The sequence below is a fragment of the Rhineura floridana genome, chromosome 4 (genome assembly GCF_030035675.1).
Source record: "Rhineura floridana isolate rRhiFlo1 chromosome 4, rRhiFlo1.hap2, whole genome shotgun sequence".
In the NCBI taxonomy this organism is placed as follows: Eukaryota; Metazoa; Chordata; class Lepidosauria; order Squamata; family Rhineuridae; genus Rhineura; species Rhineura floridana.
Genome location: NC_084483.1, coordinates 187312266 through 187558066, shown reverse-complemented (window position 1 = coordinate 187558066; position 245801 = coordinate 187312266). Strand labels below are relative to the sequence as shown.

The window sequence follows — 245801 nt, the reverse complement described above, 5'->3', positions numbered from 1 at the left end:
AGACCAACCTAAATTGTGTTTGCATTTTGACATATTTGTAGGGCAGTACAATATCTCAGGGAGGAGGTTAGGTCTCCTGCTGCCATGGTGCATTCACTATAGCTGCCCAATTTCCCTGCTTTTTAAAGTTTGATAGCAATATCTGTTGGCTATAGGTACTTTCTTAAACTGCAAGGTTTTTTTTAATCTGTTAGTGAATTTTCCTGTGATTAATTCTGAGTTGGACGCAAGAAGGGAGAGATCTAGTCACTGCCACTCTAGGAAGCAAATTACTACATCCTGATTAAATCCTTCTTTCTTTCTTTTTTAACTTTCATGGAGATGATAGCAGGAATCATGCCAAAGGTGGAGTACCTCACCTCCACCCCTTAACCCCCATGCTTGCAAATATTCTTCACATGACTGAATTATGGAGGAAGGCCCTGGTCTAGGCTATGCTTCACAAAGTGCCATGGCTTCTTACAGAGTATCATGTACCTCCTCACAATCACAAAACACTTCCGCAGTGGTGCAATGTAATAGGCTAGCCCCTGCTCGCTGAGAGGCATTTTTAATTTTTGACCGTTATTATAACAGCATTTGTATTCCATTAAGCCTTGTCAAGACCCAGCACTGCAGCAAGTAGCAGCCACAATGGGAAGAAACAGCTGTGGAGTAGGGGGGGGGAGCCTTTTCATGACCAGAGCACTCACATTCTGCAGGTGCTCAGGAAATAGCAGCAGCAGCTAGTGTTTATACAGTCAAGAAATCATCATTACTGCAGATGCTATGGCACAGATAAGGGTGGCCTCTCGGAAACTTCAGCTTCTCTCCATTATGACTCTGGAGGCAGAGAACAAATCGGGTGATCTGCCTGAGTGGTGCCAAAGGGCTTCTTCCCACATTGGGGTTTTGGTTTTTAGGATTACACAGAAGTGTTCCTATTGTTATTCCTATTATTTAAAGAGTACACCTAAAAATATAATGCATGGCTTGAGAGAAAATTTCGCTTTGGAAACTTGAACCATCCAGATACACTCCTCAGAGGGGAAGAAAGAACAAAGATGGTCTGAGATTAGCAATGAATTGGATGAGGGTGAATCACTTGAAACTTAACCCGGGCAAGGTGGGATTGGGCTGGGGAGCAGTCACAAAACTGGGGAAGTTGTGGAATTGCCTGATTTGGATGGCAGCAGCCCTCCCCCCTCAAGCTTTGCAGCTTGTGAGCGTTCCTGGATCCAGTCTCCTTCTAAAGCCTCAGATGGAGGCATGCATTATATCACTAGCTGATAATTCTGCTGGATCCTTTCGTGCAAATAAGGGATTTTTATTGCTATGCATGCCCTGGCAGATACCCTCAAGACTCTACTGCAATGTGCTGCATGTGAAGCTGTGCTCAGGGTAGCTTGGGTGACCACGTGTCCTACTTTACAGAGGACAGTCCTCTGAAGGAGCCCTCTGTTTGTTTGTTTGATTGATTGATTGACTGATATCCCACCTTTCCTCCCAGCAGGAGCCCAGGGCAGCAAACAAAAGCACTAAAATCACTTTAAAATATCATAAAAACAGACTTTAAAATATATTAAAACATCTTTAAAAACATTTTTTTAAAAGCTTTAAAAATATATATTTTAAAAAGGTTAAAAAACATTAAAAAGCAATTGCAACACAGATGCACACTGGGATAAGGTCTCTACTTCAAAGGCTTGTTGAAAGAGGGAGGTCTTCAGTAGGTGCGGAAAAGATAAAAGAGATGGTGTCTGTCTACTATTTAAGGGGAGGGAATTCCAAAGGGTAGGTGCCACTACACTAAAGGTCCGCTTCCTATGTTGAGCAGAGCAGACCTCCTGATAAGATGGTATCTGCAGAGCCCCTCCCCTGCAGAGCAGTGATCAACTGGATATATAAGAGGTAAGATGGTATTTCATGTATCCTGGTCCCAAGCTGTACAGTAGGGCCCCGCTCATACAGTGGGTTACGTTCCGGACCTCCGCTGTAAAGCAAAAACCGCTGTAAAGTGGATCCCATTTACTTACATTGACCCAAAATGGCGCCCGGTGGCAAAAAAAGCCATAAAAGTGGAACAAGTGCTGTAAAGCGGGCCTTTCTAGAATTCACAACCGCTGTATTAGCGGAACGCTGTAAAGCGGGGCCCTACTGTATAGGGCTTTGTATACAAAAGCTAAAACCTTGAACTTAGCCCGATAGCTAGCCAGCAGGGCAGTGGGGTGACAGGTTGGCGATACCTTGCCCCAGTGAGCAGATTGGCCGCCACATTTTGCACCAGCTGCAGCTTCCAAACCAACCTCAAGGGTAGAGTGCATTACGTAATCCAGTGATTCAGAGATTGCAGTAATCCAGTAATCCACATAGAGCGCATTACAGTAATCCAGCCTGGAGGTTACCAGTGTTTTGAGGAGCTGCCTGGTCCAAGTCCGGTTTAATGATGAAGTGCCATGAAGATAAAGAACCATAAGAAGGGAGAACAAGGACCTTGAAGCTGCCCATCAATGGTTAGTACCTAGACAGCAGACTGAGCAGGCAGACAGATCACCCGGTCATAATCTTTCACATGATGCTGAAGAATATTGCATTTCTATTTAAATTACAGAAATTATTTCTAAATTTGTTCTCACGCTGATAAGTTAGCACATGCAAAAACAATTGGTGACGTGTTTTCTCTTCTTTGGTGCTGCATAAGTGACCACCCTAAGGGTAGTTCAGAAAGTTCAGCTTGTCCACTATACAGCAGCCAGAACATTAGCAGGGAGATGCAGTGGCTAAGTGCATCTAACTTGCATGCAGAAGGTCCTGAGTTTGATCCCTGTAGTCTTCATGTAGGGCTGGGAATGTCCTCTGTCTGAAGCCCTGGAGAGCTGCTGCCAGTCAGTGTAGACAGTACTGAGCTAGATGAACCAATTGACTCCCTATGTTCCTAGTAAGTGTTAGCTGCTGAGTGCACACGTCTTCATAAGTTACGGATTTGTTGTTTCTGGGCTAAATTCAAGGCATGTACACTTATCTTTAAAGCCCTATAGTCTGGGTTTGAGCAAGCACCCCAGGGAGTGTTTGCTCACACGTAAACATCACCAATTATTTGAGTTCCAGTCTAGTGTGAGTGCCAAATCCATCAGAAGTCAAACAGTCTGTTATGGCTAATGGAGCATTTTCCGTTGTGGTCTGGCGTTTATTGGAGAGTCACCAGATTCAAGAGTTTGGCCCTGTGAGACATGCTGTTTTTATTTAGAAAATAAAGTGTCTAAATTTAAATTTTAAAAGACTAAATAAAGTGTCCGAGCCTTATGGGAGTTTATTAATGCTTTATATTTCACTCCTGGTGGAGAAAAAGGGCTGATACGGTTGAATGATTTTATTACTATCAATGTATTTTCATTTTTAACAAACTGTTGTTTTCCACACTGAGAACTCTTCTGAACTGAAAAACAATCATGATGTTTCAAATAAATACAATTAGCGAAGTGAGTGGATGGAAAGGAAATTGTGGCAATGGAAAAAAACGTATCCCCATCTCACACTGGCCTTCTCATAAAATCCTGAGCCCCACATGCTAGCTGGATGGATTATGGAACGCTTATTGGCTACCATTGCAAGTCACCAAACAAAGGCTGTGAGCACACTAGTCACCTACAGCAAAGGGTTTCCATTGGCCACACCTGGAGGGGCAACAGGTTAATCTGCTGATCAGTTGCAAAATCTCTTTGAAGCCGAATGTTTTAAAACAACAACACTCAAGCTGCTCCCACCAGGGTTTACAGTAAAAAGTGGTGGGGTTTGACTAGTGTCATGTGCCCCTGTTTTCAGAAGAGCGAGGTGGAGACACACTGGAACTAGCAACAGTCAGTGTGGCTCCACTAGAATATTCTCCCTTTCACAGGAACCAAGAAGTGAAGCCGTTTGATTTCCAGTAAAGTGTATGGATCCAACGCTTGTGGGGTGAGCCCCCTGCTGCAGCCTTTCCTGCTCAGCTCAGGGACCAAGTAAACGGGGAGCCCAAGGGCTGTGAGAACACTGGCTGCTCTGTGGTGCTGTGGTAGTGGATAACAACAACATGAAAGGGACATACAGCCTCCAACAGCTGTCAAACGAAAATACTCTTGCTTTGCAGAGAGCTCTCCACTCCTGTCTGAGCAGAGAAAAATAGTATGAGCATCAGGTCTGGGGACTGGCCTGCTCCACCAATGAATGATGGAAAACCTCACTTCAAATATGCGTTTCAAATCCCTCCTCAAAACTTACCTTTCCCAAGTAGCCTTTGACTAAGCTTGGTTACGGTTGGAAATGAGAATTAAAGCACCTATAACAACATTCTTAGGAACACAGGTAGCACAAAGGGATTTCCCCCCTCTGTGCACCAAGCACCATCCCCAAATCTGCTTCAGAGGGTTGGGGGAACCCCCAGAACAGATTTAGGGGGTGTGCAGGGGCAGGAGAAAGGGAGAACATTCTGTTGCACAATGAAAAGTGATTGCAAACATTCAACTTACAGCTAAGTTGAATACAACCCACAGAAAGCTGTCTTATTTTGAGTTGGACAGTTGGTCCCATCTAGCTCACTGTTGTCTACACTGACTGGCAGCAGCTTCTCAGGGTTTCAGACAGGGGACATTCCCAGTTCTATCTGGAGATGTGTAAGACCTTCTGTCAAGCAGATGCTCTACCATGGAGCTACAGCGCTTCCACAAATTCTTCCCTTCCTCTATTTTTCTTCCTGCATTGTCAATTTTTTATTTCCTTGGGACCTCTCTATTTTGCTTCCCTAAAGCACAGTATGTACACTGGTGCCATAGTATTAATAATAAGATCTCACAAATGTTTCTTTATTTAAGCCATTTTTATCCTGCCCTTCAGCACAAGCGTTCACGGGGCAGCTGACCATCCAAAGATCCTCCCACACCCTTTTAATTAGAGCCCTAAATGCATACATGGAGATGGTTTACATCTGTACAGACCCTAAGAAGGAGAAACAGGAGCTAATCATCTAAAAGCAAGTTTTTTTTTAATGTTTAAAGATGATTTCTGTAAAGGGTGAAGGTCAAACAGCGTTGGAGATGTGGAGAGAATGAGTTGCACATTGGGAGGCCACAGTTATCCATTGGCCTCAGATGTGATTATGGAGGTGTGCAGTAGTGTAGTGGCAAATTCAGAAGTGCAGTGTCCCTTCATGATAGTCACATCACACCACCTCACAGCAACTCCACCTTCTAAGATTATACAATAAAATGAGCTTTCAGTCTTTTACTTTGTTTGGGGAGCTTTCCCTTAGCGATGCATTGCAACAATCAATGCTGATCACATAATGCCTTTCAGATAGATCTACTATTTTCTGTGCACGTACATGGGCAAATGTACTAAGGTAAATGTAAGATGAGGAACTTCCTTTGCTGACTTTTCCTTTTTGGGTGCCATATTAAGACTAGAGGAGACTATGTTGGCTACTGAAAAGAGTCCTTTCACTCTGATTGGCTCCAATTAGCAGGAAAGAAGACATAGAGATCCTTCTGGAACCCTGCTCCCAAAAAACTAAGGGGTCTAAAACACACACACCTCGGACGCTGGACGACTACACTCCTGGGACCTGGGACAACTACATGCCTGGTGGTGTGACACTGAATCCTTAATAACAAGTAGCACTTGGGTACAGAATCTACTTTGTTGCAGGTCCAGGAGCAGTTTTCAATTAGTGTCAGATAGGAATGGGGGAGAAATTCAATTCAGTTCAATTTAAAGCCAATTTTTTTTCAAATTTGCACTTTCCAAAACAATATGAGAACTGAAACACAGCCATCCTTCAACATTTGCACTTATTCAAATGTTGCAATACAATTGTCCAACCAATGTTTACAAAACAAGGCATAAAAATGAATATTATACAGCCACGAGAGTGGCTGTATACTATAGTCAGCATGGATTTTTTGCATTCCGCAATGTTAAATTGAAAATACCCCCCAATGCCATTCTGATGCTTCTTGTAAGTTCATTTCAAAACAAAACCTTACTTATAGTTCTGAACTCAGAAATGCTTGCTTAACAACCCTCTAAATTTTCATGGTGATACACAAGAGAGTCAGAGAGAATCAAGAGTTCAAAGTGTAAAAAGAGAGAAAGAAAAACCAGACCCCTTTTGGTCTTTTTTCTGTCAGAGTTCTCACAGTCTGTTGAAATTCATTAAAAATCAGCCGTGTCCACAGAGTATCTGTAATCCTATTACTGACCTTGCCCCATACTCTGACCTTCATCTTATGCAGTTTAAAAGTTAAAAAAATGCCTGGCTGGTTTTTAATTAATTTAAGAAATTTTGGCTTGAATTCAATGGTAAGGCAAGTTACCAAATTCTTCCAAGTTACACAGGAAGTGGGTTGGACTGTGAAAGATTGGCTGCTGTTTCCTTCCCCTTCTTCAGGTATGTGCAGATGTACCTAACAAGAAGTGTTCCTGAGCTCTGGAAGTACACACACTTACACCGTCAGAAGTGCCTAGTGCTTGCCAAGGCAAAGTTCAAGGAAAACTGGTTCTGTGGGTTGGAAACAGAACCTGGCTGAGTACTGCACTCATTGATCTGACCCACTTCTCTACCCTCAATAGTGATCAGAAGCAGCCTGCCAAGTGAGAAAAAGCCCCTAAGCTAGCTTCCCAGCAGTTGGATCACCATTGCTTATCAGAAGGGAGAGGAAGAGAAAGGCCCATGTAGAATATTCATTTTGTACGCTTTTCCATTCATGTGCCTCTAAAATGCATTTTTTGTATACATTTCTCTGGTAAAATATGCATTTTTTGAACTGAAACTGCACTGCAAAATTTGGAGAAGTGCCTGATCCAACTGTTTGCATTCCGGCCCACACATATAAGTCCAGGGACTGCGAATTAGGTTGCTTTGTTTCAAAATGCTTACAGATGGAATTCTCCTCCATTCCAATTAATCGGGGACACCATTTCAGGGTACTCCCAGATGACCTGTTTATTGAGCATTCTTCCTGATTTGTTTGCAGGGAGATTAGATGATGGCAGTGGCTATTTAATGGGCATTCACTCCAATTTACTTGTGGGAAGGCTAGACCACAGTTACGTCAAAGCAAGTGTTATCCCACACTTTCCACTGCATTTTCCTGTCAAAAAGTCCAGTCTTTTGGGGAAGTGGGTCTGTTGCGGAACAGCTCAACTTAAATTGCACAACCTGAATTTGCCAGTATGTGACGGAATCTCACACAAAAATAGTGACAGCCTGGAAAAGGCCACAGTTGATTAAATGTATTAGGTAGAAATGTGCTACACACAAAACAAAACACCAGTGGCTGCCACAGTGTTTGCACAGGAAGGCACTGTCCAATTCAGACAGATGATGGAGATGAAATCCTGAGAATGCCTCACTGATGCACATGACGTGGGCTTGTCCTGTGATATATTCTTTCTGGTCTGAGCTTGTTATCTGTATTAATTTTGTACTGGTGAAATCCTTGATATTTGCAAATGTTCATGCACTTTTAAATTATATTCCTGTAGTATGGGGGTTAATAGCAGGACAACAAAAGTGGATTTTCTGAGCCCTTAGGGTAGCTTATACTTTGAGCCTGGAAGGTTAAATATTCACAGTTTATTACGCAATGGACTGAGAATCTTCCTGCCCCGGCTACATCTGAACATATTTCATACAGACGTCAATTTTAAATAGATACCTGTTTGGACATCTGCAGGGCTTATATTAATTTACATGCTTAACTCAAGAAGCATGTACTGATGGTGGTTTATTGTTATCATTAGTAGTATTCATATATTACTTCTTTTTTTATTTCTTATTTTTGTATCTTTAATATTTTTATTTATTTATTTCATTTCATTATTTTTACTTTGTTTTCTTTTTCTTTCCTTTCAACAAAAAAAGAAATGAAACCGGCACTGTGTTTGTTAAATAGGTGTACTTAGGAGGTTTAAGAATCCAGACTGGTTCAAAAATAAACGCTGAACTATATCAAGAAGATGTGTGGGAGTGGGGTGATGTATGATGTTGAGTAACACCCCAGTCACTGGTGTACTGTCTAGCTCTATAATGTGCAACATGTGGGTCAGGCCTCCCTCGAGAGCTGTGGGCAGTTGCTGAGAGCAGCTGGATGAGGGGGCAAGGTTTCATCTCTAAGCTGGCTGAAAGGAAAACAAATATGCCTTTAAGAATTCACACACAGCCAATAACATCTATTTTTTTAAAAGCTATGAAAGATATTTACCACAATTAAGAAGCCAAAATTATTATAACTATTAGCATTTATCTGTCACCACAGTTCTCAAGACAACATACCATAATCAGGTTTCAAATAAAAAGAAAAACGTCATAACACAGAATAAATGCGATATAAAAATCCTCAGCAAACAAGTGAAGAAAAGCAGCACAAGCAGACTCATATAAAAAGAGCCAAGGAGGGCTAAAAGCTGACCAGTTTTAAAACACAGACCAGCAACTAATAAAACAGACATCCAGATACTAAGTGGTTTTTATACAAAATAAATGTTAAAACTGTGAAGGAATGTTAAGATACATTACAAGATGTTGAAAGGCCTGGGAGAAGAGAAAAGTATTTTCTAACACAAAAAATTAAAATATATTAATGTATGTATCTGGAGAACCTCACTAGGAAGAGCATTCCACAACTGGGGGGGGGGGGTACTACTAAGGCCCTTTCCTTTGAAACTAGTCTCTGTTCCTCAGATTGAGAAGACACTCAGTCCAAGATATGGAGGGTGGCCAGAAGGAAAATGACCTTCTCAGTAGTGGCCCCCTTTACTAGATTAGCTTCAATTTAACATCATGCAGCTGATCAGGCTAATTCCATAACTGAGTGGTAAGGAGACATGCTACAACCTTACACACACTTACTGGGGAGTAAGGCCTATTGAATTCAGTGGGTTGTGCCTCTGAGTAAACATGCATAGGATTGGGCTACATCTTTTCTTCTTCCACCACTCTTTAATATTCCATAACACATAATTCAAAATGTGTCAGGATCTGATCTTTACTCTTTGGCTAGAAGGGTAGACTCTTCATTGCTGTATAAGTCAACATCAGTGTTAAATGACAGGGATGAACGTGTAACTTTTTCAGTGTCCCAGTTTGCTGTTTTAGCAGTGAAACCTGTGGGCAGCAAAATTTGTGGGCAGAAATGTAGCCAACTGTTTTCTGTCCTGCTTCTTTTTATTTTCTCTCTTTTCCCCTTCATTTTATGCTTATCAGTGTATTTTTATTATTTATTTATTACATTTATATAACCTCTTTCCTCCAAGGGCATGATTCTCCCCCTCCTTCACAACAACCCTGTGAGGTAGGTTAGGCTGAGAGACAGCGACTGGCCCAAGGTCACCCAGTGAGCTTCATGGCCAAGTGGGGATTTGAACCCTGGTCTCCCAGGTCTCAGACTGATACTCTAACCACTACACCACACTGGTTTTATTTTAAACATAAAATAAAACACTGGTGTTTTATTTTAAATATAATTTTTTAACATATATTTTTACATTCTTATGCGTTTTCTTTTATATTCTGAAGGTTCACCACTTTTCAGGAAATAAACTACTAGAAGTTCTGGTTTATGTGCAGCTGGAGCAGAGGGATGGAATAATGGAAAGGAGGGGTAAACTGTTGAAGCATGTAGTACAGAAACAGAGAAGGAAGCCGGGGAGGGAGCCGTTTCAGAAGTCTATGCCCCCCTGCGATGACTCACTCCCTCATGCCTAAATTAGTCTTGCTGCAGGCAATCCCAGACACTTCATCAGGGAGGGTCATTAGGGGGAGAGGTAGCCTTAACTCAAGTTGCCCTTGTTCTTGTTCTTATTAAAGGGCTAAACAAGTGAACTGACATGTATTCTGTGTCTGTTAACAGCAGGAGTAACTCTGACTAAGACCACATTTAAAACAACTGAATTAATAAGGTGGTCACAACAACCACACCATACATTTAAAGCACATTTAAAGCGAAAGGCTCCCCTCCCAAGAATCCTCGGAACTGTATTCTTTGAGAGTAGCCATGTATTTTAAATGTGACCTAACTCTGTTTATTCAACAGCCATGGCAAATCGAAAGCATTTATTACCCCAATCCAGCTAGGGTGATCTCGGAGCATGCAAATTGCTTGGGTACCATTCATGAGGTTCTTGGGCTCAACTTCCCATATGATTATTGGGGTCCCCATGTGGCTTCTCTGTGCTAGACCAGAACCATATGTATGGCACTGAAGAGATGGCCAGGGTGCTCACTTTGGACAATTTGAAGAGATCTGGAGGTCAAGGACTTGCTTTGCTCTGCTCTGCTCCCCACCCCAACAGGTTATCTGCACTGTGAAACTGAGGTGAAAGTACAGAGTGTTCATGCATTAAAACAGGAGTTCTGGAAGATAAAATTCAGGGTAACTTGGCTAACATCCCCCACATTCCAGGCTTCCACAAGAAAGTCTCTTCTGCAAGAGGAGGAAAAGCATTTCTTATAGCCTCCATTTTAAATGTTTCCTGGTCCAAGTCCACTTATTTTCATCTACCTACAGACTACTGGTTTTCTACTGGAGCCTGAATTTTGTTTTCATCTTTTCCTAAAGCTACTTTTGAACCTGTAGAACAAATTCCCTTGAAGTTTCTCTCTAGGAAGACCACATTCCTTATAGCCCTGACCTTGGCCAGGCATGTCTTGGAGCTGAAAGTCCTTCCATGTCTAAGAAACTCTGTGTGTTTCATAAGGACAAGGTAGCACCCCCTAGATTCAGCATTCACTTATAAGGCATTTCCAGACTTTCACAGATGCAAGACCCTCTTTGCCTTTTTTGTCCAGATCCTAAACACCTCCAGAAAAAAAATCAGGCACACAATATCAGGAGGGGCCCTGAATATGATATTCACCGTACCAAAGCATTTAGGCGTGCATATTATGCATATGTTCCTTCTTACTCTGTTCTCTAGAGAAGGAAGTGTCTAACTCTCAACCCTGGTGAAGTGGCTCATTGCAGCCATCACTAACATCATGAGACGTTGGGAGTGCCTGGGAAAGGGGCCATGGTAGCAGAGCACATCCTTTGCATGCAAAAGCTCCCAGATTCAATCCTTGTCATTTCCGCGTGAGGCTGGAAGAGACCCCTGCCTGAAACCCTGGCTGGAGAGCTGTTGCCAGTCAATGTAGACAATGCAGAGCTAGACTGACCAATTGTCTGACTGAGTGTGACAGCGTCCTATATCCCTGTTTCTTCCCACTCTCCTTGGGAAGCTGCCAAGTGTCCATACTTTCATCAGGGCTCTCTGGTGTTTGTGGATGTTGTATTCGGAGGAAGACACTGTAACCCATAACTAATATGTGATACAGTATGTGTTCCTTGGGAAACCATCCTTGGATACCTCTTGTAGTGTGTTCCAGTCATTTCAAGATTTCCTGCTCTTCCTGATGGAGAAATGGATTATTTTGTTCTTACCTGTAAATCTCTGTTCGAGTCAGGAACGGGAGGACATTCTGACACACCCTTCCATATTTCTGGAGCTTAGATTTTCACCTCGTGGCACGTTTTCTTTTATGTTAGTTGAGCTCTTGTAGATCCACTTTAATGTAAGCTTTTTTTCCTGTTCTTCTACTTGGGTTGCCCACTATGGATGAGTTAGTCATTTCTCCTTCCTGCTCTGCTAGTTTATGAGGTGATCTTTGATGTCTTTTGAGTTTTCTATTCAGATTCTTCTTCTGGCTTGTCATGACTGGCTGGAGGAGGAAGACTCCCCCTCGGGAGGAAGTTGTCATTCTGTTGCTGCCTCCTTTCCCCAAGAAAGGGATTTCCCACTGGTTTTAGGATGCAAGAAAAAAGTTATATTGATATGACTTCATTGGGCTTGTTTTTCCCCTCCTGGGTTGTTCACATGATTCTCCCACCTTCACTCAGTCAGTCTCTCTCTCTCTCTGGCTCTCTTTGATATTAGAGAAGGAATATGAGATGAGAATAACCTATTCAGAGGATTTATTGGGACAGCTTGACTCTGAGCAGCACTTCAACAAAAGAGGCTCCCATCAAACTTCCTGGTCAGATGTCACAGATGGCCTACTACTATGATAATGATATTGAGAGTAGAAATTGTTGGAAGTATCATGTACAGCATGGGATGGTAGAAAGAAAGAAAAAGTTGTCTCTTGAGCCAATGTTAAAATAATTAGATTCTGTTGGTATGTTTTTTTCTGTTTGGCAGCACAATTCTATTCATGTCTATTCAGAAGTCTTTTGAGTTCAATGGTACTTACTCCGAGGTAAGTAAGATTGCAACCTAACTTCACCTTCTGTAAACAACAACAGAGACATGTATGCAAAGATGAGACCTTGCAACAAACCCGCATCAGCATATCTATCCAGGCAACACTATTATAGTACCTAATAATGTCAGCCACAATGTCAATGATTCATTCACATGCTCAGCTTCCATTGTAATATATGCTATCAGTGCCAGTGCCAGGCATGACTGGGTCCTTGGGCACCAGCCTGCCACAGGCCCGCAGCAACATAAAGTCAAACATCCCCTCCTAATACAGGCAGTGAGGGGCTTAAATAAGCCACCCATCCCTCCTACCTGTTGCACCAGCACATCTGCACAGACATGCCTCTTGTCATCCAAGATGGTAGGAGAGGTGTCAACCCTTTAGGGACGCCCCTGCTGTCATCTTGGGTAATAGCAGACCAATGTGCAGGGCGTTCACACTGACGTGCTTGTGCGACAGGTAGGTAGGGTGGGCCAGGCTTATTTAAGCCCAGTTCCACCTGTATTGGAGGTGGGGCGTCCATGCAAGCTTCCACTTTGCGATCCATGGCAGCATTGGGTCCTGCAACCCAACGTTGCTGCAGATTGCCAAGCGGGAGCTTCACCATCCCACCCTAAGGAGAGGCCTTTCTGGGCCTCAGGGGCCCTCAGCCAGGACCCAACCTGGCTGCCTGCTGGCACCAGCCCTGTATGCTATAATCTGCCAGCAATATCCTTCTGCATTCTACACACGACAAGCAGCTCAGTTTCTATGCAATACGAAATGGACAAAAGTGTGACACCAGAAATTGCGGTACTCAGAAACCTGTGAGAGTACACTTAACACTTCAGTCGGTCAACTCTGAGTAAGACTAGCATTGAATACCACCTATTCTTCTTCTGAAAGTGGTCATTCTTGAATAAAGGAACTTCAAAGGGAAACTCCAATGAGAAACAGCTAAACTGTGTACAACTTATCAAAAAGTTCAGCTCCATCACCTTTAACTTGAATAAGGATAAGAATTTCCTACCTCACTACAGATGTTAATTAACTTAGCAATGCTAGAGTGTCTTGTCGTCAGTTGCTGCTGTTGTGACCAGTTACTGTGCTCACTTTGCATACTAATCTGTAACATAATTGTCAGATTGTATGTTTTTGCATTTCATTTCCACGTGACCTCACTGTTTACATCCCCCTCCACACACTCATGTGTATAAAATACTTGCCATCTGAGGATAATACTTTATCCTTCTGATGAAGTGGACTCTAGTCCATAAAAGCTTACGCAGTAATAAATTTGTTAGGCTTCAAGGTACCACAAGACATTCTGGCTTTTTGTGTGTGTGTGAGTGGACATAGTCTCCTCCACCCACCCCAAAAAATTACCAGCCCAGGGTCATGGTATGACTATGTAGTCACAGAAGTTACAGCTCATAAAAAAATACAAAATTATAGGCTTGGGAGGGAGGAGACATCTAGCATCCTTCACAGAAAAAAATGGGGGGGGGGGAACCTGTAGTTAGCTTTTAGTTGGATCAAGAAAGAAGGGATCGCCACTTGAATTCAGCAGTGCATGTGTGCCTCAGCACTGCACTAAGTAGAAAATTATGTACCTTAGTCTACAAAACATTTAATAGGGACAATATTCTAATTCAGCACCATGTAATAGGATGACTTTTGCTTCTCAGGAAGTATTACACATTCTTCAAAAAGGGGGAGTGTTTCCTATTGTCTTACATCAGCACCTAACCTTAGGATACCTTAGATCATTGCTTCATGAAAGTAAAATCAGAAGGTTAGCTTTGCATGTGAGGCCATTGTGCAATCAACTTGCCTAGCCTGTCAAACATTTGCTGGTGTGATGCCTTTGCCACTGTCTCCCGGTGTCAAGGGTAATGCAGGCATCAGGTTGTCCCATCCACAGCATGCTTTTGTCTTTTGTAATTATTAAGACATTCAATTTTGCGAGTTTTTTTTCCCCTCCAAGATGTTTTTTCAAATATTGTTTTTTAAAAATAATCTGGTATTGTAAATTTCAAGAGTAATACGACATCTCTCTCATATGACTTATTAGAATGGTGTAGTTCTGATCTATCTGGTAATGTTCATTATGCAAGAGTTTATTGAGCTAGTGTGGGAATGAGTAGCAATGTCAAAACTAGGACTGGGAAGGCCCAGGCCCAAATCTCTTAGTCACAAAGCTTGGGTCAGTCACTATCGCTCAGCCTAGCCTACCTCACAGGGTTGTTGTGAGGATAAAATAGGAAGGGGCTGTACACTGCCTTGAACTCCTTGAAGGAAAGTCAGGATATAAAGGTAATAATAATAATGGAAAGAGGGGAAAGTTGAAACAATGTCTAGGCAGTAGAAAAATAGAGAATGGGGGGGAAAGGGCTTTTCAAAAAGCGTGTGCCCCTCCCTACTGCCCCCTCCACACAGTTAGGCTCCTGGAGTGATGACTCACTCCCTCATGTCTGAATGAGTTTCGCTGCAGGCAATCCCAGGCATTTCACCAGGGAAGGTCATTAGAGGGAGAGGTAGTCTTATGCTGCCCATGTTTTTGTTCTCATTAAAGGGCTAAGTTTAAACAAGAGGTTTAACATTGATTCTGTGTGTTTTTTATCAGAACAAGCAACTCTGGCAAAGATCTACATTTAAAACTCATAAACTAGCCCTACCACTGATATGAGGGTACTGATAGGCTTCTTTCACACTACACTTTATTTGGTTATTCCAACAATTTCTTACCTGGTAATTTGCACATTATATTTGATCTTTCACATGATATAAAAGCTAGTTCCGGAAATCTAGTGGAATATAGTGGAAGTTTAATGCTATTTTTTGTGATAAATAATACCAGAAATAATCCTTTTGCAAGCCTGTGAACCCAGAAGATCGCTAGAGCTTTGTGCTAGCTGCAGCCGCTCACAAGACAGGCATCCCGGCATGCAGTGTGTTCCTGCCCTTTAGGTGAGCACCAATTTTTTTGCCTGATGGAAATTGTACCCGTATTCTGATGTAGGCATGCATAGCAGCATTCCCTTCCTCCTTTCCCCAAACACCTCCCTCTGTCCAGATACTAACTCAAGCTGGGAATTATGGGGGAACGACAGTGCACATGTGTATAATGTTTGAGACAAAAGCAAGGCGCTCTTCGCTGCAGCAGTGTGAAAGACAGTTGTGCAAAATGCTGGTATATTGGCTGAAAAAGTCACAGTTCCTTAATGCAACAGGTACTGCAGTATGAAAGGAATTTTAGAAATTGGGACAGAAGTGCTACCATTTTAATCTGTTAACCTAACACACTAAGCTCCATGTCTGAATGCAGTTCTAGTCTGCACTCCACACTATTCTCTCTCACCTTCATCCAGCAAGGCCGATCTGCATGCATGTGGATCCCTTGCAAGAATCGGTGGCACTCACACCGTTTTGGGGGCTGCAGCCTCCATATGCTACTTGAGGTACCCATGTACCCCTCTCTGGACCAGGGTCACATCCACATTACCCATTTAAAGCACTCTTATTCCACTTTAACAGGCTTGGCTTCCCCCAGAGAATCTTGGGAGCTGTAGTTTGATTAAGAGCGCTGAAAGTTATTTGGAAATCCCTCACAGAGCTTTTATTCCCAGCACCCTTAACAAACTACAGTTCCCAGAATTCTTGGGGAAAGCTATGACTATTAAAGTGGTATAAGAGTGCTTTAAATGGATGGTGTGGATGTGACTCAGAACTATGTACTGCAGCACTACAGGGGTCATCAATGCTCTCAGTTTTAACAATTTGAGGGGTTTCTGAGGCCAAGGACCTACTACTACACTCTTTCACCCCTTTTAATAGTCTGTCTGCACCAGGTATGGTGAACCTTTGCCCCTCTAGATATTGCTGAACTCCCAACTCCCATCATCAGCCCCAGTAAACAAGGGCAATGATCAGGGACGATGGGAGTTGTAGTTCAGCAACATCTGGAAGGCCAAAGGTTCCCACATCTGATCTACATTATCAACTCTAAGCAGGTGGGTGTCAGGAAATCAGTGGGTTGCTTCCAACTAAGTTTTACTCAGAGTAGACCCTTGAGATTAATGGACCTAAGTTAGTCACGTGCATTAATTTCAGTAGATCTGCTCTGAGCATGACTAATGTTGGAGACAACTCCTTGTGGGCAGAACTTCTGTAAAGTTTTTGGATATTTCCACAGTTCCAGATGCACATAAATCCTTCATCACATCCGACATCTTGGCACGTCTGTTGGTCTGTTCTGCTTCTCCTCCTTCTATTGATCTAAGTTGTTGCTGGCGTGGATGGGAAATTTATCATCAGATTGCTGAGGAGAGGAAGGAAACTGACTGCATTCGTCAGTCTTTCTCCTTGGAGTGGGAGAGAATCCCTCTAATTCCCACTCAACCCAGGGATTGCTGAGGAAAATGTTACTGTTTTCCCCGTTATGGGCAAATAACAGGGGGAAATGACGTGGACAAGGTGCTTGCGATGATGCGGCCAACGTGTCCTCTCAACCCTTGCCCTTCTTGGCTTATTAAAGCTTGCTGAGGGGGTCTGACAGAGTGGATCCAGGGTGCGGTCAACGTATCATTGCGGGAGGGAGTGGTTCCAGCAGCCTTGAAAGAGACGGTGATACCACCACTCCTGAAAAGGCCCACCCTGGACCCATTGGTTTGTGACAACTACCAACCGGTTGCAAATTCCCCCTTTTTAGGGAAGGTGATTGAGAGGGTTGTGGCGCAGCAACTGCAAGTACTCTTGGATGAAACAGATTATCTTGACCCATCCCAGTCTGGGTTCAGGCCTGGTTATGGGACTGAATCGGCCTTGGTTGCCCTGATGGATGACCTTTATCGGGAGAAGGACAGAGGGAGTGCGACCCTGTTATTTTTTCTTGATGTCTCAGCGGCTTTTGATACCATTAACAATGGTAACCTTCTGGGCTGACTTGGTGAGATGGGTATTGGAGGCACTGTTTTACAGTGGTTCCAATCCTATCTCCCGGGTCGCTCTCAGAAAAAAGCATTGGGTGACTGTCTTTCAGCCCCCTGGCAGTTGCGCTGTGGGGTGCTGCAGGGTACCATCTTGTCCCCCATGCTGTTTAACATCTATATGAAGCCCTTGGGAGCAATAATCAGGAGCTTTGGGGTGAGGTATCAGCAGTATGCTGATGATACCCAGCTCTATTTCTCCATAACATCTGAATCAGGAGAAGCCGTGCAAACCCTGGACCGCTGCCTGGACTCGGTGGTGAGCTGGATGAGGGCCAATAAACTGAGTCTGAATCCTAGCAAGACGGAGGCACTGTGGGTTGGTGGTTCCTGAGTTCAGATAATTGGTCAGTTGCCTGCTTTGGATAGGGTCATACTCCCCCTGAAAGAGCAGGTCCATAGTCTAGGGGTGCTCCTAGATCCATCTTTGTCTCTAGAGGCCCAGGTGACCTCTGTGGCTAGGAGTGCCTTTTACCAGCTTCGGCTGGTAAGACAGCTGCGGCCGTTTCTGCACCGGGATAGCCTGACCACTGTTGTCCACGCACTGGTAATCTCCAGGCTGGATTACTGTAATGCACTCTATGTGGGGCTGTCCTTGAGGTTGGTCTGGAAGCTGCAGCTGGTGCAAAATGCGGCCGTGAGACTGCTCACTGGGGCAGGGTATTGCCAACATGTCACCCCGCTGCTGAAAGAATTGCACTGGCTGCCCATTTGCTACCAGGCCAAGTTCAAGGTTCTAGTTTTGCTGTACAAAGCCCTATACAGCTCAGGACCAGGATACCTGAAAGACCATCTTACCCCTTATATACGCAGTCCATCCCTGCGCTCTGCAGGTGAGGGCCTCCTGCAGATACCATCTTATCAGGAGGTCCGTTCTGCACAACATAGGAAGTGGACCTTTTGTGTGGTGGCACCTACCCTGTAGAATTCCCTCCTCTTGAATATTAGGCAGGCGCCATCTCTGCTATCTTTTCGGCGCCTTTTGAAGACTTTCCTTTTTCAACAAGCCTTTTAAATTGAGACCTATCCCAGTCTGTGTCTGTTAGAATTCCTTGTTAATATATAGATTTTTAATGTTTTTAACCCTTTTTAAAAAGATGTCTTTAAAGCTTTTTAAAAAATGTTTTTAACGTTGTTTTGTTTTAATGCATTTTAAGGTCTGTTTGTATGATGTTTTAAAGTGTTTTTAGCGCTTCTGTTTGCTGCCCTGGGCTCCTGCTGGGAGGAAGGGCAGGATGTATAAAAAACAAATAATAAACAAACACACAAACAAATAAAAAGTGGTGCTTTTGTGACAATGGCATCCATTACACCATTCCCCATTCTCATTCGAGATCTATTTGCATGTGTAGCAACCAACAAACCTTTCAGTAACTTACTGCCCTATTTAACTGGCATGGAAGGATTGGGGTCGATAATAAATTTGGTCAATCAGAGGTGGGCAACAGCCTCCAGTGCTGCTCCATCCATATCCAGTCATGTGGAGGACATTCCCCTAGGAACCTACATCACTACAACTTCTGCTTCTGTTTAACATTGTACTTTAATTTAAAAATATACGACAACTAAACACTTCAGGAATTGGTTTGCCTTTTCAACTGCAGTGCAGAAATGGCCAGCCAACTTAAAAACCTAGCTGCATGTAAACAAAAAGGAACAAAACAAGACAAAGTTTCATTTTTCACCTCAAAAACAAAGAAAACCACCCCTGTTTTCTGCTCAGTAACTCCCAAGAGTGCTCATGTAAACAGCTGTGAGTTAAACAGCAGCAAGTATATGACCTGCTGTGTCACTTCTCTGTCTGCCCTATTGTGTCTCCCTCTGAGTGCCTCAGACCCCCATTGTGTTTGATTTCCCTCTCAACAGTTTCACTGCTTTCTGGAAAATCACTGGAGAAGTGTGAAAATAAACCAATATGTAAAAATAGCCCCCCAATTCAACATTATTGTTTGAGACTGAGAGGAAAATGTTCTTGTAGTTAATAGGATAGCCTTAAAAATACATACAGAGAGGCAGCCCCCTTAATTTTTTTCAGTGACCTTCTTAACTATTGTTTTTATAAAGCTCGGGGGGGGGCACAATGTCACTAAGATCAGGGGGCATCAGAAGTGGTTCATATAGATTTAATTAAGCCCCCATTTCCTCCTCCTCCTCCTAATCTATAGTAGTAGTAGTAGTAGTAATAATAATAATAATAATAATAATAATAATAATAATAATATTATCATCACTATCATCATCATCCCTTCATCCTGACATCCCGGGTGGGTTACAACAATTTAAAATACATCCTTGAAAACAATTACAATCACAAAAATTTAATTGCTGCCCTGGACTCCGACTGGGAGGAAGGGCGGGATAGAAATCAAATAATAAATAAATAAATAAACAAAAACAGGGTGGGTCTTAAAAATATACATCTCAGATGTCAAAGACCAGGGTAAAGAAGTGCATCATAATCTGACCCAGTGCCAAAAGTAGGTAATCTATGAAGCCTCACTCGCTGATCCCACTTAGCATTTACATAACATATTTAGGGTATTCAGAGTGTTTCACATGTATTATCTCGGAAATCTTTACAATACTATAAGGTAGGTTGGTATTGTTATCCTCACATTGCAGATGGAAAGGGCAGAGACTGAGAGAAAGCGGTTTGCCTCACGCCATGTAGAGAGTTTACAGTATTTTTATTTTATTTATTTATAAGATTTATGGGATGTTGGGCTACAACAATATATTCATACAATTATAAAAACAAATTCATGCCACAGGCAAAATTCAAACCAGGGACTTCTTGGTACACAATTCCATCTCTTCAGCACTACATATCAACAGATTAGTTAGGAGCATGGTACACATTCAGCAAAATCTTCATTCTTCTTCTTCTGTTATGGCAATTCATGTGGGAGCTCCATGCTCCTCTTGAAACAACTGAAACGCAATCACATTAAAAAGGCCTGAATGGTGTCCCTTCTGAGACAGTATGGTATGTGACGTGTGTGTGTGTGTGTGGTTTTTTTAAAAACACATCAAGGGGAAAGGCTCTTGCTGAACCCTTTCCTTGATTTGCTAGCTTTCTACGTGATCACTCCGGGCACAACTAGGGTGCAAAGTCAGCAGATCTGTTTGTTTAAACCAGGATGGCATATGAAGTGGGGCAGAGCTGGTTTTTATGTCAAAAGGGTAGTGCGGGTGGGGGTGTTAAATCCACAGTTTGTTCCTCAGGCACTTTTTCCAAAGTTGAGAGAAAATGCTCAGTCTTAAGCAGAAGATGCTAGAAATTCGGCACCTCCCCCTGCTCCTTTATATGCAATTGCAGCTGACTTTGGTTGAAATAAATGAATTTAAGTCTATGTTTGGCCCTCCAAAGCATGGCTGTGCCACTCAAACCCTCCCGCAGGGCAGATATTTCTGAAGAAATCTGGGGGGGGGGGGTTCCATGCCCCTCTCGAAAGAACTGAAACAATCACTTCACAAAGGCCTGAACTGTTTTAAAAGCTGGCTGCAGCAATTGCCCTAGACTGACAGAGTCTGCCAGTGTCAGAGCCAAACAGAGATCACCCCAGCTGGATTCCTTAAAGAGGAGTTTCCCAGTCGGGAGGGGAAGAATCAAAAACAAAAAGTTAAATCAGATTTAAATCTTTAAAAAAAAAAAAAAATGCAAGAAACAGCCTGCCTGTGAGCTCCTCAAAGCGATTTCAGTAACATTATGTTACTCTTATCCTAGCGCATTGCCCAGAAAGAGCTGGAGCACTGCATTCATTTGCATCTAATTAGAGAATGCAATTTGGGGACAGCATCTTGTGGCAAAGTCTCTCTTGTTAGTGCAAAGATAAGAATAACTCTTGATTTGGAGACCATACAGAGTGTGGCTTCCAGCAGTCAGAGCTGAATGCTTTAGGCAAGGCATTTCCTGGCTCAGTCCAACTATGATAGAATTGCCATTTTCCAGTTCCATAAATCTGGTCAGGCTAATTTGCATATTATGCAAATTATTTGTTGATTAGGCAAATTAAGCATATTAATGGTTGCGTTGTCCAGTTGTTTTGTTTTTGTGCCTAGTAATTACCACCCAAAACTGGGGGTGGATGTGAGGAATCTTATTTTAAATGCTTAGAGTCTAGACTTTAGTTTCCAACACTATGGAATATTTATTCATTAAGAGGATTTATATCCTGCCCTTTCATTGTTAAAAACAGAGTTCAGGCAGCTTACAAATATAATTAAAATAATAAAAATATACAATCAATATAAAATCTTAACAAAAACACAAAATAGAAACAAACATAAAACAAGTCAACACAGTAGTATAAAAACCTAGCACAAAACAAAAAGCCAGCAAAGTATTAATTAAAAGCAATATTGTGACTGTGAGGTTGTCTGTACCAACAATTAGGAAATACAAAATGAACACACTGCTGCAACGTGTAACAGATAGCAACCAAGATTTCAATATTAGACAGCGCAGGTGTTCCATTCCTATTGCTAATAATCTTATCCAAAGAGTAGTGTCTGAGCATTTGAGAAGTGTCTTTAGTACACTAATTCTCATATACCAGATCAGGGAGAGGGGAAATGCAGGCTTCTATGAAATAGGATGGAACTTGATGGAGACTTGAGTGCTGACACCTCTTTTTTTTTTTATGCGATGAATTCTAAAGACCTGGCAAGCTGTGCTAGCATTAGACAGCACAGCTGTTCCATTCCTATTGGTCTTAAGGGGAGGGAACCATTCCTATTGGCCTTAAGGGGAGGGAACCATTCCTATTGGTCTTAAGGGGAGGGAACCATTCCTATTGGTCTTAAGGGGAGGGAACCATTCCTATTGGTCTTAAGGGGAGGGAACCATTCCTATTGGCCTTAAGGGGGGGAAGGTTACACCCCTTACTGCACTGAATATATATAGTCTCTCTGCGTATGTATGTATATATGCACAGGTGGAAGGCTTTCTTCACAAGTGAAGAGACAGCAGATCGATGAGAAGGTATGTGGTGCTAGGTTGTAGCTTGGAGAAGCTGGGTAAGAAGGGCAGAGATCTAACAGGAGAATTTTGGGCCACTGACAGCTGTCAAGAAGTTGGTAAGGCCTGAGGTGTGTTGAGCCACAGAGGAGGGCGAGAAGGCAAACAATGGCAGGCAGTGGTGCTGCTCAGAGAGTTGGAGCAGGTTTCTTCCAAGGAGCTTAGGGCTACATGGTTCTTCCACTACCATTGCATTATTCTGTGGAATAAGAGTAGCCAGCGTGATGCCCTCCTAATGTTACTGGACAACAACTCCCATCATTCCTGACCCCTACTGGCTGGGGCTGATGGGAGTTGTGGTCCAACAACATCTAGAGGGCACCTTGCTGGCTACCACTGCTGTAGAAAGACCAGAGTCAGCAGCTGCTACAGACAGTTAGTTTTCAATCAGCGTAGGGGCTAGTGCACAAGCCCCTGTGTGAACTGTCCATAAATCTGGTCCGTAAATTTTAATCTCACTTCTTTCACCCGTTCTGAAGAGCTAAGAACCATCTAGTGAAGCGTGTTCTGTGGCAATGCATAGGAGGATTTCCATTTTATGGTTATCTGTATACATTTATTCTTATACAACAGTACACTAAAGTGCAACTAAAACATAAAAAGTGAGGCAGACAAAAGGAGTTGCATAATTGAAAAACCACACAGATATCATGCAAAATATGTCAATATCCTATTTTTTATGCATGTGATATTGGAGCTAGTGCTAGTCCTGGCTATTTCATTTCCACTGAAATTTTCTGCAGGATTTCTGTGGAATTGCCAAATTCTTTTGTTATTGAGCTGCCCAAGCTCAGAGACTCTTGGTATACAGGAACACTTTTCACCCATGGGCCTGCATTCTGTGGGAAAAAGTAACAGACACAAGGGATTGCTTAATGTTAACATAATTATCCGTAACACACAAAGGGGCTAGAAAGCAGGTCAGGAAAGGAAACCAGTTCATCATTTTGATCTCCTCCTCTCCATTTTTCTTATGCCTCTCACGCGAGTCATTTTTCTATTTCAGTCATCTGTGTTCCTCGTTTCCATCTTGGCAGGTTAAGCCTTGATTCCCTCTCAAGCATGCATCTTCCATTCCATTGTCTATACAGCAATCAGAACCAGCCCTGGTGTTTTATGACCAGATATATTTCATGGTAAGCACCAACAAACGTGAGACGTGTATTTCTTACCCATCCACACTCCTCTGCCTTCTATTACACCACAGATCATAGATGGCGGTAGGCAGCTGATATCAATCTGTGGTTTGGAACACTGTTCTGTTGAGATAGCTAATGTGTATGTATGTGTGTGTACTGCCTTCAAGTCGATTCCGACTTATGGCGACCCTATGAATAGGGTTTTCGTGAGGCTGAGAGGCAGTGACTGGCCCAAAGTCACCCAGTGAGCTTCATGGCTATGTGGGGATTCGAACCCTGATCTCCCAGGTCGTAGTCCAACACCTTAACCACTACACCACACTGGCTCCGAGATAGCTAATATATGAACATTAAAATGTTATAGGTAAATTAAGTGGCTGCTGTAACCAGCAATTCAATTAGTGGGAGTATAATTTAGATGGCATAATAACATGGCTCATAATCCTATATGAGCAATTCTGCCATGTAAGTATGACATTCAACATTCTTGGCATCAAAGGCACCCAAATTCTGTCCTTCCTATAAAGGAAACGCTGTATGATATTTCTTTCCCCATTCAGATTTCCAAACAATTTAGGACTTCTTGGCACGAACTGAAGCAAAAGAGGAAGAGATGGAAGGGAATTATTATTTTTATGTATTAGATTTATTAGTCGCTTGTTACCCAAAGGTCTCTAAGCAGGGTTACAACACTGTTACAAACAAAAACAAGTATCTCATACTATAAAAACAAAACAGTAAACAACAAAACAATAAAAGAGCACACACACAAACAGCCACAAGAAGCTTTGGCAGCCTACTAATAAGGGGAGGATTACAGGGATTGGAAAGTGATGGCTGCCATAGTGGGTCAAAAGAAGCCAGGTCAAGGCTGCTTTGTACATTGCAAAGTCTGTATAGAGAAAGCATTTCAGCTACGTAAGAAGCAGTGAGCTAAATTATAATATTCAAAACAAGAACCTAATCCACAATTAGATGTAGATTTAACCAGTTGGGACAAATTTTAATCAATGGAGCACAGAGATAAAGAAACACATGCTTATTTTTAGAGACTAATTAAATGAAAAAGAAACTATTGAAGAAGGTCTTTCTTGCCATCCATGGGCATGCACAAGCCATCCATCCTCACAGGGAACAATGGAGCCTCTTTCATCTCTCTCTCTCCTTGTGAGCCCTCAGCTGGGGGCACATAATACCTATGCACACCTCCCAGACCTAACTCCAGGTGTTCTGCTCCTCCCTGAGTCCCCCAGGGCCATGTGCTCAGGATACTTGGGATGGATTGTGCCCAGTGAATGACAGCTTTTGTTTCTAAAATTGCCAATTATCTGCCTCACAAATGTTGACACTGAATCACTTACAATTAAACAGATGGCACTGTGGGTTGTATCCAACAGTGTTGCTCAGGTGACAATAAGGCCTCCGGAATTTTTGGGAATTCCCCCTCCTTATCCACCCACCCTAAATCTGCTCCAAAGAGTTGAGGGAACCCATAAAAACAAGGACCAATTTATAACCTGGGTCCATATAATGCCTTGCTTTGTAGTGTAAATTATCTATTCTAAATTCTTGAGCATGTGTGTGTATGCGTGAGTGCGTGAGAGAGAGAGAGATTTGTTCTAAGCAGCTTTGCAAGAGTTCTTCCCAAAAGATGAGCAATAAATATATAAAATAAATAAAATAAAATAAAGTGACTTTTATTTCGTTAATTATTCTTGTACTGCTCGATATACATGATTCGTAAGTGGTTTACATAAGATGTTAAAGCCAAGATATAAATACTTATCACAAAATAAAACAATAAACCAGTTAATACACATATCCATAAAAACAGAACAGTGCAGTAAAACGTTATAATCCAGTAAACCCTCCATAAAAAGGTGTGCTATGGCTTGAGGAATTGCCAAAAAACAATTGCATACAGTACTCCTAAGGCTCTATTCATCCCAAACCTTTAAAGTACTATCATATAGACCAGCCTTTCCCAACCAGTGTGCCTCCAGATGTTGTTGGACCACAACTCCCATCTTTTCTGACCATTGGTAATGCTGGCTGAGGCTGATGGGAGTTGTGGTCCAACAACTTCTGGAGGCACATTGGTTGGGAAAGGCTGATATAGACCAACAGACTTGCTAAGGTGTCAGATATTATTATAGACATATTTGTATCCCGGAACAGTGGAAACATCCAAAAAACATACAGAAGCTCTGCCCGCAAGGGATTGCCTCCAACGTTAGTCCATGTCTCCATACCATCATGAGCGGGGTGTTTCCAGATGCCCCACAACTCCCTGCCTTTGGAGGGCGTATAAGGAGTGCTCCTGCTGGGAGGAAGGGCGTGATATAAACCAAATAATAAATAAATAAATAAATAAATAAAAGTGGCTGCAGGAGAGGGACTGCGAGTAACATCATGGGTGGGGTCGGGTGTTTCTAGGAGCAAAGTTGAAACTGTCTAATTTCCTTTTATTTTTGCTATATTGCCAAGTAGTGTAATGTTGCCTACTAACGAATGTAATGTTGTTATATTATAGTGTTGAAAACAGTTTTGTGTTTGCTGTGATATTTGTTGTTATGTTACTGTTTTATTATTGCTGTTTTATTATTTTTGTTATTATGAAATTATTTTTGTAATTGTTTACTTCGCTGTAAGCCACTTTCAGCTCAATTTTTTTGTGGAAAGGCAGCATACAAATAAAAAGGATGATGGTGAGGATGATTAGTCATGCTCAGAGCAGACCCATTGAAATTAATGCCCATGCGGCTTACTTAGATCCATTAATTTCAGTGGGTCTACTCTGAGTATAACTTAGTTGGAAGCAGCCCACTGATTTGCAGACACCCACCCACTTAAATTTGATAATGTAGATCACGGTAGCCAATGTGGTGTCCTCCACTACAGCTTCTATCACATGTGACCATTGGTCATGTTGGCTGAGGCTATAATCCAACAACATCTGGAGGACATTGCATTGGCTGCCCCTGACATAGATAGTCTATTAAAAAGGGTGTGTGTGACAGAGTGTAGTGGTAAGTCCTTGGCCTCAGAAACCCCTCAAATTGTTAAAACTGGGAGCACTGGTGATCTCTTTGGTGCTGCAGTACATAGTTCTGGGTCACATCTACACTATTCATCTGAAGCACCCTTATTCCACTTTAACAGTCGTTGCTTCCCCCCAAGAGTCCTGGGAACTGTAATTTGTTAAGGGTGCTAGGAATTGTAGCTCTGTAAGAGATCTCTTAATGTTCATTGCCCTTCATAAACAACAGTTCCTCAGTACCCTTAACAAACTACAGTTCCCAGAATTATTTGGGAGGAGGAGTGGGGGAGAAATTCAATTCAGTTCACATTTAAAGGCAAATCTATCAAATTTGCACTTTCTGAAACAATATGAGAATCGAAAGACAGCCATCCTTTGAAATTCACACTTATTTGAATTTTACAATGCAGTTCGCCTACCGATGTTTACAAAACTGCATATATTAGGTAAAAATCTGAATAAAAATGAATATATTAGTGAAAATAACATGCAAATATGCATTACATTATGAGAAATGGCTTGCAAAAATTGTGCATTACTCAAACCATCTTAAAAATGTGTTTATTAAGAGAAATTTGCACTAAAATGCTGAAGCATTTTCATGAGGAATTTTTTTTTTTAAAGAACCAAAAATTTCTGCAGAAATGAGGAACCTGAATTTAAGATTGGAAAAATGAAAAGTGAGAGAACCAAAATTGACAGATCCTTCCGTCCGCAGGGGGAACCCATGACTGTTAAAGTGGTATAAGAGTGCTTTAACTGTATGGGGTGGATGTGACTTTAGTTGGATGATCAAGCTAAGTCTAAGGGCCACTCTTCTACATGTGTGTAAACCTACCCCCTCACAAAGGTATGTATTTGAGTTACAAAAGTTGCATTGGCATCATCGACTTCTGTGTAAAGACTTGTTTGATTTTCCAACAATAGCAAACAACAGTTTGGCTTTTCTTTTCACTGAGTCTTTCTCTCTCTCTCTTTTTCCAATGCCAGTATGTTTAGTTTTACAAAACATAGGCTGTGTAAATTCTTGCCTTGCAATTCTCAAGTTAAAAATACAATGAATATTTGATTCATGGCTTTACTGCAAATAAACAGAGTTAGATATGGTTGTTTCTTCTCTGTTCCCCCCCCCCAAATATAAGAGCCTCCAGGGGCCAAATTATACACAATGCAGAAGATCTGGGAGGACAGTGAGATACTGGGCCAGAGGCAGTAAGCTTCAACCAGGAGTCTTTGATGACTAGGGTTGCCATATTCCAGTTACACAATATGGGCAGGCTAATTTGCATATTATGCCAATCATTTGCTGATTAGGCAAATTAAGCATATTAATGGTTGCATTGTCTAGTTGTTTTGTTTTTGTGCCTAGTGATTACCACCAAAAACTTACATTTTCAGCCTTAGATGCCTAGACTCTAGTTTCCAACGCTATGGAATATTTATTTATTAAGAGGACTTGTATCCTGCCTTTCCACTGTTAAAATCAGAGCTCAGGGCAGCTTACAAACATAATTAAAATAATAAAAATACTCAATCAATATAATATAATAAAAACACAAAATAAAAACAAACATAAGACAAGTCAATGCAGCTGTATAAAAATACAGCATAAAACAACAAGCCAGCAAAGCATCAATTAAAAGCAGTATTGTAACGCAGACAGAAATCAAGATTTCAATATTATTGGTTCAGTCAATCATCTTATCTAAAGAGGGTAGTGTCTGGGCATGTGAGAAGAGTCTTACTGATTCCCACACATCAGATCAGAGAGAGGGGAATGCAGCCCTCTATGATAAAGGCTGTAACTTGATGGAGTCTTGAGTGCTGGCATCTTTTTTTTTTAATGCAGTGAATTCTAGAGACCTGGCAATGGCAGCTGTTCCATTCCTATTGGTCTTAAGAGGTGGGAAGCCATTCCTATTGGTTGTAAGGGGGGGAAAGGTTAACCCCCCACTGCATTAAATGTATATTAGTCTCTCTGAGGGTATGTATATATGTACATGTGTGTGTACGTACACACACACACATATCCGTCCATCCCTGGGGAGGAAATGAAGTAGGGTGACCTTTGGTGGGGAGATGCCTGCCAGTCATTTTGAAGAAGGATATGTATTAAAAATACTTTTTAGCCTTTTCTGAATTGCTGAACAGAGGCTCTGCTGGGCAACGGGGCAGTGAGGCAGCATTCCACTGCAACTTTACTTGGGAGTAAGCACCGATTAACAGGGTGGGGGCAGGGCCGAAAAATGCAAATACTAATGGAGGTTTGCTTTTGTATCTTGCATTTGTTCAGGTGGATTCAAACCCCTTCATTCCATCCTCCATGACGGCAAGCAGACCCTCCCACTGCATTCACCACTTAAGACACATACCCTGAGACACAGAGGCAATTGGGACGAAGGCTGCTTCTCTTGCTGACTCACCCAGAAGGGTTGGATAAGGAGCTGCACATGTTGATCAAGTGAGCATGTGCAGTTTTCTAAACTGTTAGATCCTGCTTACGCAGCAGGCAGGCAGACTATACTTCTTGATTTTCCCAGGACTGCTGTGGTGTCCCTCATTGACTAAGAAGGCGTGAGTAGGCTGATTTCTCACAAAATGGGCAGAAAATGCCTCCACATTTTGCCTTCTATATCTGGATCCACAAGGGCTAGAGACTTGCTTTTAAAAAGTAATAAAAACTGGGAATCCAGGCCACCTAACTGGCTAACCAGGCACCGGGTAGCATGGCTAGAATCTGGGTAAAACCTGGCTAACCAGGCAATATGGCAACCCTATTTATAACACAACAAGGAAGCTCGCCTAGTCAAGTCCCATTGGCATGCATGGGCAGTATGCAGTGGTCCTGCTATTTATAAGCTGCCTTAATCTGAGTCAGACCACTGGTCCATCTAGCTCAACATGAAAAGGGCACACCACTTTGGTCAGAGAACTGGCAACCAAGCCAGGCCATTAAAGAATTCATTTTTAAAAAATCACAAATTTTATTTTAATCATTTTTCATTTTATAGAAAATCAAGCCATAAACAACTAATTGCCCAAACACAAATACAAGGAGGAGCACACAGGCAGTTGGCCAAGCCTAGCTCCTCCTGGTGTACATAGAATCAGAGAATCAAAGAGTTGGAAGGGACCTATAAGGCCATCCAGTCCAACTGCTGCTCAATGCAGGACTCCAAATTAAAGCATACCTGACAGGTGGCTGTCCAGCTGCCTCTTGAATGTCTCCAGCGTTGGAGAGCTCACCACCTCCCTAGACAACTGGTTCCATTGTCATACCGCTCTAACAGCTAGGGTTTTTCCTCATATTCAGTCAAAATCTGGATTCTTATAAGTTGAGCCCATTATTCCATGTCCTGCACTCTGGGATGATTGAGATGAGATCATAGCCCTCCTCTGTGTGACAACCTTTCAAGTAGTTGAAGACTGCTATCACGTCTCCCCTCAGTCTTCTCAAGGTTAAACATGGGCCAGCGTACAAAGCTATTGTGCATATACAGCTGGGTGGGTGAGCTGGGAGGAGTTGATCGGACCCAGCTTTGCCCATCTGGATACTCGGTGCAACACCAGCACAGGCTGCAGGGATGGGAGGGAGGGGGAGGAGTTGCTGTGGTCTACAGAACTTCCATCTTTGTCACCAGGAAACCACTCTGTCTTGTAGCTGGCTGTGAGGGCCTGCACCTGGTGTCAGGCTAAGGAAACAGTAAACTAGGGTTGCTGCTGGTGTACCGTCCACCCTGCTGACCGAGCTGGTGGAGGCCGTACCAGCTGTGGTGTTGGAGGAGCCCAGAACGATAGTGCTAGGTGATTTTAATGTCCATGTTTTAATGGATTTTAAGGTCTGTTTTTATGATGTTTTGATGTGTTTTTAGCACTTTTGTCTGCTGCCCTGGGCTCCTGCTGGGAGGAAGGGCGGGATATAAATCAAATAACAAACAAATAAATAAAAATATACCCTTTGTCTCCTCTGCTTATATCAAGGGCAGAACCATGCCAAAGCTACTGATCCTAGATGAGGGCCAAATGCCACAGTAGTGTTAAGGCAGAAGTTGCTCCTCTTGCAAATGCTTCACATTGTACTAGTCCCTGTCAACAGGGCTGATACAGAATCATCTGTACACAGCCTGAGAAACAGAAGCTCAGACTTTTAAAATATATATATAAATCCCAGATATTAAAAACAAACATGGCAGATCATATTTCTGTCACTCTTTACCAATAAGAAAACTCCCCCCCCACCTCTTTCAGCCCAAAGCTAAAGAAGCAAGAGTCGTTTTAAAACAAAAAACTTTTATCGCAGACAATGTTTGGATAAAAACACAGTGACTTCATCCTCCCTGAATATACACCCTTTTGATAAAAGTGTTTGAAAGAGGTCAGGTCAGTCGCCCTACTGGTCTAGCCAGTTTGGTCTCTTTTAAGTGCAGCTCCCTATATAAATGCTGAATGCTAAAATTCATGAATAGCCATCATTCAGGGGACGTCGATGTACTCTCGGCAATTCCCTTTCGTAGACCTGCAGCACACTGTCTAGACAGGAGTCTGTCTCTGTTTACACTCAGCACCTGTGTTTTCCAAAACAGACCTTCATGCTCACTCGCTTTCATTCCCCCCCCCCGTAAAATGCCACCTTATCTCTCTGCGCCATCTTCCATGCGGTCTATAAAATAAAAGCGCTGAAGAGCTGGAGCTAGGATTAAGAGCTCCTGGCTGGAGAGTCCCATCGTCAAAGCACAAGCCCCATTAACTTCAATGGAGCTTGGGCCGGTGCAGTGCTTTGAGACGCTGGTCACCTTTGTGTGCAAATTCGTCATGGGTGGACTGGCCATTAACTGAATGTAACCAGAGCCCTCGAGGCTGGAGTGGGTCTGCCACCTGGTGCTATTACAGAGGCCAGAAAGTGGCCTCTGTTATCGGGGAGGAAATGTCACATGGAGACCTTATGATTGATTGGATTTCTTTGCTGGCTTGTAGTTAAGTCAAAGGGCAAAAAGAAAATCTCAAGTGCATTATTTGCGATCAGAAGACAGCCCCAAGATTTAAAACACCCGTGTCGTGTGCACAAGTGGGTGAAATTCTACAGGCGCACGAAAAAGAGGCTCTGGAAGGGCTGCTGCAGGCAACAACTACCCAAGAAGGCTTTTCAAGGCTCCCCCAGCCTACTTCCTCCCAACTGCAAACTGTTCACTTTATACTAAAACAGTGTCTCAGGTTCAGACTGCACACAACCTATTTATTTGAAAGCATTTATATGCCTCCTCCTTTTATGAATGACTTCAAGGCAGTTTACAGAAATTAAAAACAACACCAAATACTTGCAAAACAACTAGCAGATAAACATGCAATTAAAGGTCAGGGAGTTCAAAACACCTACAGTAATAAAAATGTTTTAAAATGCCTGGGTGAAATTTTAAGAAGTTTTTGCTTGGCACTTAATGGACAGCGAAGTTGTCACCAGGCATACCTCTCTGGAAAGGGGATTCCATAGCTGGGGCTCCACTACTGTACAATGTCCCTGGGAAGGGGTGGCATGTCATCATGCCCCATTGCACCCATCGGGGAGCTGTGCTTTTGAGCCTCTCCAAGCAGCTATGAACTAGTTGATTTTTTAAAAAAAGACAGCCCTTGGACCACCTCGTAGAATTGCAAGTACAGTTTTTAAAAATGTGCAGATTTTTTAAACAAGAAAATGCACAACAATGCGCAAACAGGACATACCAGACTTAAACATAAAAGGCAAACGTACGGCAAGCTTATCATAGCAGGCTTTCAAGAGTTCTTGCGTTTCTGCCACTAGGTCTAAATAAAAGAAACTCTGCCCCACCCGTCATCACATATAGTTCCCCTCCCAGCACAATAGGCTGTATTCAGCTAAGTCATACTCACAATAGACCCTCTGAAATTAATAAACATAAGTAAGCTGCCTTGGGTTTCAATCATGAAAAGAAACGCGGGGTATAAATTATAAATAAATAATAAATTAATTAATAAATAATGGTCCCAAGTGTCTGTTATTAATACCTTTCCCCCCCTTTTTAATTCTAAAACTAATGAATCCCCATCACTAATATGGGGAGGAGTTTGTATTCTGCAGGGATCCCTGGGGGCTCTTTCCCCCCCACCTTTAGTCCTTTTCTTAGAAGTGGTCTTATGGAATTTCTCCGTGTCCCAGTCTAAATAATCACTGTAAGTGTTTCAAGCCATTGGACTTCCAACTAGTGATCTGTGGCCCTGATGGGATCATGGCCTGACTTAAAGTGGGTCAGATTTGCACAAAATTTGCTTTAATAATAATAATAAAAGAGTAGAAAGACGGGGAAAGGAGAGAAGAGAGAAAGGGCTTTGTGTCTGCACTACAAGTTACTATCACTTTAAACCAGTTCTATGCCAGGCTTCTGCAGCATTGAGCAGGGGACTGGACTTGATGGCCTTATAGGCCCCTTCAAACCCTACGATTCTATGCTCTTGGGTATTATAGTTTGCTGCAGGTGCTAAACATTCTAAAGGGCCCCTTCAAACAGCTACAATTCCTAGGGTTCTTTAGGGTGAAGGAATAACTGTAGAAACAATACATCTGCCAACTGAGGATATGTCCTGAGAAAAAGGGAGGGAGGGAGATAGAGAGACACACAGTGGTAAAAAAAATTATACTGTGTCCCATTCTTGCAGATTGGGGGGGAAAGAGCAGTCTTGATGTGAAAAGGATCTAAACCAGGAATTGAGAACCTGTGGCCCTCCAGATGTTGTTGGAGTCCAGCTTGCAGTCCCATCAGCTCCAGCCAGCATGGCCAATGGGCAGGCATTAGGAGTGGAAAAATCTGCCCATTTCGGTTCTCTCAGCTTCTCATTTTTCCAATCTTAAATTCAGTTCTCCACATTTCTGTAGCAATCTGTGTGTGTGCTTTTTTAAAAATCTGCATGAAAATTGTACAGCATTTTATTGCAAATTTCTCCTAACACATTTTTGTAGGCAGTTTTGGTTAATATACAAAATTTTGCAAGCCATTTCTCATCATATAATGCATTTTTGTATATTATTTTCACTCATATTTTCAATTTTTATGCACACTTTCCCCTAATATATGCATTTTGTAAACACTGGTTGATGAACTGCATTGCAAAATCCGAATAAGTGCGAATCTCACAGGATGGCTGTGTTTCAGTTCCCATTTTGTTTTGGAAAGCGCATATTTGGTAGATTTGGCTTAAAATGCGAACTGAATAGAATTTCTCTCCTGTCCCTATCAGGGATGATGGGAATTGTACTCCAAAATATCTGAAGGGCTACAGGTTCCCCACCCGTTCTAAACTACTGCTGGAAGGGCTAGAGTTAGGGTAGTGTCTTCTGGAAGCATCCTGCATTTTAGGAAGCAAGTGGCAACAGTGCCAAAGTAGGCAGACGACTGGCTAGATGGTTCCTTTTTTCATGGCTAGAGAGCATCCACAAGTGAGTAGAGAACCACTTTTAGCACTGTGTTTAGTGTGGTTACAGGCAAAAGCAGGAGGAAATTAATGCTAATCACACGTGCCAAGAATACAGCATGGCAACCTCACAGAACCTGTGCTAAAATTGTACAGGAGTTCATCAGTACCAACATGTCAGCCTCTTGGAGGTTTTAATCGCTTGACAAAAGTAAAGGCTTTTTCATATTTTAAAAAACAGATTTAATTATTGATGGGAGTTCTTGTAAATCGCTGTGCTGTTATAATGCCTGTTCATAGTAACTGATTAACAGTTGAAGCCTGTTAGCCATAACAAGCCTCTCTGTGGCTTACCTATCTGTGCCTGTCTCTGTCTCCCCTTCTCCCATAGCCAAGGTTATGGGAGGGGCAGGTTCGGCAAGTGGGGGCAAGGAAGGTGGCATCTTTTTGGGTAGAGGACTGGTTGTCAGTTGCTGATCTCTAATTCAGAATCAGAGCACCACCAGGGTTGGGGAACCTCAGGCCTGGGGGCCAAATGCAGCCTTCTAGAGCTCACTATCTGGCCCTCTGGACTCTGCCCTGGCCATACCTCTCACGGCCCCTGATGTGCACCCTCCTCTAAAGATTTTGCCTGTCTGGAACATGTCATTGAACTGTAATAATAACTCTTGTTTGCCTGGATGGATGGACAGTGATACCCGTCTGAACATACCCACCACTGGTATGTCGGCCTCAGGCTGCAAAAAGTTCCCCATCCCTGCATTATGCCAATTTTGCACCAGTTACCCATGTGTTCTTGAGCTCAGTCCAACGTGCTGGTGTCAACCTTTAAAGCCCACAGCTGTTTGGGACTGGCTTATCTAAGGACCAACTTCACCTGTATGATCCTGTCCATTTATTAAGATGAGCTACAGAGGTCCTACTCGAGTGCCCACAAACACAGACAGTTAGGTTGGCAAGCACAAGGGACAGGGCTTCCTAGGTGATGGTCCCTTCCTATGTAACTATGAAAGGCTCCTTCAGCACAGTCTTTCAAGCATGCCTTGAAGGCTCATTTGTTTCAGTCTGCCCGTTTTGCAATGTATTTATGCCACTGATTTCTGATATGGTGCTTCTTTATGATTCTGGAGTCTTAGTGGGGGTTTTTTACCATACAAATGCATTTCAATTTGTTTTCCTTTAGTTATATGCCACCTTGTGAGGTCTATGCCCTAAATGTCAGCATATAAATACTGTAAATAAATAAGTACAACTGATAATTTATACCATACGCTCACTACATGTTAGATATCTTCTCCGCCCCGACTGAATTCAGGGGGAAACCATTCACCTCTCCCAATATGCAGCAGAGACCGGATTTGCAAGGTGCTGACTGGCCACTCCTTGTGTCAATCATGAAGTCACCTCTCTTCCTTCTCAGCACAGATTTTTCAGTATAAAAAGAGATTGCTAAATTCCAAAAACAAGGGATGCAGCTGAATTCCCAACTACTGAAATAAGTGCTGTTTACTCACACAACTCAGCTGTTCTGGAAAAAGGAATAACCCTACCCATTTGTCATTTGATCCTGCCATTGGATTACAAGGACATTTTAAAAGTACATCGAATTCACCATACTCATATCTTAATTGCTATTGAGCCACATAAAGGACTACTTTAACCAGCGAAATGTACCAAAGACTTAAATGAAAACTTGGGTGGTGTCACGTAAGATCCAGAGGAAATAAGTAGTAAGTGCCAAAATAGTTTACGGACCAAATCTAGGGCATTAATAGTTATCTGATGATGGCACAAAGAGCTTTTATGTTATATTCTATGCTATGCAATCAATGCAGTTATGTTCTAGAACAGAGGATTTATTTGAATTAAATATGTCCTGATGAACAACCTATTTCAGCTTGAAACACTCTTAGAGCTGCCAATTAACTCTCTCTTTTTTGACACCTATTGATAATTCCCTTTTGATCAGGAGTGGCTAGGCTATCTTCTTACCATGATATTCAAAACATATAGCGATTCAGCAGTTACGGTGGGCATTTAAGATTAAAATCAACTGTGCATATATTTGGTTTTGTGTTTTAAGCCTCCAGGTATAGGCACTTTGAAGGTTTCTTAGCTGATGCTGAGTATCTGTGATTAACAGACGTAACTTTAGTCCTGGTTTGATGTTATTAACCAAACAATGAAGTACTAAAATCAGGTATGTCTACTTTATAGCCATCCTGGGCAATGCTATATTACAGACAAAACCCTCCATGACAACAAGATCCTACTGCAGCATCCTCCTAACTCGCTGTGGTGTATTCACATGATGGATTTAATTTATGTCCCTAAATCTAATCTGATCAGCACACTATATCAAGGATTTTTTAAAAACAGCTCTGCCAGGACTTATTGCAAAATGCAAACTTGTCTGTTGAAACGATTTGCAAATGGATTTTGTAGAGTGCCATAAATCCAAACATTTGCAGCATGCCGCTTTTAAAGGTACCTTGCGGTTTAACTGAGGGCTAGCTAAGGAAGCTAGAAACAGATAATTCTTTCAAATTTGTTCATGGCAGTGAAGCCCATATCATGGGGATTGTATGGGTAAACTAGGCTCGTAGCAAAGACTTCTTATACAAACAGTGGGAGTTAGGAAAACATACAACTGACTTAAAAAAAAAACTTCATATATAGGTTTCCTTGTAACACAAAGAGAACAGATTGCCAGATGGGAGGCCTCCTTCAGGTTGTTTGAGAAAGACTATGTCAAATTATTGTTCCCTCCTCTGTAATTCCAGTTTATAGGGCTGTCCACACATTAATGATTTTGCAGTTGATTAATCTATTTCAAGTGATTAAATTTAAATATAATTCCATCTAATAGCAAACTCAAGTCCTTGAGTGCCAATCAGTTTAGAAGTGAAATGGGACCATCCCAAAATTCTTTGGAATGCCCTAGGTACACAGAAGTACACAACTTGGCGATTTTTTTTTTTAAATGACATTTTTAAAACTACCTAACAGGGGTCTTTTGAGTTTATAAAATATTGATTACAGCTGAATCTACAAAAGGGATACAGAGTCAAAAGAAGGCATTTCCTGTATCTCCCCTGTTGAAGAGATTTGTTCTCTTCTAACAGGAACAGCTTGCAGCAAGAAGTGGAGATATAGGGACAAAGTGAATGACGCCATGTGCCTTACACACCTTAGTGTCTGGCACAAATTAAACAGGATAAGGCTTTCTAGTATGGAAACACAATTATGGGAAAGGTTTCACCGTTGACATTCTGTCTGACAGGCATCTTATTACTTGTGTGTGCCCCCTGATTTACTCTTGGACCCTATACTTCAGCACAGCAGCTTATAAGTCTGACTGTTCCCTCCCACCCACCCCCAAATGTAGGAACTAGTCCGTTTGGTAAAGGATGAACTGGATCTGGAACTAAAAGGATTTCCTTTTTGGACAGGATAAGCTTGAACCATCATCTTCATAATCATCGTTTATTATCCACCCTTCATCCAAAGGTCCCAGTGCGGGTTACAACTATTAAAAAAAATGTCATTAAATTAGAACTAGTTCCTTTTAAAAATGAACTTACCAAGCACTGAGCAGACCAGGCACCAGGTTTGAGGGCAAGGTGCCTGGAAGGCACCCTGAGTGCGATCTTGCTGGGCCCTCCCAGTAAGCCTACCAGAGGGCAGTGGGGGTGCTGTGGTAGGGCACCACAGGAGCTGGAACAGGTGGCGACAGGCAGCCTGGTCCTGGAAAGAGAAGCGCTAGGTGAAGTAGCTGCAGCTGCCTTGCTCAGCGCTTCTTATCAAACCACCAGGCCCAATTTTTTTAAAAAAGGAGGGAGTGGGAGATCAGAGTCAGTAGCAGTGGGCCCTCCAGAGTCCATGGGCCCTAGGATTTCAGCTGAATGTCAGGAAAAACATATATGGCTGTATATATAGCTGTTTTTATACGTTTAATTGTTGTATATTTTAGTTGTATTATGTGCTTCAGAGAGAGTTTTATCCATCAGGCGGGGAGACTTGAGGGGGCCCCAATTGCCGTAGTGACGGGCAAAGGAAGGTATGGCGCTGTGAGAAGGACGTGCCAGGTAAGGGGAACGCGGTCCAGACATGTTGTGGCTGTGCCTTGTTCCGGTCCTTCCCACACCCGCAAGGTCGTTGGTAGTCCTATCAGCCAACTCTCAGATCTCCAGTTGCTGTTATTAAATGCCAGATCGGTATATAATAAAACCTCCCTCGTCCACGATTTGATTGTGGATGAGGCAGCCGATCTGGCATGTATAACCGAGACCTGGGTGGGTGAGCAGGGAGGAGTTGGTCTCTCTCAGCTCTGCCCACCGGGGTACCTGGTCCAGCATCATGGTAGATCTGAGGGTCGGGGAGGTGGGGTTGCTGTCGTCTATAAGAGTTCCATCTCACTCACCAAGCACCATGTTCATTCAGTTACTGGCCTGGAGTGTTTGCACCTTGTGTTGGGCCAGAGGGACAGGCTGGGAATCCTTTTGGTGTACTGCCCACCTTGCTGCCCAATGGCTTCCCTAACTGAGCTGGCGGAAGTGGTCTCGGATATATTGTTGAGGTCCCCCAGACTAATAGTACTGGGGGATTTCAACATTCATGCCGAGACCACTTTGTCTGGCGCGGCTCAGGACTTCATGGCTTCCATGACAGCCATGGGGCTGTCTCAATATGTTAGTGGTCCAACACATGTATCGGGGCACACTCTAGACCTTGTTTTTGCTACTGAGCATGGGGAAAGTGATCTGGATGTGGGGAGTTTTACAACACTCCCTTTGTCATGGACAGACCACTGCTTGCTGAAGTTTAGACTTTCAGTAACCTCTTCCCTCTGCAAGGGTGGGGGACTTATTAAAATGGTCCGCCCCCGGAGACTAATGGATCCTGAAGGTTTTCAAAGGGCTCTGGGGGATTTTCCGGCTGATAGGACTGGCGCTCCTGCTGAAGCCCTGGTCGCTCTGTGGAATACGGAGATGACCCGGGCTGTAAACACGATCGCTCCTGCACGCCCTCTCCTGTGTAGAGCTCATACAGCTCCATGGTATACTCCGGAGCTGAGAGCGATGAAGCAAGATAGGAGGAGGCTTGAGCGGAAATGGAGACGAACTCCCGACGGATACAATTATGCGCTGGTTAGTGCTTCGACTAAGCTCTATGTAGGAGCAGTGAAGGCAGCTAAAAAACATCATTTTGCTGCCACTATTAAATCATCTCTTTGCCGCCCAGCGGAGCTCTTTCGAGTTGTCCGGGGGCTTCTCCATTCAAACCCTCCGGACACGGTGGAATCATCGGAGGCCCGCTGTAATCAGTTTGCCGATCACTTCCAGAATAAGATCTCATGTATCCGCCGGGACCTAGACTCTCAAGTTATAGCAGTAGATCCTAGTGAGGTGTCCGGAGCACAGTCTTGTCCTGTTTTGTTGGATGAGCTTCAGTTGGTTCAACTCGAGGACGTGGACAAGGTGCTTGGACAGGTACGTGCAACCACTTCGGTACTGGATCCTTGCCCCTCCTGGCTGATAAAAACTAGCAGGAATGGAACAGGTAGCTGGGCCAAGGAAGTGATAAATGCCTCTTTACGAGAGGGAGTGGTCCCGGGCTGTCTGAAAGAGGCAGTGGTGAGACCACTCCTGAAAAAGCCTTCCTTGGACCCAGACAATTTTAACAGCTACAGGCCAGTGGCGAATGTTCCATTCCTGGGCAAGGTCTTGGAACGGGTGGTTGCTGGCCAGCTCCAGGCGCTATTGGATGAAACTGATTATCTAGATCCATTTCAATCGGGTTTTAGGCCCGGTTTTGGCACTGAGACAGCCTTGGTCGCCCTGTACGATGACCTATGTCGGGAAAGAGACAGAGGGAGTGTAACTCTGTTGATTCTCCTTGATCTCTCAGCGGCTTTTGATACCATCGACCATGGTATCCTTCTGGAGAGGCTCGCGGAGTTGGGAGTTGGAGGTACTGCTTGGCAGTGGTTCCGCTCCTACTTGGCGGGTCGTCTCCAGAAGGTAGTGCTTGGGGAACATTGCTCGACACCGCGGGCTCTCCAATATGGGGTCCCGCAGGGGTCAGTTTTGTCCCCCCTGCTTTTTAATATCTACATGAAGCCGTTGGGAGAGGTCATCAGGAGTTTTGGAGTGCGTTGTCATCAGTATGCTGATGACACGCAGCTCTACTTCTCCTTTTCATCTTCTTCAGGTGAGGCTGTCGATTTGCTGAACCGTTGCCTGGCCTCGACAATGGACTGGATGAGAGTTAACAAACTGAAGCTCAATCCAGACAAGACTGAGATGCTGTTGGTGGACGGGTTCTCTGATCGGATGGTGGATATATACCCTGTCCTGGACGGGGTTACACTCCCCCTAAAGGACCGGGTTCGTAGTCTGGGAGTCTTTTTAGACTCTTCCCTCTCACTTGAGGCTCAAGTAGCCTCGGTGGTTAGGAATGCGTTTTACCAGCTTCGGTTGGTAGCCCAGCTACGTCCCTATTTGAGTAAAGAGGACCTTACATCAGTGGTACATGCTCTGGTAACCTCACGTTTGGATTACTGTAATGCGCTTTACGTAGGGCTACCTTTGAAGACAGTTCGGAAGCTACAACTAGTGCAAAATGCGGCGGCCAGATTGCTGACAAGGACCAAGCGGTCCGAGCATATAACACCTGTTCTGGCCAGCTTGCACTGGTTGCCAATATGTTTCCGGGCTAGATTCAAAGTGTTGGTATTAACCTATAAAGCCTTATACGGTGCGGGACCACGATACCTTGCGGAACGCCTCTTCCGATATGAACCGGCCCGTGCACTACGTTCTGCTACGAAGGCCCTCCTCCGGGTTCCAACTCACAGGGAGGCCCGGAGGGTGATGACAAGATCTAGGGCCTTCTCAGTGGTGGCCCCCGAACTATGGAACAGTCTCCCTGAGGAAGTACGCCTGGCGCCGACTCTGCTTTCCTTCCGGCGCCAGGTCAAAACCTTCCTATTCTCTGAAGCATTTTAAGTTACATTGATCTAATTTTAAAAATGTTTGTTGTATTGTTGATTGTATTTTAATATTATTTTGTTATTCATTGTATTTTTATACTATTTTATGTTCACCGCCCAGAGAGCTATTGCTAGTCGGGCGGTATATAAATTTAATAAATAAAAAATAAAATAAAATAAAAAACTTCCTAACTGTCTTCGGCTGTAAGACAGCTGTGGCCGTTTCTGAACCACGATAGCCTGATCATTGTTATCCAGCCTGGAGATTACCAGTACATGAACTACTGTAATGCGCTCTATGTGGGGCTGTCCTTGAGGTTGGTCCAGAAGCTGTAGCTGGTGCAAAATGCAGTGGTGCAACTGCTCACTGGGGCAGGATTATCACCAACATGGTACCCTGCTGCTGAAAGAATTGCACTGGCTGCCCTTTAGCTACCTGGCCAAGTTCAAGGTTCTGGTTTTGGTGTACAGCAAGCTTGGGACCAGGATACCTGAAAGATCGTCTTACCCCTTTTATTCCCAGTCAATCACTGTGCTCTGCAGTTGAGGGTCTCCTGCAGATACCATCTTAACAGGAGGTCCGTTCTGCACAACACAGGAAGCTAACCTTTAGTGTTGTAGCACTGACACCTTGGAATTCCCTCCCCTTAAATATTAAACAGGCACCATCTCTCTTATCTTTTCAGCACCTATTGAAGACCTTCCTCTTTCCACAAGCCTTTTAAACAGAGACATTAATCCAGGCTGTGCCTGTGCTGTAATTGCTTTTTAAGATTTTGTTTAAGTTGTTTTTTAAAATATGTTTTGTTTTAATATGTTTTTAAAGATTTTTTAAAATATCTTTTAAAGTTTTTTGTTTTAAATGTGTTTTAAAGTGCTTTTAGTGTTTTTGTTTGCTGCCCTGGGCTCCTTTTGGGAGGAAGGGTGGGATATAACTTAAATAAATAGTTAAATAAATAAGTATTAGAGCGGTACAACAATGGAACCAATGACCTAGAGAGATGGCGGGCTCTCCCACACTGGAGGCATTCAAAATGCAGCTGGACAGCCACCTGTTGTATATGCTGGATTCCTGCACTGAGCAGGTGTTAGACTCAATGGTTCCTTCTCAAACTGGGCGGAAGTAACGAGTGAGGTACCACAGGGCTTGGTCCTGGGCCCAGTTATTGTCAACATTTTTATTAATGACTTGCAAGAGGAGGTACAGAGCATGCTTATCAAATTTGCAGATGATACAAAATTGGGGGGCACAGCTAATACTGTGAAAGACAGAAACAAAATTCAAAGGGACCTTGATAGGCTGGAGCATTGGGCTGAAAACAACAGAATGAAATTCAACAGGGAGAAATGCAAAGTTCTACACTTAGGAAAAAGAAACCAAATGCACAGTTATAAGATGGGGAATACTTGGCTCAGCAATATGATATGTGAGAAGGATCTTGGAACTGTCGTTGATCACAAGCTGAATATGAGCCAACAGTGTGATGGGGCTGAAAAAAAGGCAAATGCTATATTAGGCTGCATTAACAGAAGTGTCGTTTCCAAATCGTGAAGTATTAGTTCCCCACTATTCAGACTGGTTAGGCCTCATCTTGAATACTGCATCCAGTTCTGGTCTCCGCACTTCAAGAAGGATGCAGACAAACTGGAACAGGTTCAGAGGAGGGCAACAAGGATGATCAGGGGACTGGAAACAAAGCCCTATGAGGAGAGACTGAAAGAACTGGGCATGTTTAGCCTGGACAAGAGAAGACTGACAGGAGATATGATAGCACTCTTCAAGTACAGTAGGGCCCCATTCATATGGCTGGTTACTTTCTGGAACCCCGCTGTAAAGTGAAAAACGCTTTAAAGCGGAACCCATTGAATAGAATGGCGCGCGATGCCCGAAAACCACTGTAAAAGCGGAACAAGCGCCGTATGAGTGGGGCTTTAGTCTAATTGCGTTTAATTGAGACAGCTGTATTAGCAAATCGCTGTAAAGTGAAGCACTGTAAAGTGGGGCCCTACTGTACATGAAAGGTTGTCACACAGAGGAGAGCCAGGATCTCTTCTCAATCATCCCAGAGTGCAGGACACAGAATAATGGGCTCAAGTTGCAGGAAGCCAGATTTCGACTGGACCCTATGAATAGGGTTTTCATGAGGCTGAGAGGCAGTGACTGGCCCAAGTTCACCAGTTTCAACACACAGTCAACACTCCTCTGCCTCCGCCCAGTCCTCCATCCCGACAAGCAAAAGGATTAGCAGAGATCAAGGGCGCATTCCAGCCAGGCAAAAACATGCAAGATGTGAAGCACTGACAGTGAAGGGTGTGACCTGGGAACAGGAGGGGGTGGCCTGGGGGTCCTTCTGAGGCACAGTGAGAGAGACCTGGAGGGCCACATTTGGTCCCAGGCCTGAGATTCCACACCCCTGGCCTTTGAGGAAGACAAGTTAAAAAGGTGCCCTTTATCCCTTCTGCAGCCCTAAAAATCCACCCATGAAGTCTGAACAACACTATAAGGAAGGGTTCCATTCTAGACTGATTAGAGCTATGACCAGGAGCTCTCCTGCTGGGGCTGGGGATACACTGCAACATTTCGTTGTAGGTCCTAATTGTATCTGTATATTACCAAAGACTCAGTATCAGTGCCTTTTGAGATACTAAAAGCTTACAATTTAATATTTGTTAATATCCTACCCTTTAGAAAACGTTCCCAATGATAAAATACTGTATAACAGTAAATGCTAAAACAAGAAAATAAACATCTCAAAGGAGCAGATTAATAAGTGGCATAAAATAAAGAATGATGCACTACTCACTGCTTGAAGGAAATACTTTTCTTAACATTCCATGTTTATTTCTTATTTTAACCAATGGCACAAATAAACATTACCTTAATTCTCAGCTCCACTGGTTTAAATTGGTCTCACCAGTTTAGCAGGACTGATATTCCATGCACAATTCCCCTACCAATCTAGCAGGTGAGTCTGTGCTCATACAGCCCTTTAGAAAGCTGATCTTGATTGGCTGTTGAAGTCTGGAGGAGGGAGCTGGATTCAGTCCCTCCCATCCCCTCCTTGCTGAAGTAATGATTGATGGGGTCCAGCTGCATGAGACAGACCTAGCTGCCATATGTTAAGAGTAGATTTGATGCACACTTACCTGGGAGGAAGGCCTCCAAGCACAGTCAAATTTATTTCTGAATGAACATGTACAGGATGCTACTTTTAGTTGACTAACCTCCCGGTTAAACTTTCCTTCCCTTCCACAGAAAGCAGTTTGTATTCAACACTCCGAACGCACACTTCTTCCTGAAGGGGAACTCCCTCATGCAGCCAATCCCAGCTGATTGTTGAGACTTTGTTGGTGCAGGGCTCTCTTCAATCTCCAACTGTCAGTGCCTGCAGAGACCCCTACATTGCACTTTGAAACCCTGGCAATCAGCTGATAGAAGGGGCTTTAAAGCGTCTTGCAAAGATCTTTGCAGATGCCCTGCAGCACCCTTTTTGGCCCTGCCACAACTTTACCTGCCCTAATCAGGTGTAGGGCAGGTGGGTGTGGCTTGGCCCTTATACCACACCCAAGATGGCTAAGAGTCCACTTAGGCCACATTCATACTGTACATTTATTACACTATTATTCCATTTTAAACAGTCATGGTTTCCCTCAAAGAACTCTGGGAAGTGTAGTTTGTGAAGGATACTGAGAGTTGTTAGGAAAGTCATAGTCCCTTTACAGGCCGGCAATTCCCAGAGTTCTCTGGGGAAAAGGACTGACTGTTAAACTACTCAGGGAATTGTAGCTGTGTGAGGAGAATAGGGGTCTCCTAGCAACTCTCAGCACCCTTCACAAACTACATTTCCCAGGATTCTTTGGGGGAAACCATGACTGTTTAAAGTGGAATAAATGTACAGTGTGAATGTGGCCTTAATACTAAATTCATTATTTTGTCTTTTCCTAACAAAGCAAACTAATTTCTTAACAAAATGCTAGTTATAATTAGTGGAGAAAAATAACATTTCATTATAAGTTACCAATAATGATTATTGATTACTGTTTTACGGATTACTTTTCAAAACTCAAACCCACATTAGTACAAGCAAAGACAGAAAATACTCATATATCTGCCAACATTTCCCTGACGAGGTGCACCTGGCGCCAACACTATTATCTTTTCGGCGCCAGGTCAAGACTTTCCTCTTCTCCCAGGCGTTTTAGCATGTGTTTTTAAATTGTTTTTAAAAAAATTTAAATTGTGTTTTTAAATTGTTTTTTGTGTTTTAAAATGTGTATATTTGTTTTTAATTGCTGTAAACCAGAGAGCTTCGGCTATGAGGCGGTATATAAATGTAATAAACAAACAAACAAACAAACATTGGGCTCATTCACACAGGAGCTGAACTCCATTTTAAAGATGAAGCTTTTCCCATTGCAAAATATAATAATAATAATAATAATAATTTGATTTATATCCCGCCCTTCCTCCCAGTAGGAGCCCAGGGCAGCAAACAGAAATGCTAAAAACACTTTAAGACATCATAAAAAGACCTTAGAATACATTAAAACAAAAGGTTAAAAACATTTTTTTAAAAAGCTTTAAAAACATCATTTTTTAAAAAAGGGTTAAAACACATTATTAGAGAAAACATATTAAAAGCAATTCTAACACAGACACAGACTGGGATAGGTCTCAACTTAAAAGGCTTGTTGAAAGAGGAAGGTCTTCAATAGGCGCCTAAAAGATAGCAGAGATGGCGCCCGCCTAATATTCAAAGGGAGGGAATTCCACAGGGTAGGTGCCACCACACAAAAGGTCCTTTTCCTATGTTGTGCAGAACGAACCTCCTGATAAGATGGTATCTGCAGGAGGCCCTCAGCTGCAGAGCGCAGGGATCGACTGGGCATATAAGGGGTAAGATGGTCTTTCAGGTATCCTGGTCCCAAGCTCCATAGGGCTTTGTACACCAAGACTAGAACCTTGAACTTGGACCGGTAACAAATGGGCAGCAATAGAGTTTAAAGGTTCACACTCTCACCTTCCAATCCACTGTTTTCCGTTTACACTGAAGGTAAAGGGTCAATCATGCAATTTCCTAATGACCACGCCCTCTAAAGGTCAAACTACCACTTCCTCTGGTTACCTTGGCAACTGAGCACGTTCAGTTTGTTCCAGAGTAAATTTCATTAAAAAAAGGAAAAAATCCTCAAGTGCCAGTGTTTGTATTTTCAGAATCCAGCAGAAATAGAAATATTTGTTTGAACAGCGTTATGCTTTTTTGCACAAGTTAGGGGAGAAAAAAAAAAGAAGCACTGTTTGCAGCAGGCTTGCAGAACGGGAGCCAGCAGGAAATGACATGACCAAAGGGAGTGGGAGGGAGTGGGCGTGGACTCACAAAAGCATCGGATCTAAGCATCTGCAAGCCCTAGAGATACGAAGCATAGATGGTTTTTCCTTCTCTTTTCAGATAAGAATTGGATTGATTTGATGCGCATTTAAAGGGTAAAGCAGTGGCTTACCTTTGCCTTGTCTGAAACGTCATGTAGACACTGCAAATTAAACAGGTCTGCAAGAAGCGCCAGATTCACACTAAACCTCCATGTGAACCAGCCCATTTAGTAGTTACAATGGTTATTGTCTCATTATGTCCACGAAATGCTGCTATGTTCTGGATTTGGATCTGACACTTGATCTATTTGGCCTGGCACAGTAATATCTACTTTAAAGAAAAGAAGAGCTGGTATAGCCAATTAAGCAGTGTTAGCCTGTTGGGTCTGAAATGTTATTAACTGCACACAGTATACAACCTAACCACACAACCATTATCCAAAGGCCATCTCTAGACGGTCAGTATTTTGTGGGAGAAATTTAGGTTTGCACAATTAAAGTGGATTAAAACACTCTGTTACCCCAGAGCAGTGGTTCTTAACCTGTTTTGGGTCATGGACCCCTTTGAGAATCTGATGATAGCTATGGACGCCCATAAATAAATAAATGCAAATAATTTTATTGCAATGGAAATTGATTTTATTTTGTGCCCAGTTCTCAAACCCTCTGAAGCCCACCTGAGTCTATGGACCATAGGTTAAAAACCCCTGCCCCAGAGCAACAAATCCACTTTTTAAAAAGGATATTTTTTTTGTGTTAGGAAAGTGAACAGGGAAATGCACTGAAAAGTGTGGGATGAACAAATGATTAATGGGAAGATGTACAAAGACCACGCAAGCAAATCAGGATGAATGCTCACTGATGTATAACCTCTTTACAAACAAATTAGAATGAATGATCAGTAAAAACTGGGCGTAGTCTAGCTTGCCTATATAAGCTTTGTGCAAGCAAATTAGGATCAATATTCAATAAACACGGTTGTGTGGAGGACCCCAAAGTTGCACTGTCAGTTTACATAATAACATCTAGAATTTATATGCCACACTTCAAGTACTCAAAAGGCTTCTCATGAATCCTAACAAACCAACCCTGTCAGATAGATCAATGACATAATTATCTCCAAGCTGCAGAAAAAGAAATGAGGTTAAAAAAGAAGTAGCACTGGCCACCTACCTAGTTCAAGTAGAGATGGATAGTGAACTGAGAATTTCCCCTACATGCTTAGTTACTAGGCTACATCAGCCCTCTTCTACAACTAAGCTTCATGGGTTTGGTAAAACCTGCTCCATAGTTTGGTAAAAACAGCTTATTTACCAGTTCAGCAAAGTCACACAGCACAGCAGAGTGTACGAACTTCTGTAAACATTGCAAAGACTTAACACCAGTATGAAGAAGATACACCAAACAAATCCAGTTTGTATCTTGGTCTGTAATTGGACTCGGAGCTTGCAGATCAAAAATGCAAATACACACATTTCCTCCCCCCCCCCAAAATCCCACCACAACAACTGCTGCTCAAAATACAAGGGGATCACCCCCTTCTCCCATTGCTTTTAGCTTTTGGGGACAGCCCTCTTAGGTACTGTTTTTAAAAATGCTAGCAAGAAGTGAGACATTACATGGCTAAAATGTGGGGGTAAGGGAAGATAAGTCTTGTGCGTTTTATTAAGGCCCCCCAACACCACCCACCCCCATGATTGGAGAATTTACCCCAGTCTGCTGCAGAGGGCTACTCAAAGCCTTCAGCATCTGCTGGGGGCATTACAAATGCTGCTTAGGGTTGCCAGGTTCCTGGCCTGAGACTGATCCTGTATCTTTAGGAGAAGAGAAAGTCAGCCAAGTGCAGGTGTTCTTGCAACCTTGTAATGAGAAAAACCACAAGGTGGAATTCTCCCTTCCCCCTGCACAACTTGTAAAGATACAGAAGATCTCTTGGTTGCCAGGCCAAGCCTCCAAGAGGTCTTCTGTATCTTTCTAAGTTGTGTAGGGGGAAGGGAGAATTCCACCTTGTGGTTTTTCCCATTACAGTGTTGCAAGAAAACCTACACTTGGCTGACTTTCTCTTCTCCTAAAGATACAGGATCAGTCTCAGGCCAGGAACCTGGCAACCCTAATTGCTGCTAGGAATAGATTTGGCACCTGAACATGAAGTACATGAAGCCTTTTATTTGGAACAAATAGAGATGGCTTGTTTATGTACTAAGAAGAGCTTCTTTACAATCCACTGATAAACCCCGTTTAACCACCAGAAGTTTATCCCCAGCCCCTTCCCCCACCCTCTGAGCTTCAACTCTGCCATTAGCCATCTCATTTCCTGTTTCAGGATACACATACCACATCCTGAGAGGTTTTTCCCTCTGCCAAACTGACCTTTAACTTCTCTCATAGAAGCTGTGCTATGTGTATGCATTATAAAACTAGCACTTCTCCACATGAGTTGGAATTTTTATGAACAGTGTGTAACATCACAGAAACTTAACCAATAGCTAAGGGACCAGAGCATGCAAACAGGCAACAAAGAACTGTGAACTAGGATAGTGTAGTGGTTAGATGGTTGAGCTTCGAGAAAGGAGAACTGGATTTGAATTCCCCTTAACTGTGAAGCTCATGGGGTGACCCTGGGCCAGTCATGTATTCTCAACCTTATCTACCCCACAGTTGAGAAGATAAAATGGGTTGATCCCCTCCCTCCCTCCAATGTCTACAAACTTGATCTCACTGAAGGAAAACTGAGATAAAAAGCATAAAACAAATGAATACACTGGCAATGTTTGTCCTACTATATATAAATATCTGCTGCTTAATTCAATGTCACAATACATATTGAGAGACTTATTTCTAACCACTTTAAGAAGAAATAGTTTGGTTCATTTCTAAGTAATTCAGAGACAGTAATGGGGGGAAGAACCTTCACATTGTAGGTGGGGGTCCATCCCATTCAGAATACTGTTGTAAGAGTAGAAGCTTGGATGAAAGACAATTAATGGATCCCAGAGGACACCAGAGACTGCCTTAACAGGCCTGCCAAAACTGCCAAATACTTTTCTTTTGTTAAGGAGATTGGCTGATTGTGAAAGAGATTGGCTGCTCTGAAGCTGGTGTTATGAATGGCTAGGAACAACCTAAAAGCCTAGAAAGGGGGGTAACTCCCCACCACCACAACTGCTGGCCAGTATGTTATAATCTTGGGTCACTTTCAGATGACCTGTTTCTAGAACATTGATTGTGGTTAGTTTGCACAAAGTGTGTGGGGAGGTTATACAATGTCCACTGTTTATTGAGCGTTTATTCTGATTTGTTTGCAAAGAGGTTATAGGATGTCACATTAAGCAATTGTTATCCGACTCATTCCAGTAAATTTCCCTAGCCCTTTCCTTACCACAAAAAGTCCAATTTTTAAAAGCCTGTCTCTTATGCAAGAGTCAAATCCACTTTAATTGTGCAACTTGAATTTGCCAACTTACAACTGAATCTCTCCTGCAAAATAGCAGCAGTCTGAAAGCGGCCTAGGTGTCTGTGTGTGAAACTAACAATAAACTGCAGTTTGAGTCTGGTTTGCACGTAACACTAAGCCAAACCATGGCTCAGCATGAACATGCAGGTCCTCAGAGAGAAGACTGTGGCTGCTTTGTTCCTCCTCTGATCTTGCTGCTGCTGAGCTGCTGTGAGCTAAGCCATGGTTTGGGCTTAACATGTTGTGCGATCCCGGGTTCATGATTTATCTCCTCCAGACAAAGGATGAGCTGTAAATCCAAGAACAAATCTTGGTTACAAACTCTTGTATTGTCTGGAGAGACACAAACCACAAGCTGGGTTTGGATAATATGCTAAGCCAAACTCATAGCAGTGTGGCAGCAGGACCGGAAGAGAACCTGCGCATTGTACTGAGCCATAGGCTTAGCATTGGATGCAAAATAGTTCCGTCTACGAGAGGCACAGAGAGCTCACTTCGGGGCTAACTGCATTTTGGGATGCTCTTCCTGCTTCGGTCATTAGCTCTGTCTTGCAGCAACTGCCTTCTAAGGGGGACCAAACCTGGGTAAGTGCTGTGTCCCTTGGAATGTCTCACCGTCACTGGAAGAAGAGGCGTGAGTGCAACAACAGAAATCTAGTAGCGATTTCAAAAGGTGTGAGTATAACCAATCCCCCAATTTGGGAAAACTGTTGTTGGCTGAGGGGTTTCCCCCCCACAAACATGCACATGGGGGGAGATTTGCAAGAGGTTTTAAAAAAAATCTTCCAAAGCAAAGAAACATCTTAAACATACCATCACCACCACCACAAACAACAACAAAAATTATGGAGAGAATCAAGTCCGTAAGATAGATGCACATACCTGCATGACACAAACACTTTGTTTTTAAACCATTTCCATCAATCTGCAGAAGAGCGATATGACTTTTTATATCTTTGGCAGAAGGAGCAGTGCAAACATTTTTTCCTGCTCTGCTTCCTGCGTGTTGTAGCATTCAGGCAGTTTAGCTCCAATGCACCTGCGCCACTGAGACCCATGTGCTTCCCATCCATTCTTCGATCTTAGATACTAGGCAACTGCAAAGCACTACATTCTCTTTCTCCAGCATCGTAGCAAAATGCCTGAAATGGGCTGAATGAAGTGCTGGCAGAGCTCAGGGTCTGCAACACTAGCAAATTTCAAGCACACCTGTTGTGGCTGGCTACCACTTAGTCCCTTAGCAGAGGATGCAACTGTACTAAATACTCTGCTTGACCAACAATCAGGCTGACCCAACTCCAGCTGGACAATAGATATGACAGACAGGCTGACAATGATACTTGCTACATAGGCTGAGTTCAGCCCAGGTGAAATTAACAAAAGCTGCTGCCCAATGCAGAGAATCCCCTTGAGGCTGTTTACATACAGAGCTGGAAGTGACCCAGGTAAAGGCTCTCACTTAATCCAGCTACTGTACTCCTTCTTGTGATGTATGTAAACACCCCCAGGGATTTGCTGAACTTCACCTGCGCATGTAGTAACCTCACAGCTATATCCTGGCCTCAGCTTACAGAAGGTCCACCCAATAATTGGAGGGTCCTGATCAGGAATGCATTCAGGATTGGAAGCCTGCATCTGCTTTGCTTCAAAATAGAAATGACCAGTGTGAGCACACTTTTTTTTTTTTTTAAAGCATGAATAATGCAATAGGGTAGGTTGGCGCTTGGCAATACTGCATATAGCTCTGCCTTCACACAGAAGCAGGCACAGGTTTTTCTGCTATGAGTAAGCTCTTCTTCCTTCTGCCTTTGCTCCTGTAATCACACACACACAGAGATTTAGCACTGGGGGAAAGCTGTAACTCAGTGGAAGAGCATCTCTGACTTGCATGCAGGTAGCCCCGGGTTCAATCTCTGGTGTGTCCAGGTAGGACTGGAAAAACTCCTGCCTGAAACTCTGGGCAGCCACTGTCATTCAGTATAGACAATAATGATCAAGACGGACCAATGTTCTGACAGTTGAGAGTAAAGCACCAATGCCTGTAACAAGTAACTTGAATCAGTGAGGGGTGAAAGACAGAAAGGCAACCTAATCTTCGCTCACTGATTCCTCTTCTAGTAAATGACCTGTTTGTTTTCCCCCAGGCTTTACTTCCTCCCTTCCTCTTCCTTACTCATTGGTCAGAAATAGTGCCTCTGAGTGCAAGCCTCATGGCTCTACAATGGCCACATAAATGTCTGCAGTCTTGTTGTTATATGCCTTCAATTCGATTACGACTTATGTCGACCCTATGAATCAGCGACCTCCAATAGCACAAATGACTTTATTTCCCAGTAGTAACAAACTTTACGTTTCTTTATTTTTTCAAACAAGTCTTACCAGACTATTTCTGCCTGCACTGCATATACCAAACTCCAGTACTTACTTGGCATAAAAGCAGCTTCCTAAGTTCTTGAGTTCCACTGCCCACCACCACTCCCCATACTGCGGACTGTCTGTCTACTTTCTTCTTCTTCTTCTGTTCCTCAACTACTTTGCATGTTTGTATCTGCTCAAATATTTGTTCTGAGTTTATGGAGGTTTTTTTCAGGGGTCCCCTTCACTTTCTTGCTTTCTTTTTTTTAAAAAAGCTGTACGAAGGGGGAAAGATGGCTTTGTGACTGACACAAGGGCCAGCCAGTCAGCCCTGTTCAAATCAGTTTCCTGAGGAAAACCAGACGAACTAGTTTCCCCCTGAGCTCAATCTGGGGGAAAAGATGGCATGTCTGATCAAAAGGTAGTAAGCGTGCACTTCCATCGCAGGCTCACCACAAAAAATACAAGTGTCTTATCAGATAGGTTTGGAGAGTGTGCAGACCTGGTGAAACCTCAGAAGCCAGAAGGGGTATGAACAAGATTCATAGTTTATTTCTTTATATGCATATTTAAAACTTTATCCTGTTTCCTTCTTCCTTATGGAGGCTCTCAAAGCAGCTTACGAAATTCAATAATAGGGTGCTTCCAGAATGTCACTATCACAGATGGGATTCAAACCCATACTGGCAGATTCAGATTGCGCAATTAAAGTTGATTTGGCATTCTTGTGCAACAAACCTGCTTCCTTCCCCAAATCAGACTTTTTGCTATATGGAAATGATAGGAAAATGCACTGGAAAGTGAGATAACACTTGCTTTGTCATAATGTCATCTAACCTCCCCGCAAATAAATCATTTTTGTTTTATTTTCAAAGATGATTTTTGATCCTGCTCTTCAGCCAAAAAATGCTTCCAGAGCAACTTACACGCACACGCATCACGCGCACACACACACACACACAGATAGTCCCTGCCCTCAAGCTTACAATCTAAAGACACAACAATCTAAAAAGGCACTCTATAAAGAATAAATGCTCAATAAAAATGTTTGGAGGAAGAACTCTTACTACCTTTACAGTCTACAATGAATCTTATTCTGCAAGAGGGAAAGATACCGGATAGTTGGAAAAATGCTAATATAACATTAATACCTAAAGAGGAGCAAGATTTAACTAAAACAAAAAATTATCGACCAATATCTCTATTGAATAATGACTATAAAATTTTTACAATGATCTTGGCAGAAAGATTGAAAATAATATTGCAACAATTTATTCAGGAAGATCAATCAGGGTTTTTACCTAAAAGACAATTACGTGACAACGTCAGGAATGTCTTGAATGTTTTGGAATATTTAGAACAACGAAATGATAAACAAGCAGCTTTGATTTTTTTAGATGCTGAAAAAGCATTTGATAATTTGAATTGGAAATTTATGTTTCAGGTTTTGGAGCAATGGATTTTGGAGACAATTTTATAAAATGGATTAGATCGATTTATACATCTCAGAAGGCTCAGATAATTGTTAACGGAGATTTAACGGATTCATGTGAAATACAAAAGGGTACAAGACAGGGATGTCCTTTATCTCCCCTTTTATTTATTCTGGTCTTAGAAGTGCTGCTTAGAGATATAAGGCAAGATAAAAGAATTTCGGGATTAAAGATAAAAAAAGAAGAATATAAATTGAGAGCATTTGCTGATGATTTGATAATTGTACTAGAAAATCCTTTGGAAGGAATTAATGTATTGATGGACAAATTAAAAGAATTTGGACCGTTAGCAGGATTTAAGATTAACAATCAAAAAACAAAGATGTTGGTGAAAAATTTAACTTTAAGGGAACAGAAAGTGTTAATGGACAAGACAGATTTTACAATAGAGAAAAAGTTGAAATATTTAGGTATCATTATGACAAATAAAAATTCAAAGTTGTTTCATAATAATTATGAAAAATTATGGACAGAGATTAAGAAAGACTTGCTAAAATGGGATAAACTACAACTGTCATTAATGGGTAGAATATCTGTGATAAAAATGAATGTATTACCGAGAATGATGTTTTTGTTTCAAACAATACCTGTAATATCCTCTGATTTACCTTTTAAACAATGGCAAAAAGATATCTCTAAATTTGTATGGCAAGGAAAAAAACCTAGAGTTAAATTTAAACTACTACAAGATGCCAAAGAAAGAGGAGGACTGGGATTACCAAATCTGAGACTTTATTTTGCTGCCTGCTGTCTAGTCTGGATAAAGGAATGGATCTTATTGAGGAATAAAAGACTATTGGATTTGGAGGGTCATAATTTGAAGTGGGGATGGCATGGATATCTATGGTATGACAAAGTAAAAGTAAATGTAGACTTTAACAATCATTTTATAAGACGTCCTCTGTTGAAAATATGGAATAGATATAAACCAAGGTTTTATTCGAAAATACCATTATGTGTCTCAAGCCAAGAAGCGTTTTATAGAAGAGAAATGGCTGGAAAAGAGAAATGGTTAACTTATCAAGAACTATTAGAAAATGTACATGGAGAATATATAATGAAAGAGAGAGAACAACTGACAAAGGAAGGATATAGTTTTCAATGGTTCACCTATTTACAATTGTTAGAAAGATACAAAATGGACAAGAAAATGTATGGGTTTGAAATAAGTAAATCTGATTTTGAAATAGGATTGTGTACAAATGATGAAAATATAATTGCGAAAATGTATAAACTCTTATTGAAAATGGATATGGAGGAAGAACAAGTAAAAGAGTGTATGGTAAAGTGGGCAAAAAATTTTGGTTATAACATACAAATGGATCAATGGGAAAATATGTGGAAAAAAGGTTTGAAATTTACACTATGTTATAATCTTAAAGAAAATTTTTATAAAATGATGTACCGTTGGTACATGACTCCAGAAAAGTTGTCAAAAATGTATAGTAATGTTTCTAATGTTTGTTGGAAATGTAAACAACAAGAAGGATCATTTTATCATATGTGGTGGTTGTGTAAAAAGGCAAAATCATTTTGGGCACAGATAGGTAGGAAGATGCAAAAAATTCTAAAGATAAATATTCAGTCAAAACCAGAATTTTTTTTATTGGGTTTTATGGATAAACAAATAGAAAAGAAATATGGAAGAATAATATTGTATATGATTACGGCAGCAAGATTATTATATGCACAAAAGTGGAAAATGGAATCAACACCAACAATGGAAGAATGGCTATTGAAATTAATGGACTTAGTAGAAATGGATAAATTGACATATTTACTTAGAGAAAAATCGACAGATACATTTCTTAAGGAATGGAAGCCTCTCTTAGACTTTTTGTTGAAAGATCAAAATAAAATGATGATACTGGGATTTGACGATTAATTAAGACAGCTTATGGAGAAAAGGGATTCTGTATGTATACATTAAGGGACAGGTTTGATGTATATTATATACTTATAGCTGATCTGCGACAAATCGGAAGTCAACTATTTTATTTTTATTTTTTGTTGTTGTATTGTTATGTCTTTTTGACTTTGTTTTGTTTGTTTTTGGAAAAATTTGAATAAAAATTATTAAAAAAAAAAAAAAAAGAATAAATGCTCAATAAGTAGACTCTCCACAAACTTTGTGCAAACAAATCAGGATGAATGCACAATAAACAGGTTGTCCAGAAGTAACCAAATTTAAAACAGTGTCACTAATATCAAAAAATGTAACACAACAATTAACTAGTTGCCACAGGCAGGCATTCAGCGTGCTACATCTCTCTTTGCCCCACACAACTCAGAAAAGCAGAATACAGTTTGTAAAAAGGCAGCACATATGTGCAGATATGCTCAATTTGCATAATATATACAGATTACAGAATCCTTCTTTTCCTGGCATAGAATTTAGGGTTACTGTGGCACAGAATTTCAATGTTTTTTAAAAAGCATATCCAGATTCCTAGTTCAGAGCTAGCTTGACTTGTCCGTGGGCTACAGAAATCCCATTCAAAACCAACACTTCATCCTTTTATTTCCAGATCTGATAAAATGTGACTTGTCAGACGCAGGTTCAGCTTGTGAAGAGATAATTGCTATAGTAACTGCTGCATCATATTACTTACACATAACGCATTCTTCTGAAGACCGGGATCTTTGCTGAGAACTTTTACTTTGTTGTATATCTTTAATGATGGTTTAATTTTAATGGCATCAAAGGATTGAATCTTGCCCTTTGAATAAGAAGGAAAAAAAGAAAAGAAAGAAAATTGCTAGCTACAGAGACCCGGCACTTTAAAGGATTTGGAAACCATTAAATCACCCCCCCTTATTTATTTATTTATTTAAGTCACCTATTTCTTCCAGCTCGCTCAAGAGAGAAAGAAACAAGGCTGTAAAATATAAAGAGTGGTTCGGATTTATTTGCTTTCCTATCCTCCCCCAGCTCCCAGTTTCTCTTTTGTTTCTGTTCCAAGAAGCCCACAGAATTATGACCGCAGTTTTTGTGGGGGTTGTTAATGGACAAGTGTCTTTTTTACAAAGCTCCATAAAACCACACTCGGGAAAGTATATGCAGTGGGGAGTGCGCTGTTGCTTTCATATCCTGCCTGCAGGGCTTCCCATAGGTATTTGGTTGGCCACTGTGAAAACAAGATGCTGGACGAGGTGGGCCACTGGCTCTTCTTATTATTTATTATTATTTATTATTTATTAAATTTATATACCGCCCGACTAGCAATAGCTCTCTGGGCGGTGAACATAAAATAGTATAAAAATACAATGAATAACAAAATAATATTAAAATACAATCAACAATACAATAAACATTATTAAAATTAGATCAATGTAACTTAAAATGCTTCAGAGAATAGGAAGGTTTTGACCTGGCGCCGGAAGGAAAGCAGAGTCGGCGCCAGGCGTACTTCCTCAGGGAGACTGTTCCATAGTTCGGGGGCCACCACTGAGAAGGCCCTAGATCTTGTCATCACCCTCCGGGCCTCCCTGTGAGTTGGAACCCGGAGGAGGGCCTTCGTAGCAGAACGTAGTGCACGGGCCGGTTCATATCGGAAGAGGCGTTCCGCAAGGTATCGTGGTCCCGCACCGTATAAGGCTTTATAGGTTAATACCAACACTTTGAATCTAGCCCGGAAACATATTGGCAACCAGTGCAAGCTGGCCAGAACAGGTGTTATATGCTCGGACCGCTTGGTCCTTGTCAGCAATCTGGCCGCCGCATTTTGCACTAGTTGTAGCTTCCGAACTGTCTTCAAAGGTAGCCCTACGTAAAGCGCATTACAGTAATCCAAACGTGAGGTTACCAGAGCATGTACCACTGATGTAAGGTCCTCTTTACTCAAATAGGGACGTAGCTGGGCTACCAACCGAAGTTGGTAAAACGCATTCCTAACCACCGAGGCTACTTGAGCCTCAAGTGAGAGGGAAGAGTCTAAAAAGACTCCCAGACTACGAACCCGGTCCTTTAGGGGGAGTGTAACCCCGTCCAGGACAGGGTATATATCCACCATCCGATCAGAGAACCCGTCCACCAACAGCATCTCAGTCTTGTCTGGATTGAGCTTCAGTTTGTTAACTCTCATCCAGTCCATTGTCGAGGCCAGGCAACGGTTCAGCAAATCGACAGCCTCACCTGAAGAAGATGAAAAGGAGAAGTAGAGCTGCGTGTCATCAGCATACTGATGACAACGCACTCCAAAACTCCTGATGACCTCTCCCAACGGCTTCATGTAGATATTAAAAAGCAGGGGGGACAAAACTGACCCCTGCGGGACCCCATATTGGAGAGCCCGCGGTGTCGAGCAATGTTCCCCAAGCACTACCTTCTGGAGACGACCCGCCAAATAGGAGCGGAACCACTGCCAAGCAGTACCTCCAACTCCCAACTCCGCGAGCCTCTCCAGAAGGATACCATGGTCGATGGTATCAAAAGCCGCTGAGAGATCAAGGAGAATCAACAGAGTTACACTCCCTCTGTCTCTTTCCCGACATAGGTCATCGTACAGGGTGACCAAGGCTGTCTCAGTGCCAAAACCGGGCCTAAAACCCGATTGAAATGGATCTAGATAATCAGTTTCATCCAATAGCGCCTGGAGCTGGCCAGCAACCACCCGTTCCAAGACCTTGCCCAGGAATGGAACATTCGCCACTGGCCTGTAGCTGTTAAAATTGTCTGGGTCCAAGGAAGGCTTTTTCAGGAGTGGTCTCACCACTGCCTCTTTCAGACAGCCCGGGACCACTCCCTCTCGTAAAGAGGCATTTATCACTTCCTTGGCCCAGCTACCTGTTCCATTCCTGCTAGTTTTTATCAGCCAGGAGGGGCAAGGATCCAGTACCGAAGTGGTTGCACGTACCTGTCCAAGCACCTTGTCCACGTCCTCGAGTTGAACCAACTGAAGCTCATCCAACAAAACAGGACAAGACTGTGCTCCGGACACCTCACTAGGATCTACTGCTATAACTTGAGAGTCTAGGTCCCGGCGGATACATGAGATCTTATTCTGGAAGTGATCGGCAAACTGATTACAGCGGGCCTCCGATGATTCCACCCTGTCCGGAGGGTTTGAATGGAGAAGCCCCCGGACAACTCGAAAGAGCTCCGCTGGGCGGCAAAGAGATGATTTAATAGTGGCAGCAAAATGATGTTTTTTAGCTGCCTTCACTGCTCCTACATAGAGCTTAGTCGAAGCACTAACCAGCGCATAATTGTATCCGTCGGGAGTTCGTCTCCATTTCCGCTCAAGCCTCCTCCTATCTTGCTTCATCGCTCTCAGCTCCGGAGTATACCATGGAGCTGTATGAGCTCTACACAGGAGAGGGCGTGCAGGAGCGATCGTGTTTACAGCCCGGGTCATCTCCGTATTCCACAGAGCGACCAGGGCTTCAGCAGGAGCGCCAGTCCTATCAGCCGGAAAATCCCCCAGAGCCCTTTGAAAACCTTCAGGATCCATTAGTCTCCGGGGGCGGACCATTTTAATAAGTCCCCCACCCTTGCAGAGGGAAGAGGTTACTGAAAGTCTAAACTTCAGCAAGCAGTGGTCTGTCCATGACAAAGGGAGTGTTGTAAAACTCCCCACATCCAGATCACTTTCCCCATGCTCAGTAGCAAAAACAAGGTCTAGAGTGTGCCCCGATACATGTGTTGGACCACTAACATATTGAGACAGCCCCATGGCTGTCATGGAAGCCATGAAGTCCTGAGCCGCGCCAGACAAAGTGGTCTCGGCATGAATGTTGAAATCCCCCAGTACTATTAGTCTGGGGGACCTCAACAATATATCCGAGACCACTTCCGCCAGCTCAGTTAGGGAAGCCATTGGGCAGCAAGGTGGGCAGTACACCAAAAGGATTCCCAGCCTGTCCCTCTGGCCCAACACAAGGTGCAAACACTCCAGGCCAGTAACTGAATGAACATGGTGCTTGGTGAGTGAGATGGAACTCTTATAGACGACAGCAACCCCACCTCCCCGACCCTCAGATCTACCATGATGCTGGACCAGGTACCCCGGTGGGCAGAGCTGAGAGAGACCAACTCCTCCCTGCTCACCCACCCAGGTCTCGGTTATACATGCCAGATCGGCTGCCTCATCCACAATCAAATCGTGGACGAGGGAGGTTTTATTATATACCGATCTGGCATTTAATAACAGCAACTGGAGATCTGAGAGTTGGCTGATAGGACTACCAACGACCTTGCGGGTGTGGGAAGGACCGGAACAAGGCACAGCCACAACATGTCTGGACCGCGTTCCCCTTACCTGGCACGTCCTTCTCACAGCGCCATACCTTCCTTTGCCCGTCACTACGGCAATTGGGGCCCCCTCAAGTCTCCCCGCCTGATGGATAAAACTCTCTGAAGCACATAATACAACTAAAATATACAACAATTAAACGTATAAAAACAGCTATATATACAGCCATATATACAGCATATAAACAAACATACATTCATATAATCAGGCACCCATTCATCTCAAATTGCATCAACACACCAACAAAAAGTAAAAAAAAAAGAAAAAGAAAGGAGCAGCACAGCAGCAGCAGCCTCTCCTTCCCTTGGGGCGATGCTTTCTTTCTCCTGCAGGGCCTGGGTCTCCCAGGCCACCTCAGCCAGCCGGCTTATGTATCCCTCCAAACAGGGACAGGTGGTAAGAATCAGTCCTGGCTGGCTGGGTACCTGGGGCCTGGTCCTGCCAGGCAGAAGTCCCTCTGGGAAGGGTGGTGGAGGTGGTGGTCCCGCAGCAGCAGCAGCAGCACAGCAGCAGCAGCAGCACAGCAGCAGCAGCAGCACAGCAGCAGCAGCAGCACAGCAGCAGCAGCCTCTCCTTCCCTTGGGGCGATGCTTTCTTTCTCCTGCAGGGCCTGGGTCTCCCAGGCCACCTCAGCCAGCCGGCTTATGTATCCCTCCAAAGAGGGACAGGTGGTAAGAATCAGTCCTGGCTGGCTGGGTACCTGGGGCCTGGTCCTGCCAGGCAGAAGTCCCTCTGGGAAGGGTGGTGGAGGTGGTGGTCCCGCAGCAGCAGCAGCAGCACAGCAGCAGCACAGCAGCAGCAGCCTCTCCTTCCCTTGGGGCGATGCTTTCTTTCTCCTGCAGGGCCTGGGTCTCCCAGGCCACCTCAGCCAGCCGGCTTATGTATCCCTCCAAAGAGGGACAGGTGGTAAGAATCAGTCCTGGCTGGCTGGGTACCTGGGGCCTGGTCCTGCCAGGCAGAAGTCCCTCTGGGAAGGGTGGTGGAGGTGGTGGTCCCGCAGCAGCACAGCAGCAGCAGCCTCTCCTTCCCTTGGGGCGATGCTTTCTTTCTCCTGCAGGGCCTGGGTCTCCCAGGCCACCTCAGCCAGCCGGCTTATGTATCCCTCCAAAGAGGGACAGGTGGTAAGAATCAGTCCTGGCTGGCTGGGTACCTGGGGCCTGGTCCTGCCAGGCAGAAGTCCCTCTGGGAAGGGTGGTGGAGGTGGTGGTCCCGCAGCAGCAGCAGCACAGCAGCAGCAGCACAGCAGCAGCAGCCTCTCCTTCCCTTGGGGCGATGCTTTCTTTCTCCTGCAGGGCCTGGGTCTTATGTTCTTTTGAAAGAGAGGGCCCTTCCTTCTTTCCTTCTACACTAGACATGTATGTCTGTGGATATGCTGCCCTTCTGGGGCAAACTGAACATTATAATGGCAAATGCCGTGATCCCTACCCCATGTTTGTGAAGATAGTGTGGGAACAGCAGGGAAGTTTGGAGAGCAGCAGATATTTAATATATGTGGTGTGGAGAATGAGGTGCCAGTACTCATAACATGATAAAAGTGCTGTAGGTGCCAACACAAAATAGGTGCTGGTACTCTGTATCTCTGAGGACTGTTAAAAAAAGTGCACTGTGTATAAAACTTAATATATCAGCTTTTGAATTTTGTTTGCCATATTTTAAAGGCAGCCCTCATTACAAATAATTATTAACAGAATTATTTACATTATAAAACAGCATTGTTTACACTGTTTGAGCTTACATACTTGAAATTATAATAAACTATTTTAAAATGCAAGAGTTTTTAAAGAACTAACACCAGAAATCATAGATCTTTTCACTAAATTATAATTTTATTGCTAAATTCAGCCTCCTTACCAGAGGCTTGTTCAAAAGGGAAATTAGAAACCTGTCCTAACTGAATTTGCGCAAAACATTATTAAACACTTAGAGGCAACATACACAACACAAATCCCATCGCATGTAGAGAGTTCCTGAAACTGAACCATTTCAGGCAACAGGTGGAGGCTGCAGGTTTGAATGCTTCCACAAAAATAAAATAAAATTCTTGGCACACAGATGAAGTGCAGGCATGGACTGTACACAATCCTCAAGCTGATGTCTGAAATAGTGCAACCCCAAGAATGTTGTTCCACATGATTCATGCTCATGTGTAGATTGGCCTGAAGAAGAAGTCTTGCATGGTTTTCTGCAAAGTTTTGCCTCCATCCGCTGTATCTCTTCCCTGCTCCACCCAACATACTAACACAGGGCCATCTACCAACAAGTATGGGAAGGATCCCAAGAGAGTGAGGGAGCAAAGAAGGCATCAGGGACTACTTTAGCTGGACTGCCTCCTCCTTCCACAGGGCCATCTACCACTAACTACTCTGTGGGACAGAGACCAGGAGAGTGAGGTAGGCAGGGGAAGATGACACCAAGTGCCTTCCTCTGTTTTAACGTTGATACTGCTTATTGTGCTTTTAAAGAATCTGCGTGACATGAAGTTATGCAGTCAAGACGGATAAACATGGCAGCTTGAAAACATATCCTTGTCACCTTTCTTTGCCTACTCATTTAAGCAAAACTCTAGTCAGTATGGCGGTGAAAAGTGTTACAAATCTTACTTTCGAATTAGAAAACTCTGTTGGGCTGATCTTTAATATTACAGGCTATGCTCTCAAGTGGCGATAAAAGCCTCCTGTGAACTTCCTTTGCTGCCATGCGTGCATGTGTTGATGCTATCAGACGTAGGACAGTAAGAGAAGAGAGTTATTTTAAAATTCAATAGTTTTTCTAACTGGTGTAGATTTTTACATTCAGATTTGGGAACTATACACACTTATAAAACACTTGATGGATATGAGATTTTGAATCTTGTTTGCCTTATTTTAAAGGCAGCTTTGTATAAAATAGTATTGTTTACATTGTACGTCTATATATTTGAAACTATAATGAACTCTTTAAAATGTGAGTTTTTTAAAGCATTTCTAATTGATTTTTCATTAATAATTATACAGCAAAGAAATGTGTACACAGTACATTTGTAAGTCCAGAACATCTAACGGCCGACCTCAAAACTGTTGAGCAAAATATAAAACCAACTCCTTCCCCAGGAAAGATGAGAAGGACTCTTGCTAGACGGCAGAGTTACAGCCCAAAGTAAGAGATGCACATTGCTGCAAAGGATTCAAACATCACAGAAACACACCACAGAGGCATTAGAAGATATAGGAAAGCATTATTGTACTCAATCTGTAAAATAAACACATTGGCATATGAATGAGAGTTGCATTATGCATTCTGTATCCTGGCATAATGGATGTCAGCAGAGCTAGCTCCAAGCTTTTTTTCCTACTGCACAAGCAGCCAGCACACTGCCTGCCCCGAAACAGGCAGGTAATTAGTCCCATAATATACTGTTAATATAAGGTTATGTAGATTTGAAAGGAACCGGTATTTATCTTCATTTTCTTTTCTCATCTATTTCTTTTTTAGAAACTACCTAGCTCCTTATTAAATCTCATATGCTCACCTGCACAAAAACTTATTTCACACTGCACAAAATGCGTCTAGCTGCACATTAGAATAAAACCAGGATGTGAGTGTTTTCAAAGACCTAAAATTTGAAACTGGAGAGAGTTCATTTAAAATTGAATAGACTTTCTTAACCAGTGTACTTCCCTCTCTCCTTTTTTTGCATTCAACTCTGGGAACTATGTACTTTTACAAGCGCTTGTAAATAATGCACGTGTGAGTGACAATGCCCTCCTTCTCACGTGAGGGTTGAGATGGTAGTCAGCTATCCTTCAAGAATCCAGTCTGGTCTCCTCTTCTTGTGCCAAGTATTTCTGCATGCTCTTTCTGAAGCTGAGCTAATTATCTTCCCTGGATGAGCCTTATCTAATTCAGAGCTGATGTCATTATGAAAACAACCATTTAATAACTCCAGCCACATCAAGTAAACGAACAGCGGGAGGCTGCAGCGAGTCCAGTCAAGGAGAGGAGGCAACCTGCTGTGCCGTCTGCTCTAATGAACGCAATTAGTCTGCAATGGCAGAGAAGGGGCTGCCAGGGCTTCTGCCGAAGATAAAACAAGGCTTTCTAAAGGCTGTAATCTTGCACCAAGCTAGGTAAACAAGCTGCTTATGCCGCCCTGCAAATCCGCACAAGATTAAGTTCTGCACAGACGAGTCAGGTCCCTTTCACTGGGTTTTATTCCGCTGCTTAGTTTTAACACGGTCCCTAAAGAACTGATCAGCATAAGACAGGTTCATAGGGCTAGTTTGCACAACCATTATAAGAATGAGGAAGGGGCAGACTGAGTGACTGCTATGTTGCATTTAGGGATGGGAGAGAATAAATGGACTGGGAATGCTTGCACAGCACCGCTTTGATTGTTCAAAGCAGTTCAGTCAAAGCAGTTCACACATTACCTTTACAACAACCCTGTTAGGTAGGCCAGTGACCATTCCTGTGACCATTCCTGTATTACAGACTGGGGGCGCAAGGTGAGGTAAGGCAAGGCTCAGAGATATGTGAGTTGACCAAGGCCACCTGTTAAGTTTAAAGGTTAAGAGAGATCTGTATTGTATCATTTCGCTTCCCTACCAAGCCATCAACCTGGTTTCTGTGCTGATTCCATCATCCACCAAACTCACCCTGCCTTAGACCTTCTGTTGTGGCTCCCACCACTACAACCAGCAGGCATCAATCCTCAGTCATCAGGGGAACCAAACCTCATAAAATCCTATGTCAAGGGGTTGGATTAAGGTAGGGTTTTTGCTACATCGGTTGCCTTCCAACTAATGAGCCTAAAGGCCAGGCCACACAACCCACTTCCCTTACAAGCAAGGGGTCATGTGCCTGCCCCCCACAGCAACCACACACATGCCCAAGATCAAAGAGGGAAACAATCAAAGAAGCTCTGCACAGATACTGTTGGCAGCAATTTTTCCAGCCACCATGATCACAGGAACAGCTCCTGGCTGAATCTGTGTAGAGTTTTGTTCACATGCTAACCTTTTCATGCAGAATTGCAAGTGTATGAACAAATAAGGAGAAGCAGCAGCAGCTTGTACATAGGAAGGACTGACTGTGTAAACTAGACTGCACTTCTGAGATTCTTCAGAACAGCCGGTGCAAGCTGCACCATATCCCCAGGTGGTGTTCACTTCTGGGTTTTGCTCCAGGCAAGTCAATAATTAAAAACACAAGCCATTTTCAACAAAGGTCCCCTTCCTTTTGTCTGGATAGGCATTGCAAGGGAAATTGTCCTTATGAGCTTGCACGCTGGAGCACCTAAGTGCAGGCTGAACAGCTTTGTGCGTTGGAGCCCCCGCCCGTCATTTCAAGTAGCAAGCTGGTGCACTTATGTGAGCAACAGAGGAACACAGACAGTTGCCTCATACAGCCCATCAGCCCATCTAGCTCACTACTGTCTACACTGGCTGGCAGCAGGCAGGCAGGGGTTTCAGGCAGGGGTCTTTCCCAGGACTACCTGGAGATGGTGGGGACTGAACCTGCATCCTTCTTCATGCAAAGCATATGCTCTAATGCTGAACTATGGCCCCCACAACAGATGATAGACATACTTAAAAATGCAGATAAAAAAGAACAGCACTAGAGGGTTGAAGAGGAAAGCTGATGCAGACAGCTTCCACCTGTAGAAATGCCTCCTTAGAAGCCAGGAAAGTCCTACATATCTGCAACTGATTTGGGAAACCAGCAGTCACCTTTCAGATGACTGACAGCAGTTACTACTTCAGAGAGAGATTTTCATTTTATAGCTCTTTGTTACCAGCAGCTTTTCTGATCTTGCTTCTCTGGGGACTGTAACCTGGTGGAAGAAAATGAGCTACAAAACAATGCTGGAAGGAATGAAAAAATAATGCCATACAACTTTCAAAAATAATGCTTGCTGTCTTGAAATCCCTGTACAATTAATAAGCAAACAACAGCAGGAACTAAGGCAATTGGCTTAGACTCAGTATAAACCCTTAGATAGCAAAGAGTGCATTATATTATCTGAAATAAAGACTCATCAATGGCATGACTATGAAATTCACGACAGGGTGAAAGATAAGTTGCTTCCCAGAGGAGCTGATGGAAAGGCTTTAAAGCGAGGCAATTTGAATATAAAATCCAACAAAGAGCACAGACAGTCAAAATGCTTGCTTGGAAGTTAAGCACACAGTCACTGATCTGTTTTGTTGTTGAAAGCAGCCCATCTACAGCTGCCAACACCACACCCAGCTGCTCTGGATTGGCTGCCTCCCCTGTTCCTTAGGAGTGCTGAATTTGGCAGTCAGCAAGGCCAACAAGTGATTGGCAAAAACCCTGGTTTACAGAATGTAACCAGTTCCCCTTTTCACCCTGGTCCCCCCACACTTCCTACTCTCAACTCTGCTTAGGACGCTGTGTCCTCCTGCGCCAGAGGATTAGTCCCCCCTTGCTCAATATTGTCTACACCAGCGGTTCCCAACCTTTTGGGACAGTAACGCACAAGTCCAAATTTATTTGGTATGGTGACCTATCGATTTATTGCCACACGGATTTTGGGCTGCCAAAGAGTGGTGCCCAAGTGTTAAAATGTAAGACTCAAGCCTTTGGCTGTAAGGGTCAACCCAGCATTATAACATGCCAGCAAAACAAAAAGTTGTAAGAGGTGTTAAGCACGCCCACTAAAGATTACAAGCAATAATGATTTTGGGTTTACTTGCAGATGATCCTGTAACCCACTTGCTCAGGCTACACAACCCGCCTGAGGGTTGCAAACTACAGATTAAGAAATACTGTTCTAGCTGACTGGCAGGGTCTGAGGCAGGGCCATTCCCCACCTTAACTGGAGATAGGGATGAGAGAATCTGTCAATTTGGTTTCTCTCAGTTTCTCATTTTTCCAATCTTAAGTTCAGTTCTCCACATTTCTACATCCGTTTGAGAATTATTTTTACTTTTTAAAAAAGTTCTCATGAAAATTCATCAGCATTTTGGTGTGAATTTCTTCTAATATACACATTTTTATATGCAATTTTGCCTAATATGCATATCTTTGCAAAGCAAATTTCCATGATATAATGCATTTTTCAATGATATTTTTACCAATGTATGCCTTTTATGCATATTTTACCCTAGTATATGGATTTTTGTGCACATAACTCGGCTGAAGAACTGCACTGCAAAATTTGAAGAAGTGTGAATTTGGAAGGGTGGATGTGTTTCAATTCACATATTGTTTTGGAAACTGCGAATTAAGTCTGTTCTCCTTTGAATGCAAACTGAATCAAATTTCTCCCATCCCTATCTAGAGATGCCAGGGACTGAATCTGGGACCATCTGCCAGATGCTTTACCAATGAACTACAGCCTTCCCCATCAAACTCTTGATGAAACAGAGGCCGATTCACAGGTGACAGGCTGCTTTTTCTCCATCCATGCTAGCAGTTGGAGTTTTAGCAAAACTTGTGGCAAAGGAGGCAAAAGAGCATACTGGACTATGCCCGAAGTACAGCTCAGGCCATCTGGATAGCCACTGTGAAAACTAAGATGGACCTCGGTTTGGATCCAGCGGGAAACTCTTGTTATGTTCTTAATTTTAAACCAAGGCTGACAAGAGTGGGATACAAGGAGCACTGCTACACTGTGGCCAGAGCCATCAGAGGGCCCAGACTCTGAGTTTTCATTTTAAAAAAAAGTCACTAGTCCTTGTGGAATGAAAACAAAATGTGCAGGCACCATTTCTAAACCATTGCTTTCTGAGAAATGAGCCCACTCCCACTCTTGCTTTTCAGTGCTTTTAACCAATGAGTGAAGTCACACCTGTGATTGATATAGCATGCTATAGAGAAACATTAGACTTGCACATACACAAGAGAAGACAAAAAAACCAGCTTGAGAATTAACCATTTAGTTCAGTATTGTCTATACTGATTGGAAGCAGTTCTACAGGGTTTCAGACAGGGAACATTGCCAGTCCTACCTGGAGAGGCCAGGGATTGAACCTGAGAGGTTTTCATGGAGGATAAGGCTGCCAATGGCTTCTAGCCATGATGGCTGTGCTCTGCCACCATAGTCAGATGCAATATGCTTCTGAAAATCAGTTGCCGGTAGCCACAGGAGGGGAGAGTGGTTTTGCTATCAGGGCCTGCTTGCGGGCTTCCGACGCACATCTGGTTGGCCACTGTGAGAATAGAATGCGGGACTACATGGGCCACTGGCCAGATCCAGCAGGCTCTTCTTATGTTCTGCATGCAGAACAGATACTCTGTCACTGAGTTATGGTTCCATTCATTTTCCAATGAAGTGTGGGATATTCGTTATAATTAATAGCTCAGTAGTAGAGCACCCCTGGAGAGCTACTGCCAGGCAGTGTAATACTGACCCAGATGGACCAATGGTCTGATTTGATATAAGGCTCCTAAAGGTACTGTATTACTTCCATTCTATGCTTGGAAAGAAATCTCCATGTGGCCATGAATTTAAGAGTTATGTGAACTTTGCAGGCTTTCAGGGTACAGATCATTTCTCTAATTGGGAATAACTGTTTTATTTTGGTCAACATTTGTTTGACCAAAAATCAACTCATTAACAGACGAATGCACGGTCTTTTTAGACATTTACTACTTTGAATGTAATGTTGCCCTTAGCCATGTGGTGTTCCTTAAATTGCTTGGCCTGGCAATTCATGATGGAAAATTAAATCAAGGAGGTGACAATTCCACATCATGATTCCATGACAAACAGAGGGTAACTAAATGATTCCCACAGGGAGCTTTCCTGGATGAAGTTTGAAACCATTTTGGAAGATGATTGAATGTTCTGGGGGTTTCTATACAACCCTGCTAGATTGTTGATGAAGCATATCTTGTGATTATGGCTGGATTAAAGAAAATAAGAAATTTATTCATATTATAGATGAAGTGCCTGGTCTGTAATGCTTACAATGCACTTTAAGTGTTTATTTCTGCAATCTGTACCTGTGTTTCTCCAAAAGTATCCAAGATAGGAACATAAAATTACAGAATTAAGCCACTGTTAACATATGACTTTGAAACCATAATTGCAGTCTTAAATCTACAAACAATACAGCAACTGATTCAATAAAATAAAATCTGGTGGTTGTTTTTAAAATCCTAAGTAGTAAAAATTTGGGGAGGGGGGAACCAGGCCTTTCTAGGAAGGTAATGACACACTTAGTGCCAATGGAAACAGGTTGAGGTGGCCTCTCCCTCCCTCAACTGCCACCAGAAGGTGACTCAAAAATTTGCCCTGTGGGAAAACCCAGTTGCTGTTTTTAAAAATCTTGATTATATATTTGCTGTGTTATTATATAGCTTTAATTGACACTTATTTTAATATTTCTATGTAAACCCTTTGTGAGGTTCATCTTTCTTGGCAGAAAGGTGGTATATAAATAAATAAATAAATAAGGTATATAAATACCTTCAAAATAAATGTTTAATAAATATGAGTCCCAGTGCATTTAAAACTTAAACGAAATCTGTCTTCAGGGGAAAAGATTGAATATATCACAAACAAAAGACTTGGCTGTAGGGCTGCCAGGTTCAGGGCCTGAGACTGATCCTGTATCTTCAGAAGAGAAAGTCAGCCAAATGCAGGTGTTCTTGCAACACCGTAATGAGAAAAACCACAAGGTAGAATTCTCCCTTCCCCCTGCACAACTTTTAAAGATACAGAAGACCTCTTGGTTGCCAGGCCCATCATGTTCAAAAACTCTTCTTACACCCAACAACTTTCCCCCAGACGATGCCTTTGGGCCCCTCCAGGCTTTTGTGGGGTGGTTTTGGGCATATTCTGTGACATGCCTTAGATGCAATAACAGTGCATTAAGTGGCGGATTTATAGTGGACAGTCCACACATTATTCTACTTTCGTAGGTGTTCTGCAATGCTTCTCCAGTGTTATTGCATTATTGCTGTCTGGAGGGACCCTTTTGTACTATAGTGCAACAAAAGAGGAACAACTCTCCCCAAACATTTATAGTATAAACAGGATTACCACAGGAAACGACACCCCCAGGCCCAGCTCCAGCAGTGGCCCAGGAATGCAGAGGGACTACTTACTGGCCCCAGCAGAATGGGATCTGCTGCTGGTCGCTGATCCTATCCTATTCCAAAGGACAGGAAGTGTTTTTTCCCTACTAGCTTCTCTTTTTATCTGATTCACCAGAGTGGAGAGGAAATTGACAGATTACTACCATGGAGTTGATAAACTGAGCCCAGAGGGTCTCCTCAACTTGGCAACCGCTGATGTTGGGATCGTCTAGGCTAGTTGCCTCCTAATTTCTGTAGTATTAACCCCTTAAATGCCTTCCAGCAGAAGGGCAGAAGGGAAGAGCAGTGGCAGCAGCTCCAAGCCAGGCTGGATCATGAAGAAACAAAAGAGGAAGAGGAGGCTTCCTTGCATGGCGTGCTCTGCTGCAGAGCAAGCAGCAGGGACTCCAGAGCCATGGCAGGAATGCCCCCAATGAACCTACAGGCACAGGTTTGGGATTCCTTCTCTCTCTCTCTCTCTCTCCTGTCTGATTACTTTGTCACCCCAGTCTTTCTGTGCAGGTTTTGTTTTACTTTAAAAGGGTGAGGCCAAGAGGGAGGAGGAGTGTGGTTTGAGGAGGAAAGCAAGAGGGTAAGGCCCCCCCTGATAGCCGGTGCCCATAGGCCCCCAGAAACCTTGAGACGGCCCTGGACACCCCAAAACCTTTGCAGGTGCCAACAGTATTGAAAGCAGGATTGCATATAACATCCCAATACAATCACTGACACAAATTGACATCAATGTAAGGTAAAAAAAACATTTTGATTATGAAACATGGAGTGCCTTTTCCTGTTTCTTAAGCTGTTGCCCTCTTCTTCCCCTTAATATACAGCATCTTCCTTTGCTCAGCCTGTGCTTTTATTCCAGCACAGGTATAGTGAATTATTTCTACCTAACATCCATTAAAAGTTGGGCTGCAGCATTTGATACAAGCTGTAACTTCTGGCCTGTTCTTAAAGGCATCCCCGCACATGGTGCATTTCAACAATCCAAATGTATAGTTAGTTACCACAGCATGAATGAGAGCAGCAAGTTCCCCCTTTGCTAGGAAGAGGCACAGCTTGGTGTATCATCTGAAGATGGACTTCATCAAAATGGATTGTTCACCTTGCATGGGAAAACAGGTCCAGAGATCCTTTGGATCATCTCTTATTTTCCATGAAGCAAATAACTGATAATTCTTTTCCTTTGGTGTTACGGGCCCAGGCTCCAATCCAGGCCACAGTTAATTGGGTTTAAGCCCCATTGGTTTCAAAGGGATTTAAGCAAACAGTACTGTGGACTGGGTCACAACCCAGATTTTCAAAACTTTCAAAGATATTCAAAACCGCTCTTTTGGCACCCAGATGAGTTACAGATTTTTCAGCATCACTCGTCCACAATGGTTCCCAGCTTAGCTCTGTGATCGTGTTTTCATAAAAGCACTACACCCAACATTTGTTTCATTCTATCTGCACAGTAAACTGTTACACAAAATGGGATAATATGGATTAAAGCACAACGTGGCCTCTGATTTATTTATTTATTTATTTTATTAGATTTATATCCTGCCCTTCCTCCCAGTAAGAGCCCAGGGCGATGGGAGGGAATAAATAATGTGGATGGTTGCCAAACACTATTCTCAAAAAGGTCAGAACCAGTGTCGCAATCTCTTGCTCTTTTCCAGTTATCATGGAAAAGCCTAATATGAAGGAGATCCAACTCCTTCCCAAACTCATCTTCACCTTGCACAGTGACTTAACACACAGTGGATACCAAATAGAGGAGTGGGAGTGCTTCCAGACAACCTGTCCACTGAGCATTCATTCTGATTTTTTTGCTGGGAGGTTATACAACATTGCATCAAGCAAATGTTCCACTTTTCCCAATGCATTTTTCTGTCTGATTTTGGGGGTAAGTGGATTTGTTGTGCAAGAGCACCAAATCAACCTTAACTGCGCAACCTGAATTTGCTGATGTGGTGTGTGTGATTAAATCCCACTGGAAAACAGCAACAGTCTGGAAGCATCCTAGGTAAGCAACAGAATATAAGGGCTCCAGGGAAACTAAGGCTTGCTTTGTGTATCAGAACCCTTAGAGCTGCCATTGTGTCCCTCAGATGTGACTCGTTGCAGCTTTCCAATCTAACATTTGGAAAATTTCGTAGGTATTCCTAACCAGCCACCAGTCACTTTCAATGTGACAAAAATAATGGCAAGCTATCCTTTCCTTCCTAAAATGTTCAGGAATTCAGCATAAAAGAAATCTAAGTTGTGGTGTTACAACTCTGGATATTTCAACAGGATAAATGGAAAGAGCTCAACAAATTAATGCCAATTGTGCCTTGCCAGAACTTTCTGTAGATGTGCCTTAATGGTTGCAGAAGAAGACTTGTGCAAGCTCTTCTATGGTATTTCCAGATAACATCATTATAAATGCTTCAACGCAAACTACTCTATAGGAATTCTTTGATCAGCTGCAACAAGGTCAGCAATTCACTAATATACCCAGCTTGTCTCCAAACTCTTAAGACAGAATATTGGAAGGCTATGTTGTTACACAATGGAAGCACATTAATAGAAAGGGACTCCCCCCTATTCACATGCTGCTACCCACTTCAAAAGCTCTCAGTCAAATCCTCTCCTCCCACCCAGGAAGAGATGATTTCTTGTTTTGGATGCCTTTGATGTCAGTGTTAGGTTGCTAGCCAGCAAATACAGAGAGCATTCAGAAGAAGAGAAGATGGGGTGTTTTTCCCCCCAACAACCCCCCCACCTCAAAATCTTTCCTAAAGCAAAATACAGAACAAGGACTTCAGCACAGACACGGGATTCCCAATCCTGTGCTTGCTTCTGAGGTGCAAAGCAGGGGTGGGGAATGGGGATGCATTTGCAGGGGAGCAGCATCCCAACACTAAGCCCAACCACTTGTTTTCATCTGCAGCCCCTCCCCCCTTTCATTTAGCCTCATTGCAAGAACAAAGCCCTGTTCTGTTCACATGACATGTGTGGGCATAAGAACAAATGAGGAACAAGATCATCATGGTTCCTGCTGGTCCTGCCCCTCTGTCCATGCATTCATCCCAAAGTTTGAACACAGCCTATAGGATTAATTGGATTGGCCACCACACAAAGAAACAGCTGCATAGACTAGTACATAAGAACACAAGAAGAGCCCTGCTGTATCAGACCAAAGGCCCATCTAGTCCAGCCTCCTGTTCTCACAGCGGCCAACCAGATGCCTATGAGAAGCCTGCACGGAGGACCTGAATTTTGTTCCCAACCAATTTCAAAATATCTTTATCAAGGGGGAATTCTTATGTTTACTCCTTAGTAAAGACAGGGTGCAGGTGCCATGCTTTATTAAGGAGTAAATGTAAGAATTATCCCTTGATACTTGGACATGTGTTGGGAGCAATACCAATCTATGCATCTGTTTCTTTCTAAAGGGAAGGTGAAAGGTTGTTGCTTTTACAGCTGCTTTCAATCCACCTTTGTTGTCTATTGTTGGATTATCCCCAATCTCCTATCAGTTGATAAAATAAGTATACAAGACTTATGAAGCTTCTACCCTGGTCCAGATCAAACAGTGGTGTAGGAAAATGTCGCTCAGAAGGGTTAAGGAAAAGCCCAAGCCTCCAAGAGAAGCCACTGCATAAATTATGGAGCAATTATTGTCCCATAAAATTCAAGGGAGCTTGCATAATCTGCATTGGTTCACCTCTCATTTGCATATAAACCAACCTCCATTCCATTTCCTGGTCCCATTAGTGTGTGACAAAGGGCTCATCCAGACGACTATATAATGTGTGACATGACTGCTTTGCGATCTCATTTTTCGGTCATCCTGATGACGTTGCACACAAAAGCGCGTTTTCGCACGGTTAAATCCGCTTTGGCAGAACCGCAGAAAATGCAATTAACTTTGCATATGGGAAAGAGCGGGAAAGGAGCGGGAAAAGGGGCAAGTGAGGACTCTCGGATGACAGAGCGGACATGGAAAACCTGGATTATCCCGCTCTGTTTGGATGAGCCCAAAGACACCGAACCCAGGAACCACCTTATGTATTATATATGAACACATGTAACATATTTTGTTGGTGCTTTGATTCTCCAGTCAGTTTTTGCAGAATCCTGATGAATTTAAGGTCCTATTGCTAGACTGATTGAATTTTAAAAATGCCTGAGTTCAAAATGTAGATTTTATTTTCCAAAATTGTAGATTTCTTTTGGTGTCTGTTGGCTTTGCAATGTCAGAGCGTTAAAGCATTCCCTTAACAATGCATTCTTTCAGTCTACTTTTGGATTTAGGTGCAATTTCTGTCCAAACCCCAGTAATGCTGGCACATCAAGACATTGAGAACGTGGTTCTTTTTCATGTTCCACGCTGTTTTGTTGTAATTTAGGGTAGGAATTACTACAGAAGTCTGTGCATGAGATGGAGACATTACCTAAGAAATCCCAAACAGTGTGCTGGCTATACATGAATGTTAAACAAAGGACTTGTGTGGTTCCCCGGATGTCAGGTCCTAAAAAGCAAAATGCATTCCTCTTTCCTCTCTTCCTTGGCATACAGTTCACAATTTATATTTTTAGAGATCTACAGTTACATTATTGACACAAAACAAACGGTTAAGTGTGGTTACAGGCAGTCAAGTTTTACTTTATTTTGATCCAAAAGGGAGACACATAAACCTGAGTTGTGGCTCCAGAAACCAAGAATTACTCTTAATGAACTGTCAAGAAAATTCTGGCTGATATGCAGTTTGGCAGGCATTGCAGCCCATACTATAACTGCCCAAGACTACGGCAACATGACACTGGGAAGCTCTTTTACTAGATGAGTAACGAACTGCTGAGTGAAGAGTTGGGAATAATTATTTTGTCAATGTATATGTGCAATACACACATACATATGTATGATACACACACAGCACATGAACGTGTGTGTATGTATGTGTGTGAGCAGCCAGAGTTACATTGCTCTAGATGTAGGGATGCAGCTGTGATATGCTTGGCATAAGTCATCACTGGGTGTGTGCTGCCTTGCAAAGATGGATTCAAACTACTTCTGCACTTCCGGATTTGAGCCTGCCCAGTTCCTGGTAATAAATCAGGAAAGGGCTGTACTACTACCCAAGCTGTCAGTGGCCACAAAGAAACCACTCTGATGGTTGTTGTGAATATGGATGGCCCAGCCAAAAGGCTCTTCACTCCCACCAGGTCTGCACTGCAAGTTAGCACACTTCTGTTTGATGCAGGGTTAGCTCACATCACTTGCATGGCATTTACAGCACAGTTTTATCTGATTGCCGTCTTCTGTTCCTGCAGTACCAATGCAACAGTGCGACTGTATTACAAGTAGGGATGGGGTGAAATTCATCTGAGTTCACACTTAAAGGGAAATCTATAAAACTGGCACTTTTCAAAACAATATGAGAATCGAAACACAGCCATTCTTGGAAATTTGCACTTACCCGAATTTTGCAATGCAGTCCTCCAACCAAATAATGTTTACAAAAATGCATTATATTAGGGGAAATAGCGTACAAAAATATGAACATTAGTCAAAACTGCATACAAAAATGTGTGTGTTAAGAGAAATCTGCACTATAAGTGCTGATTAGTTTTCAGGAGGACAGTTTTTAATAAAATTCGCAAATTGCTGCAGAAATGTGGAGAACTGAATTTAAGACTAAAAAAATGAGAAACGGATAAAACTGAAAATGCCAGATCCTTCCATCCCTAATTCCAAGTGCATCCTGCATTCACATATGTTGGATTGTTCCAAGTCATATGGACCTGTCCCTTAGGGACAAGGGGTCAGCGACTGTTTTCACCTATTCTCTTAATTACAACATTTGCTTAAGAATTGTACATTTGCAAACAGCAAATGGGAGGGGCTATAGGTAGCTACGTGGTAAAGCTTATGCTTTCCATGTCTCAGGTTTGATTCTTAGGATCTTAGTGCTGAAGTAGACATTATGCTCAGCAGGCCTAGTGCAGGTGGGTGACTAAGTCAGGCACTGGCTAAAGGCCCTGCAGCTGGCTCCCTGCTGCTAGCCAAAGACCCCTGTGGCTGGGAGGGTCATGGGCTGTGACCAGATGTGGCATGGATTGCAGAGCAGGAGCTCCGCTTCCCAGCTGACATCAACCTTGCATGTGCGCACAGCCAGTGTGCACTTAAATATGCTCAGTCACTTCACCTTGTGCATCAGTGCACATGTCTACCATCTTGGGTGATGGCAGGCATGCATGCTGATGTGCGAGGTGGCCCTACGGGGACATATTTAAGTGTGTGTGCGTGCAAACAGGTGCATGCATGTGCACACACATGGGGGAAGCAGGGGCCCACAGCGGGCTGGTGCCGGCCCTGATGCTTGTCACCACAGCGCTTAGCATCCCCATGGCAAATTTGCCAGCCTTCACCCATATTGTCTACTAGAAGCCTGGGCCAAAACTAGGCATGATGTGTTCGCTGCACAGATGCAATTGACATACACAGTTTTGGTTACATAAATAGCAGTCTCAGGACTGGGGGGGGGAGCAGCAGGGAGTTTAACCCTTTCTCTCCCTGCTACAGTCACAACAAGAAGCACTTCTCTGAAGATGCTATCTGCATTTCATTGGAAGCTCCCATTGGTATCATTCATGCTACTTTGGCCCGGCAATCTGCAGCGACTTCCCCCAGCCCTGATCCACAATTCATCATGCTATTTGTTTACCGCAGGGAAGAGGAAGCTGTGGCCTTCTAGCTGGTGATGGACTCCAAATCCCAGCAGCCCCAGCCAGGCTGCTGGGACTTGGAATCGAGCTGCTGGGACTTGGAGTCCAACAACAGCTGGAGGGCCACAGCTTCCCCATTCCTGGTGTACAACATTAATATACCATTAATATAGACGACCTCAGTTCATGCAGTGAATTCTGAGTTCTGCTACACAATACAGCTGCAGGTAGTCACATAAATTTGTCACATTCCTGTCCTGCTGTCCTTTGGAAGAACATACAACATCAATTCTCCTCCTAGCTGAGGTCAGATTAGCCTTGCTGAGATGGAACGACTTTAGCTGTATTTAGAAAACTCCCTTGGACCGCTGAGCCTTCCTTGTGGAGCTTAGCATCAAAGATCCATATTTGATTGAACCAAAATGCCTCTAAGAGGTCAAACAATGCCGTAACTCATCTCATAGGCTTTGAAAATGCTCAGTATCTAGTTAAGAATTATTGTCATCATCATCATCATCATCACTACTGCCACCCTTTCTTGGTTTCCTGGTTGAATTTAAAGCAAAAAGGACCAAAACTATGAATATACATGTCTTCATTGCACATCAGGCAAGATACAGGTTTGTTTGTTTGTGCATTTGACAGGCTGCTGTAGCTCAAGTACCAGGTTCATACACTTTGGCCATTTTATTTATTTATTACATTTCTACCCCGCCTTTCTTTTCATGATAGAAACCCAAGGCGGCTTACATATGGTTCCCAGGCACTCTCCCATCCAGGCACTGACCAGACCTGACCCTGCTTAGCTTCAGCAGGGAGCTGGCCTTATGTGCCTTCAGACCATATGATTCCAGGCATGGTAAAATACGTGTTTTTCAAGGCTGTTATTTCATTAAAGAAATCTTAATTAATCATATTCATTGCTTAATTAATTAAATCTGCAGAAATATTTAATATACTGGGAGAGGAACAATAGTTATGCCTAAAAAAGCATACTTGTTTTGATTTCAGATGATGCACATATGTGTTATGACAGCAGCCATCATCTTAGAAGAGGTATCCTCCCCAGACACAGAAGGGAATGCCTCTTCTAAGAGGCACTTGCCATCTGCAGGTTTTTTTTACAAGCCTTTGTATTAAAAATAAATTTAAAAAATAAAAATATGTTTCCCAATTCACTGTTAATCACAATGTTTTATTGGTCAGTCACAATGTTTTAAAATCGATTAAGTCAGATTTATTTACTAAGACAGCAATCCTATATGTACTAAGTCCCAATGAAATCAGAGGTCCTTAGAAGTAAATGAAATCAGAGGGCCTTAGTAAAACTAAGAAGTAGCAGGTTTGGGATTGTGCTGTAATCCTGTGCTCTTTGATGGAAGTAAGTCTTACTCAGCTAACTGGGACTTACTTCTGAATAAAAACACATTGGACTGGGCTGCATTATCTCTCTTTTTAATTCCTTTGCAGTGCCACATGATTCCAAGCACTCTACGTTCCTATATTACTATTATTAATATATTTCTTGTTGTCAGGGTTCCCCCCCCCCCAAAAAAAGTTCATATTGGCTGAAGATACAAAATGAATGAATAAAGTGTCTAGCTTGGTTTGCAAGAGCTTGACTGTTACAGGACATCTATATTCCTAGCAGCTTTCCACAGGTGACCCATTAGCTCTATCTGTGTGCTATTAGCAAGGCTGAACTGGAGCTAGAGCCAAGAAAGCTCCTGAAAGGAAACACACCCCTTTTACTAGCGTGCCTCTGCACAGTAGGCGCAGCTGCTAAAGTAGCAGGGGATTTAGACAGGACTTTAAAACAGACGCGCAGACTTGGAAGGTGCTATGAGGTCGCCTAGGCTGGGTCCTCTCTCTGTGATGTGCTAGCTTTCCCAGCACAGGTTGCCTTGCCCCTAGGAGAACAGGCATACATGCGATTCCCCCTCTCTTGCAGTATGAATTGATACAATCCATGGAGTCTGTGGCTGTAAACACACCAGTAGCCAGATCAAAGCATTTCCATTAGCCACACAAGGAGGGGAATGGCTGATCTGCCCATCAGTTGCGAAATCCGCCCGGAAGCTGAATTTTTTACAAAAAGCACCTAAGCTGTTCCCACCAGGTTTTACAGTAAAAAAGAGGTGGGTTTGACTAGCGTCATGTGCCCCTGTTTTCAGGAAAGAGAGGTGGAGACGCACTGGAACCGGCAGAACAGTGAATATGTTTCTACCCTAAATTGCATCCTATTTTCTGCAATGGATAAATTGCTTCTAAGGGAGGAGTTGACAGCAGGAGTATTTACTATTTATTACAATTATTTGGCATTTCACTCTTCACCCCAAGGATTTTTAAAGCATCTTATTACAAAAAAGAAAGAAAGAAAGAAAAGCAGCAGCAGCCACAAATGATAAAAACTAATGAAGGTTATTAAAACCAGCAGAACAGCCCAAAGTCTCAACATAAGCATAAAGACTAAAACATCTAAACGTGAAAAATAAAAAGGTCTTCACGTGATGGGGAAGTGACATCAGACTTGGAACCAGGCAAGCCTTCTTTGGGGACAGCATTTTAAAGCCTAAAAGGGCCCACCTATATCTCCAAAGGTGGTGATGGGGTGGTGATGCAGAGAAAGGCCTCTGACTAGGGGTGTAGTCATCCAGGGTCACAGAGGGTCATAGACCCCTTACTTTTTAGGGAGCAGGGTCCCAGCAGGGTCCATATGTTTCCAACACCCTATGGACCAAACAGCATGAAAAGGGAGTGTGTTAGCCACTGAGAAGAGTCTTATTGAAGCTATCATTGCATTCTTCTTGCTGAACCTCGAAAAGATGTATCCTCATCCTGCATCCATCACTCAACATAACTCCAAACAAAATAAGAGACTGAAAGCGCATTCTATTATATAAGAAGGTTGTATAATCTTAGAAGGGGCCTGGCTGTGAGGGGTGTGGCATGACTATCATGAAGGAACCCTGCACTTGTGGATTTGCCACTGCACTACTGCTTCTGATGATGACTCTTAAATAATACTCATGTAGGCTCATGCAGGAGAAGGTGATCCTTACGTACCCGAGTCCCAAGATGTTTTGCGTTTTAAAAGGCAAGGAGTTATTGCTTTTGTACCTTTTTTCCCTTAACAGAAACCCACACACCAGTGTAACTCTTCATCCACCACCGATAATAATCTGAATGACAAGTGGAATGCAGTGCGTTATTTAAACCCAGACCCACTGGAGGTTGGGCCATTAGGATGAATGGGCCACTGCCCCGCCAAACTCATCTAGCCCCTGCTTGCCTGCCTCCTTACTTACTAAGGATGGGGGAGGAATTCAATTCAGTTTGCACTTAAAGCCAAATCTTACCAAATTTGCACCTTCTGAAACAACATGAGAACCAAAGCCCAGCCATCTTTTGAAATTCACAGTTATCTGAACTTTGCAATATAGTTCTCCAACCAACCAATGTTTACAAAAAATGCTTATATTAGGAGAAACTTTGCGTATTAGTGACATAAAAATGCATTGTGTGTTTATTGGGAGAAATTTGCACTAAACTGTTGTTGCATTTTCTTAAGGATTTTTTTTTTTAAATAAAAAACCGCAAGTAGCTGCAGAAGTATGGAGGACTGAATTTAAGACTGGAAAAATGAGAAAGAAAACTGAAGTGACAGATCCTTCCAGCCCTAAAGCCAGCCTGGGGACATTGGTTGTCAGCTTTCTCCAGTGACAATGTTGCCTTTGTAGAATTCAAGAGGAAGGAGAATGGGAGACAAAACTAGAATTCCTTGGCTCCACCTGTCATTGGCTCTGGCTCCACCTACTGTTGGCCTACTTCTGCTTTACCAGCCCTAAAGGGCACCACCCACACACCATTTGTATTTTATTGTATATTTGTATTTTATTGTATTTACTGTATTTTGTATTTTATTGAATTTAATATGTACGCCGCCTAGAGTGGCTTCGGCCAGATAGGCGGCCTAAAAATTAAATCATTATTATTATTTATTTTATTCCCCTATTCTATTCTTGCACTGATGCAGTTTGAAAAAATTAGACCAACGGTGGGAAATAATTGCCTTCCAAATGTTGTTGGACTACAACTCCCATAATCTCTGATCATAGGCCATGCTGCCTAGGGCTTATGGGAAGGGCCACACATTCCCCACCCTTGTTTTAGACTCTGGACCTAATGGTGTGTGTGTGTGCACTCATTAGATGGCAGTGTGCACTATTTCACCTACAGCAGAATGGGGCAAGCCAGCCCTTCTGTGTAGGGGGGATGGAAAGATCTGTCAGTTTCAGTCTCTCAGCTTCTCATTTTTCCAATCTTAAATTCAGTTCTCCACATTTCTGCAGCAATTTGTAAATTTGTTTTAAAAATCCTCATGAAAATTCTCCAGCATTTTAGTGCAAATTTTCCTAATACATTTTTCTATTCAGTTTTGACTAATGTACACATTTTTGCAAGCCATCAATCATAATGCATTTTTGCATGTTATTTGCACTCATATATTTGTTTTTATGTGTATTTCCCCCTAATATATGCTTTTTTGTAAACATTGGTTGATTGGACAACTGCATCGTAAAATTCAAGTAAGTGTGATTTTCAGCGAGTGCAAATTTGATAGAGTGCGAACTGAATTAAAATTCTCACCCAGTCCATCTGGGTTTGTGGGCCCTTCTGCTCATATTGCTGAGGGGCCCCCTGGACATCTGCCCCAAAGCCTTATTCTGATGGCACCACTGCCCTCTGGCATTCAAACTGAATTGCTTACTAATGATTTCAAAAACACTTTTAAGTGTATCATCTTTACATGTTTTACTTCATTTATTCTTGTAATGAGTGGCAAACAGGTTAAGCAGAGTGGTAGATGCTTGGACAGCAGTCCATCCAGGGAGCTGAAAAATTGAGTAGGGATTTGCATCTGGATGGCCCATATGGAAAGCTGCCGGGCAGCTGCACTCTGGCCTGGCAATTCTCTGCGCTGCTATCATGCCATGAAAGAATGTAATGCTTCCTATAAACATCTTATTTATCAAATTAATAAACCCACTGAGAACAACATTTGTAAAGCCCCAACCACTACCTTTAAACAATATAGGGTACCTTAGAGTCTCAAAAACAACACAATAGTCAAAACGTATCAGATTGAGGGTTTTCTCTTTACATTCTTTTTTTTTTACTTGTTCTTTCAGTATGAGCTTTACAAAAAGCCCTTTACACTTCAAGATCTGAGAGGAGTGGAGGCTGTGTGTGTGGTGAGGGGAAGGAAAGGATGTTATCATAAAGAAAAGTTGAGTGATTCATCTTTCCTTGAGTCTGTTCCTATATTTCTGATATCAGTCTGCTCTACCCAGAAATGTCACTTAATGGAACAAATGGGATTCTAGTGCACTGGTAGAAAGACCAAAGCTACAGGTGATATCTGGGAAGCTCTGTCCAAATAAGTGGTTCACAAGCCCGTCTTTTGAGAGTGACATCCCTTGTATACTCTAGTGGTCTCTATTTATTGAGGACGGTTCCAATTTTCCAGTACCTGTCCCCTGGTAAATCATTGTACCTATTTTTGTAAGATTTTGGGGGGTGCCTTTATAAAGGATTGTAAGTGTTAAAATTACCATTGATCAGGAATCAGTCCCTTCTTTGGGGTCTCTAGAAGTCCTTCTCTCCAGAAAAGAGGAGAAAGAGCATAATGACCATCACTTGGCCTGCAGATGGAGTCAATCTGCTTCTTTCTTTGGGATCTACAATAGTCAGAGGGGTGACTCAAATGTTCTGCTCCCTCAGTGGAAAGATAGGGTTGCTACCTTCAGATTGCAAAAATTCTGATACCTGAATGTCTCTGAGCATACGCAAAGTGCCATTTTGTTAAATGCAACCAAGTGCTCTTGAGCACATGCAGCATGTTTTTCCTTTTTGACAAGAACAGTAGTGTAGTGGCAAAGTCAGAAGTGTAGGGCCCCTTCATGATCGTTACAGCCATGCCCCCTTCTAAGATTATACAACCCTCTAAGACTATAAAACAATTTGGCCAGGCTTGAACACTGCTTTCTGCTTCTCTATTACTGTCACCGTTTGACTGTCCTTTCTCAGAGAGATTGCTTAAATTACTGAATCGACACATTTGTCTCCTGCTGCTACCAAACTACTTGATGATGTAGATGGGGTGCTATCATCAGGATTCACTGACTCTTCTTCTGCAGTGACAGAATTTTCACTCTCCATAATTTGTCTTGGCTTTTTTAAGTAGGAACTAATAAAAGCTTGCTTGCAATTGACACTCATTGGGATCCTGCATAACTGACTCAGAAAGCCCTACAGCAATAAAGAAAAATGCAAACTTTAAAAAAAACTGCTGTGTGCATAGGCTCCCCCCTTTGTCTTTTTTACTGCTGGGTTAAGAAAAAGCCTATTTTTTCACACCCTCTAAGCAGGCCAGGCAGTAATTTTGCATAGGAATTTATAACCTTTTGAACTTTGCCACCTTCTATAAGGTAGGAAGGGATTTTTCCACCCCTTTTTCCTGTCTCCCTGTGTTACCATCTCCTCCTTCTACACACATACATTGAATGTTAGAAAAAGAGAGGTTTTAGCAGGCAATTTTTCATCATCATATTGTAAAGTAAGAAACTTTATTTGCTGAGTTTCCCTTCTTGGCTGCCATCCTAAGTTTCAGAGTAACTGCATTTTGGCAGAGCTTATGAGTTTTAAGGGAAACTTAAGCATGGAAATTTCTGATACTAATCTCTGGTGTTAGCTGCACCATACAAACGTCCTTAGGCATATACATTTGCATGACACATTAAAAGCTGAAACACAAACACATACACTTTCTCCCCTGCCCCCATTGAACGTATTTTCTCTCTCTTTTCCTCCTCTTCCCCTACACCTGGATTTGGGCTGGAACAAAACCACACATTTTCCCACTCCCCCCCTTTTTGCTGCTGGGTTGAGAATAGGGTTGCCAAGTTCATGGCCTGAGACTGATCCTGTATCTTCAGGAGAAGAGAAAGTCAGTCAAGTACAGGTGTTTTTGCAACACTGTAATGGGAAAAACCACAAGGTGGAATTCTCCCTTCCCCCTGCACAACTTTTAAAGATACAGAAGACTTCTTGGAGGCCGGGCCTGGCAACCTAAAGATATAGGATCAGTCTCAGGCCATGAACCTGGCAACCCTAGCTGAGAATGAGGTCCTTGTTAACACCTTCTCCCACAACAAGAGATGTCCCTAGGAACCAATCAGCATGAAAGGGGAATGTGTTAGCTACTCAGAAAAGTCTTCTCAGTGGCTGACTCACTTCCTTTCACTTTGATTGGCTCCAATCAGCAGGAACAGACAAGGAAGTGTGCTAGAAGACTTTTCAGCAGCTAACACACTCCCCTTTCATGCTGATTGGCTCATAGGATGCTGGAGACATAGGGATCTTGCTTGGACTTGGCTCCCAAAATGTATGTTGTCTAAGCCCTCCCCCCAGACTCCGGATGACTACACCCCTGGACAAGAAGCAACAGTCTTAAAAATGCAAGCACAGAAATAGAGTACCTTTGAGAATGTGCAGAGTTTAAACGTTAAAGGATACGTTCTTTTTTGTCAAAGCAATGTATCTTGGTGAAAGCAGAGAAATGATAATACATAAGTTCTGATTACACAACACACACACAAACTGAGCTTTACATTCTATGGTTCCAGCAACTGGCTAAAATGGGGTGCTTGATTTGACAACACCGTTGGTGAAAAATATGTGCATCAAGCCTGGGAGTGCTATGTCCTTGCTCTACCTCTTGATGCCACCAGTGGTCTCAACTTTCACACCACTACCACTATACGACACTCACTATTTTCATATCAGAGTGTCAAAATGAGTGGGAAAGAGTATCCCCATGCTCAATAAGGCAATTAAAATGTGCTAAAGATAAATCAGTCCATGTCAAAGGCTTTGTTTGCTTGCTTATTTATACAATAGTTCTTAACTGCCCTTCATCAAAAGATTCCAGAATGGTGTACAAAAGTGTGAATAAAATTCATATCACATAGAAATACAATTTAAAACCGACAAGTAAACCACAAAGTACAAGACAAAACATAAACCCAAAAACTAAAAACAAGAATGTATTTATCTGGTGCTGAAAAGCTTGTAATGTTGACACCAGGTATGCTTCCTTAGGGAGGGTATTGTAAAGTCGGGGCCATCACAGAAAAGGCCCTCTCTTTTGTAGAAGCACAGCACGCCTCTACTGAAGAAGGTATTTGGATCAAGGCCTTTCTAGAAGACATGACCCTTCAGATATTTGGGTCCCAAGCCATTTATGACTTTAAAAAGGTATGCACCAGCACCTTAAATTGGGCTCAAAATTGAATAGACAGTCAATATAGATGTTCCAAAACCTTGAGTTTCCTGTCCATGTAAACAAGAATGGTTGGTTCAGGATCATGCAGAGACAACAAGCTGTGAAACAACTTTGCTTGACTATCCCCAAGACACACACTGTCCTTGCCACTAACCGTATACAACAGGGATGGGGAAACTGTGGTCCTCCGGATGTTGTTAGACTTCAATTCCCAGCACAGCCAATGGTCAGGGATGATGGGCGCTGTAGTCCAGCAACATCTGCAGGGCCACAGCTTCTCCACCCTTGCTATACAAGCTTCCATTCAGCCAAGTATCATCTTACAAACTTCATTCACATCATATAGCACTTATCAATAAGCTCCATTTTATGTCATTAAAGCAGAAGATGTTCTTCTAAATGTCTAGAGACAGACAGCAAAAAAAAAGTCAACAACTGTCAGCTGCTGAATCATGAAGTGATAGTTCTGTAACTTTTGAATATACAGCTCATGCTCCCAAATCTTAACTTGAGTTGATGCAAGGTCTCCCGGTACCAACTGTTCAAGGACGTAGCCCTGACAATGTGCTATGAGTGACCTCATTCTATTATATTAGCACACAACTGAAACTGTACCATTAGTAACAGGATCAGCCATTTCCTCCAGAGCAATTAGCCCCAGGTTCACTGCTGATTGACATACCATCTGTGTTTTAAACACACACACGCACACGCAAGGAAAAAGCAACTCCATTATTTTACCCACGTTACTCCGCTAATATGCGCCCTTGCACACTTCATGATATTTTTAGACATGGAGAAGTACCTCTTTTGAAATATGTGCTGTTCCCAGGCAGTGAGATGAAAAAATGCTTGTTCTGGGCGAAAGCATGTGGTTTAGCGGCTGTATGATGCAAGAAAAGGCAACAGGACTGTGTGTGTCATCTGGAAAGCCTGAAAACCAGAAAAGGAAAAATAAATAAAAGTGGTAGGCAAAGCATTTGCTTGCAGATCCAAACTTCATTGATCTGGACCATGCTGATTTAGCACCCACAACTTTGGGGTCATGAGCAGGGCAACCAACAAAACAAAACTGAACAGCTGGCTGAGGGCCAGCTCACACAATCAATGATGCCAAGCCCAAAGATGCACCACTGTGAAGCTTTAAGGGCTAATTTGTATTGTTTTGAAAGCTTTACATTTTGTACTATTTCAAAACTTTGTACTATGTTTATCTTTTTTTATTGTAAGCTGTTTTAGATGTGCATCTACCCAGAAAAGTGGCCTAAAATATTTTAAATAAATATTTTTTTAAAAAAGTAAAAAAGTGTACACTCAAGAGTGAACCACAACCAGTCACATATCTCTGATGCGTGAATCTATATGATGCCTGGATTTCCACGCACCTCCTTTTCCATCCACATTTTACATTTTTAGACTGAGTCTATCAAAGGGTCCCTGAAGGCAGAATGGTATATTCCATAGGAGCCACAAGTTTCTCAATCCGGTAGCTGAAGATGGTCAAGCTATGGGCAGAAAATCAACACATGCAGCTTCCCTCTCATTGCATATCTATATTGAGAAAGCTTCACCAGCTTGCCATCATGCAGCTGGCATAGGAGCCCTACCAGGGGGGAAAGATGGCAATAGTCCCAAGGCTCTTCTTCCCTCCCTCAGGGGTATAGCTACAAAATTCTTATCCTGGATCTGCACTGGAACTCTTTTTAAGATGTGATGTTTTAAATATGTTTTTATTGTTTTATCATTTGTTGTTTGCCACCCTGGGCTCCTTTGGCAGGAAGGGCAGGATACAAATGTAATAAATCTATAATTTATTAGCACCAAACAAGAAATCCTGGAAGCATCCCTAGAAAAGACAGGTGCCTGTTTCCCTGGATCACCACTCATGCTGATAGTAGGAAAAGGCAGGGCCAGTTCTAGAGGGCGGCCAGGTTGGGCACTGGCCTGAGGGCCCCAGAGCTACAGGAGCCCCTGAGGGGCCCTCCGCTCCCCTTCCGCGATCCGCCCCCCACATGCCCCCCACCTGTCAGCTGGCTTTTTAGCATTGCCCTTAATGAAGATGGCGGCCGCAGCTTCCCTAAGGTACTGAAGCCGCTGCCGCCATCTTAGTTGATGGCAGAGATGTGCGCGCATAGCACGCATGTGTGCCATCAACAAAGATGGCGGCAGAGGCTTCATTCCCCTTAGGGAAACCACGGCCGCCATCTTCATTAAGGGCAATGGTAAAGACTAGACAGGCAGGGGGGTTGTGGGGGGCCACGCGCGTGTGCGTATGCACACATGCGCACACCCACCCACCGGGGGGGCTAGGGCAAACTGATGCCCAAGGGCCCCCGCATGCCTGGAGCCAGCCCTGGGAAAAGGCATAATCGGCCTCCTCGCTTCCGGCATTCCGTCGCCAGGTCAAGACGTTCCTTTTCCATCTTGCATTTAACCTGGACTGAGGAATAGGAAATCTCTTGACCATGAGAGATCATGGAGTAATTATGTGTTTATTGTATTGTATACAGTTTTTACTATTTTAATCTTATCTTATAAGTTTGTATCTATGGTGTATGTCTTGCTTTTATAAGGTATTCTCGGTCTATGTTCTTTTATTATAGAGTTGTCCGCCGCTCTGAGCTTTCCAGGAAGATAGAGCGGCATAGAAATGTTTTAAATAAATAAATAAATAAATAAATAAATAATCAGACCTTTTGAGATGACCTCTCCATCACTCCTGTCAGCAGTGTGGATGGGTAGGAAAAACACCTAAAATCTCTTTTTGCAGACAGATTGTGGTATGATGGGAGGGCCTGTGCATATTCACCAGATCCCCCAAATAACTGCTGTGTAAACACACTCATTACCCTACCCACCTTCACAAATCAAGATAAGCTGCCTTGGGTCAGTACTGGCTACTCTCCAGACTAGCAGTGCATTTCGAGTGTCTCAAGCAGAGAGTCTTTGCCCGTCACCTCCTACCCGACCCTTTTAAACTGGAGATACCAAGGTCTGAACCTAGAATCTTTGGCATGCAAAACATGTGCTCAAACACCGAGCTACAGTTCCTCCACTAATTATAATGATGTACTTATTTATTTATAAGCATGTCTATATTGCTTAATATTTCAAACATCTCTAAGGTCTCAGTCGTGGCTCTTAAAATACAGAACATACTTTAAAATACACAATAGCAAATTACAAGCAGTTAATAAAACCATCTCAAAATAAGTGCAGAGAAGGATTTTGTCTAGCACTGTGAAGAAAATAGAGATGGCACCAGGCAAACATCTCTGGGAAGGGTGGGGGGCCACATCTGAAAAGGCACTGACTCCTATTACCACACTCCTTACTTCCAATGGCAGGGGGATCTTGATAACCATGCACATTTATTTGGGAGTAGGCAGTATTTTAGGTACAAGAGTCTTGAGCTGTTTAAATCTTTTCCCCTCACACCATTTTCCTGGTCTAAATACCTTCCCACCCTACTGGGGGAAAGGGGCAGGTACCTGGAAGAGAAAAGGAATGAAATAGTTTCATTCTTCATTAGAGCTTAGTTTACAACATTTATGACATTTATTTACAGGCCTTGAAGAAATAGTTGGTGGCTGGCCATCACTACATTTGGGGAGAGCGAGTTCCACACTCCAACACTGAGCTTCGCTGGATGGCCTCAGGTTCTAATATTATGAGAGAGGGAGAAAAACATCTCTCTATCCACTTTCTCTACAGCATGGATGATCTTATACACCCCTCACATGGCTGAGAATTCCAATCTGACATTACAACTCACAAAGGAAAAGATGGGAAAAGATGTCACTTGAGTTTCTAGGCACCTTGTGTTTGGCACGTCAAGTTCATAAAGCCCTGTAAATAGCAGCCATAAACCAAGCCAGCTTCAAAAGCATTTAAAGATTTGCTCTAATGATGAATGAAACCATGTTCCTCCTTTCTTTTCTCTCCCCCTGCCTGCCTGCCCTCCCCAGGACAGAAAAGGAAAGGGGATGGTTTGGATGACGGGAACGTTGCTAACGGAAAAATACGTTTTAGAGGGATCCATGCCAGGAAACCATATGCACATCTGCTCTTAACGGGTTTCAGCTGAAACTACTGAAAATATACACGAGTCTATTTATATGGAACAGCTTGTATACATGATAAGATTACAATTTGGAGGATAACAATGGGCTTAACTATGGAAAAAGTAAGCCTTTAAAACTCCTTTTCCACACATGCCCGTAACATTTTACCACATATGTTGTTGAGGGGGACCAAAATTTGTTGAGAATTAAGAAAATCTCAACATTTCTAGATGAGTGGCAAACGAATTCAAGATGTTATTTCCAACATCTTTCTGCCAGCACTTAACTCCATATTAACTGTCCAATTCCTAGTGAGCAACAACTTTGATCAGTCTGTAAGGATCATGAATTAGAATTTCAAAAATCTCTCTGCAATCTTGTTTTACGTCCAGTATAGATCTTACATTCGCTACAAGGTGACCCTTGTCTCCATCAGGGCTTGGGAACCTTTTTCAGCTCAGGGGGCCACATTCTTTTCTGGGCAACCTTCTGGGGGCCACATGACAGTGGTGGGTGTGGCCAGAGGTAAATGTGGTTGGAGTAATACATGTAAATGTTACCTTTGTACAGTAAACTAACTTCTACACAAACTCATACACCCCTCTCTATCCTCCATCCTGACATCAGGAGGCATTATCAGAGTTCAACGACACACTAGCCAGGCAAAAACACTTGGGCCACAAAGCAGGGTCAAGGAGGGGTGTGGCCTGGGGAGATTTCCAAGGGCCAGATTCAGAGTCCTGGAGGGCCACATTTGGCCCCTGGGCCTCAATTTCCACATTGCTAATGTATGTGGTAGCTGTAGGTATATAATGTCCACCCAGTTACCCAAGAACAGCAGTGGCATATTGGAGACTCTTCATGCAATGGGTGGAAATCGACACGGAAAGCCGCTGTACAACATTACATACGCTACAGCTGCCATGGGCAGGGGTGGGTGGGTTGCTTGCTATAGCAATGTGGCATTCAGAAGTTCAGAATACAGAAACTGGCTGTTTTGTAGCCAAGGGACAGGATTATGCCCATGGATTTTGAGGCTGCATACACACTAGGGAGGGGATCTGTTGGCCAGTGCTGCTTTGAAAGCATTCCATCGACCTAACAGGCAGTATCGATGCAAGTTTCTTCTTTGTCTGTTATCCATTGCTTTTACCAGTTCAATTTTTTCTCCCCCAAAATATCAATATTAATATCAATATATTGCAATGAATGATCAATATTTTGCAAAAAAAGCAGCTTTGCGTCCTCCTCCTTCTCCACTGTTATAGGCTATTATAGACTTGGTTTGCTTCCTCCCCGCTTGGAGCTTGGATTATTCGAGTGGGGGGGGATGGCAGAGAGAGAGAGACAGCTGTATTGCTGTGTTGTGTGGTTGAGTAAAATCAATAAAAGTACAATATATTTGAAGGAAAATTCAAGGGGGAAAAAATCCAGTGTCGAGAGAAAGCCACTGAAGTTCAAAGCAAACAGGATCGCTACGCAAAGACGTAGCATATGCAAACCTCCAAAACTTCCAGTGCTAAATCCGAATTCAATGGAATACTTGCCCATTCCTAATACACACTATACATTTCAAGCACATTTCAAGCACATGACTGCCCCCAAATAATCCTGGGAACAGTTGCTTGTTAAGGGTTCTGGAACTGTAGCTATGTGAAGAATAAACTACAATTCTCAGGATCCTTTGGGGAAAGCCATGTGCTTTAGATGTGTTTTCAATGTATGGTGTGCATGCAGCCTGAGACAGGATGTAACAACATCAGGATGACCCATTTATCAATAAGGGCTGTCACCCATTTTAAGAGGGCAGTTCATTTATTTGTTGTATTTATATATTGCCAGGTAACGAAGGTTCTTTAAGTGGCTTACAAGTAAAATCTAAAAACAGATGATGTAACATACACATGAAATAAAACATAAACATAAAATGAAACAATCAAACCACAGCAAAGTCAGCAACAGAGAATGGCATCAGTATAAAGGCTCTAAGTGAAACACTAAAAGATTTTAAGACAGAAAAGCCTGGCAACATAGAGGTCTCTCCTTGTGGATGGTTGCCATGTTTGTTTATTTATTACATATATATCCCATCTTTTCTCCAAGGAGTTCAAGGTGACATACAAGGTTTTCTCCTCCCCACTTTGTTCTCACAACAACCTGATGAGGCAGCTTAGGCTGAGAGATAGCAACTGGCCACTGGCAGCTGGTGGGTCCATGTCAGTGGAGAAGTGGAATCCACTCTGGGTTTTAGTCCAAACTTTCAAGGAGCTGTCCAAAGTGCTTCAGCATCTTGAACAGCTCCTTGAAATTTCAGACTAAAACCCATATTGCATTCTACTGCTCCACTGACATGGACCCACCATCCGCCAATGGAACTGGCCCAAGTTCACCCAATGAGCTTTGTGGCTCAATGGGGAGTTTAACCTGGGTCTCCTCAATCGCAGCACAACACTACTATTACACTAAACTATCTATCTATATAAGGCAGGGGTTCATAAACTCCCCCCCCACAGATCCCTTGAAAATTGCTGAGGGTCTTAGCGGACCACTTAATGATTTTTTTCCTGCCTGCTGTAGCAATTGTAATGCTCTGTGCTGGAGGCTGTATGATTTTCAACTTTTATTCTTTTATTTCTTATATATTGCACTTTATTGTATTACATTTTGAATTCCACAGAATTCAGATTGTAATACAATAGAATACAATATAAGACAAGAAGCAATAAAAATACAATTAAAAATATTTAACTTTAATTGACAAATATAATTTACACAATTCACAAATCAAAATAGCTAAAAAAAAACAGCAGAGTAAAAATTTCAGTTTCAGTGTTTGGAAATGTAACAGCCTCCCAACACTATTTTAAAGTGCAAACGATTAAAATCCCTCAGAAAATAAAAATGACTTACCCTGCACCAGACAGATAATGTAATGAGCACCAGGTGAGCCTCCCTTTGAGGAGGGAGTGCCACAGCTGGGGTGCCACAGATGAGAGCACCCACCCTCCTTTAGCATTTGCCCTTTATGGCATTTATCTCTGGTGGTTCTCTTCTGCACACTGCCAGCCTGATAAGGTGCACAAGTCGTGCATCACAAAGACTGGCTGGATCACATGGCTATTATCCACACCTGATACAAGTACTTCAGCTCAGCATTGATGAAGTGCTTTTCAAAGAGTAATAAGCACTTGGTACACATTACCTCAAAGATCCCCACAACCATCCTGAAAGGAAGGCCAGTGTAAATATGATTATCCCCATTTTGCAGGCAGGAGGCCAAGGCAGAGAGACACAGGGCACTTCCAGGAGACTTGTTTCCTGAGCATTCATCACGGTTTGTTTGCAAGGGGTTATCTGATGTTGAGTCAAGGAATTGTTATCTCCCACTTTCCAGTGCACTTTCCCATCACTTTCTTTGTCTCAAAAAGTCCGATTTTGGGGGAAGAAGGAGGGTTTGCACAAATCAACTTTAATTGTACAACCTGAATTTGCTGGTACATTATTGCATCTCTCAGGCAGCAAAATGTCTTGGACCAAACTTAAATGCTACAGATTTTTTAAAGTTATCAAAATCTGTGTAGAAAGCGATGAGGCTAGGGGAAATGTAACAAAAGAATTCCTTGCACCCTCCCCCAAAGTTATGAATCGTAGGGTTCCTTTGGGGGTGCCAAGACGGTTACATGGGTTTAAAGAGCTGTTGTGCCCTCAGTTGTCTTTGATCCTCCTCTATGAAACAGTGTGTTAATATCATGTCTTCTGTTCTTATACAGAACTTGGCATGGCAGAATTCAAATACGCCACATGAAGCAGAGGTATTAAAATTGTGCTATCAGAGACAATAAAGTAAAATTGCCATCCAACAAACCCTTTAAGGAGGTCTGACATAACCAGAGCAGATTTTTCATTTCCCACTACACCCTGCTGCGGATCTTCACCTGTTTTATTAAATCATAAAGTCCCTTTTTAATAAGTGACCCAGCGGAAAACAATAGTGAATGACAAGTTTCATTAGATTTGGATTTTTTTTAAAGATGCGAGCGAAGGGTACAAAGTGCAATTATTTGTTTTCTTTTCAGAACTAATTGTGTGTGTGTGTGTTTTCACCCTATAAAGTTGGTTACATGGTTTGATTTTTAAAGGAATAACTGCAATTGGGTTATAAAGTAACCTCCAGCCACATGTAATCATAGAAGTAATAGCTTCGCATAGCGGGAGCCAAGACAAAAGATTTGGTTATTTTTCAGAGAGCCGAAAGCAAGTTGGGAGAGAGATCACTGTTCTTAATGTGAATACCTATCCCACATTTACCTCTGGTAAAGAGGTAATGCAGGTTTTTATATTGTTTCAAAACCCTGCCAAACCTATTTGACCAGAGTTGGCAGTGGGACAAAAGAAAAGTGTGTATATCACAAGAATCAAAGCTTCTCTCAAGCCACTTTAAACTTTCCACAAAGCTACTGTCTGATCCCATCCTGTATTTGTCCTACATATCTCTCTAGATGCCTTTGTAGAGAATGATTTCAAGAAATGTATGCTATAATGATGTGGGTGGGGCGGAAAAATATAAAAGACATAATGGGCAAAGATTGGAAAAGTAGGTCAAAAAGGATTGATAGCATTTTTGTTGTCTCAAGGCATGAAGTAACTGTGTGCCTGTGGGAACGATGCCCTCGGAACTGGCGAACTGTAGCTTGCCAGATTTCTACAGCCTGCTCAGTAGACACCTTCTTTCCGGTGGCAGAGTTATTAGTGCTGAAAGGAAGTGGTAGTGGGGTCATCTCGTCCACCTCATTGCATCATGGTATGATTTATTTCATTATCCTTAAGCCATCACTGATAGATGGTGCATGTCAAGTTGAGATGGTGATGTCACAACCTCCTCATGTTCCCTGTTCCATTCCACTAACCATTCTAATAACTACGGCAGCCTCTCTCCCCCGCAAACCTTCACGAAGCGTCAGCTGTTGCTGCTTGCCACGTCCCAAACTCCATTCATTGTTGCACTTGGTGCTGCCTTTGTTAGCAAATAACTGCTTTTTTAGTAGCCATACTTTATTTGCAGAAAAGATCTCAATCTTTTTGTCTAGACTTAATGGGTGACTAAACTGGAGTTTTGCCATAGGGAGGCTTTCCCCTGATTTGGCTGCATAGATTGTGGATAAAGGATCCACTGACTGGCAACTGGAAGGCTAGAGTCTCTGGGTGGGGGCCTCCAGACCACTTTTTATAGCCTGTGCAATCCCAGGCACAAAATAAAATGGCCATTGTGCAGATAAAGGGTGACCTGATTCTGCACTCCTCCACCAGGCCGATTACACTAATGACATTAATGTAATTTTCTGCAGCAGCCTTCCCCAAGCTGCAGCCTTCTAGATGTTTTGGGATATAACTCCCATAATCCCTGACCACTGGTCATGCTGGCTGGGGCTGATGGGAGTTGTAGTCCACAATATCTGTAGGGCAACAGGTTGCAGAAGGTTGGTCTACAGTTAGTACATGTTAGTATCTCTTGGCTTTTGTGACTTGAGATCATAAAACACATGGGATACTAGCTCAACAGAGGTCCTTGCAAGACATCAGCTGCCCATGGGAAGCCTACAAGCAGGACCTGAGTGCAACAGCACCCTTCCCTCCTGCGGTTTCCAGCAACTGGTATTCAGAAGCATACTGCCTCCGACTGCAGAGTATAGCTATCGGGGTTAGTAGCAATTGATAGCCTTCTCCTTCATGAATTTGTCTCATCCTCTTTTAAAGTCATCCAAGTTGGTGGCCATTGCTGCACTGTGTAAAGAAGTAATTTCTTTTGTCTGTCCTGAATCTTCCAACATTCAGCTTCATTGGATGTCCACCAGTTCTAGTGTTATGAGGGAGAAAAACCTTTCTCTATCCACTTTTTCCATGCCATGCAAAATTTTATATACTTCTATCATGTCGCCTCTGACTCACCTTTTCTCTAAACTAAAAAGTTCCAAATGCTGCAACCTTTCCTCATAGGGGAGTTGCTCCATCCCATTAATCATTCTGGTTGCTCTTTTCTGAACTTTTTGGCTCTTGGCTCTTCATGATGTGAATTACAATAACGTGCATGAAATGATATCATCAAGTGCATGACATTACTAGGAATGTGCTAGAATTCTGTTTTGGTACCAAATCTTCCTTTAATTCACTTATTCTCTATCATTGTGGATCAGATTTTTATGCAGCAATTTTCTGTGGCTATTTTCAAAAACTGAATTTTTAAAAAGAAATTGCCTTTAAAACGTCGATTGAAGAATTATAATTTTATTGATATTTCCTTTCTTTTATCGATATTTCCTTTCCAAATAACATTGCCTTTCAAATAATAAATATTTCCTTTAAAATATAGATATTAATATCAATATTTTTGGAAGGGGAAAAAACTGATGAGTAAAAGCAATGGTTAGCAGACAAAGAACGAACTTTAACGTATACCAGCCTCTGATCGACAGAATGCTTTTGAACCAGCACCGGCCAACAGATCCCATCCCTAGACGTGACATCATTACACGGTATTGTTGGGAGTGGGGTGTTGGTTGGGAGTGGGGGGTGTTGGTTGTCAGTGCTAGAAGGTGATTGGACCACCAGCTATTCCCCTTCCTGGCCTTTCCTTGAGGGAGCAAAGAGGAGGACCACACCACCATTAATGAATAATGAATGTACCATTGTACCATGTACCATTCATGAAAGGAGGTGCAACCCTCCTCCTCCTTTCTTCCCCAAGGGAAGGGCCACCGAGGGGAATGGCCAGTGCTCCAATCACTTTCCAGCAGTGGCAAGCAACATCCCTACTCACAACAATACTATGTGATGATGTCACGTCATGCCCTTGATGATGCTGTATCATGCATTTTATTGTAATTCATATCATGAAGGGCAAACAGCCAAAAGGTTCCAAACAGAGCAACCAAAATTGTTACTCCACGAGCTAGAGGGAGCCCCAGCTGACGAAGTGTCAAGGCGAGTTAAGCAGCAGAGCGAGTTCGGCAGCAGGGCGAGGAGGCCAGGGCCTCCCACTCTGCCCGTCTGTTCCCTGACCTCAACTAAACCGCAGTTCCAACCCATTGACGTAATAAACCTTAAACAAAACTATGCAGGTAAGAAGCCAGCAGGGGTGTGGGGGCTTTTCCAGTGTTTTGCACTGCCTGCAGCATGTACGACTATCTGCCTGTTGGACAGAAGTTGTGGGTGTGCTCTCGGTGCAATGAGCTCCTGGCTCTCCAGGAATGACTTCATTTCCTTGAGGCCAAGGTGGCAGACCTGGAAAAGCTGAGAGAGGCAGAGAGGTGTGTGGAGGAGGCCTTCAGGGACGTTATAGCTGTGTCCCACTCCAGCGATGATACCTCTCCTGCTATCATGGAGAACGATGGTCTCGGGGAAGGAGAGCATCCAGCTGAGGAAGAGGGAAACGATCCCTTAGAAGGGACCCATTCCTTGGGGGATGAGCAGCTATCCTCTCGTGCCAAGGATATATCTCCAGGTGGTGGAGGGATCCTTGTAGTGGGTGATTTGATCATTAGGAACATAGACAGTGGGGTGTGTGATGGGTGTGCAGACCGCAAGGTGTTTTGCCTGCCTGGTGCGAAGGTTGCGGACATCGCCCGTCATTTAGATAGTTTGGCAGACAGTGCTGGGGAGGAGTCAGTGGTCGTGGTGCACGTTGGCACCAACGACATGGGGAAATGCAGCCGTGAGGTCCTGGAAGCAAAATTTAGGTTGCTAGGTAGGATGCTGAAAGCCAGGACCTCCAAGGTGGCTTTCTCTGAAATGCTACCGGTTCCACGCACAGGACCAGCCAGACAGGCACAGCTTTGCAGTCTCAATGCGTGGATGAGACGATGGTGTCAGGTGGAAGGGTTTGGATTTGTTAGGCACTGGGGAACATTTTGGGACAAGCCGGGCCTGTACAAAAGGGACGGGCTCCACTTGAACCAGAATGGAACCAGACTGCTGGCACTTAAAATTAAAAAGGTGGCAGAGCAGCTTTTAAACTGACTGAGGGGGGAAACCCGACAGGAGTTGAGGAAGGTCCGGTTCGGAATAAACCTCCCCCCTGGGATAAAGACCAAAGAAATTATGAAATTTTAAAAGGGGTAGGCCTAGAAGTAGGCACTGTGAGAGCAGGGGCACAGGATATCAATTCAGAAGGGCAAAATTACCACAGGCCAAACCACAAGTGCCAAAGACACTTGAAGAGAGACACTGCTTACAAGTGCCTGTATGCTAATGCTAGGAGCCTCCGAACCAAGATGGGAGAACTGGAGTGCTTGGTCTTAGAGAAGAGCATTGATATAGCAAGCATAACGGAGATCTGGTGGAATGGAAAAAACCAGTGGGATACGGTTATCCCTGGATATAAACTATATCGGAAGGACAGGGAATGACGTATTGGTGGCGGAGTCGCTCTATACGTGAAAGAAGGCATTGAATCCAGCAAGCTCGAAACCCCAAAAGAGGCGGACTCCTCCACAGAATTGTTGTGGGTGGTGATACCATGCCCCAGGAGGGATTTAATACTGGGAACGATCTATCGTCCCCCTGATCAAAATGCTCAGGGAGACCTTGAGATGAGATATGAAATTGAGGAAGCATCCAAACTAGGAAATGTGGTAGTAATGGGTGACCTCAACTACCAGACATAGACTGGCCGCATATGTGTTCCAGTCATGACAAAGAAGCAAAATTTCTAGATATTCTAAACGACTATTCCCTAGACCAGTTGGTCATGGAACCGACCAGAGGGACGGCAACCCTGGACTTAATCCTCAGTGGGGACCGGGACCTGATGCGAGATGTAAGTGTTGTCAAACCAATTGGGAGCAGTGACCATTGTGCTATTAAATTAAACATACATGTAAATGGCCAATTGCCAAGAAAATCCAACATGGTCACATTTGACTTCAAAAGAGGAAACTTCACAAAAATGAGGGGATTGGTAAAAAGAAAGCTAAAAAACAAAGTCCAGAGGGTCACATCACTCAAAAATGCTTGGAAGTTGTTTAAAAACACTATATTAGAAGCTCAACTGGAGTGCATACCGCAGATCAGAAAAGGTACTGCCAGGGCCAAGAAGATGCCAACATGGTTAACGAGCAAAGTCAAGGAAGCTCTTAGAGGCAAAAAGTCTTCCTTCAGAAAATGGAAGTCTTGTCCGAATGAAGAAAATAAAAAAGAACACAAACTCTGGCAAAAGAAATGCAAGAAGACAATAAGGGATGCTAAAAAAGAATTTGAGGAGCACATTGCTAAGAACATAAAAACCAACAACAAAAAATTCTATAAATACATTCAAAGCAGGAGACCATCTAGGGAGGCGATTGGACCCTTGGATGATAAGGGAGTCAAAAGTGTACTAAAGAACAATAAGGAGATTGCAGAGAAGCTAAATGAATTCTTTGCATCTGTCTTCACAGTGGAAGATATAGGGCAGATCCCTGAACCTGAACTAACATTTGCAGGAAGGGATTCTGAGGAACTGAGACAAATAGTGGTAAGGAGAGAGGAAGTTCTAGGCTTGATGGACAACATAAAAACTGACAAATCACCAGGCCCGGATGGCGTCCACCCGAGAGTTCTCAAAGAACTCAAATGTGAAATAGCTGATCTGCTAACTAAAATATGTAACTTGTCCCTCGGGTCCTCCTCCGTGCCTGAGGACTAGAAAGTGGCAAATGTAACGCCAATCTTCAAAAAGGGATCCAGAGGGGATCCCGGAAATTACAGGCCAGTTAGCTTAACTTCTGTCCCTGGAAAACTGGTAGAAAGTATTATTAAAGCTAGATTAACTAAGCACATAGAAGAACAAGCCTTGCTGAAGCAGAGCCAGCATGGCTTCTGCAAGGGAAAGTCCTGTCTCAGTAACCTATTAGAATTCTTTGAGAGTGTCAACAAGCATATAGATAGAGGTGATCCAGTGGACATAGTGTACTTAGACTTTCAAAAAGTGTTTGACAAGGTACCTCACCAAAGACTTCTGAGGAAGCTTAGCAGTCATGGAATAAGAGGAGAGGTCCTCTTGTGGATAAAGAATTGGTTAAGAAGCAGAAAGCAGAGAGTAGGAATAAATGGACAGTTCTCCCAATGGAGGGCTGTAGAAAGTGGAGTCCCTCAAGGATCGGTATTGGGACCTGTACTTTTCAACTTGTTCATTAATGACCTAGAATTAGGAGTGAGCAGTGAAGTGGCCAAGTTTGCTGACAACACTAAATTGTTCAGGGTTGTTAAAACAAAAAGGGATTGCAAAGAGCTCCAAAAAGACCTCTCCAAACTGAGTGAATGGGCGGAAAAATGGCAAATGCAATTCAATATAAACAAGTGTAAAATTATGCATATTGGAGCAAAAAATCTGATTCACATATATGCTCATGGGGTCTGAACTGGCAGTGACTGACCAGGAGAGAGACCTCGGGGTTGTACTGGACAGCACGATGAAAATGTCAACCCAGTGTGCGGCAGCTGTGAAAAAGGCAAATTCCATGCTAGCGATAATTAGGAAAGGTATTGAAAATAAAACAGCCGATATCATCATGCCGTTGAATAAATCTATGGTGTGGCCGCATTTGGAATACTGCGTACAGTTCTGGTCGCCTCATCTCAAAAAGGATATTCTAGAGTTGGAAAAGGTTCAGAAGAGGGCAACCAGAATGATCAAGGGGATGGAGTGACTCCCTTACGAGGAAAGGTTGCAGCATTTGGGGCTTTTTAGTTTAGAGAAAAGGCGGGTCAGAGGAGACATGATAGAAGTGTATAAAATTATGCATGGCATCAAGAAAGTGGATAGAGAAAAGTTCTTCTCCCTCTCTCATAATACTAGAACTCGTGGACATTCAAAGAAGCTGAATGTTGGAAGATTCAGGACAGACAAAAGGAAGTACTTCTTTACTCAGCGCAAACTATGGAATTTGCTCCCACAAGATGCAGTAATGGCCACCAGCTTGGATGGCTTTAAAAGAAGATTAGACAAATTCATGGAGGACAGGGCTATCAATGGCTACTAGCCATGATGTCTGTGCTGTGCCACCCTAGTCAGAGGCAGCATGCTTCTGAAAACCAGTTGCCGGAAGCCTCAGGAGGGAAGAGTGTTCTTGCACTTGGGTCCTGCTTGCGGGCTTCCCCCAGGCACCTGGTTGGCCACTGTGAGAACAGGATGCTGGACTAGATGGGCCACTGGCTTGATCCAGCAGGCTCTTCTTATGTTCTTAACTGTCTCATGAAAGACAGAGAAAATGCAGAAAATCATGCAGGTACCAGAATAATACTGTAATTATATTAAGCATACAATATCTGAACCAGTAAAGGATGGAATGTGATGTCCCCAATGCATTTCAAGTATCACTTCTTCTTCTGGGGAATCAATTTACAGCTATTCTCCCATTACAAGACAAAATAAGGGAATGGATGACCTTTCTCGTCAAGGACTTACAAGAGCTCCCTGGAAATGCCAAAGAGCTAGACGTAATTGAGTAGGGGGCTGCATCTGGGCCTCAGGCCAGAGGTCCCCCCCCACCCTGCTTTATTTCATAATGATTCAAATAGGAAAACATAGGAAGCCGTGTATCACGTCAAATCATCAGTCCACTAGCTCACTATTGTCCACACTGACTGTCCGTGTTCTTCCAGGGTTTCAGACAAGGGGACATGGCCAGCTCTACCTGGAGAAGCTGGGGATTGAATCTGGGACCTTCTGCATGCTCTTCCACTGAGCTGAGACTGGAAGGCCTGCAGTAGGGTAGTGGCAAAGTCACAAGTGCAGGGTCCCTTCATAATAGTCACAGCCACACACCCTTCTAAGGTTATAGAATAATTTGGCCAGGCTTGAACACTGCTTTCTTCTTCTCTATCACTGATACCATTTGAGTGGCCTTTCTCACTGTTAGAGATATTGCTTGAATTACTGAATCTACACAGTTGTCTTCTGCTGCTACCAAACTACTTGATGATGTAAATGAGGAGCTATCACCAGGATTCATTGTCTCTTCTTCTGCAGTTACAGAATTCTCACTCTCCCCAACTTGTCCTGGCTCTTTGAAGTAGTAACTAGTAAAGTCTTGCATGCCAATTGACATTCATTGGGCTTCTTCTCAATGGCTAACACACTCCCCCTTCATGCTGATTGGTTCGTAGGACTCTGGAGACATAGAGACCTTGCTGGGACCTGGCTCCCAAAACGTAAAGGGTCTAAGACCCCCTGGGACCCTGGACAACTACACCCCTGAAGGCCTGGCACCCCAATCCAAAGCATGCATACTTGGAACTAAGTCCCACTGACCCCCAATACTGCTTGCTTCTCTTAAGTATTCATAATAGGAATGCGACCTAAATCTTTCAGATTTTAAGTGTTGATTCTGTTGGTTCCATACGCTTTCCATCTACCTGAGCAGATATTAAGGAATGGCTGGGAGAAAAATAGGATTCTCACAATCTCTTCCTTTGCAATTTACTGCCTTGACTCTGACATTTACAGCATTATTGCCTTCGGTTTACAAGTTGAATATTTACACAAATGGATTTAGGTCAAGACGAAGGGCAGGTTTTAAATGTCCCATGACCGTTTGCATTCTGAGCACGTTCTCCTCCGTGGCACATCACTGATTAACCCTGAAAATGCTGACATCTCCCAAGTTGCCAGATGCACAATTACACAGGGCCCTAATCTGCAATACCACACCTTGCATATTACATTGCATGTTGCTAGTCTCCCACAGAGTTAACAAAAATAGAGCCTGAACATAGCCACGGGAGGATATATATATAGTATAAAGTGGAGCAACCAGTTGCAAAGCATTTTAACATAGAGGGTCACAGCCTGTTGGACTTTTCCATTACAGCGATAGAGATGCCAGCAGATCCAGCAGCATTGACCAAAAGGAAGAATTTTTGGATTTACTCTCTGGACACATTGGCACCACATGGCCTGAACCTGCAGGACAGTACCACCACTATTTAGCTTCTGCAAATGAAGCCCCTCTGAGCATTCCATCCTCAAAGCTCTATAACTGCCACCTTGGTAACAGCATTTGTATGTTGGCAGCTGATGAAGGCGGAAGCTGAAATGTTTTGTTAATATAATAAAAACCTCTGTTTGGTTAATCACAATTACGTTCATATATATATATATATATAAGCAAGCAAAATTAAAGAGAGAATTATATAGAGCAAACAGCCTCCCTTCTCAAACGATGGCAGGGTGTGCATAAATCCTAACTCTACAAGCCCCTCTTTGAAACATTTGTATGGCTAAGAATAGGCCTGCCACTTTCTTTTCTGCTCTTACACCTTTAACACCTGCCTATGGTAGCAGGTGAAGTTTTCTTTTGATATGGGGGAATAAATAAATGTGGAAAGCTTTACCTGTAGAAATTTCTACACAACAGGCAGCTGTTATAGGTAGAGGAGCAAGGCCTGGGGGGAAAATGGCAGCATTAACTTATGTGTCCCTCTTCTCTGCACACAGCCTCTACCATTTGTCCTTCTTTAAGTAGTCAGCCCACAATCACTTGTAAGAGGAGCCTGGCTGGAACAGACCAAAAACCCAGCTAAGTCCAGCACTCTGGTCTCAGTGGCCACCCAGATGCCTGTGGAGACTTCACAAGCAGAGCATGGGTGCAAAAGCCTTCTCTCACATGAGCACCCCAGCATACCGCCTCTGATCCTGCATGTAGGACATAGCCATCAAAGCTAGTAATCTATCCATCAATAGCCTTAATCCTCTATAAGAATTTATCTAATTGCCTTTTATGGGTGACCACCTTGTAATAGAGAATTCTGTAGTCTGTGTGAAGAAGTATTTCCTTTTGTTTGTCCTGGATTTCCCACCAGCTTCATTGGATGGCCCCAGGCCTCTAGTATTAGGAGAGAGGGAGAAAAACTTTTCTCTGTCTACTTTCCCTCTATGCCAGACTTAATTTTACACACCTCTATCATGCCCCTCCCTTTTCTTCCCTCTCCTCCCTGCTCTTCACCCCACAACAACCCCTGCAGAACACACTAGATAACAGCGGGTCAAGTTGCCGCAAGTTGGGGTTATGCTAAAACAATCACCCAGCCGCTCCAACACATGCGGAACTCTTCACAGATCTGTGTGACTGGCGTTCCCATCCTGCCAGTTGGATTGAGTTCACTGGCCTTAGCTGCACACTTTGCTTCCACGGTACAAAGGAGACAGCATTTTGTTCCTTGAGCCTTCAGTTCCCCACACGCTATATCCTGGCCTGGAGCCTATGTCAGTACACAGCAACTCCATTCAGATAACGCAGAGGCCAGGATAGCACACAGGCTGCTCCAGGCACAAGACACCGCTAAGCTACCCAAATGTTGTAAAACGGGTCAGATTAGGATAAAGCAAACACACACCAATGATGTTAACCAGCCATTGCTTTGGCCACCTGCCAGGTGACACCTAGTTTATTTCTACATTAAAAGGTGCTCTGCCAACTTTGGAACTGGTTCTGTTTTGCTGTAATTGAAGTAGTATAAAGCAACATTCTTCTTGTTGATACAGACGTGATCTGTATTGTTTTCAATAATTGAAACACATGGTTCGTATCAAGAGTGTAGCTTGTGGTTGATGTGGAGGGGGGCTAGGGAGGAACAGATCACAAAGTTTATTCAGCTTATACAGATCTTAGTATTCTCTTCAGAGTTCCAGCTCTCAGAGAGTCTTAGCAAATTCATCTCACTCAGCAGAAAGTGTCTTGACCGTGCCAAATGGGATGCTCTTTAGATTATAGCATCCAAATGAGACACTCTTTAGATTAAAGTGTCCAAAACTACAGTTCCTTCATGAGTTTTAAGTTTCTCTGACAGATTTGCCCTTTTACGGATTAAATTCTCTCACTTAATGGGAGAGGGGATCTAGATAGCCATCCATGTGGACTGAAAATAAACTTTTTCATCTCCCACTAAAATGTATTAGCCTATTTAAGTCGTCTTCAGGCATTCATTACTGAAGTCTGAACTTCTAAGATTGTGTACAGGTAGACTAGAAGACATTTGCAATGACTGGTGTTTGCAAGGCTGGAAGCAGGCAACAGTTCTTCAGAGAACTGAAGGAGGCATGATAAGAGGCATTGCTGTGCTATGCTGTCATCCCTCTGTCACCACTAGCAAATAGATTTTGCAGGTTTTGTAGTGTGCTAAAAACCAGAAGGACCTGTTTGAATGGAGTCAGCAGCAAGGTAAAAGAAATGTGTAAACAAAGAACAACAATACCTCATTCATATCACTTTCAGTTGCTGACCTGGTTTATACATAATGCTTCAGACAAGCCACTAGTTATAGCCAAACTTTGTTCTATGGCTTTCTATTTGTGGTTTGTCTGGGGGAGATAAACCACAAACCTGGATTTGGATATAATTCTAAGCCAAACCATAGTTTAGTACACAGCAATGTAGCAGTAGCAGGACCATAGGAAGAGCCAAGCGGCTATGTTCTTCTCCCCAGGAACCCTAGTGTTTGCTTGCTAAACCATGGTTTGGCTTATGTGCAAATGGGCCACTGCCTGTTTCCAGCCCAATAAAGTTTGATATAGAAAGTAGTAGAAAGATATGCAGAGCTGGTGTACTGCAACTATGCCTCTAGTATCCCCCTTCCCACACAGCCCCATGATGCCACTGTGTGGGGATGATGACTCACTTGCGGGCTAGTCATTCTGGGGTATGTTGTCTTAGGAGCAGGTTAGTTTTCTTGCCAGGCTGCATCCAACTTACTGGCCTCATGTCACCTACTGTTTAGCTATGCCCTCAACCCCTCCTTCTACTGTGGTCTCATCTGAACTTCATAGAATGAGGTTGCTTCCAGATAGGGATGGGGGGGGGAGAATTAAATTTGGTTCACATTTATAGCAGAATGTATCAAATTTGCACTTTCCAAAACAATATGAGAACCAATGCACAGCCAACCTTCTAAAGTCACACTTATTTGAATTTTGCAATACAGTTCTCCAGCTGACCAATGTTTACAAAAATGCTTATATTAGGAGGAAATATGCATAAAATGAATATATTAGTGAAAATAGCATACACAAATGCATTATTAGGAGAATATTAGGAGAAATTGCTTGCAAAAATGTGTACATTAATCAAAACTACATATAAAAATGTGTTTGTTAGGTTAAATTTGCAGTAAAATGCTAAAGAATTTTTTATGAATTAACCTGCAAATTGCTGCTGAACAGAATTTAGGATTGGAAAAATGAGTAACTGAGAAAACCAAATTTGTCAGATCTTTCCATTCCTATTTCTAGATGACTTGTTTATAGAGCATTAATCCTGACTTTTTGCACAAAATTTGTGGGGAACGTATACAACACTATTTATTGAGCATTCATTCTGATTTTTTTGTAGGGAAGTTATATGATGTTGTGTCAAGCAATTGTTATCTCACACTTTCCAGAGTATTTTTCCATCACTTTTCTTACCACCACCACCCCAAAAATCCTGTTTGTAGAGGATGAGAGGAGGGAGGGAAAGGGTTTGTTACACCAGAGTGCCAAATCCACTTTAACTTCACAGGCAAATTTGCCAGTGTGTGATTGAATCCTACCCACAAAATAGCTACAATCTGGAAGTGTTCTGGCCGCTTCTACTTGGTAACCATCATGCACCCAATTCAAGTTTATTAAATCATGTCCATGCATTTTCCCCTTGTAGCTTAGTTTTTCTTTTAATCCACATTAAAAATACCTGAGGTTGCTTACAGTAATAAAATGCATCTTGACCACATGCAATTAAAAGCAGCATTGCACACCATAACATTAACAAACTGAAATCCAATGTGTTGTATGTGCGGCTGCCTTTGAAAATAGACTGTAAACCGAAGTTGGTCCAGAAACGGGGCTGCAAGATTATTAATGCGGACTGGGCTTTTCAGTCCTATTACACCAGTACTTTGTCAGCTACACAGACTCCCAGACTGTTCCTGAACCTCAATTCAAAGTGCTAGTCTTCACCTGCAAAGCCCTAATCAGCTGGAAACCAGCTTCCTGGAAAGATTGCCATATATGCATATCAGTGGATACTGGTGGCTCTGATGCCAGTGGGGCATTGAATCTGCTCCAGGTTTTAGTCCAGATTTTCAAGGGAGCTGTCCAGGGTGCTCCGCATCAGAGCCACCAGCCCCCACTGATGCCTACCTAACAGTAGCAAGTGGTGTAGGTAGGGGCTCTGTGGAGAAATGCTGTATACGTGTGTTTGTGTTTAAAGAAATGTTATATGACTGCTGTAACTGCCATGCGGCCTTGTTTTGGTACATCATTGCCAGCCTGCTTGGCAGTGGTTGCTTGGTGACAGGGTCTGAGAGGAGAGATACACAATTGCTTTAAGATTCTAGTAGATCAGGTAATTTTTTTCTGATTGGCTGAAGGCTCCAGGAAGTAGGGAGTTAGCTGTCAGTCAGAGGTAGCAGTTGGAGAGAGCGAGGGGGGGGAGTGGGTGATGGAGTGAGGAATTGTTTGATGAGAGTAGCTGGGGGAAGAACTGCGGCCTATATATTAATACTCAGGGTGTCATTAATAGTTGCTGTCTGGTGAGGATAGAAGGGGGCTGTGAATCAGGTCACTACTGGATCCTATATATCTGCATATGGCAGTCAGGTTAGAAGTGGATGCACAGAATAGAGCAGCCAGAGTGAAGCCATGATGAATAAAGATGGAGGCCAATTTCATGCTGTGCGTGTCATTTCTGGCTGAAGGCTGCTTGCAATTCTGTGAACATTATACTTTCTGCTGCCAGATAAGAGCTTCTGATAAGAAATAGGTATGAAGCTGCTAGATAGCCAAAACAGTATCTAAGAGAAAGAATGACATATGTGTATTGAGCTGACACTATGTGAAAGGGCACTGCTTGGAAAATCACTGATACCAGAGTCTCAGGTACTCATTTTATCCCCCTCCCAGGCAGTTTATTATAATTCTGCATATGGACTATGTATTGTGGAGTTCCACCCACAATTATTGAAATTCATGTTCAATTATTGGATAATTCCAACCTCCTGATCCAAATATGCTGGGGGCGGGGAATGGACTTTGAATTACTTTCTCTTCTTTTCTTCCTTCAGGCCTACCCAGTCGTAGGTAACTATGTCTTACTTTAGTCTAATTTTCTAGGAAACTTAAGAGAAATAATATACAAGTAGTGGGCTGGAGGGAGTTAGGAGGAAAATATATGATTTATTCTGTTAGTTCATATTTTTATTGTTTTAACTAATTAGCTTATGCAAATATATATCACATCACTTTAAGATATTTTCTAAGTTGCTTTAAGTTGTAATGTCAAAGTATTATTTTTTTTTATATAGTTTTTATTCAAATTTTTCCAAAAAACAAACAAAACAAAGTAAGAAAAAACATAACAATACTACAACAAAAAATAAAAATAAAATGGTTGACTTCCGATTTGTCACAGATCAGCTATAAGTATATAATATACATCAAACCTGTCCCTTAATATGTACATACAGAATCCCTTTTCTCCATAAGCTGTCTTAATTAATCATCAAATCCCAGTATCATCATTTTATTTTGATCTTTCGACAAAAAGTCTAAGAGAGGCTTCCAATCCTTAAGGAATGTATCTGTCGATTTTTCTCTAAGTAAACACGTCAATTTATCCATTTCTACTAAGTCCATTAATTTCAGTAGCCATTCTTCCATTGTTGGTATTGATTCCATTTTCCACTTTTGTGCATATAATAATCTTGCTGCCGTAATCATATATAATAATATTCTTCCATATTTCTTTTCTATTTGTTTATCCATAAAACCCAGTAAAAAAAATTCTGGTTTTGACTGAATATTTATCTTTAAAATTTTTTGCATCTTCCTACCTATCTGTGCCCAGAATAATTTCGCCTTTTTACATGACCACCACATATGATAAAATGATCCTTCTTGTTGTTTACATTTCCAACAAACATTAGAGACATTACTATACATTTTTGACAGCTTTTCTGGAGTCATGTACCAACGGTACATCATTTTATAGAAATTTTCTTTAAGATTATAACATAATGTAAATTTCAAGCCTTTTTTCCACATATTTTCCCATTGATCCATTTGTATGTTATGACCAAAATTTTTTGCCCACTTTACCATGCACTCTTTTACTTGTTCTTCCTCCATATCCATTTTCAATAAAAGTTTATACATTTTTGCAATTATGTTTTCATCATTTGTATACAAACCTATTTCAAAATCAGATTTACTTATTTCAAACCCATACATTTTCTTGTCCATTTTATATCTTTCTAACAATTGTAAATAGGCAAACCAATGAAAACTATATCCTTCCTTTATCAATTGTTCTCTCTCTTTCATTGTATATTCTCCATGTACATTTTCTAATAGTTCTTGATAAGTTAACCATTTCTCTTTTCCAGACATTTCTCTTCTATAAAACGCTTCTTGACTTGAGACACATAATGGTATTTTCGAATAAAACCTTGGTTTGTATCTATTCCATATTTTCAACAGAGAACGTCTTATAAAATGATTGTTAAAGTCTACGTTTACTTTTACTTTGTCATACCATAGATATCCATGCCATCCCCACTTCAGATTGTGGCCCTCCAAATCCAATAGTCTTTTATTCCTCAATAAGATCCATTCCTTTATCCAGACTAAACAGCAGGCAGCAAAATAAAGTCTCAAATTTGGTAATCCCAGTCCTCCTCTTTCTTTAGCGTCTTGAAGTAATTTAAATTTAACTCTTGGTTTTTTTCCTTGCCATACAAATTTAGAAATATCTTTTTGCCATTGTTTAAAAGGTAAATCAGAGGATATTACAGGTATTGTTTGAAACAAAAACATCATTCTCGGTAATACATTCATTTTTATCACAGATATTCTACCCATTAATGACAGTTGTAGTTTATCCCATCTTAGCAAGTCTTTCTTAATCTCTGTCCATAATTTTTCGTAATTATTATGAAACAGCTTTGAGTTTTTATTTGTCATGATGATGCCTAGATATTTCAACTTTTTTTCTATTGTAAAATCTGTCTTGTCCATTAACTCTTTCTGTTCCCTTAAAGTTAAATTTTTCACCAACATCTTTGTTTTTTGATTGTTGATCTTAAATCCTGCTAACGGTCCAAATTCTTTTAATTTGTCCATCAATATATGAATTCCTTCCAAAGGGTTTTCTAGTACAATTATCAAATCATCAGCAAATGCTCTCAATTTATATTCTTCTTTTTTTATTTTTAATCCCGAAATCCTTTTATCTTGCCTTATATCTCTAAGCAGCACTTCTAAAACCAGAATAAATAAAAGGGGAGATAATGGACATCCCTGTCTTGTACCCTTTTGTATTTCACATGAATCCGTTAAGTCTCCATTAACAATTATCTGGGCCTTCTGTGATGTATAAATCGATCTGATCCATTTTATAAAGTTGTCTCCAAAATCCATTTGCTCCAAAACCTGGAACATAAATTTCCAATTCAAATTATCAAATGCTTTTTCAGCATCTAAAAAAATCAAAGCTGCTTGTTTATCATTTCGTTGTTCTAAATATTCCAACACATTCAAAACATTCCTGACGTTGTCACGTAATTGTCTTTTAGGTAAAAACCCTGATTGATCTTCCTGAATAAATTGTTGCAATATTATTTTCAATCTTTCAGCCAAAATCATTGTAAAAATTTTATAGTCATTATTCAGTAGAGATATTGGCCGATAATTTTTTGTTTTAGTTAAATCTTGGTCCTCTTTAGGTATTAATGTTATGTTAGCATTTTTCCAACTATCCGGTATCTTTCCCTCTTGCAAAATAGAATTCATTGTAGACTGTAAGGGTAGCAAGAGTTCTTCCTCCAAACATTTATAATACATTGCAGATAGCCCATCTGGTCCTGGCGCCTTTCCTAATTTAATTTTATTTATAGCTTCAGATATCTCTCTTGACGTAATAGGGCCATTAATAACTTGTCTCTGAAAATCTGTAATTTTCGGCAAATTCTGTTTAGATAAATACTCTTCTATTTTTTCAGATGGAATTTCTTGACACTTATACAATGTTGAGTAATATTGATGAAAAATCTTTTTGATTTTTACATTATCTGTCAGCGTCTCATCTCCTTCTTGTATCTTTAAAATAATATTTTTTTGACGTTCTTTTCTTAATTTATATGCTAACCATTTCCCAGGTTTATTTGCAAATTCAAAAGTCCTTTGTTTAGCAAAATTTAATTTCCTTTCAATTTCTCTAACTGTCAACATTGATACTTGCTTCTGTAACATTTTAATTTGATTTACAATAGAAACTTTAGCTGGATTCTTTTTCAATTCTTCCTCTTTTTGTTTTATTTCTTCCAAAATTAATTGCATTTTCTGTTGTTTCTTTTTTTTTAATTCAGAATTACATTTAATAAAGTATCCCCTCATAAATGCCTTACTAGTATCCCAAACAATATTTTCACTTGTTCCTTTATATAAATTATATTCAAAGAACTCCTTTAATTTCTTCTTACATTCTTGTACTACTTTATCATTCTGTAATAAAGATTCATTTAGTCTCCATCTAAATCCAAGATTTTTTTTTTTTAAAGTTAATATCACAGGATTGTGGTCCGAAAAAGTTTTTGGTAATATATCCATTTTAAAAATATCCTTCGCTAAAATTTTTGACATCCAAATCATATCAATCCTCGAAAATGTTTTATGTCTTTCTGAAAAATAAGTAAATTCCTTTGCATTATCATTTATATATCTCCAGGTATCCACCAATTCTAAATGTTCCATGAGTTCAAAACAAATCTTCGGTAATTTACCTTGTGTCTCTTTGATATTTTTTTCAGAAAGCCTATCAATTTTTGGTGAGATTACCCCATTCCAGTCACCCATGACACACCAATGCTCATATGAAAACTCTGACAATTTTTCCATAAGTCCTGTATAAAACCTTGTTTTATCTTCATTGGGGGCATAAATACCCACTATCAAAATGTTTGTACCTTGTAAAGTAATTTCAACCCCCACAAATCTACCACTATCGTCCAATAATACCAATTTAGGAAGCAATTGTGGGTTAATATAGAGAACAACTCCATTTTTTTTTTTTTGGTCCAGCTGAAATAAATTCTTCACCCAAATTTTTACAAATCAAATATTTGGAATCTTTCTTCTGAATATGAGTTTCTTGTAAACAAATTATATCCAATTTTAATTTTTTCAAATAATGAAACACTTTCTTTCTCTTCTGCGCCGTGTTGGCTCCATTTATATTCCAAGTTAGGTATTTGTAATCCATCATTAAGCGTGTATTTTAAAATTTGCCTGATGCTCCTTTTGATCCATCATCTTCCTTCCCCTCCTCTGCATATCCTTGTTGACTTTGTTTCCCAGGAACTATATCCATATCTTTGAGTTTATCTTCTTCCATATCTTTTGAAGCTTTTCTCAAGAAGTCCCTTGCTTTTTGAACAGTATTCAGTCTGTATTTCTGTTGTCTGAATGTAAAAATCACTCCTTCTGGAACGTCCCACCTAAATTGAATTTTGCATTGCTTAAGTTTTTCTGTAAGGAAAGCGTATTCTTTTCTCTTACGTAAAAGTCTAATAGGAATTTCCTTCATCACCAGTATTTCCTTACCATCAATTTTAAAGGTATATTTAAAGTGTTGCTGTAAAACCATATCTCTGGTCGTCTTCTTTACGAAATGAACAAGCACATCTCTTGGAATTTTTTTCATTGTTGCATATCTGGAGTTAATTCTATAAACTTTGTCTATTTCAAATTCCATCCTATCTTCATTCAAGTCCAGAAATTTTACTAAAGCATTAACAATTTTATCTCTAATGTCTTCACCTGTTTCCTCAGGGATTGCACGGAATCTCAAACAATGCTCTTTATTTCTCATTTCAGTCACAGCTAAATAGTCCAAATTTTTTTCTAGTTCCAGATTTAGTATATCTGTTCTATTCTCCAAGGTTTGTACCTTTTCTTTAGTATTTTTTGCATCTTCCTTTATTTGCCCAATTGTCCCTTTAATCTCATCCACTTGTGTTTTAATATAGTCTTTTATATCTGTCAATTCAGTTTTCATTTCCTGTTTCATTTCCTGTTTTATAGCATTAATCCCTTCCATTATTTTTTGAAACATTTCTGGGGGTATATCCTCTTCCTGTGTATCAATAGAACCTCTTCGCCCCTGGGCCTTGGTTGTTTTTTTAGTTGTCATTTTCAAAAAGAGGCCTTTAATTTCTAATATTAATCACTGTTTCAGAACCTAAGGGCAGTCTATTTCTTTTCTTTTTTTCCCTCCACCAAAAAGAAGAGTTAATATTCCAGGCCTATTATTGAAATCCAGCCAGCACAACACAGTCCTTATCTGCTTCCAAGAATGCAAAACAATTCTGGTTGCCAAGACTAAACAATTAGTAGCATATACGAGCAGCGGATTCATCCAACAAGAAATAGTCCAAAGAGAAAAATAGTCCAAAATATAATAATTACCTCTCATCCGTTTTTAAACTTTAAAAGTCCAAATTCAAGCCAGCTTTTTGTCGTAAAAAAAGTATATAAGTTGTTTATATTTTCTTTCTTCCTTAATTATATTTAAAAGAGAAAAAGTATGACTCACCCAGGTTTCTCAATTGCTGATTCATAAACAAATCCCTTTTATTGCAGTAATTTAAGCCGAATGATAAGGTTTAGGCAGAAGTGGGCTCGCTGGTTAAGAACGTTTTTTTTTTGAGAGAAGAAAAAACGCTTCGCTTTATTCCAGTTCAGCTTGCGTGGAATTCCTGACTCCGTCTTCAGCCGATCGGCTTGCCTTCTTATCTCAGGAATTTCCTGATCAATTCCAGCCGCCGACAGCTCAACGAAGTCTTGTGGAAGATCTGATCGGTTCTCCTATACCTTGGAGAACATTTAAGCCAGTCCAAGATTCCTCTTGGCTGGCTTTTAACCTGAAAAAAGCTTCCTCTGAGGCAGAGCTCCCTCAGAGACAACCACCAGCCAGCACCACTTCCCGGAAGTCGTAATGTCAAAGTATTATTTGAAAATAATACTTTACAAAATACTTTTTTACTTTCTAAAACAAAGTAGAAAATACTTTGTTTTCTATCAATTCCATAATACCATTAAGCTTTGTACATTAATAAACTGGTGTGTTAGTTTCAGTTATATTTTGGAGTTTGTGGTTTTGAGTAATAGATTGTTTTCCTCCTGTTCCACTGGGTAGCTGCTGAGCAAATAGAACCAGAGTGATGAATCAGTGAAGGCTGATGCGTAGGCCAGAGTTTGGCAGTGGATACACGGGCCTTAATCGGATCCACCAACTGACATTTACAATCTTATTTACAGGGGCCAGTGACTGAGTTAGTCTGTGGGGCTGTCCTGAAGAAAGGTCATGCCAAAGAGAAGTGACACAAGTGGGGGTATTACACTGACTAAACTGTCCAAGCAGCCAGGAGAGCAACCAGAGGAGCTTTGGGGCCACAGAGGCAGATTGGCTCCAGTAGCTGGACGGGGTTGCGGAAGGAATTGGTTGGGGTGGAGGTTTAGGGAGACTGGCCTGTGGGGAGAGCCACCTGGAGGTTGTGACAGCAACAGGCATCTCTGGAATCTTTAGAACCAGTCAGCAAGTTGTTGGCATGAGGCCTAGTAGTTTTCCATCAAGTCTGAAAGTTAAGAGGAGTTATGTCTTTGCCCTGTCTGGGAACAGACAGTGAAGGCCGTTGTTATGGTAACCATCAAGATATAGACTGGGAAAGTTCTAACAGAGTCTGTGAGTTGTGGTTCCTTCTGCTTCATGCATCTGACCTGACAGGCTGTCTTACTTTTGCTTTCAGAGAGAAATGTGCTGTAGAGCTAGAAGGGGGGTGAAACTGCTGAAAAGCCTTAATGTCTTAATAAAGACTCTTAACATGCTCTAATGCTCTGAAGAAGTTTCTTGCTCAACTTAACTCCAACGTAATGTATGCTGTTTCACGCAACAATGCACACATGCCAACAGGGGTTATGGGCCCAGATCCACAGCGCATTACACGGGAGTAAGTTGCTGGTCTGAACAGCAGACGGAGTTCCAGAGAGGGCAGCTTGATTGATTGAACCAGACAGAAGTGAGCAACATAGCTGTAAACCTGTCTGGGGGAGGCTTGCCGATGGAACGACTTAATGAAAAGAATTTTGGCAGCTGGAAGCCGAGGATGAGGGCTTTGCTGATAACAGAGGATTTATGGGACGTGATTGAGGAAAAAACCCCGGTGGTACCGACCGCGGCCTGGAAGCATCGAGATCAGAGGGCGCAGGCGTTTATAATCTTGGCTCTATCGGATTCTCAACTGATGAATGTGAGAGATGAGCCGTCGGCTAAAAAGATGTGGGACGCGTTGCAGAATTTGTCCCAGGAATGGCAGCGGAGGCAGGAGGCGCAGAGAGCCCAGCCGGTGGAAGCTGTCAGAAGCAAGGAGGAGAAATATGCCGAACCGGAGCAGGCTGCCGAAAGCAGACAGGAAAACAAGCGGGAGCAGCAGCGGCTGAAGTCTTGTTATGCCAGTGGGGCTCGTGGGCATCTCCATAAAGATTGTCCAGTCAAGCGAAACTCCAGGGATGGAGGCTTGAAGCAAGGTAGTGTGAACTTTGTTTGTAAACAGAACTCTCAAGATTTACGACCTGTGAACTGGTTGCTTGACAGCGGAGCAAGCCATATATTAATCAATGACAGACGTTTGTTTTACGTTTCAGAAGAAGTGAAAGACTTTGTTTTACTTGCTGATGGATCGCGTAAGAACGTTGAAGCCCGTGGACTGGTGAGATTTGATAAACTTGGAATAATATCAGACTGTATTATCCGCAATTGGCTCATAACATATTGTCAGTGAGCAAACTGGTGAGTTGTAATTATTCAATTTTGTTTCACAAAGATCAATGTTTTGTAATGAGGGGAGATCAAGTGTGTTTGCAGGGAAGCCTGAATGATTCACAGTATGTAATAAAGAGCAGTCAAGCAGGGTGTGCTGTGTTAAATGCTGAGGCACAGGTACATCAGGGCTGCGTCCATGAATGGCATCAAAGGCTGGGGCATGCAAACCTTGACACGATTAAGAAAACCCCTTTGCACAGTGAAAACATGCGTTTAAGAGACTGTGGACAGATAATGGATTGTGATTCTTGTAATCAAGCTAAAATGACTATTGCACCAATAAACCGGGAGGCTGAAAGAACCACAACAGCTCCCTACCAGCTAGTTCATGTTGATTTATCAGGGCCAATAAATGCTTCACGAGGAGGTGCGAAATTCTTCATGGTACTGGTAGATGATTTTTCAAGATTTTGTCATGTTTTTCTGTTAAAGCATAAAAGTGAAGCTGAGCAGAAGCTGAAACTGTTCATTAAGAGAATCGAAACTCAACATGACGTCACTGTGAAAGCGATTCACTCAGATCAAGGTGGGGAATTTACGAGTAAAGCATTGAGTGACTTTCTGGAGAGTAAGGGAATAAACCAGAATTTCACTGCTCCATTTAGCCCGTTTTCCAATGGAACTGCTGAGAGAAAAAATAGGGTGCTTGGGGAAGCAATGAGAGCCATGCTGATGGATTGCAGTTTAGGGAATTCTTTCTGGGCAGAAGCAATTCTTTATGCGAATTACATTCACAACAGGGTGTTACACAGTGCTATTGGAATGTCTCCTTATGAGAAACTTACTGGCAGAAAGCCTAAAATAGAACACATTCAAAAATTCGGGGCAAGGTGCTGGATCCACATTCCGCAGGGAAAAAGGAGGGGCAAGCTTGCGCCCAGAGCACAGCAAGGTTTTTTTTGGGATTTCAGAATGCATATTTCAGAGTTTGGTGTCCAGAAACACAGCAGTTAATTCTGAGCAGAAGCATTAAAGTCTCAGAAAAGCCTTGGGATCAAAGGCAGACAGTTATTCTTACAGGAACAGATGACACACGAACATGAACACAATCACAGACATTTAAGCCAGATCAAGGCATTAAAGTGGAAGGCACACAAATACCTCTCAGAGATGCTTTAACTGAGCTCATTTGTGGGAAACGCAGATCGAAGAAACGAAAAGCTGAGGAAATGGAAGCTCCTGCGCAGGTTGTGCCAAGCACAAGCACAAATGGGGGGGCAGAGAGAGCCGAAGCTCTGGTTCCTTTAAGACGCTCTACGAGAGCGAATTTAGGCAAACCGCCTGAAAGATTTACTGTGGGATTAATAACAAGTCCTGGAATGAATAAAGTTGTAGAAATGGATCCTGAGACACTTTATTTGACATGTGTTGAACCAAAGTTTGAGTGAATAAAGTTTTGAACTGTACTGAGATGTAATTTTGAACTGTACTGAACTGAAAATGTATGATGCAATGTACTGAAATGTATTGCAAGAGGTATTGTAGAAATGTATTACTGTATGACTATGTATTGTGGAAATGTATTGTTGAGATTCCTTTGTAATTGACAGACATGATGAGAAAAAGGGGAGCTTGTTGGCATGAGGCCTAGTAGTATTCCATCAAGTCTGAAAGTTAAGAGGAGTTATGTCTTTGCCCTGTCTGGGAACAGACAGTGAAGGCCGTTGTTATGGTAACCATCAAGATATAGACTGGGAAAGTTCTAACAGAGTCTGTGAGTTGTGGTTCCTTCTGCTTCATGCCTCTGACCTGACAGGCTGTCTTACTTTTGCTTTCGGAGAGAAATGTGCTGTAGAGCTAGAAGGGGGGTGAAACTGCTGAAAAGCCTTAATGTCTTAATAAAGACTCTTAACATGCTCTAATGCTCTGAAGAAGTTTCTTGCTCAACTTAACTCCAATGTAATGTATGCTGTTTCACGCAACAACGCACACATGCCAACACAAGTACCATTAAAGGCCCCAAAGAAGTAACACTATTCCCTTTTGTAAATAATATCTAGAGTTGCCAGGTCCATGGCCTTGGAGGCTGGGCCTGGCAACCAAGAGGTCTTCTGTATCTTTAAATGTTGGTCAGGGGAAAGGGAGAATTCCACCTTGTGGTTTTTCCCATTACAGGGTTGCAAGAACACCTGCACTTGGCTGACTTTCTCTTCTCCTAAAGATACAGGATCAGTCTCAGGCCAAGAACCTGGCAACCCTAATAATATCCCTTTCATAAACTTACAAATAATTTTAAGATTTATACTGTCTCTCAGTTGGGGTGTCATCACATGCCTAAAGCCTTCCATACATGCTACTAGGAGGGTTTAACAAGTATTCCGTGTGAATTGGTGGCAGTGAAAGGGTTAAGGAAGCCTGTTTTACATGAAGTGAGGCTGTAAGCAAAGCATTTCATTGGCCACACCTGGAGGGGGACGGGTTGATCCGCCTAAGTTGCAAAATCTCTTTGAAGCAAATTTATTAAAAATACACTTAGGCTGCTCCCATCAGGTTTTACAGTAAAAGGGGGTGGGGGTTTGACTACCATTGTGTGCCCCTATTTTCAGAAAAGAGAGGTGGAAATGACTGGAACCGGCAGAACAGTGAGTGTGTCTCTACTATGAGGCTGAGGGACCAGGGGACTCCCTGACAGGCTCCACTGCTATCCTGGCTTCCCAACTGCAAGTTGCTGCTGCAGACCTAGAGGGAGAGAGGAGCAGCACAGTTTGCACGTGGCAGGAGTATGTATGTAATGTGTTTTTCCTGCTGTGAAACAGGTGTACAAAATAAAAGGTTAGGGCTGCAATCCAATAAATGTCTACTTAGAAGTAAGCTCCTTTGGGTTCAGTGGGACTTACTCCCAGGTAAGTGTGCATTGGATTGTGAAAATGAAAAAGAAAAAATGGGGCTTTTCATCTCTTGTGTGTGAGTGGTTTAAATTGCTTTCTTCACAGGATACAAAGTTTTATGATGCTATTTGTTTTGTTGTTGTGCTTTAATATTGTACTTTATTCTCGTAGTTCTTGTGAGCCACCCTAAAAACATGTGAACAAATGAACAATACTCCTTAAAAACTAAGATACTGATACCTAGGACCAAACATTTATAGTAAATTGTATTACTGATGTGCTGCCCTAGAGCACCATCCAAAATATCACCCTGCCTAATGGTAGGACCAGAACATCTTAATATTACGATTTGATTAACATAATCATATCCACAAATGATAAAAGGGTCTTTGCTGCCCTCTGTTATGTGGTCAGCACCACCTTCTGCCCTGTGCCAATATTACCATGATTCATCATGTATACAGACGGGTTGCCAGGCTCAGGGCCTAAGACTGATCCTGTATCTTTAGGAGAAGAGAAAGTCAGCCAAGTGCAGGTGTTCTTGAAACACTGTAATGGGAAAAAACACAAGGTGGAATTAGAATTCCACCTTATGGTTTTTCCCATTACAGTACAGTGTTGCAAGAACAATACAAATAAGTAAGAACAGCACCATTTTTAATAGTCCTTGCAGTCAGTTCCCGAAAGTCTGGAAGATTGCATCCCTTCCTGTCATGACTCCAACCAAGTAATGCAGCAACTAAGCCACTGAGGGTAGCAATACACTCACTGTTCTGTTAGTTTCAGTGGGTCTTCATCACTGTCTTCTGAAAATGGGGGCACCCAATGCTAGTCAAACCCTGCCCCTTTTTACTATAAAAACTGGTGGGATCAGCTTGAGTGTTTCTGTGTGTGTGTGTGTTTTTAAATCAAGCTTCCAGCAGATTGTGTAACTGATCTACAGATCAGTCTGTTGCCCCTCCTGGTGTGGCTAATGGAAACACTTTGATCAGGTGACTAGTGTGTTCATAGCCTGAGTTAGAGTTGCTAACTAAGGAGCCAGACTGGGTACCAGACCCTGAGCCTGATTCTGGTGACCATGGGAATGACCCACTAAACTTGAGGCCAGATACTACAGCATCAGGGTACACAGAGCCAGGGCCAGGCCTCTCATGTGCCTGAGGAACCAAGTGCCTCTCAACCTATCTTGCCAATCTAACGGTGCAGGGAGTGCACCAGGTGAGAAGCCAGGGAGCAAAGAACAAGTGCCTGCCTACAGGCCAGGTTGGCCCTTTAAGGACTGTAATTCTCACAAAGGTGTTACAGCCCAGGAGAGGTGCCATCTCTAGCCTTTGTTGGAGCAAACCGCTTCCTCTGTGGTTCTGCAACACCTGGTCTACCTGCCTTGCTGAGTGGGCTCCTCTGCAAGACTGGAATAGGACATTCCATCCCAAGAAAAGCATCCCAGCAAGGGGGAAAACCAACTTGGCTGCATCATTCAGTCAGAGAAGTAGCAGCTGCAGAGAGTTTTCTCCCCCTCCCCCAAAAGAATACTCTGATCAAGTACCAGTTGTCCTGGGCCTGCACAGAGCTGAAGGTATATTCTGGACCCATTCATTGGTGAGGGGACTAAAGGCCACTGAGTTACATGCATTCTGCATTATTACAATCTCGTCTAAGCCACAGTGAGGATCATTTGATGGAAAGGTGGAATATCACTCTGAATGCATAACTAAGTCTGTGCAGTGGGTACACACATATCAATTGCACAGATCTGTGGATTGGGACCACTGTTATTCAAGCAATGTAACTTCTTTCTGTAACTTCTTTCTATGCCCACTCCATAGTCTCCAAATTCAGTCTCAAATTGTCCTTCTTCCTCTCCCTCACCTCTTTCTGAGCTATCAAAATCTTCATTGTGGCATATTTTCTGATATTAAAAAACTGAACCTTGCCATATTTGTTTTGCTTTTTTGGATGGACTGGCCTTAAGGAGCCAAGGAAGCAACCATTTTATTTGTTTGTCTATTTTAAAAAGCTATAATAAACATGTGGCATAAGCTGTTCTATTTAATCAACTCTGGCCACATTCACACCATACATTTATTCCACTGTTGTTCCACTTTAAACAGTCATGGCTTCCCCCAAAGAATTCTGGGAAGTATAGTTCATGAAAGGTGCTGAGAGTTGTTAGGAGATCCCTGTTGTAGCTCTCTGGAGGAAATAGGGGTCTGCTAACAACTCGCAGCATCCTTCACAAACTATACTTCCCAGGATTCTTTGGGGAAAGCCATGACTATTTAAAGTGGAATAAATGTATGGTGTGAATGTGGCCTCTGTCCAGGTAAGAATACACATGAATACTCTTGACTTTGCTTTGCTCTGAGAAATTTCCTATAATGTGAAGAGCCCCAATGGTTTTAGTAAAAATCACCTGCACAGTAAAAGTTCTGCTTGGTACAAAATATGGCAACAGAGTTTTTGACCCCTATCAGAGGAGGACACAAATAAACTTTAAAAAAACACACAACTAAAGCTATCATGGTTTCGAAGAGTTTAAATTGGCTGCTTCAGAGATGTGGAGAAAGCATAAGAAGAGCCCTGCTGGATCACACTAAACATGTCTAGTTCTGCATCCCATTTCCCATACTGGCCAACCAGATGCCGGGGGAGGGTGAGAAATGTGCTCAGTTAGCACTTTAATATGAACTTACCTGATTCACATTTCCTGAACTAATATGCAAACCAAAATGCAGCTTCAAAATTCATTTATCTGAATTTGTGATGCAGTTCTCCAACCAAAAAATGTGTGCAAAAAAAGCATATATATTAAGGGAAAGTGTGTACAAAAATGTGTATACTAACAAAAATAACACATAAAAATGTATTATATTAGAGAAAACTGCTTGCAAAAATGTGTCTGTGAATTGCACACAAAATGTGCAATTGCACACAAAAATGCATATGAATTTTCATGCAGGTTTTAAAAAAAAGTTTGCAAACTGATGCAGAAATGAGGCACAGTGAACTTAAGACTGGAAAAATGAGAAACCAAGAGAAACCGACAATGGCAGATTTGCCCATCAGTACCAAACACCTATGGGAAGCCAACAAGCAGGACCTCTGTTGCTCCCCAGTAACAGGTATTCACATGCATGTTGTCTTTGAACCTAGATGTAGCATAAGCAGACAGCCAACTCCTGTCAGCCTTTGGCCTCTAGCCACTCCAAACTCTCACCCTATCATAAAAAGGTTCTGTGGTTAAAAGACTACCACATGCAGCCTTCCCCCTTCATCTCCCAGCCTAAAAATACTCTTCTCTCTTCACCACATTTTGCTATAAAAACACCTTTGCAATATCACAAGCCATTACAAGGAGATTGTCTCTGGGATTGGGGTAGACGATACAAGCAGCACAGGAGCTGTCTAGGAAAAGTGTGCTGCTGAAAAGTGAAAGAGAATCCATTTTAAAACAAATAAAGGAAATCAACAAAAATGATGACTTGTACCAGGATATTGATCACTCTCAAAGGCAAACCAAAGAAAGTAGAGTCTGGTGGCTCCAATGTCAGTGGGGCAATGAATCCATTCTGGGTTTTAGACCAAACTTTCAAGGAGCTGTCCAAGGTGCTTTCAGCTTCTTGAAAGTTCAGACTAAAACCCACAGCAGATTCACTACCTCACTAACATCAGAGCCATCAGCCTCCACTGGAAAGCAATAAACAATTGGCCCCAGTCATTGTGAACAGAGTGGCAAGTTTTCAGTGGTTGGCTCTGCCACTGAGATGTGGCAAAAGCACCGCTGAAAGAGAACCTCTCTCTCCCACATACACCAACCAGATAAGAGAGTGACGCTTTATATGAAAGTAAACCACACTCCTGCCACTAAATGGCAAAGCACACCTCAGATTTCAGAGAGGTATCCATGAGCCTGTAACAGCACAACCAAGTCATGTGGCGCCTTAAAGGCTAACACAGCCTTTCCCAACGAGTGGGCCACCAGATGTTGTTGGACCACAACTCCCATCAGCCTCAGCCAGCATTGCCAATGGTCAGGAAAGTTGGGAATTGTGGTCCAACAACATCTGGTGGCCCACTAGTTGGGAAACGTTGGGCTAACACATTTATTACAGTATACACTGCCATGGACTAAAGCTGGCTTCATCAGTTGGTGGTGGTTGTCATTTTATTTCTTATACCTCATCTTTCCTTTCATCATAGTTAGGGTGTCTAACAATAAAAATATAACTTTAAAAGAAAAAGTAGAACCAAATTACAACATACATTAATAATCAACATGACAGATGTCACCTCTGTCATGCCCCAAAGAACTGCCAGAACTAATTATACAGCCACAAGAGCAGCTGTATACTATAGTCAGCCTGGATTTTTTGCATTCCGCAATGTTTGTTTATTTTATTTATTTATTACATTTACATACTGCCCCATAGCCAAAGCTCTCTGGGCAGTTTACAAGAATTAAAAACATTGAACATGAAAAATAAATATACAATTTTAAAAACCATACAAAGTTTAAAACCATGAAGCACAGATAAACCAGGTAAAAGACCTGGGGTCAGAGCTCAGCACATGCTATTAGAATGCCTGGGAGAAAAGGAAAGTCTTGATCTGGCGCCGAAAAGATAACAATGTTGGCACCAGGCAAACTTCATTGGGGAGATTAATGTTAAATTGAAAATACCCCATGCCATTCTGATGCTTCCCATAAGCTCATTTCAAAACAAAACCTCACAAAACATATAGATCTGAACTCAGAAACGCTTGTTTAACAACCCTCTAAATTTTCATGGCGATACACAAAACAATCAGAGAGAATCAACTGTAAAAAGATAAAGAGAAAAACCAGACCCCTTTTAGACTTCTTTTTGTCAGAGTTCTCATAATCTGTTGAAATGAATTAAAAATCAGCCATGTTCACAGAGTACCTGTAATCCTATTACTGACCTTGCCCCATACTCTGACCTTCATCTTCTGCAGTTTAAAAGTTTAAAAAATGCCTGGCTGATTTTTAATTAATTTAAGAGATTTTGCATTGAACTCAATGATAAGGCCGGGAATGCTCGGTAATAACCAACTGTTAGTGTTTTAAAAGCCAGACTCACAGCTGCTGGGCTTGCCTAATCAGGAGGCCACACCCACACCAGACCTTTATTTCATTTTAGACAGTCATGGCTTCCCCCAAAGAATTCTGGGAAGTGTAGTTTGTGTCAGCGTCGGATGGGAGATAGCGGGGCTATAAACTAATTAGCCGGCAGTTAGCTGGGTTGTAAATCTACCAAGGCTAGGCAGATAACAGGAACAGGACGGGGGAAGGTCGGAGGAGAGTTGCCAGGCAATGTACCAAAATCAGTGTCCAAAAGCACCGACAAGGGAAGCTGGGTCCAGTGAGCTAAGAGTTCAGTCTGAGGGTCTGGGTTCTGGAAGCCATGTCTCATGTGGAGGTCATGGCCGACATAGTCAGCAGCCTGCTGCAGTCATGAACTGCCTTTAAAATCCCACTCCCTAAGACAGGGGCAGGTAATCAGCCTCCCGGCTTCTAAGAGCTTGCTTGTCTTAAACATCCAAACTGATGGGCGTTGTTGTAATACTCAATGGCATCTTCACTCTGCCGGGGAGAGGGAAGCCTCCTGTTCATTCCCTGAATCCGACTGAGGGGCTTCAGTCGTGTCCTGGACACTCTCCAGCTGAGGGAGAGCTGGAGCTGTGGCCTCGGGGATTCTGCTTGTTCCTTCTCCTGGGTCTGCTGCTGCTGCCCCTGAGTCATCGTCCTCCTCCTCTGAGGAGTCCTCCAAAGGGGCCATGACAGTTTGCGAAGGGTGCTGAGAAGAGACTCCTTTTCCCTGACAAAGCTCCAGTGGCCAGAGTGGTTTAACAGTGAGCTGCTCTGATTGAAGCTGTGAGGGGAACAAGGCGTCTCCAAGTGGATCTCAGCACCCTTCAATTTCTACATTTCCCAGGATTCTTTGGGAGAAGCCATGACTCTCTAAAGTGAAGTAAAGGTCTGGTGTGGATATGGCCATGGACAGCTTTGGTTTAAATTTGGGTGGGAGGCTACATGTGCCTGCTGTAGAATAACAAGATGGGGGAAACCCTAAAAAGAATGATACTGTTCACAATGTTTTCCTTTTGGAAAGGAAAGGGGCTTTCCCTCTGCTCAATGCCCACCCATCCAAACTTCTCCCCCTCCCGTCCCCCTTCCTCCCTCTCCCTCCCCTTCTTGCCCTCCTCCTCCTCTCCCTGCCACTCCTCAGGTCAGTATCACCTATCCTAAGCATGACTGTGCAGGAGTAAATCCCATTGAACTCAATAAGCATGCAAATAATCAAACCTGCCCTCCCCTCCTCCTCCCTCCTATCACTTCCCTTTTGCCCCTTCCCTCCCCTTCCTCCACCCCTCTCCCATTCCAATCCCTTCCTCCCTTCCCCCTCCTTCTGCTCCCCTCTCTCCCCCTTCCTCCTCTCCTCTCCCTTCCCCCTCCTCCTCCCCCATGGTCAGTTTTACCTATCCTAACCATGACTGCACAGGAGTAAACCCCACTGAACTCAATAAGCATGCAAATTATCAGACCTGCCTTTCCTCTCCTTGCACTCTCCTCTCCCTTCCTCCTCCCTTCTTCCTCCCCTCCCCTCTTCCTTCTTCCTCCTCCACTGCCCCACTCCACGCCTCCCTCCCCAGGGTCAGTTTTATCTATTCTAAACATGATTGCATGGGAGTAAATCCCACTGAACTCAATAAACATGCAAATTATTAAACCTGCCCTCCTCCTCCCCCTTCCCCTCCAGCCTGCTCCCCTCCCCCTCCTCTCCTCCCCATCCTCTGTGGTCAGTTTCCCCTATCCTAAGCATGATTACAGGGGAATAAATCCCACTGAACTCAATAAGCATGCAAATGATCAGACCTCCCCTCCCCTTCTGCCTGCTCCCCTACCTGTGCCCTTCCTTCTCCTCCCATCCCCATCCCCTATGGTCAGTTTCACCTATCCTAAGCATGATTGCAGGAGAGTAAATCCCACTAAACTCAATAAGCAGCAAACTTGCACAGGATCCCATTTCACCATATGCTCAGAGGCACATGTTACCAAATTCTTCCAAGCTACACAGGAACTGGATTGGACTGTGAAAGACCAACCCAAAGTGTGTTTGTATTTTTATAAATGTATAGGGCAGTACAATATCTCAGAGAGGAGGTCAGGTCTCCTGCTCCCCTGGTGCATTCACTATAGCTGCCCAATTTCCCTGCTTTTTAAAGTTTGATAGATATATCTGTTGGTACATTCTTAAACCACAAGGAGTTTTGCCTATTAGTGAATAGGACTTAAGCTGACACCTGAATGTGCAGATCAATCTGATCTCTACAGGGAGGAAATTCCTTAGACAAGGTGTCGCCACTGAGAAGGCCCTGTCTCTTGTGGTGGCACCCCCCCCATACACACACACATTCAATGAGGTCACCACAAGCCGCGATTTCCCTGCAGATCACAAAACTTGGGTTGGCTTGTACTGGGGAAGGCGCTTCTTCAAGTACTTTGCTTCTTCAAGTTGCACGAAGTGTCTCCTCAGTTGGCAGCAGAGCTTGGAAAAGTTACTTTTTTGAATTACAACTCCCATCAGCCCCAGCCAGCATGGCCACTGGATTGGGCTGATGGGAGTTGTAGTTCAAAAAAGTAACTTTTCCAAGCTCTGGTTGGCAGTTATATCTATAGAGCAGATATATGGCTCCAGTGGGGAAAGAGTGGAAACAGTAGAGTCAAAGCACGGAGGGCATAGGGACAGATACTCTTTAGTACAGGGGTGGCTTACCTTTTTCAGACCAAGATACCCATGGCCAGCCCTCTGAAGGCTGCATGATACAGTGTGGTGGCCAAGTGAGTGTAGCGTTAATCTCCCCTCAACCTGATTCTATTTGCATTTTCTTTAACCTTTTTCTTTCCTTTTTATTATTTCCCTCAAAGTCAAAGTCCTTAGAAATCCCTCTTCCCTCACCCCAAATATATTTAATTTGCTCACCAATGCAATCAACAGATGATACTCCCCTCATAGAACTACAGTGCTCAGAGTTCCCAGGGAAGAGGGACTGATGTTAAACCACTCTAGGAACTGATGTTCTGTGAGGGGAACAAGGGTCCCCTAACAACTCTCAACACCTTTAACAAACTACAGTTTCCAGGATTCTTTGAGAGAGGCCATGAATGTTAAAATAGTGTCATAGTGTTTTAAATATATAGTATGGATGTGGCCTAACAGCTGAAGGGTGGGTTGGGGATGACAATCACATCGGAAAATATGTCTCAGCCTTCCCCAACCAGGTGTCCTCCAGATGGCTTCAAACGACAACTTCCATCATCCTGGGGCTAATTTATTTATTTAAATAATTTGTATACCACTTAATGCCACAGTTTCTAAGCAATGTACAGTAGGGATACGGGATGATATCAAAGGGGTACAATATAAAATCAGTTAAAATTAATCATAAAATTAGAATTGGGATTTGTAGTCTTAAACATCTGGAGGGCACCAGTTTGGGGAAGGCTGGTATATTTTATTGTATCTGCTGAGCTAATGGGGGGCCCTGGAGAAGAAAGAGGAAGCAGCATCCCTTTGGGGAGATGATGATGATGACGACGATGATGATGATGATTATAAAAATGTATATCCTGCCTTTCCTCTAAAAGGAGCCCAGAATGGCAATCAACAAGCAGTAAAACAATAAAAACGCCTTTAAACATCTTAAAAACAATTCCAGTACAGACTCAGAGCTGATGAAGAACTTGAAAATCTGGTGGTAAATGTGCACATACTGTATTTAATTACTTCATTTAAAATATTTAAATATAACCTACCTTCTGATTAAACAAGACTTCAGGGCGACTTACAAAGAGATTAATTTTAAAATGCCAGAAAGACAAAAACTTCAGAAAGAACCAAACAATTAAGCACCATAAAGAGAGGAAAACAGTAAAAAGCAAACAACCCAGCAGCCAAAAACCAGATAAAAGGGATCTTAAGTACCATTTACAATACCACATCAAATGCAGGTATGATTTTTTTTTTAATTGCAAATCGGTTTGGGTAGGAACTGAGTTTATATTCTTTTTGCAAAGGGTCTTTGTGTATATCTAGATCCCAGTCTAGTGTGGCTCTTCAAGGAGGTGTGCCAATGGGGAGTTTTATTTATTTGGTGGCAAGAACCCTCCCCACCTTGCAGAGTAGCGCACAAACAATGTGACAGGCAGGATGCAAAGGGGATTGAATCTTGTCCTTAGGATATAAGTCACCTGAGGCCTTTTTTCAGGTGCCCCCATCATCCAGGGGCTCTGCCAGATTTCAGGGATGCTCAGGCTAGATGCCCTGGGAGCCCATTCACCAATGCACCACTTCCTTTCTTCCCCTCACCCCTGCTCACCATCTTGGACAAAAAGGTGGGGGAGAGAACAGCTCCCTTGTTCTTTTACTCATCAGAAAAAAGGGCTTAATTCACCCCTTGATTCTTACCAGGATGAGAGAAGTGACCCTTTTTCCTAACCTTTCCTGAAAACCTCTTATAGAGGCTGTCAACACACTGCATCCAGTACAACTGACAACTTCTATAACAAGGTTTTAAGAAAGCTCAGAAAAGGGGAATGGCCCCCCATTGGCTCCCTGTCTGGGCAGAGGCTGCTGCTTTCCTTAAATGTATTATTGCTGCTGTTGTTGTTGTTATTTTGATGCTTATTAGAAAAAAGTTGTCTCAAAGCAACTTAATTTTTTAAAAGCATCAAATATAAAATGTAAATACATCAAAGATAAAAGAACATTAACTAAAAGTGCTCATCCTACAATAACATAAAAAGGACACATCCTACCCCCACCCAGCTAAAAGATGAACACCAATTAGAAGCAAAATGCCTGGGTAAATAAAACATCTTCACCTGGCACCTAAAGGTTGCAAGCACTGGTGTCAGATGCACCTCTCTGGGAAGAGCATTCCACAGGCAGAGAGCCACCACTGAAATGGCCGGATCTTGTGTTGCCACTTCCCGCACCTCCCTCAGCGGGGGCACTTGAAGAAGGGCCTGACATGATGAATAAAGCTGATTGAAGGTTGTTTTGCGGTTTTTTAAAAGAAGGGATCATACCACTCATAACAGTGTGAGACCTTCTATGCTTGCTCCCTCCACATACACTAACTAGGAAGTGGTGTGAACCTCCCTATACCTGCTCCCTCTCCCTACGCTTCCTAGAAAAGCTTCCAAGCAGCACAATGCAATATGGTGTTGCTCTGGAGTAGGGATGGGGGAGAAATTGAATTCAGTTTGTATTTCAAGCCGAATCAATCAAATTTGCACTGTCCAAAACAACAGCCATCCTTTTAAATTCGTACTTATTGGAATTTTGCAATGCAGTTCACCAACCAAACAATGTTTACAAAAATACGTATTTTAAGGGAACGTGTACATAAAAATGAATATACAGTACCTTGCAAAAGTACTCAGACCCCTGACCAATGCTCTCATGTTACTGAATTACAAATGGTACATTTTAATTTCATTCTGTATGATATTTGAAACACTGATACTCAAAATCAATTATTTTAAGGTGACATCGGTTTTATGTTGGGAAATGTTTGTAAGAAACAAATAATATCCAAGTGTTTGGATATCCCAATGAGCACAGTTGGATCAATAATTAGGAAGTGGAAGCTGCATCACACCACCCAGACACTGCCAAGAAAAGGCTGTCCCTCAAAACTCAGCGCTCAAACAAGGAGGAGACTTGTGAGAGAATCCATAGAGAGGCCAACAATCACTTTGAAGGAGCTACAGAGTTCAGTGGCTGGGAGTGGAGTTATGGTGCACCAGTCAACCATATCAAGAGTTCTGCATAACACTGGCCTGTATGGGAGGGTGGCAAGAAAGAAGCCGTTACTCAAAAAGTACCACCTGAAAGCACGTCTGGAGTTTGCCAGAAAGCATGAGAGTGCCCCAACTGTGATTTGGGAAAAGGTTTTGTGGTCAGATGAGACCTAGATAGAGTTTTTTGGCCAAAACTCAAGGTGCTATGTGTGGTGCAAATCTAGCACTGCCCATGCCTCAAGACACACCATCCCTACAGTGAAGTATGGTGGTGGCAGCATCATGCTGTGGTGGTGCTTCTCATCAGCAGGGACTGGGCATCTTGTTAAAATTGAAGGAAGAATGGATGGAGGGAAATACTGCAAGAGAACCTGCTTCAGACCACTGAAAAACTGAAGTTGGGAAGAAATTCACTTTTCAGCAGGACAATGATCCCAAGCACAAGGCCAAGCAACATTGGAGTGGTGCAAGAATAAAAAGGTGAATGTCCTACAGTGGCCCAGTCAAAGTCCTGATCTCAATCCCATTGAGAATCTGTGGTGCTATTTGAAAATTGCGGTCCACAAGCAACGTCCAACCAACTTGAACGACCTGGAGCAAATCTGCCAAGAAGAATGGTCCAAAATCTCTCTGACACTATGCAAAGCTGGTACATACCTACACCATAAGACTTAAAGCTCTTATTGCAGCGAAAGATGGCTCTACCAAATATTAATATGTGGGAATTGAATACTTATGCAAGCAACATGTTTCAGTATTTTTATGTTTCTTACAAACATTTCCCAACGTAAAACCAATGTCACCCTACAATAATTGATTTTGACTTTCAGTGTTTCAAAATAAAGTATCATAAAAGTTTGCATAAAACTGACTATATTAGTGAGAATAACGTACAAAAATGCATTATATTAGGAGAAATTGCAAAAATGTGTACATTAGTCAAACCTGTATACAAAAATGTGTTTATTAGGAGAAATTCACACTAGAATACTGAAGAATGAGGATTTTACAAAATAATAATCGCAAATTGGTGCAGAATGTGAAGAGCTGAATGGTTTGGAAATGCTTTTCTGTTGCCACAATCCTGGAGTAGCTTCCAAGCAACACAAGATCACATTGTATTGCTCTGAAGCAACTCCAGGAAGTGTGGCAAGAGGGAGGGAGGCAGCCAGCCACACTTCCTGGAGTGGCTCCAGAGTGATGCCATGTTGTATTGCACCATTCTGAAGCCCTTCTAGGAAGTGGAGGCAGAGAGTGCTGGTACAAAGTGGTTCACACCACTGAGAACGGTGCAAGGCCCTTCTTTTAAAGGTTAAAAAAGAGCAAAAGAACTGTCATCCACCTCATACATTGAAGGCAAGTGGCAGCCCCTGTCCCGTCCCCTGTCCAAAGGGCCAACCCCTTTAGCCTGCTTGTGGGGGGGCTGCCTGGGCTGCACGGGCACTCAGGGTGACATGAGGCCCTAGTCCTGTGCCTGCTAGACCAGGTCTAGAAGCAGCTATGTTGTCGTTTGAAGCGTTGCAAGGGGCAACCATGGAAAGAGGCTCCTTTGGAGCGCCCTCCACAAGGTGGCCTGTCCGGGCTTTCTCAGAGTCATTATTATGATTTCGGCTAAAACATTTATGTCTTCTGAGGCTTTAGAGAAGTGCTGCTGCTTACATTTTTAACTTAGGGCAGTCTTGATTTTGCAGCCTTTCTGAATGGACTGTTGCTGGTTTTTGTTCTTTGTGTTTATGTTTTTATTTTACCATTTTTAAATATTGTAATTGCTATTGTTTCTTACCACTTTTTGTTAGCCACTTTGGGAACTTAAATTCATGTTGGAGGTGCAAAATAGAAATTCTGTCAATAAATAACATTTGCCAACACTTCAAATTTACTACCAACAAAAGGGAAAAAAAACAAAGAACCCAGAGATATGTGAGCTATAATTTCTGAGACCTCCCTTGCTATTGGTTGTGAGAACTCTGGCTTCAGCAGTGCTTTTTTGGTAAAATAAATAAATAAATAAAACGAGGTGCCAGACCGATACTCATACCTTGATAAAATGCTATGAGTACTAGCACAAAATGATTATTTATTTATTAATTTAGACAATTTATATACCACTTACATTTAAATGAAACTTTAAGCGGTGTACAACGTTAAGTTAAACATCTTAAACAGCAAATACTACTACAACAACAAAAACTACACAATCTATAAAATACAATTGGTAACTGAACAGAACTTCCTCTTTAGTATTAACATTTAGTATAAACACTGCATATAAAAATGAACTAGAAAAAAATACAAGAAAAAAATCATAGCAAACATAGTAGGCTGAACAAAATATCCTCTAGACTTCAATAAAAAAATTGGAAATCAAGTTAAAAAACATCAACCTTATTTTTAAACATGGTAAATTGCACAAAAGAAAATCAACTCATTTCTTAATATATAATAAAGCAAAATAATTACAACAGCCAGCCCCCTTTACAAAAGCAACCAGAATTTCAACTACAGTTTGATGTAGGTATCATTCACTTTCCTCAAGCACATCCTTACAGATCAACACTCACAGTAATCAAACACATCAAAAATATAAACATTCTAAACCAATGCACTGAAGCTTACTATTTTAACACACCTCAACTCACACTCTGCAAGCACTCACATAAATTCAACCTTACATCCTAAAAACAACATTCACATACCCACTCCATGCAAACCATTCAGATCTAAATACATACAAATAAACAAGAATGCCCACTCTAAATAAAACATTCACACCAAGCACTCCCCCTTGTCTCTTACTCAAGGGGGCAGAAACTATCAGACTCTCACCCTAGGGGTATAGAAGCAACTTTTTCCAACATAGCAGGCAACCACACTTCCCTCATATCTCACCCAAGAAACCAAAAACTATTCAAGTAGCAAACTTTCACCCTGAGAAAGGGCAGGCTTTCAGTCACAACAACCTGTTGGTTTGCCCATCTCTTTTCAGCACTTGCAGAGCGTGGCGATGATTTCTCTTGGAAGGGAATAGATTCCAGACTCCAAGACGACACCATGTGCGGCGCTAAGTATGCACTTAGCGACACACTTTGCGTGACCCTGAGGCGCTGCCTCAGGCAGCCTCTTCCCTTTATATGCCTAGAGCAGAGAGGAGATATGGCAAAGTTGTGGGCAAATGGCAAACAACTGCAGCAGCACACAGAGGCCTTCCAAACACACACACACACACACACACACACACACACATTCGGCTTCCAAGATTCAGCTTCTGGTTGTCATGGGCAGCAAAAAAAAAAAAGAGAGAGAGAGAGGTGCCAGTACTCCATACCAGTGAGTACCATCCCCCCAAAATACTAGGCTTCAGTATATTGAAGTTCGATCTTCCTGGTCATCAGCTTAACAAGTGAGGTGCCATGGAATGTGTATGAACAGTCTTTAACTTGCTCAGGTGTTTAAAATAAAACCTGCCAGCATACTAAACTTATGCATATAGAGAGATACTGGCTATACTATAGAAGTGTTTGGGTCAGTGGTTGGACTGTGTATTTGAATTGTGTGTGTGTGTGACACTGGTATATGAATTACATGTCTGAGTACAGTGCATATCAATGTTGTGAATTAGTAGGCTTAGTGGGTATGTATACAAATGGAGAATGAGACTGTGGTGAGGGGACACAGAAATGCTATTACATAAAAAAAATATTTGTTTGTAGTACTACAACTACTTATTCATTTAAATGTGGTAGTAATGGGTGACTTCAACTACCCGGACATAGACTGGCTGCATATGTGTTCCAGTCATGACAAAGAAGCAAAGTTTCTAGATATTCTAAATGACTATTCCCTAGACCAGTTGGTCATGGAACCGACCAGAGGGATGGCAACCCTGGACTTAATCCTCAGTGGGGACCGGGACCTGGTGCGAGATGTAAGTGTTGTTCAACCGATTGGGAGCAGTGACCACAGTGCTATTAAATTAAACAAACATGTAAATGGCCAATTGCCAAGAAAATCCAACACGGTCACATTTGACTTCAAAAGAGGAAACTTCACAAAAATGAGGGGATTGGTAAAAAGAAAGTTGAAAAACAAAGTCCAGAGGGTCACATCACTCGAAAATGCTTGGAAGTTGTTTAAAAACACTATATTAGAAGCTCAACTGGAGTGCATACCGCAGATCAGAAAAGGTACTGCCAGGGCCAAGAAGATGCCAGCATGGTTAACGAGCAAAGTCAAGGAAGCTCTTAGAGGCAAAAAGTCTTCCTTCAAAAAATGGAAGTCTTGTCCGAATGAAGAAAATAAAAAAGAACACAAACTCTGGCAAAAGAAATGCAAGAAGACAATAAGGGATGCTAAAAAAGAATTTGAGGAGCACATTGCTAAGAACATAAAAACCAACAACAAAAAATTCTATAAATACATTCAAAGCAGGAGACCATCTAGGGAGACGATTGGACCCTTGGATGATAAGGGAGTCAAAGGTGTACTAAAGAATGATAAGGAGATTGCAGAGAAGCTAAATGAATTCTTTGCATCTGTCTTCACAGTGGAAGATATAGGGCAGATCCCTGAACCTGAACTAACATTTGCAGGAAGGGATTCTGAGGAACTGAGACAAATAGTGGTAACGAGAGAGGAAGTTCTAAGCTTAATGGACAATATAAAAACTGACAAATCACCGGGCCCGGATGGCATCCACCCGAGAGTTCTCAAAGAACTCAAATGTGAAATTGCTGATCTGCTAACTAAAATATGTAACTTGTCCCTTGGGTCCTGCTCCGTGCCTGAGGACTGGAAAGTGGCAAATGTAACGCCAATCTTCAAAAAGGGATCCAGAGGGGATCCCGGATATTACAGGCCAGTTAGCTTAACTTCTGTCCCTGGAAAACTGGTAGAAAGTATTATTAAAGCTAGATTAACTAAGCACATAGAAGAACAAGCCTTGCTGAAGCAGAGCCAGCATGGCTTCTGCAAGGGAAAGTCCTGTCTCAGTAACCTATTAGAATTCTTTGAGAGTGTCAACAAGCATATAGATAGAGGTGATCCAGTGGACATAGTGTACTTAGACTTTCAAAAAGCGTTTGACAAGTTACCTCACCAAAGGCTTCTGAGGAAGCTTAGCAGTCATGGAATAAGAGGAGAGGTCCTCTTGTGGATAAGGAATTGGTTAAGAAGCAGAAAGCAGAGAGTAGGAATAAACGGACAGTTCTCCCAATGGAGGGCTGTAGAAAGTGGAGTCCCTCAAGGATCGGTATTGGGACCTGTACTTTTCAACTTGTTCATTAATGACCTAGAATTAGGAGTGAGCAGTGACGTGGCCAAGTTTGCTGATGACACTAAATTGTTCAGGGTTCTTAAAACAAAAAGGGATTGCGAAGAGCTCCAAAAAGACCTCTCCAAACTGAGTGAATGGGCGGAAAAATGGCAAATGCAATTCAATATAAACAAGTGTAAAATTATGCATATTGGAGCAAAAAATCTGAATTTCACATATACGCTCATGGGGTCTGAACTGGTGGTGACCGACCAGGAGAGAGACCTCGGGGTTGTAGTGGACAGCATGATGAAAATGTCGACCCAGTGTGCGGCAGCTGTGAAAAAGGCAAATTCCATGCTAGCGATAATTAGGAAAGGTATTGAAAATAAAACAGCCAATATCATAATGCCGTTGTATAAATCTATGGTGCGGCCGCATTTGGAATACTGTGTACAGTTCTGGTCGCCTCATCTCAAAAAGGATATTATAGAGTTGGAAAAGGTTCAGAAGAGGGCAACCAGAATGATCAAGGGGATGGAGCGACTCCCTTACGAGGAAAGGTTGCAGCATTTGGGGCTTTTTAGTTTAGAGAAAAGGCGGGTCAGATGAGACATGATAGAAGTGTATAAAATTATGCATGGCATTGAGAAAGTGGATAGAGAAAAGTTCTTCTCCCTCTCTCATAATACTAGAACTCGTGGACATTCAAAGAAGCTGAATGTTGGAAGATTCAGGACAGACAAAAGGAAGTACTTCTTTACTCAGCGCATAGTTAAACTATGGAATTTGCTCCCACAAGATGCAGTAATGGCCACCAGCTTGGATGGCTTTAAAAGAAGATTAGACAAATTCATGGAGGACAGGGCTATCAATGGCTACTAGCTGTGATGGCTGTGCTGTGCCACCCTAGTCAGAGGCAGCATGCTTCTGAAAACCAGTTGCTGGAAGCCTCAGGAGGGGAGAGTGTTCTTGCACTCGGGTCCTGCTTGCGGGCTTCCCCCAGGCACCTGGTTGGCCACTGTGAGAACAGGATGCTGGACTAGATGGGCCACTGGCCTGATCCAGCAGGCTCTTCTTATGTTCTTATGTTCTTATGTTCTTATATGCCATCTTTACTCAAAGGAGCTCAAGGCAATATACTGTACAGTAGGGCCCCGCCTTTCAGCGTTCCACTAATACTGCGACTTTCAATTAGAGTAAGGCCCGACTCATACGGCGCTTGTTCCGCTTTTATGGCATTTTTCGGGGGTTGGGCACCATTTTATTGATGGAGTTCCGCTTTTTGGCAGGTTTCACTTTTAGGCGGGGGTCTGGAATGTAACCCGCAGTATGAGTGGGGCCCTACTGTACATGGTTTACCCCTCTCCCATTGTACCCCCACAGCAAACCTCTGAGGTAGGTCAGTTTGAGAGGCAGCCTCAAAGTCATGCAGTAAGTTTAATGGCTGAGCAAGATGTCTCTCCTCTCTTAGTCCAATACTTTAACTAGTGCATTACATTGGCAAGCTACCACAGAAATAACAGCAGCAACAACATGATTTGTGGCAACAGTGCATTTGAACCTATTGTGCCTGGGCCCTTGTGATTTCTTCAGGCCGAAGTCAGCTCTGACAGGATTGTAACAATCCCAAACCCATATTCTTGTGGGAGAGCAGAAGAAAATGCTCACAAGCTAAAATGTGCTTCTTTGCAAGGCCTTTCTGTGCCAACAAAACAATGCCACACCACAAGAAGCTTGGAGAAAACCCACAGCTTCACTTTATATGATACAATGTATAGCTTGTGCCATTAATTTAGCATTTTCCTTTGTTAGCTCTATGACATCATGTTACGTCTGAGTATGACATTTCTGGCAGGACTCCTGTTTGGCTGCTTACACAAAGTTAAAAGTGCTTTTTAAAAAAATTAAATGTTCTCTACATTTAATAAGAATGATTAATTGGAGTGACTCTTTAATGATTTTTTTTCTCCTCACTGATATAAGATGTGTTTGTGGGTGTTTGCTACACTAGCAGTCACACACCCCTGCAACCACTGTTGTTGTCTTGTGCTACAGCCACTCAGAGGTTCTTCAAGAAATTCCGAGAGCGTTGGCATGAAGAGCCTGTAGCTCAGTTCTGAAAGCTGCCGAGCAAGCCAGGAATTGCCAGTTCAAACAAAGCTCTGTCCTGAAACATCAAGTCCAAGGATGATGAAGCTAAGGAAGGTGGGGAGAAAGCTTTCTGGCACAGTGACCTGAGCTAGAACTTAGCCCTTATGACTGAGGAGAACAGTCAGAGCTTTAAACCTATGTATTTTCCCCCGCGACCCCCATGACCCCAACCATAACTATGATTCTAGAAGATATTATCTTTTCAAAATTTAGCTTGAAATGGAGAGACTTTGGAACAGAGAATGAAAGGAAGCCCACCTTTTGGTTAAGAAGAATAGCTTGCTCTTCTTTGATAAGGCTATCAGTGGCTACTACCCATGATGGCTGTACTCTGGCACCATAGTCAGAGGCATATGCTTCTGAAAACCAGTTGCCAAAAGCTGCCGGAGGGGAGAGTGCTCTTGCACTCAGGGCCTGCTTGTGGACTTCCCATGGGAATCTGGTTGGCAGGGCCACACCAGGCATGTCTGGGCCCATGGGCACCAGCCTGCCCCAGGCCTGCAGTGCCCACCTGCATGCTCCACCTACTTCTGCATTGCTTCATGAGAATGCCCTGTGCGCTGTGCGTGCATACCTGCCATTAACCAAGATGCGGTTGCGGGGGCTTTCCTGGTGATGCCCCCGCCACCATCTTGGTTGATGGCACAGATGCGTGCTATGCATACACAGATGTCTGCTATCAACCAAGACGGCGGTAGGGGTGTCAGCCCCTTAGAGAAGTCTCCGCCGCCATCTTAGTTGATGGCAGGTATGTGCACACAGCAAGCACATCATTCACAGCAACAGGAGAGATAGGTGGGGCATGCAGACGGGTGAAGTGGACCCATGCTATCTGTGGAGGGGGCTGGGAGCTCCCTTTCTGCAATCTGTGGTTGGGAGTTGACACTGCCGCAGATTGCGGAACGGGAGCGCTACCCTCCCACTCTAAGGAGGGGCCTTTCAGGGCCTCTCTGGGCTGCAAGGGCCCTCTGCGAGGGCCCAACCTGGCTGCCATCTGGTGCCTGCCCTGCTGGTTGGCCACTGTGAGAACAGGATGGACTAGATGAGCCACTGGCCTGATCCAGCAGGCTCTTCTTATGTTCTTAGGTGCCTTCTAGTGACCTGCTTCTCAGGTGAATGTTATTAACATCATCATCTTCTGGTCATATCTACACCATACATTTAAAGCACATTTATTCCTCCAAAGAATTCTGGGAACTAGTTTGTTAAGGGTACTGGGAACTGTAGCTCTGTGAAAGGTAAATTACAGTTCCCAGGATTGGGGGGGGGGAAGTCATGTGCTTTGAATGTATGAACAGTCATCTTGCATTAATGTGCCAGCTCCTGTTTAGTTTAAGGAATGTGGTCTGTATCTCATTTTTGGAGATCGTAACAACTATAAGACTCCATATGAAATGCCTCCAGAAATTGTAAAACAGTAACTATGTAATAATAAAACAAGTTGCCATCATTCAAAAGTTATGAGAATTAAATTTATGAACAGAGGGTTTGTGCCTACTCCCCTCCTGAATGTAGAAAGTAATTAATTGATTAAATCCAGGCAATTCTCCAGCCAATGGAAACTGCTAAACTGCCTTCACAACCTGTCAGTTATATCTGTATAGAAAGCTCTGTGAAGGAACTTTTTCAGTAGAAATATAAATGCTTTAGCCCTCATGAGTTACGATGTGAAATTGTCACTGTGGTTAATTTTAAAATGCCAGAACCTCAGATGCTAAAAATGTATCTGAGACAAAATCTATAAAACAACCCATAGCTGCAGTGTTCCTCCCCTCGCCTCCCTCCCTCCCTCCCCTCAATTTTTGGAATATTTGCAGCCTTGATGCTTACTTATTTTTACTTGTAATGTTCATCTTCTCCTTCCCATTTGAGTGACCTTTTGCTGGCAAAACGATTGATATGAAATGTTGATCTCACTGTGGTACCTGGCAGGAGTCTGTATGACTCAATCAGATCTGCTTAGTCCTGGCAGGAAGAACAGCAAAAGGTGGATGCCTTGGGACTTTCACTGACCCTATCATGAGAAATTTCACAGGTCCTATCCTATCTTAGGGCAAATACGCTAGGCACTATTTTTTAGACTTTTTGGAGTGAGACATTTCTATATCCACTTCTGGGTTTTATACCAGGGTCAGATAACCTACGACTCTCCAGATGTGGCTGGACTACAAATTCCAGCATCCCTGACCATTGGACATGCTGGCTGGGGCTGATGGGAGTTGGAGACTAACAATCTGTAGGGCACCAGGCTGGCTGTCCCTTGACTAGATATAGGAAAGCCAGCTAAAACCAGCAATCTTAAAAATGGTCTCCACCATCATGGAGCTCCTCAGCCCATAAGGTCACCTGCTGATACAGTAACGTGTCCCTGCCCCCACCCCCCAGCTGTTGGAAATAGGGTAAGGCAAGGATGGGGAATCTCAGGCTTGGAGGACACATGTAGTCTAGGTGATGCTCCTCCCCAGTCACACACCCTCTACCTAGACCACACCCTTTAGTGGCTCTGGCTTTCACTCTCCTTGAGTGTTCTTGCCAGACCAGAATGAGTCCTCCTGATAATTATTTTTGTTTGCCTAGGTGGAGGATGGAGAAGGGTATGTGAGTGTGTAGAAACTAGCCTATTGTACAACGATGAAACTCACATTGGTTGCTCTGTCCACTTTTGCCTCTGGCCACACCCATCATGGCATGTGGCCTCCAGAAGGTTTCCAAGCTCTGTGAAAAAGGTTGTCCTTTCCTGCACTAGGGAAAGTTCTTTTCCTCTGTGGTGATGCTGAGACAGTGAAATATCCTAAGGAAGTTTGCATGAGCCCTTCACTATTGGGTGCCATTGGCTGGCAGCTAAAACCCATCCTTTCCAGGAGACATTTTTAGAAAGTGCCTTTTGAAGTTAGCTTTTACCGTAGCTGTTTTTTTCCTGTTTCAAAATGGTCTGTAATTTTAAATTTTACTGTAATACTATTCTTTTGTTATTTCATTGCTTTTTTACATTTTGCAGTAATTCTAAGCTACCTTAGGTCAATGGAAAGGTGGTTGCAATAAGATGAAAATACTGTGAAGACATACAGAAAACAGGACTGAGGTCACAATGGCTGGCAAACCAAACTCTGGAATAAGTGGGGAGATCTGTCATTCCTGGTGTGTACTGTGCTCTATAGCAAAAAGGAGGACAGTGTCCAAACATGACGCAACAAATCCAATGTGTTCATGTTTTGAACTCAAATAGGTATTTTTCTTGTTCTGGGGAAGAGCATCTTGATCATTGGGGGGGTACATTTGTTCTTCTCTGGCTTACTAGTTGTTTTCTTAGGCAAACATTCTGTTTTCCTGAGCCCTCATAAAAACTCCTTATCTTACTGGCTATTAGAAGGGAGATGTGTTTTTTCTCTGCATTGTTGGCAGATGGGAACACACTGATGGGACACATTACCTGATTATAACCTGCTGGTATATGAATTTACTGTTTTTAAGTCTGTATTTTGATTGGGTTGGACCCAGATTTAGCCATGCTTAAGTAGACCTACTGAAATCAACAGGATTTAACTGTCCTACTAAAGTCATTATTAACGTGAGTTCTGCTAATTTCAATGGGTCTACTCCCTCTAAGCATAGCTAAGTCTGGATCTAACTCCTCTCTCTCTCTCTCTCTCTCTCTCTCTGTGTGTGTGATAAGAATTTTTTATTTTAAAAAGTTACCATATTTACAGATTGTCTACAAGAAATTGAAACCAGTCTATAAATCATAGAAACAGAAGTCTACAAGAAACTGAATGTGAAACATACATAAATGCTTTTCTTTGTAATGAAAGTCAATTCTGAGATTAAGATTATACAAGTATAGATTGCCTCCCATAAATACACAAAATGATTCTATACAGCAGGGGGTTGGACTCAATGGCCTTATAGACCCTTTCCAACTCTACTATTTTATGATGCTACATTCTATAACAGCAACACTGATGGTATCAGGAAGAAACAAATTCCAGCTATGTGTAATGAAAAATGTCAGGATATTCCCAAATTTACACAAAAATAAATAACACATCCTAGAATTTTATCTAGTGCTCCAGCATCTATCTCAGGATATTTTCATAGATGAGGCTTAAAGTGTAGGGTTTTTTGGGGGAAGGGGGTTGCACAAATTACTTTGCAATGCAAATATAAAATGTACTTTGGCCAGAATACTAATTCAAATTTCAGATGCCATCTCCTGTTTACACCACTGCCATCATGATCACACATAATGTGGGAAACTCTAGAAAGATTCTGTGGCGTGCACCTTTGGCATACACCTTTGATTTATCTCTGTTCAGGAAATACGTCATGTGTGAAGTCACCTTCAGAGCTTGGAAGATTACTTTTAAAAAGTAATAAATTACAGTTACATGGCCCCCCAAAAGTAGTAATTACCGTTACAATTACAATTGGTCTGAAAGTAATTGATTACTTTACTTTTATTTAAAAGTAATTGCTACATTTACATTTTAGTTACTTTTTTAAAAAAACGCCTACAAGGTGCTGGCCTTGGCTGCTGCACTTCTAAGTAGCCTAAACAACATTAAAAATAAGCGCGCACACACAGAGGGTAGTAAAATAATTTTTTTTATCCATAAGATTAACAGAATGGCATAACAGAATCTCACATCCCTCACCCCACCCCCAGCAATGATGATACCCCAACACACATATTTTTTGTATATATATATATTGCCTCCAGCTCTTTTCTTCTTCCACTCCTGTCAATTTTTAAACAATTGTTTTCTCCATCCCGTCTTGCTCTCCACCTCCTCCCTCGTCGTCTCCTAAGCACCCATAGAGCATGAAGGAATAACAATGCTGCCCAGAAGCCCAAGTTGAAGCACATGATTTCTATTCACAAATCAGAGGAGCAGAAGACTTCCCCTGCTCCCCCCCCAAGTAATGCACAAAAGTAATGCTGGAAACATTACAATTACTCCTCATAAGTAATGAAGTTACTACTCGTTCTATTACCAGCAAAAAGTAATGAAGTTACCCACTCATTACTCAAAAAAGTAATGCATTACAAGTAATTTGTTACTTGTAACTAGTTACTTCCAAGCTCTGGTCACCTTCAAATGCCACACTAAACAGCCGACTCAGGGGGAAACACGCTGACCAGTGAAACCAATGGAAGTGATGGGAAACCAAATATGAATGGTTCCATATTGCCATGAAACAGATGCCAGCTGATCCAATGCATGTTTATTTGTAAGTAAGCCCCATCAAGTTACTAGCCTTGTTCCCAAGTAAATGTGCTGTGCAATGTAGGCCTAAGCAGGTTCACCCAGAGGTAAGTCCCAATGTGTTCAAAAGCACTTACTGCCCCTAGCAGACTGCAGCCTTAAAGAGAGAGGCGCTTATAGCAGAAGCTACCAAAACAAAGGATCCCCCTCTACACTTTCTTCACTGGGACCGTTCTCACACACTCACTCCCTGTCCCCGTCCCCAAGGACTTTTAAGGCTTTTTTTTTCTTTGACAGTATGTAAAAGAAAAGAAAAGACTCTGGGAGCCTTTTTGGCTGAAGAGTAGAGTACAAATGCTCTAAATATATAAAATAAGATTTTATGTGTTTAGAAGATCATTGCATGCAAGAGTGCTGAAGCACATAGTAGCTTTTGATTTTTTAATAATGAAAAGAACTTAAAAAGACACTGTAGATGTGCAGCTGGCAAGAATAATTATGTTGCATACAAAGCAAATGATTTGCACAGCTACAGGCAAGGGAGGGGTCTGGACAAGCTATGCAGAAATGTGGACTCTCTCACTGTATTTAAGTCTAGTCCCAGGGCACGAAGAGGCAGCATTCATGCTAGGCCAGAGGAATAACGTCTACACTCACTGGAGGGAGCGGAAGGGGTATTTAAACGACAAAAATCATAACTTGTAAAAGCAATACCAACTAACTGAAAGGGGGAGGAGGTTCCCAAGTGATAAATTATAAAGGATTTAAAATGCACAAGAGATTTCAGCTGTGTTGTGTTTGTACATCTTCAACTGTTCAGAGCTCAAGCATTCATCTTCAAATCAAAGCACAGAGTTAAATCTTATAAAGTTACCACCCCAGTAGGAATACATCAATAATCATCTGTTTTATCATGTTTCTTTCTTGAAAGCCATAGACCCAAAGCTGGTTACAAATAATCAAACAAGTAAAAACAGCAACACTATAAAAGTCTTTAAAACATACCTCAAAACTAAGAAGCAATAATGCAACACATTTAAAAGCACACATGAGCAGCGTTTGCCTTGTACTACGTTTTACAGCATTAGCCCATCTGTGGTTGCCTCCAGACTGTCCATAGTTTGCAGGTGGGAGTCAAGCATATCCCAGAAATGTAGGTTTGTGCAATTAAAAAATTCTGCTGCAACAAATCCATTTTTTTAAAAAAAAAATCCAGTTAGGACAGTGACAGGGAAATGCATTGAAAAGTGTAGGATGAACAAATTAACAGGAAGAAATATAATCTCTCCAAAAACAGATCAGAATGAATGTTCAATAATCATCAGACATAGTTTAATCTCCATATAAGGTTTGTGCAAGCAAATTGGGATGCTTTTTAAACAGGTTGTCTGGAGGACCCCTAAACCCTGTATTATTGGCTCTGGTTGGTGGCAGCTCTCCACTCTCAAGTCGCTCCCAACCATGTCACTTGGAAGGCTTTTAATTAGCGATGTCAAAAGTTGAACCTATCACCTTCTATGCACAAAATAAGTGCTCTGCCATGGAATCAATTGTCATCACAACACCCCCACAGAATTCAAACATCACATTACTTTCAGCCTAGGGATGGGTGAGGAATTTGATTCAGTTCGTATTTCAGGCCGAATCTATCAAATTCATACTTTCTGAAACAATATGAGAACCAACACACTGCCATCCTTCAAAACTTATTTGAATTTTGCAATGCAGTTTGTCAACCAAACAAATGTTTATAAAATATGCATATGTTAGGGAAAAGTGTACATAAAAATGAATATATGAGTGAAAATAATATATATATGCTATTATATGACAAGAAATTGCTTGCAAAAAACTTTTTATGTGCCTTCAAGTCAATTACGACTTATGGCAACCCTATGAATCAGCGACCTCCAATAGCATCTGTCATGAACCACCCTGCTCAGATCTTGTAAGTTCAGGTCTGTGGCTTTCTTTATGGAATCAATCCATCTCTTGTTTGCTCTTCCTCTTTTTCTGCTCCTGCTTTCCCCAGCATTATTGTCTTTTCTAGTGAATCATGTCTTCTCATGATGTGTCCAAAGTATGATAACCTCAGTTTCATCATTTTAGCTTCTAGTGATAGTTCTGGTTTAATTTGTTCTAACACCCAATTAGTTAAAACTGCAGACAAAAATGTGTGTGTTTAGAGACTTTGCACTAAAATGCAAAGATTTTCCATGAGGATATTAAAAAAAACCTCAAATTGTTGCAGATATGTGGACTAAATTGCAGATTGGGAAACTGGGAAACTGAGAGAACCAAAGTGGACAGATCCTTTCATCCCTAATCAGTGGCCACATAGATGTTTGGGGAAGGGAAACAAAATCAGTAAATAAGGAATGTGGGCACATCTCATTTGCCCTTCGGGTGGACAGTGAGTCAAACTGTATTGCCATTTTTATCTTTAGACACAAGGTCAACAAAAAAGGTAATGTGGATCACCAAAAAGGATGTTCAGCAACTCCCTTTTGCAAATCATATTTAAAATCAGGCATCAATGCTGATGGCCCACCAAAATTTAGGGCCGCTGTAATGCCTTGCATTGCAGCTTTGTCCTGAGTTGATGAGCCTTTTATTGCTGTAACATATGTTGTAGATTAGCAGAACGGGCTTGGCAGGGCGAAAAGACACGTTTCAATATTTTGGAGACTTTGCATGCAAGGAGTTTGCCATTCAGATTAGTACATCGTTATTAGCCAATTACCATGCTGAAATAAACAGGAAAACAAACTAGCTGACTTCTGTTATGCAGTCGCCTCTTGCAGCAACTATAAATCTGCCATCTTTTAATTTGCTAGTATGTAGAGCATGAAAAATGTGTCAAGGAAGAAGCACATTTCTCAAATGGAGAGGATGCTTTCCCTCAGGGAAACAGCAGCCTGATCTCAGGAGATTTGAACCAGTTTCATTTCCCTTGGAATTAATTTTAGGGAACTGTGTTCGCTTCAGCACTCCAGCAGGAAAATAAATCACAATGAGAATATAATGCTTAAACAGGGAGTTTAGGAAGTTGCATGGCCACGATCGTACCAGACAGCATGGAATTTAGGTTCTAGTGCAAAATGCAGTGGTTTGCTATAATCTCATTGCTACATTTTTTAAAGGCAGGTTTCTATCTCTCATCCTGGCTATAAATAAATATTTGAAACATGCTGTAGCAACTGCTAGTCTTTTTTGAAAGAAAGAAAGAAAGAAAGAAAGAAAGAAAGAAAGAAAGAAAGAAAGAAAGAAAGAAAGAAAGAAAGAAAGAAAGAAAGGTTCTTGTGTGGGGGAAGATCTGTTGGCCTTCGTACAGGACATCTGCATTGCATCCAGTGGAGTTGAGCCGAGATTTCTCAGAAAACATTTTTTCTGAGAAAATGTAAAAGATTTTTCTTTTTCTCACCTTCCTAGAAAAAGAAGGGCACTTGGCAGTTTCCCCATCACCACCAAACTACCCTCCACCATTTTTGTAGCTCCCTGCCATTGCCTCCCTCCCCCATGCCCTGGAAGATGTTAATCGGGGGCATTGTGGGGGATGCAAAATGGTGGCCAGGATGCCACCACAGCAAAAATTCCCTTTGGAATTCCCTGCTCTTGACTATCAGACAGATACCATCTCTCTTCTCTTTATGGTGCCTACTGAACATTTTCCTTTCCCAACAAGTCTTTTAAGTAGAGGTTTTTCCCACTCTGCATCTGTATTGGAATTGCTTTAAAGATGTTTTTATTGTTTTATTGTTTGTTTTTTGCGGGCTTGGGTTCCTTTTTGAAGGAAGGGCAGGATATAAATTTAATAAACAAAGAAATAGACAAACAAACAAAAAGCTTGGGGGGAAAACAAAGACACTCTGCTCCTGCCACTGCTAATAGTGAGCGCCATCAATGAGAGTTTGAGAATTTCTCTTCCCCCGGAGAAATTTGGTGAAATGGTCCCCCCAGTTTATCTGCCGACAAACAGGATGGAGACTCTTGAGGCCATCCGAGCGCACCTCTAGTATCCAGTAGCTCTGCAGTTCACTTCCTAGTTGGAGCATCTGTATTACAATAACGTAATGGATTAGTGCACACAGCCAATTTGTGCTTGTGTGAATCAGCTCAGAACAAAAATCCTGAAAAACAGAACTTGTTTGCCACACCCAGTGTTACAGCTGATTCAGACAACCACAGTATGAATGGCTGGGGGTAACGTTTTATTTAAGTTGTGGTGTACTTAGGTTCTTATTGTAAATTGGATTATTCTATGCAGAAGCCATAATATTACATTGCCAATGAGAGCTTCCTGATGTAGACAAAGAAGTCTCAAAAGTCTCCAACAGTTTACACTGGGCAAACAAGTCAAGGGTAAGAGGGGAGAGGTCACATACTAAACATGGAAGTCAGTTTGGGGACTGGAGAAAGCATGTAGTGGTGGATGAGAATTATTATGGTTTAGGAAAGGCTTTGTTTTACGCATTTTTCTCCACATGCTGTCAGTGCTGCTACTGCAAGTCTAATGATCACTAGATTAAATGGCTTTAAAAGGGGACTAGTAAAATTCATGGAGGATAAGTCTATCAAGGGCTACACGTTATTGTGGCTATAGGCAACCTCCAGGTTCAGAGGCAATGTGTCACTGAATACCAGTTGCTTGGGGGCAGGAGCAGGAGAGGGCTACTGCCTTCCAATCCCATCTGCGAAATTCCCAGGAGGCATCTGGCTGGCTACTGTGGAAAACAGTCTGCTGGATTAGGTGGACCCTTGCTCTGATCCAGCAGCATTGATCCTATGACAGAGGTGGGGAACCTGTGGCTCTCCAGATGTTGCTGGATTACAGCTCCTATCAGCCTCAGCCAACATGGCCAGTGGTCAGGGAGTTGTAGTCCAACAAGTACAGCATAAAATTATCCTGTATGAATGTTATTTTATTGTTGTTTTTATGCTGTTCATCACCATGATTTTTTTCTTAATGTTGACAGTGCCCAATTTGTTTTGCACATAAAAAACTTGAGATAATAAGCATCTGGACGGCCATGGGTTCCTCACCATGGTTTTATGAGATGCGCTGCAAGTACCTCAAACAGAGTTGCCATCTCTTCTCTTGCAAAGCTATTTTGGTTTTAGTAGCTGGATGACAGCCAGAAATGTCACAGGAGAAGGTTTTCCCACCAGTGCCTCTCCATACTGGGAAAAGCTTCAAGCTGTAGAACAGACCTGATGTAGCATAACAGATCTGGGTTTCAGATTTCAGCTCCTCTGCTACATGGCTCCAGTGGTGTAGTGGCAAATTTATTTTCTTTATTAAATTTGTATCCCACCCTTCTTCCCAGAAGGGGCTCAGGGTACCTTTCATTCAGTACCCTTCATGATAGTCATACCACACCCCAACAGCCATGGCCCCAGAATTTATGGTCTCTTCTGCAATTATGTAATTATAGAAACAGAATAAAACTGCTGTGGGGATAGGCTCTCCCCGCCACCCAAATCTCTCTCTCTCTCTCTCTGAGAGCTGAATATTGCCAGAAACCTTTTGATTTTAAGAATCCCGAAATGAAGCCAAGTGTGGGATTGGATTTGGAAGACCAAAGGTACTTTGCTATGAAACTAAATTCTCACTTACCCTAGGAGCCAATCAGCATGAAAGGACAAGGAAGCATGCTGGAAGCCAAGTGAGTCTCAGTGGCTAGCATGCTCCCCTTTCATGCTGATTGGCTTGTACATAGGGACCGTACTGTGATGCTACTCCCAAAGCAATAATGGGTCTACGATCCCCCACAACCCTGGATAACTACATCCCTGAATAGCTCACAGCATAGTCTTGGGCGCAACTCTAACACTCAGTTTAACGGGGCTGGGGTGAGGGGAGAATATGATAGCCCCATGTTTTCTGCTCTGAAGAAAGCTGAGATATAAATGTAATATGTAAAAACACACATTTTCCCCACTACTGGAGCCTTTCCCTGCCCCCCAAAAAGAGACAGTAACTCTTATCACAGGTCACCCCTAGGATATGTTCAGCAAGAACTGCAGGCACACTTGTAGGGGTGTTCTCACAATTATACCAAAGCAGTGCCCCCACTCTACAGCATACTTTTCATGATAGTTAACCTAGTGTAGGTTTTTTAAAGTCATACCGGTAGTAGGCCATCTGCCTGTGAAAGGAGCCAGTTAACCAAATACCCACACACATTTCTTCCTTCTGTGTTTGAATTAACAGCTAAGACTGTTATTCAGAAAGCTAAATAAGCAAGTCTGCTGAATTTGTTAGTCCAGCGGGGGTACAAATATCTTATCTGCCACATCTTTTTAGACTACAGTTTATTAAGCTCTGGTGCTCTTGTATAATTCAGTGCTGAAATTTGCTTATTTAGTTAGTTAAAGGACAGGGCGGGGTGTCAGTCTGTTTGGTGGTGGTGGGAGCAGTTGTTGAATACAGCAGTTGGCAAGCCTGCATCATTAATCAGATCTGTGCCTTGCTCACAAAAGTTATTCCTGTTTAGGGCATTAAAGCTTGAAGCTGAAATTGCAGCAGTAGGCAATTTGAGTAGGCGTAGCCTGTCCGTCTGCAACAGATTTATGACTGTTTACTCAACAATGGATTATCATGGGGGGAAGGTGCATGGAGTGAGGGAAAGGGAGGAAAAGTTGCATTTCAAAGCACTGCATCAACCCACAGTGATAATGCTTCTAATTTTTGCTCTCTCCTTTTTTGATCACAGGAGTTTGTTTCAGAATGGCTATCTGGGCTGATAAACATACATGCCTGCCACATGTACATCAGTGCAGGGGCATATGTATGGTGGACAACCCATCCAGAGCAGTGATTGGTTGCTGCTCCTTGGAGCATGTTCATTGAGTTTTTTAAAAACAAGCATTTATTTCCCTGCACAGCTTTCTAGAGTTCACCATGGCAAATATGTAGTTTAGACCTGTGAAGTGGCCCTCTGCTTGGTCCTCGGAATACTTAATCCATGGTGCATAAAACATAATTCACTTTGTGAAATTCACCGTCACAAGATGAGGGGATGGCAGATGGGTTTGATCACATCCACAACAGACATTTAAAGCATATGGCTTCCCCCAGAGAATCCTGGGAACTGTAGTTTATCCCCTTGCAGAGTTACAATTTCTAGCACCCTTAACAAATGACAGTTCTCATGATTTTCGGGGGGGAAGCCATGTGCTTTAAAACACATTCATGGAGGAGATGGGGACCTATCAGGGAGTACTAGTTATGACAAGTGTCACCTCCAACCAGGGATGGAAAGATCTGTCTGTTTCAGTTATCGCAGTTTCTCATTTTTCCAATGTTAAATTCAGTTCTCTACATTTCTACAGCAATCTGCAATTAAAAAAAAATCCTCATGAAAATTCTCCACCATTTTAGTGTGAATTTCTCCAAATAAACACATTTTTGCAGGCAGGTTTGAAAAAGATACACATATTTGCAAGCCACTTCTCATCATTTCGTGCCTTTTTGTATGTTATTTTCAGTCATGTATTCATTGTAACACACACTTTCCCCTAATATGTGCATTTTTGTAAATGTTGTTTAGCTGGCAAACTGCATCCCAAAATTCTAATAAATGTGAATTTCGAAGGATGGCTGTGTTTCAGTTCTCATATTGTTTCGGAAATTGCAAATTTGATAAATTCTGCTTGAAATGCAAACTGAATCGAAATTCTCACCTATTCCTACCTGCAACCAAATGTTGCAGTGTACCCACACCTTCTAACAGGAGTACACCTCCTGTTTAATGTTTCAGCCAGCCAGCTAGCCACACCTTCTTTCTGGATACCCCATCCAACTCTCTCCACCATGTTTTTTTTCTCATCTGACATACAACATTCTGTGCATATGGAGAATACTCAGTCTTTGTTGGACTTTTTGGGGGGGAGGGAAGCTTGCTACTACCTCCACCCTTCCTATATCTTAGCAGCCCCATTCTGGCAATATAGCCATCAAAATTCTTGGTCCGAGTCTCCTACTTTAGGAAATGGCAAACCCAGTTGCTAGGGACCAACAACAGAAGATCACTGCTGTGGTCATGGCCTGATGGTGCACTTCCCAAAGGCATGTGTTTGCCCACTGTGGGAAACCGGATGCAGGACTAGACAGACCCGCTGGCAGCTGGTGGCTGCATGTCAGTGGGGCAGTGTAATCCGCTCCAGGTTTTAGTCCGAATGTTCAAGGACTAAAACCTGGAACAGATTCCACTGCCCCACTGACACAGAGCCACCAGTCGCCTGAACAGACCCTTGAGACTTCTCTTTATGCTCTTATGTGCTTGGATTTATACAAATATGTAAGGTCAAATAAAAGTGGAAGTTGCTCTCTGTATGTGTGGTAGCTGCTCAGTTGTGAGATACACTGCGCATGCTCAGAAGAACCCTGAAAAGAAGTCACACCAAGTGTCCTATGGGAAGGAGAAGGAAAGTGTAGGAGCATGTCAAAGAAGGCATCAGAGCCTGCTATGGCTGGATGATCCCCCCCCCGATAGGGCCAACTGTGGGAAGGATCCCAATGAATTGTTACAATTGAATATTTAGCATTAATTGAGGCGGAATCTTGAAAAGACAGAGGTGTCATGTGTCCAGAGTTCTCATGTCCAGGAGGTGGGAAGACGTCATGTTCTGGATGGGGCTGCTCTTTCCTTGAAGGAGCAGGTCCACAGCCTGAAGGTACTCCTCGATCCAACACTGTCACTGGAGGTTCAAGTGGCCTCAGTGGTTGGGAGTGCCTTTTTCCAGTTCCGGCTGGTTCACCAGCTTCGGCCCCTTTTGGACAGAGAAGACTTGGCCACAGTGCTCCATACTATGGTAACTTCCAGACTGGATTATTGCAATGTGCTCTATGTGGGGCTGCTCTTGAAGACAACTCGGAAACGTCAGCTGGTCCAAAATGCAGCAGCCAGATTACTGGCTGGGGTTCCCTTTAGAACTCATATAACCCCTGTTTTAAAACAGCTGCAGTGGTTGCCAGTTCATTTCCTGGGCCAGTTCAAGGTGCTCACATTAGTGTTTAAAGCCCTAAATGACTTAGGTCCCAAAGATATGAACAACCGCCACCTTCCCTACAGACCCTCTTGGGTGTTGAGATCAGAGGGGGCCCTTTTTGTAGGTCCGCCACCCTTGGATGTTTAGGGGGTGGTAGCCTGGGAAAAGGCATTCTTTGTGGCAGCCCCTAAGCTGTGGAACTCCCTCCCCACCAAGGTGTGTCTGGCAACTTCATTGTACAACTTTCAACAAATGCTGAAGAAGCACCTCTTTCTCCTGCCCTTGGACAACTGAGATGTATATTTTTAGGACCCACCCTATTTTCTGAGATGTTGTTTAGTTTGTTTTTAACTGTTTTTAATAATATGTTTCAAAATTGTTGAAACCGGCCCTGGGACCTCTGGGTGAAGGGTGGGTAATAAACAACAACAATGAGACAATTACGTTCCTTCCCCAAAGATTTTGCCTTCCTGCTTGCTCCCATGTCTGCTTTCCCTCTCAGTTTCCTGGCCTCTCTGTTTCTCTCCCTGCCCACCTCTGCTACTATGAGGCAGCTGCCACAGTGAAGAGATTATGAATCTTCTACACCACTGGCTCAAAAATGTCTTGGGACTGTGTGCTGCTGGCGCGGAAGTTCAGGAGGAGAAGGAAGAGGGGAAAGTACCCAAGAAACACAGACATTTTATCCCACCTTAGCACTTTACATGTCAAGCCACTTTCTGATGTGCAAATGGAAGGGCATTTTGCATACTGGTATTCCAGTCCTCAGTTTATGGCCATGTACCAGACTGTCTGCCTGCAATACCCGCAGAACATTGTGGTTTGTGACATTGCACAGCCACAACAGCTTGAATACTTCCATCTGGACCTTTTTATTTGCTTGTATAGCACATTTGGGGCTCAGGCCATAAATATGCTAACTTTTAAGGCCAATGCTGAAGGGGCCTACTCATGCAAGACACAACAAACAAAAACGAATGACATTATTTTCCAGAACTAGGCCTGTTGTTCACAGTAAATATATTTAAACTACATAGACATGATGAAAAAGTACTGTGTCCGAATTAATACTCTTTTAGAGCACTCTCAGTTGGGCCAATTCTACTGCTGTGAACATATCATCCTTTTCCTTTGGATTTAATCTTGTTGGCAAATTATTCCTGTAAATGAAATACTCTTCTGACGGAGTTGCTGTGTGTATCAGGTTAAGAGCAAAATGGTGTTTGTTTTAATTGTCTGTTTGGCAGCTGTAAATTACTTGATGAAATCTTAGTTGATTATTTATATGAGTTTCAACTATTTAAACAATTAATTGATTAAATCTGCATAAATTTTCACACGATTAAAACTGGTTAGTGTGGCATTTTAGCATGTGTTTTTAAATGTTTTTAAATGTTTAAATTGTGTTTTAAATTGTTTTTAAAAGATGTGTTTTAAATTTGTATATGTGTTTTTAGTGTTTTTAGGTACTGTGAACTGCTGAGAGAGCTTCGGCTATGGGGTGGTATATAAATAAAATAAAACAAACAAATAAATAAATAAATATGAAGCTGCTTTATCTCAAGATCCATGTCAGGTGGGCTAAACCTTTATTTCTCCCCAACCCCAGGGGACCATGTTTGATTGAAGTACCCTATGTGGTTCCCTCCTGATGTGGTTGGAGTACAACTGCCTTCATCCCTGACCATCATCAGCCATGTTGGCTGGGGCTAGTGGGAGTCTGAGTTCAACAATATATGGTAGGTGCCATGTTGGCTACCCCTGATCTAGTGACATAAGGACACACAGTAAAGTTGTACTGAAAGCTATGCTGCTGTAGTTCAAGGAGCCCTCTTACTTCTCACTTGCTAATGCTTGCCTGCCTCACATGGACACCAGTACACACTTGATGTCCTGAATATTGTCTATGAACAACCTTTTGTCCCACAGTGGGATTCAAGGCCATCTCCTGTGGGCTGTGTGAGCTATGTGTTCTACATGTAGGCCACTTACCTATAGGGCTGATTGTAATGGCTGGAATGGTGTACCATCCTTTTCTCCCTATCAAAAAGAAGGTATGCCGGATGCTGCTGACATGATTTGGCCTACCAGGGATGGAAACAGCAACAACAGGAGTTGAGGACTGAACACTTAAGAAACAAGTCAATGGAATTGTTTATGTTAAGACTTTTAAGAACAATCCATCCCTTCCATCAGCAGCATATGAGTCACTTCCCCATGGCCTAGTCTCATGCCACTCTGTTAATGCCCAGCTGCATGTGTGCATGACTTGACTTCTTGCCATATGAACAATGACCAGACCTCAGGGAGGGTGATGCCAGCATGGAAAAGGGGCTACATCATATTCACAACCAACATGGCTTCTCCATCTACGACATTGTTGGAGTGGTATGGGACTGACCATGGGAGGGGATGTAGCTCATTGGTACAGCATCTGCTTCACATGCAGAAGGTCTCAGGGTCAATCCCTGGCATCTCCAGCTAGGACCAGAAAAACATCTGAAATTTTGGAGATACACTGCCAAGCAGTTAAGACAATACTGAACAGAAGGATCAATGGTCAGTCTGGATATTAAGCAGCTTTCTATGTTCCTATGAAGTGGCTCCCACCACAATGGAAAAACCAGCTTAGTGAGTTCAGATCAGAATGTGTGGATGTAGTGGCTTGTCATTCTCTTGGCATGGGCTATTTATTGCATTTCTAAAGAATCTGCTGGATCAGGCCAATGGCACATCTAGTCCAGCAATCCGTTCTCACAGTGGCCAACCAATGCCTATGGAAAACCCACAGGCAGATCCTCCCCCATTTAAACTGAAACTTGATATGTAGTGATTTAATCTCAGAATATTTTTCATTATGATATGCATCTTAGAAAAACTGAAGACGTGCTAGTCCTTCTTCCCCCACACACCCCTCCCCAGGCAGAATTGTGAGGGTGGGTGGGGGCCATGTGCAGCTTCTAGTGAGAAACTCAAAACTGGGTGGGTCTTTAAAAAGATGCTTCACAAGGAACATTGTAGGGGAAGTGAACATTGCCTTGACAAGCTACTCACTTCCCAGCAACAAAACAAAGAAGTGCTTGGTGGGGGAAGGTTGCTGTGATGGAACTGTTTAACCTTTTCTGTATCAGTATTATGTTTTATTATTTTCATTTTTATTTTTAACGGAATTTTATTTTTAAGGAATTACCTGGTATACAGGGTGGCCTGCAGCAACTGTTTTGGGGTATAACTTAGGAAAGAACAGCTTAGGGTGGAGACACCTTGAGACTGCTAATGTTCATGCCTTGAAATAAAGGAAGGTGTTTCCAGTCTCTGTGTTTGGAACAGGAAATGCTGCATTTTGCAACAGTGATGGTATTTTTTTAAGTTACAAATATTTCACATAAATAGGTCCCATTTACATACATATGAAAAAAACAAGCTGGATAGCCTTTCAGGAATGGGTGCCTTTGTATGTTTTTGCTTCTTACAAAGCTGCTGAGAGTGGAAAGGGCTACATGTTTTTGCCTATCTCAGCCCACAATTCACAATGCTGTGATGTTGCACCATGGTGTGGGCAGAGCCATACCTTTTGGGAATATACCCAGCCACTGTCTGCACAAGTTCCATCCAGGTTGTGTGAGAAGATAACATCACACAGCATGGTGTGGGAGGGACCATGAAACCTGTACACCCCAGAAAAAGAAAGTACCTTTTTTCTCAAAAAATGCATAATTAACTTAGGGAAATCACTACTACATGAGATGACGTCTATGTGTCGTATGCCAGCACAGTGCATAAACAGTGCATTGTCACTGTGCACAACTTTCCTTCTCCTCCTTTCCCCTTAGACTACGACAGGCCCAGCTACAGGCCTGGATGAGAAGACCTGCCGCAGAGCTGTACATAACCTTTAAAGAAAGCAGGCAAGTTATTAATGGGGATCCTGAATACAATAATCAAGGTTTTCTAAGCCACACTTTCTCTACAAGGTTAGATAGTTTCAAAAAGGCACAGACTATTTGTTTTCAGTTGGTGGGCTGTGACACATACATCGGTCCCACGCTGACCTTAGGTGGATTGCATAAGTGGCACTGTGACCTTTCTCTGTTTGTTGATGTTCAGGTTGAAACAAAAAATACAGAAGGAGAAACAGAGAATTAACAGAGGACAAGGAGAGGTCTCCCATATCTCAGACCAGGGATAGCCAATGTGGAGCCCTCCAAATGTTGCCAGGCTATAACTCAATTGTCCCTAACCATTGGTCAAGCTGGCTGGGCAGTCCAAAGACAACTGGAAAGCATCATGTTGGCCACCCCAGCCTCAGACACTTGTGTAGAAGGGGTGACTTCAACAAATGCAATGGCTCTTCTCACTTCTGTATGCCAAACTGTACCTATTGAAAACCTCTTCTCCACAACTATTAAAACTGCAGGAGTTCTGCTGCTTTCTTTGTATTTGTTTGTCCTAGAAAATAAGATGTGCAGCATACAGTTTAATGTGTAATAAATAATTTAGAGAGCCACTGTGGTGTAGTGGTTAGAGTGTTGGACTACAACCTGGGAGAGCAGGGTTCGAATCCCCACACAGCCATGAAGCTCCCTGGGTGACCGTGGGCCAGTCACTGCCTCTCAGCCTCAGAGGGAGGCAATGGAAAACCCCCTCTGAATACCACTTACCATGAAAACCCTATTCATAGGGTCACCATAAATCAGAATCGACTTGAAGGCAGTCTATTTCCATTTTCAGATAATTTAGATTGGGATTAAAGTCGGGTCCAGGAAGAATGGCAGAAGGATAAAGACTACTGGTTTAACAAATCCAAAAAGAACCAGTCTATCCATGGCTATTAACCAGGACAGTTAAATGGAAAGTCCTTACTCAAGCCATTTGTGTTTGTCAGGCTACAACCTTAAAGGTAATTACTTGTAAATTAGACTTATTTCTGATTTTCTGAGCTTAAACTAGGTGAATCTGTCAATTTTAGTTTCTCTCAGTTCCTTATTTTTCCAATCTTAAATTCAGTCCTCTACATTTCAACATCAGTTGATTATTTTTTTAAAATCCTCTTGAAAATTCATCAGCATTTTAGTGTGAATTTCTTCACGTTTGTATGCAGTTTTGACTAACATACACATTTTTCCAATGTTTCCTAATGCACGTTTATATATTTTTTCACTAATGTATGCACTTATATGTACACTTTTACTTTGATCCCTTAATTTCACTGGGTCCACTCTGACTACAACTTTGCTAGATACAACCAAATACTTTTTAGTGATAAAATTATAAAGGGATGTTTAAAAAACACTCACCACCACTCACAGGACCATCAATGCTATAAGCTTTCCTGAGTCATCAAAAGCATATGTATGTTTGTCAACAACATTGACAGAATTAACAGCCGGATGCAAGGAGTGATACTTTCTTCTGAGTAAACAGGGTTATAGTCAGGCTTTAAAAAGCAATTGGATATCACTGGTTTATTTATGCCTGTCTGAAGCTTAAGGAATACCATACTAAAACTCACAATTTAATACAGTACTGATGACGTTTATGTGTTGTGTGCCTTCAAGTTGATTACGACTTATGGCGACCCTATGAATCAGTGACCTCCAAGAGCATCTGTTATGAACCACCCTGTTCAGATCTTATAAGTTCAGATCATTAATACAGTACATACTTTTTATTTTAAAAAAAGATGAGACATGGGTACAGAAGTAGCTTTTGTTAGTCAAAAGTTTCCTGGGAATGATTTGATTATTTGACAGAAATAGAAACCTGGCGGCATGATGACAGATAACTGAATTACAAGTTTAAAACCAGAGATGTGTCTTGCAAATTGTGAGCATAGTTTAGCATATTTTCCAACACTGTGTAACTTTTGAATGTTTGCAGTGAAGATGCAGTGTTTGTTGCTCACACTGGGGACAGATGTCTCCCCTTTGGGATTCAATATAAGAGAATCACAACAACCTGGATCAGACTGAGGGTCCCTCTAGTCCCACATCCTGTTCCCATCTGGGGCCAGCAGATGGATGCCTTTGGGAAGCCCACAGGCAGGACATTAAAGGAAATAGCTCTTCTCTATTAGAAATTTCAGAGGCATTTTATTATCATAGCTAAGAGCATGATAAACAAATCCTCTGTGGATCTGTCTTTTAAAAAATGCCATCTAAGCTGAAGCATATGCATCCCATGAAAGTTCTCATCAATTGATTACTGAGCAATCACAGCTGATTGTGTTAACACAGGAAGCTGCCTTATACCAGGTCAGACTAATTGTCTGTCTAGCCCAATATTGTCTATTCTGAGACTGCAATGGCTCTCCAGGGTCTTAGAAAGAGACAGCGCTTTCACATCCCCTGCCACCTAATCCTTGTAACTAAAGATCCCAGGGGATGGGACTTGAGGCCTTCTGCAGGCACTCTGCCACTCCTCTTTTGTCCCTTCCTGTCTGTGACCCAGAGACATCCCAAGAGAGTTTTAGTGCCCAAGAGAGTTTTGGTGCCCAAGACAGAAAGGCCAAGAGGCACCCCTTTGGTGGTTAAAATATAATAATCAGCTGTACATAACTGGCAATTTGTTGCCCTTTCATGATATGCCAAAATGTGCTGCCTGAAGTAGGCAGCCATGCCCTGCCTAATAGTAGAGCCAGCTCCACATGAACAGGCTCCATGCAAAAGCACTGCAAAGGAGAAGATGAGGTAAAAGTTCTGTGTGTGGCTTTTCAACCAGTTTCCATGATGTCTCAAGTCACACATAATAGTCACCACATGATGACCTCCTTTTGCCATCACCAAGTGAGAAACATACATGTGTGAACCAGACCATGGCCCCGGGGCCAGCGCCAGACATGCTGGGGCCCTTGGGCATCAGCCTGCCCCGGGCCCTGGCACCTATCTACCTACCTACCTTTCCCTTGGCGCTACACGTGTGCCTCGCTGCCATCAACCAAGATGGCAGCAGAGGCATCAACCTGTTAGAGAAACCTCGGCTGCCATCTTGGTTGATGGCAGGCTTGCACCTGCAGTGCAACCAGGTTTTACATCAAGGGAGAGGTAGGTGGGGCATGCAGGCGAGCTTCGCAGGTCCGTGCAGCAATAGGGGGTGCCTAGGAGCTCCCTCTCACAATCTGCAGCAGGGTCGGGAGCCGAAGCTGCCGTAAATCATGGAAGGGAGCGCTACCCACCCACCCACCCTAAGGAGGGGCCCGACCTGGCCACTCTCTGGCACCAGCCCTGCATGGCCCCTTCTGCACTATACAGTATCATGCATGCAGTATCATGCCAATTTAAATAGTCATGGCTTCCCCCGAAGAATCCCGGAAAGTGTAGTTTGTGAAGGGTGCAGAGAGTTGTTAGAAGACCCCCACTATTCCCCTCACAGAGCTACAGTTCCCTGGCAAGAGGGGTTGATTGCTAAACCACACAGGGAATTGAGGCTCTGTGAGGGGAAAAGGAGTCTCCTAACAAGCACTGTTAAAAAAGCTATAGCTGCCAGGATTCTTTGGGGAAAGCCACAACTGTTTAAAGTTGTATGATGCTGCTTCAAACATATAGTGCAGATGGAGCCCATATTAGCCATAGAGGTGGGTCTGATAGGTCTAAAAACTGGCAAGTCTAGTATAGTTCAGGATCTGGCCTATTATGTAAATTGTGTTTTTTTTTTAATTCCTCATCTCACATACTGTGAACCCCAGGTAATAGTCTGCATGAATGGCACCGGTCCAGATGGCTTGGGGCAGAATTTGACTTTAGATAATTTTAGGAAGTTATCTTTTCCATGCAGAACTGATTTCCCTTCATGTAATATTAGAAAACATGTCTGTTGTTTTCCCCCCATGACCTGCAAATTATGGTTCTTCTGCACTTCACATTTCACAAAGCAGCAGCTGTTGAGGCCAACCATGCATCAAAGTGAAACACCATCAAATGACTGGCATTAACATTCAAATGGTTTATTGTCAGAAACAAGTTTAAAAATAGGATTCTTTATGATAAACAAACTCAACCTCACAGGAAGTGACTGAGCAGCAAATACAGAAAGTCAACATGTAAGATTTCTCTTGAAATCTTAATTTTGTTGTGTAAACAACACAGTGTGATCTTATGAGTGTTTCTACAGCCACATACTATTATCAGAAGGAAAAATCCCTCAGTATCCATTTCACAAGCAAAATAGTTGAGTTAATCATGCAGACCCCACGACTAGAGAAATGGTGTGTGTGTGTGTGTGTGTTAGAGAGAGAGAGACAGAGACAGAAGTTGACCACTTCAAGTATGGGCCACCCAGTTTTAGAAAAGATAACAGGGGCATTTTCTTCCTACTTTGAGTTTTCATGAGAATTCAGTTACCTTAAAATTTTTGCATGAGGGGATACACATACCCAAAAAGAAAAGAAGGAGACCAGCTCCCATCTCCTCACTTCACATTCATAACTCCTTCAGGACTAGGGGACCAGGTTTTAGAAAGAGGAGGGCACCTACTGGAGTTGTGCAAGTATGTCCACAGAAATGAATCATTCTTTTTACTAGTCAGTCTGCTCCAGAGCTTGGAAAAGTTACTTTTTTGAACTACAACTCCCATCAGCCCCAGCCAGCATGGCCACTGGATTGGGCTGATGGGAGTTGTAGTTCAAAAAAGTAACTTTTCCAAGCTCTGGCTCTGCTCCATATATACACTTTTGTTATTTGCTTGGGGTCTAAGGGAAGGAAAGAAAGAGGGAGGTTATCCTTACTTACCAGAGTAGGAATTATTTGTACTCCACAGGGATGGTTGTGTTGACTTGTTACAGCAAATACTGAAGAGTCTTGTGGCACTATAAACACCAAACTATGTATTGTGGCATAAGCTTCTCTGGACTAGAGTCCACTTCATCGGATGCAAGAAATCTTATCTTCAGCTGACAGATATATAGAAATAGACATACACACACACACGAGTGTACACGAGTGAAATTATAAAAACAAGGAGGCCAAAAAGCCATGAAATGAAAAAAAGATCAGTCTGGGGGTTTTTTTTAATGCAAAGCCCAGTTGTATACAAGATAAGCATTCTTATTGGGAGTCTTCATCACCAGGGACCAGGAAGTGGTGGGTAATTAGTGGGCTTTTTTATTTTTTTTTTCAAACTGGCATTTCCTGAAAACTTTAATGTCATTTCGCCCCTATGAGGAGACATTGACAAGCCTTCCACTAAGTGTCATATCTGCTGGTCATAAGAAACAAACTACCACCAACAGGAAACAAAATTTGCTTAAAGCATACGGAACATGCCATTATTACACTTTTTTTTTTTGAGTCAGCATGGTCAGGAATAAAAAGCAGTACCAGGAAAATAAAGGAATTTCACCTGGAATCTCATAGACGGTACCTGGGATCTTGTGTAATGTGAAAACCTCACAGAAACCCAAATTCTAGCTTTTACAATACTCCATTTTGTCAAAAGATGACAGCTGTATACTTGAGACTAAGGATGGAGAAGAAATTTGATTCTGTTTGCATTTAAAGTCAAATTTATCAAATTTGCACTTTCTGAAACAATTTTTTTAGATTTATTTAATTTCTAATAAAATACATAAACAATATGAGAACCGAAGCACAGCCATCCTTTGAAATTCACACTTGTCCAAATTTTGCAATGCATCTCTCTTGCTTGCAATGTTAATCAAAATGCATATATTAGGGGAAAGTGTGCACCAAATGAATACATCGGTGAAACATACACAAATGCATTATATTAGGATAAATTGCTTGCAAAAATTTCTATGTTAGTCAAAACTGCATACAAAAATGTATTGATTAGGAGAAATTTGCACTACAAAGCTGAAGAACTTCCATGAGGATTTCTTTTTTTAAAAAATTGCAAATTGCTGCAGGAATGCTGAGAACTGAAGTTAAGATTAGAAAAATTAGAAACTCAGAAAACCAAAACTGAGAGATCATTCCATCCCTACTTGAGACATATGTGGGACAAACTCCCCCACTCTTCCAAACCTTCCACTTCAAATACCCAAGTATCTCCAGCTGTTCTGCTATCACAGAAGCCACAGACTTGTGGGTATCTGCCTCTTCAACAATTCCTAATATGAACAACTGTTAGCTTGCTATAGCAATGTACATTTATAGAACAGATGGGAGGTATGCAATATCTCCTGGGTTCTTGTTAGAACCAGCTTTTTTAAAAAAAAGTTACGTTGCAAATTTCAGTTTGAAAATATGACAGGAAAGTGTGTCAGGAGCTCTTTTTTTAAGCCCATATTTATTGTTTGTTTCTACTGTAAGTCTGTGCAACAAGAATTGTCAAATGCTGTCTCAGGTTTATCTCACTTGACGGTAACAGCTGCAGAAGAAAACCAAGAAGTTCCACCAGATGTAGCTTGGCATCTGTCGGGTTCCTGAAAAGTATATGCAAATTATGTTGATTGCATGCATCAAATGCATAGGACCCTTACAGAGTTCTGGTGCTGAACAAACTACCGATCCTAATCTATATAGAAGGGGGCAAGCAAAGTGATCAAGAAGCTGGAGTAAAGATGGGGAAGAAGTCTGGTGCAGTTCGCATTTAAAGGTGAATCTATCAAATCCGCACTTTCCAAAACAATCTGAGAACCAAAAGGCGGTCATCCTTCACAATTCATGTGTCCAAATTTTGCAATGCAATTCTCCAACCACACAATATTTACAAAAAAACGCACATATTAGGAGAAAGTCTGCATAAAAATGAATACATTGGTAAGAACATAAGAACATAAGAAGAGCCTGCTGGATCAGGCCAGTGGCCCATCTAGTCCAGCATCCTGTTCTCACAGTGGCCAACCAGGTGCCTGGGGGAAGCCCGCAAGCAGGACCCGAGTACAAGAACACTCTCCCCTCCTGAGGCTTCTGGCAACTGGTTTTCAGAAGCATGCTGCCTCTGACTAGGGTGGCAGAGCACAGCCATCATGGCTAGTAGCCATTGATAGCCCTGTCCTCCATGAATTTGTCTAATCTTCTTTTAAAAATCTTCTTGGTAAAATTAGAAAGCATTCTATTAGGAGAAATGTCTTGTGAAAATGTGTACATTAGCCAAAACTGCATACAAAAATGTGTGTGTTAGGAGAAATTTGCAGTAAAATGCTGAAGAATTTTCATGAGGACTTTTTTTTAAAGTTAATTGCTGCAGAAATGTGGAGGTGAATTTAAGAAATGAGAAAAATGAGAAATGGAGAGAAGTGAAAACAGGCTGAAGCAGCAGCTCCTTTACAAGGGAAGGTTACACTGCTTAGACTTTTTCCATTTAGGAAAAAAGGTGAGTAAGGAGAGACATGAAAATGGTGCATAAAATTATGCTGGCTGTGAAGAAAGTTGATAAACTCCTCCCTCTCTCATAATAATAATTAAAAAGGTCATCCAGTGAAGCCGAATTATGGGCGATTCAGGCCAGACAAAGGAAAGCACTCCTTCCCACAGCACTCCTTCCCACAGCACGCAGTTAAACAATGGAATTTGCACCACAAGATGTAGTGATGGCCACCAACTTAAGACCTCTTGAAACCTCCTCTTTAGAGGAGTGGACAAGTTCATGGGGAATAAGGGTACCAATGGCTACTGGTCCTGTGATCCTACCTCCAGGATCAGAGGCACCAAGCCTCTGAATACCAGTTACTGAGGAAATCCGAGTGGGAAAGTGCTATTGAGCTTAAGTCCTGCTTGTGGGCTTCCCAAAGGCATAGGATTGGCTACTGTGAGAACAGAATACTGGACTCTATGGGCCTTTGGTCTGATCCAGCAGTCGGGCTCTTTTTATGTTCTCATAATAACATTTTATGTATCCAACTCTCAAAAGTGGTAGGGCAGAAATGGCCATTGCACATTGCCACAGATCAATTAAATCCATTAAAATCTAAAAATTACCATTACCTAGCACTGAGATAGAGCTCATTTGTTAAAAAAGAGGGGGGTGCCTACTACCAGCACACTACAACCTAAATTTGGAGGAAGGGAGGACACTCCCTAAATACCAGGGTACTTAGAAATTACAGCTAGAAGAGTGCACTGTTGACGTAAGAGTACACTGCCACAAAGCTATGTAGGGAACATACCATGAATCTAGATTTCCCAGCAATGACATTTCAGCTGAATAGAGTTTTAGCTGTATTGCTCAGGTGTCTGTTGCAGTATATCACTGTCACAAAAATGACAGGAACCTTCGCTGAGCTAAGACTTTGCCAAATACACAGTTCTTTTGCTGACTGTCTATTCTGTTGACAGGTCAAGTCCTCAGTTTCATTTCATGCAAAGAAAGCTTTGAATTGTCAAATTGCACAAGGAATGGTAGCAAAAAGGAGGAAACACATGCAACTGATAAGCAGAGAAAAAACAGTTCCATGCAATTGGAAACACATTAAAATAGGCTCGACTTTATTTGATTCTGAACCTGGAGCACCAATCTCTTTCAGACAGACTTTTTAAAAAACATTGATCAGAAAATGCTGTAAAACTAGTTTGCTTCTTTTAAGAAGGCAATAAGAAGCCCAGGCCTCTTGAAGCAGTCACTATATTCCACATTTTAAGTGGATTTCCCTTGAGCAAAAGTAACCAAAATGTTATTTCATCTGCACATAAATCTTCAGATACATATTCAGCCAGACGATAAAGCAACTTGAAATTGGCATATACAAAGAGCAACCATGTCCCAAGGGATACCCTCCCATTTCTGCTATCTCACTGCCGACTCTGATCAAATGGTTTTTTAGGTTTCTAGAGCACCACAAAACTCAGCAAAATACCATAGGATGAGTGTGCACACCATGGGCAATCCTCTTAAGCTGATTTCAGTTCCACACAGAAATGTACTTTTCATATCCTGCCTTCCAAGTGTTAACCATCACAGCTGACTTCAAGAGCCTTTTCAGAAAATTGTACCCCATTGCTGCAGGAGACCTAAACATCTCCGCAATCTCACCCCTGCTGGTGCTTTTGTTGTGGGGAAACACTATTTCCCTTTTCTCAACCTGCACTATTTTGTTGGTAGGGAAACAATCCCTCCCTCTCTAAATTGTGGGAAACCCCTCCTCTAACTCATCACTTTGTAACCTGAAAATGTCAATACGCACATGCCCAATGTTCCTTCACTATATAACATGCATGAAGTCCATTAAAATCAAACCAATGAGTGAAAATTGCAGAGAAGCAGATTTCAGATAAACATTAGGAGAAAAGACTCCCTCCAAGGCTAGTGGGCTCTGCTTTGCTGGAAGCAGTTAAAGTAGAGGCCAGACTGCCATCAGTCAGGAATTCTATACTTTCATCCTGCACTGCAGATCCTGCAATGAGCAGAAGGTTGGACTGCATGATCTTTAAGTTACCTTTTCAGTTTTATGATTCTATTAAATTAAACAATAATGTTCAGACCAGCAAGATTAGCTCTGCCTCCCAATGCCCTATCAATTTTGTGAAACTTTCCTGTTTAGCTTTTCTTTTTCCCCTCTCTTTTTTTGGAGGCTGTATACACCCCTTCTTTAACATTGTAACATGCACCACCTAAAATAAAATGTGTGTATGTATGCGTGCAACTCTACGGAAATCTTCACCACAACAAAACTATTCCCACCCATGACAGGGGAATGGGATATTACATCATTGCTGCTGGATCAGTGCTGCCAATTATTATAGTGCTAAAAATATTTTTAGTATGTTTGTTGTTTGGGGCTTTTTTTATGGGCATCTGGAAAGGGTCCAAATTGTGAACCAAGGTTGCAGCATGTCTAGACTTCAAAGGCTTCTGTTTCTGCTGCTGAAAAGGTTAACACAATTTTCCTAGTGAAACCAAGTGTGGGTTGTGAAAGACCCATGTTAATGAAGAAAATTTCCCCCTAGGGCTGATTGTTTAGTATCACCAAAAGTCATCAAGTTTCAGTTTGAGTTATTTGTATTTATTTGTAAAAACAAAGATTAAAGTGGTAGAACAAAAACAAAAAACTCATCCTGGATTTTCTGTTCTGCAGCTGGCTTATTTCAACAGACAAAATGTACAGTAGTCTGTTAACAGGTAACTGTTTCCTCACACTTTGAGAGGATGACAAAAGGCTGCGTTCTTGCCTCCAGGCTGCGATGTGTAGGAAAAATTATTCTGAACACAGCTCATGAATCACATTGAGGATTTTCCCTGCCTTTGCACAACTGTGGACATACACATTTATATACAACATCTTCATCACGCCAGTGGCTTTCCACTTTTTAAATCGGTAGTTGTTCCTTTCACTTTTACTACAGATGGGGTAGGTGGGCAAACTCTCCATAGTTAATGGCAGATAATTAAATTTATACACTGTAACCCTAGCTGCAAATGCAACCAAAATTCAAAAGGTGAATAAAGCTTTGATTTAAATCAGTCTCACAGAACAGGAAAGGATACTTCATTTCGAATACAGATGGTTTTAGAATAGGCAGCAAAGAGAGTTTGGACTGTGAGCCTACAGGCAGCAGGAGCAGTTGCTGTCAGTGGGGTTATCGAAAAGATTTCTCATCAAGGTAATTCATCAAACATCATCCAAATACTGTAACCTATTTCTTTTCAGTCCCATCATGAAATAGGGGAACACATGCAAACACACACACACACACATCTCCAGTGGTCTTTCAGCTTTTAATAATGTGTTGTTTTTGTGCTTTTTTGGTGTTGTTGGCTGCTGTTATCTGTTCTATCTGCAATTTGTGGCCACTTGTCTCATGCTTTAGGTAGACATTTTGTTCCTGAACTTCTTATAACACTTCTGGTATTGTACAGTACACCCAATTTGTGGAAAGCCACATCTTTTGTGTTTATGTGTGTGAGTGAGTGTGTGACAGAAACATACTTTAATCCAAGAGCTAAATATTTTTACCAATCTTTAAATGCAGCAGTGAGTAAAGTATTGGTATTTTTTATTCAAAATACATGAAATCTTTTCTTTTTATATTTTAAAAATCTACCTGTTTTGCCTCTATCGATTTCAAAACTTCCTGCAAACCAACCACATAATCTTTTTTCCCCATGAATAACAAGATTCAAAACCTTTCATACAATCTGAAGTACTATTAGTAAGCAAGCAAGTTTAATGTTGTAACCACAGGTCATAACACAGTCTGAAGTGCTGTTAGTATAATTCCCAGCAGTTCAAAAGCAAAACAACTGAGTTGTCATATTGAATTAAGATACTTTAGTTAAACCAGTCTTGAAATCCATTTTAGTTGTTTTTAAATGACTAGACAAATAAAAACCCAAATTAGAAAGTCTTCTAATATTTTCCATGTGGAGGGGGGGACAAGTATACTGGAGATAAGAATAGTTTCGTTAAACAGAAAAAAAGCCTATTGGTTACTTCAAACCAAAACAGAAGTCAAACAAATCTGATATGAAACATACAGCACTAATTTTGCCATACGTGGTAACCCAGTTAAATTACCGTTTACCCTTAAAAACCAGTGAGTTAATTTCTTGCTTTGCTACACTAAACTGTCTGAAACTGAACTGCAACAAACAAACCAAGTAAACCTTTTCATCACGCTTTAAAAAAAAAAAAAAACCACCCAACAGTGCTAACAAAAGAACAAGACAACACAGTGGTGAAATAAAAGCACCTACTATGAATACCCAATTCCCAGTTTAGGCAATATCTGAAGCAATAATTTAAGAAGTATTCTCAGCTCTTTAAAGCTCCCACGCTCTTTCTTGTGAGTCAAGACAGAATGACACATTCTGAAACCATTCACTAAAGGTCCCTTTTGTGCAAATACCTATGAAAGTCAAAATTGAATTAAACCGATTCTGAAAGGTTCAAAACAGGGTTCTAAAATGGGTACAGTTAAAACTCAACAGCATACCAAACTTAGAAATCATAGCACAAGCTGGTTTCCTTTTCTTCTCAGATAAGAATTGTGCGCTATAGAAAAAAAGTATAATTTCCCCCCACAGAGTGAAAATATCTCCATGTATTAAATGCTTTTAATATTTTAACAAAATATTTTTGGAAGAGTGTCGGTATTCCCCATTGAATTTGATCTATAATACTATCTATTTTTTGGATCAAAGACCCTGCTGTAATGACCTCATATAAGTATTTCTTAGTCTAGGTTCTTAGATATTATTTCATTTATTTTTAAGTTGTTTTTAATATTTAATATTCTTTATCTAGTAATTGGCATGTCCCAAATATATAATGTCTATTGTCTCTCTTTTTTAAAATTATTATTAATGAAAGATTACCAGCCCTCTGCCCAGTTGAAACAGACTGTGGCTGCAATCCTTTCCCTTTGTGTGCATTTTAAGAAGTAAGCCTGATTGAATCCAGTGGGTCTAATTTCTGAGTAACCATGCATAAATTAGTCCATTGGTGTCTCAAAAATAAAAATAAAAATCTTAGGACAAGCCACCTAAAATGTAATTGTGTTCTTCCATTATCCTCTCCACATCCTCTGCTGTTGTCAACCTGAAACTTGCTTTTCTGCTTCCACTGATAAGGCAAAAAATAATCGATTTACAATTCAGTCATCATCTTGAATTTAAAAAAACCCTACAACATCTGGGAGATACGTACAGTAGACTGTTAAAAGCACTACTGGCACAAAGCACATTAATAAAATCATAAAATGTACACCATTGTTGAGGCTAAATGCATAATTTAAAAATGAAAACAAGGTTTAGTCATTCTTATTGTTTTCTAATATTACACAGTATGTTCCTCCCCCAAATTACTTTCCGCAACTGCTATCGCATTTTTAAAAGCTGCCAAATTTAACACAGTGGATTGTTACATCCTCAACTTTTGATTCATTTGTTCTTGAAACATTTTGTCTGTGTACGATTTACTGTAACGCATCTTTGCTAAGAACAAAACTCAAAATGACTTCACAGAGAGTGATCGTGCATACAGTGATTTGTATTTTCTGTTCAGTCTGTTTGCAAGAGTCCAGAAACACTGAATATATTTCAATTTTGTAGAAAAAGTAAAACATGACAATGTCATAAGACCTGAATAATAGATAATAAAGAAAGCTTAGTTTTCAAGGACAACCAAATTCAGAATGTTAGAGAACAAAATTATTAAATACCAACGATTAGTATGACATTTAAAAAAGAAGCAAAGACCAGACATTCATTCATACAAAATGAAGATTTATTAATACAAAAATATCGGTGTGTCACCAGATTTGCAGAAATCTTAGCCAATGAATCATGAGTTTTAGTTGACTAATGATTTGACTGAATATGGCTAAAAGCAATAGCTCTGGAGGAAGACATTTGTTTTCTTTGTTTTCAGATTATGCATACACGTGTTGTAGTGGACATCAGCTTAGAAGAGCCATCCCGTACTATGGGGGTGGAGGAATGCTTTTTAAGATTTTTTAAAAGTTATTTTTTAATACATACTAATAAAAAAATGCAGTTGGCAGGCATCATCTCATAAGAGACATTCCCCATTCTGGCTTGGATTCTAACTAGATTTCCACTGGTGGGAACATCCTCTGGGCAGAAGCCCACTCTTGGGATGCTGCTCCCACCAACAAAGGCATGGAGGTGATGTTCGCCAATTATATCTCCATCCTGCAGCTCCTCCCCCCTCAAAATAATCTGTCCTGGAGGGCTGGGAAACCTCCAGGGCAATATGACAGGTGGCGCAGGGAAAGGGTGAATAAGTGAAATTACTTCCCTCCTCCTGCCAGCAGGATCTTTGGCTGTGACTGTGAATTAAAGGAGCCCTTCCATCTACAGATGCCTGTTTAGGATTAGAGATGGGGGAGAAATTTGATACAGTTCACATTTAAAGTCAAATCTATCAAATTCACACTTTCCGAGACAAATTTACACTCATCCAAATTTTGTGATGCAGTTCTCCAACCAAAGTTTACAAAAATGCATATATTAGGGGAAAGTGTGCATAAAATGGGTATCTTGATGAAAAATGCATACAAACATGCATTATATTAAGAGTAGTTGCTTGCAAAAATGTGTATATTAGTCAAAGTTGCATACAAAAATGTGTTTATTAGGAGAAATTTGCAGCTAAAGTGCTGAAGAATTTTCATGAGGATTTAAAAAAAAAAAAGAAATGGCAAATTGCTGCAGAAATGCAGAGGACTGAATTTCAGTCTGGAAAAATGAGAAACTGAGAGAACTGAAATGGACAGCTCTTTCTATCCCTAGTTAGGATCGAAGCCCATGTACGAGAGAGGAGGGGATAATGCCACTTTTTAAAGATAATGCTTATCAATTGGAGGTTTGTTTTCTTTAATGAAGTTTGTATTCAAAATATTGTTTTTTAACAAATATCTGGCACGCAAATTATTCAAGAGCACATTTAGTTGATTCAAAGTGTTTTTAATCAATTACTCTAACCAAGTGATACATTTAAACACTACAGCCCTACAAACAATTAAACAGGCGAGAAGAGATCTACCACGTTCCAAGTAGAATAATGACATTGCTGCAGATACAATATGTAAACATTTAATCTAAGAAAGGTTAAATACAATAGCAGCAACACATATGCCACTTTGCTGCAGTTAAGATGAAAAGACTAACAAAATGCCTAATACATTATGCATCCACTTTGATCTTTAATGTTCTCGAAGCAGTCATATCTCAAGTGCAGAAAAGGATGAACAAACATCTCTACTGCAGTTCAGCTATACATTTGCAGTCTGAGCCCGTGGGTGTTTACTTGATAGTAAAACCCACCGAATGCAGTGAGGCTTTACTCTCAAGTAAGTATGCATAAGATTAGGCTGGAGACAGACTAAATTGTTTCAGAGTTGAAGACTGCTTGAAAGACTCATCATTGCTCATGAAGTATACATTCAGCCCATCTTTACTTCTGGCAAATGTGTTTGCAGGTTTTTATATTGTTTTAAAGCCTGTAAAATCTGTCTGGATAACAGGTAAACAGAGTAGAGGATGAGGAACAAAATAAATGTAAAAGAAAAACTGTCCCAAACAACTTTAAAATCTCTTTAAAATATTGCCTTCAAATATAGCTACAGTCATTCAAACTGTTATTCATTACACTGACATTTGGCAGCACCTTTCTAAAAATGAAATCCAAGTGAAGCATCAGAAAAGATATTTCACAATACAGAAGTATTAGTAAGCCAAATTACATTGCTACATTTACTCCAGAGACAGACAAAAAGCAGGCTGAATGAAGTCTTGAAATATTTTTATCTGTATTCTTACTCTCTTTTATAGCACTACAATAATGTGCAGTACAGTCTGTAACTCATTCTACATCACACCAATCCTTTGAGGGAGGCCTCTGTTTGAACAGATGGTGGAGCTACAGATGAGGTGATGATGGACATCAGTGAATTCACAACGGAACATGTTTTAAAAACAAATCTAAAGAATAATACACACTGGGCCAGACTGGTTCCCATCATCAGTGCATTTTTACTCATGAATAAAAGCTGGCTAATGATAGTTCAGAGTATGTGATAAATACTTCCAACTATGCAGTGGAGGTCCTGTTGGTGGTGCTCCCTCTGGCTGCTGCCCACATGGTGATGATTTGTGACAAGGCCTTCTCAGTGGTGGTTCCCCATTTGTGGAATGCCCTCCCTGATGAGGTGCAACTCTCTTCCTCATAACTGACTTTTAAAAAACATTCATGTTCACCCAGTCTTTTGATGACTAAGAGATACTGGCCATGGCAACCTTGAAATTAGCAAATGTGTGGGTATGTGACTTATTTTAAATGTTTTTAGATGCTCTAAATGATTTTGATTTTTCAAATGTTTAAAATATGTTTTTATTTTATTTAAAAGTTGAATTGTTGAGATTTGCCTTTGAGAGGAAGAGCAGGACAGAAATTAAATAAATAAAACAAATAAAATATGCTCCAGTTAGTGGTCAAACTTGCCAGATCTTGCTACATCTGGCAAATCCTTTATTTCATAGTCCTCAGAGGGTGGGGAACACCCCCCCCAAATCTGAAGGAAACCTTGAAATGAAGCAAGTGTAATGTCCTACAAACAAAATTTTATGTGGGCACACTTATTAAAATCTATTGTGGAGTAACTGTTGACTGATGCGTAGGCTGCCAATCTTTTTCATCAAAGATAGCTGAAAACAAAACTGAGAAACAGCTTGTGGCTTCATAAGGCTGAATTTACATAAAAATATTTTAAAAGGAAGAAAGGGCTCTGGTTTTTGATAAGAGGTAGCATTCACAGAATGTGTCTAGGCACCTGACATTTAGAAGGAACTATCATCACACATGTCAGCTTCACACACCACCCAGGGCCTATATTTATCTTTAGATGAAACCTCGCTACAAGAGATTCAATAGTCAGACAAGCCCTTGCCAGTTTCAAATTTAGAAAAAACTTCCATATTGTCCCCACTTAAATTGAAAAACAACAACAACCCACCTACATGGAGAAACAGAATGCTGTGCAGATCTGTTTTAACACAAAAAGACAATTATCAGCTATTTCTTATTTTAAACTAATAACTAAAATATCTTTATTCTACAACCACGGTTCCCAGAAAATGAGCCTGTGTCTAGACAAACAGCTGAGTTTCCCATGATTTGTATCAGACAGACATTCTACAGTGTGGTGGACCAGATTTTGACACACATCTACTACATTGTCAAGCATTTCTTAGGAATGTGGAAGACAGTTGTTCAGTTTGCATTTTAATATAAACCTACCTAATTCACAACTGAAATACAGTTACCCTTTGTAATTCACACTTATCCAAATTTCGTGATGCAGTTCAACCCCCCAAAAATGTACAAAAAGCATATGTTAGGGGAAAGTGTGCACAAAAATGCATATGTTTGTGAAAATAACATACAAAAATGCATTATATTGGGGAAACAGCTTGCAAAAATGTACACAAAACTGCATATGAATTTTCACACAGATTTTTCAAAAATTGTACACAGATGCAGAAATGGGGCAAACTAAGCTTAAGACTGGACAAATGAGAAACTGGTGGGAGAAATTGACACCTTAAAAATTATTCCTTCCTGTGCAAGAGAAAAGTGCTTGAATTAAAATTACACATTTTGTTTTCATTTTATTTATTGCAAAGTTTTATTATTTTAAAATTTGCTCCCTGATTAATAGAAAGCATTTATTTAATCAATTAATTTAACCAAATTAATTATTTCAATGCTACTTTTTAAGTGTAAAGTAAAATTTTTTTTTGAAATTTCTCACATACACCCATTAATTTATCCAAATAGTTCCTCTATGCACCTGGCACATCCATCAACCCTCTGCCCTCCTCTTCTGCTCCCCAATCCTACCCTATTTACAGATGTCACTGTACTCTAAATCTCCAAAATTACTACCCCTTAAAGAAGACTGTTGCAAAGAGAAACAAGAGTCCTGTGGCACCTTAAAGACTGACAAGTTTATTGTTGCATAAGCATTTGTGGACTAGAACCTACTTCATGACATGTTATTTATCAATAGCTACAGATATATACAGTAGTAGACAATGTGGTGGGGCAGCAGCGCTTACCTCACCTCCCAATAGCTAAGCTGCTGCTGCTTACCAGGAAGGAGAGGGAGAGGTGGTGGGGAGGTCAGCACAGTGCCATTGCATCAGTGGAGCCAATCTGGAACTCTAAATGTGTGTGTGCGCCATGCCAACCTTTCCACCACCTTGACCTTCCTAGTAAGCAGCAGTGACTCAGCTGTTGGGAGGTCAGGTGAATGCTGCTGACCCACATCCCTGTCTACTACTGGATATATATCCACATGCTTTGGAGAGGTGGGGGAAACTATATACAGCGAATGAGGTCAGAGGGAAATGAAATGCGGAAAAGTATAAACAGTAATAATTACACTTAAAGAAGATATTGAAACAAAAATGGGGAGATATTGTCATGGGCCCCAAACAGAACTCCTGGCAAAATGGGCAAGAGGAGGAGGAGGATTAGGATCCTGGGGAGGGTCTTAGTGGGCTGCAGAAGAAGACGGCTGAAAGTGGGTAAGACTGAAAGTGGTTTGACCAGCAACAGCCCTACCTCTGAGCTGCTGCTGGATGTTGGACAAAGGGGTTGGCCAACGAGCCTCCTCCTTCCACATCTCCAGAATCCATCCGCCTTCCTGCGCTGCCCCAGGCTATGCCTCCAGAAAGGGAGCAACAGGCAGCAAGTCTGGAGGAGGGGACTGGGGAAGAACTGGCTGATGTTTGTCTTCTCCCATCACCAAGGACATGCCGATGGTTACGCAGGCACGTACAGACTGAGGTTGCTCCCCTGTCTGTGCGACAGAGCTCTCGCTTGCCCGGTCCTGATAGAAGAGACAGTTTCTGCACAAGTAGTGAGCCCACCCTGGCCCTATTTAAGTGGTTGATGAAAAAACGTCTTTGCTTGAGTAGCCACACCTAGTAATTTCTTGTAATGTTGCAGAGACCTCGTATCTGTAAACTGATCTATGAACTACTCTAGTGCTATGTTTTCCATTAATTCTGAGTCTGGGGGTAGGCGAGGACAGATATGTGGGGGAATGAGGTGAACTTGGAAGGGGATGGTGCCAACACACTAAAGGGTTAAAGCAAAGTCTCTTCAGTGGGTGGTCTGAAGTTTGTGTGTGTCCTAGTAAATATTACTGCTCTAAATTGATTGTAATTCTGCGGATGTGACTTTCTTTTGTGGGGAGATCCTAGAATGTTTGCTAACATATTACCTCTAAGTGTTTCCTCGCCAAATTCTAATAGTTTCAAAAGGTATTCATTTCCTTTTACCTGTGTTTTGGCAATCCTTTGTGCAGGCATATGACAATTTATGTGAAACGGGAGTAGAAGTCCAACCTTTGGATTTCCCTCCCCCCTCCCTGCATTACAATCCACAGGGGAACTCAAGAAACCCCATTCTGTCATCTGCCGCGAACACTCGGTTCCTGCTTAGCACTAACCCCTTTGAAGAAGCAAATGCTGAGGTTCATATGGATTCACATGCAGCTGATTAACATTGTGCTTTGGAGGTGTTTTAATGTATTCTTCTCATTAGAGCTAGTGTGTTTGGGGGCTGGTTGACTTTTCCTAAAATGTCTTATGATTTATGTAGCAGCAAATTATACAATGATAAATGTGTTGCCTCTGCAAAGAGGGGGCATATCTCCCCCATACACATTTGCTTGATTGTAATACCAAGATCCATTTTTTCCCCTTTACTGCAGCCTCTTCCACAAGTGGTGGGAAGTTCAGAGCAGCCTTTTAAGCATGAGTTTGTGAATTATAACTATGTATATTGTAATTATTATAATAATTATTAAATTCATACCCAGCTTTCTCTCCAGGATGCTCAAGAAGTGCTAAACCAATACAAAAAGTCATAATGGGACGATAAATACCAAACACAATAAACATTCTGTAATGCTAACTTCACTACAACCAATAAAACCAATTTAGCAGCCCAGTATATAGTAATTTCAGTATCACAGATTCATGAAAGCAAAAAATTAAATGACTACAGTTTCCTCTAGAGAAGTAAGCACTGAAGTTCTAGGACAATTTAGAGAGTTCAGGTGGATAGGTGGAAACATACACAAACCCTTCAGCCCAAGCAATATTTTTTCCTAAGTGTGAAATCCACCTGGTAGTTATGCTGGGCTGAAGGGTTTCAGGATGTGGCAGAGGAGGAAGGGTACTGGCTGCACTGAAGTTCCCACTGGGCGAAGCCACAGCACAGCTGAGGCCCAGCCGGCTCAGCTGAGACTGGTGCAAATGGATGCGGTGAAAGGCCCCCAAAAGGGGCATACCGGGGGGGGGAACCGAGGAGAGGGGACTTACGCTGCATCCCGAGCCTGTTTCACTCAGTGCTGCGGCCCTCTGTCCCAGCAGCTGATATGCTGGGAAAAGGGGTGGTGGAAGGAAGCATGCATTTTGTTTCCTTCTACCATGCCCCGCCAGCACCCTTCCCTCCCAGCGGCTCTTGAAAGGAGGTTGGATGTGGCGGCCCCTTCTGCTGGCTCCACTTCTGCCGACTCCACTTCCACCAGTCTCTGATGCGTTGGATTGTGCTCTTAGTTATTTTAAATTTGATCCGGTGCTAGTAGACAAGCATTCCTCAATTAAAAAGAAAAAGAAAAAAGACAGAGAGGCAGCTGCATTTGTAGTAATTGACCTGCCTGGCTTCCCATAGCAAGCTATCAACTGGACATGTCCTTATACAGCGTTTGTGAAAAACAGTTTACTCACATATTTGCATTCACATATTCACACATTAAAAAACAGCAATAAATACTAGTAGCAGGGCAATGTTTTTCCCTATTTGTTTTTCAGCAACCACTGTTTTCCGTGTGCTTCAGATCAGACTCTGCTTTCTGTTCCCAACTATTTTTCTGTTCCAAGATCCATCTTCTGCTGATTCTTATTTTTTCCAGGAAACCTGCAGTCCCCACATGTCTGCTCCTGAGAAGAATAACACCCAGACCCACACACAAGCAAGGGGAGGGATCTTCACTGCAGGATACAAGCAAGGCTGAAAGTCCAAGAATGCCCATACCAACAACTTCCTTGTCTCTATTTCTCAATAAACCCCTCCCTGAACAGTATAATACTGCTATGAAGAGGGAGCAGAAGCTTTGTGATGTAAACAGCATATCTGTGGGGTTGCTACTTACATCATCACCATCACACAAGACCAGAAAAGAGGATAAAAGAGGGTGCAGATTTATATATGTGCATATGCTAATTGATATGTCTATAAATTTAGAAATAGTTACTAATAGCAATAGCATACCTTTCAGCATAAAGAGGAAGACAGGGACTAGGTGACCTTGCATCAGGTGCTAACTGATGATGGGCAACTTCAAGGTCCTCCTGGTCTCCCTTCTTAGAGTTCTTTATCTCTAAATCAGACTTGTACAGGACAGTCCTTCAAATAAAGAATTCCTGTGTAAAATAGGACTGTCCTGTGTAAAATAGGGCACATGGTCATCCTGCATAGCTGACACTAGTAACAATGCCAACATTGAGGATGGATTTCTGAGTTTCTGTTGGGAGGTGAAGCCACAACCCACATGAGGCCTCCCCATTCTAGGTTTCATTTTATTTTTACATGCTTGGAGGGAGGAGTCCCCAGAAGCCATTCTAGATCCAGTCTTGCTCTCCCCACCCCCTTTTGTGTGGACCAGAGGTGATTTGAAGTCCAAAACAATCTAGCTCTGGATTAGGGGGCTTGGATGTAAAAAGGAGCAGATCCAGAAGATCTGGAATACCAGGGCAGAGCAATGGCAGGGAGAAGGCAACATGCTTTTACAGGGCAGGCTTTGGGGCAGGTACAGGCTCAGGAAAGGAGCTAATGAAAGGACCCAGGCCAGCAGAAATGGAGAAACATAATGGGTTCAGGGATCCAGAAAATAAGCAAAGCCAAGGCGTCCCCAAACTCAACCCTGCCAGCAGTATCTTCCTGCTTCCTTTTACGAGGGCAGCTGAGGCTTTTGGGCTGTTGAACAGAGCACCCAGAACTCGGTCCCAGATGGTCTTAACTCAGACCCAGCATAACAGAACTGAGGCATGAACTTGGTAATGACTTTATCTGTGGCAGAATCAGCATGTTTATATTGCATCCCACCTCACTTCTGAGCACTGACTTCCATTTGCCACAGGTCACCTACTTCTCTCCTGTTACCATATTTGCCTCATGTTGTTTTTCTGTGGTACCCATTTACCTCAGAGCTACAAAAAGAGTGAACTTGTAAATGCCCCCTTAAGTGGATGTCACTGACATTCCTACCACTAAGGGATACACAGGTCTCTTGGAAATCAGCAATGGGGAAAGTGGCTTCTGTTCTTATGCCATATAAGCGGCTGTCCCTCCTTGGTAATTCAAACACGGTGAGTGTTAACTGATGTCGCCCCCCACACACACACACTGTAATACTACTGAGGTAATTTTTTAGCCTGTTGCTGGTGTTGGGGAAAGAGAAAGAGTAATCACTTCCTTGGGAGAAACACACTCATTGTGGGATTTATAATAAGCTATATAATTTAAGTGGTCTTATGTGCTAAAGAGACGCTATCAATATTTCTGTCAATCACACCTTGTTCTCTGAGCTGGTTATATTAAACCTCAGACGCTCAAAACAGCAAAACCTGTTTGCTTTCCACTTTTCTGTGCTTCAAGTGTGTGACTTTTTATGTTTACAAATCCAAAGACTTTTTTAAACAGACAAATCTTAGGTGTTAGGGAGGTTGCTCCTACAAAGAATGAGAAAGGGAGTTAGCTGTTCGCTCAACTGAGAATGGGCAAATCTGTCGATTTTGGTGTCTCTCAGTTTCCCATTCTTCCACTCTTAAGTTCAGTTCTCCGTATTTTTACATAATGTCCTCATAAAACTTCAGCAGCGTTTTAGTGTGACTATCCTAATATACTCATCTTCGTATGCAATTTTGCCTAATATACACATGTTGGCAAAGCAATTTTCCTTTATTTCATGCTATTTGTATGCTATTTTCACCAACATATGCATTTTTATGCAGTTCACCCTACTATATGCATTTCTGCACACATTATTTGGCTAAAGAACTGCATTGCAAAATTCAGCGAAGTGCACATTTCAGAGGATGGGTGTGTTTCCGTTTGTGTATTGTTTTGGAAAGTGCAAATTAGGTAGGTTTGGCTATAAATGCTAACTGAGGCTGCGGGCACACCATACGTTTAAAACACATTTAAAGCACATTTTCCCCCTCCAAAAGATTCCTGGGGACTGTAGTTTGTTAAGGATGCTGGGAACTGTAGCTTTGTGTGGGGTAAACTACAACTCCTAGGAGTCTTGGGGGGGTGTTTTAAATGTAGGGTGTGTATGCAGCCTAAATCAAATTTCTCCCCCATCCTTTAGCTCAACTAGTATTATTTAAGGGGACTTTCACATACATGCTTGTATTTACAGCTCCAGCATGGGTCAAAATGAGATGTGCCTGTGGCAGGTAACTGGACTGGGGAAGAGTTTATTATGTACGTGTATGATTTTATTTTTGTAAGCCGTCCTGAGTGCCCTATTATAGGGTAGAAGGGCAGTATAGAAATATTTTAAATAAATAAATAAATAAAAGCCAAGAGGAACACCTTGAAAATTTCTTACTTGCACAAATGGAACAGATCAACCCTTTCCCACTCATAAGTATTTATATAAATTCAGTAATACAGTGATTACTACATATTAGCATTAGAGTTTATTAACTGACTGACAATTCTCTACCATATCTACTCAAAAGAAAGTCCCCTTGAGTTTAATGGGAATTACTCCCAGGTAAGTGTATATAGGCACATAAGGACAACCTAAATGGCACATAAGGACAACCTGGCACTGATTACCAGCTTGAGGAAGAAGTGTTACCAGAAGGCCACACCTCCAATCTCTCAGCAAAAGCATAAGCAAGGCCTTGTTGCTTTTCCTTTTTCTAATGTAACATTTGAAATATTTATCTAAACTGCTCAGACTTTGCCTTCAGTTTCATGTTATTTACAAAGTAGGAATTGGATTGTATTTGCTATGGATGGTTTAGACTAGTGCACCGATAGCAACAATGGGCACCTTCAAGCTGTCAACATTTTGACAAAGGGATTCAAGTACATACAAAGAAATTTAGGTTTGTGCAGTTAAAGTGGGTTAAAGCATTCTCATTGCCTTAGCACAACAAATCCACTCTAAAAAAGAAACTGACTTTTTGAGGTTAGGAAAGTGAGGTGGAAATGCATTGAAAAGTGAAATGAATGAATTATAAACAGGAAGACATATAAAGACTCCGCAAACATATCAGGATGAATACAGAATGGATGCTCATTGTCTTATAACCTGCAACAAATCAGAATGAATGCTCAGTAAAAACTGGATACAATCTAATATCTGTGTAAGATTTGAGGAAGCAAATCAGGATGAATGCTAAATAAACATTGTCTGGAAGCACCCAGTGACTATTGCTACATTACCTCCCGGCACTCTTTTATCATCTTCTATTCCGGTTCTGAGGTTCCTTCCAGACAACCTGTTTATTGAGCAATTATTCCAATCTGTTTGCAGGGAGGTTAGATTATGTTGTGTTGAGCAAGTATTGTCCCACACTTACCGGTACATTTTCCCCTCACTTTCCTTATCTCAAAATGTCTCATTAGATCATTTGGAGAAGCAGGTTTGTTGTACAACTTTAGTTACATAACCTGAATTTGCCAGTATTTGATTGAATTCTACCTGAAAACAGCAACTGTCTGGAAGCATGCTGAATTACTGCACATTTAGAAGTGTTCAAAGATACACAACACTACTCAGATCTATCTGCTTTGTTTCTTCCATTATGCATTTAAAAAAACAGTGGTTTCTTTTAGCAGCCTCCATTCATTTGTGTTTTAGCCATTATGCATTTGTTTACACAGTCCTGCATGCTGACAAGGGCACACAAAAGGACTTTACGGCATCAACTTAGGACAGTTAATGGGTGTCTCTGCTATAGCGTAAGCAATGTGTGAAGCATCTTTTATTAACTGGGTCAATGATTTAGCATCTTCAGGAAGTTCTATTTGCCCCCTAAGTAAATACAAATTAGCTTACTGTCTTTATAGGTCTGTCCTGAATTTTAAAATCTCAATGAATACAAAGCAGGAAAAGCCCTTTAATGATGAAACAAAAATAATAAAATACACATATTACACAATACATGTATTCTATTATTATATATAAATGTATTGTGTATTAACTTACTATTTTTGTAAAAATGGTAATCAAATGCTCCCTTTCGCAAATAGGGTTGCTGGATTGCAAATCCAGAGATTCCACTTTGAATTCATCCCAGAATCAGCAGCTGAAGCAACCTGTGGCTTCTCTTACCCATTCTTTTATTTATTTCACTATATATATATATATATATATATATATATATATATGTACCCCTTAAGACTTCTTAGTGGTTCACAAAAACATTAAAATTATCAATAAAACTGTTAAAAACAAGTAATTACAACATATTTAAAACACTTAAAACAGCTACTAACTAAAAAGTTTAAAACAGATCAACATCTACGTGTCTGGAAAGGCTTGCCTTTAAGCAGGTGCCAAAAGGAATACAAGCAAAGGTGCCTGTCTGATGTCAATAGGCAAGGAGTTCCAAAGAGCAGGAACTCTCTGATGTCAACAGGTAAGGAGTTTCAAAGAGGAGGTGCTGCCACACTGAAAGAACAATTTCTTACAAGTGCAGAACGAGTATTATGTAGCACCTGTAGCAGTGCCTGTTCCGCAGAGCGAAATGCTTGATTGAGCACATATGGGGTAAGACGGTCTCGCAAGTAAACTAGTCCCAAGCTGTTAAGGGCTTTATATACTAGTAGTAACACCTTGAACTTGGCCCAATAACAAACTGGCAACCAGTGCAGATCTCCAAACAGAGGTGTTATATGCTGGCATGGTCTCACCCCCATCAGCAATCTGGCTGCAGAATTCTTCACTAATTTCAGTTTCTAGGTCAAGTGCAAAGGAAGCCCCACATAGAGTACACTGCAGTAATCTAGCCTTGAAGTGACCAATGCTTGAACTACTGTGGCCAAACTCTCACAGTCCAAGTGTGGTTTGTCTCACTAGGTGCAGCTGATAAAAGGCACTTCTAGTCACTGAGACTATCTGAGCCTTCAGAGACAGAGCTGAATCCAGAAACACCCGCAGACTGCATACTTGCTCCTTCAGGGGGAGTGCAACCCCATCCAGGGCAAGCAATTGACCAATTTCTCGGACATGGGAACCACTCACCCACAGTGCCTCTGTCCTGCCAGGATTCAAGCTCAGCTCAGCTCCTTCATCCAACCCACCAGGCACTGGTCCAAGACCCGCACAGCCTCTCCTGATATGGGTATTATGGAGAAGAAGAGCTGAATGTCATCAGCATACTAATGATACCTTATCCCAAGATCTCTAATGACCAGTCCCAGGGTCTTCATATTTATATTAAATATCACTGGGGATAAGATGGTACCCTGTGGCACCCCATAGCGCAACTGCCAGAGAGCTAAAAAACAATCACCCGATGCTACTCTCTGGACTCAGTTCCATAAGTAGGACTGGAACCACCATAACATGGTGCCCCCAATTCCCATTCCATGGAGCCAGTCCAGGAGGAAGTGGACAGCAGGACTGGGAAAAATATTTGGAGGAAGCCACAACTTCCTCATCTTCTAATTCAGCTGCTAATTTGCAGAGGAAGTCTCTGGGTGGTGCCTAAGCAACCCTCTGTCCAACTTTTGTGGCTCATCCCTGCCATAGCTACCTTAAAGTTTTTGCTGCAGAGCAAATACTACAAAGCAAACCACCTATACTCTTCCTAAAAAGTCAAGTGCTTCTGAAGATGCAAAAAACCCATAAACTCACACTAGCTGTATTGCACAGACACAGCCCAAAACAACAAGCAACCACGGTCAGCTCCAAAGGGTGGCCAGGTGGGGCCCTGGCCGAGGGCCCCTTGAGCTACGGGGGCCCTGAAGGGCCCCTTGAGCTACGGGGGCCCTGAAGGGCCCCTTGAGCTACGGGGGCCCTGAAGGGCCCCTCCGCTCCCCTTCTGCAATTCACAGCAGGATCACAGGTTGCAGCAAGGGAATGGTGGGGGATCCAGAGCTCTTGGCATGTGATCCGCAGCAGCGATCCTGTAGCAAATCGCAGAAGGGGAGCGCCGGGGCAGGCTTGTGCCCAAGGGCTGCGGCATGTCCGGGGCCGGCCCTGCAGGCAACAATTATAATAACATCTGTTAAAAAGACTCCCAGCACCCAGCTGTTGTCTGCCAGGTATAAAAGTGCATATATATAAAGTAATGAATGCAAAGTAATGGAAAATAGTACTTCCCGTACAGTATTAAAAATATGCATACATAATATTTACAGCAACAATCAATCAATCTAGAGAGCTTTGTCCAAGTAACTGTCAACTATGGCAATGTCATTCCAGCCTTGAATGGGGACGGATTTGCCTCACCCCCTCTCCTCCGAAGAGATTTGAGAATTTTTGTCTCTACCAGGGAAAGGGGTCAGTAGGCTGCATGGGCAGGAGTGCCCAATAGGAGGAGGACAGCCAGTCCTGCATTTAGGGCAACTCTGACCCCTCCTCTCCCTCTTTTTGCAGTTCCGTCCAATAACTGTCAACTATGACAATAAAACACACACATTAGCAGTAATAATGAATGCAGCCAATATTATACATACTTAAGTTTATGATAATTTTTGATTGATTTTAATGGACCTGCAAACAAATTTTTAAAGAACCAAAATTTGGAATCTTGTGTGAAATAAATATATTCTTGTCCTAGGGCAGCTTTAGATTTTTTCAACAGGCATCTGCAACATACTACTAATGTTAAAAAACATATGTCAATTACTGTATTCCAAACAGATAATTAACACTTAATTTGCATTTTACTTTATGAGCTACCGGGATGGTTCAGAGACATAGTAGCTGGGCTGGTAACACAGAACAAAAACCATAGCTCACAATGAGGTAATAATGTTGCTGGAAGTGTCAGTTATCAAGCTACACAAAACTCTCCTTTGGGTACAAACGTCTGCACCAAAAACAAAACAAAACAAAGGCATTACATGCCAAATATGTTAACCTGCTAATGGTAAAACCAGTTTAACATTATTTAAAGCAATGAAACTGGAAAATAGGAACCATGTTCACTAGATAACAATAACTTGAATTTGCCTGCTTCAGGAAGCCTGTTGATACTCAGTACTCTTGCTTGGAGGGTTCAGATTACATAAAACTTCCAGAAACAAGGTAACAGAAAACCTCAAAAAGATGTGAGATATGTATTTATTTACTTTATTGAGCAGTGGAGTGGGGTCAAGCTTTGAGACCACAGCTCTTGTATTTTCAAAGGACCATCTTCTTTCCACAGCCAGGCCTCCAGTGTTTTAAAACAATTTTTATTGCATCTCTGCTACTTTTCCATCTTCAAAGCACTTACAATTTTCCTGTTCATGTTATTTATGTATAATTTAGCATCACCCTACCTTGTGTTATTCTTCAACAAAACACAGCACATTACAGCGGCTTTCTACTGGGGTGTTAAACGTGATGCACACAGCAAGGAATATCAGGTTCTTGAGCAAGAGGGCTATCTGCATGGCTGTATGCTACAACAAGCATGTACCTGAAGGATAAATGATCTAAAGTTAAAGTGAGCAGTGAGGTAGTTACATTTGCTGATGGCACCAAATTTTTCAGGGTGGTTAAAACAAAAAGGGGTTGTGAGGAGCTCCAAAAGGATTTCTTAAAACTGGCGGAACAGGCAGTAAAATGGTAAATGTCATTCAGTGTAAGAAAGTGTAAACTGATGGATGTTAGGGCAAAAAAAATCTACATTTTGCATATATGCTAATATATGAACTGGTGGTGACTGACCAGGAATGTGGCCTTGGGGTAATAACGGATAGCTGAATTAAGATGTTGGCCCAGTGTGCGGCAGTTGTGAAAAAGGCAAATTCCATGTTAGGGGTCATTAGGAAAAGGATTGAATATAAAACTGTCAATATTGTAGAGCTGGAAAATGTTCAGAAAAGGGCAAACAAAGTGATCATGGGGATGGAGCAACTCCCTTTGAGGAAAGGTTGCAACATTTAGGGATTTTTAGTTTAGAGAAAAGGCAAGTAAGAGGAGACATGATAGAGGTATATAAAATTATGCATGGTGCGTAGGAAGTACATAAAAAAACATTTTCATTCCTTCCATATAATACTAGAACCCAGGGCCATCCAATGAAACTGAATGTTGGAAGATTCAGAACAAACGTAAGTACTTCTACACACAGCACATAGAATTCTGTCCCACAATATGTAGTATAGCTTGCATGGCTTTCACTGAAGCTAAAATGATGAAACTGAGGTTATCATACTTTGGACACATGAGAAGACATTATTCACTAGAAAAGACAACAATGCTGAGGAAAACAGCAGGGAGTAGAAAAAGAGGAAGGCCAAACAAGAGATGGATTGATTCCTTAAAGGAAGCCACAGACCTGAACTTACAAGATCTGAGCAGGGTGGTTCATGACAGATGCTCTTGGAGGTCACTGATTCATAGGGTCGCCATAAGTCGTAATCGACTTGAAGGCACATAACAACAACAACAACAATGCTATCATTAACTACTAGCTACGATGGCCACTACCAAAGGCAGTATGTCTCTGTATACCAGTTGCTGGGAATCACAGGTGGAGAGAATGAGCTTGCACTCAGGTCCTACATGCAGGCTTCCTATAAGAATCTGATTGGCCACTGTAAGAAGAGGATGCTGGACTAGATGGGCCTTTGGTCCAATCCATCCTCTGTGTTCATTTGCAGCGGTGGAGGTCTTTTATCAATGTCATTTCAATACTTTTAATAAAATAAATGTTAAACTTTTATCCCAGAACTTTTATACTTACTGTCAGAACAGTGGAAGTTAGGACCACTTATTGCCTGCATGTTTCCCTTAAATATGCATAAATAAAAAGGCTTACGGACTATTGGCTGTTGTTGTTTTTTAAATAAAAGCTGGAAATTCAGAGAAGGGTCTGGAATATTTTGACGGAGCCCTTTGTGGCCACAACCTGTGTCATGAGGACAGAGTAAGCATGCCTCTGGGTGGTGGCTAAAGTATCTAGTTATAGAATGTCACTCCATACCAGGAATGGAAGGATCTGTCCATTTCAGTTCTCTCGGTTTTTCATTTTTCCCAATCTTAAATTCAGTTCTCCACATTTCTGCACAATTTGTGATTTGTTTTAAAAATCCTCATGGAAATTTTCTGCATTTTAGTGTGCATTTCTCCTACTAAACACATTATTGTATGCAGTTTTGACTAATGTACTCATTTTTGTAAGCAATTTCTCAGCATATAATGCATTTTTGTATGTTCTTTTCACCAATATATTCATTTTTATGCACATTTCCCCTAATATAGACCATACTACCCTGAACAAGCCGGATTTTTTCTGATCTTGGAAGCTAAGCAGGGTCAGGCCTGGTTAGTACTTGGATGGGAGACCACCTGGGAATACCAGGTGCTGTAGGCTTAGATGAAGGCAATGGTAAAGCACCTCTGAATACCTCTTACCACGAAAACCCTATGAATATATCCAAAGGATTCATACAGTCATAATGGACCGGGGTTTTGCAATGAGTATAGATGGGAGAAAGAAATAAGTGAAAATGCTCCCAGTGAAAGGGTGATAACACTGGCAAGAATCATCGTCTTGCCATTATGATTCATGAAAGGAAGTCAAGCAGACAAGCCATTCCTTCCAATGGAATATTGCAACAGATGCCTTCAAGGCATGTGCGAGAATACTATTTACTTTATTTATCAGATGCACTCTCACCATACAGGAGGCTTAAGGCAAATACGCTCTTCAGGAAGCCTGTTGCTCCTCTAGGCTCTTTAGTTTTTTGTGTAAATACATCTCCATTTTACAACAACAGCTGGTGTGGCAACACTGTTGCCTTGGGGCCAAAAATCAAAGCAAGACCTCACTGTACATTCCCAGTGTCTAGGATCCTACATTCTAGGAGGACTTCCAGACAGAGGATTTCAGGTCCTGACTTAAAACAAGTGCAGATGTGCATGTTTCCTTCCCCCCCCGCAAGATGCTATTTAATGCAAAATTTGAAGCATAAGTGCATTGATACACACTTGCTTCCCATTGGCTATTGTAACATTCAACGCCACCAAGAAAAGCAGAAGGAAAAGGAGATTAATAAGTACAAAGTTTAACCCGTTTCTTGTCTGGAGAGGTGTGCGTGGAGATAAATATGCAGCTAGGCCATGGTTTAGTGTTACAGCTGAAACAGGTGGACTTTGGTCAAGGGTTCTGTGCTCCACAGGTTTCTATATCCCTTTTTTTGTGGTTCCTCGATAATGTGAATGAATGAATAAATTAGAATAAACGAAGGTAAAGGTGTCCCCGCACTTATAGTGCAAGTCGTTTCTGACTCTTAGGGTCACATCTTGCGACGTTTACTAGGCAGACCTATAGATATATATATATGGGGTGGGATTGCCAGTTCCTTCCCCGGCCTTTCTTTACCTCCCAGCATATGCCGGGTACTCATTTTACCGACCACAGATGGATGGAAGGCTGAGTGGACCTTGACCCCTTTTACCGGAGATTCGACTTCCTCCTTCCGTTGGAATCGAACTCCGCCGTGAGCAGAGCTTTGGCTGCATTACCGCCGCTTACCACTCTGCGCCACGTAGCATTTAAATAGTGCTTTCATGGTTCAAAGTGCTTTGTGTACCTTATCAGTGTGTCCCTTATAAACAGCTGGACAGTGTTATTAGTCTTATATTGCAGATGTGGAGCAGAGCCTGAGAGATAGTGGCTTATCTAAAGGCCATCCAGAGAGCTTGTGGGCATGGTGACCTCTCACATCACTCTCATTTATCGGCTACAACACAAATAATTTTTAAAAAGATACTCCCTTATCCTCCTGAAGCTACTGCTCTCTCTCCACCTCAGTAAGCCTCAGCCAAACTTTCTCATAAGACACCTTTCTAAGAAAAATTCAGAGATGGTTATTGTAGAAAAAGAAAGCTATGTTACAGAATTGTCTCCAAATATCCCCCACTGTCTATGTGTGTGCGTGCGTGTGGCAGCCACCATTTCCCCCAGCGATGCCCTGGAATCAAGCTAAGTCCAGGGCACTGTAAAGGATGCAAAATGGTGGCCAGGCTGCCTACACAATTGCAGGTATAGTGGCACACAACAACAAAGAGTTAAAAATAAAGAAGCTATGCTCCTGCCGATACTAATGGTGGGTCCCACCCTCACAAACTGTTAGAACATTTCTCCTCCTGCAGGAGAAATGGTCCCCCCCCCCCATTTGTATGGGTGGTGAATTTTGAAAAAGTGAGTGAGTGAGTGACCAAGCCTTGCTCTCAACCAATCTGGGTTCCCAAGATTTCAAAATCCTGTGCGTGAAGTCTATCCTAGAAGAACCTCAGAAGCACAAGACCTTGGAGTTCTAGCACTGAAGAAAACATGCAGTACCAGCCATTGTAGGCACCACCCAGAACTAATGTTCTGTTTACACAGCTTAGGAGGCAGGATAATTGCAAGGTCAAAATCTCATGATAAAAGCTGATATTTTATGGCACTCCGCTAACCGTTAACACCTCTCAAAAACATTCACCTACAATAAAGCAAATCCTGAACTAAGACTCCTTAATTATAGCAGGAACACACTTAGAAACACTGACATGAATGGAGCCAAACTGGACAAACGTGCCATAAAAACCAGACGTTGCAATGATTTCCCCCCAACCCCCAAAAGGTCCTCCTGCTTTTTTAATGACAGCCATCTATCTTACCCCTCCACCACATTCTTTAGAGTGGCTGGCCACTATTCTACTTTTAAATATGCATTACATGTATATTTATCAAATTAGATGTATTTTCATCCCCTTAATTAAAAAAAATAAACATTTTAAAAAACTGAACTGGGGGGGCAGTGTTGTAACATCACACATTCCAGCCAATCAGTGCTGTGCACAACTAACTTCTGCAGCAAACAGGCTGAACCAGTTTCTCCTGATCTAAATCCTAGAAGGAAGGCTGTATATCTGAACAAAACAGAGTACACATTTGTAGTATGCTCGTATTGTATACATTTGTACGCACTGTTTGAAGATCAACATTTCTATTGCAGGAGAAAAGACAAATACCCCAAAGCTATATGCTGAAAGCGAAGTCTTTCTCTGCATGTGGACCCTTATGTAGCCAAAAGAGCACTACACACACATGCAAAAGGGAGGCATCAACAGATGGGTTAATCCCAAGGTTTGCAATACTACATATTTTAGGGGGGGTAGAGCCGATTGAGCACTGAGCATACCCAGAAGGCATGAAATGCTGATGAGTATTGGGGGGGGGAACTGGAGGGGTTGGAATGGATTATTTTGGAAGAGGGCATGGCTGGCTGGCATGCTGAACATGAGCATGGCAAAATTTTATTGCAGATCGTACTTGTCTAGAGCAGAAGTCTTCAACATTTTAAAACCCGGAGGCTATTTTTAACCCAAGCATGCATATGGGGACCCATTTCCTAATTTGTTACCATATGTTTGCATGGTGATAGCACTGGTGCTTGTGATCCACCTTGGATCAATCCACAACCTGATAAGTGGGTACAGGCCCACCTGAAGACCAACGGCTCTTCAACCCTGGTCTACAGCTTATTATGGAAGCAATGCACCAATATACAGAGAGGTTTGAATTCATAGAAATGGAGGAAACAGATATGTGTTTGCAATCCTTTGCATGCACAAATCTGCTTGCTCAAATGAAATGAATGCATCAGTCCATGCAGGTTAAGAGCTCAATTTAAATGTTACAGTTAATATCTGAAATTTGGTGACTGTCAACATACAAACATGAAAGTTGACAAATAATAATAGAAAAGTGTTGTGGCTGAAACCTCAGAGATACACCCATGAATGTTAGAAACATGCATTGAAAGTGAGGAAATACATATGTATTGACAACCATGCACCCAATTTGCCTGGGATTGTCAGCATTCATCAGTTTCTGAACAGGCATTCTAAATGTGCAATCCTAACTCAATGGAGCTTACTCCCTGGGTCAGTGGGTGTAGGATTGCAGCCTCAGGCTGCACTTACCTGGAAGTAAGCCTCAATGAACACCGTGGAAATTACTTCTAAGTAAACATGCATAATATTGCATTCATTTGTATCATGCGGCACAGAGCATGCAAGACTGTAGAAACTGACTGGTTTATGCTGCATGAGTTTTCGTAGGTAATATTTATTTATTTATTATTTTATTTGTATCCCGCCCTTCTTCCCAGCAGGAACCCAGGACGGCAAAGTGCTAAAAACACTTTAAAACATCATAAAAACAAATCTTAAAATACATTAAAACAAAATAGCGTTAAAAACATTTTTAAAAACTTTTTAAAAGGGTTAAAAACATTATTAAAAACATATTAAGCAATTCTAACAGACGCAGACTGGGATAGGTCTCAACCTAAAAGGCACACATAATATGCACACATTCGACTAATATATACACATACACACGGTTTTAAAATTCCATTATCCGGGAATTAAAGGTAAAAGGAAACATCCCAATAGTTGGTGTCCTAAACTTTTGAATACATTACATGGTCATATAAAAGAGAGGGGCTCAATTCAGACATCATGCCAAACTATAGTTAAGAAAGCTTAATGACAGTTTGGCATGATGTCTAAACTGGCAAACAATGGTTGGGATTGTGCAGCAAACCAGCTATTTCTAAAGCTAAGTGCAAAGAGAACAGAAAATGACAGCAAACAACACATGGGTTTTTGGTTGTACATTTAGAAGCTCAAACCATAGTTTCGGCTCTAAACAATGATGCCTGAACTGAGCCAATTTCTTAAGGACATAGGAAGCTGCCAGATTATTTGTCTTCCCAGAATTGTCTACATTGACTGGCAGTAGCTGAGTCACTGAGTTATGGTCCCTTGCCTGCGTTTTTGTACAATAATTTTAAGAAGCAACTGGAATGGCAGACTTCAGAATAAAATGTATTAACAAATGCAATTGCATTTCTCAGTGTTTCTATTTTGAATTGTTCTCTCCATGCCTTCCATATTACATTCTGCCCAAAGGAAAAAGGTAAAGAACTGGGTTGCTTGTGTCAAGTCAAGTTTGTTTATATACCCATTCTCTGAAATTACTCCCACTCAAAGTGGAGTTATATACTCAGTTACTCACAATTACACTAGAAGCACCACCAGCACTATAATGACATTATATACACTGTTCTTTTATCCAATCTAGCAAAACAACAGCAGAACTCAGCACAATAAAAACTCAAATAATTAAGATGCCAGTGTTAATAGGTTTAATAAGGATGTTAAAATGCACATAGTCAACTAAAAACTTGCAGTGCAATCAGATACACATATTTTTAAAAAACTGCTCTTAACACAGTGGAGTTTCATTTCTTGCCAGATAGGCCTGCCAATGGAACATGAATAATACTAAAATTCACCTGGGTAAAGCACTTTCAGACACTGGCTTTTGACCAGTGATCATTTTGCTTCAACAGATCACCAGCATGCTGATAATCCCATGTGCCAACATAACAGATACCTACAATCTGGACATTAACTGTGTGGATTCTTGTGCCATTTGGAGTTATTGCAAACATATCACTATATCTCTTTCAAGAAAAGATGCCCGCAATCCCTCTGAAAACAAACTAGAAATGTATGTATTAACAGATATAAGCTGCTCCCCAAGATTTGCAGTGCAAAGTTGGTATAAGTATATGCACAGAGCCACTTTTAAAACTCCAAAAATCTAAAATGTAACATAATTCAAAACTCAAGCAGTGCCTCAAACATTATTCCTTTATTAATAACACCCCCTACAGACTTTTGCCTGGAACTGTTTTTACTAAGACAAAGAAGCATCTGAGGTTAGCTCTGGAAGTACCAGACAGATTTTTTTTGGGGGGGGGGAAGCAACTGTAGACAATGTATTCCTTAAGGTTCCTGTTTATATGTGCTTTAAGACAGCAGTGCAAAGTCGTATGTTTGCTACTTCAAGCCAATTAAAAACAAAACAAAAAAATAAGATTGCTTCCACTTTATACATGCAGCTCACGGATAGCAGATAGGTCTTCAAAATGTAGACAAAAATATACACATAATGCTTTCTACAGTATTAGTGTATTAACTAATACTGGGGCAGTTTTTTGTGTGCAATCCATATATTGAAGCCATTGGCAAAGCTCTCATTGCTTGTAAAGAATGCAGGTTTTACCTTTTGTCTGGTATAGGGGGTGGATAGTGTAATTTATTTAATCAGCCTCCAAGGTGCCTTCCAGTTCTATGATTTATATGCAGTGGGAATCCTATTAATTAATCAGAATTTATTTCAAGGGGGCTTACTCCCAAGTAAGTGCATTGCATTGTAGCCCTAAAACACAATCCTATACATGTTTACTTGGAAGTAAGTCCTATTGCATTAAGTGGGGCTCATTCCTACAAAAGTGTCTGTAGCAGTGGTGGGTATCCTTTTTTCCTGTGTAGGCCTGCATTCCTTCAAGGGGCAATCCCTTCAGGGTGGCATACTGGTGATGCCAGAATTAAAAGTGGGCTAGGCTGGAGCCAAAGGGCTGGAGTTGAGTGGCAGAAGGAAAGAGAGAGAACCAACCCACAGCTTTGTTGGGGGTAGCCTGAGATGTTTCTTCCACTCCAGGCGCCTGCACCACACTGTATTTTCATTGGAAGTTTTGTAATGGCTGTTTTTATTATTTAATTAATTAATTAATTAATTAATTAATTTGTATCCCGCCCTTCCTCCCAGCAGGAGCCCAGGGTGGCAATGTTATTTGTTATTTAATTTTGTAAATTGTATTGTTTTATGGGTGTATTCCTGTATTTGTGTTTTTCTTGTAAGCCGCCTTGAGGGCCTTTTGGCCATAAGGCGGGGTATAAATAAATAAATAATCTACCTTGAATGCAGAGTGTTCTAGGTTCAGTCTCCAGCATCTCCAAGTAGGGCTGAGAGAGACTCCGTCTCAGAAATCCTGAGAGCCGCTGCCAGTTAGTGTAGACAATACTGAGCCAGATGAACCAATGGTCTGATGTAGTATAAGTCAGTGTTCCATATTCAGAGGTGGGTGGGGCCACCCATTTCCCCATCCTGCATAAAATCACATTACAGGTTGCCCCTCTGGTTTATAGGATTGGTATGCAATCCTATGTAAATTTACTCAGACGTGAATCTCATTGTAAGTACCCTGGGTTAAGTGTGCACAAGGCTGCAGCCTAAGTCACTTCGTTTGGATTTTATCTATCCTATCTTCTTCTCTAACAAGTCCAGCGACACATTTCCTATCCAGCCACTGACCACTGTGGGGCAATAGAGGGGGAGGGGAAACCCCATAAGGGGACAGCAGTGAAGGCAAAGGGTAGTTGCCAATAAGCTATCTACATTTTGCCATTTGGTACAACATATGCACGGAACATCAGCTCAAGGGTCAGACTGCTATTAAGCATTGTCAGCTGGGTTTTGTTCTACCTTATATATGACTGGAATATGCTGGTGGAGCCCTTCATGGCCACAACTTTGTGACATGAGGTCAGAGTAAGCATGCCTCTGGGTGGCGGCTAAAGTTTCCAGTTATAGAATGTCCCTCCATACAAGGGATGGAAAGATCTGTCAATTTCAGTTCTTTCTCTCAGTTTCTCATTTTTCCAATCTGAAATTTTCTCCACATTTCTGCAGTAATTTGCAATTAAAAAAAATCCTCATGAACAATCTTCAGCATTTTAGTGTGAAATTCTCCTACTAAATACATTTTGTATGTGCTTTTTACTAATGTACACATTTTTGCAATCAATTTCTCCTAATATAATACATTTTGTATGTTGCCCCTAATATATGCATTTTTAGTAAGCAGTGTTTGGTAGGCAAATTGCATCACAAAATTTGGATAAGTTCAAATTTCAAAGGATGGCTGTTTCTTATATTGTTTTGGAAAGTGCAAATTTGATAAATTTGGCTTTAAATGCGAACTGAATCAAATTTCTCCACCATTCCTAATTATGACACAGGGCTGAGCCAAAATGAACTTCCCCAATTCATGGTGGTGAATTAGGGGGCAACTTTTCAATTATTTTCTGAGAAGGGAAGAGCAAACAATTTGGATTATTTCAGGGCAGGGGATGAGGCACCTTCCATGCAGGTTAAGTGTTGGCTGCTACTTTTTTTTTCTTTACACCTGAAAAGTGCTGCTTGCTGCTAAAGCACCTCTTTCATTTAACAGTTTAAAACCTGGCTGACAGTGTTGATAACAGAATAGGCTGTGGGGTTTTAACTAGGGCCCAAAAAGACCAAAAGCTACAGCCACAGCAACATCAAGCAGCAATTTTCAGCAGGTAAGCTGCAGCTGGGGGGGAAATTCTGCACTTGTCTTCACTCAAACCTTGCTTTTAAAATTTGACTCCTTCCTCCACTCCTCCCCCTTCTCTGCAAGGCTGGGACAGTTGTGTGTTTAAACACACATCACTCTTGCCATCACCAATTTAGTCTGATATAAGAGGAGCTCTGCTGGGTCCAGCCAAGTCCCAGAGGAACACAGGAAGCTGCTTTGTACCAAATCAGACCATTGTTCCATCTAGCTCGCTTTTGTACTCACTCACCAGCAGCAGCAGCTTTCCTGATAGGGTTTCAGACAGGGGACCCTCCTAGCCCCACCTGGAGTTGCTGGGGATTGAACCCAAGGCCTCCTGCATACAAAGCAGTCAGTCTACCACTGAGCTACGTCCCTTCCATCTATCTGAGCCTCCTTTCCTAACGGTGTCCAATCACGTGCCTCCTAGGAAGTGCGCAGGCAAGGCACTGATTTCACAGCAGCTGCCTCTGCCTTGGCTGCCTCTGAGCATGCCTCCCTTCCAGCAGCCTCACTTGCGTGGGCAGCTGTGGCCCAATCCAGAGATCCATGTCATGCACTGCTTGGGACCAAAACCTGACCCTAAGAATGAACCAAACGTTTCAAGGTTATTAATTACCAAAAGACCCATTCCAGGATTCTGCCCTTAAACCAGCTAGGTCACATTTGGAAAGACACCGTTTGGCGGCCTGACGCCCCCCCCCCACGCACACACTCTGTATATTTAACATTACTACAGAAAAGGCAGTAAGTAACAAAAGTGAGTTTTCAGGTTTTGCCAAACAAAGGTTTCAGGTTTGTTGCATACCGGTAATTGCTCCCCGTGGGCAAGAGGACCTGAGAGGCAGTGAATGAGTCACTGTGTTTTTCATGGCGAGTCAGATTGTAACTTTTTCATTCTTTCTTACTACACTGAAAGAACAAGCCAGGAGGGATGGGGAGGGGGAGACAGGAACAATTTTACAAATTTGAGCACTGTAGGACAGCAGCAATTTTACAGACATTTAGGTGAAGGAATTAGTGGCTGCTGGTAAAATGAAGAAATGTATGTCTGGAGCATTATAGAACAGAAGATGTGGCTAGGCACAGGCTCACATTTCATGTAACTATTTTAAGTCAGCCTCTCTTTTGAGGGAGGAGCATATTCTCGGGGGCCCTCCAGGCTGGTGTTTTTTTGTGGGTCTATTTGTTCTTGACACAATAATAGATTAGTGGCGGATTTATACTGGACTGTCCACATGTCATTCCACATCATTAGTTGTTCTGCAATGCTTCCCCAGTGTTGCCTGGAGGGGCTGTACTGCAACAAAAGCAGGACCAAAAAAAACCACATACCAGAACATTTCTGGTATGAAAAGTGACAGGATTTCAGCAGAAAGTGACAGGATACGCAGTGATTGGAAATGAAGCAGCACAACTGCCCTAAAACTTTTGCAGGTGCCAATAGTATTGAAAGCAGAATCACCTGTGACTGCCCCAACAGCATCATGAGCACAAATCATCATGCATGCACAATAAAATGAATGTCTGGAAGGGCCCTCAGTGTTTATTGTGCTGACTAGAGTCACACAAAAAGGAAGCAAAGGGCAAGTAGATCTGAATGAGAATTTATAATATGTTTGCAGTTGGGGGGAGCCAGTGGTAAGAGCTATCAACAGATTAAAGAAATCTTAGTCAATTAATCTATTAGTTTCAGTTAAATTTTCATATGAGTGAAAATAATATTTTCAAACCAAGAAGCATAATTTGGTTGAATCTCTGTGTATTAGGAACATAGGAAGCTGCCTTATGCCGAGTCAGACCAATTGGTCTATCTAGCTCAGTACTACATACACTGACTGGCAGCAGCTCTCCAGGGTTTCAGGCAGGGGTCTCTCCTAGCCCAACCTGGAGATGCTGGGGATTGCATCTTGGACCTTCTGCACGCAAGGCAGATGCTCTACTACTGAGGTGTGGATCATTATAGAAGAAACGTTCCCCACCCCCTAGTGCCCAATTAATCAGGGTGCCTTTTTAGTTTATGAGAAGTTTTCAAAGTGATTAATCTAACCAATGAAATGTTGCAGTCCACGGGTTGGATCTCGACTTAAGCTGCAATCGTAACCCCACTTTCCTGAGAATAACCCCCAGTGAATTCAATAGAATTTATGTCTGAATAGACATAATTAGAATTGTGCTTTTAGTCATACTTTGACTGAAAATGGAAATGGACTGACTTCAAGTCGATCCCGACTTATGGCAACCCTATGAATAGGATTTTCATGGTAAGCGGTATTCAGAGGGGGTTTACCATTGCCTTCCTCTGAACACTTTGACTAGGTCCAGACTAACTTAAGTCCCACAGATTTCAATGGGTCTAGGTAGTGTTCCTCTCCCTGTTAGGGCAACTCTCTCTGCTAAGGGTCCATTTTTTAAATTTCCATTGGGAGCCTCCATCCACTTCTTTCTCTTGGAAATGCCTACTCTGCCAGTTTAAAAAATGGCCAGAGCTCATCAGCTACCTTATCATCTATGGATCTTACCTGGCACCTAGCTCTTGCCTGTAATCTTTTCTTTGGGTGGGCTTCAACAGCTTTCAAGTGGCAAAAGCTTTGATGCTTTCCACAGCTGTAACTTGGAGCATGGTGCAATGGCTCATTGGTTTTTACTGTTTGGGTAGGGAGAGAATAGGGCCATGTTTTGATTTTTTACAGAAGCGATAAATGAACAGACAAGTTAGTTACAGAGTGCCTAACCTCACTACTTGGCTTATTGTCACATTGTGTAACTCAGAGTTCCAGCCACCTGTAGATTCACTTTGAAGATGTTAAAAAAAAAAGACCCAGGCAAGGAGGGGGAGGAGGTACACTGTTCCTCAGTCAACCCCAGCAATATAATGAATCCCAGGTCCCATTAGAATAGAAATTTGGAGATTTTTGGCATGACTATTTCAAATTCCTGAAGCCCCAAAATGCAGAGCCTAAATATACAAGAACAGCCTTACTGTGATCAGACCAATGAACATAAGAACACAAGAAGAGCATTGCTGGATCAAGCCAAAGGCCCATCTAGTTCGGCATCAGGTTCTCACAATGGCCAACCAGATGCCGATGAGAAACCTACAAACAGAATCTGAGCACAATAGCACTCTCCACACCAGTACCCCCACACAACTGATATTCAGAAGCATACTGCCTTTGACAGTAGAGGTAGAACATAGCCATCGTGGCTAGTAGCCACCAATAGCCTTATCCACCATTAATTTTTCTACTGTTTTAAAGACTCTTTTAAAGACATCTAAGCAGATAACCATCAGCTGCCAAACTGGTGCCATTACTCAAGACAGTATTCAATTCATACATGTGTTGTGGGGATGGTGGAACCCTTTAGATGAACACAAGCACTTATACAGGCAACCTGGGTCTCCCACATTTTTGTTTTTTATTTTAATTCCAGAAGCAACCCTTTACCTGCAGACTGAAATGGCATAATCCAGGAAAAGCTCTGCTGATTTTATCAAACTGTCTATATTCCTGGCTTTGCGCGATCTAAGTGCACTTCCATTGGCCTCCATTGATTGATTGATTGATTGATTATTTATTTATTTATTTACTGCCCCATAGCCGAAGCTCTCTGGGCTGTTTACAGAAATTAAAAACCTTAAAAACAAATATACAAATTTTAAAAGCCAAAAAGCAATTTAAAAACATAACTTAAAATTTTTAAAAAACAATTTAAAAGCACATGCTAAAATGCCTGGGAAAAGAGGAAAGTCTTGACCTGGTGCCAAAAAGATAACAGTGTTGGCGCCAGGCGCACCTCGTCAGACAGATCATTCCATAATTTGGGGGCCACTATTGAGAAGGCCCTTGTTGCCAGCCTCCCAGCTTCCCTTGGAGTAGGCGCCTGGAGGAGGGCCTTGGATGTTGAGCATAGTGTACGGGTGGGTTCGTGTCAGGAGAGGCATTCCATCAGGTATTGTGGTTCTAAGCCGTGTAAGGCTTTATAGGTTAAAGACAGCACCTTGAATCGAGCTCGGAAACATACAGGCAGCCAATGCAAGCGGGCCAGAATCGGTTTCATGTGTTCAAACCATGGTCCCTGTTACCAATCTGGCCGCTGCATTTTTCACAAGCTGCAGCTTCTGAACAGTCTTCATAGGCAGCCCCACGTAGAGCATATTGCAGTAATCTGACTTGGAGGTTACCAGAGCATGGACAACTGTAGCCAGGCTATCCCTGTCCAGATAGGGGCGTAGCTGGGCCACCAACTGAAGTTGGTAGAAGGCACTCCATGCCACCGAGGCTATCAGAGCCTCAAGTGACAGAGATGGTTCTAGGAGAACCCCCAAGCTACGAACCTGCTCCTTCAGGGGGAGTGCAACCCCATCCAGGACAGGTTGGACATCCACCATCCGGTCAGAAGAACCACCCACTAGCAGCATCTCAGTCTTGTCTGGATTGAGCCTCAGTTTATTAGCCCTCATCCAGTCCATTGTCACAGCCAGGCACTGGTTCAGCACATTGACAGCCTCACCTGAAGAAGATGAAAAGGAGAAATAGAGCTGCGTGTCATCAGCATACTGATGGCAACGCACTGCAAAGCTCCGGATGACCGCACCCAACAGTTTCATGTAGATGAAGAACAGCATGGGGGACAGAACTGACCCCTGTGGAACCCCATACTGGAGAGTCCAGAGTGCCGTGCAATGCTCCCCATGCACCACCTTCTGGAGCTGACCTGCCAAGTAGGAGCGGAACCACCGCCATGCAGTCCCTCCCACTCCCAACTCAGCCAGTCTTCCCAGAAGGATACCATGGTCGATGGTATAGAAAGCTGCTGAGAGATCAAGGATAATCAACAGAGTCACACTCCCCGTCTCTCTCCCGACAAGGTTATCATACAGGGCAACCAAGGCTCTTTCAATGCCAAAACCAGACCTGAAGCCCAACTGAAATGGATCCAGATAATTGGTCTCATCCAAGAGTGTCTAGAGCTGGCCTGCCACCACTCATTCAAGGACCTTGCCCAGGAATGGAACATTTGCTACCAGTCTATAGTTATTAAGATTTTCTGGTTCCAGGGAGGGTTTCTTCAGCAGTGGTCTCACTACTGCCTCTTTCAGACAGCCAGGGACCACCCCCTCTCGCAGAGAGGCATTAATCACTTCCCTGGCCCAACCGGCTGTTCCATCCCTGCTAGCTTTTATTAGCCAAGAAGGGCAAGGATCCAGCAGAGAAGTGGTTGCATGAACCTGTCCAAGCACCTTGTCAACATCCTCAAGCTGTACCAACTGAAACTCATCCAAGAAATCAGGACAAGGCTGTGCTCTGGATACCCCGCTTGATTCACCTGCTATAACACTGGAGTCTAAGTCCTGGTGGATGCTAAAGATTTTATCCTTTAATAGGATTTATTAGATCTTTATCTAATCTATAATTAGATTTATATCCCACCCTTCCTCCCAGTAGGCACTCTGGGTGGCAAACAAAAGCACTAAAAACACTCTAAAACATCATAAAAACAGACTTCTAAAATACATTACAACAAAACATTCTTAAAAAACATATTAAAACAAAACATCTTTAAAAACAGATTTTTTATAAAAGCTTTAAAAACGTGTTTAAAAGCAATTCCAACAAAGTGTTACTAAATGAATGACACTCTTATAAAGCATCACTCTACTAATCTCTGGTCTTAAAGGAAAAGATTACATTCTTGATGGCGCAAGATTAATCAAGGTGCACCATACAAAAGGCCATTAAAGGGCATGTTCCAGTATAGTACATTTTCTGTTAACGACCTCTAGGATCACTGCTAAAACGCCCATTGTCCCTCATATAGGAAAGTGGGATCCACTTTTAATACAAAGCATGATCAATGGTCTAATATAGGGGTGGCCAATGTGGTGAGCTCCAGATTTTGTTGGACTACAGCTCCCATACTCTGACCATTGACAATGCTGGCTGAGGCTGATGGGAATTGAGTCCAACAACATCTGGAGAGCACCATGCTGGCTACCCCTTGTCTAACACATAGCACTGAATATTAGGATCCCTGCTTGTGTTCCCCCCCTCACACAGAGACAAGAGGAAAATGTTATACTAACACGTTCACCTGAAGACTTCCGGATATTTTAAAGGAATCCGTTTGGAATTTCCTGCTCCACAGCAAAGACTGCACAGCTAAAATGACAGCTACAGCCAGCCATTTGATCTCCTGAATCACCAGAGATTTAAATTGCTTCCAGACTACCAGTTTGTTGTGCATTTGTCCTGATTTGTTTGCAATACGTTTGCAGGTAGGTTAGACAATGCCAACTATTTATTGAGCATCCATTCTGATTTGTTTGCCGGAAGATTATACAACGCTGCGTCAAGCAATTGCTGTCTCACACTTTCCCATGCATTTTGTATCTGAATTAAATTTGAAATTATATGGAATTGTTTTTAATTGTTTGTATATATGGAATTGTGTTTAATATATATTTTTTTACATATAGAACTCTTTTTAATTGTTGATTTTTTACTATGAAACTGTTTTTATTTTATGGGAAGCAATTCATACATGGAATCAAATGAATAAATAAATTTCCTGTCATATCCCTTACTGCAAAAAGTCCAGTTCTGGGGAGTGAAACAGGTTTGTCACAACAGTGCTGATTAGTTTTAATAGCATAACCTGAATTTGCAGGTTGTGAATCCCATCCCAAAGTCTGAAAGCATCTCAGGTCCTCCTTGTAGGCTTCCAGCCATCTGGTTGTGTGACAACAGGATGCTGGATTAGATGAGCCTGTGGCCTGATTCAGCAGCCAGGCTCTTCTTATGTTCTTACTTGTATACTTAAGGTTGCCGATTCCAGACTGAAAGGAGACCCCTTCCCCATTCATTGAAAAACTTTGCTATTTTTTTCAAAACAGAGATTGATTGCCATTCAGTCTCCAAACTGGAGAGCTATTTCACAGCAAGTGCATGGCAGGGTGAGTGCCTTATTTGGTTGTTTTTAGGTGGCTGAGGGAAAGAAACCATTGCACAGTTAACGTATGGAATTTACTGCCACAACACGCGGTGAATGGCCACTAGCTTAAATTACATTTAAAAGGGGTTGTTTCATGTAGAGAAGATGTAGAACAATCTTACTCTTGGTAGCAAGTGAGCTCAAGAACAAATTATCACACAGAACTATGCTTTTTCTAAGCAGCCAAAAAGTGGAGAAGATCATTAACTCACTACGATTTGACCTATAACAGCTGCTGCATTTCTCTCCAAGATAAATAACTCACCATGAAGCAAAGGTGTAAGCTTTCAAAAATGAAAAAAGAAAAGAATCCACACACAACTCTTTTCTGTTGGCTTCTAAAGTCTCTGCACTTGCAGTAGCAAAATTTGAGTCTGTTGCAATTTAGGCTGTTTCATTCCAGAGCTAGAATTAAAAAATGTGAAAGAGCAGGAAGCTTCTAAGAAGGCCTTAAAAACAAGAATGTTTGAAGATTCCAAAAGATGTTTATCTGGATGTGCCCGAACCTCACATTGCCTGTACCTTCATGACTCATCCAATTCCACACCATTTATTTAATTATTTGATCACTCACTCCATTTCTACCCTGTACCTTCAACATCCAAAAGTTACCAAGGCAATTTACAATGTAAACACCATAAACATGTTAAAGACAACTATTAGAAAAATACAACAGCCGCAGAAACCAACAGGAAGAGTCTCCGCAACGTGAGGAGCCGCCACCGAACAGGCTGCTACTCCAGTCATCCCATCCCTTATGAAGTAAGACTTACAGAGAAAGCTTTGGTATGGGTCTTAAAAGGTGAGGGATGCACCACAGCATTATGGACCTTGAGCAGAGTGAGTGATCCAGACGGGTCAGAAACTTGGATGAGAGGTCCCTAAATAAATAAATATCTTGGGGATTTAGAAAAAGAAAGTTCTTGAACCATCACAAATACTCGGCAAGTGCTATGTATAATTTCTTCTACCTACATGGTTGTATAGCCTCAGCATGCAAAATTAAAAATCAAATATTCTTATTAAAAATACCCTGATCCCTAACATATGCACTGGCAGAAAAGTCCTACCAAGCTGATATCAGTATGTTAAACTCAAAGTCCCATAATTTGATTCTTTGTTTTTGCTTTTTTTTTAACCAGAACTGAAAGTTTAAAAGTATATTATTATTATTATTATTATTATTATTATTATTATTAATAACAACAACAACAACAACAATAATAATAATGTTTATATATCACCCTTTCATAAAATATCAGGGTGGTGTTCAACATGTCTATATTACTTTTGTAAGCTGTCACACCATTACGTATGGGGGTGGGGCACAGCAGCAAGACAGCAGGCGAGGGAGTGAGGGAAGCAAGGATGGCAGGCGGGTGAGTGAGCAAGCATGTCTGGGTTAGCGAGCGAGCATCGGGGGGATGAGCAGACAGTGAGCAGGAAGCAAGCAGGCGTCAGGTGGGACAGCATGAGCCGTCAGGCCAGCTTTGGGGGCAAGCAAGTGAGCGGGCAGATAAGCAAGCATCAGGAGCAGGTGACTGAACAGGCATTGGGGGAGGGCAGACGGCAGCGACAACACAGGAGGCAGGCAGAGTCCATGTTTGTCCATGCAGGGTTGGCACACAAACTGCACAGAGGGGAAGCCCCTAGTATAAAATATTTTTTTTAAAAACAGATCAAAAATAAAAAATGACTAGCTGTCATAGGTCAGTAGCAAGTGGTTCAGGTATCAGGTCTGTTAAAAATGTTTTACAACTTTTCCTTTCCTTTTCTGAGTTACAGGCAGGATTACAGCCCAGCCCTTCATGGGAATTCAGCATAGCCAAGAACCCCAGTTGTAGCTGATGGACTCAGCCAGCCCCCAAGTTTAAATTACTGGTGGCCATATCCTATATAGGGATGCTTGAGGAATTGGTTTTTCTTTTTAAAAAATCCATTTATATTAGCTGGAGCAAAGTAGAAAATAGAACAGAAGGTATCTTAACAATTAGGTTGACACCAAGCTTGTAACTGTGTAGTGAAAAATTGTCTCTATAACGGTGCAGCAAGGAACCTAGAATAACATAGATTCCTATCAGAACAATGAGAATCTGTAACATGCATTGGGTAATAATCACCCATATGTCCTGCAGAAATCAATAAAATTAGTCCATTTTTGCCTGAAAATATTTTAGACATTTTTTCAAACAGTTGCTGGGGTCCACAGTAGGGTTGGAAAGAACTCTCAATTTCATTTCTCTCAGTTTCTAATTTTTCCAATCTTAAATTCAGTTCTCCAAATTTCTGCAGCAATTTGTGGTTTAAAAAAAAATAATGACAATTCTCCAGCACTTTAGTGCAAATTTCTCTGAATAAAAACACATTCTTGTAGGCAGTTTTGACTAATGTACACATTTTTGCAAGCAATTTCTTGTCATAGAATGTATTTTTGCATGTTATTTTCACTCATATATTCATTTTTATGCACACATTCCCCTAAAATATGGGTTTTTGTAAAATTGTTTGATTGGCAAAGTGCATCACAAAATCCGGGTAAGTGTGAATTTCAAAGAATGGCTGTATATTATTTCGGAAAGTGTGGATTTGATAGATTCAGCTTTAAATGCAAACTGAGTTGAATTTCTCACCCATCCCTAGTCCACAGTAACCTTAACATCATGGCAGCAGCATAGGTGTCTTAAAACACACACATTACAGACTTCCGGGAAGGGTGACTTAGCCTGTGCCTGCTTTTGAGACGGGCTCCTGCCTCAAAAGAAGCTTATTCAGATATATCAGTCAGTTTTTTCTTTTTTTTTTGACTGATTAAACTTCTCCCGGGTAGGGAGAAACGAAGAGATTAACCTCAAAGCCTATTTTTGTTGGGACGACCAGATCTCATTAATTTATGGGACGAGGTCCAGCCGACGAAGGTGGGACGGATTTTCAACAGCAAGCTCTATCTGTTAAAGCGAACGTTCATCTTATCTTCTAAGAGAGAACGCACTAACAGGCAAGCACCCTTCTTTCTATATTTTTCTTTTACTTGACTTAAATTGTTGCTGTTTAAAAGAGATTTGCCAGATTGATCAGTTTTTGACATCTCACTGGGGAGCCATAACTTCTCTCTGCTACGCACTAATTAATAGCTTATCTCTGTTTTTGTTGCAAAAAGCTGTCCTGGATTTGCATTCTAAAGATATACACAGAAGAGGGATTTCTATTCCAGATTTTTATTTTGAAAAATATTATACTGTTTTGAGACTACTCTCTTTTTGGTCTATTTTATTTTGACGAATCTGTTTCTTGACGATTGCCATTAATTGTTTCGATCCTGGGAACTGCATTTTGTTTACTTAACTATTGGAGAGATAAGGCTGTCTGCTCTGTTTATACTGTGATGTCACCAAGTTTGGAGTATTAACCCAATTGTTGCTGAAATAAGAAGTGGTTTTCCTATATTTTTCTTTTAAAATGGCAATTAAGAAAGTGGCTGAAAATCTGGAAATAACTATGTTTCAGAAAATAATGGATGAGATTGAGATAATGAAAATTGAATTGAGTAAAATGAAGCAGGAGATTAAAGATATAAGGGTCCCTGTGAGAGAGGTGACCCTGGAAGGGGTCCCTGTGAGAGAGGAGACCCCGGAGATTGGAACAGGGGTCCCTGTGAGAGAGGAGACCCTGGAGACTGGAATAGGGGTCCCTGTGAGAGAGGAGATCCCGGAGATTGGAACCAACGTGGAACAGGAACAAGATTTGGAGTCTATGGACTTTAGAAATAAAATCTATTGTTTGGAACTCAATGTTATCTCTGAAGAAATGAATGAAGATTCTAGAGATAAAGTTATCAATGGCATGGATAATCTTCTGGACTGGAATGATGTGATGGAGCCCAATATAGAGAAAATCTATGGAATTAACTGCAGCCATGTGACAATGGAAAAACTTTTAAGAGATGACCCAGTGTATTTTGAAAAAAAGAACAGAGATATGATTTTACAGCAGTATTTCAGCAACCTATTCAGAATGGATGGCAAGAAAATATTTGGGATAGAGGTAATTCCCATCAGACTCTTACTATATGACTATGGCTTTGACAGCAAGATTATTATGGAATACTGATAATGGAAGATTGGATATTGAAATTACTGGACTTGGCAAGACTGCTGAAGATGGAAGATGGAAAATGGAACTAATAGAGATAGTAGAACAATGGCTACTGAAATTATTGAACCTAACAGATTCTGATGTGATGGATTAATTGAAATGTTTATTTTGACTATGGTTATGACAATGGGATTGTCATGGTTAGTAATGAGATGGATTAATCGATATGCTTATCTGGAAAAAAAAAATTGATAGATATATTTCTTGGAGAGTTGAAACCTCTCTTTGGCTTTTTGTGGAAAGAGTGAAGTGATGTTTGTGAGATTTGGTGATTGGGTGGGATAGCTACTGGAGGAAAGTGATTTTGTGATATGACTTAAGAGACAGGATTGTTGTATGTTGTAGACTTATAACTGATTTGATCTTTGGCAAATGGGAAGTCAATATTTTGCTCTTTATTTTTTATTTTTGTTTTTTCTTTTCTTTTTTTCTTTTTGTTTGACTATTTTTGATTTTGTTTTTTGTCTTTGAATGTTTTATGATTTTGTCTTGTATGTTTTATGAAAATCTGAATAAAAATTATTGAAAAAAAAAAAAAAAAAACACACACATTACAGCAAGAATCATGCTGCCACACCTTGTAAGTTCTGAGGGAGTTTAAACTGAAAGTTGATTTCAGCAAACCCGATGGCAAAGTGATAAACCAGCCTGAACAAAGGATAATAAAAGCACAGGTTTCAATGATAATGTGCTATGCTTCATTTTATATTCCTTTGTGTTAAAACAATGCTGAAAACATTTTGTCTGCCATTGTGCAACTGAGTGTCAAAAATGAAAATGCAGCTGCCAAAATGTTTACTCAACTTTTTCACTGTACAATTTAGATGAGGATTACAATTTGATAAGCAGAGCATATTCAAGTGCAGGTGAAACAATTAAATGCCGTGTCATAAGCAAATCACAACAGTTCTTTTTTGTTAAAGTCCTTGTAGTTTTGAACAGTTGCAAGTCATCCAGCAACTCATATCTCCTGGGCGATCTGACAGTAATGGAAAAGGCTCCCTCCGGAAAGGAACTGTATTGCATGATCTCAGCATAAATATAAGAAATTGTGAAATCTAAGAACATCCTCCCTGTGGAATCCTAAATAGCATTTTCTTAAAGCATGTGAACGAGAATAAGATAGGGGTGTACCCACAGAAGCTGTCAGTGAAACAGATAAACCGAAAAAAATTATTAGTGGGTGTGAAATATTTTTCAAGACTAGGCCCTGTTTAATAAGGCCAATGCAAAGCTGCCGTAAATGGCAATTTTCAAGTTTTTTCTTTATTTCTATCTTCAGACCAAGTTTCAACCCTATAATGTTTTCTATATGATGAGCATCTTTGGATGTTGCATCAAACAACAGGCACAGGAAACACATGTGTCCTGTTGTCACACTTGTCTATAAAGACAAAACTGGGGGCTCACACATCTCCCCTATCTGTGGAGATGCAGGTGTGCAGATCAGGGGCAGCTGGTGGCTCCATGTCAATGGGGCAGTGGAATCCATTCCGGGTTTTAATCTAAAATTTCAAGGAGATGTCCAAGATGCTGAAACTCCTTGAGAGTTTGGATTAAAACCTGGAGCATATTCCACTGCCCCACTGACATGCAGCCCTGCGGATCAATATCTCATCAGTCACCAGAGAGGAAATACGTGAGACCCAGCCAGACCCTGCACCAGCACACACCATGACTCACTGCCACTGCCCTGGTCGGGTCCTCTTTTAATTTTTATTAAAAAAAATAAGATTATGGTAACTGGAGTGGAGGGCTAGTGTGGTGTTCCTTACCAAAGCCATCTTCATTCCCCCACAATTCAATTCCATATGCAAGCAAGGGGGAATTAAAGCGGTAGGGGGTGTGAGTCCAGGTCCTGATCTCTGCAATTCTGCCAGTGCCACTGTTGGCCCACCTCCTGTTGTCAAGTTACCTGCCCAACAGGGGTAGTCCAGTAGTGCCAGGGGCCAGGGCCAACAGAGGCCTGCACCACACAACTGGACTCCCCTCTGCCACCATTTTAATTCCTCTCAAATAGTATGTTGTATAAATAGACAGCATTGCATTGTAAGGAAAGGTATGGTAACAGAAAGTTCAGTTATGTGGGTCTAGCAGGGACCCTTTAAGTCTGCAAGGGAGCCTACTGAGGTCGCTTTGGCCAGTCATTCCTCAAATCTGGAGCTGGTCCTGGGCCTACCTTCAGACACTGCCAGAAGAACAGCTACATGAAGAGCTCTTGATTCATGCTTCCTGTCCACTCAAGGATAATAATAATAACCTCAGTCTCTCACTATAATCCTTTTCATGATTTTAAAAAAACCCACTGCAGGCACTAATGTTTGTGTGTGCAGCAGGGCAGTTAAGGGCATGGGGTGCCCCTTCTAGAGTTAGCCCTGAACAGTATCAACCATTTAAGTTACTCCTCACCTCTTTTAAGCACCTTGCCATATTCACAATTACAGTGAGGGAGGAGTGAGTGAGTGAGTTTATTACATTTATATACCGCCCCATAGCCGAAGTTCTCTGGGCGGTTTACAGCAGTTAAAAACATTAAAAACAAATATACAATTTTAAAACACAAAAAACATTTTAAAAATACAATTTAATTTTTTAAAAAAACAATTTAAAAATACATGCTAAAATGCCTGGGGGAAGAGGAAAGTCTTGACCTGGCACCGAAAAGATAACTGTGTTGGCGCCAGGCACACCTCATGAGGGAGATCATTCCATAATTTGGGGGTCACCACTGAGAAGGCCCTCTTCCCTTGTTGCCAGCCTCCCAGCTTCCCTCTGGGTACCTTGGATGTTGAGCATAGTGTACAGGTGAGTTCGTGTCGGGAAAGGCGTTCTATCAGGTATTGTGCTCCTAAGCCGTGTAAGGCTTTATAGGTTAAAACCAGCACCTTGAATCGAGCTCGGAAACATACATCTCCCTTAAAGATCATAAACAATGAAAACGCAGACATGAAAATAGCACAAAAAAGTGGGCGTAGCCTTCCTGGGAGGGGTGAGGCAGCGAGACTGGGGCTGCACGGGGGCACCAGCAAAGCCAAAACAGCCGCCCTGGTGCCCCCCCAGGCCTTCCTCCTCCCAGAATGTGGCAGTGATGCTCTGATGGGGTGGAGCTGCAGTGATTGCTGCAGATCCACCCCTCCAGATGTGAAGTATAGGAACACCATCAAAGAAAAATATTTTTTAAAAAGTATCTAGCCTCTGCTTCATTGTTTTTCTAATTCTTTGACTTCCTCTTTGTTAAACTGTCACAAACAAATCTGAAAGCTTCATTGTCACTTCATTCACTTGCTAAAACAAGGGGCCCATCAGTTTCCCTAGCACTCCGGCAGATATCATTGCTCCTGCTATGAAAAATAGCCTTGGAGCCGTGCTCCTCTGCATTCCTTCTCTACTACTTCCAGGAAAATGACAGAAAAATGCTTAGGGAGTGATGTGCAGAAGCACAATGCAGCTCTTCTATTAAAGCTAAGCCTTTTTGCTCTCTGAACTGCTTAGATGGGAGACAAGGTAGGGCTCAGAGCCATTTGGAAAAGTAGGGGGTAAATGTAATGAACAGAAGTTAATTTGCAAGCATGGTATTTGAGAATGGGAATATTAAAATGCCTGATCTAAAATACTAAAAATAATGCTTTTGACTGAGTGATAGTATATTGTGAGAAAATGAGTCATATCATGTATTTGTATCTTGTGGCATCACCCCCAAAGGGCATTTCTGACTAAAGACTGATAATTTTTTTTACTTTCAAAACATGTCCATTCTCACTTTAAACATTTCAACATCACTCAGTTCTTAAAGTGAATTTGCATTTTAAGGTCTTGTGAACTGGGCTACATCTCTTGTCGGTGTCTTTGATAACGATCTGTTTGTTTATGGCTACAGAAAAATACATTTGCTAAATAGCATTGTGACTTCTGGAAATGTATTGGGGTTTTTTATTATCTCAAGGAAGAAGAGAGAAAGACACAGAATAGATTGGCTCAAAATAAGTCCTTAAGTACATTCAATTTGTTCAGTCAGTTTAAGATTAGTTTATGCTATCATTTACCCAGGCAAATAAATCAAATCCTTAACCCATTTAAGTCTTAGATTTGGTCAAGGAGGGAAAATGATAACTCAGTCCTACAGCAACATGAGGAAATGAAATCCTGATCAATCAGGGTCTCTTTTGTCACCTCTGTTCTAGTTTTGGAAAGTGGCAATATAAATAGAACAAGACTATTAACTGCTTTATATATGCAATACTAGGCAGTGTAGTGATGGACAAATCTGACAATTTTGGCTTCTCTCTGTTTCTCATTTTTCCAAAATGTAACAATGTATTGTTGTTAAATTGTACGTCGCCTAGAGTGGCCATTGGCCAGATAGGCGACCCACAAATTAAATTATTATTATTATTATTAAACTGAAAGTCTGTTCTCCATATTTCTGCAGCAATCTGCAGTCTTTTTAAAAAATCCTAATGAAAATTCATCAGAATTTTTATTACTACTACTACTAATAATACTAATACTAATAATACTAATACTAATACTAATATTAAATTTATATCCCCCCTTCCTTCTAGAAGGAGCCTAGGGCAGCAAACAAAACACTAAAAACACTAAATCATCTTAAAAACAGACTTCAAAATATATTCAAACAAAACATCTTTAAAAACATAATTTTAAAAAAGCTTTAAAACATCTTAAAAAACAATTGCAGCACAGATAAGGACTGGGATAAGGTCTCTACTCAAAAGGCTTGTTGAAAGTGGAAGGTCTTCAGTAGGCACTGAAAAGATAACACAGATGATGCCTGACTAATATTAGGGGAGGGAATTCCAAAGGGTAGGTGCCAAACACTAAAGTCCACTTCCTATTTTTTGCAGAATGGACCTCCTGATAAAATGGTAGCTGCAGGAGCCCCTCCTCTGCAGAGTGCAGTGATTGACTGGATATATAAGAAGTTTCAGGTATCCTGGTCCCAAGATGTATTGTTGCAAGGCTGGCTATGAGAGACACCCCACCCAACATGGCCTATATGATTTTTAAAATGGCTTCAGATTGGTTCATTTTGCAAAGAGGCTGCTTGAGACCCAATGGAAAAAGTAGCTGAAAGAGTTAAGGTTATCATCTCAACTGAGAGGATGTTGACAGTCATATGCGCAGAACATAGCCTTTGGCAACCCAATCAATGCAATCCCAAAAGCAATTGTAAAAGTTTGACCCTCAGGAAAGGAACTCATTGTTCAAATCTGTATTTTATCAAAAGTGAATGCCACCATCTGTTTTCACAAAAGAAAAGCCCATTACCCTGACCATACGACTCGTAATAGGTATGGAAATTAAGGAAGGACACCTGCCTGATCCAATCAATTCTGCATTCTCCTTTGAGGCTTTTGCCCAGAAAGGTATAAAAACTGGACTCCTAGAGCCCCATTCTGGGGTCTGGCTGCCCAGTTCCACTATGAAATCACCTGTTGAATTGCTGTTCTGGGCTCTGGGTCCTGGTCATCCAATTCCACTCTACTGAATATAACTCTACCTGAAATTGCCTGTTGAATCATTTAGCCATCCATCACCCAGGGGTCTGACTCCCCTGCTTTTCCTTCACTATCTCTGGACCTCTGCCTGCTGAAACAGAGGTCCCCACTTGCTAAAGCTGCTTCAAAAGCTCTTTCCGAGGCTCCACTACTTTTCCTGCTTTGCTCTGGACATTTGCTAGCCGAAGCAGAGATCTAAGAAGCCATTTCAGGGCCTCCTTGCTTCATTTGCTGTTTCCCTGCATGACCCAGGAGTCTCAACATGCTCCAGTTCTACTTCCAGATTGCAAAACCAAGGCTGGGAAAGATATATCTTGCTCTCTATCCTGTCTTCTGCAGGTCTTTTCCCTACACATTGTAGCCTCCACGTCTGCTCCTTCTGCCTATCTTTGACTGTGTGACAGTGTTTCAGATAGGGTTGCCAGGTCAGAAGCATCCCAAACCCTGAGATTTCAGGGGCAAGCTGGATGTCATTAAGCAGGATACATTACACATCATCCACAGTTGCTTGGACCATACAATTCAAGCAAAAGCATTTCTCTGTTTGGAAATTAAGATAGAAATCTTAGCTAAAAGATGGAGCCTGGTTCTGGCAAGAAGGGTTTAAGCGCTCTCAGGTCAGGCCAGTCACCAGAAAACCACTGTAGAAAGAAAGAAGCCTAGTGTTGTGGAGATGTTAGATGGGAATATTCAGTAGATGGATGCCCCATCTTTTTATTTTTGTTGTATTGTTTTCGTTGTTTGATTTTGTTGTGTTTGTTTTATGAAAATTTGAATAATAAAAATTATTACAAAAAAAAAGTAGATGGATGCCCCAGAAGGCTGCAATTCTAAACACACTTACTAAAGGACAAAGCCCCATAGAACTCAATAGGACTTACTTCTCAGTAGATTTGGTTTGGGTTGTGCTGTTGGTAAAGCTTGACTAGGGATCCTCTGCAAAGATATCCATATCGAAGCAGGGTTGGCAAAACCCTGCCTGGAATGCCCTGCCCCTACCTTTTAACATGGCTGTTCCAAACTTCTTTACAAATTTCACGCTTCACTTCAGAAAGAGGTCTGAGAAATGAGTAAGAGTAAGAAGATTCTGTACTCTTTTCTGTCTAACCCGTGGCGTACTATAAAGGCACTTTAATAGTCAATCCAATTCCAGTGAGTAATAATTGACAGAGAGAAAACACACATGGTTTGGTCTACTTTCACAGGCAACAGCTTGGCAACAACATCTGCAGCCACACTTGCTAGTATGTGAATTTTCTTCTATCACTACTGGGCAAGAAATAAACCATAATGCAACCAACAAGGTGCATCAGCAGTGGCTTTAAGGGGATTGAGCTGAGCGCATGGAACCTATGTTGATTTCTGAAATACAATACCATACTAACCACAACAAGATTCCTATGCGTAAGGCAGAAAATGCAGCATCCCACAACCAGTCAGGATTCCTAACCAAAAACAAAAACTAAAAAAATCCTGTCAGCCAGTCAGCCAAGGTCACAGAAATCCCCATGCAGCACAACCTGACCCGGGGGCTGCACTTAGTGCAGAATGCTGAGGCATGATTGCTGACACGTGTGAGACCCTATCAGCACATAATACCTCCTCTCTGAAATTTTCATTGGTTGCTGATTTGCTACTAGGCCAAATTCAAGTTGTGCTTTCCATGTTACGGTTGCCACATAGTACTTGTGCTCTTGTAAGAAATCAGTCCTTTAGTGTGGCAGCATCTACACTTTGAACTCCCTGCCTGTTCACATTAGGCAGACGCCTTCGTTGTACTCTTTTCAGCACCTCCTAAAAACATTTTTGTTTAGGCAAGCCTACCCATGCATGTAGAAGCTATTGAGGTTTTTTATCCGTTTTTAACTCATTGTTGATCTTATTTTGAATGTTTTTAAATACCTGTCTTTAACTGTGTTGGCAAAAAAGTTATTATTTTTATTCCCTCTGTAAACAGCTTTGATATTTTTTACAATAAAGCGGTATATAAATGTAGTAAATAAAATATTTATTTATTTATTTATTATTTGATTTATATCCTGCCCTTCCTCCCAGCAGCACTAAAAACACTTTAAAACATAAAACCGACTTTAAAATACATTAAAACAAAACATCTTTAAAAACATTTTTTGAAAAGCTTTCAAGACATCTTTTTAAAAAACGTTAAAAACATGATTTTTTTAAAAAAAATAACCATAAATCGTGGAGTTACTATGGCCCTTGTGTCTCTTTCCACTTTTAGGAGCAAAGGAATCTGCCTTATACCGACTCAGGCCCTTTGGTACCATTTAGCTCAGTACTGATGACATGTAGCAGCATTTGCTTTCCAGGATTCCAGGCAATAGTCTTTTCCAGAAGTTGAATTTTGGATCTTTGCATGCAAAGCATATGCCCTACCACTGAGTTACAACCCTTCCCCTGTTTAAAAAAGTATCTTTTAAAATTGTTCTTTTCAATTCACTAATGAATGCACAGCATACCTAGGGCAGATCCACATCATTAATTTAAAGTACATTCAACAAACATTTGAAGCACATGATTTACACCACAGGATCATGGGAACTGTAGTTTGTTAAGGCTGGTGGGAACTGTAACTGTGAGGGGGAAACTACACTTCCCAGGATTCTTGAGGGGAAGTCATGCGCTTTAAATGTGAGTTGGATGTGCTTTAAATGTATTGTGAGGATCTACTTCATAAACTTTGCCTCCATGTAAATCGTTTTAATTAATTTTTTAAAATGGAAATATGCTATAAGGTTTACTGGGTGACCATGAGCTACTCACCATCTCTCAGCCTAATCTGCCCCCCAGGATGAAAACAACGAAGGGGAACCATGACCACCCCAAGGAAGAAGGACACACTTAAAATGTAGATAAAATAATGTACAACCACAGTGTGAAATCACTTCACATTGTGCTTATTGGCACATAGTTATGAAGAAATATTTATATAAGCATGACTGTCAAAGATGTTTATTATTTACACAACCTGTGCAATCCTGTATTTATTTACTCAGAAGCAAGTCCCAATGTATTCAAGGGCCTTACTCAAACAGGGAAGTGTGCACAGAACTGTAACCTCAAGTGATAAGGAACTTTACTCACACAACCCAACATTCAGAATCATGACACTTTAAGCTGTTTTGCAACTGTTTATACTTGTTTTATGGTTACTGGATTTTAAAGGAATCTATTTCTTATTGTAAGCTGCCTTGGTTTCCAGCCGATAACCCTACCTCACAGGTTTGTTGGAAAGACTCCATATGCACACACACACTGGAGATGTAAAAATACATACACCTCATATAATAGTTTATTGTCAAAACTGGTTAGTCATTGCAGGACAATTTTTTAAAAATCAAATCAAATCAGTATTAGTTTCCTACATAATAAAAGCACCGATACCTACAGTACCTACCTACCTACAGTAGGATTGGAGGGAGAGAGAAAGATTTACAAAACAAACACAATTCTTTGCTATGTTCACTCAAAAGTCCCATTAATTTACAGCACAATCCTAACATGTCTACTCAAAAGTAAGTGCTATTGAATTCAATGGAGTTTACTCCGGGTATGTGGGATTAGCATTGCAGCTTTATGCCCAGAAAAGTAAGTATTGGATTAAAGCTTCACATTGGGAAGGTTTTCAAAACACTGCCCTCTTCAACCACCCAGGAAAATTTAAACTTGTTTGACTCCTGTACACAAGAGAGAAAAAGACTGAAAACAATATACTTACTCCATTTATGAGATTTTCAGATAAGCTGGGAGGAAAAACCCAGTTTTTTGGCCTTACAGTGGGGTCTAGCTACTGCCTGGAGGTCAACAAATCCCTTGTCAATCACAACCTTGACTTCACTTACTGGCTACAAACCTGAAGGGTAGGGTTAGCGCAGCTAGCTATAAGCTCACTTAACAGAAGTTGGGGTGTGTGGCTGATGTTTTGGTGTATATCTTGTGGACCAGACCACCTAGAAACTTAATCTTTTTTAAATAAAAGATGAGTGTTTGGAGATTAAGGAGACTCATCCAGAGACCCAGAGAGGACCCCAAAAATCCAGAGTCTCTGGGTGAAAACTGGAGACCTGGTAACTCTAGTTTCAGAAGTCATACTCTGATCCTCGCTGCCCAGTTGTGCATGACTGTGGCCTAGTCTGCAAAGCAACCCCAGAGAGAGAAGGCAGGCTAGTGTGCCTATGTCAGTTGTGCTGAACTCAACTCCACATCTCCTGTTGTGCCTTGTGTGCTTGCTCCTTCGTGTGTGTGTGCATTTTGAGTGTGCATGCGAGTTCAGTTATTATTAAGTTTATTTGTTTATTTCCCTCACACATAGTTACTGCGTTATCCTCACTGATGTCAGTAGATATGTACTGGTACTCAGCTATTCCCCAATGAAGAGTTAAATGTTTATGTTTTGATTCTGTGCATATATATATCCCCATGTTTAAGACCTGTGTGAGTGTAAGTTACTGGGTAAATCTGCCAAGATGCACTATTGCTGATATCTAAAGATCCCAATTCACAAGACTCCTAAAATGTGTGAATGTGACACGTGTCTATGGAGGAGTCTTGCTAAAAGTATAGGGCTTTGTACACCAAAACTAGAACCTTAAACTTGGCCCAGTACCTAATGGGCAGACAGTACAATTCTTTTTGCAGTGGGGTGACATGCAGTAGTGTAGTGACAAATTCAGAAGTGCAGGGTCCCTTCATAAAACAGAACTTCCATTTCTGTCACCAGGAAACTGCTCTGTCTTAGAGCTGGCTGTGAGGGCCTGCACCTGGTGTCGGGCCAAGGAGACAGTAAACTAGGGTTGCTGCTGGTGTACCATCCATCCTGCTGCCGAGCAGCTTCTCTGATTGAGCTGGCGAAGGCCATCTTGGCTGTGGAATTGGAGGAGCCCAGAACAATAGTCCTGGGTGATTTCAATGTCCACACAGAGGCTGCCTCTACTGATCTGGCTTGGGACTTCATGGCCTCCATGACGGCCATGGAGCTGTCTCAAGTTGTCACCAGCCCGATGCATAGGGCAGGGCACACCCTCGACTTGGTTTTTGCTCTAGATGGAGGAAGGGGTGGTCTGGAGATGCGGGGGTGGATGTCACCCCATTGTCATGGTCAGACCACTTCCTAGTGGAGCTAGACTTATGGCTCTGATCCTTCCCTGCAGGGATGGTGGACAGATTAAGATGGTCCGCCTCCAGAGACTAATGGAATCCACTGGATTTCTGAATGCCCTGGGGGAGTTCCCAGTAGATAGAGCAAGTGACCCTGTTGAAGCCCTTGTCACACTGTGGAACAGCGAGGCATGTTGGGCTCTTGACATGGTTGCCCCTGAGTTCCCTCTTTGGCATTGTGGAGCCCGGCTTGCACCTTGGTACACCAGTGAGTTAAAGGCAATGAAACTGGCTGGATGATGGCTAGAGCACAAGTGGCAAACGACATGCTGTGAGGCTGATCGGGCATGAGTAAAACATAACCATGCCTTCTGTGTGGTGGTGAGGGCAGCAAAGAAGGCCCACTTCTCTGCCTCCATTGCATCCTCAAGTAGCCGTCCAGTGGAGCTTTTCCATATTGTCAGTGGTCTGTTGACATCAACCCCAGGAAATGGGAGTTTTAGACGCTTCAGAGGCCCACTGTTAATTGTTTGCAAGGCACTGCCTCTGTAACAGTCTTGATGCCCCATCCACATCTACTGTAGTCCCCAATGAGGTGTCCAGTGTAATGTCTGCTGCTAACTTCTTGGGAAAAGTTGATGTGGCCTGATGATGTAGACAAGGTGCTTGCGATGATGTGGCCAGCAACGTGTCCTCTTGACCCTTGCCCTTCTTGGCTTATTAAAGCTTGCCAAGGGGGGTTGATCAAGTGGACAAATGCTGACTGGTCGCAAATACCTCCTTCTTAGGGAAGGTGATTGAGAGGGTTGTGGCGCAGCAATTGCAAGTACTCTTGGATGAAACAGATTATCTTGACCCATTTCAGTCTGGGTTCAGGCCTGGTTATGAGTCTGCATCGACCTTGGTTGGCCTGATGGATGACCTTTATTGGGAGAAGGACAGGGGGAATGTGACCCTGTTACTCTTACTTGATCTCTCAGAGGCTTTTGATACCATTGACCATGGTATCCTTCTGGGCCGACTTGGTGAGATGGGTATTGGAGGCACTGTTTTACAGTGGTTCTGATCCTATCTCCAAGGTCGTTTTCAGAGAATAACATTGGGTGATTGTCTTACAGCCCCCTGGCAGTTGTGCTGTGGGGTGCCGCAGGGTACTATCTTGTCCCCCATGCTGTTTAACATCTATATGAAGCCCTTGGGAGCAGTTATCAGGAGATTTGGGGTGAGGTGTCAGTAGTACACTGATGATACCCAGCTCTATTTCCCTCACAAATATGAATTAGGGGAGGCCATGCAAGCCCTGGACCGGTGCCTGAACTTGGTGGTGGGCTGGATGAGGGCCAATAAACTGAGTCTGAATTCTAGCAAGACGGAGGGGCTGTGGGTTGGTGGTTCCCAAGTTCAGGTAATTGGTCAGTTCCCTGCTTTGGATGGAGTTGTACTCCCTCTGAAAGAGCAGCTCTGTAATCTGGGGGTGCTCTTGGATCCATCTTTGTTGCTAGAGGCCCAGGTGACCTCAGTGGCTAGGAGTGCCTTTTACCAGCTTTGGCTGGTAAGACAGCTGCAGCTGTTTCTGGACCAGGATAGCCTGACCACTGTTGTCCATGCACTGGTAACCTCCAGGCTGGATTACTGTAATGCGCTCTATGTGGGGCTGTCCTTGAGGTTGGTCCAGAAGCTGCAGCTGGTGCAAAATGCAGCGAGCATACTACTCACTGGGGCAGGGTATCGCCAACATGTCACTCTGCTGCTGAAAGAATTGCACTGGCTGTCCTTTAGCTACTGGGCCAAGTTCAAGGTTCTAGTCTTGGTGTACAAAGCCCGATACAGCTTGGGACTAGGATACCTGAAAGACCGTCTTTTCTCTTAAATACCCAGTCGATCACTGTGCTCTGCAGGTGAGGGCCTCCTGCAGATACCATCTTATCTTATCCGCACAACATAGGTTCTAACGGACCTTTAGTGTGGCGGCACCTACCCTGTGGAATTCCCTCCCCTTAAATATTAGACAGGAGAGCCAGTGTGGTGTAGTGGTTAAGGTGTTGGACTACGACCTGGGAGACTAGGGTTCAAATCCCCATATAGCCATGAAGCTCACTGGGTGACCTTGGGCCAGTCACTGCCTCTCAGCCTCATGAAAACCCTATTCATAGGGTCGCCATAAGTCGGAATTGACTTGAAGGCAGTACATACACACCATGAATATATGGATTTTATGCACACCTTCCCCTAACAGGCATTTTTGTACACACTGTTTTGTTGGAGAACTACACTGAAAAATTCAGAGAAGTGTGAATTTTGAAGGACAGCTGAGTTTCTGTTCAATTATTGGTTCAAAAAGTGTTAATTAGGTAGTTTATCATTAAATGTGAACAAAATTACATTCCTCTCCTGTTCCTAGCACAGTGCAGTATTCACTGGAGGTATACGTGGGAGGGCACCCTATTCAAGGTAGAGTTCTCGATTAGAGATTATTGAACCAGCCAATAATGGATGATTTATAGTGCACCAGACCAGAGGTGACATTCTTCAGAGACAGCATAACTCATTGAAGCTCACAGAAATAGGGGAAAAAATCATAAAAGGATGTATTACTTTTCAATAAGGGGTTCACCAATGAAGATTTGCTTCTTAGGGACAAACTAGACACTATGGTAGTAGATCCATGTGTTAAAACTTGGCTGCTGCCAAATTCCTATAAAGTAGCAGGTACAAGGGAGAGGGAAATTATTTATTTATTTATTTATTGTATTTGTATCCCGCCCTTCCTCCCAGCAGGAGTCCAGGGCAGCAAACAAAGAACTAGCACACTTTAAAACATCATAAAAACAGATCTTAAAATACATTAAAACAAAACAGCATTAAAAACATTTTTAAAAAAAACTTTAAAAAGGGTTGAGAACATTATTAAAAACATATAAAACAATTCTGACACAGATGCAGACTGGGATAGGTCTCAACTTAAAAGGCTTGTTGAAAGAGGAAATTAAAGCACATTGTGTGTGTTTGTGTGTGTTATTGAATTCTTTTTCTGTCCATGGATTGCCCTTGAATCTGACTCTCCTCTTGTCATCCTTCTCCTGATGGGGCTCCAAAACAAGAAGTGATCCCCGCCAGAAGAAACATGGATGGAGAACGTCTGCCTTGAAATTAGAAATGGTGTGAGCTGGACGAGGTCGAGGCAACCTCTCCTGCCTGATCCTCTTTCTCCAAGGTGAATTTTTAAAGCATTTAAAATAAATCAGGGATATAAAAAAGTTACATTAGATTTTTTAAAAAAAGTAAATAGGAGAAATTCTGGAAGCTGCCTTATACCGAGTCAGACCATTGGCCCATGGAGCTCAGTATTGTCTACACTGACTGGCACCGGTCTTCAGGGATTCAGATAGATGTCAGGGACTGGATCTGGGACCTGCAGCATGCAAATCACTGACTTTATCACTGAACCCTTAAACTCTAAAAAAGACCAACCCTCAAAATCATTTAAAAAGCTGATTAAAAAAAAAAACTCCTGCAGGGCCTCTAAAGAGCCTGGGAGATTTTTTGTTAAAAAGCTTTCCACTAAAGTTATCTACAGTAGGGCCCTGCTTTACGGTGCTTTGCTTCTCGGTGCTTTGCTAATGCGGCGGTTTTGAATTGTGTCCCTGTTCCATATGTTCGGCGCTTGTTCCATTTTTGCGACGATTTTGCAATACAATGCAATTGATGGAGCCCAATGCCCTGAGAGCGTCGTCAGAGCTTCGGGCGCCATTTTACAGTGAGGGAGGCAGTGGAGAGCGAGCGAACAGGCAGGGGAGAAGGCAAGTGGGCAAGTGGGGATGAGTGAGGGAGGCAGAGGAGAGCGAGCGAACAGGCAGGGGGGAGGGCGAGCGGGCAAGGGGGAAACGTAACATCAATCAGCTGTTGCGGGGGGAGCTTCAGGGGCCAAGCGCTGTCAGCTGGAGCTCCCAGCACTACAGCTGATCGATGTTCCGCTTTACGTCAATTTTTGCTTTACGGTGGGGGTCTGGTCCCTAACCTGCTGTATAAGCGGGGCCCTACTATATTAATTAAGCAGTTGGTTTGTTAAAACTAATTTTGTTTATCTAAGATATTATACAAAGTATCCCTTCCTATATAGTGTAAGTATTTTATTTAGTTGAAAAATACCATGGGTTTGTAGGCAGTTTTGCATTATTGTTTTTAGGAAATTTATGACAAAGTATCAATGAAATGCTTGATTAAAATAAATGTTTGCCTTTTTTTCTTGCTTATTTAAGCCATTATATTAATAATCGATTTAAATCAATCCATCTACCTTTAAAATACCCCAACACATTCTTCACTGCAGTTTGACATGATCTACACTCTGACACATAGGTCATGCCTCCAGAATATATACTTTTACTCCTTATACTGCACTGTCTCAATCAGGGCTCATATTCTGTTGCATGAAGGCAAGTTTAACCTCTTATCACCGGCAACAAGCTGATTTTAAAGAGCATGCGGCTTACTAATTTTAACCCCCAAAGTCGACATGCTAGAGTGACTGTATGTAGGCGATAGAGTAGTACTCTTCCCCTCAATTAGGTCATTAGGAGTTCAGTGTCCACATGACCAAAAAAAAGTCTCATCTTATGAATCTTAACACTGAAGACACAGTTTCGTTTACTGTAAGTTACAGCCACTTGAAAACACAGGCAAAGAAATTCCAATTTTTAAAAAAAGAGCATCAACGTGACGAGTAATAGCTTACTAATCAGCACCTTTCAAATTCTGCTTTTATCTACAATGACACTGTAATTTTTATGCACTCTTTCTCTCTCATAGATGAGGCTATAAATTTCCATAGTTGAGGTTACAACCATTTCTGGGTCATTGGTTTATTGCTGGGATTCTCCCTACACCCGGGGTGAAGAACCTGTGGTCCTCCAGATGTTGTTGGACTACAACTCCCATCATTCCGGACCACTGGCCATGCTGACTGGAGCGTGATGAGACATGGAGTCCAACCACATCTAAAGCACAAGTTCCACATTCCTATGCTGTATTTCTTCAGGCAAAGCAATTCTTCTCCTAAAACAAAGCAATTCTTCTCTCTTCTCTGGTAACCTCTGAGCCCCTGCAGACATCCCTTTTAATGTGCATTCACGATGATTTCTGCTCATGATGTTATGGGGACAGTTACATGCAATCCTGCTTTCAATACTCTTTGGGGCTGCCAAGGTTTCAGGACAAACATACTGCATGTCCCAGAATGTCCTGCCAAAATCCTGTAATCTTTTCTACCACAAATGTTCTGGGGCTTGTTTGTTTTTTGGTCCCACTTTTGTTGTGCTGCAGTGCAAGACTGCCCCTCCAGATGGCAATAATGCGGTCGCACTGGGGAAGCATCACAGAAAGCAGAATGATGTGTGGACAGTCCTGTATAAACCCAGCACTAATGCACTGTTATTGTTGAATGGGAACCCGACAAAGGTCAAGCTTGTGCTCACATCTAGCCAATCAAGCCAATGCAATGCAAGCCACGTACAAGTGTGGCCATATGCTGCTACAAAGCATCCTAAGTGTGACTGAGAGAGATCAGTACTTTCCTAGCTATCTCAACTAATGCACATGCAAAAATTGGACTAAGTTCTTTCTCCCCAGGCAATTTGCCATGTCTCCTTAAGGCAGAAGGGGAACCTGTGGCCCAAGGGCTGTCTCGTTTAATGGGGGGGGGGAGAGAAGAGGTTGGAGGGAGATGACCATGAAGATGGCATACAAGATTCTCCCCACCTCCCCATTTTATCCTCATAACAACCACGTGAGGTAGGTTAAAACCCAGGTCACCTGCAAGAAAGCTCAGTGGCTGAGTGGGGATTTGAACCCTGGTTTACCAGATCCTAGTACAATAGTCTAACCACTACACCACACTGGCTCTCATGTTAAAGCTATGGGTGCTCCACCAAGGGAGGAAGAGTATAAGAAATTATGTTTCTTCAGGTGCTCCTGCCATTACATTTGCATAGAAATGACCTCCCTGCTACCTTGTCCCTCCCACTCTCCCTCCCAGTAACCAGCAGCGATTCTGCTGCTGAGAGGTGACGTAAGTGCTGCCGTCCCACCCCACCATTGCTACTGTTGGCATGGATCAAACAGATTCAGTTCCCTACACCTGAGGATCTGCATTAGAATTTCAAAATGAAGAGTGGTATATAAAACTTTTAAATGAGTAAAGCACAAATGTCCTTTACCAGAGCGTAGGCATCAGGCATCACTGTTTGTAAGAAAACATCTTTAATGAAATTTTCTGGCAGAAAGATAATATCCTTAACATTCATTTACAAAGATTTTACATAGAGAACCTAACCTTTACTTCATGGTTTTGAAACTTCTTTGGATTTAAAGGAGATTTGAAGAGGATTCATTCTTCTGATTATCTCAAGCCTGGGGTCACCATCACGGTGCCAGTGTGCTGCCCACCATGATGCCCTCAGACACCCTGCCTGGTGGCCTTTTTTGTTTGGTGTGGAGTTGCCTAAACACAGCTGCACACAGAATGGAAGGGCACGTTACGGTTGTTGACCATTCATTCATATTGCAGATGAGCTTCAAACACAATGCCTGATGCAAAGACAATGTGGGCATACTGATGACCCATTTACATAATGCAGATCACATGGGCTGGAAGTAGAGTTGGCCCTCCTGTCAATTGACTGGTCAAAATATTGTCAACTTAGCTTATGACTGCAGCCAAATATTGTCGAACAATGGTAATCAGAATCCATCAGCTCAGATGAAAGACCGGCTGCATCAGGTCTACATGGACAGACAGACCTATCACCTATCACTAGGTTGCACGCATTCCATTCCATCAAGATGCAGCAAGTGAGATGGGAAACAAGGCCAACCCACTGGTTCTGCTGACAGCCCAGCAACAATTGGCTCCTCCTCTCCTTGCGCTGCTTCTATTCCAGCTGGTGATTATCAGAACTAGTATTTAACTTTAAGAATTGGTGCCTGAGTTCTCTTCCCCCCCTTCCCTCCCCATTCATTTCCCCTTTCTTTGTATTGCATCTTGTAGATTGTAATCCAATAGGGCAAGGACTATTATCTTGTTTTTTAATTGATATTATATAAGCTTCTCTAGGAGCCTTTTCGACTGAAGAGCAGGAGTAAAAATACATTAAATAAATACACGTTCCATGAAGCCAAGAATGAAGCAATGCAGATAGCAGCTTACATTTTAAAACAAAATGCATGATAGTGTTCTAAGGGCAGGTGTAAAGGTTGCTTGCCCCTAGTTCTGCAGCCATCAGGGGCAAATCAAGAAGCATAGCAAAGCTTCTCTTGTTGGCTATTGGTGAGCATCTCCAAACAGGAAAGCAAGCCCTCATCAGGACCAAAGGTTATTGTTTAAGACTGCCCATGACCCATTCTGCTTGCTGTAGGAACCAGGGACTAGCCCCTGCATGGGATCTTGCTGGCTACTCTGTAAAGCTTCTGTGAAGGGCCAGACTTCGGTCTAGACATTTAATTAACTACAATTATGAAGCAATTGATTTGTTTGTTGTAATTAACACAATTTCACGATGAACTATATTTTGTATTATTCTATTATGTTAATGCTTCAAAAATGTTTTGTCAGTATTTGGCCAGGAATTTGACCAAATCTTATTTTACTGGTCAAATGCCCAAACCTGGCTGGTAGCACATTGGCATACACTGAACATAAAACAAACCTGTAGCTACTTTAGCAGTGCAGTGCCACTGAATTCATCTGAATGATTCCCACTCATTTGAATTACCTGCTGTGCATGCTGAGTTGTTTAGGTATTATGTTTTAGATAGTGAGTTTAACATAGCAACAAGCAACTCAGATCAGCTTTTTGCATATAGAGAAACTGAGGAAATTATTGCCATCTCAACATTGGTCTGTATGCATATATTTAAGGAGGGACACTCTGGATTTGTGGTAGAGTACTGCAAACAGAATAATGGAAATAGATTTTTTTCATTGTTTTAAGGGGCACCCCTTAAAAATCAGACACATCTTGATGGTAAGTTTGTGTGCAATCAATAATGGATTCTGAATTCAGTTTCCAGAGAGAGGAGACTGGCAGTTCTCTGCACCACTTCAATGCTCAGTGTGCATTCTGTCTGCAACACGCCCAATTTGTCTGCAAGCCTGTTCTTAACTAAATAAGATCTTACAGCAAGCCCACTCTCAACTCGGCAAGGGTAAAACACTAAGAATTAGATTTTCAAAAAGGTGCTATACAACAGAATCCCATTATCATATGAGAAGACACTAGACTCTGTTTACCAGGAAGAGCAGTTAAACCTTAAGATGCCTGTATACCCTTAAAGCCACACAGTCTGCTAAATAATAAAGGAAAAGAAACGTGCTTACCATGAGGGTCCTGTTTCCTTTCTTCTGTCCTTGTTCTTTGAAGGAAGGAGTCCACAGGGATAGAAAGTGATCTAGAGATGGTAACATTTTATTAAGGTTGGATTAAAAAATAACTGCTAGCAACAAATGCATAATATCACTTATTTCCTTCTATCAAAAAAATCATGAAATGATTAAGAGGAGAGGGGAAAAAACCCAACTCAGCCTTCATGTTCACTGTAACCAGATTACTCATGCTGACTCACCAACCACGACTTCCTCTCCTTACATTCTCTTCATATTTCAGAGTATGACTAGTCAACTTCTCAGGGTCTGTGTATCTCAGTTTCTTCCAGGAAAAAGTCCATCCTGTGGGAGGGAAATATTTTCCAACTCAAAGAATTCTATCTTTCTATTCTTTCCAAAGACTACCTCCACAGGAAGCAATTTCGTCCCACAAGAAATAATATGTCTGGGATGGGTTTTTTGTCCTCAGGAATTACAGAAAATGTTCAACAGTAGCAGCATTTTTAAATATATGGCCATCATTTATTCTCCTATTTATATGAAGATGGTTCAAAATTAAAAATTAACATTAAAGCAGCAAATACTGAAATAATACGAAATAATGATTTCATAATGTGCAATAGACTGCCTATTCCATGAAGACAATGAAAAGCCTCTAGAATTAGCCTCAGAAATCAGTTTCCTGAGACTGTCGATCTTCAATTTTTTTCTCTCTTCATGATTACAAGTCATACTTGAAAGTCTGTTAGCATTTCACTAGCTGGGTTTTAGCTAATGAAAACCCAGAAGCCAGAATAACAGCTGCCAGAGAGGTTGGAAGGTAGGGGTTCAGGGGACCGCACTGTGCCATAACTAGCAGAAACAGAACAAACTATGCAAACTATGATAAATAATGCAAATTTTATACAATTGCATCACAGGCTGTGGAATTCTGTTTTTCCTGGTACAAAATTACTCTGATGTAGAATTATACATTGAAGAAAGAATATATGTACAGCAGAACTTATAAAACTTACATTAATGTTCATTAATATATTCATTATTAAGCACACTTTCCCCTCATACAGGGCCGGTTCCAAGGGGTGGCCAGGTGGGGCACTGGCCCAAGGGCCCATGAGGCTACAGGAGTCTCTGAGGGGCCCTTCTGCTCCTCTTCCATGATTCGCGGCAGGATTGCTGCCGCGGATAGCACGGTGAGAGCACGTGTATGTGTGTGCGCGCACATGCGTGCCAGGGGCCAGGGCAAGCTGGTGCCCAAGGGCCCCGGCATGTCTGGAGCCGGCCCTGCCCTCATACAGGCATTTTTTGTAAACATTATTTGTTTGGAGAACAGCACCATAATATTCAGATAAGTGTGAATTTTTAAGGATAGCTGTGTTTTGGTTCTCGTATTGTTTCAGAAAGTGTGAATTTTGATAGATTTGCCTTTAAATGCTCTTCCTTAACAGGCCCATTAGGATGCCAGGGCCACTCAGAGCTCCCTGGTGAAGGTACACAGTTAGTTACGGAAGCATGTATATTGCTCACATTTTACACACTTGCCGCAGGAAACACCAGTGTGGCACTTATTTACACCTTTGCCTCCCCCGTCCTGTCTCCACTACTTCTGGTCGTCCCTGATATCTCCCCCAGTCTCTGCCTTGTCTGTCTAATGCAGATTATAAACCCTCTGGGTAGAGACTTCTGCACCTCAGTAAGTGCAGTTCAGTGTCATAAAATGTAACTTTAGGCTGTCTTATGGCTGTTATGGTCCTATTGGTAATGGCAATGGGAGCAGAGAAGTGTGCTAGGAAATATTTTTTCTCACCAAGGTCTCAAGACAGTTTAGGGTATAGTTTTGTCCTAGGGTATGGTTTGAAGGCACATGAGGCCACCACCTTGCTGACGCTAAGCAGGTCTGAGTCTGGTCGACACCTGAATGGAAGACCATCTAGGAATCACATATATGTTACCTTGGGTTTCTTGATGAAAGAAAGCAGGGACATAAATGTAAGAAAATAATAATAAAATAAATAACATAAACACAATAAATTTAAAAAAATAAAAAACCCATTAACAATGAAGAATCCATTAATTAGAAACTACAATTAAAAAAATTAGCAGCTAGTGTTAAAAATCAGTTCCAGTTAAAAAGGAGGGATGGGATGAAAGGAACCAAAAAGCAATCAAGTGCCATTAAAAGCCTCAGAGAACAGGCCAGTCTTCATCTGAAGCCCGAAACCACAGGGTGACAAGTTAACAGGGGTGGTCCTGTCATAAACCACATTAAGCCAGGCAGTCAGTCTGGAGTAGGGTTGCCAGGTTCAGGGCCTGAGACTGATCCTGTATCTTTAGGAGAAGAGAAAGCCAGCCAACTGTAGGTGTTCTTGCAACACTGTAATGGGAAAAACCACAAGGTGGAATTCTCCCTTTCCCCTGCACAACTTTTAAAGATACAGACCTCTTGGTTTCCAGGCCTGGCCTCCAAGAGGTCTTCTGTATCTTTAAAAGTTGTGCAGGGGGAAGGGAGAATTCCACCTTGTGGTTTTTCCCATTACCGTGTTGCAAGAACACCTGCACTTGGCTGACTTTCTCTTCTCCTAAAGATACAGGATCAGTCTCAGGCCCTCAGCCTGGTAACCCTAGTCTGGAGGGGTAGAGGATTGTACATCCACCCCCCCCCGGCGATTGTACTCAGAGCTGCCCATAAGCTGCAACCTGTTGAAGCTACTTTACTAAAGATGAAAAAGCACTGGATTTAGACACATGCATTTGCATGAAATGTGTAGTTTGGCTCTTTGTCTCTTAGAAACAAAAATTCAATCCAAGGCAAGCTGAAAATGTTATCTGAAAGAGTTAATAATGCAAAGATTTTGGGCTGTTAGAGATGATATGTTTATTCAGCACTCATCCTGATGCTTCTACAAAGTTTATGTCTTGGTTAAATTATATCTTGTCTTTATTGAGCATTCATTCATATTTGTTTGCGTGGAAATTATACAACAATGAGCACTCATCCTAATTTGCTTGTGCACCTTCCTGTTAATTATTCATCCATCCCACACTTTTCAATACATTTCCCTATCACTTTCCTAACCACAAAAAGTCCTTTAAACAAAAAAAGTGGATTTGTTGCACCCGGGCAACAGAGTGCTTTAATCTTCTTTAATTGTGCAAACCTAAATTTCTGGTGTCTTGCCTGAATCCCTCTTGTAAAACACTGGAAGTCTGGAGGCAACCTTCCCAACACTTACTGGAATAAAGTAAAATTTTAAGGACTTACTCTAGTAGGGTTAAGTTTAGATAAATAGCTGTGCCTATGCATGTTTGTTATCCAACAAAGGCTGGTCAAGGAAGTTCCGGTAAACCAACAAGCCACAAGTAAGGATAATTTGAACCAGCATGCCTCAGCCTGTCAGGGTGACAAGTAACATGGGTCCTTCTTTTCAATGCTACCAAGCAGCAGCTAAAATAGAAATGTCATTTGCTGCAGGCACACCAAGCCATTCTATTGACACTGGAAGAGACATAACAGTGCAATCTTTTATATGTCTACTCAGAAGCAAGCCCCATTTATTTATTCATAGCACAATTTATATACTGCTTCATCAAAAAACCCTCTAAGTTACAAAAAAATAGCCATTTCAAATAGCGATAAAAACAGACTTTAAAAGCAGACATGATAAAAGTTATCAAAATCAGAGCTTGGAAGATTACTTTTAAAAGGTAATAAATTACAATTACTCTTACATGGCCCCCAAAAGTAATAAATTACCATTACCATTACAATTGCTCTGAAAGTAACTGATTACTGTTACTCAAAAGTAATCACTACAATTACACTTGTTACTTTTTTAAAAAAAGAAGTGCCTACAAGGTGTTGGCCTTGGCTGCTGCACATCTAAGTAGCCTAAAACAACATTAAAAATAAATATACACACACAGAGGGTATCAGAATAATTCTTTTTATCCATAAGATTAACAGAATGGCATAACAGAATCTCACATCCACCCCCCATCCCAGCAATGGTAATACCCCAACACACGTATATGTTTTCACTCAAAATCAAATTTTACACCTGAAATGCTGCTTTTACAATACATTTCTGTTATGTTTCATCTTTGCTCAAAGAGTATATCAGACAAGGAATGTCTTTTTACAGTCATTACTTTGCCACCAGTACTGAACAGGCAGTCTATTGCGGTGCTTGAAGGCATGCCTGTGTTGTGCTGCAAAAAACACTGCAGTACCCCTTTCAACTAAAACACATTTTTATCAATGTGGCAATCCCCTACCATCAACAAAAAAATGCAAACTTTAGTACTTTACTAGTTGCCTTTGTATTTTTTTTTGTCAATGGTATAACTTAAAGGTAACAATCCTGTACATACTTACCTGGGAATAAGTCCCATTGAACCCATGCTCCGGCCTTCGAGTGCTGCTGTGCAATGCCACGTCTGTCGCCCAGAAGACATCCCTCATCCATGATATGATACTGGATGAGGGCGCGGACCTAGCATGTATTACGGAAACCTGGCTGGATGAAGCTTCCGCTCCTACTCTGGCTGCCATGTGCCCAGCTGGGTTTTCGTATGCACAGCAGCCGAGGGTTGGTAGTCGGGGAGGGGGAGTGGCGGTTATTTATCGAAGGTCCTTGGTTATCACCAGACCCCCACTCTATGAGACCAAGGTGGCAATTGCATGTACTGGAGGTTGGGACCAAAGGGCAGTCTAGGGATTCTGCTTGTGTACCGCCCACCCCGCTGCACGATGGAATCCCTGGCTGAGGTGCTGGGGCTGGTCTCAGATGTGCAGGTGCAGTCCCCAAACCTTTTGGTGTTGGGGGACTTCAACGTGTACTCGGAGGCCAGTCTCACTGGAGCACCTCGGGACTTCTTGTAAACCATGGCTTCCTGGGAGCTGCACCTTATTTCAATGGGCCCCACCCATGTAGCCGGTCATGCACTCGACCTTGTGTTTGTCTCGGGAGAGGAGGGGAGTGGTCTGAAAATTGGGGATACATCCATCACCCCCTTGTCATGGTCAGATCACTATCTGGTGAGGATGGACCTTTCACTGCCGCAAACCCTCTGCGGGGTTGAAGGGCCCATTAAGATGGTCCACCCCAGGCGTCTGATGGAGCCAGATGGATTCTTGAATGTGCTTGGGGATACTTTGGAGCAAGCAAACAGCCACTCGGCTGAGGCCCTGGTGGAGGGCTGGAATGCTGCGATCACTGGGGCACTGAACCGAGTGGCTCCAAAATGCCCTCTCCCCCTTAACAGAACTCAGACAGCACCGTGGTTTACCCCACGGTTGCGAACTCTGAGGCGGGTGGTGAGACGGCTAGAGTGCCGGTGGCGAAAGTCTCGCTCTGAGGATGATCAAACACTGGTTAGAGCCGCTGCTACAGCCTATCATGTGGCAATAAGGGCAACAAAAAAGGATTTTTATGCTGCCTCTATTGCATCTGCAGAGTGCTGTCCCAGGAGACTGTTCCAAGTGGTCCAGAGCCTGGTCGGTCCAGTTGCTCCGGTACTGCTGGAACATGATAAGGTCTCCTGTGATGAGTTTGCTAAACACTTTGCGGATAAAATCGATCATATTAAAAGCGATATTCCGTACACTGTGGATACAGGGAGTGAGCCAGAGGTGATCAGTGTTGCTTTGGTGGCGTGGGATCGGTTTCAGCTTCTTCCCTCTGAGGAAGTGGACAAGGTGCTTTCAACTTTAAAGCCGACCACCTGCTTACTTGATCCTTCCCCTTCGTGGCTCATCATGAGCTGCAAAGATAGACTGGGAGAGAGAATCAAGCTGATGGTAAATGCATCGCTTGAAGAGGGAGTAATGCCATCAGTGCTCAAGGAGGCGATAATAAAACCAATCTTAAAAAAGCCCTCCTTGAACCCTCAAGATCTGAACAACTTTCGCCCAGTCTCAAATGTGCCATTCTTAGGCAAGGCAGTTGAGCGGGTGGTGGCTAAACAGCTGCAAGCACACTTGGAAGAAACAGATTATCTAGATCCATTTCAATTGGGCTTCAGACCAGGACATGGGACTGAAACAGCCTTGGTCGCCTTGGTAGATGATATGAGAAGGGCGTGGGATAGAGGCGAATGCACCTTCCTTGTCCTTCTCGATCTCTCAGTGGCTTTTGATACCGTTGACCACAGTATCCTCTTGGACCGCCTGCAGAGGTTAGGTATTGGGGGCGCTGTATTGCAGTGGTTCCATTCCTTCCTCTCTGGGAGGTACCAAAGAGTAGCACTGGAGGAGGAGATCTCAGATCCCTGGCCCCTCATTTGTGGGGTACCACAGGGGTCTATCCTTTCTCCAATGCTTTTTAACATCTATATAAAGCCGCTGGGAGCAATCATCAGGAGATTTGGGCTGCAGTGTCATCAGTATGCGGATGACACACAGCTCTATCTCTCATTTAAATCTTCACGAAGGTTGGCTGTGGAAACCCTGTCCAAATGTCTGGAGTCGGTGAGTGGCTGGATGGGAAGGAATAAGCTGAAGCTGAATCCTGACAAAACCGAGGTGCTGTTTGTGGGAGACAAGGGAAGGTTGGGAGATATAGACCTGGTGCTTAACGGGGTACGACTGCCCCTGAAAGACCAGGTCCGTAGCCTGGGGGTCATTCTTGACTCCCAGTTGTCCATGGAGGCTCAAGTTTCGGCTGTGAGTTGGGCAGCTCTGTATTAACTCCATCTGATACGGAGGCTACGCCCCTACCTTCCCAATCATCTGCTCCCACCGGTGGTACATGCCCTGATCACCACTCGCCTAGACTACTGTAATGTGCTCTACGTGGGGTTACCCCTGAAAACGGTTCGGAAGTTACAGCTGGTACAAAATGCAGCGGCGCTTCTGATTACAGGTGGCCGCCGTAGAGATCACATCACTCCTGTGTTGTTGTTGTTTTTCAATTAATTTTTATTCAAATTTTCAAAACCAAAACAATACAAAAAGAAAAAACACAAATCCATAACTAATACAATAAAAAGAATATATATATATATATATATATATATAAAATTGACTTCCAGTTTGTCGTAGTTCAGCTATAAGTCTATAATATATAACAAGCCTGTATCTTATAGATTATAAAATCACCTTCCTCCAGCGGTTATCTTAATTGGTTACAAATCTCATTAACATCATATCATTTTATTCTTCCACAAAAAGTCAAAGAGAAGTTTCCAATTCTTGAGATATATGTCCATCAATTTTTTTTCTAGATAAACATGTCAATTAATCCAACTCATCAAGTCTACTAAATCCAGTAATTTCAAATCGCTCTTCTTCCATTATCCGTATTGGTTCCATCTTCCATCTTCCATCTTTACGCGCCCAATAATCTTGCTGTCATAGTCATATAATAAGAGTCTGATAGGAATTTCCTTTTTCACAGATATTTTCTTGCCATCAGTTCCAAACATATCACTGAAGTATTGTTGCAAAGCTGCATCTCTGTTCCTCTTTTTTATATGATACACTAGCACATCTCTTGAAGATTTTTCCATTGACACAAAACAGGGATTAATTCTGTTAGCTTTCTCCATTTCAAGTTCCATCAAATCCTTCCAGTCCAGGAATTTTTTTGAACCGATAATATCTTTATCTCCAATCTCTTCAATTCCTTCAGTGACAGTGCTGAGTTCCAAACCGTAATATTTGTCTCCAGAATCCATCACAGCCAGGAAATCCAAATCTTTTTCCATATCCATATTTAATCCAATCTCCATAGTTTGAACCTTGCCTTTAATTTCTCTTTCATCCTTTTTTGGTTTTCCAGATCCATCTTTATTCTTCTTTCTCATAGAATCCTGAATTTCTTTCAGCTCCTGTCTCATTTCGTAAAATTCAATTCTCCACGCTTGACTATTATTTCTCAGTTCTTGTTTTATTGAGTTAATCCCATTCATTATTTTCTGAAACATGTCTAAAGATAAAGTCACTTCTTGTACATCCATGATCTTCTTAATTGTCATTCTTAAAGCCAAAGGAACAAAACTCCTTCAATTTTCAATGTCCCAAGCAAAGAACAGTTTATTTCTTTATCCAGTTACAAAGGAGTTAATCTTTCAAACCAACTGACGTCACACTCTAGACAGCCCTTATCTCTTATATGCCCAGAAATGCAAAAACAGCTTTAGTTCACAGCGTCCAAAAAACTAGTAGCAGAAAAAATGAGCAGATTCGTCAAAAAAAAAAAAAGTAGATCAGAAAAAATAGTCCCAGACATATATTACACCAAAGTCTTATAAGTCAAAAAGAAAACCCTCATCCGTTGTAATCTTTATAATGCTATTTTCCATGTCAGCTTTTTGCAATAAAAAAAGATGGGCTATTTTTATTCCCCCTTAGTTCCATGAGTAAAAAAGAAGGAAAGTTTTGGCTCACCCAGGTTTTCTTAATTGCTGATTCTCTGACAAATCTCTTTAGCTGTGTAGATAAGAAAATGATAAGCGTAGACAGGAGGATGCTTGCCTGTTAAACCGTTTTCCTTTAAAGAAAAAAAAATGGGTCACTTTTTCAGCTGAGCTAGCTAGAAATCCTCGCTCCGTCCGAGCTGCTGGAAGACCTTCTTTCACAGACAGTTCTGACGAATTCCAGTCTCCAACAATCACAACAAAGCTGTGTGGGAAATCTCACGTTTCTTCCTTATCCGGAAGAAATTATCCCCAGTCAAAAAAGACCCTTCTGACTGGATTTAAAACTGAAAAAGTTTCATCCAAGACGGGAGCCGTCTCAGAGGCTGCACAGGCGGAGGGATCCTCCTGGGAAGTCACATCACTCCTGTGTTGAAGGAGTTGCATTGGTTACCGGTTGTGTACCAAGCCCAATTCAAGGTGTTGGTCTTAACCTTTAAAACCCTATATGGTTATGGCCCAGCTTATTTGAAGGAGCGCCTCCAGCATTGACAGGGATGCCGCTCAACAAGATCAGCCTCAGAAGACCTTCTCTGGATCCCACCTGTCAAAACAGCTAGACTGGTGAGGACTCGAGAGAGGGCCTTCTCAATTGTGGCCCCCACCCTATGGAACTCTCTCCCAAATGATCTACGCCATGCCCCATCTATAATGAGCTTCCGCCGGACCCTGAAGACCTGGTTTTTTAGGCAGGCTTTTGGAATGGGCTAGTTTTACTGTGTTTTTAAATTTTTAACTGTTTTATATATTGTTTTATCGTGTACGTTGCCCAGAGCGGCTGGCTATCCAGCCAGATGGGCGACTAACAAATCTCATAATAAATAAATAAATAAATAAATAGGGTAGGCATGTATGCACGATTGAACTGTCAGAAGTAGAACTTAAGAGACATAATGCAGGTAAACAGAAAATTCACATATCAAAATTAATCCACCAGAATAAACATTATCCCTTCTCCTGCAATTAAAAATGTGGCCTTGCCCAGCATATAGTGAAACTATGGAATTTACTACCACAAGAAGCAGTGATGGGCACCAACTTAGGTGGTTTTAAAAGAGGATTAGACAAATTCATGGAGGATAAGGCTATCAGTGGCTACTAGCCATGATGGCTGTGTTCTACTTCCACTGTCAGAGGCAGTATGCTTCTGAATATCAGTTGCTGGAAATACAAGTGAGGAGAGTGCTGCTCATGCACTCAGGTCCTGCTTATGGGCTTCCCTTTCGGGCATCTGATTGGCCACTGTGAGAACAGGATGCTAGGCTAGATGGGCCACTGGTTGGATCCAGCAGACTCTTCTTGTATGTATTGCAACAAACAACAAAAGTTACTTGTGGGGCTTTAGACCAGGGATAGCCAAGGTGGTGCCCTCCAGATGTTGTAGGACTACAATTCCCATCATCCCCGATAATTGGTTATGTTGTCTGAGACTGATGGGAGTTGTAGTCCAACAACATCTGGTGGGCACTATGTTGAAGACCCAATTAAATTAACACAACTCCCTTCCCACCTACCCACCTGTTTCAAACACGTCCAGAAAAGTATGTCTCTTAAATTCTATGTCTGACAGCACATTCCTTTCAGAGATAAAAATTAATCTGCAATCCTGTATACTTATCCATTTAACTCAATGAGGTTTAATTTGGAGTAGACATATATAGGACTGGACTCCACCAGAATACATTTCAGCATTTCAGGGGCTATACTTTATTAATGCTGTACCAGCTACAACTACCAGCTGCTGCTTATGTACATATATTGTCTCAGTCTAAGCTACCTCACAGGGTTGTTGCAAAGATAAATGGGGGGAAGGAATGGCAATGGTCATGGTCATGGCATTCACAAATCAAAAGTAAATCTGGGGAGGGGGGCACACACAAGTAATAAGATGTCTGATAGACAGAATGTTAACAGGTGAAGCGTTCCCCATAATTGTATTTCGATAGTAAAAAAAGGCTGACTCCATTTAATTTCTACCTGCCCCACAGCTGTTAAATGCACAAGAGCCTGATCTCCTGCAATGCCAACCCTAAACCATGCAAAGAACTCAAGTAAAAAAAACAACCACCACAGAATTAGGGCAATTTTTTTAAAAAGAACATCTGTAACAGTATGAAACACAACATTCTCAGGCAAAAAGAAGTTATGAGACAGTAGACATAAAAACACACACTCAAAGCCTTGACAAACTGCAGCAAAAATACTCAGAGCATGAGCATTTTCACATTTTGAAATTTTACTCATCATTGTTTTTGCTTATTTACTGCCTTGGGCCAGTCCCTAACTCTCAGCCTAACCAACCTCACATGGCTGTGTGAAGATACAGAAAGCAGAATTAAAATGTCTACAAGAGGAAACTAAGGCTGCAAGCCAATACATGTCTACTCAGAAGTAAACTTTATTGGGTTCAATGGGACTTACTCCCAGGAGAGTGTGTACTCCAATACACCTTTGCCTGGGAGTAAGCCCCATTAAACCAAATGGAACTTACTTCTAAGTATTGGATTGCAGGTTAGTCCTTGTATTATAGGCATCACGTTTACTTGCTTTAACCAGATTGATGCATCTTTGTACTATAAAGTATCATATTTTTCTCTTCCCCCCCCAAATTAGTACAGCTTCAAGGCTTCAACCAGTCCTTACGTTGCCTAACTAGTGGTATCCTATACCCAATTCGATTTACCTGGGAGTAAGCACCATTAAACATAAAGAGACTTACTTCTGAGTAGACTTGTATATATTGTACTGTAAGTTAACTATACAATCATTTTTAACAAGTGCCAGTTTGGAACTCTTTGCATTTGCCATGGGGAGGGGGATTTTTTTAATTTGCACAAAAGAACAAAACTTCCAGGGAATACCTTCCTCAGAAGACAAAGGTGCAAAACTGAAAGCAGCAGCTCTTTACGACACTGGCTGCTTGCTGCTGCAACTTCTGCCTGCCCCTTGCCTACCACTGCACCATGCAGCCACCGCTCAGAGCTTTGCGTGAAACACACACACTGTTGTCTCTCTCCTCCACAGTTCGTGTCTCCCTCCACTCCATTCTTCACCACCACCGTCCATGTTTTAACAATTTTTTCTCCACTCCACCCCTGTCTCACTCTCCACCTTCTCCCTTGTCCACCCATAGAACAGGAGGGAAGAGCAACGCTGCACAGAAGCCCATGATTTTTATCCACAAATCAGAGGAGCAGAATGTTTCTCCTGCTTTCCTCCCCAAGTAATGCTCAAAATTAACTCTGGAAACATTACAATTACAGCTCAAAAGTAATGAAATTACTCCTTGTTCTATTACAATCAAAATGTAAATAAATTACCCACTCGTTCCTCAAAAAAGTAATAAATTACAAGTAATTCACTTTCCTAACAAATTACTTCCAAGCTCTGATCAAAATGCAGATAAAATCAACAGTTTTTAAAACAAGTGTACATAATAAAACTATATGTCAGGGTAGGCTGCCTAAAGAAAAAAGTTTGTAGCAGCCATCAAAAACAGTAGAATGAAGGCTCCTGCCTAATATTAATAGGCAAGGGGTTCCAGAGAAGAGGTGCTGCCATACTAAAAGATAAATTTCTTGCAAGTATGGAACAAACATTATGTGGCACTTGTAAAAGTGCCAGTTCTATAGATCAAAGCAGTCAAATGGGCACATATGGGGCAAGCTGATGCTTCAGGTACGCTGGTAACAAACTGTTAAAGGCTTTATATACTAATTGTTGCCAGTGGTGTAGTCGCCCAGGGTCTCAAGGGGTCTTAGACTGCTTACATGTTTTGGGAGCAGGGTCCCAGCAGGGTCGCTATGTCTCCAGTATTTTATGAGTCAATCAGCATGAAAGGGGAGTGTGTTAGCCACTGAGAAGAGTCTTCTAATATGCATCCTTGTCTTTTCCTGCTGATTGGAGCCAATCAGAGTGAAAGGAGGTGAGTCAGCCACTGAGAAGACTTTCTTCAGTAACTAACAGTCTTCCTCTTTTGTGCTTATTGGTTCCTAGGGACATCTGTTGTTGTGGGAGGAGGCATTAACAAGAATCTCATTCTCAACCCAGCAGCAAAAAAAGAGGGAGGGGCATGGTTGTGACTATCATGAAGGGACCTGCACTTCTGAATTTGCTACTGAACTACTGATAGTAGCACCTTGAATTTGGCACAGGAACAAACTGGCAGCCAGTGCAGATCTTTGAGTAGAGGTGCTGACAGGGTCTTACTGTGGTCAGGAATCACGCTGCAGCATTCTGTGCTGACTTCAGTTTCCGGACCAAGAGCAAGAGGAGTCCCACCTAGGATGCACTGAGTTCCACTTCCATTACTCCCAGGTAAATGTCTACAGGATCACAGCCTTAAAAGGATACATTCCTCTTTAAAGATATCTGCCTTTAATCTTGAAACTTTTGATTACCATGTATGTATAGTTTAAAGTGTTACTAGGCATCCCCCACCAAAATGCCCCTTTCTGTCTGAATGCATCTTGTACGAAGCAACTCTACGCCCTGCTGCTTGGAACAGAGTTGACCCAACAGTATTTTAACACATCATGGCATTACAAGGATAAAATAGCAGTCAGTTAAATCGTTAGTAGGAGTATCTGGTGGACACACATTTATAGGCATTTTGGTGCAATTTTTTGAGCTAAGAACCATAGTGCAAAATGAAATGAAAAGTGCATTCTGATCCAAACATTAGACCAGAAGGTGCATATCAGGTCAGTTCTTATGATAATTTGCAAAGAATTAATTCCTCAAGCAGTTCTATGTATGTGTTGGCAGAAACAAAAGGGAACAGCACCAAACAAAGGGCAGGAAAGAGAGACAAGCTCTGGTGCTAGATGCCCACGCCTGTTCAGAGAATGTGCATTGCCTGACAGAGTAAAGAGAAAAACAGATCTTCACAGCTCCTGAAGGACAAGTTCCGAAATGCGTCAAGCTCACAATAAATTTCATCTAGCACCAGAGCTTGTCTCTCTTTCCTGCCCTATGTATGTGATGGCCACACAGAGGCTTTTTTCCCATCAAAAGCCATTTTAACCTTTAAATCAGGGGTGAGGAACCTCTGGCATGGGGGCCAAATGCAGCCCTCCATGCCACTCTCTTAGGCCCTTGGGACTCTCTCCGGACCATACCTGCCTTGAGTCCTTTTCCATGGCTGTAACGTGTCTTTCAGCTCTTGTGTGCCTAGGAGGAGGACGGAGAGGTGTGTGTGTAGAAACCTCCAACTTTTGCATGCAATGGAATTAAGGATGGAATGACTTGTCAGTTTTGGTTCTCTCTGTTTCTAATTTGTCCAATCTTAAATTCAGTTCTTCAGCAATTTGTGAATTATTTTTAATCCTCAGAAAAATTCTTCAGCATTTTAGTGCACATTTCTTCTAATAAACACGATTTTGAATGAGCACATCTTTGCAAGCAGTTTCTCCAATATACTGCATTTTAGACTAATTTTCACTAATATATTTATTATGATACACATCTTCCCCTAATATATGCATTTGTGTAAACATTTCTTGGTTGGAGATCCGCATTGCAAACTTCGGATTAAGTGTGAATTTCGAAGGATGGCTATGTTTCGGTTCTCATGTTGTTTCAGGAAATACGAATTTGGCTTTAAATGCAAACTGAATCAACGTTCTCTCCCGTCCCCAGCTGGAATGCAACCTACTGTCCAAAGGCAAGAGTCATATCCATTGCTCTTGCATCTGGCCCTGCTCACCACTGGTGTGCGACCTCCAGGAGGTTTCCTACAAGGGTGTGAGGCCCTCAGGCTGAGAAAGGTTCCCACCCTGGTTTTAAAACAGTTCTAGCTGCCACATTGTTCCTGAGTTGTAACTTAAGACAAAACCTTCTAAGGAAATCCCACATGGTTTTCTTCCATCAAATACAAAGTACAAGATGTGGCATTCATGCCTATGAAGAAAACTTCATTCTGGACCTTAAATATCTTCTAAGTTTGTCCTGGAAATTGCTTCTCCGAGTACTAAGCATGTGATTTCATCATTCATTACATTTAACGTTACAAAGAGGATGGATCTGGTAACTATATTTCAAATTCCAGCTCAAGTCACAGACGCAATGCAAGCTTTGGCTAAGCAATTAGCCTCTAACTCCCCATCTGTAAAATTGGGACTATACCGATCTACCTCCCAGAACACAGGAATATAGGAAGTTGCCTTATACTGAGTCAGACCAAAGGTCCATCTAGCTCAGTACTGTCAACAATGACTTGCAGAGGTTCTCGGGTGTTTCAGACAGTGAGTCATTCCCAGCCCCACCTGGAGATGCGGGAACTGAACTTGGGACCTTCTCCATGCAGAGTAGATGCTCCACCACTGAGCTACGGCCCTTCCCCAAGAGTTATTATGAAGATGGACAATTGGGCATTATACATTAAAAATGAGACAGGATGCTGCCTTACACCAGGCCAGTGCACAAGTCTCTATCATCCAGTAGCTGCTTTCCAGGAACTCACATGAGGCCTTTCTCCATTACCTGCCATTTGATCCTTCTAACTGGAGATGCTGGGGACTGAATATGGTACCTGTTATGGTCAACCCCTGCCCTGATAGATTTGTTCTGCTATGTACTTAGTCGATTCTCTGTCTTGCTCAGTCCCAGAAGTTCAGGAAAAATAACTGTCTGAGGTCTCATGATGCAGCTGACTGTTAAAAGTTAGGCAAGTCCAACTATGCAAACGATTTGGATGGGAAACCACCTATATAGACCATGCTGGAGCTCTTCGGAGGAAGATCTGGATATAACAACCACAGCATTCGTCAGTCAAAATGAGACTTATTTGCCTCTATTGTTTCAGTAAATGCCAGAACATTTTAATGGCTAGCTCACCATACCACAGACTAATTATAATCATTGCCTAGAGCAAACACTGTCTAGTGCAACTGTCTAAAGCAACCATATTCCCTCCAGGACACTTTGGGTTCTTCTAAAAGCTCCCAGGAGCAGTCTGACAGGTGCAACTCCTCCCATCGCAGCATTGTAGAGATGGACAAGGGTCCCTTTGGGGTGCTGTCCTGTTTCAAGAGCTCTTAAAGCAACAGAAGTCTTGAGCCTTTAGAAATCTGCTCATGCTACCCTAGCTCTTTCATATAATGTGCGTTAATAGAAAGCTCTTTGCCATTTCCTTACCTTTCATTTCCTTTCTGTGGCTACCATTGGCATTGATGCAGGTCACACAGCAAAACTGCAAACTGGCCGGCTAGGTCCCATGTCAAGCCTGTGCCAGAAAGAATTGGAGGGGGAGGGGAGGAAATGAAGGGATAATATTTTCCCACACTTTATAGTTACACTTACTGTTTTACGATTCCTTTAAAAAGACAGAAATCTGTTTTTGTAAGAAAGTGAAGCTGCTGGGGAAAATTATAAACTGAGATTAAAACTGGGCCTTTAAAAAAAAAAAAGAGATGGGGGAAACGGAGAAACAAATTGACAAAAATAACCAAAGTGTATGGCTCTGCTTTCCGGTGAACTTGTAGACCTTTGTAAAAAAACGTCCTGAGAAACATTTTCATGGGAACATTAGGGATCAATCTTTCCCACACTGAAGTCAGCATCAAGACTCTTCCTGACTTCTGTGGAATCTGGACCAGCCCCTTGGATGGAGATATTAATTCCCTTACTGCTAATGTGAAAAAAAGGACCAAAGAATAACAGGACATCCCAGCTGAAACAGAATTCATAACTGATTTATAGAAGGAGTTGTGAACATATGGAGCAGCCTTACACTGAGTCGGGCCATTGGTCAGGGTCACCTTGACCATTAGGCAAAGTCAGACAGCTGAGTTTAGGAGTCATAAAAGGGCTTCATGTTGTCAGTTATTTAATTTATTTATTACTACCAGCCTTGTACTGGCATTACTCAGGAATAAAAAATCAGAGCAGTTTTGAAGTGGTTTAAATCAGTATTCTGAAAGGTTCAGTCCACCATCTTGATTAAAAATGGCATCAAATTGCATCCAAACATAAATGAAAACCTGCTCCTTGGTCTCAGGAACCTTCATGCAAAATTTGGTTACAATATATTAATAGGTGTCCAAATGCATAACCAACAACTTTCCAAAATAGATAGTAAATTGTATTTTTGCTGCCAGCGAAGGGGAGAGGCATTAGCCATAGTTGCCATAATGACTTGACTGGCCTTAGTACTATGCACCTTGACTGGTGGTGGTGGCAGCACTCTGCTTTGTTGCTGTGCCTCAAGCAGCAATGTATCTTGGAGAAGGGCCATAGCGCTCAGTGGTACAGCACATGCTTTGCATGCAAAAGGTCCCATGTTCAGTCCCAAAATGATCAAGGGGATGGAGTGACTCCCTTATGAGGAAAGGTTGCAGCATTTGGGGCTTTTTTAGTTTAGAGAAAAGGCAAGAACAAGGTGACATGATAAAAGTGTATAAAATTATGCATGGCATGGAGAATGTAGATAATTTTTCCCTCCCTCTCTCAGAATGCTAGAAGTTGTGGAAAGTACTTCTTCACGCAGCGCATAGTTAAGCTATGGAGTTCGCTCCCACAAGCGGCAGTGATGGCCACCAACTTGGATGCCTTGAAAGGAGGATTAGACAAATCTGTGGAGGGTAAGGCTATCAATGGCTATTAGCCACCAGGGCTATGTTCTGCCTCCATAGGCAGAGGCTTCCAATACCAGTTGCTGGAAACTGCAAGAGGAGAAAGAGGTCGTGTGCTCAGGTCCTGCTTGTGAGCTTCCCATGGGCATCTGGTTGGCCATTTCCTACCTGAAAACCTAGAGAGCCACTGCCAGTCAGTTTCAACAACACAAGCTACACGGAGCAATGGTCTTACTTAGGTTAAAGCAGTTTACATCTAGCCCAATGACTGCTAGCAGCCCTCCAGGGGCTTCAGATGAGAGAGAGGTCTTTCACCTTACCTGCTACCCAATTCTTTTGAATGGAGATGCCAGGTATTAAGCCTAGGGCCACTGAACTGTGACACCCTCATATACACTCATTTAGAGGGGGTAAGTGTGCAAAACTTAGCACAGGACTAGATAGCATGTTAAATTATTTCAGTTAATTTGAAATCTAGATTGCTTGTTAAATCAATTTATTTATTTATTTATTTATTTATTTATTTATTTATTAAATTTATTAAATTTATCTCGCCCTTCCTCCCAGAAGGCGGCAAACACTAAAACACTCTAAAACATCTTAAAAACAGACTTTAAAATATATTAAAACAAAAATATTTAAAAACATACTAAAATACATCTATTTTTAAAAGCTTTAAAAACAGCTGAAAAAGCAATTCCAATGCAGGCTGGGATAAGGTCTCTACTTAAAAGGCTTGTTGAAAGAGGAGGGTCTTCAATAGGTGCTGAAAAGATAACAGAGATGGTACCTGTCTAATATTTGAGGGGAGGGAATTCCAAAAGGTAGGTGCCACAACAGTAAAGGTCTGCTTCCTTTGTTGTGTGGAACGGACCTCCTTATAAGATGGTATCTGCAGGAGGCCCTCACCTACAGAGCGCAGGGATGGACTGCGTATATAAGGGGTAAGATGATCTTTCAGGTATCCTGGCCCCAGGCGGTATATGGCTTTGTACACCAAAACGAGAACCTTGAACTTGGCCTGGCAGCTAATGGGCAGCCAGTGCAATTCATTCCTTCTTTTTGCTTGTAACTCAGAAATGATCTGTATGTAGAACTAGTGTATCACAATGAGTGAGCTATGAATGATGAAGTATCTGGTTCAAATCTTGCCACAACTATGAACTCACTAGATGGTCTTCTTAGGCAAGCTAAAAACATAGGAGCATAGGAAGCTGCCTTATACTGAGTCAGACCATTGGTCCATTTAGTTCAGTAATGTCTACACTGATTGGTATAAACTCTCCAGGGTTTCAATAAGAGTCTTTCCCAGCCTTACTGGAGATGCCGGGGACTGAACCTGGGACCTTCTCTACCACTGAGCTGCTGCCCCTAAGCTACCCTTTGCTCAGTGCCTCTCAGGGCTGGGCTGCAGGCAGTGTCTTGAGTCCTGTGGAGTGTTCCTGGAGTGGTCAGGAGGAGGAAGAGACAAAATGGGACCCAGGGAAGGGTCCCAGTGGCTTGCAACAGGGGGGTGCTAAAGCAGTGACTGCACTACCCCCTTAGCTCTGGTTACAACAGAAGAAATGCTGTCTGACCAGCCCTTTCCCTTCTCTCCACCCCCTCTTCAAAAGATGACCCCACAGGACATGCCCACATCTTATGCTTAAAAGATACATATTCTGTATCACATCATAACATCTATCTGAACTAGCCAATTCCTTCCTATAAACGCATGCTATGGAGGCCAATACACCCAAAATATTAATTAATTTGTTGTTTAAATCTAAAGAAATGCTACATACAGATACTAAAGCAACTTTCCATTTTTATCTTTAAGAAAGTGCAGAATCTGGGGGCCCTGCTGGCTCTGCACCCTGTACCTATGTGCTCCCTGTTCTCAGCAACCCTGGAAAAGATTGAGAAACTAATCAAATGAATGAACAAATTGTTTTTTTATTCAGATTTCATTTATTTGAATTCCCATTAATTTCCATATCTAATGCATTTCTCTGTGTTCATTCATTTAAAAACTAGATGGACACTTTTGCAAGGCAATAGTGTTATCTCTTATGCTTATGATTGCTCTGTTTGTCGCAGGTAACTGCTTTCGATGCTATGCGGTGCATTGAAATACAGAGAAAGCAGTGAGTCTCCAACCCATTGATGAGTTGCAGGGGGAATTGTCTTTCCTACGCTGGAATACAACCATTGTCACTACCATGAGAGCCTGTAGGGTCTTCTTGCACAGAAGTCATGGATCTCCCTGAGCACATTGTTGCTAACTTACTGAAGAGAGAAACATAGAGAGCTGAGAAAAGTACATCATCAGGGACAGTGGAGAAATTCAGTTCAGTTCGCCTCTAAAGGTGAACTTAACTAACTCGCACTTTTTGAAACAATGCATGAAGTGACATACAGCCATCCTTTGAAATCTGCACTTCTCTGGATTTTTCAGTGCAGTTCTTCAGTCAAGTAATGTGCATAAAAATGGTAAAGTATGCATATAAATGCATATATTAATGAAAATAACATACAAAGAACTGTAATAGGGGAAATTGTTTTGCAAAATGTGTTTATTAGACAAAATTGCACACAATTTATATTAGGATAAATTCACACTAAAGTGCTAAGGAGAACTCTAATGAGAACTTTAAAAACCAATATTTGCAAATAGATGTGGAAATGTGGAGAACTGAACTTAAGATTGAAAAAAGAGAAACCAGAACTGACAGATTCACCCATCCTCACTCATCACTCATAAGAGATCTTCAAGGTTTTTCCTTCACTCTTTTCATGTTCCTCCTCAATCTTGGGCTTCTACATTTCTAGGTCTATAGTTTCACCACTGGGTCATGCTCCCAGAGCCAAAGCAGCCATGAATCATGTATTTAACTTTCAAGAGCTGGCAAGCAACCCTATGAATGACATCACCAACCGAACCCCTTGACTCTCTGGCTTTGGGATGCTGGAGATGGGAGAACTTTAACTGCGGACAAGACAAGAAAGACTCGTTTTAAACTGCACAGAGATAGAGAGAAAAATACAAAGAACTTCCTAAAAGAGTGAATAAACAGTGAAATAAGTTTCCTTGGGAAGTAATAGAATCCCACTTCCTTGTTGGCTGTTTTTAAAAAACCAAAACATTTGGGCAGGCTTCTTTCTTGGCTCAGGACAGAAAACTGAACTCAATGATCCACTGGCTTCCATCCAACAGTAGGAGTGTAAGAGGAAATTAAAACATTCAGAAAAAGCATTTGAATGCTCCCAATGTAGAACACTGAAATCTGCTGCTATGCCACAAACACCGTGCAAATGGAAGACTAGCATATTAGGGAAAACCTAATGGGCATCAACTTACTCCCCGACATGCAGAGAGTTTTTGATCTGGAAGAGTGAACTTCCTCTTGTGTTTTTGTATTGTAGAGGACTGTCTCATTTTTTTCCTGAGTGTCTGAATCAACTTAATTGTGCTATTTGGAAACAGAAAGATAAAGATGGGAGAGAACTTTGACTAACTTCACATTTAAAAGCGAACGTACCTAATTTGCTCTTTCCAAACAATACAAGAACTCAAATACAGCCATCCTTCAAAATTCACATGTATCTGAATTTTGCAATCCAGTTCTCTTGTCAAGTAATGGGTATAAACATGAATAAAATGCTTATATTAGTAAAAATGACACATAACAATGCATTATTTTAGGGAAATTGTACTGAAAATGTATATCTTAGGGAAATTTTGTGCAAACATGTGCACATTAGGGTAAATATGTGTGAAAATGCAGATTTTCATGAGGACTTTTTTTAAAAAAAGAAACAGAAATGACAGTTTCACCCATCCCTAGGGTCAATGGGCAACTTTTGTAATTACAAGAAATATTATTTCTTCACTGAGGACAGATATCATTACATCCCAACATACACTCCCTTCCCATCTGTACTTATTCATTGCCCTTCAATATACTGAATCACCCCCACCTCACCCCAATTGTTCTCATCTGGTAGGAAAGCAATGGAAACAAAAAGCAGGCTCTTTCGGGAGGGGGCAGTATTGAAAAAGTACAGTCCAAATAAAGTAGCAAACTAAGTAAATTTCTGCACACATCTCAGAATCTTTTAAAATTATATTTTTTCTGCACCACGTGCATTCAAAATGAACTGCTATACAAGAGGAACACTGAAAATAAATACTTCCCTTTGAACCCCTTGCATGCCATCTTACAGCATGTTTGTGGTGTAGTAACCTTGTGCATTCAAACTGGGAATCCACAAGGTCTTTACTGCAGTGTGTTCAAAGAGCCCCCTTTACTGCTCTGCCACTGATTTCCAAGACCATGGGAAAAGGTCTGCTTATCCACCTATAAAATGGGGGTAGTAATCCAGACAGCTGCCTCCTTGCTAATTGGTTCATTACAAGTACTCATTTCTCTAGTATATATAATAAAGGGATACATCTTGCAATAAATGTGCCAGCTAAGCACTACAATATTGTCTCTATAATTTCAGGGACCCACAGTGTAGAGGAGAGAGTTCACGTTTCACATCTCATTTTGCCTTTAAATAACCAACAACAAATTGCTAAAAGCTGGCTACATGAAACAAGTGCTTCATTTGCTGCTTTGGCTTTCTGCTAAATTACAGCACTTTGAAGGAAGGAGCGCAGAGAAAGGGAGAGAAGGAGCTGACTGTTTTCTAAAAACCGATCAGCTGACATTTAATTGCGGTTATGCCTTTTTTTATTGCTTTTGGCTTAACCTTCCTCTCTCCAACTCTACTACCTAAATAACAGAGCAGTATCTTTTGCCATGGAAAACAAAAACCTATTAAATGTCAGGCACAAAAGGGAATATAAAGATGCTGACATTATGCTTTGCAAGGACAAATTAATTTATGAAAAGAATGTATGCTTGCCACAACTCATGGGGAAAAAAATCTCTATAGAGAAAATTATGTTAGCCAAAAGTAAATGCAAATGCAAATTCCTAGTAGTAATGAAGTTGCAAGGGTGACTCATTTTCAGTTAATGTCCAATGGCCCCAGACCTTGTTCTGTGTACAGCAGCAACACTCACATGTAGAACACTTGTATTAGAAGTGCAGCATTCTATGGGATCCAGCTGTACATGGAAAACAAGAACAGATGCACTGCCACAATGGAGAAAACATGTGATTTTCACAAAAAAGAAGCACTTCCTGGAGGAAGATATTTTTATTCCCTGCAACAGTTTTATAACAGGTTTACTACTTCAAGGACACACATTTCTCCTGCAACAACTGGGTAGCAATATGTCTTTGAGATAAAAAAAAAAAGCCTAGAAAAGACCCTGAAAGACTGAACAGGATGCCCACCACCACACTGCCCAATTTCAAGAACATGCTGTTGCTTTGGGGAACCCGTTTACATTTTATTTATTTTAGTTCTTTGCAGATTGTGTGCTACCCCCTCTGTAGTATTAAAATGCAGGTGCCATCACCTTTTGGGATTTTGTTTAAATTAATGACATGTATCAAAGAAAGAATGTGGCAAGATGGAATCCAGTTGCTGGTTCTAGGTTTGCCAGGTCTCCAGTTTTTGCCTAGAGAGTCTGGATTTTTTGGGTCCTCTCCGGGTCTCTGCATGAGTCAGCTTAATCTCCAGACTCTCAGCTTTCATTTTTAAAAAAATTAAGTTTCTAGGTAGTCTGGTTTACAAGATATACACCAAAACGCCAGCTACCACCACCCGCGCAACTTCTGTTAAATGAGCTCATAGCTAGCTGCTCTAACCCTGCCCTTCAGGTTTGTAGCCAATAAATGAAGTCAGGGTTGTGATTGACAAGGGATTTGTTGACCTCCGGACAGTAGCTAGACCCCATCGCAAGGCTAGAAAACTGTTTTTTCCCCTGCTTATCTGAAAATCTCATAAATTGAGTAAGTATATTCAGTCTTTTTCTCTCTTGTGTGCAGGAGTCAATCAAGTTTAAATTTTCCTGGGCTGTTGAAGAAGGCAGTGTTTTGAAAACCTTCTCAATGTGAAGCTTTAATCCAATACTTTTCTGGGAGTAAAGCTGCAATGCTAATCCCACATACCTGAAGTAAACTCCATTGAATTCAATAGCACTTACTTTTGAGTAGACATGGTTAGGATTGTGCTGTAAATTAATGGGACTTTTGAGTGGACATAGCAAAGAATTGTGTTTGTGTTGTAAATCTTTCTCTCCCTCTCCATTGGATGTGCTTTAAATGTATGGTGTGGATCTGCCTTGAAAAAGATTCAAAATGGGGAAAAACAGACTCCAAATTCAAGATTCTTGCCCGTCTAGGCAATTTGGAGGTTACTTCCACTTCCAGGCATATGAATTCTATGGGCGCTTCCAGACTGACACCATTTTTTGGATGGGATTCAATCACATTCAAATTCAAGAGTGAGCAAATAAAGTTGATTTGGAACTCTTGTGCACCAAACCTGCTTCCCCCAAAAAAATCAGAGAAGAAAAATGATGGGGAAAAGCCCTGGAAAGTGTGGGATAACATCTGGCTGATGCAACTAGGGGTAGGGACACATTACAGGCTTAAAATGCAGTCACTATTCTTTAAATCCTGTTACACATGATGTTACCCACAATTACCCATGATCCACTGGTTTCTTCTGAAATACTGCATTTTGATGCTGTATAAACAAATCCAGCTTCACTCCGACTTTAAAACTGTTTGAGTGGCAAATCCCAGGTGTATACAGTAGGGGGGAA

General features: G+C 41.9%; 1 protein-coding gene and 1 pseudogene across 1 annotated transcript; one reads left to right on the top strand and one right to left on the bottom strand.

Annotated features, from left to right (window-relative positions):
* Positions 1-19897: 19897 nt before the first annotated feature.
* Positions 19898-230541, bottom strand: LOC133383916 (uncharacterized). Its single transcript, XM_061625546.1, has 7 exons — positions 230491-230541; positions 222096-222166; positions 190494-190684; positions 85646-85773; positions 56121-56228; positions 37426-37588; positions 19898-23079 (listed from the first exon to the last, which is right to left on the bottom strand). The coding sequence occupies exons 3-7, from the start codon at positions 190681-190683 to the stop codon at positions 22889-22891; spliced, it is 780 nt and encodes a 259-aa protein (XP_061481530.1). The 5' UTR covers position 190684; positions 222096-222166; positions 230491-230541; the 3' UTR covers positions 19898-22888.
* On the top strand, positions 183923-184042 carry LOC133384696 (5S ribosomal RNA; annotated as a pseudogene).
* Positions 230542-245801: the final 15260 nt, after the last annotated feature.

What these genes read in the sequence shown, in the direction of transcription:
- LOC133383916 (XM_061625546.1), bottom strand. Translation starts at nt 190,683, where the DNA reads ATGGGGAAATGGGTGGCCCCACCCACCTCTGAATATGGAACACTGACT. An exon ending in CAGCACATATTTCAAAAGAG is followed by an intron (nt 56,229 to 85,645) that starts GTACTTCTCCAT and finishes TCTTATTCAAAG; the next exon opens with GGCAAGATTCAATCCTTTGA. An exon ending in TTCAGAAGAATGCGTTATGT is followed by an intron (nt 37,589 to 56,120) that starts GTAAGTAATATG and finishes TTCTCTTTCCAG; the next exon opens with GACCAGGCTGCCTGTCGCCA.